General features: G+C 35.7%; 2 protein-coding genes across 2 annotated transcripts; both read right to left on the bottom strand.

Annotated features, from left to right (window-relative positions):
* Positions 1–69,284: 69,284 nt before the first annotated feature.
* On the bottom strand, positions 69,285–180,884 carry LOC141399119 (uncharacterized). The gene is made up of 3 exons (XM_073977261.1): positions 180,616–180,884; positions 76,175–76,595; positions 69,285–69,703 (listed from the first exon to the last, which is right to left on the bottom strand). Exons 1-3 carry the CDS (start codon positions 180,773–180,775, stop codon positions 69,550–69,552), a joined length of 735 nt encoding a protein of 244 aa, XP_073833362.1. The 5' UTR covers positions 180,776–180,884; the 3' UTR covers positions 69,285–69,549.
* A 95-nt stretch (positions 180,885–180,979) lies between these two features.
* On the bottom strand, positions 180,980–270,263 carry LOC141399120 (uncharacterized). The gene is made up of 2 exons (XM_073977262.1): positions 267,310–270,263; positions 180,980–181,453 (listed from the first exon to the last, which is right to left on the bottom strand). The coding sequence occupies exons 1-2, from the start codon at positions 267,458–267,460 to the stop codon at positions 181,029–181,031; spliced, it is 576 nt and encodes a 191-aa protein (XP_073833363.1). The 5' UTR covers positions 267,461–270,263; the 3' UTR covers positions 180,980–181,028.
* Between the last annotated feature and the right edge of the window lie 18,095 nt (positions 270,264–288,358).

Below are 288,358 nucleotides of genomic sequence, written 5' to 3'. Positions count from 1 at the left end.
TAATTTATGGAATTTTATTTCCCTGTCAGATATTTGCGCTTCTTTTAGACATGTTCCAAGGAGAAAGCTTGATAATGAAACTAATCCATCTGAGTTTAAATTAATACAAAATGTGGAATTTATGTTAAATATCATAGTTATTGCAAGAGGCGTTAAGCTATTACAATTTAAATATTTAGAAGTTTTTGCTAATCCAGAAGACCAGCAAAGCTTTCAATCAATACCAAGTTGACATAGACAGTAGTAGTCAAATATAAAATTAAATATTTATTATTTCGGTTCAGTTCGCCTTAAGTCATTTAGTATAAAAGCCAGATAAGTGAAAACTTTTGTATCTCCCTAAAAGAAATGTTTATGAGTGAAAAGCTTTTAGACAGGGAAAGGGTATCACATACTCGGTCCCTTCCCGACTTTAGCCTTTGCTCACTTGTTTAATACGACAAGGAATGATGAATTCAATTCAAAATTACATAAAAGTAATTGATATTAGTCTTCTTTCGATTATATACAATTCTCGATTCTATATTCCTCATCGAATTTCTAAAGTCACCATTCCCACGACTGTGGTTACATAATCCACGTAGCATTCGTATAAGATCAAACATGTTGTGTCAGTTACCCCAATTGGAATAGCGACTGTATTTCTTAAATATTGCCGAATCACTCATTCGACATTAACATTTAAATATATTGGATAAAACCATTTTCTTACGACACAAAAATGTACAAATTTTGTTTCTGAAACTTTTCATAATCTCAACGTGATTCTGAACATAATTGTTACTTACAATAGCTACAATTATTTGAGTAGAAGATCAGGGTTCTTATATATATATGAGGACGAGACATATATTGAATTCATAATGCACAATTTACAGATTACACCTAACAACACAGCAAACATTCAACGTCGTCCTAAATACATCAAATCAAAAAATTAACTGCAATGTGCATTTGACCTCTTCAAGGTAATAGCAATCTCATAGAATGCATATTTGAACTACCGTAATCAAAAACCGTCCGCAAGACGAAGTTTGCCGGGTCCACTAGTCGAGATATAAATCATACAGCAAATTATGTTAAAGATTGGGTTGGTAACGTTCAAATACTTCAATTCGGGATGATTCGTTACTTGGGAACCACCGAAAAATTGGATCTAGGACTGCAATATTTTTGTTAGAACCATTGAAAAAATTCTAGAACTTAATAATTTCTACTTGGTTCTTGAAGAATATACATATTACTAAGTTTATAAAATATTTTTTTATTAATTAGGAGATCAAAATTTATTAACTCCATTAATTACAAATAAAAAATCATGCAAAGAAGGCACAATTGGCTAAACTTAATTCAATCGTGTCACAAATTTTGAGAACAAATTTCAAAAATGGTAACCATATTATGGCAAATTCTGTCTCCCCTGACAAATTCCGCTTTTACATTTTACTTGTTTTCATTATGTGAAAAAAATTTTGAAAATTTCTATGTGTTCGTTTAATTTTCCTTTCCAACCACAATAACTGGAATTCGCCCTATATCCCCTGGCATTACATTTGCATGTAAATTGCCTTTTAATGTTTGTCATGGCCATTGTCACAAATTCCAGTGAAAATGATCCGTCAAATGTATCATTTTTATGGCAATCTGTTAGGTAGGCGTTTTAAACTTTTGTGATGAGACACTTGGATTATGTTTTTCGACTTAAACGAGACAAATTTTAACATGCAAAAACTTTAAGCGGATTTTGTTTAAATAATGGCTGGGAAATATAGAAACAAAAATAATCAGAAAAGCGACTGCTGAAACAATTTTTTTTTAATTGAGTTTTTGTCATAGAAATTAACGGCAATAAAATACCATAAGTGTACCTACAATATTTTTTCATATTATGGCAAAATAAAATGCTTTTGGGTAATTTGGCCATCAACGTAGGACGAGAGATATTTCCAATAAATTTGGCTTAAAAATTTGCGATTTTTTCCCACAAGCAGTATTTTTTTACGGAAGGTTCTCCTAGCGGCCCTGTTTACAGTGATATTATGTTTTTCGTAGGCAAGTACATCTTTCCTGATATAATGGCCCAAAAACCCTTAATTGTATGGTGACCAACTGAAATGGCAGGTGGGCGCAGTATCTATCGATGTCCCCAGCAAAACTTTTGAGCTTTAGTCCAATCCATATTTAAATACATACGTTTTTTTGGGAAAAAGTGTTTCAAACCACGCAGACTGAGGGTACATCTCTGCCGACAAAGCCGACTGATACTTTTTTACTTGTTTATAATTTAAATCACATCCCCCGCTATCAATTAAAAATAAATGTTGTTCAGTTTCAAAGGTTTTCAGATGATTTTATTATGATTTGACATTTAGTGAAGGTACATAGTTCCTACATGACATTTGATTTGCAGCCAATAAATAATTATTGTCGAGGTTGTTAATATCGATTACTATAACTCTAACTGATGATACGAGGGGCACTAAGAAACCTTCTGTCCTAGGCAACACGCATTGACGCCAGACGTCATTTTAATTTTTTTTTTAAGTTTGACTGTTTTTAGCCTAAGCGTACTTAGGATAGCGTACTCAGTGTCGGGTTGTTTACAGTGACTTTAAAAAATCAGTTTGCAAACAAATGGAATTTACTTGTGAACATTTTCTTCCGATAATTTTTCACAACTTTCGACGTGGACAATCACGGCAAGAGTACATCTATCAAATTAAATCGTTGTATTTCGATAAAGGACCATCATATAGCACTATTACAAACTGGTTTAACGAATTCAATCGTGGCCCGCCAAAAAACGAAGACCGTGAGTGACGCCCAAAATCGGACGTTGTGCCAGAAAAAATTAAGCCGTGCGCGAACGGATAATGCAAGATCGCCATTTCATTAACCTTGAGTTCAGCCACTTTACATGGTTCCATAGGGGTTCTTATAACTTTAGGGCTATTTTCTCAGGACGAATGGATTTGCGCTCTAAAAAACTTGTACCGTCGTAATGTCGGCAGCGAATGCTTTATTACAACAAAGATCAAAGTGATTCGAGAGAAGGCCGTAAACTCAATTTTTTTGAAATTTTGTGCGGGAGATGCCCGAAGGAGGCAGTCCATATTCGAACCTGATCTATGTCTTGTAGAAATATTACGATATTTTATTGTTGTAAAATAATTCCAGCTTAATCTCGGGTTTTGTTGTTTTTAAATTTTCAAAACAACAAGTTTTTAAAGTGGGATGTGGTTAAAATTGATTTAATTTCGGGAAAGGCAAAGAATACTAGTTTTGTCCAACGTCACTTGGACTCATCAGTTCTCGTAGTTCTTTGTATTGGCGTTGGACGAAACTAGTATTCTTTGCCTTTCCCGACATTAAATCAATTTTAACCACATCCCACTTTAAAAACTTGTTGTTTTGAAAATTTAAAAACAACAAAACCCGAGATTAACCTGGAATTATTTTACAACAATAAAATAATACACATCTCAACAAAACTGCCAAAGTGAATCTAGAAATATTACGATGTTCAAAGTACGGACCAAGTCGGATACTGTCCTCCAGAGTTATCGTGCGCACAAGTCTTCCGAACATTTTTGAACTTTTGTCGGGGAGGTACCGGAAGAAGTGGACCGATATAACTTATCTTCGAACCTAAACTTAACTTTCAGGGACTTGTCCCTGATGAAATCGTCGTATGGGGGCAGTGATTATAAGTTGTTAAAACAAAAATCAAAGCGATTCAAGAACAGGCCCTAAACTGAACTTATCCGAAATTTTGCGTGGGAGGTACCCGAAGGAGTGGAACGATTGAGTCCATATTGGAACCTTATCTAAGTCTGATAGAAATTTCACGATTTGAAAGGTATGGACCAAATCGGTTACCCCCTTCAAAAGTTATCGTACGCACAAATTTTCCGAACATTTTCGAAATTTTGTGGGGGAGGTACCGGAGGGAGTCGACCGATATAACCCATTTTCGAACTTAAACTAAGTTTGGACAAAATATTACGAAAGCCAAATTTTGGACCAAATCGGCTCATCCGTCCGAGAGTTATAGTGCGCACCAGCCAGACAGACAGACAGTCGGAAATTTTTAAATCGACTCCAAATTGTCTAAAACACATTTCCTCCAAACATACTTGGCGTCTAAAACCGTTATTTCGATGAGAAACATTTTGCCCGTATGAAAGTGTATATAGCATAAATGTTGTCAAACTCTCAAAAAAATCCAAATGACGCCTGGCGACACTGCGTGTTGCCTAGGCCAGAAGGTTTTTTAGTGGCCCTCGTAACTTCTAAACCTCGGCACCTATGGTGAAAATTTTTGCTCGCAAATTGTTGTGCTCACTACGAACCTCAAATATCAAATAACAGCTTGCTTGGTTAAAAATTTTTGTTAACATCCTCAAAATACCGAAAATCGAGATGTACTTTAATAGTGGACTAAACCAACATATGGATCTATTTGGGCAATTTTTGGTTGAGAAAATTTCCGGACCCTGGGAATCTCAAATTTTTATGGTAAATAAGAAGTAGTTCTGTCTTCGAAAATCATGGACCTCTGTTGACAATTTCTGGATAGAGAGGAATGGACCTATCCCTGAAAAAATAATGGGCAGATGTACTTAAAGTAACATATTGTTATAAAAGACTCTGCATACCAATAATGTGGAAGGAAGTTTAAAGATGTCTTCTCAACATTTGGCGTATAAAGCTGAAGTAGCACAGAAAACAAACGACTAGTCATGATAGCCATATAAGTAAATAATTCTTTGCCATACAATTTCTTCAAATTTAACAGTACTACTACAAATTTTCTCTCTAAGAAAATATACATATATCTCGACACGAGGATCATATTTACTTAGATTATCTTGCTTTATGAAAATAAAAAAACATCCTCTAAAGTGAACATACATAACTTTTAACCTCCAGCATGTGTCATATGGTTTTGGTTCACACAAAGTGTCTTTGTGGCCATTTGCTTCTACATGTATATTCAAGAATCTTGAACTGTGGCTGTGCATTACACATGCTTTTCTTGGTAGTGCTAGGCCTGGGGTATTATCAACAAGCTTTGTGTTATTGTACTTCGAACATGAGATTCGCCATCTTCACGTTCAAAATAGCTGTTGTATGCTGGCCAAACAACAGTCGCGAGTGGACGTGTTTTGAAAAGCTCCCAATAAAAGTCATAAATACAGTCGTTAAAACATATCTTTGTAATAGATAAACTTATATTTGTTTAAACAGTGCACCCTGTGTCTACAAAAAAACAAAATATACTCCGGTCTAAGCTCGTGTTGCAATAATATCAAAATTAAATTTTCTTGCAAACAAGACATAATAAAAGCATCTAGTAAATAAACAAACAACTATAGAGAAAGTGAGAAAAAAATAAAAGAAAAATAGAGAGTGAAACAACAGTGAGAGTTCATGTCAACTAAAAAATCTCTCTTTGTCATAACTCGGCAAAAGCGCTCCTTTAGATAAATCAAATCATCTAAACATAAATTAATCTTGCCGTTAAATTCAAAACGATTAATGAAACAAATTCAGTAATACAAAACATCGAACTAGCGCCTAAAACTATACTCTAGTTTCTCTACATAAAACTGTGCCACCCTGTGTGAAGAGCATTTCTTTAACGCGCCTAAAAGTCGTCTAATATTAAATCATCGTGAAGTTCAACACCTTACACGACACACCCAGTTATTTATTAAAATCACTAACCATATTTACACACAATGATGAATGATCAAAACGAACTAGACACTACACAGGCAAATTTGTCTATAGATTACGAATCTGTAATAAAAGACTCTAGGGCACCTAAACGCCACAGAGAAAGTTTTACACAACGTCTCATCGGGAACTCCCCGAAAACACCACGTATGGCAGACTCCCCCTTCAGACTAATGCAAAAACTGGATGAACGGTTCTCCAAACTAACAGATCGACTTATGAATCAATTCAAAGTAATGCTACAAGAGACGGAAAATCGCATTCTGAAGGAGTTAGATGCTAAACTGTCTGAATTCAGAACTGATCTCAACAATGTTCATCAACGAGTTTCCAAGCTTGAAAAAGTGGCTGATGACTTTACAAATATCAAATCAGAAATTGAAGAACTAAGAATACAGTTATTAAGACAAGATAATGCCCCCGTTGCCTGCGAAATTAGGCTTAATGGAATCCCGTTTCATAGCAACGAAAACTTAACCGATGTATTTACCAACATTTGCACATGCTTAAATATAAAGGTGCCAAATATTAAATCGATCCACCGTCTGCATAATCGGAATAACACGAAAAAAGTTAATTCGCCTGACGCAGTAATTATTATCAAATTCATGTCTCCTTACGATAAAAACTACTTTCTTAAATCGCTTTCACACTATCGTAAGGCCAACAACTACAAATTGTTACTCAATTCTATTGGTTTTAATTCCACTGCACAATTTTACATACACGAAAACATTTCAAATGCAAATTATGCACTACTACAGGATGCTTTACACCTGAAGAAGAAAGGGTTAATAAAGGCAGCATATACCTTTCGTGGCCTCGTTCACATCAAGCGCCTCAACTGCAATGAACCGATATGCGTATCTCACAGTAAAATTCTTGATGATTTCGAAACATTGGAAAACGGATCGAGTGTTGCTCAACTCACCTAATAACTACATTATCACTTGGTCCATCATCACTATTTATTTTCCTGCTCTCAGTTACATGTTTACAGTATTCAGTACTAATTTTTATATCTTATATCCCTTAAATAACGTTGATTATACATACAATTACGAACTTAAATTTTTATCAATCAAATTGAAGATATTATCACCCAACTTCCTTATGAACGCTGCTGATGCATTTTCCTCTAACCCTTGTAACACCAGTCATGACGTTTATGGCTAGTACAGTCAGAGATTCCCAGAATGGTACCAAGACTATGGTTAATATTTTATCCAAACAAAGAAGTGGCTTAAACATATGCCATTTTAATTCCCAGAGCCTAATAAATAAAACAGATGAGTTTAGATACATTTTTGAAACATCTAATATTGACATTATTTGTGTATCGGAAACATGGCTCTTTTCTACTATCCCTGATGCTCTTATTAATTTAAAGGGCTATTCCGTTTATAGGTCGGATCGGGAACGTCGTGGAGGTGGAGTTGCCATATTTGCAAAAAAAACCTTAAATGCCAAATTTGTGTCAAAATCCAAAATAGGTGACGTAATTGAAAATGTTTTTATTCAACTCAAGTCCAACAATACGAAAATGTTAATAGGGTGTATTTACAGACCTAATAATAATATTGATCTTGAACTTGTCCAGAATTTGCTACAAGATGTCACTATGGGATATAATGAAGTGGTCATATCAGGGGACTTTAACTCAAATTTATTAGGCAATCCAGCTCTGGCTATTAACATGCAATCACTGGGATTGTATACTGTCAATAAGACGAACCCCACTCATTTCACATCTACTTCTAATACACTATTAGATCTGTTTTTTGTTAACAATCCATCTAAAATCCTTCTGTACGATCAAATTGCAGCGTCATGTTTTTCTAAGCACGACTTAATATTCCTTACCTATGAATTCCATTCACCACATTTTAACCAGACATCTGCTTTCCGAGATTACAGGAGTATTAGCTACAGTGATCTGAATGACAGATTAAGTCAGATAAATTGGTGTGAAGTATACAGAATACCTACAGCTGATCTACAATTACAATTTCTTCAACAAAACATTCTTCAATTGTATGATTCCACTGTTCCGATGAAATATAAAAACAGCAACCCTAATTCGAAGCCCTGGTTTAACTCAAATATTAAAGTCCTAATTAAAAATAGAGATGCAGCGTATTTCCGGTGGAAGCGCTTTAAAACAACAGAACTCTACGATATATTTCGTTCCTCCCGTAAGTTAGTGAATAGAGCGATTAACACAGCAAAAATTGAGTACTACGGCAGTCGTTTTAGTTCTGCAATAGACTCACAAAGTACTTGGAGAACAATTAATGACATTGGTCTTGGGAAATCGAAGACTCCGTCCACCTTTCAAGGTGATGTGGATGAATTAAACAAAACATTCATTAATATTCCGTCTCTTCGAGCAAATTCTTCTTTTTATGATAATATAGAAGTCTTTGCTGATGGACATTTTGAGTTTAGAAACGTCACTGTAGATGAAGTCTTACAGAGCTTCGCTGCCGTCAAATCTGATGCCATTGGGCCTGATGGACTTGACCCCAAGTTCTTACGGATACTTCTCCCAAGTCTTCTGCCATTTATTACACATCTTTTCAATACTATTCTCACAACCAGCACTTATCCTGTGCAATGGAAACATGCGAAGATTATACCTGTTTTGAAGTCTAACTTGGAATACCGACCAATAGCGATTCTATGTTATTTGTCCAAAATATTTGAGAAGATACTGCACAAGCAAATATCTGACCACATCCATCGGAATTCGTTGATAATAGAAACCCAATCGGGTTTCCGGGCGGATCACAGTTGTACCAGTGCACTAATAGAAATCTCTGAAACAATAAGATGTGCGATAGATGATAATGATCTCTGCTTTCTAGTTCTCCTCGATCACTCTAAAGCATTTGACACAGTTGATCACAACAACCTTTGCTTCAAACTACGTAGATTCTTCAATTTTTCAAATACTTCGACACATCTTATACAATCCTATCTCTCCAATAGATCTCAATCCGTGTACTCGGGAACGAAAGCTTCTAGAGCCTTGATGGTTGATAAAGGAGTACCACAAGGATCTATTTTAGGACCTCTACTTTTCACACTCTATGTCAATGACCTTCCCCTCCAATTAGTACATAGCAAGGCACACATGTATGCGGATGATGTACAGGTCTACATTAGTTGCCCTTTGAACGATATTGTGCAGTGTACACGGAAACTAAATGATGACCTCGAAAATGTTTCCAAGTGGGCCAAAGCAAATGGCCTTTTACTGAATCCAAATAAATCCAAATGCATTATCTGCCACAAAAATAAAAAGATCACCTTTGAAAGTGTTGACATTTTACTGGACCACAATATAATTGAAATTGTGTCTAGTGCTAAGAATTTGGGGGTCATTTTTAACTCATCTCTTAGCTGGGGAAGTCATATTAACGTTGTGGTAGGACAAACTTATGCTAAGTTACGTGCTTTATGGTTAACCCACTCGTTCACTCCACTTCATATACGTGCTCTCCTAGCAAAAGCCTTCCTGTTACCCGGACTAACCTACGGATCCGAGCTCTTTGCAAATTGCGACGCAACGAGCAAACGTAAATTAAATATAGCATATAACAGCATTGTGCGTTATGTTCACGGGATTGGTAGAACAGAACATGTGTCACCTTTTACTCGATCACTTTATGGAGTTAATTTTGATGATTATTTGAATATGAAAAATTTAATTTTTCTTCATAAGGTCTTAGTCAAACAAAAACCTATTTACCTGTTCAATAGATTAAAATTCACAAGATCTAATAGAGGCAGAAAAATCATTCCCCTAAAACGCCGTAGTTTGGTGTCTGAACGGCAATACTTTATTGGCACCATTCGTCTGTGGAATTCTCTTCCAAGTCAATTGCAACGCATCAGCAACGTTCATACATTTAAAATTAAACTTCAAAACTATTTTCGAAACAATGAAACTAACACCTAATCCTATATCATTGTTTATGTTTATTTTTATTTTTTCACTTTTTTTCTTTTTATTGTTTAGCTTTTGTGTTAAAACCCATTATTTAGTATTAATATTAATCTTGTATTGTGTTTTTTATTATATAACTGTTATCCCGTAAATAATTTTTTTAAGAAGGATATGTATCTACTACAATAATTCCTGTACTTTAATTTATAAGATTTTTATCTTGTTGTGCAGGAATATCAAATAAATAAATATCAAATATCAAATATATGTATGTATATCATTCCGTGTAAAGAAAATTATGCAGTGGAGGGATGATGTTAAGGACACAATGTATGAGCTACATATATTGGAAAATATATGACGAATAAAATTTAATAATAGATATCAACCTTGATCTCTTTTTAAAACCATGAGTACACTGACCTCCAACGGTGTCATCCATTACAGCTAGTGAATAAACATGTGTTCCAAAAGGGAAGAAGCTGACAACCAAAGGAAACGTTTAAGGACCTTCATTTGCGAAACTGCACTTGTGATGATCAGACAATTTAAAGGTTTTTACAAAATACAACACGAAAACCAAAAATTATCTCAAAAAAAGACAAGACACCCTTCTCGCCGTTTTTCCCTATCTCATCAACTTTGCTGTTGTGGGCCCCAAACAGTTTGGAGCAATCGTTTGTAGGAGGATTGGCGTTTTCTTTGGCACTACCTAAACTCGAGCAACTGTGGATCTGTGGCGATATAGTCTTCCCTGCCTTACACCTTGCTAAGCATCGCATATCATCGTACATGTTTCCCAGTTGTTTTAATAAACTATTACAACAACGACTACACAGAAAAAAATCCACCCTGAAAATTTTGATTAAATAATAATAATTTATTGAAATTTGTTTATGGTTATTAATAAATTTCTGTAGTTAAAATGGTTTTCAACATTTGTCGCATGTTCTAGCTCTCAAGAGCGAGAGAAACAACATTATTAGGGCATAAAGAGAGCGCTACAACAATGTGCTGTGTTTTTTTCTTGAGATGTGGGTATCGTTGCTATGTATATTTCAAAGCATGGTCATGGAATTTTTGCGGCATGAAGGGATGGAGCGTTTGTGTGGCATTTGGCTTGTTTATTTATTTGTGCTCGGGTGAAGGCTTGTATGTAAGTTTGTTACTGTTTTTGTTGCTGATTTTTATGAACCTAACAATCGAAGAGGGAAAGAAAAAAACGGTACGAGTTCTCATGTTTTGTTCTGATTGTGGTTAAGAAAGGCAGATAACATTTTTTAACCGTCAGTTTGGTATTTTTGGCAGTCTCTTTAAAGCAGTCGTTCTGTGTGGATCGGTAGTGCAGAAATAAATCAATGTTTGTGTGTTTTCTTAAAGTAAAGGTGCCTTTCAAGTAAAATAAATGCCCAATACATTTTATAATTGAATTCACGAATATGAAAAAGGATAATAAGAATATTTTATTGGACAAAGAAGCAATAACATCAAAAAATTTTATATATTTGAAATATATATGGATGTACTATTTCTCACATTACAGATACCCATTTTCCGCTGACGATTTTCAATGTGGCAGAAAAATGTGTTTTATTTCACAACGTTCAAAAAAAGTGATTTATTTGTTTTCTTATATTAAAATAAATGTGTTTCACTAAAAAATTATGTACTTCTGTTATTTCTTTCTTTCATCTGTTATTTTTTATGTACCTATGCGTCTGGTGTTGCTTTTGTACTTGGCACTTCAATTAAATAAATAACCACCACCATTTATAAATGTGTGTATGTATCTTTTTTTGTGGCTTTTGGGTGTGTATTTAACAAAAAAAACAAGTGAGCAAAGGCTATAGTCGGGACGTGGCCGACCATGTGATACCCTACACCACTACCCCTGTGCATAAGCTTTTCACTGGTAAACATTTATTTTAGGGAACATAATCCGACTACCACCAAACATATTTTGGTTTTTAATCAAAAAAATATGCCTCTTTCTCTCTGGGACCCCCATAAGCAACCAAAATTTTCTGACCATCCGATCAAAATTTCGACCTGTATATATTGTGGTATATCCCTTGTTTGACCACCTTCGCCAACCTACTTTACACCAATGTACAGGTAATATTTTCTTCTTCCATTGACAGGATTTGCCGTTGAAATAACCCTACTAGAAATCGATATATTCACAAAGAATAAAATTTTGAATTTGTCTCCACATGAGTTTTTCCCCATTCCGATCCCTAAATATTATCCGAATATCACCAAAATCAATAGACATCTTTTTTTGTGGGGTTCCCATCAACCCCCAAAAATTCGTGACGATCCGATTAAAATGGCGAACTGTAGCGTGATTACAAAAAAATCGGAAAATGGGATGCATTACCGACTATTGCGATATCTCTGTTGTTTGAGCAGCTACGACAACCTACTTTACATCATTGTAAAGGTGATATTTTCTACTTTCCTTGCCAGGTTTTGCTTTTGATACACCTCTTAAAGAAACAGAGATATTGGCTTTGAAAAAAAAAACGTTGACCATTCTCCAAATAAGTTTTTGTCCATTCCGACCCCTGAATATTATCCGACCATCATTAAAATCAGTAGGCTTCTTGCTCTGTGAGACCCTCATTAACCCCAAAAATTTCGTGACCATCCGATCAAAATTGCGACCTGTAGCGTCATTACAAAAAAATCGGAAAATGGGATGCATTACCGACTATTGCGATATCTCTGTTGTTTGAGCAGCTACGATAACCTACTTTACATCATTGTAAAGGTGATATTTTCTACTTTCCTTGCCAGGTTTTGCTTTTGATATACCTCTTAAAGAAACAGAGATATTGGCTTTGAAATAAAACGTTGACCTTTCTCCAAATAAGTGTTTGCCCATTCCGACCCCTGAACATTATCCGACCATCATCAAAATCAATAGGCTGCTTCCTCTGTGAGACCCCTAGTAACCCTCAAAATTTCGTGACGATTCGATCAAAATTGGGACCTGTAGCGTGATTTCCAAAAAAATGGATAAATGGGATGTATTACCGACTATTGCGATATCTCCGTTATTTGGTTACCTACGCCGACCTAGTTTACATCATTGTAAAGACGGGATCTTCTACTTTCATAGTCAGGCTTTGCTTTTGGAAAGTTTCCAACCAAAACATTCGTCAATATAATTAAAATCGCAAAAATTAAAATTGGGGTTTTATTTGCTAGTATTGTGATATCTTCGTTGTTTGATCACATACGAGCACTTTACATCATTAGAAAGGTTATATTTTCTACTTTCATTGTAAGGTTTTGCTTTTGGTATACCCCATAAAGAAGCTGAGATATTCGCTTTGGAAAAAAACGTTGTCTTTTTATCCACCTAAGTTTTTTGCCCTTTCCGACCCCTAAATATTATCCGACCATCACCAAAATCAATAGGCTTCTTCCCCTCCGGGACCCCCATCAATATCCAAAATTTCGTGACGATCCGATCAAAATTGCGACCTGTAGCGTGATTACAAGGTTTAGATGGACAGACGGACGGACACACATAGCCAGATCGACTCAGCTCGTCGAGACATTCATTTTGGTATATATAAGTATGGGTCTACGACCATTATTTCGATGCGTTACAAACTTTTTGGCCAAAACCAACTTATAATACCCTCCCCACATAGTGGTGTAGGGTATAAAAAAAAAAATAATTGTAAATATGAATATTTGTTTATTGATTGGAAAAAATGCATTCAACAATTTTTTTAATCAAAAAAATATTTTGTTTTTATCAAGCAAAATGTGGAATACTTTGATAAATATTTTTGTCAATATGTGAAATGTTTTATCAGTTCAAAATAAAAAAATCGATAAATATTTTAATCAATATTACAATTTTATTTTATCAACATGTATTTTTACTTTGTGATCAAAAAATTTTATCGAATTTTGTCAATATGACAATTTTTTTTATTGCCGGAAAATCGATAAATTTTGTTGAATCTTTGAATTTCTTTATCAAATGGCTACAATTGTTTTCTGTGTATGTGATTTAGCATGACAAATAATGAGTAAATAAAAAACGCTAACCCTCCTAATTGTGAGACTAGGCACCTCCGATAGTGTGGTTTATTGCAGTAAAAGCAATACCAATTAATTAGTTATGTGTTTTTCGTTGAGACTCAACGAACGCATAGCAGTGGGAAAGATTTGTTTTGTTTGCAAGTTAAGTTGCTCGACTTTAGCTAGTGCCAAAGATATTCTCGATCAGAGTGTTTCTTTGGACACGTATCTATTTGAGCGAGCAATTGACACTTGGGTATAAAAAGTTTCTTGTTGAAAAACAAGAAACAAGGGAACTGATGAGGGTCTGTGGCGGGATCCGAAACTGTAGTTTTACCTGTCTTACCCCTTGGTAGACATCTCCAATTTTTCCTACTAATAAATTAAAGTTGTAATAAAATATTAAAACAATGACTATGGTATTAAGCCTGACTATTTTGAAAAGCAAAATAGCAATCATTTCTATTTTCTATGTTCTGTCCACAAAAATGAGATTAGTCGGAACGCTCCAATTGCGGAGATATAAGCTAGTATTGTCTAAAAATCCTAATCATATGGTCAATGAAACAATTGGAGCAGATCAATGTAGCTTTAAACCTTAAAAATTCTCCATTCACCATATATTAGATTTGTGCCAATCTCGTTCAGTTGACCGATCCGGTTGACTATCTCGTACAGTGGACTCCTGAAGTTTGTATGACAAAACTGTATTTTGTATAACGTTACTCATACGCTTTAGAACGAGGACAGTGAACGATGGACGCGAATACCCAACTCTACCAGATATTAATCTTGTGCCATATTACAGAGCAATCCGAAGAGTTGCAGATCGACACTTGTCATTATTTTTGTAGAATATAAGTCTGCCTTTGGAGCCCTATACGTTCAAAGTTATTCCAATGTCATATCTCAATATGGTGTTCCAGTATAGCTCACACACCATTGTAAGATTGCGGTTACTGATACTCGGACGTCAGCTAAAATCGAAAGAAACCTCTCTAAGCGTTTAATACATAATGAGTTTTATGTCATAAAAAGGTTAATGTGTGATGAAGGAGGTTATATGAGATGCAGCAATTAACAAAAATGACACAGTACACATAATAAGCCTCATGTTGATGACTTATTTTGACGACCTTTACGCAATGGGTAGAAAATTAAATGAATTAACAAGTAAAAAAGTATCTGTATGCTTTTCCGACAGTGATATACCCTCAGTCTATGTGAATTGAAGCTTTCATCTACGGACAGTATTAAGGCACTTTTTGGACATTTGAATTTGCCGACAAAACTGAGGATTACGATTAATGTTCAAAAGTGTTGCGGAATGGACAGACATAGTCCATTATGTGAGTGGATCTTATTTTGGGAGTCATATCTTTTCTATAGATATCGCGCCCACTAGTGGGTCATCGTATAAGTTTGGACCAGTATGCCAGGAACCATGGACCTCAACGAACTGCATCTGTAGACATTTCCAAACGATCTTCGAACAGACCCTAAACAGCACTTAGACACAAATGTTGAACTTTTGTGGGGGAGTTATCCTAAGCAGAGGACGCCATTTTAGAAGTTAAACTAAATTTGGACAAACTATTAGGGGATCCAAAGTTTGAATCAAATTGGTTGCCCCGTTCGAGAGATATCGTACATACCATTTTAGTGACATTTTTTAAATATTGGGGGGAAGAACTGGAAGTTGTGGACCGGTAATACCCATCTTGGAACTGCCACTAAGTTTGGACAAAATATGACAAAGGCCAAATTTTCAACCAAATCGGTTGATCAGTTGAGGGTTATCGTGCTCTCCAGCCACTATATATGGTGCATTAGGGGTGTTGTACACCTTTCGGGCTGTTTTCTCAAGAAGTGTGGACTCGCCCCTGAAAAACTTTTGCCTTCGTAATTGAGGCAGCGAATACAAGTTGCTTCAACAAAAATTAAAGTGATTCGAGAGCAGGTCTTAAGTGAACTTATCCGAAAGTTTGTGTGGAAGGTACCCGAAAGAGTTGGCAAATATAGTCCATATAAGGACCTGATCTATATTTGGTAGATATATTAGGATGTGTAAAGTACGGACCAAATCTGCCACTCCCTTCAAGAGTAAAACTAAGCTTGGGCAAAATAATAGGAAGGCCAAATTTTGCACCGAATCGGCAGAACTGTTCAAGAGTTATCCGACCAATACACACGGTGTCATAGGGTTTTTGTTTTGCATCTTTCGGGATATTTTCTCAGGAAGTATGAACTTGCCCCTGACGTAAATTGTACCGTTGTATGGGGGGGCAGTGGATACAAGTTGTTATAACGAAAATCAAAGTGAATCGTGAGCAGGTTCTGAACTGAATTATTCCCAAAATTGGGTCTATATTGGAACTTCTTCTTAATCTCCTAGAAATTGTGCAATATGCAAAAAATTTTCGAATATTTTCGAACTTAAACTAAGATGTATGTCGCAAAAAAGCTGTACGAAAGGAAAGCAGTCACTCACTTCCGTCTAAAAATGCGTTCATGTATTTCGCAAACTGTAGTGCGACTGCCGTTACGTATCCTATGAGAAATACTACTAATTTGAATGTACATTTGTACAACTATGTTCCATAAATGAGAGCCAAATGAGAAATGCAAACAAAATCCACATATACATACAAACATTGGAAAATGAGTGATTTGTTTTGTTTGAAAAATAAAACGTGTCGGTATTTTGAATTACGTGTTATTTGGTATGGCTTGTCGGTCACATAGATTTTTGTTTCGAAGGCGTTTAAATGAACAGAAAACTGATTTTTTTTCTACTTTCGAAGCGCAAGAAAACCTTTCGGTCGACATACATGAACAGGCTGAAAGATGCAAAGGCTGCAACAGATGCAAAGGCTTGCACTTCGGAAGTGGAAAAAATCATTTTCTGTTCATGTAAACGCCTTCGAACCGAAAATCTATGCGACCGACAAGCCATACGAAATAACACGTAAACGTACACTTTTCCATTAAATTTGGGTTTATGTATTTCGAAAGGACTGTCTCTTATAAAAGAGAATGTCAAAATTACTCACTTGCTTTGTAGCTGTCGAGTAGAACGTAAACTCACGAATAACACTGAAAATCTTAAAACAAAAATTATGCAACACATTCTTGGAACAAAATAAAAATTTTTTAGACACGTTTGAAAGGCGGCTTCATTTATTATCTTGAAAGAATCAATTAAATAAAATAATTCAAAATACTGACATATTTTATTTTCTCACACAAAACAACCCAATAGAAAATCGAATCGTTGATGACATTTTCGTCGACGATTCGTTGACGAAATCTATGAAATTGTTATGTACGACACCTTGCATGACCATGTCTTGCATTGTGTCTTGGCAACAAACCCAAAAAATGCTCAAAAAAGCGAGCTTTGAAATAATTGGACATATGTACATTAGGGTTATGACTTTTTGACATTTTTTCTCAAAAATGATTTCCTATATGATTTTGCCTAATAATCACTACGCTATCGTTTATTCCATTGAAATATAAAAAAGTGCAAGCACAAATCGATTTTAAAAATATAATTTTTTGAAAAAATGTATGAAATGAAAAAAATAAATTCAAAAATTATTTTTTGTTGCACGAATGAATAAATATAAGCCTACTAATAACTATAATAATGTTTATTTCATTCAATTATTAAAAAAGGTCATGCACAGACCACATTGAAAAAATTTCAATTTTTTTGCTTTTGTTAAAAAATTATATCTTTAAATAAAAGCGTTTACGACATTTTTACGGTTCTCAGAATTGAAGAAAATTAGTGAGAAATAAATGTTTTGTCAGTTTGATTATCTCATGTGACTCTAAAGTTTATTTTCAATTGTATATCTGCTTACAGTGACTTCAAAAAATTGTCCATAATTTTGATAAATTCAAATTTTAAAATCATTTTGAGCGTGGGATTTTTTCACCGAATCACCTTAAAATTATGATTTTATGTAATCTTATGGCAAAATTCATCACGCTATGATACAGGGATATGAGGTTGTAAAAAAGTCATAATCCTAATGTACATACATATATTTATGAAAATATTCAATTTTCAATTTGTAATAAATTTAATGTTAAACAAGTAAAAAAGTATCAATCGGCTTTGCCGAAAGAGATATACCCTCAGCCTGTGCAGATTGAAACACTTTTTTTCACAAAAAAACTTATGTATTTAGGGGGTTTCAAAATTTTGGTCGTATGAACCGACAAAAATGTTGATTAGGATTAAAGTTCAAAAATTTTGCGGAAAAGGTACTTAAAGGGGGTTTTTACACCCTTCGGGCTGTTTTCTCCAGAAGTATGGACTTGCCCCTGAAACAACTTTTACCATCGTAATTGAGGCAGCGAATGTTAGTTGCTTCAACAAAAATCAAAGTGATTCAATAGCAGGTCTTAAAGTGAACTTATCCAAAATTTTGTGTGGGAGGTACGGGATGGAGTGGACAAATATAGTCCGTATTCGAACCTGATCTATATCTGGTAGTTATTATGAGAATGTGTAAAGTGTGGACCAAATCGGTCACTCCCATCAAGAGTTATGGTGCGCACAATTTTTCCGAATATTTATGAACTTTTGTGGGGTAGGTACCTGGTGGAGTGGACCGATATGGCTTATCTACGAACTTAAAGTAAGTTTGGAAACAATATTACGAAGGCCAAATTTTGGCCGGAATCGGCATTTCCGTTCGAGAATTATCTTGCGCTTCCACCCATAAACATGGTGTCATAGGGTTTGTTTTTCAACGTTCAGGCTATTTTTTCAGGAAGTATGGACTTGCCCCTGAGGAAACTTGTACCTTCGTATAGGGGACACTGAATACAAGATGTTACAACAAAAACCAAGGCGATTCGAGAGTAGGTCCTAAACTGAACTTTTCCGAAATTTTGAGTGGGAGGTACTCGAAGGAGTTTACCGATTGAGTCCATATTGGAACCTCATCTAAGTCTGGTAGAAATTTCTTAATGTGCAAAGTATGGACCAAATCGGTTATTCCCTACAAGAGTTATCGTGCGCACAAGTTTTGCGACAATTTTTGAACATTTGTGGGGGACCTATATAGCCCATCTTCGAACTTAAATCGAATCTGGACAAAATATTTCGATACCCAAAATTTGAACCGAATCGATTCATCCGTTCGAGAGTTATCGTGCGCACCAGCCCGCCAGACAGACAGACGGACGGACATTGCTAGATCTACTCAAAATTGTCTGAAACGGATATCGTACAAACATACTTGGGGTCTAAAACCATTATTTTGATGAGGCACATTTTTGGTCGTATCAAAGTGTAAATACCCTCTTTAGCCTAAAGGCTGAGGGTATAAAAATCATAAAATTTGGAAACCGCGTCACGATGTATTATTCATACAAAGTGCACTAACTAAAACGGTAAGTAAGATTAAGTAGATTAAATTACATTAAAAGTAATTGTAGTTATTCTTTAAATACGTGGATTTAGGTTGAAGGCATGGCGACTTTAAAAATCGCAATATGAAGCAGATGGTATATGGTAAGATTTTCGAATATATTAGTGATTATTTATAACAGTCATTAATATGTACATATATATTTTGTTTTGCAGAGTCCAAAAAGTGGACGAGATCGCCCCCTCAGTCGTCTGAGGAAAGAACTGAGGCGCGGCAAAGCTGGAAGAAAGTGCTGACATGCAGAACATGCGGGAATTAAGTATAATTAATTTAAGATAAAATTTGTAGACACAATATACATATTTTATAATTTAATAAAAATAAAAATTTGACACACGACAACAAAGCGAAATTGTCTTTAATAGGGTCGTGAATGACAAATAGCAAGACAGAGTCTGTAAAGCTGTCGTCAACGAAATAACGGTTATTTTTGTCTTCAAAGTCGTCGTCGACGACTGCTTCGCTTACCTTGTCGCCCATATTGTCGTGCATGAATACTGGAACACCTGTGTGAAAAAGTCGTCAACGATTCCAAAGGACTGTCTGCAAAGAGTCGTGAACGAATTGGAAATGTCGTGTACGATTCATCAATGTTGTCTTAAAGACATTTTCTATTGGGAAATCACACATATTCCAATGTTTGTATGTATATGTGGATTTTGTTTTCATTTCTCATTTGCCCAATAGAAAATCAAGTCATCGACGACATTTTCGTCGACGATTCGTTGACGAAATTACCGAAATTGTCATGCACGACACGATGCATGACCATGTCTTGCAAAGTGTGGTGGCAACAAACTCAAAAATGTTCAAAAAGCGTGCTATGAAATGATTGTTCACATATTGATTCAAATATACAATTTTCATTTTGGAATAATTGTAAGATAAAAAAATCATCAAATTCTGAAAACACGTCAATACTAAACAGTTTGCTTCAAACAAAGAGCGGTAAGTCAGAAAAATTATATTAAGGAACTTAAAAAATAATTTAAGTTAGTCTTTTAATACATATATGTAGCGAAGTCATGGCAAATTCCGAAAATCCCAGCGGTTTTAAAAGATGCGGCAGTGGTATATGGATAGATTATAGATTATTTTAGTGGTTATTGTCAACATACATTCATAATGTTTTCTTTTTACAGAATCCATATATAAGGCAGGTCGCCCCTCCATAGGTTGTGATGAGAAATTGAAGCGCGGATAAATTCAAAAATAGGTGGATCGGAGAATATTCTGGAACGAATCATTATTAATATAAGATAAGTGCACTAACTAAAACGGTAAGTAAGATTAAGTAGATTAAATTACATTAAAAGTAATTGTAGTTATTCTTTAAATACGTGGATTTAGGTTGAAGGCATGGCGACTTTAAAAATCGCAATATGAAGCAGATGGTATATGGTAAGATTTTCGAATATATTAGTGATTATTTATAACAGTCATTAATATGTACATATATATTTTGTTTTGCAGAGTCCAAAAAGTGGACGAGATCGCCCCCTCAGTCGTCTGAGGAAAGAACTGAGGCGCGGCAAAGCTGGAAGAAAGTGCTGACATGCAGAACATGCGGGAATTAAGTATAATTAATTTAAGATAAAATTTGTAGACACAATATACATATTTTATAATTTAATAAAAATAAAAATTTGACACACGACAACAAAGCGAAATTGTCTTTAATAGGGTCGTGAATGACAAATAGCAAGACAGAGTCTGTAAAGCTGTCGTCAACGAAATAACGGTTATTTTTGTCTTCAAAGTCGTCGTCGACGACTGCTTCGCTTACCTTGTCGCCCATATTGTCGTGCATGAATACTGGAACACCTGTGTGAAAAAGTCGTCAACGATTCCAAAGGACTGTCTGCAAAGAGTCGTGAACGAATTGGAAATGTCGTGTACGATTCATCAATGTTGTCTTAAAGACATTTTCTATTGGGAAATCACACATATTCCAATGTTTGTATGTATATGTGGATTTTGTTTTCATTTCTCATTTGCCCAATAGAAAATCAAGTCATCGACGACATTTTCGTCGACGATTCGTTGACGAAATTACCGAAATTGTCATGCACGACACGATGCATGACCATGTCTTGCAAAGTGTGGTGGCAACAAACTCAAAAATGTTCAAAAAGCGTGCTATGAAATGATTGTTCACATATTGATTCAAATATACAATTTTCATTTTGGAATAATTGTAAGATAAAAAAATCATCAAATTCTGAAAACACGTCAATACTAAACAGTTTGCTTCAAACAAAGAGCGGTAAGTCAGAAAAATTATATTAAGGAACTTAAAAAATAATTTAAGTTAGTCTTTTAATACATATATGTAGCGAAGTCATGGCAAATTCCGAAAATCCCAGCGGTTTTAAAAGATGCGGCAGTGGTATATGGAAAGATTATAGATTATTTTAGTGGTTATTGTCAACATACATTCATAATGTTTTCTTTTTACAGAATCCATATATAAGGCAGGTCGCCCCTCCATAGGTTGTGATGAGAAATTGAAGCGCGGATAAATTCAAAAATAGGTGGATCGGAGAATATTCTGGAACGAATCATTATTAATATAAGATAAAATTTATATTAAAAAAATAAAAATTTGACATACGACAACAAAATGAAATTGTCTTTAGTAGGGTCGTTAACGACAAATAGCAAGACAGTGTCTGTAAAGCTGTCGTCAACGAAAAAACGGGTTTTTGTCTTCGAAGTCGTCGTCGACGACAGCTTCGCTTACCTTGTCGCCCAAGTTGTCGTGCATGAATACAGGGACACTTGTGTGCAAAAGTCGTCAACGATCCCAAAGGGCTGTCTGCAAGGAGTCGTGAACGAATTGGAAATGTCGTTAACGATTCATCAATGTTGTCTTAAAGACATTTTCTATTGGGTGGCTCTCATTTATGGAACATAGTTGTACAAATGTACATTCAAATTAGTAGTATTTCGCATAGGATACGTAACGGCAGTCGCACGATAGTTGCGAAATACATGAACGCATTTTTAGACGGAAGTGAGTGACTGCTTTCCTTTCGTACAGGTGGTAAGTTTTGACGAAATATTACGAAAGCCAAATTTAGGACCGAATCGGTTGATCCGTTCGAGAGTTATCGTGCGCTCCAGCCAGCCTTACGGACAGACAGACTTACGGACATGGCTAAATCAACTCCAAATTGTCTGAAACGGACTGCGTCCAAACATACTTGGGATCTTAAACAATTATGTCGATGAGGCACATTTTGCCCGTATGAAAGTTTACATACCCTTGTTAGCATAAATGCTGAGTGTGTAAAAATGTCCAAAATGTGAATTATAATAAAGTGGTTTTAAAATGGAGAACCCCAGGACATATTTTTCCCGGGAAAGTGTACTCAACACCCGTTAGATCGGGAGAACTAATATGTGCCGCGCGTTCACCCATAAGATCAATACCATTAGTAGCCCACTACTATAAAAACCTTCTGGCTTTGACCTATAATCCTTTATATTATCGAGACTCCCAGCCATTTATATAGGTCAACCTAGGGTTTTTAAAGCTTTGGACTTCATGTTTAGATGCATGGACTAGACCAGCATCACTGCAAAGGAATACTTTGGTAAAAATTGCATATACATATGTACGTGTGGAAAAATTTGTCAGCATAATGTTTTAGTATAGCCCTCATATAGATTATGAGTTTAGCTATATTTGTTAATCAAACTATCTGAAATTGGATTTTAATAAGGGTAACAAACTGTCACCATCGAATATTGTCCACACAGAAGGATTTTAGCTATAATTTTTGACATGAAACTTCTCCACCTAAAATTGTCAACAAAGGTCTGTGTTTTGATATAGGCCCCGTCCAATTTCAGGTGTTTTAAGAAGTTTAGCCAAATTTTCGAATGAATTACCTGCTATCTCCCCCAAAAATTTTCAACATATACCACATTTTAATATCGGCCCCAAATAAAGGTGCCGCATGATTGGAGAAAATGTTACATATATATTTTGGTCTTAAACTGTGGGCAGGAAATTAAACTAATGGTGCAATTTTACTTCAGAATATTTTATGCTGGATGCTAAAAAAGTTCTGCCCAGACTAAACGCTGTTTTTACTTCTTTAATATTTAAGAAATTTGTTTGTAAAATAGACAATAAATTCCTTCGATTGTTGCACTAATATACAATTGAAAGTATTTTAAGCATTAAATGTGGCTTATAAAGAACAAGAAAACAAGAACGTGTACCTGCCAATCTAAATCTATTACAAATAAAATGATAAACAAGAAACTCGTCTGATAGAAAAAGGTCACATTCCGAGATTTATGGACACAATAATAGCTCTCCTTAAACAACAACAAAGCAGATTTATTGTTGAAATCGAATAGAATAGAAACAAGGTCACATTCAGATATCGAAGGACATAATAATAGCTCTCCTCAAGCAACAACAAAACATATTTATTGTTGAAATGGATAAAACTACATTATTTTTAACAATAATTAACCCATGAACAAACCTTTATACAGACGGAAGAGCAACAATAATTATTTCTTTCCTCTTTCGACATACAACTACCACACAAAATGTCCTTAATATTTAATTCCTGATAGGTTGCTGAGTTATTCATGACAAACACGCACACATGTACGTAATCCCACAAGCCAAAACATTCAAACAATTCATCTTAGTAAAATTTGATGGCGCCATGGGGAACTGCAAGCCCTTTCGATATGGAACAAAATAAAATGTTGTAGCAGTGAAAATTCTCTACAAGATCGTCCTTTATGATATTTCGTATTTTTTTCCAAGAAAAATCGTGGAAACCTAAAAAACTCCTAAAATGTAAACATTGATCGTTATTTTTTTAAAAAGCGATCCGGTGATTTTTTTATTTTTCTCATCTATGAGCATTGTAGTTTCAGAATCCGCAAAAACTTCCCAAGTATAAGCTCCTTTCATTTAAAGCTGGTTCAAGAGCACCGTGTTCTACTATCCTTTTTTGACATATAACTACTTTACAAAATGTCCTTAATATTTAATCCCTGATAGGCTGCTGGCTCATTCATGACAAACACGCACACATGGATGTAATCCCCCAAGCCAAAATAATCAAACAATTCATCTTACGAAAGTGTTATGGGCGTCATGGCAAAGAATTTCTATACAAGTCATTACCCTGTAGGAAGCATGGGGTCATGTGTCGACATGTCACCACTTTATTTACTATTATCGTGACTTTGTCAACATGTTGTCAACAATCTGCACTTTTACTTTTTTTTAATAAAATATACAACAAAAGTGAAGTGTTTGAACAAAGTTTATTACTTTATTGTACGTTTAGATTTAAGAAATTCACAGAATTTCTAATGACAATTGTATTGCGTGCATATACTTCAAATACACCACACAATCGTAATAAATCAAGTGGATGTTATTTGACGTATACGCTTTGAACTGACATTTTCGTTAATCCAAATGTCTATCTTCAAAACTACCATAAAGTTCAAGTAGACCAACAAATATAATAGTGAAACTCTGGTACCTATGTCTCCATATGACCCTTCATGAACTATTGACTCACCCTCCAATGTCAATACTGACTTAATACTTCCAATGTCAACACATTGTCCCTCAGCAACTACTGACTTACTACTGATGTACTAGTTACAATGTCACTTTCGAATGACACGTTCATACCAAATGTCTATAGGTCAGTATTACATTAAAACCATTAATCGTTTTATCAACGATACCGACCTGACCATTGGAATTCAAACTGGCAGACAATTGAAAGCATTTTAGTTTTATTTTCTTTTTCATTTCTTAATGGATGTGGTCGGTCGTTACAAACTAAACAAACATTTAACATTTACACAGACAAAAGCAATAAATCAAGCAGATGAACAGAGCAGAATACTTTAAATGCGGTCTTAATTCTTTGGACAATGTTAATGGCTTTAGCAAGGGGCTTTCACAGCCAATGTTGCTGATGGAACATTTAAAGCTGTTGTGGAGTATCATTTTCAAAAATAATGTTGAAGGATAAAATGGCTAAAACCAGCAAGAAAACTATTAAAATCGGGAGTGTCTGATTACACATTTTACTACGAATAAATCATTAAAATCAACGGACCTACCGACGACACACAGTGGTTCAGAATCGTTTTTTTTCTGGTCAAAAATCCGTAACTTTTGAACGGATAAATTTATTTTCAGTTTTGTTTTGTTCGACAGATAATACAATATCCTTTCCGACGAATCCTGAACGACGAATTTTGATTCGGTATTTTTAGAGAAATTCAAGGTCAAAGTTAAAAATGTGAGTTTTTTTTTTTAATTTTGCATCAAAATGTTAGTGTTTTTGAGCTTTTTATATATTTTTCATATTTAAAAAAGACCATAAAAATACAAAAAAATTAAAAAAAAAAAAATAGAATTACGAAAATCGTAATTCTGTAAGGACAAATTTCTGGGCGGAAATTGTATACCACGAACGAAGACTAAATAAGAAATTTCATCCGTTTCGGTGGAATATAGAAGCCACAACCTTCAAAATACCGAAAATTGGGGTGTACCTTTATATGAAGGCGTAGACCCATACCGACTAATTAAGAGGGGAAAGTAGAAAAACCCCAACGAAAACTAAATACTAAATTTTAACCATTTCGATTGATTATTGTGGCCATAACCTTCAAAATACCGAAGATCGGCGTGTACCTGTACCGAAAAAATTCTGGGCGAAAGTTGTATACCTCCAACGAAGACTAAGTACAAAATTTCAGCCATTTCGGATGAATATTGAGGCAACAACTTTTAAAATACCGAAAATCGGTAGGTACCGTTCTATGGGACCTATTTGAAGAAGTGGACCTATACCGACAAATTTCATATGCAAAGTTGTTTACCCCAAATGAAGACTAAATACCAAATTTCAGCCATTTCGGTGAAATATTGAGGCCACAACCCTCAAAATACCGGAAATCGGCAGGTATCGTTCTATGGGGGCTAAATGAAGGTGTGGAAAATTGGAATGTACCGCTATATGGGGCTATATTAAGGCGTGGACCTGTACCGACAAATTTCATATGGAATGTTTTATATGCCAAATGAAGACTAAATACTACATTTCAGCCAATTTGGTGGATTATTGTTGCCATAACCTTCAAAATACCGAAAATCAGGAGGTACCGTTCTATGGGGCTATATTAAGGCGTGGGCCTGTACCGACAAATTTCTGGGGAAAAGTTTGTACCCCAAACAAGTCTAAATACTAAATTTTAGCCATTTCGGATGAATATTGGGGTCACAACCTTCAAAATACCGAAAATCGGGAGTTACCGTTCTATGTGGGCTATATAAAACCTACAATAGGGAGGTACCGTTTTAATGAAGCCATATAAAACATGGACCAGTGCTGAAAAATTTCTGGAAGAAAGTTTAGTAGGCCCAAAGAAGACTAAATATGTATTAAATTACAACCATTTCTATAGGATAATGCAGTTAAATCTCTGAAAATAATAGTTTTGGTCAAGGAAAGTGCCAATAATTGTTAACAATAATCGGATAGTATTTAGCGTATAAAATATGGCGAATAACAAAATTCCTTTACAATTCCATTTGAAAAAAATTAAAAATTTTTTTTACGAGCACATCTACGATTTTTGGTACAGAGGTAAAGGAAAAAAATCCGGTTTCAAATCTGCTCGCGTTCACGTAATTGGCTAATGCGCGTAAAAGTTATAGCGGTTTTTATTCTCATATAAAGAAAAAATATTTAAAAATATCTTTTTTGTTGTTATGAGAAAATGTTTGCATAAATCGTTAACAGCATTCCATATCTATTCGTAGATGTTTAAATAGTTATTAAATTTATTATTATTTTCGCGGAAAGTCAACAAATAATAAACAAATTTTGAAGTAAATCAAAATTATCCTGTCCCAGAATCCGTACAAACCCTCAAAAAATAAATTAAAGAATATATGCGGAATCTAGACAATGCGTAGAAAAATATGATACCAAATTTATAGAGATTGGGTACATAAATTGCATATTATAGCAACAACAAAAGAGAAAAACTTATTGTTGGAAAATATTGTTGCAAATATTTTTTTGGTTTGATTCTAAAAATTAGAAAAAAATATTTGAGAGTTCTCCAACTATTTTGCTAAAATCCCATAGAATAATGAATGTATACAGTTAAAACTTCATCAAAACATATGGTTTACCATCGCGAGAGTTTAACTGATTACTGTGATAACTTATAAGGGTAGGAAATTAAGAGTAATATTGAAATTACAATCATTCAATTAATATTATAATTAAAAAGCCTGTTATTCGCGAATTAGTTAAAGTCGGTTGATGCGCATCCGTTTTTGGATACAGCAAATCAATCTCTGTCAAAATTTATGCATATTTCGATGTTTCACTCAGGGGCCATTGTGTGCCACCAGTTGCATCATACACTGCAAAAAACCTTAAAGTTGGTAAAAGTCGCGCAATGTGCATACGATTTTGATGGGATTCCGGTTTCGTCAGCGCCTATCAAAAATACGTCCAAATATACCAATTTTAATTAGATTCTTCAAGAACCGCGGATGTGCCTCCACATTCTATTTTTGGTGAAAAACCCATATTACACGCGAATCTCTGTAATTTATGACACGCGTTTTCGCAAATATTATAATCGCGTATAAAGGATTCCATTTACGTAAAAAAATTTCAAGAAAATCGCGGTTTAGTACGCGGATTTGTCGAAATAATTTTTTGCTGCTTTTCCTATTTTCAGGGTATCTTTATCCGCGGTTTTAGTGGATGGATTCGATCGCGGAAGGTCTCATTAGATCCGTCGCGTAACAAAACTAAATTCACGCGGGGTCCAAAGGAAATTGAATGGCACTTGTAAATTTTAAACGCAAAAATAGGTTTTTTAAAAAAAATCACGCATCAAATATTGGCCTTTAGACTCCAATTACTAGGATGCTGTAAGGAGCACACTCATGAGATATGCATTAAACGACGTAGAATCACGAGTTTTATAATCCTAATGTGAGTTTTGAATATTATCTTGTTGCGCGTCCGAATTATTAAAGCAATTCAAAAAACCCCGAAATTCCGGCTTCAAAATGTCAGCATCAATTTTAGGTGGATGCAGTGGATATATCGAAAAATGATACACTAGAGTCATATTGCCCATGAAGTATTCTTTGAGTCTTTCTTTGAGCATATGTCTATAATATGTAAGGTTAAGCCTAAAATCGGAAGGGAGCATAAAAAACTTGTTGGCTTCAACCCATTTTTACCTATTTTTCTACATTGATGCCAACACAGCTTCCACGTAAATTAATTTTAATGGTCGACCTTATGGGATTCCTCCTAAAACACTTCAGTTTAAAGAATGTATATCATACTATATAGAATATGTTAACAGTTCGCGAATTCTGAAAGGGTGAAACTCGGATTCATCGATTGTAAAAAAATTTTGTTTTTCGCCATATACCATTACTTTTGTGGGAAAAATATCCAAATTTAATTTTTAATCAGTAATTTAAGTTCTGGGGACAAATTCGGACAACTTACGAAAACTAAATTTGAAATTCAGCTCTTGACCTCTCACTTGATGCAATTTATATCAATGTAGCAGTTAGATAAAGGAATTACTGTCTGAAATCACAGTGCACCTGAACCAACTTTGTATGGAAGGTGCTTACACCTTTGAAGTTTTTGCAGATTCTGAATCTAAAATGTTTATAGATGAGGAAAATCAAAAAAACCAAAAACAAACGACTAAGAAATGTTTAAATAAATCACGGTCAAAGTTCACATTTTTAGGTTTTCACGATTTTGTCTAGAAACCGCAAGTCTTGTTGAGCAAATGTTGTAGCTGTGAAAATTCTCTACAAAACTGACCTTCATGATGTTTTCATAGGTTTTACCATTTTTGAGATATAGAAGTTGAAATTGGGACAATGAACTGACTGTATCACACCCTTATAAAACAGTGTCATGTACGGTGCGTCCTAACTAACTTTAAATGAAAACCGCTTACACCTGGGAAGTTTCTTGCAGATTCTAAAACAACAATGTTCATAGATGAGAAAAATCCAAAAAACAAGAAAAAATCGCTGGAAGGATTTTTAAATAAATCGTGTCAAAACTCACATTATTAGGCTTTTTAGGATTTTGCATGGAAATTGATGAACAATTCTTTGGGGTTCTTTGATTTCCAAATTAGTTTGTGTATTTTCATCGATTGTGGAGCTGCTTGCACATTTTTATTGAGAAGCTTTTCTATATAACTTACGTGCGATTCATTAATTTCCGAAACGATTATATTTTAACTTCTTGTTTGACGCATTTTACTAAATTGTCTGCAGATGTTATGTCATTCCCATTCAATATTTCTTTGCTGCAAATATTTCCTAGATGACGATCGAGTCATTGCCGTAATATGTATTTCACTTATTATGTGTGGTCTAAGGATGCGTTTGGAGGATATTCAAAAACCTTCTTAAATGAATATGTTGTATGATTTTTATACCCTCAGCCTTTAGGCCACATTGAAATAACGGTTTTAGACCCCAAATATGTTTGGACGAAATTCGCTTCAGGCAATTTGGATTCGATTTAGCCATGTCCGTCCGTCTGTCTGGCTGGTGCACACGATAACTCTCGAACGGATCAACTGATTCGAACCAAATTTTGGGTATCGTAATATTTTGTCCAAACTTAGTTTAAGTTCGAAGATGGGCCATATCGGTCCACTCCTTCGGGTACCTTCGCCAAAAAAGTTCAAAATTTTTCTGTAAAATGGTGTGAACGATAATTCCCGAAGGGAGCAATCCATTTGGTCCAAACTTTGCACATCGTATTATTCCTTCTAGATATAGATCGGGTTCGAATATGGTCCACTCCTTCGGGTACCTACCAATTCGGTTAAAGTGAATTTTAAAAGCTCCTCTCGGATCGTTTTGAAATTTCTTTCAGTAAGTTGTCCTTGCGGCTTCCTTTACGACGGCGCACGTTTTTCCTTGCGCAAGTCCACACTTCCTGCGATATTGCCTTAAAAGTTCCAAGAAACCCTGACGGATTTTCTGATTGGTGCAGATTTTGCACATCATATGTATCAGGATGGAATATGGACTATATCGGTCCACTCCTTCGGGTAAATCCCACATAAAATTCGAAAAAAAAAGTTTAAGAGCTCCTCTTGCATGGTTTTGATTCTTTTTTCAGTAGTTTGTCCTAGCGGCCTCATTTTCAATGTTACAATCATTTTTCGGAGTGAGTCAATACTTCCTGAGATAATGGTCCAAGCACCAAAACCCTCCCGGCACATTCTAAAATGGCTATTGACAAGATAACTCTAAAACTTTTTCAAAAATTTCTTTCAAACCTAGTTTAACGTAAGGTAACGTTTGGTTACTAACGTAACGTTTGGTTACTAACGTAACGTTTGGTTACTAAAAATGTTTGATATATGTATGTATGCCAATGGTATATATTGGTATTGCCTCACATTACGGTACATATAGATTTTAAAGCAAACTCGTGATACAAAATCAATAAATTTTATATACGGCATAATTATTGTGTTGTTGTTTTTTTGTTGTCAGTGAGCTGAGGGTTTATCTCCGTCAGCACAGCTGACTGATACTTTCTTACTTTTTTTATTATTTTGCTCATCTATGAACATTGTAGATTCAGAATCTGCAAAAACTTCCCTGGTGTAAGCACCTTCCACTTAAAGTTCGTTAAGTCGCACCGTGCATAACTCGGTTTAGTAAGGAGGCGATACAGTCAGTTCATTGTCCCAATTTCAACTTCTATATGGTAAAACTTAGGAAAAAGCCATAAAGGTAAATCTTGTAGAGAAATTTTTCATAGCTACAACTTTTGCTCTAATCACATTTCAATACGACTTGCGGTTTCCAAGCAAAATCCTGAAAACCTAAAAAACCCTATAAATGTGAACTTTGATGGCGATTAATTTAAAAAGCGCTCCGGCAATTTTTTATGCCCTCAGCATTTATGCTAACGAGGGTATATACACTTTCATACGGGCAAAATGTGCCTCATTGAAATAATGGTTTTAGACCCCTAGTATATTTGGACGAAATGTGTTTTAGACAATTTGGAGTCGATTGAGCCATGTCTGTCCGTCTGTCTGTCTATCTGGCTGGTGCGCACGATAGCTCTTGAACGGATGAACCGATTTGGTCCAAAATTTGGCTCTCGCTATATTTTATCCAAACTAAGTTTAAGTTCGAAGATGGGTTACATCGGTCCACTCCTTCCGGTACCTCCCCTCAAAAGTTCAAAACTGTTCGGAAAATTTGTGCGCACGATAACTCTTGAAGGGAGTAACCGATTTAGTCCATGCTTTGCACATCGTGAAATGTCTACCAAACTTAGATGAGGTTCCAATATGGACTCAATCGGTCTACGCCTTCGGGTACCTCCCACACAAATTTTCGGAAAAGTTCACTTTAGGACCTGCCCTCGAATCGTTTTGATTTTTGTTGTAGCAACTTGTATGCACGGCCCCTCATACGGCGATACAAGTTTTATCAGGGGCAAAACCGTTCTTCCTGAGAAAATAACCTGAAAGGTTCAAAAAACCCCTATGATACCGTGTGTAGTGGTTGGATCGCAAGATAACTCTCAAACGGATCTGCCGATTCGATCCAAAATTTGGCCTTCATAATATTTTGTCCAAACTTAGTTTAAGTTCGAAGATAAGCCATATCGGTTCACTCCTTCAGGTACCCCCCCCACAAAAGTTCAAAAATTATCGGAAAAATTGTGCGCACGATAACTCTTGAATGGAAGGACCGATTTGGTCCATACTTTACGCATCTTAATATATCTACCAGATATAGATCAGGTTTGAATATGGACTATATTTGTCCATCCCTTGGGGTACCTCCCGCACAAAATTTCGGATAAGTTCACTTTAAGACCAGCTCTTGATAAACTTTGATTTCTGTTGAAGCAACTTGCAATCGCTGTCTCAATTACGACGGTAAAAGCTGGCAAGTCCATACTTCTTGGGAAAACAGCCCGAAAGTTGTAAAAAAAACCCTATGACACCATATGTAGTAGCTCAAGAGCACAATAACTCTCGAACTGAGAACCCGATTGGGTTCAAAATTTGGCCTTCGTCATATTTTGTTTAATTTCTAAAATGGCCTCTATCGGTCCTCTCATTAGGATACCGCCCCCACAAAAGTTCAACATTTGTGTCCAAGTGCAGTTTAGGGTCTGTTCGGAGATCCTTTGGAAATGTATACCGATGATGTACAGCCATATTATGTTTTCCGTGGACAAGTCAATGCTTCCTGGCATACTGGTCCAACAGGTGTACGATAACCCACTGAAAGGACTAGTGGGCGCGATATCTATCGAAAAGATATGACTCTCAAAATAAGATCCACTTCCGTAAGGCACTATGTCGGTCCATTCCCTCCTCCGCAAAACTTTTGAACTCTAATCCTAATCCACATTTTTGCCGGCAAGTTGAAACGTCCAAAAAGTGCTACACAATTCTGAAAAGACCTAAATACATCCGATATGTCCGTAGATGAAAGTTCCAATTCACATAGGCTGAGGGTATATCTCTGTAGGCAAAGTCGCCTGATACTTTTTTACTTGTTTTTTTAGTTTTTCTCATCTATGAACATTGTAGTTTCAGAATCCGCGAAAACTTCCTAGGTGTAAGCACCTTCCATTTAAAGTTGATTCCGTCCGTGACATTTCCTTCAGAGTTTTCTTTGTTTATAAAGAACTACGTTTACCTTCCAAGCTACAAAATTCCGCAACTATGATAGAAAGGTATTCAAATCATGATAAAGGAATTCCCAGTTTTTTTTTTTCTTTTAATTGAAGTAAATTACCATGCTGTACGGGGTTTTGAAGTTTTACTACCTTTGTTTAGAAGTAATGTTATACCTCGAAATATTGATCTCTTTCGTTGATCGAATCGGATAAAGTCACCAAAAGCTATTTCTAAATGCATTTGGTATTTTTTCTTTCTTAATACTTTCTTTTTTTAATTCCGGGGAAAAATAGTGCCAGGGGAAGTGGTGTATCACATGGTCGGCCCCGTCCAACTATAGGCCTCTTAGTTTTCTTTTGCAATTCAGTCAATTTTGTCAGAGCAGGAGTAGCTGCCGTCATTATAGTATTTAGGACCATGCCAAAATCGGTACAACAATAATGGGATAATTTTATATTTACACTTCCCAACATGACTTAGACAAATCGACGTATTCTTTTTTTGCAAAAACCGTGACATTTTTATTAGAACTATCTGCAATTTTTCACAAATTGTCAGGAATATGCTCGTTTTCTTAATTATAGTATTTAGGACCGTGCCAAAATCATGGATGTTAGGACTCGTATGTCGGATATATTCACTGGACAATAGCCGTAGACTATCCCCGCATTTTCACATACAATATCAGGAACCTATGACTTATCCTGCTGACGTTATTTTAGCTTACAGTACTAAAATACGTAATTTTACAAAGTCCGATCTTGGTTATCAATATTTTCCCCATATATATCCACCATAGATATTCAAAAAACGGTTTAAATCGAACCCACATAATCTTTTGAAAGATTTTATTATGAAAAACATTAATAAAATATATTTTGTGACCGCAGATAACGAAAATGTGAATAAAAACGGTAGAATATGGTCCTAAATCGTATATAAAAACCGAAAGCTTCTGGAAATGTAAAATATTATAGCTACAAATTTCTTTTATTCAGAGACTCGTAATGAAATTTGATTTGGAACATTTCTTCTTTTTTTGCACAATCCCCAAAAAGTGAAGTATTTTAGGAGATTTTGACTCAGTATGGAATAAATTTTAATTAAGAGTCTAAAAGTTTAAAAAATAATTTCTACAAATAATATCTAATTTTGTAACGTCATTTTCTTAACATAGTATTTTACTTAGGTATATAGTTTGTTCTGGGACTTACAGTGAAATTTTGTGTAGAATATGTCTTCTTTTAACACCTTTCGTCTAAAACATATTTCTAAATACATATTTCATTTATTTGGCGACTTTTATTAGAATTTTACGGAGAATATTTTTGTTTTTGACGTCCTCTATCTAGAATTAAGTTTTATAGGACAAACTTTAATAAACTGCGATGAAGTACAATATTAACCATAAAATGTGATTTTATTTTTGTCATATTCCTAGCTTTTAGGTACGATATAGAGTTTTGATGTATTCGGGGACCATAGTAAAATTTTATGACAAATAATTTGGTAGAATATTGTATTGTTTAGTGACATGCATGATTGTGTAATTGATAGACATAAACTTAAAAAAATAAATGTAAAATAATGTTCTTTCAAATGATAATAAACATTGCCCATTCAATAAGAATTTTTGTGTGTGTGTGTTTTTTTGAAGAATTTGGAAACCTCTAGTTGGATCACTCCCCTGCCATCATTTTTTCAATTTTTGGAAGATTGTTCGCTTAGATTAATCTTCTGTGATTCCCCACGGCGATCATTGGGTGATTGTTTACATTTTTTTCTTACATTTTTCAAATGGTCGCCGTTGGGAATCACAGAAGAATCTTCTGGAAGAGCAACAGATGATTGTTACTAACATTTTTGATTTTGTTGCATATAATTCTCATATACATTTTCTACAGAACTTTGATATAAATGACACGCATAATATTATGAGTATTGACAAACCACACATGTCCAGGTTTTGCCAAGTTTAACCAAAAGACAACATAGTGACTGAGGAAACAGTACTGAGTACAGTGCCTATAACAAATAACCACAACACAAAGGAATAATTAAAAACCATAACAAAGCAGAAAAGAAAACAAAAGCAGAAAACTAAACAACAAATAAAAGAAACAAAAAACAATTGTTCTATTCTTTTTTTAATTTTTCTTTACATGTTGATCTTCTGAAGATCTTCCAGATGATTAATCTGCGATTCTTCCTCGCGATTCGCTTCCCGGACACAGTTACTTTATGTCGGCGATTCGCAGGTTATCATTAGGCGCGCTCTTCCGCGATTGAATTGATCTTCCCCGCGAATCGCAGATTATCTTTAAGCGATTAAAAATTTGAAAAAATGTTTGCAGGGTCTTTATAATACGTTTTATGTGTCTTTTATGTAACTTGCTTTGGTGTCCGTTTAGTTGAAATCTAGTAACTAATTTTCCACACAGTTGCCGTTGACCAATAGAACTAAGACCTTGCACAAGTTTCAGATTTGGATGACAATACATGAATATGAAACCAAAACCAATATGGGTCCATTTCTTCCTACAGCCCCCATATAGCGGTACCTCCCAATTTCAGGTATTTCGAGGATTTTAACTTCATTTTTAACATGAATTGTCTGTAATTTGGCATTTGGCGTTCCCCGTGGTACAGAAACTGACCAACCAAACATTCGGACATTGGTCCAGGGTTTGGTATAGCCCAATATTATATATTATTTTTAGGATTTTATCTTCATTTTTAGGATTTTATCTTCATTTGGAGTTCCCAATGGTACAGAAACTGCCCCACTAAAAATGTTGGAAATAGTTCAAGGTTTTTGTATAGCCCCCTTATAGCGGCACCACCCGATTTCAGGTATTTTAATTTTTTTATCTAAATTTTCGCCCTAAATTGGCTATAAATGGTCGAAAAAATGTATTTACTAAAAAGTGAAAAATAAAAAATAATTAAAAAAATTAAGTTACAATGTTCTATTTATAAATGTACTAACAACTACAAAATAATTTTTCGCTTAGCCTAAATAAGCATATTCTTCTTCTTGATGGAATCTCTCAAATAAAACGCTCGCGTTTAAATTAATAATGGTGACAAAATTAAACGGCAAGCGTTTTATTTGAGAGATTCCATCATGAAGAAGAATATACATATTGAGGCTAAACTAAAAATTATTTTCTATTTGTTAGTGCATTTATAAATAGAACACTGTAACATATATCAATCCCCGACCAGAACATCAACATTTTCGGCAGTGGTGGTCTGAGTATGTATTTCAGCCATGAAAAACTTCTTTACAAGTTGTGTCGTAAGACACTCCGTTCGGCCTCGGCGATAAAAGTGGGCCCACATCATTGTACCAATATGAATCGCTGTACATTCATTGATATCGGAGAAGTCTCCCTTGTCCCTTCCGGGATGTTGTAGAAACATATAATATGTAAGTACTTGTTTAAACGAACCATAGGAAAGCAAATATGTTACTCTCTCTCTCCTTCTCTCTATAATCACCACCAATCTGGTTTTAAAATAACCACAAAAACGCTTCAACAATTGGTTTGAGACCGTGAAAAAGTCTATAAATCATGCCTTTAATATATTTATCACAAAAAAAAAAGTTGTGGAAAAATGTTACTTTTTATGAAATTTTCCTTAGAAATTATTCACACAAGCCTGCTACACCTATAGTATCTGATGTTATCTGTAGTATTTGAAGAATATTTGTTGTACAACAGATACTTGAAAACAAAAAAAAAAATAAAGTTCTCAATCTTTCATATACAACCCAGAACTGCTTCTATCAGTTATGTTATTGTGAGTACACACAACCCAAACAATAACATAACTGTTACATTCCCGCATTTATATCATATTATATCAGTAATGTATATGATATATGGTAAAAACCAAATTTCCTTTGCAATTCCATTAGAAAAAAAAAAGAAAAAAACATCTACAATTTTTGGTATAGGGGTTAACGAAAAATTCACGAAATTGACAGATGCGCGCAAAAGTTATAGCGGTTTTTATACTCTTATAAAGTAAAAATATTTCAAAATTTCTTGTTTGTTGTATTGAGAAAATGTATGCATATATCAGTAACAGCATTTGATATCCATCCGTAGATGTACCAAAATTTCCAAAATGTGTTTTTATTTTCGCCGAAAATCAAAAAAATTAAAAAAAATTTTGCAATAAATTTAAATTATACTAACTTAGAATCCGTATAAACCTCTAAAAAACTCAATTAAAAATACGTACAGAAACTAGACAACGCGTAAAAAATGTGAATCCAAAATTATAAACATTGGCTTTATAAATTGCATATTATAACAACAACAAAAGAGAAACAACTCATTGTTGGAAAATATTGTTACAAATATATTTTTTGGTTTGTTTCGAAAAATTATAAAAAAATATTTGAGAGTTATCCAACTATTTCGCTAAAATCTAATACATAAATTAAAGTATTCTGCTAAAATTTTATCAAAATATATGGTTTACCATCGTGAAAGCTTAACTGCTTACTGTGATAACTTATAAGGATAGGAAATTAAGAGTAACATTGAAATTACTATCATTTAAAAGATATGAAAATTAAAAAGCTGTAATTCGCGAATTAGTTAAAGTCGGTTGATGCGCATCCGATTTTGGATAAAGCGAATCAATCTCTTTCAATATCTATGCATATTTCGATGTTTCACTCAGTGGACATTGTGTGCCGCCAGTTACATCATACACTGCAAAAAACCTTAAAGTTGGTAAAAGTCGCGCAATGTGCATACGATTTTGATGCGCATCCGGTTTCATCAGCGCCCATCAAAAGTACGTCAATATACACCTATTACAATAGATTCTTCAAAAACCGCGGATGTGCCTCCACATTCCATTTTGCGTAAGATAGCCATATTACTCGAGTATCGCGGAAGCGCTCACTAAATTCACGCGAGGTTCAAAAGAAATTCAATGACACTTGTACATTTTACACGCAGAAAATAGATTATTTAAGAAAATTCGCGCATCAAATTTTGGTCTTTAGACTCCAATTACTAGGATGCTGTATGGAGCGCACTCATGAGATATACATTAAACGATGTAAAAGCACGAGTTTTCAATATTATCTTGCTGCGCGTCCGGATTATTAAAAAAATTCAAAAAACCCCGAAATTCCGGCTTCAAAATGTCAGCATCAATTTTAGGTGGATGCAGTGGATATATCTAAAAATCATACACTAGTATCTTGTTGTCCATGGAGTATTCTTTGAGTCTTTCTTTGAGCATAGGTCTATGAAATGTAAGGTTAAGCCATTAATCGGAAGAGAACATAAAAAAACTTGTTGGCTTCAACCCATTTTCCACTCCTAAAACACTTCATTTTAAAGAATAACAGTCATACTATATAGAATATGTTAATAGTTCGCGAATTCTGTAAGGGTGAAACTCGGATTTATCGATTGTGAAACATTTTTGGTTTTTACCATATACACTTTCATACGGGCAAAATGTGCCTCATCGAAATAATGGTTTTAGACCAAGTATGTTTGAACGAAATCAGTTTCAGACAATTTGAAGTTGATTTAGCACTGTACGTCCATCTGTCTGTCTGGATGGCTGCTGGTGCGCACGATAACTCTCGAACGGATCAACTGATTCGGTTCAATATTTGGCTAAAAATTTGCGTGTACGATAACTCTTGAAGGAAGTAACCGATTTTGGCCCATACTTTACACATCGTGAAATTTCTACCATACTTAGATGAGGTTATAATATGGGCTCAATCGGTCCACTTCTTCGGGTTTGCTGTAACAACTTGTATTATACCACCCGATTTCAGGTATTTAAAGGATTTTATCTTCATTTTTAGCCCCAATTGGGTGAAACTTGACATAAGTCCAGGTTTTGGTATAGCCCGTTTATATCGGTACCACCCGATTTCATGCATTGTAACGTTTTTATCTAAATTTTCGGCCTAAATTGGCTATAAATTGGTAATGGGGTCCTCAGTGGTCGAAAAAAAAAATATTTACTAAAAAGTAAAAAAATAAAAAACAAGTAAGCCAAGGCTATAGACAGACGGGGCCGACATGTGATACCATACACCACTACCCCTGGGAATTAGCTTTTCACAAATCAAAATTTCTTTATGGAACAAATAAACTTATTGTAAGAAATAACTTTGTGGATTCTGGTACCGTATCACACCAAACTTAAATAATAATAATAATAATATAATAATTGAAGTCTCCCTTGTCCCGTATGGGATGTTGTGGAACAATGTTTTTTTTTTTTTTTAATATAATAATTGTTTCACAAACATCTCAGAAGGAACAAGAGAGACTTCTCTCATATCAATGGGTGAGTGTACCCCGATTCATATTCGCTCAATGATATAGGACCCACAGCTTATCTCCGAGTCCGAACGGCGTGCCCTAAGACACCACTTGTAGAGAAGTTTTATGTGGCTGAAATAATCAGAAAATGTTGCAAACCTTACTGAAGGTTATTTTGCCACCGTTGAAAATTTGATTTTGCCTGGCTGGGGAATCGTTTTGCAAAAAGCTGGCAAAGCGACCCATGCTGCAATATATGTATAAAAATCCAATTGGACAATTAAAACGTTAGAGCACTATGTAAAAACTGCAAAAACTGGGAATAGCTTCTTCTCCGTCATATACATTTACCTTAATTATATATCTCTTACTCTTACCTTAATTTCTAGGCGATCGGACTATTATTGCGACCTACAGAGCAGCTACAAAATCGGATAACAATTATGTTTTTGGTCCATTTCAATCCACAGAAAACGCAAATTAATCCGCGAAATTTTCAAAAACATTTTTCGCAATGTTTAATTTTAACAGTAGTCGTTTCTGCCGTTCTAGTGGATGGAGTTTTCACGATCTATGAACTAAAATATCGCTGGGTACCAACACATCCAAAAGAATATTGTAAACACTGTACCCAAAACTAGGGTACAGTAAGTTACTGTGATGCTGTGTGCACTACATAGTCAATATGCATATCAAATTATGCGTAATCGTGAGTACTTTAAGCCTATAATTGGCTGTTTGAAATACCCAAATGCAAAAAAAAAAAAAACAGATAAAATCAAAATGTGAGTATCATTAAGAGGTGGATGCAGTGAAAATTGATACATTAGAAGTGTAATCTTCACTTTGTATGCTTCTACTTTTACATTGGACAGATGTCCGTCATTTGATTGCAAAGTAAAAAAACTCGTTAGCTTCAACGTGTTTTTTACCTATTTTTATGTATTTACACGGTCAGAACTTAAAAAAAAATTAATTTTTTTTCAAATGTTGGGCTTTGTTCAAAAACTCTTAATTTGATCAAGCAATAGCCATAGTTACTATAAAACTACAATAGTTCGCGTAGTATAATAGTTCAAACCTTGGCTTCATGGAAACTAAATCTTTTTGTCTTTCACTAATATATAAGTTTATATTACAATGATATAACCCTGAAAAGCACAAAACCGTGTGTATTATCAAACATATGTGCCCAATTTTTGGACGATAAATCATCAATAATTTCACAATTTTCCCTATGACAATTTTTATATAGCATTTATTGTGTTCAATAAATTGGAGGAGTGTCACTGTAACTGGGAATATTCTTATTACAAAAAGGAATCTGATATTCAAGGAAAATTTAATGATGTAACAGAAGGTGCTAAACAATGTCAGTTTTCCAATGTTAGAATATCTATTAGAAATGTAAGATAACTAATTGTTGGAGAAACATTTCCTGGCCAGGCAACATACAATTTTCAACACCTTAGTAATGTTGGCGACATTTGCTGAGTATTTCAGCCATGTAATCTTCTCTACACGTGATATATAAGGACACACCGTTCGTGCTCGGCGATAAACGGGGTGCACTCATTGATATGAGAGAAGAGAATTTGTTCCATAAAGGAATTTTGATTCCTTAAAAACTATTTCCCAGGGGTAGTGGTGTAGGCTATCGGGCCCGTCCGAATATAGCCTTTGCTTACTTGTTATACATACATTGCAGCATGGGTTGCTTTGCCACATTTTTTCAAAACGATTCCCCAGTCAGGGAACATCAAATTTTCAACGGTGGCAAAATACCCCATTTTCTGAGTATTTCAGACATGTAAGACTTCTCTACAAGTGATGTCTTTGGACACACCTTTCGGACTCGGAAATAAACTTGGGACCCACAGTTTTTCTCCGAGTCGGAAAGGCGTGTCCTAGGACACCACTTGTATCATTGAGCGAATATGAATATGAATCGGGGTACCCTCACTCATTGTTACCTTCTGGGATGTTTTGAAACAATTATTATATTATTATTTAAGCTTGGTGTGATACGGTGGCAGAAACCACAAAGTAATTTCTGGCAATAAGTTTATTTGTTCTATAAAGAAATTTTGATTTTTGGAAAGCTAATTCCCAGGGGTAGTGGTGTATGGTATTACATGGTCGGCACGTCCGACTACAGCATAGGCTTACTTGTTTTAATTATTTTTTTATTTTCTACTTTTTATTAAACATACATATTCAACGTATGATTTAAAATTAAAACAGAAAATAGTATAAGACATTTTTTCTAAATTGAACGCGTATTATATGTATTTTTTTACTGAGTAATTTAATTCTTACACCCAAATGTACAAGTAATTGCAATGCAAATGAGAATCTGTGGCGCTGTGTGATTGATTTGTAAACAACAAAAAATTTGCAAACCAACGAAGTATACTTTTCTATTTTTTTAACAAACACGTGTTAGAATTTAATTATTTGAGTACTATACATTTTTAATTTAGATAGATTCATCTATACAATGAAGCAAAGTTGGTTGTTGGTGTTGATGGTCAAACATCAGAGTTCAAATGAAAAACATAAAAATGCATCATTGCGTATACTTTATATTATAGCATCAAATAAAACGTATACTCAACCATGTACACTCTAGTGTTACCGAAATACCTAACTTAAATATTACCTGTGAAGTTTAAGCTTTATATTACAACATACCTACATATATTTGAAAACAAAAATACTTCAATAATCAACCAACAGACGTTTGTCCATTAGCAAGATTTAGTAGCATTCTTGTGTTCAATTTCCCGACTTAAACGATATTCAGTATTCATATTTAATTTTATAACAATTGAATAGATTTATTACAGCTTTCCATACATTTGCTGTGTAAATTAGCCTAATCTTCATCATCAATCTCAATATAATGCACATTACAATGCATCACACATTATAATACGAAATAAATGGGATGTTTCATTTCTGGACAGGCATTTTGTGGACCATGTTTACCACCTACTGTTACTTGTCAATGACATTTGTTTTGTCATAAAACCTATTGTTAATATTGGCCATTATTTATTTAAAATTTCCAAAGATAACAAAAGAATCATCTAGACAGCCACATGCTCGGTTTGACAGATGCGAACAATAGAACAATCTCGGGTTGAAATATGTATTTAGAAAAAATGGTTGTTGTAAATACATGATTGTGGTTAGCCAATGTAATGGTTCTGTTGAATACAGGTAATTTAAAATGTGAGCAACTATCAGTTTTTTTTTTCATAATGATTGGTGAATAAAACTGACGTCTTGTTGGTAGGTTTTGCTAGAGGTAAGAGACGAGCCAAAGCAATATCCAACAGTAGCATCAAATATTAGAGAATAGTGGACTGTATTTTTATGGTTTTTATTTCAGTATAAAAATTGGTTAGAGACGAGAAGAGATGCTTACCAGTCGGTTAGTGCAAGAGAAGTGATTTATTAAAAAGTGACGAGTACTGGTTAAGCATAGATATTGTTACTTTCGTTCAAGAGAGAGTTGACGAAAGCACAAAAGGAGATGGAAATTAGTACAATTCAGTTTCGTATAATAGAATATATAAGGAATTCAAAAGATATAACTATGTCAGGTTTACATTTAAGCGAGAATATAAATAAATATAAGATACCTTTTAGAACATTATAAATTGGTTAAACGAAGTTTAAAAAAATGGTTTTATACCAGACCTACCCAACATACCAAATAAAAACAAGTAAGCAAAGGCTATAGTCGGACGGGGCCTACCATGTGATACCCTACAACACAACCAGTAGGAATTAGGAATTTTGCAACCGTCTTGCACGCTGAATGTCCGGGTGCGATTCCCATAAAATTTTCTACGGTGGTAAAATACCCCTTAGTAATGTTGGCGATATTTCCTAAGTATTTCAGCCATGAAAAACGTCTCTACAAGTGGCAACTTAGGACACGCCGTTCGGACTCGGCGATAAAAACTAGGTCACATATCAATAATTTATTATAAATCCATTGATATAAGAGAAGCCTCCCTTGTCTTTACTGCATCCCCTTTACCCTAAATCCTGAGGTATAACATAGGTGGCGAAGCGACACCATGTTGCAATATTTGTATAAAAATCCAATTTGACAGCTGAACTGAAAATTTCTCTGTCATTATAGAGACAATTTGTAGCATGGGAGGAAATTGCGGTTCTCTACACAAAACACATTATATATCAGGCAGAAGGTGCGTTATCTAGCAGACACATTATTGCAATTTGCATCAGGGGGAAGGTCAATAGTTTTTGTTCCATATGTAGGCTACTTTGCCGGTATATGCCCTCCAGGAATTAAAATATGGACCAAAAATAAAATTTGTATATTTTTCATACAAAAGTCTATGGTCTATGTCACCCGCTAAATAATATCCGATCATCCTGAAAAACTATAGGCGTTTTCTTCTACCTAAACTCTTACCTCGTGCAAAATTTCGTGACTACTGAGCTATAATTGCTAATAACAACACTGCAAACCAAAAACTGGATATATTAGGCTGTAGCTCTGTTATCTGATCACATACATCAACGTAACAGACATCAGTGCAAAGGTCAAGAGATCGTCTTCCAAATATAACTCACGAGGGAAGAATGTGACTTTCAGGAACAAAGATATAAGCTGTATATTAAAATGTTTTACAATTTTCACACAAAAGTTCTGGTAAATTTAAATCTCTAAATATTATCTGATCGGCATCTCAAATTGCAACCTACTTCTTTGTCATATACTCTTACCATATTTAAAATTTAGTGTTGATCAGACTATTATTGCGACCTACAGAGCAGCTACAAACTCGGTTAAAAATTTTGTTTTTGGGCCATTTCACCCGCTAAATATTTCACGATCATAACAATAGGTGCCTATTCTGGTCTGTGCACGACCGCCATGCAAAATTTCGTGACGATCGGTCCATAATTGCGGCCTGGAGTTTGATTACAATTTATAATGGACGGACGGAAGGACAGACGGACACACATCTAAAAATCGCTTTATCTCGGCGAGATATAAAGTTTTGTACACCACATTGGGGTCTCCGTAGAATATTTCGCAGTGTTACATGATTTTTTCCCAAACAAACATATAATACCCTTTCTACGTAGTGGTGTAGGGTCTAAAAACAAAAAAAAAAACTTGGAATTCCTCTATCATAATTTTAACAACTTTCTATCATGGTTGCGAAATTTTGTAGCATAAATGGTAAATGTAATTGGTGAAAACCTAAAAAAAAGACCTAAAATTTTAACTTTCAAATAAATAAATCGCTGTTAAAGTTCACATTCGTTGATTTTTGTTTTTTTTTTTTTTATTTTTCCTATCTATGAACATTGTAGATTCAGAATCTGCAAAAACTTCCAAGGGTATGCGGTCTTAGATGAATTTGGAAAAAACAAATTTATAATACATACATACATTGTGGTGTAGGGTATAAAAAATGAAGATGTAGTTTGTGTTTTAATACCTTTACTTTATGCATTGTCTATGGTAGGCAACATATTTTTCTATTGTATATTTTTCGGGGTGTCATTGTGTGAGTGCCATGTTTTTTCTGTTTTGAATTGTGTGTGTCAATTTTTTTTACACACACAATAACAAATGGGAGCCCTATTGCATACCACCCTGTGCCACTCACATGATAGTGGCACAGTTCTTCCCGTGTTCTTGATCATTTTATCAATTTATTAATGTTTGCCGGGCAGGTGTATATATATATACTACGTCATTTCAAGGTCATCCGGAAAAAACGTTAAATGCCATAAGCTTTGACATACCGGTATTGTGCTACAATGGCTGCACTCATTAAAATTCATAATGTGAGAAACGTGTCCCTTGTTATTCTTACTTGAATTCCTTGACTTAGACTAGAATTGGAAAGTTGATGATTTGTGCAATGCTCTAAGGCAATTGAGCATATTGGAAATATTAAATGGAAATTTTAAACAAAAAGAACAGCAATTTGTCACATAAAAACCGTGTGATTTTTCACATGTTTTGCGCACACATATAATTACACTTTCAGATATCTGAGTATTTCCTGCCAGCAATTGGAAGTGAGTTTCGCACTCCCTCGCCTAAGAGGTCACTCCGGAGACACCCCAAGGAAGATCGTCGGTGAATTACACAAACAATTCCTATAGCCTTATTGTGATTACGTTTTATCGCGTATGCCGACACTGCGTAGTGACTTCTGAGTGACTTCCAAGGCGATTGTTTACATTTATTTAATGATTCAACACATTTGAACAAATATAGAACATTTTCTATCTGATGATTATATGAGACGGTGGCGCAGTGGTAAGCACACTAGCTTTGCACTCTGAAGGTCCGGGTTCGCTTCCCAAGTCAGGCAAAAAAGCATCACATTTTTAAAATGACAAAATTAATGTGGACGGAAATTGCAAAGAATAATTTGTCTAAAAGAGAAGAGAAATAATAAAATAAATAAAAATAAAAAATATTAAAAAATAAATAAAACTAAAAAAATAAAAATAAAAAAATTTAAATAAAAATAAATAGAAAAAAAAATAAAAAAAATATTTTTTTTTAATTTCTAGAACTATCGCGGAAATGATCTTCTAGAAGTCTCGCTGGACTGACTTCCAAGACGACACCCCAGCGTGGTTCATTTCTTCACAACGGAGGTCACTTCAGGGTGACTTCTGCGACTATCGCCGCGACTGTTTTCATCGCCCTGGGCGACACGCCTAAGTTACTTCCGCGATAGTTTATGCTTGCAGGGTTAAGCCATATTCTGTAAACATTTAACATGAAATTGTCTCTCACACAATGTAAACCGCAGAACATATATACTACACGTCTCTCACAAAAATCAACACATTTTTGCCTTTATAAGATTTAAAGACAAAATCACACAAACTCCCCCTCTACACACCTCATAGCACTTCACTCATGTTAACTTTTTTATAACACATATTTCCTACACCACAAACTAATCATTTGTCTCTGTGGGATGTGCAAAGAAGTCCTTTGGGAAAGTAAGTCATTGATTTGACAGTAAATACCTACAGCTATGCATAAATCCATGTGTGAATGGAAAGCAGTGCCTGAAGTTTTTGCCGCTGGATTTTTTTTTTGCTGTTTGTATGACGAACGTGACGAACCCAAAGGGAATAACGATATATTTCAAAGCTTTTGCATTCCTGCCTAGTTATGAAATTGACTTTTATTGAAATGTAGTGGATGTGACCATTTTCGTTGATTAGCATAGATTTGAATGGAAATGTGTATCACATTTCTTGCAAATAATAGGCCATACAATATGCTGTTTATTATTGGATAGTATGCTGAAATTTTGTATGAATGAATCGTCATAAAGAGAAATGTAGCTGAAAGAAATAAATAGCAATTTAAATATAACTATTCACCTATAGATTCCACAAAAGGAATATCTCCGCTAAAGAAATAACTCCGCCTTAGACGGTCACAAGCCTGGATGAGAAGGGAGAAGGATATTATGATGAAAATCGAAGGTGGTGTTTATAGGTCAACTCCTTCCGGTACCTCCCCCTAATTACATACATACAAAACAGATGTAAAAAGTTCAGGTTGAACATAGGGCATCGACAAACTCCCTCCATCTTGTTCTATCGTTAGCCAGGTATTGTGCTTGACCCAAGGTTATATAGACTGACTTAAGTTCTTTTTTGGTACAGCGAATCCAGGTGTTTCTTGGACGTCCTTTTTTTCGTTGCCCTTGCCGATTCCAGTCTAGCACGGTTCTGGCAATGTCACTGTCTGGCCTGCATAATATATGGCCTAACCATACCCATTTTCTCCTGCGGATTTCTATTTCAACTCTCCCTTGTAAAAAGGCTTACAATCATGAAACAAAAGCAAAGGAAAAGACAAAAATGTTTCTGATGCCCGCAATCGTTTTAAGGAAAATGTTAGGGGAATGTGCACCTGGGAAGGTCTAACCCTTTCTAGAAGGCCTACATTACTGTCATACAGAAAACGCAAAAATAGGGAAATGAAAATGCGAGAGTGTGAAAAATGAGATGTACAGCAGCCGGAATGAAGTCCTAAAATTCGACCAAAGTGTGAAACATCAATATCTGTCTCATCCTCCTCTAGAGACCAGCAAGGGCATTTTTTAGCTAATATAGTGTTCCTGAGCATCGAGCTTTTTTGCAAACTGTTGGTAGCCAATACTAACGAAGACGAATAAGAGAAGGTACCACAGATACAAACCAGGAAGAAAGTATTGATTGTATACCGCTTGGCCAAGATGAAGTGAAGACAACAATAAATCGACTGAAGAATAATAAGGCAGCAGGAGTCGATGGCTTGCCAGCCGAGCTTTTCAAAACCGGTGGTGACATTCTGATAAGGTAAACGCATCAGCTATTTAGGCGGTTGAAACCTGAACATACTGTGCTTTGACGCAAGCAAGTGTTGGGGATATTATGCGTATAAAACCTATAATCAATAAAATAATTGGGCCATAGACCTGGCTAATCCACCATTGATCAGATATTTACAGATATTCCGTGGCTGAAGGCCACAACCTTCGAAATATGGAAAATTGTGAGGTACAGTTCAATGGGGGCTATATAAAGATCTGGACCTACACCTACATATGTCAACTGGAAAGTTTTATACACGCAACTTAGAGTAAATGACAAATTTTAGGCATTTCGGCTTCGTATTGTGACCACAACTTTCAAAATACCCAAAATCTGGCGGTACCCCGATATGAGGCTATATGGAAACGTGGCCGTATACCGAACATTTCTGGTAGAAAATTAGTTGCCCCCAATGAAGGCTAAATGCCAAATTTCAGCCATATCGGGGGGATATTGAGGCCACAACCTTAAAAAAGGTAATCTGGAGGTATCTTCATTGGGAGCTATAGGAAAACGTGGACCTATACCGACAAATTTCTGGTGGAAAGTTGTATACCCCAAACGAATTATACCAAATTTGAGCCATTTCGGTTCAGGTCACAAACTTCAAAATGCCGAAAAAAATCCCAAATTTGTTGTCGTCACCGATTGTTAATTTCTATATGGGATTCGATAGTCAACATAGTTGGTCTGTTTCAGAACTGCAAGAATCTACTTATTTTTTTCATTTTTTGGATATCATAAAGAAAAATTATTGTCGCAGTAAAAATAGTAGTTCTTTTAGGCTCTGAAACTAAGGAGACTAAAAAAATATGTATTGAATTTTGGAAAAAAAAACTTCGTTTTGCGAGAAAGAAATTCCTATTTATAGGAAAATATAACATACATTGTGTTCATTGTTATGTAAGTAAGATTGTTGCATTTAAGAACCGTTTTAATAAATTAGCGTAGAATTTACACGAAGTTAGCGATTTTATTTTTCCTCATGTACTAAATTTTTGTGAAATTTCAAACGTTTGGGGACAATGTGGAACAAGTTATGGTATTCACAGAAAGATGCCTGAAATTGTCCTCTTTCATTTCATATATACTTTTGTATACGTCCCAATGAGTATTTTGTTTAAATGTTTGATTAATTTGTAGCAGATATTTTTGATGCAATACCTTTTGTGCTAATAATTTATTAAATACCTTTTGTGATTAATGGCTGTGATAAGTGTTTCATATACATATGTAATAAATACCGGCATCATTAAGCATTTTACGAAAAACATGGTATATGATATTAATCAATTAATTTTTCATCAAAAGATAGTTTTTTTATAATATTATTATAATTACTTAACTTTTTCCTAATAGTTCATCCCCTGTTCAACTTTAAATTCTAACCAAACTAACTTTAATTTCTGCTGTTTTTATGTTCTGCTTAACTGTTATGCCATCCCACAACGCACAGTTTTATCTTCATGATTTTGTCTGTTGTTATTTGTATGTGCAAAACTAAACAAATATCTACCCATTAAGTCATTCCGAATTTTACTTAAACATGTACCTCGACGTTAGTTCTGCTTACTATGTTGTAAACATTCTTTATCTTTGTTGGTTACTGGTTAAATGGTTATTTTAAGCATGAAATAGAAACCTGGTAAAGAATTTCTGGGTTAAGTTTCTAACATCAAAGCCAAACACCGAGTGTAAAGAAGAGAGAAGAAAAAATTAACAAACGCAAACAACTTTTTGGTTTTTGGCAGCAACTTAACGGACCAGAATGTTAGTTATGATAACGAAGGTTAAGGTAAAAATGTCAATGAGGTATTTTCAGGAATGTTTTTCTACTTGATGTTGATGTTGAAGTTATTTTGCAGTTTTAAGAGTAGTGTTGGGCTTTATTTCGATATTGGATTTTATGAATTTAGACTTTCAGGAATATCGCCACATATTCTCATAATTGACATAAGTTTTTGGATAAAATCTGATGAGTAATTTTAAATTGAACATTAGCATCGTACGTGGGATGTTATCGAGGTGCACTGGTTAACATGCTTTTTACGCTGAATGCCTGGATTTGATTCCTTGGCTGGACAACTTCGTGAAAATTTCAGCGGTGTGTATTTTCACTCACGTAAAACTTCTCCACCAGCGGTGCCGCACAATGGTTCAGGAATCGATTTTCCTGGCCAAAAATCAAAATTTTGTTTTGTCAAAGATATTTAATTTATATACGGGATTTGATAGTAAACATATTGAAACTAAGGAAACCAAAAAATTAGGCCCAAATATTGGAAGGTGTGGGCGTGGCGTGCCCCTAAAGACGAGCATTTTCCCCAGTTTTTGGAAATACGTCATTTTTGCAAATTTCTGGAGAAAGACGAAGCTATTTCTCTTAAACTATAAGAGTTGTTGTGTTCATTGTTCTTTTATAAGGTAGGTAGGATTGTGGCCTTTAAGAATCGTTTTAGTAAATTACAGTTGCGTTTACACAACATGATCTATTTTATTTTTCCTCGGGTACTAAATTTTATGAAATTCCAAATTTAGTGGACTAGAACTTTTGTGGAACAACATGGAACAAAGTTCTGTTTTCACAGAAAGATGCCCGAAAGTCTCCTCTTCCAGCCCATATATACTTTTGTACCCGTTCCGTTCCGTCCGTTTAACACTTTTTTCAATTTATTGAAATTACATGGGTAAAACTGTGTGTTTTTCTATACTGTTTCCATATGAATTACAGTTTTTTGATACAAATTACAACTTTTTTGAGTATATGAGTTTTTATACGAGTTATATAAGTTTTATTAAAACCCAAGGAGAATTTTTTTAATTTTTGAGAAAATTTAAATTTTTTTTGTAAAATTTTTTTACAAATTTTTGAAAAAAATTCTTTTCGAATTTTTTTTAAGTTTTTTTGGTAATTATTTTGTTTATTTGTTGGTGTTTGACCATCTTTGATACATAGGAAGATATAAAAACCACAAAAACACTCATATTTTGATGAAAAATAGTTAAAAAAATCAAAAGTTAAACTTTGACCTTGAATTTCTCTGCAACTACCAGACCGAACTTGACCGCTTATAATTCGTCTGAAAGCTGATTGTGTTATCTGTCTAAAAAAAAGAATTATGAATATATCTCTATCCGTTCAAAAGTTACAGAATTTTGGCCAGGAAAAAACGATTCTGAACCACTGTGTGCCGTTCGAACCCGGCCATGAAAAGTTGGTCCCGTATAATTGGTCTAAACAAAATCGGGCTGCACTTACTTATATGAGAGGAGTCTCTCAATACATTTGATTGAAAAGGAAATGAAAAAATGTTTTAAAATTTGATCATTTAATATTATGGTGTATTTAACTACTTTACCAGCTTTCAGTGTAGTCTCTTTACAACAGCACTTATAAGGCTCCTGTGCCACCTTCCACTTTAATCGGCAGTAATTTCGCACTTAGAGTCACATATTCTAAATTTCATCAAATTTGGACAGATATAGGGTGTTTGGTACATCAAATACCTCAAATTCGACAAAAAATCATTTGTGAGCTATAACAAAATCTGTATTGATCTTCGAATCTGAATTTAACTGAAGGTGTATGAATAAGTGGGTTATTTCGGGTTTATATTCCGGAAGGTATTGACTTCCCTTAGATAAAAAATTGTACTGTAGTAGTTACTGTTAACATTTCAAACTCTTTGAAGAACGACCTAATCGTGTTAAAGGTTGTACCGGAAGGAATGGATCGACATATTCTATCTTAGGAGTAGTCCAACATACCAATCATGTGAACCAATAATTTTTGTTTGTGACCGTAGAACTTTCGGTATGTTACGTAAACAGGCCCACAAAGGCTTCCTTCGCTAAAATTTTCAAACAACACTCAGGGTAACTTCCGTATGTTTTTTAAGGAAAGATGATTGTTAATCGAAATCGAAGACTTAATTAGTAAATAACAAGTAAAAGGGGGCTATAGTGGGACGGGGCCGATCATGTGATAACATAGACCACTTCACCTGAGCACTAGTTTTCCCCGTAATTTATTTACATATAAGATTGCGAGGTCTCCCTTGTTCATTCGAAGATGTTGTGGGAACATATTTTACATTTACAACATTTTCTTTAGACACATTTCGATAGCATTTACGTTACCCAAGCAAAATCGTGAAAAAATAAAAATGTGAACTTTGACCGCGATTTATTTAAAAAAGCTCTGCTGCTAATTTTTTTTTGTTTTTTGATTTATCTCATCTATACGCAGTAAAATATATGTCATAAATATGTTTGGAACCAAACAAATAATATGAATATAATATTGAAAAATTGATTTCTGGAATAGAAGGGGCACAAATGAAATTCACATATGCAAATTTGCAATCTTGGATGTATAAATAGGGGCTCCAAATGGCGAAAATTGTCTAGCAACAACAACATCTCATATGCCTGAAGATGTTAGCCTAACCAGCTAACGAAACGATCGTCGCATAGCGGTTGATGTGTTTGTAGGACTTCGCTAGATATCAATTTTTCAATGTAATCTCCTTAAGCCATAAAGCTCGATTAATTAAATTAATTAGAAATCTCACAAATAATGGCCTTCGCCCCTAAAAAGGCAAAAACTTAAAAATAAAAATTCAGCTGAGCCCGGCTGGGATTCGAACCTAGGTCGTCGCCAACTAACTGACAATGTTGCCGACGTCTTAGCGTACTGAACCACAATCCACAATACAAATTTGCAATCTTGGATGTATATAAATAGGGGCTCCAAATTGTCTAGCAACAACAACATCTAATATGCCTGAGGATGTTAGCCTAGCCAGCTAAAGAAATGATCGTCACAGAGCGGTTGATGTGTGTACATGGTGCAATAGAAGTCGTAGAAGCGACGACGGGAGGGTGAAAAAGTTAGTTTTTGCTTTGGTGGTGTGTATGCATATCGCCGCCAAACACGTGTGTTCCGTTCTTTATTGTTGTTGTTGCGATTTATTAATCCACAAGCGAAGAGGAAAAGAAAAAATTGGTATGAATTATTTTTGTTATTTTAGGGAGAAAAACATTTTTTCTTCAGTTTCCCCAAGGTAGTCGTTGAATAAAAACGGTAAAGTGAGTATATAAATCAGTGTTTGTGTTTTGTTAAAGAAATTGTGCTTTTTAGTAAGCCCAAAACATTTTATAATTGGAAATTTTATAATCGAATTGAAAGGTGAATGGACATATTTTATTGTACAAGTAAGAAATCACATTTAATGTTGGTAATAACATTAACACATTTCATATACATGCATATATTTGAAATATGGATGTACATATTTATTACATTATATAATCATTTGATTTTAGATGCCGATTTCTTTTGATGATTTCAATTTTGAGGAGAATGTGTTTTATTTTATGTTTAACTAACGAGAAGCGTTCAATGATGTTTCTATTTTGTATCTATCTACGCGTCTGTTGTTGCTTTTGTGTTTGATATTTCTATACATTTCAATAAAAGAACAAATAAGAAAAGCTTTAAGTTCGGCCGGGCTATATCAAAACCTTGACCTATATAAACATTTAATGGCAGAAATATTTCTTAGCCTGTGGAAACACAAAATACAAACTTACAACCGATTCTGTGGTCAAATGGGACTAATACATTCACAATATCTTAAAGTGACGCGTACTATATATGGGGCGTTATATGGGGGCTCTACCAAAACGTGGACCTATATAAACAAACTTTGGTAGAAATGTTTTTCACCCTCTGGAGACACAAAATACGAAATTACCACCAATTCGGTGCTCAAATGAGACTAATTCATTCAAAATATCTTAAAATGACGCGTACTATATATGGGGGCTATACCAAAACGTGGTCCTATGTAAACATTTTATGGTAGATATGTTTCTTAACCTCTTGAAATGCAAAATGCAAAGATACAACCGGTTCTGTGGTCAAATGGGACTAATACATCCAAAATATCTTAAAATGACGCGTACTATATATGCGGCTTTATATGGGGGCTATACCAAAACGTGGACCTATATAAACAAAATTTGGTAGAAATATTGTTTAGCCTCTGGAGACAGAAAAATTACCAAATTACAACCGATTCGATGGTCAAATGGGACAAATATCCTAAAATTTCCTTAAAACGGTGACGCGTCACTTCGTATGGAAGCTATATGAAAACGTGGACCTACATAGACCGCTTTCAATACCAAAAGTCCTACATATATAATAGAGTTTACCAAACTTCAATCCGTTCGGAAGCTAGAGTAATTTCCACAGACGGACGGACATGGCTACATCGATGTAAAATTCCACGCTGATCAAGAATATACATATGTATATAGTTTGTGCGGTCTAAAATGATTATTTCGAGTAGTTACAAACGGAATGACAAACTTAATATACCCCCACCATAGGAGGGTATAAAAACAACCACCGTTTCTAAAATTGTGTGTGTATGTCGGAGTAAGGCAATGGATCTCCGGTGAGCGTAAATTTACTCTCGGTCACCACCAGTTAGAGTCTACACATTTTGTGAGCGAGAGTAAATTTACGCTCACGGGAGACACATTGTCTTACTGTGGTATATGTGTTTTTGTGGAGTTTTGGGTTTGTATTTATATTTCATCTAAACAAATATCTGTTTGCACCCAAACATATATTTGTTTGCAGGACCCAAACATATTTTATGTTTGAGACTGTCACTTTTTGGCTTCCTTGTCTCATAGGATTCTAGTCTTTCTGCCTTTGTAAAAGTCTTTGGTGAGAATATATTGTAACCCTTAAATTATTATATTTTAAATCTCGATTACAGTTTAAAGTTTTCCCATATGTTAATATATACATACATATATACACATCTATTTATATCTGTGCAACTGACAAATACTTTCCTAGTTGTTGTCTTTTGCTTTATTTTATATTTTTATGATTTTGTTCATTTCCACAACTGAAGCCATAACTTTTGATATTTCTTTGTGTACATAAAGTTCGTATACAATCTCAAGGAACACCCTAGAGAAATAAATAATAAAAAAGCCATCCGAATATTGTCGACAGTGCTTTCAACATGTAGCTTGACGTTTTGATGAAACGTCATGCATGCAATCAGTCATCAGTGAACATGTTCTGCAGAATACATGCAATGGTGCATCCTGCATGAAATTGAATCCTTTAAGATTAATATCCTAATTGATTTGTTTTGGTTGTAGTATCGTATGTGTTTTTATACCCTCCACCATATGGAGGGTATAATTAAATTTGTCATTCCGTTTATAACACATCGAAATATTCGAAATATTGATCAGCATAAAATTCTATGTCGATTTAACCATGTCTGTCTGTCCGTCCGTCCATCTGTCTGTCTGTTGAAATAAAGATACAGCTCGCAATTTTAAAGATAGAGACACAATATTTGGTACAGAAGTTTTAATCACTTGCAGGATGCTTGGTATTGAAAATGGGATATATCGGTCCACGTTTTGATATAGCCCCCATAGAACGGTGCCTGCCGATTTTTTGTATTTTTAAGGTTTTAGCTTCATTATCCTACCAAAGTGGCTGAAATTTGGTATTTAGTTGTCGTCGGGTGTATAAAACTTTCCACCTGAAATTTTTTGGTATAAGTCCACGCATTCATATAGCCCCCATAGAACGGTTCCTCCCGATTTTCGGTATTTTGAAGGTTTTAGCATCATTATCACACCGAAATGGCTGAAATTTGGTATTAAGTCTTCATTGGGGGTATAACATTTTCCACCTGAAATTTGTCGGTATAGGTCCACGCCTTCATATTGCCCCCATATAACGGTACCTGCCGATATTCGGTATTTTGAAGGCTTTAGCTTCTGTATCCCACCAAAATGGTTGAAATTTGGTAATTCGTCTTCGTAGAGGATACAAAAAATTCTTCACCTGAAATTTGTTGGTATAGGTCCACGCCTTCATATAGCCCCCATAGAACGGTACCTCCCGATATTCGGTATTTTGAAGGTTTTAGCTTCATTATCCCATCAAAATGGTTGAAATATAAAACATTCCACCTGAAATTTGTTGGTATAAGTCCACGTGTTCATATAGCCCCCTAGAACGGTACTTCCCCAATATGAACCCGAAATGGCTGAAATTTGAAATTTTGTCTTTGTTCCAGTTAACAAATTCTACTCCTCACAGGACTAAGAGCTAAGTACTTTCGTAGATGAAAGGAAACTAATTATTCCATTCTCTTTCAATTTAATTTTGGTGGAGGGTATAAAAAGTTCGGTCCGGCCGAACTAAACGTTGTCTTACTTTTTCTTTGTAAAACTATGTACACATACGTACTCGAACATACTTTCGGGTAAGGAAAAACATTTGATAATTTCACATAACCATCCAGATATGAAAGAGCAGATAATTTACAAGCAACTTGTTGTTTCGTTACCAGATACACGTACTTTTTTGTGGTATACCATAAGAGTACTTATGGAATTTGGGGATTGATGATGAAATGAAAAAAAAAACTTGGATGATATCATAGGAATTCGTGCAATGCATGCATGTTATGCACGGTAGTAATGTTGAAAATTTTTCAGAAAATAAAGTTTTGAAGTTAAGCCACTTAAATTGATAAGTGGCAATTTCCCGTTGCTCATTGATTTGCTCGAAAGATCTGAACACAAAACCTTAAAATCTTTATAATTTCATTGGTATTTCAAATTATCCTAGCCTACAACAATTCCGTTTTTTTATGTGCCACCAACATTGTCTAACGTACCTGCTGTTGTGCAGGATGATATATATGTTCCTTTAAAGTTTTCCACGTTTCTACATAGCGAGATGGCGACAACGGCAACAGAAGCATTGTGTCCTTGTCAAAAAGTTTCCACGTGACAGCAAGTTGTCGGAATTCGAACAGTTGCAATTTGCTTCAACACGTTTTACAACAATAATCTTAATGAATTTGCATACCAATGAGCGAGTGTGGAAGGGGAGGCAATTGGGTGTGTATTGTAGTCATATGGGTTTTGTGTTACAGTTTATAACAAAACTTTACATTTTCGTAATGACTGATAAATGGGCATAATTTTGTCGCATTAATTTAACTGATGTTTCTTTCTTTTCCCGGGAGCAAGGAATTATTTTTTGCATCATTATTATTGTACAACAATTATTATTCATATATATCTTAAAGCATGGTGCTGTAACATACCTACACTTATTGTAAATTTGGACAACACAATATAATCTTAAGTATTCCTTCTGTCTATTGGTGCTCTGTTAAATTATAACGTTTCTAAAAAAGGCTCAATAAATTAAACCTTAAACCTTATGTTTCTTTCTACTTATGCGATATCATTTTTCGTTAAGTTCAAGTTCATATTTTGACGATTTTTAGTCGAGAAGTTTCGTGACCACTGAGAAACTCAAATATCAAATTACAGATAGTTCGGTTAAAAATTGTAGCTAAAACCCTCAAGAGACCGAAAATCGAGAATTGCCGTTATATAGAAGCTATATTAAAGTGTGGACTTATCTTGGCGGAAAAGTTTTATAACTGTAGGGAACTTTAAATGTTAAATTACGGAAGTTCCGTCAAGCAATGTAGCTCAGACCGTCAAAATACCTAAAACCTGGGGGATACCGTTATATGGGGGCTATACCAAAACATGTACTTATATTGACGATTTTAAATGAAGAAGTTTCTTGAAAACTAAGTTCCACAAGTGTCCAATTACAGCTAGTTCGGTTAAAAATTTTAGCTAAAACCCTCAAAATACCGAAAATCTGAGGTACTGTTATAAAATATAGATCTATGTTGACGATTATTAGTGAAGAAGTTTCGTGACCACTGACAACCTAAAATGTAAAATTACAGCTAGTTCGGTAAAAAAATTTAGGTAAAATCCTCAAAATACCAAAAACCATGGACCTCTGTTGACAATTTTTTAGTCTCATTTCGGTAGGACTTACAGTTTCCAAGCAAAATCGCAAATACCTAAAAGAAACCTAAAAATGTGAAATGTCACCGCGATTTATTTAAAAGCCCATCCAGCGATTTTTCATGTCTTTGGATTTTTCTTATCTATGAACATTGCTGTTTCAGAATCCACAAAAACTTTCTAGGTCTAAGCGGTTTTTATTAAAAGTTTGTTAAGGCGCACCGTACATGACATTGTTTTATAAGGAGGCGATGCAGTCAGTGCATTATCCCAATTTGATCTTCTATATCTCAAAAATTGTAAAACCTACGAAAATATCATACAGGTCAATCTTGTAGATAATTTTCACTGCTACAACATTTTTTGGTTCCATTTTGATAGGGCATGCGGTTTCCAAGCAAAATCGTGAAACCTAAAAAAAACCCTAAAAAGCTTTTTACCTTAGTCGGCTTGGCCGACAGAGATATACCCTCAGCCTCGGACCTAAAGAAAAAAATAACACACAATACTTCTGACTATATAATACGATGTCCAACGTTTGAACCAAATCGGTTTCTCCCTTCGAGTGTTATCTTACGTACAGCTGATTTGGTGCCGGCAGGCTCTTTTGGATGTTTTTGGCCATTATATCAAGAAGTAAGGATTTGCTGTTCATATTCGAACCTGTGTCCCGTAGAGGTAGAGGTATCGTGCGCACCAGCCAGACAGACAGAAGTACAGGCGGACGGACATGGCTAAATCGACTCCAAATTGTCTGAAACACATTCCGTCCAAACATAATTGGAGTCCATTAGTACCATTATTTTGATTAGGCACATTTTCCCCGCATGAAAGTGTACTTTGTCTGAACTTTGATCGCGATTTATTTAAAAAGCGCTTTTGCGATTTTTTTATTTTTCTCATCTATGAACATTGTAGTTTCAGAATCTGCAAAAACTTCTCAGGTGTAAGCTCCTTTCATTTAAAGTTGGTTCAAGAGCACCGTGTCTCTCCTTTTCTCCCGATACCTCTGTCGTGCGCTACGCGTTGCTACTGATTGCAATGTAGCCCTTTATTCCGCATTATTTCACTTAGGTAGCAGCACGACACTCCTGGTCATACCATGGATTCCTTGGTGAAGGTCTCTGGTATCCAAGTATTGATTTTGTTACTGTTTGCATGGAATGGGTAATACTTTACCATTGTGCTGATATGTTGTCGAAACGAGGAGTGCTTTAATTAAGCAATTGGGCCAGTTGAGTGGAATATGCTGTGGCTGTAATTTTGCAGCTGTGTGATTGCAGCTTACCGATGTCTAACTTTCATGTTGTGTCTGTATGTACTTTAGTTGCTACGTTTATCGGGTACGTACCCTTGCTACAACAAGGTGGTCTGAGTCTATGTTTGCTCTATGAATGTCTTTCATCTATGAGATAAATTTGATTTCATACTATGAAGTCTGGAGACAGCCAGGTGCCTTTATGGATGTCGAGATGTTTGAATCTGGTGTTGCTTTCTACCACAATTTCCATTCCATTGTCAGATGTTTCACTGTGGAGACTGAATTTTCCGCCTCTTGGGCCAAAGTTATCCTACTTTCCAATTTTGGCATTTAAATCGTCTACACTAGTTTCAATGTAATGGGCAGGACAATGGTCATATGTTTCTTCTAAGAGCTCGTAAAATTTAACGTCGGTCCGTTAGCCATTGTCTTCTGCAGTGGGAGCATGAGCGCAAATAAAGCTGATGTTGAAGAATTCAGATTTAATCTGTATTGTATCAAGTCTCTCAATATCTGGGGTGAAGCTGGAGACCATATGTTTTTACCTCCGACGACAACAAATCCGCTACCAAACTCATGCATTATGTTATAGAGGCTATAACACAGTGCATCACCTTTAGGTGTTGTTGTGACATCTTTCACAATCCATCCTGAATGTCAGTAATATCGGTCATGTACTTTTCAGGTACCTCTGTTAATGAGTTTTAAAACAAACCAGAAACAATAAAATATATATTATTTGAATATCCCCAGCAAAATTTATTTGAATTTGTTCTATGTGAAGCAGTGATTGCATAGTTTTTTTTTTTTTGTTTTTGATGCATTCCACGTAGAGTCGTGAAAAATGCATTCCGTTGTTCACAGTTTGACAATGTCCGATTTGAATCCATTTCATAAAATTTCACATCTAAACAATATTTTCTTTTAAAACTTTTTGCGAATAAAATTCTTAATAGCACAATATGTAATTTATTTAATGCTATTTTAATTACCCAGAAAACATTTTGTATCGAAAAAGCCGATCATGCGTGCAACTGATTTCGGACTACATATTTCTTTGCAGACAAAAAATGTAGTTGAATCATGATTGCAAGTGACTATATCTTATTATGTGAAAGAGGTCTTGATTTTTACAAGGGTATGGGCAACAAAAATTCTTTTTCTAGCATAAAAAGTGATACTCTTGCTCTGTTCCAGAATCTGCAAGAATCTACAAGTTTTTACCACGATAAACATTTTTCCTTTTTGATTTGGATAAAATTGTAAATTTTGGAAGTTGTTGCTGTTCTGAAACAGACCAACTATTATATTTTTATTTGATCTCATTCGCTTTATAGTGATAATTTTGTTTATTGTTGTCTTATTAGGGCGAAGGTCATTATTTATGGAAGTTTTTAATTAATTGAATTAATCGAGCTCACATGACCTAAATAGTTTTGAATTTAAGTAGTTTTGAAGTAGTGTCCTATCTAGCATCATTTCTCAATACATACACATGTACAAATCGAAGGGGGTTTCCTTCATGAATTGTAATGCCTTGTCGAGCTCTTAGCGTTCTAAGCCCCTGCCAATATATCATATCAAACTTCCGAAATGGAAGGCATTACAATTCATGAAGGAAAACCCCCTTCGACTTGTGCATGTGTATGTATTGAGAAATGATTATAGACAGAACACTAGGTTGACTTGATAAGAAAAAGGCTTCAAAAATACTTCATGTCTGTAAATTTGCAATCATGTTTGTATAAATAGAAGTTGTCTTCTAGCCATTTACATCCGATATGCCTGTTGAGATAATTTTGTTAGTTATTATATTTCAATTTCTTTAAATAGTACAACGATTTTTATTATATTTTTTTCATTTAAATGTGCACTTTTTTTATTATATTTTAATATGTATGTATATTAATATAAAAATAATATTAAATGTTTGAATTACCTAAAATTGTATAAATAATAATGGCCTGTTTCACCATGACGATTCGAATTGAAATACGCAAATACCAAACTTATGTTTTTTTTTCAAAAATATTTGATTCATTTGATTTTCAATTCTGGGAATATTTTCCTCAAGATTCATCCACCGAGGACAAAAGGAAAGAAAGTGCAATGCTTTAGAAGTTTGCAAAAATAACACTAATGGTAATGGCTCGACTAGGACAAATGAAAATGCCAAACTCTGGATTTTCCTAGAAACGCTGGGATGGTTGATTGTTGCGATGAAATGGAAAAACTTTCTTCGAATTAGAAAGAATTTCTCCTCAGGATGGTATGAAAAAGAAAAGAAAGAAAAACACAAGATTTTTATTCGAAGGAAGTGAACAATTTGGGATATTATTTGTTGAAAATTTGAGAATTTTGGAACGAGTATTACCACGAACAATGCGTTTATAGGTTAAACAAGAAGTGAAGTTTTATTTACCAGAAAGAAAAAGGGATACCAGTAGGGAAAGAGAACATTTGCATTTAGTACCAAGAGAGAGATGCAAATTTAGAACGAATGAAATAAAACTTAGAAATTGGAAATAGGGTGACCAGAACAGTTAACTTTGACATTAACAATGAGCTTGGTAGTAATAAACAATGAGTTTGGTAGTAAAGCGGGCAATAAGTATAAATTAAAAGTTACCACAACTTTTTGAAATAACTCTTCCAAATGGCCCTCTCTGATATCATGCTTACTAAAGACGGTGCGCCTTAACTAAATTTAAATCAAATGTGCCTACACCTGGGAAATTTTTGCGGTTTCTGAAACTACAATGTTCACAGATGAGAAAAATAAAAAAAAAAAACAAACGCGATCAAAGTTCACATTTTTAGGGCTTTTTTGGGATTTTGCTTGAAAACAGCAAGTCGTATCGAAATGGGATTAAAGTAAATGTTGTAGCAGTGAAAATTCTCTAGAAGACTGAGCTCAATCGTATTTTCGTAGGGTTTACCATTTTTGAGATATAAAAGTTCAAATTGGGACAATGTACTGACTGTAAGGCCCCATATAAAACTATGTCATGCAGGGTGCACCTTAACTAACTTTGAATGAAAACCACTTATACCTGGAAGTCTTCGAGGATTCTGAAAGAGAAGTCTTCATATATGAGAAAAATCAAAAAACAAGAAAAAATCGTTAGAAAAATTTTTAAACAAATCGCGGTCAAAGTTCAAATTCTTAGATTTATTTTGGGTTTTCGTGATTTTGCTTGGTCCTATCGCAAGTCCTATCGAAATGGGGCTAAAGAAAATTTTGTAGCTGTGGAAATTCTCCAGAGTATTGAACGTTATGGTTTATTCCTTGGTTTTTATCATTTTTGAGATATAGAAGTTCAGGTAACATTTTTATGTTTTTTTGTTAGGTTTTCACGATTTGCTTGAAAACGGTAAGTCTTATCGAAATGGGACTACAGAAAATCTTATAGCTGTGAAAATTCTCTATAAGATTGGTTTTCGTAATTTTTTCCTAAGTTGTACCATTTTTGAGATATATAAGTTTAAGTTGGGAATTTGCAGTCATGGCCTTGTTTTATAAATGATTCTGAATTCCTGTCCGCCGCAGACCTATAAAAACGGCTTAGTATACCCTACACCTCACTATGGTAAGGGGTATGTAATATACAAAAGGAGGAGACAGACCCATAGTTTCTTTTGGGGATACAGATAGAATCACCTTATGAGTCGAATTATGGAAGTTCAGAAATAGTTCTAGAAAAAAGTTTGCCAAATTATATCGAAATCGGTTCAGATTTGGATACAGCTCCAATATACATATATATATTTCATAGACCAAACACGCTATTTACGTCCGATGTCAATGAAATTTGGAATTTGTTACGAAAGTTAGTCTAGAAATAAATGTACAAAATTTATAGAAATCGGTTCAGATTTGAGTATAGCTCTCATAAATACTTTCGGCCGATTTGTTGTGTTCAATACACATAACACGCCATATCTGTCCAATTTGGATGAAATGTGGAACTTGTATTGGAAGTTGGTATAGAAACATGTAAATGTACCAAATTGTATTGATCAAATTAGAATTTAAGAATTATCGATTTGGGATATTTGATGCACCAAACATGCTATATCTGTCTATTTTGATGAAATTAGGAATGTATGACGGAATTTGGTTATATTGAAATCGGGCGAGATTTGGATATAGCTCACATATATATTTGAATTATTCGCAGTGGTGTAGTGTATCATATAGTCGGCCCCGCCAGACTTCGATTCTTTCTTTACTGGTTTTTATTGACATAAGTTTTATGCTTCTTTAGTATACATACACACAGTATTAGTTCGTGCGGAAATTGACATATCATCACGCAATTTACGAAGCAGAGACGAAGTATTTACTAATGGCCCTAACACATTAAAAGATACTCGAGTATTTATCAAGAACATAATGCTTGTGACGAAAAAAGTTTGTTTTAGTAAATCTATAAATTACTTATCATCTTAAACTTACAAAAATCTGAAAGAAAAACATCTATTAACAAGTGGAATGTCGCTAGAAACTGTGTGAAACAAAACTTTTGCCATTCAAAAAAAAAAAACTGAGCAGACATTTATGTTTACCCAAACCCTCCAAAGAAAGTGGAGACACAAAGTGGTTAATTGAAAAATTCTACGAAGTTCAATGGTACGAGAGGGAATGAAAATAATCATTCTTGTTGACGAAGGCAAAGCCAAAAGCTGCGAGTGGAAAATTCTTTGCTTTATTAAATACAAATATTTTGCATTTTAAATAAACATTTACTTTTTGAATATTTCACATGGGGATGAGGTTAGACAAAATTCTTGTACATTGACAATTGTTGTTTGAATGTTTGTATATTTATTTGTGTATGATTAAATTAAATAAAAATATTCAATTTTAATATTAAAGTTTTAATGTTTTGCTTTTAGTGCTAAATTTGACAATTAACATAAAGCCAGCAGTCTTCTGGACATTTCAAATATAATTATTTGCATTAAAATGTTCTATTAATTTTTATTAAAAATTACAGTGAATAGCAAGAAAAAAGTGAAAGTTCTTGAAATATTTAAACGTTCTATGTTGTTATGTCGTAGTATCGGATATTTGGTATCGAAAATTACCATAAAAATTCTAACTATATGCATTTAGAAATTTATTGTTTAAATATTCATAAATCAAATGTATATGTATTTGTTAAAATCAATGAAACTTCAAAGATCAAAATAAGAAAATCTGTTAATGCAAACATTGCCCTTATTTTGTTAACGACTGAAGTTTTACTTCAAAAGACTTTGCACAAACTTTTCCCCATTCAATATAGGAAAATAGAAAACAAATCGATAATCAAAGTTCAAAATAAGGAAACATTTTAATGCAAAGATTGCGATTATTTTTTAAAGGCTACAGTGCCGCATAAAAAATGACTTGCACAAACTTTTCTTCTTTCAAATAAGGGGAAAACAAATCGAAAACTTCACAATGTAAGAATTTTCTCTTTCTGTTTACATACATTGTTCAATTCAAAAATTGGTCATTGCTTAAAATTGGTGCGGCAAAATAATTCTTGTTGACGAAACGCAAAGCCAAAAGCTAAGGGCAAAAATAAACTTGGCTTTTAAATCAAATATTCTAAATAAACAATGGCATTCAAAGCATTTATAGGAAAACAGAGGGCAGACGGAATTCTGTGTAGTTGATTTTGTTCTTAAAATATTTCAAAAATAGAATATGAATATTTATATGATTCGTAATTAAATTTGAGTAAAGATTATTTATTAAAGGGTTATACATAGTTGTGCAGACCAACAAAAAACTCATTTTTCATGATTATTTCAAAGAAACTAACAATATTTTTAAGAATTTCTTTCTTTCACCTGAGAGAGCACATTTTGTACCACTTTTGGAATTTTTGTTGTTGACAAATATTGCATAGTTTTGTGGTAAATGACTACCTGCGAAACCGTTTTTTTTCTAAAAGCGTTTTGCTCGAAAATGAATGGGCCGATTTTCGTATATTTTGTGGACGTTTTAAGGACCCAATAATTTTGTCTTTAAGATAAACAGAATTTAAAAAAAATTGTGAACTGTAAAAGTCTAAATTTCGATTTTAAGCAAAACAATTAAGAAAAGCGTTAAGTTTGGTCGAGCCGAACTTTTTATACCCTCCACCACGAACTGTATTAAAGTGAATAGGAACAATTAGTTTAATTTCGTTTATGAAAGTACTTAACTCTTCCTTTTATTGCAGGAGTAGTACGTATATCTCAACTGATAATAACAGCTCCAATACAGCTCATATGGGGCGACTTTTTGTTCTTTCCAAAACATGGGCCAGTATTTAAAATTTTCCGAATTGAGCGAAATACATACAATTGGGCAAAACTAGGCCTAAACCTGGATATTCTGGATTTGGACAGTAAACAACATCGGGAGCACCGTTCTATGGAGGCTGTATAAAACGTTGCCTGCACCGATAAATTTCTGGAGGAAAGTTTCGTAACTCCAGCGAAGACTAATTACCAAATTTCAGTTATTCCCGTTGAGTAATGTGGCCAAACTTTGAAAATATCGAAAATTGGGAGGAACCTTTCTATGGGGGCTATATAAGTTTTATAACACCAACGGAGACTACCTTTTAAATTTTATCCGTTTCGATGGGATATTGAAGACACAACTTTCAAAATACCGAAAATCGGGTAGTACACTTCTATGGGGGATATTTGAAGAAAAGGCCTTTTATATACTAAATTTCAATCATGAGTGGTATATTGAGGCCGCAACCTTCAAAATGCCGTAAATCGGGAGGAATTGTCCTATGGGGGTATTTCAGGACGTCGACCTATACCGGCACATTTCGGGTGGAATGTTTCATACCCCTATAAAAAACTTAATACCAATTATCAGCTATTTCGGTGGGGAAAGAAGACTAACTACCTAATGTCAATCATTTCAATGGGATATTGAGCAACCTTCAACATATCGAAATTCGGGAGGTACCGTTCTATGGGGACTATATGAAGAAGTGCACCTACACCGACACACTTCATATGCCTCTAAAACCCAAATGAAGACCAAATACCAAATTTCAGCCATTTCGGTGGAATATTGAGGCCACTACCTTTAAAATACCGAAAATTGTGATACACCGTTCTATTGGGGCTATATGAAGGCGTGGACCTATAGCGACAAAATTCTGGGGGAAAGTTTTATACCCCTAATGAAGACATAGTACCAAAAAATCTGTCTCGCTTAACGACAAGATTTGTATACCCTCCACCATGATATGGAGGGTATAGTTAAATTTGTCATTCCGTTTGTAACACATCGAAATATTAAGCAGAGACCGTATAAAGTATATATATTTTTGATCTGTCAAAAAAGCTAAGGCAATATATAGCCCCCATAGAACGGTACCGCTTGATTTTCGGTATTTTGAAGGTTTTAGCTTCATTTTCACACCGAAATGGTACTTTCCCCCCGAATTTTGTCGGTAAAGGTCCATGCCTTCAAATAATCCCCATACAACAGTTCCTCCAGATTTCCCGTATTTGCTAAAATTTGGTATTTAAGCTACGTTGGAGGTAAAAACTTTTCCGACTGAAATGCTTCGGTAAAGGTCCATGTTTCGATATGTGCCCATAGAACCTTTCCTCCCGATTTGTCGGTATTTTCAAGGTCTTAGCCTCATTTTCACATCGAAATTGCTGAAATTTTGTACTTAGTCTTCATTTGGGGAATAAAACTTTCCATATGAAATTTGTGGGTATACATAGGTCCACACCTTCATATAAGCCCCATAGAACGGTACCTCCCGATTTACGATATTTTGAAGGTTGTGGCCTCAATATCCCTCCGAAATTGCTGAAATTTGGAATTAAGTCTTCGTTTGGGTATACAATTTTCAACCTGACATGGCTGAAATTTGATATGTAGTGTACATACCTCCCGATTTTGTATTTTTTAGGTAGTGGCCTGAACATCCTACCGAAATGGCTGAAATTTGGAAATTAGTTTTCGTTTGAAGAAATTTGTCGGTATATGTAGCCCCCATAGAACCCAGAAGATAAAAAACTTACTCTCAAAAAAACTATCCATATCCCATTAACCTTTATTGCCCAATTGTATGTATTTCGACGTGTCTTTTTTTTTGTCAAATTTTCCGACCGATATTGCTGTAATTTGGTGTTGTATTTAGTCAGAGGATAGGGAAAACAACGATGAGCTCCTTTAAAGAGTGTTGCTACATTTTCCTTTGGAATCTCAATGGGTAGAAAACCTCCACACAGAAAATTATCAGTATAAAGTGATTATAATCAGTTAAGATATTATTCTACCCCTAGGAATTATATTTAACGTAGAGAAAGAACTTAGAAGTTAGTAGTAGTTCATATTTACTTCAATACAGTAGTGGTGGAAGATATAAAAATTCGACCCGGTCGAACTTAAACCCGTTCTTAGTTGTTCACTACATACAATCAGTCCACAGCACGACCAAGAGTTACCAATCCAACGGCGGCCTGTTCTATGCACCGGTTTGACTGAGAGGAACTAGGGGCCGTCTCCTCAACAATTATGCGTTTGAATTTTTCCACCATGGGAGCGACATTACATCCCGGAATGCCGGCTCCGAGCTCTTTTGGTCCGTACCGGGATAGAGAACAACCCCGGACACGGATCTGTTACGTTTACAAAATCCATATCCCAGATATACCAACTTCGGACAGATGTAATGGATGTGGAATGTGGGTGCAACTCCGAAGCTGTTCAGGTCTTAGTCATCTCCACGACTACTGCGATAGGAGTTTGCCTGAGATGCCAGTGCATCTTTAGCGTGTCTCCAGCAACAACAAACGCAGCATCTAACACCACCCGGAAAATGCATCATTCCTGCAATTCAATTGCAACGGTCTCCGTAACAAATTCAGCGAAATCGTAGACTTAATGAGTCGAAGGAACAGCATGATAACCGTGATCCAGGAAACAAAGCTTGCAACGTTGCGATGGTTACAACGTTTTGCGGAAGGATCGTACAAGAAGCGGAAGAAGTGGGCTTGTCTTGTATACCAGTCGCTTGAGCTCGACTCTATTCACTCATAGATAAACTGTGTAGAGGTAGCAGTAAAGTGTTAGATTGCCGAGACCGACATCACCATTGTGGCACCCAATCTGATAAATGATGTGTCCTGGCAACCCGTCATTTCCCTTGACTCAGACCATCTTCCGATAATCGTCTCCGTAAACAGTCCCCAGTCTTCATAACCAATGACCACCGTAATTTTCTAAATCAGGGAAGGCGCACCCCACATGGCATTGTTTTATAACGAGACAATGTAGTCAGTAAATTGTCCCGATTTGAACACCTATATCTCCAAAATGGTAAAACCTACGAAAAATTCATAAATGACAATCTTATAGAGAATTTTCACTGCTACAATATTTTCTTAAGTTCAATTTTGATAGGGCTTGCGGTTTCCAAGCAAAATCGTGAAAACCTTAAAATGTGAACATTGACCGCCATTTATTTAAAATGCCCTTCGTCGATTTTTTGGTTTTTTGATTTTTCTCATCTATGAACATTGTAGATTCAGAATCTGCAAAAACTTCAAAGGTGTAAGCACCTTCCATTTAAAGTTGGTTCAGGCGCACCGTGATTTCAGACAGTAATTCGTTTATCTGATTGCCACATTGATATAATTTGCATCAAGTGAGAGGTCAAGAGTTGGCTTTCAAGTTTATAATTCCTCTTTTTCTTTCAGGATGAACGTTAAGGATCGTCAATGGTCTCCAGGTGGAGGGATGTAATTAACAGCGCACAGTAATTTCACATTTTGTAATATAGCGTTTAAAAACTAATACTTACCAATTTATGATAACATTTCTATAGAAACAAAATATTTTAAATATTTAAAGCCAAATATTTTGTCTTTTAAGTTTATTATTATTTTCTAATAATTAATATTCATAAAAGAAACACTACTGAAACACATTCATTTTTTATTATACATATTAATAATGATCTTAAACAGATAATGAACTTATTAAACATAAAAATATTTTATTATCTGAAATTTAATTTTTTACAGAATTCTGATAAACAAAGACATGGCGTAAGGGTAAAATTTAATGGCATTTAATACCAATTTGTGTGCATCTTTTTTATCTTTGTAATTTATTTACAGTAAGAAGTTTACATATGCAAATGTAATTAACATTTATTTTTGTATGTGTGTTTCTGGAACAATTATTATGGCCCTTATAGCCTATTTAACAGTGTACCAAAGAAAAGCCTTCCCATTAAATATCTTCGGCCATGTAATGATGTAGAGTATATCAATTGTATACACGATTGTGCGTCAATCTTATTAAATTACTATTAAACAAATTACCATAAATTATCTGAAACCATATTTATTATATAAGACAATTTATAATAAAAATCAATTGTTGTAATTTAAAAATGTGCGTTTTAAATTGTCAATATAACATATATTTCCTTTCCCAGAAGTACCCATTCTCATCGTTTTACTAAAGCTCTTGTTGTTTGTTTGTCAGCCATAGGACAGCGTTTGCCTTCACCACGGTACAACTGTTTCCGATAGCAATGTCATTACCAGCTATTGAGAGATTCGTTCCTGCTGGCGCATTGGAATTTTTTTGACATAATGTTCCGTCATTCACAAAACAATACGTAATTGTATTACAGCAATTCGACGAATAGGCAAGCAATTGTAGGAAACTTATTTTTCTATAGTCGACATATTCGTATGTAGCCGATCCTTTGAACATGGCCAGAGTATTGGCGGTGTCCAAGAGATGAAGAATTCCAGCACCAGAACGAAGAGCATTTTTACAACACGTTTTTTGCTTTCCAATGTTTTCTCAATGTTCGATCTAAAATTATGGCAAGAGAGAATTTTTTATGAATTGTTTGTGACTACAATAAATTAAATTAATAATTTAAATGGACATTATTAGAAAAAAATCTTGGATTTTTTTAAAAATATTTGTGGAAATTTTTTTTTATTACACGTAGATTTTTACAAAAATATTTCTATAAATACACGTGGATTTTTAAAAAATATTTCTTTAAATACACGTGGATTTTTTAAAAATATATTTTTTTAAGTTCATGGAAATTTTAAAAATTTTGAATTTTTTTAAATGATCGAAAATTTTTTAAAAATATTTTTTAAATAATCGTGGATTTTTTAAAAATATCTCTTAAAATAATCGTGGATTTTTTAAAAATATTTCTTAAAATAATCGTGGATTTTTTAAAAATATTTCTTAAAATAATCGTGGATTTTTTAAAAATATTTCTTAAAATAATCGTGGATTTTTTAAAAATATTTTTTAAATAATCGTGGATTTTTTAAAAATATTTTTTAAATAATCGTGGATTTTTTAAAAATATTTTTTAAATAATCGTGGATTTTTTAAAAATATTTTTTAAATAATCATGGATTTTTTAAAAATATTTTTTAAATAATCGTGGATTTTTTAAAAATATTTTTTAAATAATCATGGATTTTTTAAAAATATTTTTTAAATAATCGTGGATTTTTTAAAAATATTTTTTAAATAATCGTGGATTTTTTAAAAATATCTTTTAAATAATCGTCGATTTTTTAAAAATATCTTTTAAATAATCGTCGATTTTTTAAAAATATTTTTTAAATAATCGTGGATTTTTTAAAAATATTTTTTAAGTAATCGTGGATTTTTTAAAAATATTTTTTAAGTAATCGTGGATTTTTTAAAAATATTTTTTAAGTAATCGTGGATTTTTTAAAAATATTTTTTAAATAATCGTGCATTTTTTAAAAATATTTTTTAAATAATCGTGCATTTTTTAAAAATATTTTTTAAATAATCGTGCATTTTTTAAAAATATTTTTTAAATAATCGTGCATTTTTTAAAAATATTTTTTAAATAATCGTGCATTTTTTAAAAATATTTTTTAAATAATCGTGCATTTTTTAAAAATATTTTTTAAATAATCGTGCATTTTTTAAAAATATTTTTTAAATAATCGTGCATTTTTTAAAAATATTTTTTAAATAATCGTGGATTTTTTAAAAATATTTTTTAAATAAGCGTGGATTTTTTAAAAATATTTTTTAAATAAGCGTGGATTTTTTAAAAATATTTTTTAAATAATCGTAGATTTTTTAAAAATATTTTTTAAATAATCGTAGATTTCTTAAAAATATTGTTTAAATAATCGTAGATTTTTTAAAAATATTTTTTAAATAATCGTAGATTTTTTAAAAATATTTTTTAAATAATCGTAGATTTTTTAAAATTTTTTTTAAATAATCGTAGATTTTTTAAAAAGAAATTTTTTTAAATAACAGTGGATTTAAATTTTTTTTTTTTTAAATATTTTTTAAATAATCGTAGATTTTTTAAAAAGAATTTTTTTTAAATAACCGTGGATTTAAAATTTTTTTTTAAATATGTTTTAAATAATAGTGGATTTTTTTAAAATATTTTTTTAAATAATCGTGGATTTTTTAAAAATATTTTTTAAATAATCGTGGATTTTTTAAAAATATTTTTTAAATAATCGTGGATTTTTTAAAAATATTTTTTAAATAATCGTGGATTTTTTAAAAATATTTTTTAAATAATCGTGGATTTTTTAAAAATATTTTTTAAATAATCGTGGATTTTTTAAAAATGTTTTTTAAATAATCGTGGATTTTTAAATAATCGTGGATTTTTTAAAAATGTTTTTTAAATAATCGTGGATTTTTAAATAATCGTGGATTTTTTTAAAATATTTTTTAAATAATCGTGGATTTTTAAATAATCGTGGATTTTTTTAAAATATGTTTTAAATAATCGTGGATTTTTTAAAAATATTCTTTAAATAATCGGGGATTTTTTAAAAATATTCTTTAAATAATCGGGGATTTTTGAAAAATATTTTTTAAATAATCGTGGAATTTTTAAAAATATTTTTTAAATAATCGTGGATTTTTTAAAAATATTCTTTTAATAATCGTAGATTTTTGAAAAATATTCTTTAAATAATCGTGGATTTTTGAAAAATATTTTTTAAATAACACTATGCAACACTGAAAATGCAAACAACTTCTAGTATGGATTTTTTGAAAGTACATATCGCTCATTTACTCAAAGAGTGACACATTTCAAAAAATCCACTTTCGAGAAAAACGCGTTTTAAGTTGGCAAATGAAATTTGACTTCCCCATCTAAAAAGATTGTTGCACAACTAAAATAACTACTTGGACCATATTTTGAAAAAAGCTAGCCAGATATCAATGTTAATTTTCTGTGCAAGATCAAGCATGATTTGAAATGTTTCAGTGTTTCATAAACTCAAAAAACTTTTGTGTTGAATTATGCCAAACTCGTAGTAAATGAGCTGTAACTCGTTGAGTTTTAAAGATATCAGTGTGAAAATTTGACATAAGGTAAATTAGAAGTCGTAGAAAAAATAGAAATTGCTAACTCAGAAAACGCATTTTTCGAGTTATGTCACTCTTTGAGTAAACGAGCGATATTTAGACTACAAAAACCCTAGTTGGGTTTTGTCCTGCCAGATCCAATTCGGATTTTATGGCCTAATCTAAACCGGCCCAAATCTACACTTTTTTGCATTTATCAGACCTTTATCTCAGAAACAAATAGGAATATGGCCTTGCTGTCTTTAGCAATATTGTAGCCCTAAACTAGTAGAACGTATCTTTTGAAGAAACCACATAAGAAAAGATACATCTAGGGGATCAAAATCAATAAAATATAGAAAATTTTACATATTTGCTGAAATTCTTGTCAGTATAGGCTAAACTATTGGGAGTTGAACCAAGTAACCTTTTGCAAAAATCTTCTAAATAAAGTTCTCAACAATTCTTGAGAACATTCTGAAACTCTAAAATGCTTACATCATACTGTTTTAGCGGTATTTCGCATCATATCTTTTATAACACGTATTTCAAACACAGTTCACACCAACAGTTTATTCTCGCATTTCGGATTTCACTACATTATTGATATTTTTATTAAATCGTCGTTGAAAAATGTACTGAAAACAACGGGATAGAGGCATTTTACAACAATCACATGTTCTGAAGAGTTGTGTATTACATTCCAGGGAATATTTTTCCAAAAGAAAATATTCAGAAAAAATTAACGGTTTGGGAGATACGGTGCGAAATGTAAAAAATTGTGGTATTTTTGCATATAGTTTGAAATTTGAGGCAATAAATGTAGTTTTTCGAGTTCATTATTTCTCCAAATATTGTATTCTTGTCCTTATCTACAAATTTTCTTCAGATGTCAGAAGAAGATTCGCATTGGCTTCAGAGATATAGCCCCGAATTGCTTTAAAAACTCAATATTTAACCATGCTTAGATGGGGCCATAAAACCCGAGCTGGATCTGACACAACAAAACGCAACTAGGGTTTCTTGTCGTTTGGGTCTGTACTTTCAAAAAATCCTCAGTTCGAATTGTTTGCACAAGGTCACCTTAAAAATGTTGCACAGTGTAATCGTGGAATTTTTTAAAATATTTTTTAAATATATTTTTTAAATAATCGTGGATTTTTTAAAAATATTTTTTAAATAATCGCGGATTTTTTAAAAATATTTTTTAAATAATCGTGGATTTTTTAAAAATATTTTTTAACTAATCGTTGATTTTTTAAAAATGTTTTTTAAATAATCGTGGATTTTTTAAAAATATTTTTTAAATAATCGTGGATTTTTTAAAAATTTTTTTAATAATCGTGGATTTTTTAAAAATATTTTTTAAATAATCGTGGATTTTTTAAAAATATTTTTAAATAATCGTGGATTTTTTAAAAATGTTTTTTTTAACTAATCGTGGATTTTTTAAAAATATTTTTTAATTAATAGTGGATTTTTTAAAAATTCGTGGATTTTTCAAACTATTTTTAAATAATCGTGGATTTTTCAAAATATTTTTAAATAATCGTGAATTTTTTAAAAATTCGTGGATTTTTTAAAATATTTTTAAATAATCGTGAATTTTTTAAAAATATTTTTTAAATAATCCTGGATTTTTTAAAAAAATCTTGTAAATAAACTTGGATTTTTTAAACATATTTTTTAAATAATCGTGGATTTTTTAAAAATATGTTTTAATAATGGATTTTTTTAAAATAGTTTTTAAATAATCGTGGATTTTTTAAAAATATTATTTATATTATCGTGGATTTTTTAAAAATATTTTTTAAATATTCGTGGATTTTTTAAAAATATTTTTTAAATAATCGTGGATTTTTTTAAAAATATTTTTTAAATATTCGTGGATTTTTTAAATATATTTTGCAAATAATCGTGGATTTTTTAAAAATATTTTTTAAATAATCGTGGATTTTTTAAAAATATTTTTTAAATAATCGTGGATTTTTAAAATTTTTTTTTAAATAATTGTGGAATTTTTAAAAATATTTTTTAAATAATTGTGGAATTTTTAAAAATATTTTTTAAATAATTGTGGAATTTTTAAAAATATTTTTTAAATAACAGTGGATTTTTTAAAATATTTTTTAAATAACAGTGGATTTTTTAAAATATTTTTTAAATAACAGTGGATTTTTTAAAATATTTTTTAAATAACAGTGGATTTTTTAAAATATTTTTTAAATAACAGTGGATTTTTTAAAATATTTTTTAAAAAATCGTGGATTTTTTAAAAACATTTTTTAAATAATAGTGGATTTTTTAAAAATGTTTTTTAAATAATCGTGGATTTTTTAAAAATGTTTCTTAAATAATCGTGGATTTTTTAAAAATGTTTTTTAAATAATAGTGGATTTTTTAAAAATATTTTTAAAATAATCGTGGATTTTTTAAAAATGTTTTTTAAATAATAGTGGATTTTTTAAAAATATTCTTTAAATAATCGTGGATTTTTTAAAAATATTTTTTAAATAATCGTGGATTTTTTAAAAATATTCTTTAAATAATCGTGGATTTTTTTAAAATATTTTTTAAATAATCGTGGATTTTTTAAAAATATTCTTTAAATAATCGTGGATTTTTTTAAAATATTTTTTAAATAATCGTGGATTTTTTTAAAATATTTTTTAAATAATCGTGGATTTTTTTAAAATATTTTTTAAATAATCGTGGATTTTTTTAAAATATTTTTTAAATAATCGTGGATTTTTTTAAAATATTTTTTAAATAATCGTGGATTTTTTTAAAATATTTTTTAAATAATCGTGGATTTTTTTAAAATATTTTTTAAATAGTCGTGACTTTTTAAAAATATTTTTTAAATAATCGTGGATTTTTAAAAATATTTTTAAATAATCGTGGATTTTTAAAAATATTTGTTAAATAATCGTGGATTTTTAAAAATATTTGTTAAATAATCGTGGATTTTTAAAAATTATTTTTTAAATAATCGTGGATTTAAAAATTATTTTTTAAATAATCGTGGATTTAAAAATTATTTTTTAAATAATCGTGGATTTAAAAAAAATTAAATAATCGCTCATTTTTAAAAAATATTTTTTAAATAAACTTGAATTTTTTAAAAATATTCTTTAATATAAACGTGGATTTTTTAAATATATTTTTTTATATAATCGTGGATTTTTTAAAAATATTTTTATAAATAATCGTGAATTTTTTAAAAATATTTTTATAAATAATCGTAGATTTTTTAAAAATATTTTTATAAATAATCGTGGATTTTTTAAAAATATTTTTTTAAATTGTTGATTTTTTAAAAATATGTTTTTTTAAATAATCGTAAATTCTTCAAATAATAGTGGATTTTTAAAAAATAATTTTTTAAATAACCGAGTTTTTTTTACAAATATTTTTTGTAAATAATCGTGGATTTTTTTAAAATATTTTTGTTTTTAAATTGTGACTTTTTTAAAAATATGTTTTTTTTAAATACATTTACATTTTTAAAATAATAGTGGAATTTTTAAAAATATTTTTTAAACAATCCTGTATTTTTTAAAAATATTTTTTATATAAACCTGTATTTCTTAAAAATATTTTTTAAATAATACTGTATTTTTTAAATAACCATGTTATTTTTACAAATATAAATAAACGTATATTTATATTTTTACAAATATAAATTAACGTATATAAAATATTTTTTTAACAAATCTGTGATTTGATTTAAATGTTTTTAACATAATCGTGGATATTATAAACATATTTTTAAATATTTCCGAATTTAAAAAAAATCGAACTTGAACAAAGTACCTTTTATCTTTTACGTTTATTTAGTATCAAAGTAAAATTTAAAATTTTAATATTTTGAAGGACAAATTACCCCTTTACCACATTAATTACGTTTTCACTCACGCAAATAGCCAGTATTGCGAAACTTACCTTCTCAATGCCGATTCAGTTATGCGTAATCTTGGTGAGCTATACAGCTTACGTTTCTCTATACCGCAACCTCCAACACCGCCCTCATTCGATGACATGTATGCTGATTGCGGTTGGAGATATTGTCGCTGAATAGCAGAGGATGCCGCCACCGACTGATGTGTCGGTTTATGTTGTCTCTGGAACTTTGGGGACAATACATTCTGTGCTTGGCACGAGGGCGATATAGTTTCCTCACTGTCAGCACTTGTTCTACTGTTACGACTGAATGACTTGAAGAAAGCAGAACGCCTGCAATAACGTTGTTGGCGGTAACCATCTGTGGTCATGGCCACAAATGCATGTTTACTATTTAATGGATTAATAGAGCTTGTGGTTTGTTTCGTTATTGTTGGGGTCGTACTCAGTTGTGTTATGCCATCTGAAAATGTGGGAAGGAGGAAAGAAATAGATAGCAATTAAGACATTAATTATGTACATTTATGTGATGACATATTTATTTAAACTTTATTTCGTAAAATTAATACAGAATACAATTGGAGTATAGTTTTTTTATTTATGCTACGAAGATTCGCTTTGTTAGCTTAGAGAAGTAAGAACTAAGAATATTTATATGTGGATTTTTCTATGATAAATAAAAAGAAGGCAATTTTTTCGGGTTCCTACTTTTAAGGGTCGATCTTAAAAATATTTCAAATTTTTAAATTGAAAACTTAGTTTTAGTTTTTATACCCTACACCACTATGTGGAAAGGGTATTATAAGTTTGTTTTGGGGAAAATTCATGTAACACCGCGAAATATTCATCGGAGACCCCCAATGTGGTATACCAATCTTCATATCTCGGCGAGATAAAGCGATTTTGAGATGTGTATCCGTCCGTCCGTGTGTCCGTCTGTCCATTATAAATTGTAATCAAACTCCAGGCCGCAATTATGAACCGATAGTCACGAAATTTGGTATGGAGGTCGGTTTCACATCAGAATAGATCGCTATTTTAATTGGTGATGATCGTGAAATATTTAGCGGGTGAAATGGACCAAAAACATAATTTTTATCCGATTTTGTAGCTGCTCTGTAGGTCGCAATAATAGTGCGATCGCCTCGAACTTTTAAATAAGGTAAGAGTATATGACAAAGAAGAAGCTTGCAATTTGAGATGGCGATCAGATAATATTTAGAGGGTTAAATGGACCACAACTTTTGTGTGAAAATTGTGACAAATTTTAATAAACAGCTTATATCTCTGTTCCTGAAAGACACATTCCCCACTCGTGAGCTATATTTGGAAGACGATCTCTTGACCTTTCAATTGATGTCAATTATGTTGATGTACGTGATCAGATAACAGAGTTACGACCAGGTTTTTGTTTGTAGTGTAATCATAAACCCGCTAGAGGTCGCAATTATAGCTCAATAGTCACGAAATTTTACACAAGGTAAGATTTTAGGTTGAAGGAAATGCCTATAATTCTGCATGATGATCTGATGCTATTTAGCGGTTGACATAGACCATTACTTTTGTATGAAAATATACAAATTTTATTTTTGGTCCATATTTTCATTCCTGGAGGGCATATACCGGCAAAATAGCCTACATATGAAAAAAAAAACTACTGATCTTTCCCCTCATGCAAATTGCAATAATGTATCTGCTAGATAATGCACCTACTGCCTGTTATATAATGTGTTTTGTGTAGAGAACCACAATTTCCTCCCATGCTACAAATTGTCTCTATCATGACAGAGAAATTTTTAATTCATTTGTCAAATTGGATTTTTATACAAATATTGCAACATGGGGTTGCCTCGCCACATATTTTATACATCAGGATTTAGGGTAAAGGGGATACAAACAAAATACGACCAAAGATGTGTCTCATCGAAATATTGGTCTTAGACTCCAAGTATGTTTGGACGAAATTCGTTTCAGAAAATTTGGAGTCTATTTAGCGCCGTCCGTTCATCTGTCTCTCTTAATGTCTAGCTGGCTGGTGCGCACGATAACTCTCAAACGGATCTACCGATTGGAACCAAATTTTATACAATGTATTATTTTGCCCATACTTTGTTTAAGTTCGAATGTAGGCTATGTCGGTCCACACCTCCCCCAAAAAAGTTCAAAATTTTTTTCTAAAAATTGTGTGAACGATTACTGGCGAAGTGAGCAATCGATTTGCTCCAAACTTTCCATATAATATTATTCCTTCCAGATATAGATCGGATAAGACTAGATCGGTTCACACCGTAGGGTACCTCCCACACCAAATTCGGAAAAGGGAAATTTAAGAGTAGTTTTGATTTTTTTAAGCAGATTGTACTTGCGCCCCAAATCAGTAAAACAAATCAGTACACATCGTATTATTTCATCCAGTCATCTGTCCGGTCGGAATATGGACTTTATCGGTCCGTCCTCCGAGTACCTCCCACACAAAATTTGGGAAAAGTGCAGTTTGAGGACCCGCATCGGATCTATTTGATTATTATTATTTATTTTGTAGAAGGTTCTTTTTACGGTCCCTATTCTGGTCCCTTTCCCGGGGTAAGACATACTTCCTGAGATAATAGTCCAGAAGTTCCGAAAACCCCTGCCGGCTCCGACTAAAATTACAAATCTGAAAAAATAATTCTAAAATATTTCCAAAACTCAGAACTTAGCTTACTAAAATTGATTTCGAATAGCCCCGTATTACGATACCTACAGATTCCACGTATTTTGAAGCAAACTCGTGTTACAAAATAAATGTATTTTTATACGGCAGAGGCTGAAGGTATATCACCGTTAGCGCAGCTGACTTATACTATCTTCTTTGCTGTGTAATTGAATATGAATAATTTTGGGATTTATAAAATTGTTTGCATGCAAAATTTTTGAATTTCTATTCATTGTTAGTTATTTCTACCGGTATAAAATATATTTTTGATATCACAATATATGCCCACAATGAACTATTTTCGAAGCATTTGTGAGGTAGAAATGCACAATTTTTGGACGATAGATCTTCGATAAAATCGCAATTTTCCCAATTACCAATTATCAAATATGCCAAATTGCATGGTATATATAATTATTTATTTAAGGTGTATTCCAAAAAGGAACCTCATATTCAAAGAAAATTTGAAGATGTAGCAGGGGTGAATAGTGAATGTGAATTTTCCAATTTTCGAATATTTTTTAGAAATGTATAATTTATATATTTTTCCCCAAACATCCCAGTAAAGACAAGGGAGGCTTCTCTTATATCAATGGATTCATATTAAGTTATTGTTATGTGACCTAGTTTTTATCGCCGAGTCCGAACGGCGTGTCCTAAGTTTCCACTTGTAGAAACGTTTTTCATGGCTGAAATACTCAGGAAATATCGCCAGCATTACTAAGGGGTATTTTGCCACCGTTGACAATTTGATGGAAATCGAAGCCGGACATTCAGCGTGAAGGTTGTGGTGTAGGGTATCACATGGTCGGCTCCGTCCGACTATAGCCATTGCTTACTTGTTTTATTATGGTGTTGTCTGAGCCAAGTGGTGTTTGTAAAACTTGAGCTAGCAAACTATAGCGAGTGCGACTCTCGTTTTGATTGCTGTTGTAAAACAAAGGTAACGTCGGCCACACACAAAACAACAAGTTATTTGGATTATCTGTCGCGATTTATTTAAAACATAATTACACTGTGCAACAAAATTCAATTTTTTTCAAAATGATGGGAAAAACCGCGTACATTATGAAAGAAGAGCTAAAAATATGAGACACGTGTATCGGCGTTTTTAAAGTTTACGTCGGAAAGTAACCAAAATAGGCGGCGCAAGTTCCGCCCATTTTAAAATTTTTCGAAATATTCGAGTTTAGATATCTTGGAATCCTTGCATTTCAGGTATATAATGTTTTTGGCAACTTTACTAAGGAGGGTGTGGGAAATATTTTTGTTAAAAATTTTCAACCTCATGCGGTTCATCAAAGGGGTCTTTTTTGTCCTTTTTTTCGAAAATCTTTCAAAAACTCATTAGAAATGTGATCGTATCAAATCCGAATATTCTACAGAATTGTACACCATAAAATTTTACTATAGGTGTCAGAATACACCAAATCTGTAACTCTTGTCTAATCGCCAGTAATCTCTAAAAATGAAAAAAACGTTTTAGGGTTAAAGTCGGACTTCATCTGAGTTTATTCAAAATTGTCCCAGAAAACATAATTTTAGAGAGATGATGTCAGAGACAAAAATATTCTTCGTCAAATTTCACCATAGGTCACCAAAGAAATGAAAGGTCTATTTACATTCTATAGCATGAAAATATCAGTATCAATTTTGCTGAAAAAACACGAAAATATTTCCCAATTTTTTTGATGAAAAATTGTTCCTTCTTTTTATACCCTCCACCATAGTATGGAGGGTATATTAAGTTTGTTTTTCCGTTTGTAACGCATTGAAATACTCATTTGCGACCCTATAAAGTATATATATTCTTGATCAGGGTAACATTCTAAGTCGATCTGAGCACGTCCGTCCGTCCGTCTGTGGTAATCACTCTAGCATCCACAAAAATGGAGATAGGACGCTGAAATTTTGGGAAAATGCGTCTTTTGTTTGCAGGCAGGTCAAGTTCGATGATGGGCTATATCGGTCCACGTTTTGGTATAGCCCCCATATAACGGTACCCCCCGATTTACGGTATTTTGACGTTTTTAGCTACATTTTCAGACCGATTTGGCTATAATTTGACATTTAGGGTTCTTAAGTATCAATAAACATATATAACAAAACTTGTGGACATAGGTCCACGTTTTGGTATAGCCCCCATATAACGGTACCCCCCGATTTGCGGTATTTTGACGTTTTTAGCTTCAGTTTTTGGTCGATTATGCTATAATTTGACATTTAGGGTTCTTAAGTATTAATAAACTTATATATTAGAAGTTGTGGACATAGGTAAACGTTTTGGTATAGCCCCCATATAACGGTACCCCCCGATTTGCGGTATTTTGACGTTTTTAGCTACATTTTCAGACCGATGTAGCTATAATTTGACATTTAGGGCTCTTAAGTGTCAATAAACTTATATAACAAAACTTGTGGACATAGGTCCACGTTTTGGTATAGCCCCCATATAACGGTACCCCCCGATTTGCGGTATTTTGACGTTTTTAGCAACATTTTTAGACCGATTTAGCTATAATTTGACATTTAGGGTCCTTAAGTATCAAAAAAAAATATATGACAAAATTTGTGTACATAAGTCCACGGTTTGGTATAGCCCCCATATAACGCTACCCCCCGATATACGGTATTTTGACGTTTTTAGCTACATTATCAGACCGATGTAGCTATAATTTGACATTTAGGGTTCTTAAGTGTTAATAAACTTATATAATAAAAGTTGTGGACATAGGTCCACGTTTTGGTATAGCCCCCATATAACGCTACCCCCCGATTTGCGGTATTTTGACGTTTTTAGCTACATTTTCAGACCGATATAGGTATAATTTGACATTTAGGGTTCTTAAGTGTAACTAAATTTATATAACAAAAGTTGTGGACCTAGGTCCACGTGTTGGTGTAGCCCCCATATAACGGTACCCCCGATTTACGACATTTTGACGTTTTTATCTAAATTTTCAGACCGATTTAGCTATCAATTGACATTTAGGCTTCTTAAATATCAATAAACTTAAATAACTAGTGGACATATGTCCATGTTTTGGAATAGCCCCCATATAACGTTATCGCCCGATTTCAGGTATTTTGAGAATTTTACCAACAAGTTTTAACCGAATTATCTGTAATTTGAACATTTGACATTTGAAATTCTTAGTGATGATTTTAGCTACAATATTAAACCAAACTAGCAGTAATTTGACATTTGAAGTTCTTAGTGGTCACAACACCTCTCCATCAAAAATAGGTCCATGTTCGGATATAGCTCCCATGTAACGGTACCTCCCAATTTTCAGTAATTTGGCCATTTTAGCTACAATTTTTAACAGAACTAACTGTAATTTGACATTTGAAGGTTGTAGTGGTCACCACGCATCTGCATCAACAATTTTCAACATAGCCCCAATATAACGATACTTCCCGATTTTCGGTACAAAACAAACAAAACAAACCTCCCGATTTTCCGTACCTTAGCTTTAGTTTTGGACGAACTTTCTGTAATTTGAAATTTGAAAGTCAACGAAAATTCTGCAACAAAAATTGTTCATTTAAGTTCATATTTTTGTATAGCCCAGATACCTCCGAACTAGCTGTTAATGACATTTGAAGTTCCCAAGTTATGTACCGATTTTCGATATTTTGAGGATTCTAGCTAAATTTTTTAACCGAATTAGGAGTTATTTGACATTAAAGGCTCCCATCAAAAACTCTCAACATAGACCCTTGTTTTACTATAACCCCTATATAACAGTACCTCCCAATTTCTAGCCCACCAAAAATTGTCAACAGTTAGATATAGGCACCATAAAAAAGGGCCTCCCGAAGAAGCATTTTATGTACATTATCTGACATTTTAACGTACTCACTTAAAGTTGGGAACAGGAATGAATATTTTATGGTGGAGGGTATGAAAAGTTCGGCCCGGCCGAACTTAATGCTTTTTTACTTGTTATAGTTGATACATGGAAGTAATATAAAACTTGGTTATAGGTGAAAAAAGTCAAAGGATGAAAATTTTTACACAAAATTTCACTATGAGTTTTAAAATAAACCATACATCTATGTACACTATTTCCTTAAAAAATTAGATTACAAATTTATATATATTAGGATGAAATTATATGTTTTAATTTTGGACTGTTAATTCTACATAATTCCATACTGGATCAAAATCTTACACAATCCTTTACTTTTTGGGAATATTGTTAAAGAAAGAAATGTTCCAAATGAAATTTCATTATGAGCCTCTGAATAAAAGAAATCTGTAACCATAACATATAACATTCTTAGCAGCATTTGTTTTTGATATATAGGTTTTAGGGCCATATTTTCCAATTTTCACACAGATTGTCGTTGTGATTGAAAAATATAAATATCTTATTGCTGGTTTTTCCTTATAAATTCATACAGAAGATGTTGTGCGTTCAATTTAAACAGCTTTAAAAAGATTTGTGGTGAATATATATTTGAAAAATATAAAAAAACCAGATCGGACCTGCCAAAATTGCGTATTTTTAATACTTTCAACTTAAATTCCGTAGTTAGGATAAGTCATTGCTTACTTATATTGCATGCGAAAATACATTAGAGGTCTACGGCTATGGTCCAGTAGAAATATAGGTGTCATATGGGTTCTCACATGCACAATTTGGTGTGGTCCAAAAAAACTACAATGATGGGACTCACTCCTACTTTGGTGGCATTTAAGGAATAAACCTTAGAAATTGGCACAAATGACTATATCCCAACTAGGTTCGTTGTGGTCATTCATGATGCAGCTATTTATGTCAATTGCTAGGGTTAATTCCGTAAATGCCACCAAAGTAGGAGTGAGTCCCATCATTGTAGTTTTTTGGACCACACCAAATTGTGCATGTGAGAGCCCATATGACACCTATATTTTCACTGGACCATAGCCGTAGACCTCTAATGTATTTTCGCATGCAATATTAGTAACCAATGACTTATCCTAACTACGGAATTTAAGTTGAAAGTTTGATTTTTTTCACCTATAACCAAGTTTTATATTACTTCCATGTATCAACTAGAAAAAAGATGGTAAAATTTTTCATCAAAAAAATTGGGAAATATTTTCATTTTTTCAGCAAAATTGATACTGATATTTTCATGCTATAGAATGTAAATAGACATTTCATTTCTTTGGTGACCTATGGGGAAAATTGACGAAGAATATTTTTGTCTCTGACATCAACTCTCTAAAATTTGAAAGATTTTCGAAAAAAGGACAAAAAAGACCCTTTGATGAACCGCATGGGGGTTAAAATTTTTAACAAAAATATTTCCCACACCCTCCTAAGTAAAGTTGCCAAAGACATACATGAAATGCAAGGATTCCAAGATATTTAAGCTAGAATACTTCGAGAAATTTTAAAATGGGCGGAACTTGCCCCGCCTATTTTGGTTACTTTCCGACGTAAACTTTAAAAACGCCGATACACGTGTCTTATATTTTTAGCTCTACTTTCATAATCTACTCGATTTTCCTTGTCATTTTTTTTTTTGTTGTCTCACAGTGTTATCAGCCCATGTGTCGTGAAAATTCACTGTGCGGCAGTTGTACAACAATAATCCATTGCGTTCTCATCTTTAAGGCTTAGCAGAACTAGGGATGGTGATCCCGAAAACCCGGGATTTAGCAAATCCCGAATCTCGGAATTTTTTTCTTTCGGGTCCCGCAATTTTCGAAGTTACTTATTTGAATGAAAATAGTACTTTTGAAAAGAAGGAAAAGGAAAACGTTGTGATAAATACTTCAAAGCAATTGGCATCTAAGACATCCACTAATGCAGGTCATTGGAAATACTATACGGAAGCTATCCAAGATATACCCCTAGAACTGGCTTCGCGTCTTTAATAGGTTCAAAAAACTGTGACTAACATCAATTGAGCCAAAGTGTCTACAAGGAGCATCGGAAATCTGACGACGCACAGTGAAAAAAGGTACTAACATGGATATTCAATAACACAAAGGTTTTTGTGTAATAAAAAACATCTCTCGATTTAGCTTTTTTGGTAAGATAGTAATTTCTCAGAGATCGTTGGATAAAGCTTTATACCCTCCACCATAATATGGAGGGTATAATTAAATTTGTCATTCCGTTTGTCACACTTCATGATCAGCCGTGTCCGTTCGTCTGTTGAAATCAAGATACAGCTTGCAAGTTTAAAGATAGAGCTTTGTAATTTGGTATGTATGTGTATATTACTCCAAGGATGTTTGGTATTGCAAATGTGCTATATCAGTCCACGTTTTGATATGGCCTTACCGCCTGATTTCCGGTATTTTGAAGGTTTTAGTTTTATTTTCACACCGAAATGGCTGAAATTGGTTACTTAGTCTACGCGGATGGTAGAAAACGTTCTCCCAGAATTTTGTCGGTATAGGTCCACCGGAACGGTCGGAACGGTACCTCCCAATTTTCGGAATTTTGAAGGTTATGGCCACAATCATCAAGCGAAATGCCTAAAATTTGGTATTTAGTCTTCATTGGGGGTTTCCAACTTCTCCCTATTTATTTGTCGGTATGGGTCTACACCTTCATATAGCAACCATAGAACTGTACCTCCCGATTTTCGGTATTTTTAGGGTTGTAGCCTCAATTTTCAAACGAAATGGCTGAAATTTGTTAATTAGACTTCGTTGGGGGTATAAGACTTTCCATATGAAATTTTTAGATATAGGTCCACGTATACCACCATAGAAAGGTCCCTCCCGATTTTCGGTATTTTGAAAGTTGTGGCCCCAACATTCCTCCGAAAATGGAAAAAAATTTGGTACTAAGTCTTCGTTGGGGGGTTTTCAAATTCCCCCACATAATTTATAGGCACGGGTCTACGCCTTCATATAGCCCCTTAGAGCGGTGCATGCCCATTTTTATGGTATTTTGAAGGTTGTGGCCTCAATATACACCTTAAGTTTGTAAATATAGGTCCACGCATTCATATTTTTTCCATAGAACGGTAACTCCCGATTTTCGGTATTTTGAAGGTTGTGGCTTCAATATTCCACCGAAATGGGTGAAATTTGGTATTTAGTTTTGGTTGGTGGTGTAAAATGTTTCCCCAGAAATTTTTCCGTACGTGTCCACGACTTCATATAGGCCCCATGGAACGATGAAATACACCCAAACATTAGTTTTGGAAATATGTATTATTGTCTTTGCATTAATTCTTTAATAAAAATTGAGTTTTTTACTTTACTAATTACTTCTATAGCGACAAGACCTCACAAATTCTGCAGTCTCGAAATTGTCCCGAAAAATTCCAAAAACCCAGGATAAGACATTTTGAAATCCCGAATCGCGTGATTTTTTGGAAACCTGTACCGGTCCTCATTAGCGTGAAAATCATTTAAAAATTTCATGAAATTAGGTGTTCTTAGATCGAGTTCCCCATTACAGCAACTTCGTGATTTTTCCCTACCGTAGCACTCAATCTAGAAAAGCATAATTTCATAAATGTTTTTAATGAAATTCACGATATTGTGGACCGGGACTAAGCAAAACAAACATCCAGCGATTGTTTTCTGTGGCGTATACATATGCATACACACTTTTTTGTTAAGTATACGCACCAATTCACACATACTTCACTTCAATGAATAAACAAAGCCATACATTAATCACCAACCAATGATGTTTAAATATTGTTTTGATTTAAATTCCAAGAAAACTGAATCATCACTGTTGGTTCAGTTTTGAATATCATTTTGCAGTATAACAAACTATCAAGAAAACGTTTAGCATTATTTACATTGTCATAAAGTCATCATCGCGACATAATAATTTTCACACAAGACATTTCAATGGAAGCAGCCACCGACTAACAGTCAAGGCTAACTCTTGCTGCTAAAGTATTCATTCATTGAATGAATAAGTTTTTTGTTAACAAAATCTTAGGACATTTACACGAATCAACAAAAGAACAAACTGAACTGAACGAGGACAACAACACTGTATAATCCCAAAGATATAATTAGTGGCAAAAGTGCAAAGTATATTCTAACTCATGACCTTCTTATTATGTTTCAACATTGTATTATATGTTAAATATGACCCTCAAAATTCCCAAGATTATCACGCTTAGAAGCTCTGTTTATTAGTCTTCTTAATGCTGGTGTCATTGCCACTATGGCTATTGTTTTGGGGAAAATGACACGAAAAGGCGTTGGCGTTAAGTCGCCAAATTTAGATTTATGCAAATCCATAGAATATTTTGCTTTGTTTCAGCAGGACGACATGATATATAGCTTTTTATTGTCAAGCCAAGTTATGTAACAATGGTTTGATTTTTGTCTTTTATACATGAAACCAGTTTAACGTTGGTTATATATTCTACTGTGAGAATGTTTAAATTCATTGGAAAGAATATCCATGAAAGCGAACAACAACTCAAAATGTCTACATAGACCAAGAAGAAGTAGATATCACCAATATTTTTGAAAATTTAACATAGCTGAAGCCAAGGTTTACCCTTTTAGAACACGCGACTTGTCATTGTATATTATACAAATTAAATATTTTTGGATAAAATGAAATGTTTTTGGACGTGGCAAGAAATATTGGCGTTAAAATATAATTTGCGTGGAAGCTGTGGCTATTAGAGTGGGGCGATTTGAACACCACCACGGGCGCATGCAGTTTCTGATTCTTGGGATTGTACTGAGCAAAAAAGTAAACTAGACCATATGTCTACGGTGAAAATCGAGCCCCCGGATTTTGACTTAAGGATTTTTTTCAAGGACTTTTGGATACTTTGACATATATCAACCAAACCACTGAGATTTTCTATCCAACACAAAGAAAACAATTGTAGCCAAGACAATAATAAAGAACTCTCTGGTACATCGCAAAAGCATTGGAACGCTTCTTCAGGCAGTTATGGCCTCGAGAAAGTGCACATTTTTCGGAAAATATCGATAAATGACACTGTGCTACAAAATGGGACTCAAATTCAGTTGGTGGAAAATCCCTTTTGAAGATGAAAGCCCTCGGTGAGTGTACTAAGAACCCTAAAGGAAATTTTCACCATAGATCAAGTTTCCGAGATATTGCGTGATTAATGGTTTAATTTTGGCCCCTTAATTTGTGTGAAAATAGCTTTATATCTCACAAAAGCGTTATTGTAGCTTCATTTTGATATTACATGTCTTCAGTCAAATCGAATGGTGAATCTTTTTGTAGAATATTTCATCCCTCTAACTCCATTCCTTGTATGTACTTTTCGTCCTTTATTTTTTGTACCGTAGTAAAAGTACCAGAAGAGGAGATTTTACAGCATCCAAATATTCTACAAAAATGTTGTTCAGAAGATTTTAGGTACGGTTCTCATTTATGACCAATCGATATTTCCCCGTTTTCATGGTCCTTTTTGACATTTACCCGGTTTTTGTTGAGAAAACTATGCTTTGTTATACCCTACACCACTATGTGGGGAGGGTATTATAAGTTGGTTTTGGCCAAAAAGTTTGTAACGCATCGAAATAATGGTCGTAGACCCATACTTATATATATTAAAATGAATGTCTCGACGAGCTGAGTCGATCTGGCTATGTGTGTCCGTCCGTCAGTCCGTCCGTCCGTCCGTCTGTCCATCTAAACCTTGTAATCACGCTACAGGTCGCAATTTTGATCGGATCGTCACGAAATTTTGGGTGTTGATGGGGCTCCCAGAGGGGAAGAAGCCTATTGATTTTGGTGATGGTCGGATAATATTTAGGGCAAAAAACTTATGTGGATAAAAATACAACGTTTTTTTCCAAAGCGAATATCTCAGCTTCTATATGGGGTATACCAAAAGCAAAACCAGACAATGAAAGTAGAAAATATCACCTTTCTAATGATGTAAAGTAGGTTCTTGTAGGTGATCAAACAACGAAGATATCAAAATAGTCGCAAATAAACTCCAAATTTTCATGTTTGCGATTTTAGTTATAATGACGAATATCACAGCTTTCGCTGGGGACTTTCCAAAATCAAAGCCTGACTATGAAAGTAGAAGATTCCACCTTTACAATGATGCAAACTAGGTCGGCGTAGGCGACCAAATAGCGGAGATACCACAATAGTCGGTAATTCATCCCATTTTTCAATTTTTTTGGAAATCACGCTACAGGCCGCAATTTTGATCGGATCGTCACGAAATTTTGAGAGTTAATGGGGATCTCAAAGAGGAAGAAGCCTATTGATTTCGATGATGGTCGGATAATATTTAGGGGTCGGAATGAGCAAAAACTTTAGTTGGAGAAAAAGTCAATAAATATAAAATAGCACCTTTACAACAATGTCGTGCTTTGATATTGTTAAAGTTACGAAGTTTTTCGGCAATTCACACACGACCCGAACGCAACGAAAGAGCACACAAATGTTTTGATTTGTTTTTGTTTTGCAGCATGCGTGCATACAACGTTACTAACACACTGTCAAAAGCTGCAAATATTGAGAATTTTGTGTGCCCTCTTCTTGGTCGGCTATGCTTTACAACAATGTAACGTAGGTTGTCGTAGGGGGCCTAACAACGAAGATATCGCAATAGTCGCTAATAAAACCCAACTTCTAATTTTTGCGATTTTAATAATAATGACGGATATCACACCTTTGGTTGGGGACCTTCTAAAAGCAAAGCCTGACTAAGAAAGTAGAAAATCCCATCTTTGAAATTATGCAAAGTAGGTTTGCGTAGGTAGTCAAATAATAGAGATATCGCAATAGTCGTTAATGCATCCCTTTTTTTCACTTTTTCTGCAATCACACTATAGGTCGGAATTTTGATCGGATCATCACGAAATTTTCTCACAGAGATAGAAGCCTATTGATGTTGGTGATGTCGACAGTAGTCAAATATAAAATTAAATATTAATTATTTTGGTTCAGTTCGCCTTAAGTCATTTGGTATAAAAGCCAAATAGGTGAAAACTTTCGTATCTCCATAAAAGAAATGTTTTCGAGTGAAAAGATTATTCACAGAGGTAGTGGTGTAGGATATCACATAGTCGGCCCCGTACCGACTATAGCCTTTTCTCACTTGTTTTTATCATGCACTTAAAGTACATCAAGAACTCAGAAGTTTGAACCACGTCAACCCAGTGATATTTTACATTTATTTCTAGCTTCGGAACCAACAAAGTTGTAATCAGCTACTTGCTGTCAATTGATTGACCATTTTATTAGCTTTCTAATGATATACATATACGGTTAATCGGTTACTTAAAACCGGTTCCAAAATCGGTTTTGATATCAGAATAACCGGTTCGAAAATTGAGATAACCGGATCTATCCTTCAATAAAATTTGTTATTAACGTGTTCGTCATTACAAGAGCTATTTATGGTAAGTATTTCAAAAGCACCACATACCAATAACGAATATACATAAAAACAAAGCATAGTTTTCTCAACAAAAACCGGGTAAATGTCAAAAAGGACCATGAAAACGGGGAAATATCGATTGGTCATCAATGAGAACCGTACCTATAATCTTCTGAACAAAATTTTTGTAGAATATTTGGATGCTGTAAAATCTCGTCTTCTGGTACTTTTACTACGGTGCAAAAAATAAAGGACGAAAAGTACATAAAAGGAATGGAGTTAGAGGGATGAAATATTCTACAAAAAGATTCACCATTCGATTTGACTGAAGACATGTAATATCAAAATGAAGCTACAATAACGCTTTAGTGAGATATAAAGCTATTTTCTCACAAATTAAGGGGCCAAAATTAAACCATTAATCACGCAATATCTCGGAAACTTGATCTATGGTGAAAATTTCCTTTAGGGTTCTTAGTACACTCACCGAGGGCTTTCATCTTCAAAAGGGATTTTCCACCCACTGAATTTGAGTCCCATTTTGTAGCACAGTGTCATTTATCGATATTTTCCGAAAAATGTGCACTTTCTCGAGGCCATAACTGCCTGAAGAAGCGTTCCAATGCTTTTGCGATGTACTAGAGAGTTCTTTATTATTGTTTTGGCTACAATTGTTGTCTTTGTGTTGGATAGAAAATCTCAGTGGTTTGGTTGATATATGCCAAAGTATCCAAAAAACCTTGAAAAAAAACTTCAAGTCAAAATCCGGGGGCTCGATTTTCACCGTAGACATATGGTCTAGTTGACTTTTTTGCTCAGTACAATCCCAAGAATCAGAAACTCCAGGCGCCCGATAACACTTTTTTCCTTCCATACAAATCGCCCCGGCCTAGTGGCTATGTTTATGTTAAAAAATGGGTAAAAATGGATTGAAGCCAACATGTCTTTTTTTGTTTTCTCTCGATTTGTGAGTAAACCACACTTCTCTCGATTTTCCTGTCAAAGTAAAAGAAGAAGCAAACTAAATAAGGATCATCTCAGTAATGTATTACTTTTCAAAATTTGAACTGCTTCTACCATTAAATGATGGTGACATTTTGAAGCCAGATTTTAAGTGTTTTTTGAAATTTTCTTCTAATTTTATTCCGTAAACAGGTTTTTCAAAAAATCATATATAGGATTGTAGTACTTGCGATTCTGAGTTATTTGATACGTATATTGTGAATGTAGTCTGCACAGCTTCATTGAAATCTGCATCCAACTGCGGAAATTTTGTTCGAACATTTTTTAAAAAATTCGATATCCTTGTTCTCTGTTGCACATTTTAGTTTTTTACGTTCCGGATCCAATAAATCATTCCTCGTGAAAATCCATCTACTAAAACGCGAGTTACGAGAAATTCCAAAGTAAAAAATAACCTAAAATTGTTTTTGAAAATATCGCATATTTTATCGCGTTTTTTGCGGATTGTTTCCACTGCAATGAAAAACCTAGTGCAGCACCTTCGTTTTAGCGGAAACAGAGATTTGAAAACTTCACTGATAAGGAAGCTACATTCATTTTATCCCAAAAAATAGTGTGTGATGCTACATCCACGGTTCTTGATTGATCGCCTTCAAATAGATATATATCGATGTAGATTTTCATGGTGGACACTGAAATCGGATGCGGACAAAAATTGTATGCAGTTTGTGCAAATTAGCGATATTTAATAGGTATTTTAATGCTAAGATGGAGCCGGTGTTACATCTTAGAGTCCAAATTATATTTCGAAAAATATATACAACTTAATAGATATGGTCTTGCTGTACATGAAAATCACATGCGGACAAAATGATTTTGATAATTACGCTATTTACACGTATTTTAAAATGCATATAAATTAAAATGGGTTATTTGACCTCTATTTCCATTTCAGAAGCTTTGAGATATATCCTCATCAACCCAATTACCTTCCCTAATGGGAAAGCTTTAATATGAATGTCAATAAAACAAAATCCGTCTTTTTTATTGGGAGATTTAAGCAAAATGACGGAAGTATTCCTATACATTTTTCCAATATTTTCTACTACATAATGCATGTGAAAAAATATTTTTTCAATAAAAAAATTATTTTTTGAGCAAAATATGTGCTTATTTTCGCTGTAACATCGAAACAATAACACCAATCTGTATGATAGTAGTCTCATTTGATTCGCCGCACAGTGGTTCAGAATCGTTTTTTCCTGGTCAAAATTCTGTAACTTTTGAACGGATAGGGATATGTTCATAATTCTTTTTTTGTTAGACAGATAACACAATCAGCTTTCAGATGAGTTATAAGCGGTCAAGTTCGGTCTGGTAGTTGCAGAGAAATTCAAGGTCAAAGTTAAACTTTTGAGTTTTTAAACTATTTTTCATCAAAATATGAGCGTTTTTGTGGTTTTTATATCTTCCTATGTATTCAAGATGGTCAAACACCAACAAATAAACAAAATAATTACCAAAAAACTAACAATAAAAAAATTCGAAAAAATGTCGAAAAAAAATTTTTTCAAAAAATTGTAAAAAAAATTTACAAAAAAATTAAAATTTTTTTAAAAATTAAAAAAAATTCTCCTTGGGTTTTAATAAAACTTATATAACTCGTATAAAAACTCATATAATCAAAAAAGTTGTAATTTGTGTCAAAAAACTGTAATTCATATGGAAACAGTATAGAAAAACACACATTTTTACCCATGTAATTTCAATAAATTGAAAAAAGTGTTAAACGGACGGAACGGGACGGGTACAAAAGTATATATGGGCTGGAAGAGAAGACTTTTGGGCATCTTTCTGTGAAAACAGAACTTTGTTCCATGTTGTTCCACAAAAGTTCTAGTCCACTAAATTTGGAATTTCATAAAATTTAGTACCCGAGGAAAAATAAAATAGATCATGTTGTGTAAACGCTACGGTAATTTACTGAAACTATTTTTAAAGGCCACAATCCTACCTACCTTATAAAAAACAATGAACACAATAACTGTTATAGTTTCAGGGAAATAGCTTCGTCTTTCTCCAGAAATTTGCAAAAATGACGTATTTCCCAAAAATGGGGAAAATGGTCGTTTTTAGGGGCACGCCACGCCCACACCTTCCAATATTTGGGCCTAATTTTTTTGGTTTCCTTAGTTTCAATATGTTTACCATCGAATCCCATATAGAAATTAAATATCTTTGACAAAACAAAATTTTTATTTTTGGCCAGGAAAATCGATTCCTGAACCATTGTGCGCCGTGCAGTTTTGATCCACAACAAATGTTTTTGTAATTTTATAACCACTAAATGGGCCTTAATTTTGAACAAAATTGACTTATATTCAATAATTTATCAATTTTATGTGAATTCCGCGAATTATGTGTAACATTTTGCAGGTATTATGCAATCTACTCGCTGAAGACACTTCGAGAGACCTTTTTTGTAACAATTGTGCTCATTAAAATAATCAGCGTTATTATAAAAATTTCTTTCTTAAAAAGCGAAATAAAAGCGCCATATCTTTTGACCGCAACAACCAAAAATTGGCTCGCGACCAGATTCGTACTGGGAATTTTTTTCTTAACCTACATATCAAAAATCTTTGATGTAGCGCGAAAAAAAATTTATCCTTTTTTTCTGAAATGGAATATGAAATAATTGACAATATTCGTGATATATATGAGATTCACTCGATTGACGATTGTGTATTTGTATAATAAGTAAAAACAAGTAAGAACGGCTTTAAGTTCGGTCGGACCGACTTGTTTATTGTACTGGAGTAAAATGGATCAAATAGTTTCTTTCCTTTAATGAAAGTACTAAACGCCACGCTAACTAAAGAATATATTTAAATAAGGTTTTATAACAATGCGCTATGGTCTGAAATCAAAATGTTCTATCCAATACTATTTCAACGTCCATTTTGTAAAGCAATCGAAGTACCAAATTTCAGCTGAACCGATTATATCACTAAAACCCAATATATCTAAACTCGGGCGATATCGTTATATGGGGGCTATGACAAAATTTGGACGTATTTGCAAAAAACAGATTTGTTTTCTTTACTCTCTCTGAACATATTTTAAAGAAAACAATATTAAAAGACTTTTAGAAATAGCTTTCGCTAATTTTTTACCGAATCGACCAATGAATAAAGACCAATATTTCGAGTTGGTACATTACTTTTGAACAAAAGGTACTTAAAATCTTGCGATAGGGAATACGTGGACATACGAGGTTGGCAAATTCTGGGTTATGTGTAAATTGTGTAAATTCTATTTGATAATTGGGTTCATAACATCAAAATGCAGAAAACAGGGCGGAATCGCCTAGTCCGAACTGCGTGTCCTAAGACACCAATTGTAGAGAAGTTTACATGGCTGAAATAGTCAGAAAATGTCGCCAACATTACTGAGGGGTATTTTGCCAACGTTGAAAATTTTGAGTGCATGAGGCGGGAGTGCATACCATTGCACCACGTTGGCACCCCTGATATTGGATATTTAGGATTGAAAATTAACCATATCAAACCACGCTCGGTATAGTCCCTATACAAAAGTTCCGCTCTGTTTTCTGTATTTTGAAGTTTTGAACCCAATTATCAAAAAGAATTTACACAGAGTTGAGTTCTGAATAGCTAAAAATATTTCAAAAGAAAATTACACATATGGTTCACGTTTTTTATGCCCCAGAATTTTCCAAACTCGTATATCCACGTATTCCCTTTCGCAATATACATATTTAAGCATATCGACTTTAACATGAATTTTGGAATATCTTTTGGTTTGAGAACTCCATGCAGAAAGTGTTTAACGCCTTTTTTGTACCCTCAGACTTTATGCTAACGAGGGTATATGGGCAATAATTTGGAAAATTTAACATAGTTGTAGCCAATGTTTACCCTTTTATAACTCGCGAATTGTGATTGTATATCATACAAATTTAATGCTTTTGGATAAAATGAAATGTTTTCAGACTTGGCAAACAATATTTATATATTTTTTTAATTAATTTCTCGTTGGAATCAAGCTTAATGACCAAGGATGCAAGTGAAATAGGAAAGCCGACGATTCGAACCCACACACCCACCACTATGTGGCATGCATGTTTCGCTTCGATAAAGGCTTTGTCCTTGAATTTTTCTTCTTTCAAGTGCATTTTGTTTTGTTTTTTACAACAACAATGGGGATCTTCCCATTTAGTTGTGCTTTCATGACGTAGTGACAACACTTTTTTCCTGTGTTGTCCAAGGACGTGGGTTCAACTCCCAGTCGGGCTCAGCTGATTTTCAAATAAAAATAAAAAAATATTTATGTTAAAAAATTAGTAAACATGGGTTGAAGCCAACGTGTCTTTTTTTCTCTCGATTTGTGATTAAAGCTTACTTTTCACGATTTTCTCGTTAAAGTAAAGATTGAAGCCAACTAAATAAAGATCATCTCACCAATGTATAACTTTTCAAAATTTGATCTGCGTCTTCCACACTTTAATGCTTTATAAAATTGTCTTTTAATTTCATTCTGCAGATAGGTTTATGATGTTTTGAAAAAATTGGATTGTAAAGGGTGTTTTTTAAGCTAGATAGAACTTTAAATTGTAAAAAGTAACACAAAAAATTAAATTTTGATGAAACTTTTTTTATTTGTTTCAGTATACTCTGACAAATCATAATGAATAGACTCACGCTTGAACAACGCTACGAAATTATCCAAATTTACTTTGAAAATCAGTCGTCGATTCGCGCAACTTATAGACGACTTCGTCATTTGTATGGCGTTCAGCGATGAGGCTCATTTTTGGCTTAACGGGTTTGTTAATAAGCAAAATTGCCGCATATGGAGTGAGACCAATCCACAAGAGACCCTACAGACTCCATTACATCCAGAAAAATGCACCGTATGGTGCGGTTTTCACGCTGGTGGCATCATCGGACCTTATTTCTTCAAAAATGAGGCCGGAGCTCGCGTTATGGTCAATGGCGATCGTAACCGCACCATGAACAATGATTTTTTTGTTTGAAAATGTGGATGACATTGATCCGGAGGAGATGTGGTTTCAACAGGATGGCGCTACGTGCCATACGGCGAACGCAACCATCGACTTATTGAAATCGAAATTTGGCGATAAGTTGATTTCGAGAAGTGGACCTGTCAATTGGCCTCCAAGGTCGTGCGATTTGACACCTTTCGATTATTTCCTGTGGGGCTACGTGAAGTCACTGGTTTATGCTGATAAACCAGCAACAATTGATGCCTTGGAGGCCAGCATTGTTCGTGTTATTCGTGACATACGGCCAGCAGTGCTCGAAAAAGTGGCCAAAAATTGGACGTCCAGAATGCACTTCGTCAAGAACAGCCGCGGTGCCCATTTGTCCAAAATCATTTCCAAATGTTAATGTCACGTATTGATCTTCTTCTTTATTTGCCAATTCGGTTTTCGAATTATAGGCGACCAAAACAATATTGCAAAAATTAATTATGTGCTTAAGATATTATAATTTCATATGTTTTTCAGGATCTCTGCAAAGGCATCCCTGTCTTTAGCATCACTTAGAAGTCTTACAGAATCCCGAATTCCAGTCCATGCTTGGATATTGTCTAGCCATATAGTTTCTTTTCTTCTGCCAGCAATAGTTGTCCGTAGTATATTTTGTACCAATTTATATTTGGGGTTTCTCATAATATGTCCTAGGTATGCAGTCTTCCTTCTCTTTATCAAATCGATCAACTCCCTCTCGCAGTGCATTTTTCTCAGGATTTCGGCATTTGGTATGAAATCAGTCCATGATATTCTCAGTACACGCCTATATATCCAGATTTCGAATGCCTCCAATCTTTTTATGTCTGCTGATTTTAAAGTCCATGTCTCAACGGCATATAGCAGAACTGACCAAACATACGTTTTTATAAATCGTCGCTTTGTTGTGAGATTAATAACATGACTTGACAAATTTTTTTTGTATTTATAAAAAGCGTCTCTTGCCATTTCTATGCGACTTCTAATTTCTCCTGAGCAATCCCATTTCTCGTTGATATTAAATCCAAGATATTTAAAGCTCTTTACTCTTTCGATGCAGGCGTCTTGTACTTGCAGCGTGATATCATTGTAACTGTTGTTTTTGCTGATTATCATGTATTTCGTTTTTCGCATATTAATTTTTAGCCCGTAAGATTGGCTGTATGTGGATAGTTGATGCATTAGATATTTCAGTCCAAGCATGCTATCAGACAGTATTGTTGTGTCATCCGCATATCTTATATTATTAAGGAACATTCCGTTTAAATATATACCTTTTCGAACGTTGCTAAAAGCCTCTTGAAATATTTTTTCAGAGTAGATGTTAAAGAGTAAAGGGGAAAGAATACATCCTTGCCTGACACCTTTAGATATAATGATGGTTTCCGTCAGTTCTCCGCTTATTTCTATTTGTGCTGATTGGTGCCAGTACAAGCTTTTTATACATTGGATCTCTTTTTGGTCTATATCAATGGATGCAAGAATTTTCATCAGTTTATCATGCTGCACTGTATCAAAGGCTTTCTCGTAATCAACAAAGCATAAGAAAACATCCTTTTTTGCGTTTCGGCATTTTTGAACTAGTGTCTGTACAGAGAAAAGTGCTTCACGTGTTCCCATGCATTGTTTGAAGCCAAATTGCGTTATGCCCATGACGCTTTCACATTTCTTATAAATTCGTGAGTGAATTATTCTGAGGAATATTTTTAACGCGTGACTCATTAGACTTATTAGTCTGTAATCACTGCAATATTTTGGATGACTTTTCTTGGGGATAGTTATGAATGTTGATTTTAGCCAATCTCGAGGATATTGGCCCGCATCGTAAATTCGGTTGAACAGTACTGTTAGAATGTCCATGTTGTCGTCGTCTATTAACTTCAGAATTTCCGAAGGAATTTCATCTGGACCGCAAGCTTTTCTGTCTTTTAAGGACGTTATTGCAGACTCCACTTCTTGCTTTGTAATTGAGGTTCCTGTGAGTGGTGGGGAAATGGATTCGTAAGTGGATCTGTTGTCGTCTGTGAATAACTGTTTTATATATTCAATCCATATTAGCTTCTTTTCTTCAGTGCTAAACACAACTTCATTATTGCTGTTATATAAGATTTTTGAATTTGTTTTCCGGTAAACTCCTGATGCTTCTTTTAATTTTTTATGGAGATTGAAGTCGTCATGTAGATTTTGTAGTCTTTCTATCTCCTTGCATTGGTTTATAAGATGGTTGTTTTTTGCAGCCCGTACTGATATTCGTATTTCTTTGTTTAATTCCCAGTACCTTTCATAATTTATGTTTTTATATTTACGACGTTCATTTATTAGTTGCAGTATTTCGTCTGACATCCATTCTTTCTGTTTTTGTGGTCGATTGCAGCATCCTAGACCATTGTCTGCTATAGATATTAAAGTTACCTTAATGGACTTCCACATATTTTCAACATCCTCTGTGTTGATCTTACTTAGCTCCGAATTGACGCGCTCTTTTATATTTGTCTTAATATTTTCATCTTTCAGTTTTTCAATATTTAATTTCTTTCGTTGTGCTCTTTTCTTTGCTGTTTTAATTTTGGTACATATGCTCGTCATTAGGAGGTTGTGGTCTGATGGTACATCTGCCCCTGGATAGGTTGACGTTTTTGTAATGGCTGTGCCGTACCTCTTGTTTATAAGAATATAATCTATTTGATTTCTGACTATATTTCCCTCTCTGTCCTGGGGGGATTTCCAGGTATAAAGCCTTCTTTTAGGTAGGCAAAACATTGTGTTTGTTATCAGCATGTTATATTCTTGGCAGAAATTAATTAGCCGGTCACCTCTATCGTTCCTTTCACCCAGTCCATATTGTCCAGTAACACCACATACTAAATCATTACCCACTTTGGCATTGAAATCGCCCTGTATTAACGTAAGTTCATGGTGTTTTGTCATTTTCATTAAGTCCTCAATTTCTGCATAGAAGGCTTCTATATCTTCATTACTTTCATCTGCTGTGGGTGCATATACTTGAATGATATTGATGTTTATTGGCTTGGCTTCTATTTTTAATAGCATTGTTCCGTCAGATTTCGGGACAAAACCACATATAAACTTCGTTATGCTATTTTTTTACTATTACGCCTACTCCATTTCTATGATTCTTGTTGTTATTTCCGGAGTAAAATATTTTTGTGTTTTGGGAGCAGAATTCACCATTATCTGGCCACCAGGTTTCACTAATCCCAAGAATGTCAATATTTAGTCTGTTCATTTCCGATCACGTATTGATCTTTCGAATAAAAAAAATTTTTGATTACAATTTAATTTTTTTGTGTTATTTTTTACAATTTCAAGTTCTATCGGCCTTAAAAAAACACCTTTTAACTCTGAGTTATTTAATATACATGTGTCGTCAATGTAGTCTACGCAGCTTCACAGCAATCTGTATCCAAATACGGACATTTTGTGCAAACATTTTTCTAAAAATCGTATATTTCGCGCCTAATATTTACAATTGTCACTCGATTTCCTCGTACTTCTTTGCCAATTTTAGATTTTTACGTTTCGGATATAATAAGACGTGAAAAAGCATATACAAAAACGGGAGAGAAATTGCAAAGTAGGAAAATCACCTTGAATTGTTTTTGAAAATATCGAAGCTTAGTTTTTGCTGAAACAGAGATTTAAAAACTTCACGAATAACGGAAATGAATGTATTTTATCCAAAAAATAGTGTGTTATTGATTGATATATCGACGTAGATTTTAATGGTGACACTGCAACCGCATCCGGACAAAAATTGTATGCACTTTGCGCAAATTAGCGATTCAAATTATATTTTGAAAAAAGTATATACAGATTAAAAATATATGGGGCTCAATTGTGTGAGCGTTATTCAAAACAAAAAAAAACATACATGTATTTCAAATTTGAAACACGCACTAATTTAGGTTTTGAGCTTATAAAGCATATAAATTTCAAATAAAAAATTTTATATGCAAATATTTTTCATTTCAAATTTTCATAGAACAAGATCAGAATTTTCATCCACATTAGCACTTATTTGGCAATCTGGGTTCTAATTCCCCCAGAGAATTGCTAATATAGGTCTACGTTTTCGTTACCGATAGATTTTCGATATTTCGAAGCTATTATCCTAACTTTTATAAATATATACATATGTATGTATGTATCTGTCTGTAATATGCAGTTTGGAAATCCTTTTGGTGGGAGAACCTCTATGCAGAAAGTGGTTAAAATAGATCCATGTTTGAGTACAGGGATTGCATTCGCGAATATGTCGAATAGAGATAGATAGATATAACCAGTTCGGCCCGAACATAAAGTACATATCCAGATATCACTTGCAATGGCACTAACTTCTGTTCATATAGACCATCTTAGTACTTGATATATGTACGTCTGAAGGTAATTTTAGGATGTTCAATGTTTCGGTGAAATCGGATATTTGAATTTTTATGTGGAGGTACCTGAAGGAGAAATCGTTTTGGACCTTCGAGAGGTATTGTGCGCACCATTATAGCGAAACATCTTGTGGGGAAAGTGCCCGATGGAGAGGATCGATATGGCTTAAAGTTTGGACAAACTATTGCGAGATCCAAAAACTGGAACAAATCGGTTGATTCGTTCGAGAGTTATCATGCGCTTAAGCCAAACAAACGGACGAACTAAGCTAAATCAACTCCAAATTGTTTGAAGCTGATTTGCTCAAAATATAAGAGAAGCCAAAGACCATTATTATATATGTTTATCGTTAGTCTAAAGGTTGAGGGACAATATGCAAATTACAGCAGATTTTAATACCATATAACCAATGTTTGAACATAGACATTCCATTGCATGCACTTCTAATCCGCCCAATACTGAACTCGTTTTTTTTTGATACAGGAAGAGTTTAAATGCTCAAGACTTTTATATTTAGTACAAATTCCCGTGACATTTTATTAGCTAATAATGAAATGCCATGGCATAAGAAGTAATTTTGATTCTACTTGAAGTTACTCTCAAAATCAGTATTAAAAAAAAAATAAATAAATAAATATTTCTTAGACAACTTGTTAACTTGCGTACGTCCCACAGTGTTGCCGCTTCCATACAAATGTGGACAAAAATAGAAGGCGTTGACCTAGGTTGATGAATTTTTGCACAAGTATTTATGAGGGCACAGGAATGAAAAATGTCAGCTTTGGTTATCGGTTATCGGTTCAGAGTTGGATATAGCCCCCATATATATCTTTCCCCGATTTTGCTATAACTCGGTCAATTTTAATCGAATAGCCTTCAGATTTGTGATATTTTCTTAGGCTCCTGAGTAGTTTTCGTAAAAATCGGTACAGATTTGGATGTAGCCTCCATATATATCTTTCACCGATTTTGCTATAAATCGATCAAATTTAACCTTCAAATTTAACATGGGATGTTTTCTTAGGCCTGTGTCCGCATAAGTACTTTTGCAAACATTCATCAACCCAGGTCAACGTAAAACTGAACAGGGGCCAGAGAAATCCCATGTTTAATTTGAAGACTATTCATCAAAAATTTAACGAATTATAGCAAAATCAGGGAAAGACATATTAATGGGCTATATCCAAATCTGAACAGATTTTGATGAAAATCAGTGAAACTACTCAGGAGCCTAAGAAAATATTACGTATTAAATTTGAAGGTTATTCGATTAAAATTGATCGAGTTATAGCAAAATCGGTGAATGATATATATAGGGGCTATATCTAAATCTGAACCGATGGTTGTAAAAATCGGTGTAACTACTCAGGGGCCTAAGGAAATAACACATATTAAATTTTAAGGCTATTCGATCAAAATTGAACGAGTTGTAGCAAAATCGGGAAAAGATATACATACGAGTATATGGGGGCTTTATAAAATCTGAACCGAAGGTTGCAGGGATGGGCAGAATATTTTTACACATTTTGATTTGGAACAGATGTCCAATTAATGGAAAACAGGAGCTAAGGTGGCAATCAAAAGATCTGCTCTACTAAATATTAAGAATTTTGAATTTTTTTATCAAATTTAAATTTTGATTTCTTGATAACGGTACATTGCCCACGTGCCGGTAATATGAACTTTTTGTACTAAAACGTTACATTTATATCCCACCCATCAAATCCCCATCCAAAACTATTAGTATTATCAAAAATTTTTTCAAAGATGTTATTTTAAATGTCGTCTAATTTTCATATGATTATCGCCTTAGATTACCTGGGAAATATTTTTCATATTTAAAGAGCTATAACTCCATTATGGATGCACATATCGACAAAATTCTTTCAGATTCCCTGTATCGGATGTGTTTACTGTAAGAAAAAAACATAAACATATGTAAAAGTTAACATCACATTTTTTGATTTTTGTCCACGCGGCAACACTGTGCGTCCCTGCGTACTCCTATAAATTTTGTCCAATACATTCAACTCTAGAATGCATGTAAAAACTATTTTTCCAAACCAAAATTTATTTTTGTTACCCAAATATGTGTTTATTTTTGCTATAACATCCAAACCATTATTCTAATTATTTGTAATTTTTAACGCTTAAATAGACCTATATTTTGAAAAAATGAATTATATTTAAAATTTTGTAATTTTTTTGTAAATTCCGCGAATACTGAGAGACATTTTACAAATATTGTGAAATCTTCTCACTGACGTCCCTTCCCTCATTAAAATAAGCAGAAGTAAAACCGCCATAACTTTTGTCCGCAACAACCAAAAATTTGCCGACGGGCTGATTTGTACTGAGGAATTTGTTCTTAACCCATGTTCCAAAAATCGTTGATGTGCCGCGAAAAGAAAAATTTAAGTTTTTGAAGTTGGAATATAAAAGAATTGGCAATATTTCCCAAATACAATTTTCTACTTTTCGAATGATTTGAATATAAATGCTGGTTTCCAAGCTTAGCCTTCGTTCGCCCACTAAAAATAACATTCTAATATGCTTTATGATCGAACTTAACCACCTGTGATACGGAGCATAATGGTTGAATGTGTTGGAATTCGGTGAACTCCTAATTTTTCAATGCACTTCTTAGGTCATAACAGCTCAACTCGAAAGAGAAAAGTTCATTCATTCCCGCTACGGGAAATCATTTTTGAGAAACATTTTCAATAAAAAATAATTAAAAAATTAAGTTTCATTGTTTTGTTTATAAATGCACTTAAAACTAGAAAATAATTTGTCGCTTAGCCTCAATAAGTATATTCTTCCTTATGATGGAATCTCTCAAATAAAACGCTTGCCGTTTAATTTTGCCCCCATTTTTAATTTAAATGCAAGCGTTTTATTTGAGAGATTCCATCATAAGGAAGAATATACTTATTGAAGCTAAGCGAGAAATTATGTTCTAGTTTTAAGTGCATTTTGTGGTCTCTGACCAAAACGTAGTTTATAAAACACTACGCCTGACCGATCTATACACCTCTTTTTGTTATTTTTTAATGGCCTTGATTAATATTCGTCTTTAGTAAATCAACCACAATATTTTAACTAAGTTTGTCATAGTTTTTGGAATTTTGTTTAATGTAACTTTTTCTTCAAATGCAATGTGCACATTTCATTTATTTCCAATAATTTTTCTTTTTCTTTTTTTATTTCATTTGCACAAGAAGTTCATTTATAAAATGTCAAAACTAACAAGCCGATTTCAGCAGCACTTTTTCCCATTGATTGGCTTTCAAAGTAAATTAATATCAATTTTGTTGTTTTTAGTTTTCGCTGCAACAACATGGCACAGCAGGCTGACTTTAAACAAACATTAATTGAAATTAAAAACTTTGGGTTAACACTAAGAGACAAAAAACAACAAGCCAGTGACTTGCAGTGTAGCCACGAAATTTGTCCATTTCTAGTTACCCACCCTGCCTGTTGGTCGGTATCAATTGGCTGAATATTGCAATGAGTGCCATACAGAGGATACTGCCAATCCATGATTTATGCCATGTTCTCGGACGTAATGGATGAAAAAATGGCATAGTAGCGTATAGAGGATCCAGGATGAGAAGGCCATAGATGCAGCTGCAATGAAAAAATGGAAATAAAGTGTTTTTATAAACATTTTTTTATTTAAATTGTGTGACTGAATATTGAATTTAGGAAACATATGGAAGTTCAATTTTTCCCATTATAATTTTACAAAGGAATTTAAATAATTTTAAATAAATTTTTGTTTAACATGGGGCGCCTTCGCCACAGGGGCGGCTAAGCCAGCGCCTCAAACTGCAAGCGCTAGAAAAAATTCGTTAAATACAACATTTTGAGTTTAATGAAGATTTATCATCTCCCAAAAGTTTGACGTAAGCGGTTTTGTGTTTTCAGGGTATTGGGAAAAATAATTGTTGAGAAAACCTAATTTATAAATACTGTAATTCAACATTATTATTTAACTAAGTACTCTTGGAGTTTTACATTCTGTAGTTCAACAACATTACTTAATCAAGTAGTCTTTGAAATTTGTATTTTATTTTATTGAAAATAATTTTCATATTCATTGTCTCTGAATTCCTCAATAAAGCAATACGTTTGAATTTCCATTGCGTATTTATTCTGACTCAATAGGTTATGGGCCGCCCAGCACCATAACGGGAATTTGAAGAAAAAATTGTGAATTGTTTGTGTGCCGAAAATATATTGAATTTGCAAGCTGCGTAATTATAAATCGGAGGAAATCAATAATGACGACAATGAATGGCCGCATTCCGTTATTCAACGGAAATAATTTTTTAACATGGAAGACTCAAATGGAGGCTGTTTTGCACAAAAACAGATTGCTAAACATCGCATTGGGATTGGAGAAAAAACTAGAGGTCGGAAGACTACCAGCGAATGAAACTAATGAGCAAAAAGCCGAATTTGAAGCCAAGATGCAAAAGTTCACCGAAAAGGATATGGATGCTAGAGCGGAAATTTTGATATCTTTGGAGCCTAACATTGTCAATATGGTAAGAAATATCAAAACCTCAAATGAAATGTGGAAGCATCTTGAGGATACATACAATCGCAAGACAACACGGAGGAAGATTGAATGCTACAGGAAACTTCTGAATTTAAAAATGGCTGAAACCCAGACTGTTTCGGAGTTTTTAATAGAGTTTGACACGTATGTTTCAACCATACGGGAAATGGGTGTCGAGCTGGATGAAGATCTCCTAGCTGTCGTGATTGTAGATGCGTTGCCGGACAATTTCTCAGCAATAAAAGCAGCTGTTGACACGGCAAATGAATTTCCAAAAGTTGATGTTTTGAAGGCAAGATTGCTTGAAATCGGTGAAAAGGTTGAAATGAAACAGGATTCAGCAATGAAAGCAAAACATTTCAAGAAAAAACAACAACAAAATTTCCAAAACTATAATCGAAATCCAGTCGAAGGTATGTACAAAAAGACAATTATATGTTTTCGGTGTAAGAAAAAAGGACACAAGGCTAAGGATTGCCGATCGAATTTATCAGTGGAGAGTAGCTCAAGATCCAGCGACGGAAACCAAATCTCTTTGGGAGCTATTGAGAATGCTTTTTTCGTCGAGTCTAAAGAAGAATGGGTGATAGATAGTAGAGCATCTTCCCATATGTGTAACAACGAATCTCTTTTTGTTGACCTTGACCGAAGCTATAAAGGAAAAGTCAAGTTAGCAGACGATAAAGGAATTGATATCAAAGGCATGGGAAAAGTGGAGATTTTTGTCAATGTGCAAGGGGAGAAGACCATTAATTTAAATGATGTTTTATATGTTCCAGAACTGAAATATAATTTCGTTTCTACCAGTAAGGCAACAGATTCCGGTTGCAAGGTGATTATGGAAGGCAATAAGGCATTTATTATGAGGAAGGACAATCTCTTGATAGAAGGCGATAAGAAAAATAACATTTATTTGTCAATATGTATAAAAAGGATATAGTCGCAAATTCGGTGAGTAAAAGTGCTGAAAATGAATTTAAATTATGGCATGGCCGCTACGGCCACCTCAATTGTAAAGACCTGACCAAACTTTCGTCCTGTGAAATGGTAAATGGATTGCCTATCTTAAAAATGGTAAATATTGACTGTGAAACTTGCATTCGTGGAAAGCAAACAAGAAACCCTTTTTCGCCAAAGAATGAAAAATCTACCACTGATGTGTTGCAACTTATTCATACAGACTTATGTGGACCAATGAAATGTGAGTCAATGGGACGAAGCCTATATTTTGCAACTTTTATTGACGATTTTTCTCGGAAAGTTTTTGTGTATTTTCTGAGACATAAAGACGAATATCTCGACAAATTTAAGGAATTCAAGCAAATCGTCGAAAATGAAAATGGCAAGAGGATAAAAATATTGCGAAGTGACAATGCAAAAGAATTGGTCAGCGCAAATTTTTCAAAGTTCTTGAAAGAAAGTGGTATTCAACGTCAGCTTACAGTAGAATACACCCCTCAGCAAAATGGAGTTGCTGAGCGTATGAATCGCACGTTGGTTGAGATGGGTCGCTGTTATATGTTAGAGGCTGATTTACCGACTTGTTTGTGGGCTGAAATGATAAATGCAGCAGCACATATTAGGAATAGATGTCCGACTAATTTAAATAATGGTAGAACACCTGAAGAATTGTGGACGGGTAAGAAACCATGTGTAAAACATCTACGCCAAATAGGATGTAAAGCGTTTGTTCTGAACAAGAAGTCGAAATCGAAATGGGAAACAAGGAGTGATGAATACGTATTAGTGGGATACTCCAATGAATCTAAGGCATATCGATTGTGGAAACCAGGCACCGTTATAAAAAGTCGTGACGTAAGATTCATTGAGAATGAATTATACAAGAATGTGAAGAAGTCTGATACAGATAATTTTTATGAATTCGAAATAAAACCTCAAATGAACATCGAGAATGGAGTGTTAAATGAAAATGAGTTTTTGGACATCAATAATGGAATACTGAATGATGGTGACCAGGAATCGGATGATGATTTTTCCGAATGTGATGACGGGACAGGTGATAACGGAACTGTCGAAGAACTTGTCAATCAGGAACCATTTGAGAAAGATAAAGGAAGAACCAAATCTATAGAAAATATCAATCAAGAACAATTTGAATCCATTAAGCAGCGTCTTAGATCGTTCAGGAAGAAAAATGAAACATCCAATATCATTGAAGAAAAAAGTATGGAGCCAAGATCAATTAAAGAAGCATTGTCATCAGATCATGCAGATGAGTGGCGTAAAGCCATTAATGATGAATACGAATCTTTGATGAAAAACAAAACTTGGATCTTGACAGACTTACCAGAAGGAAGAAAAGCTGTTTGTTGCAAATGGGTCTTCAAATCGAAAATTAAACCTGATGGGACAGTCGAAAAACGTAAAGCGAGACTTGTTGCCAAAGGCTATTCTCAAGTGATGGGTATTGATTATGTAGACACGTTTGCCCCAGTAGTAAGGCAGAGTTCATTGCGTTTGATTTATGCTCTTTCAGTCGAGCATAATCTACAATTAAGGCAACTAGATGTACCAACTGCATGGAATGGAAATGGAACATTAGACGAAGAAATCTACATGGAGCAACCAGAGATGTTTGTTCAGGAGGCAACAAGGGATAAGGTATGCAAATTACAAAAATCTATTTATGGCCTGAAACAATCTGGGCGACAATGGTTTAAATGCATTGATGCTGCAATGTTGGAGTTCGGTTTACATCGCTCAAAGTATGATCAGTGCATATATTACATAAATAATGGAAAAACTCTCATGATTGTTGCCCTCTATGTGGATGATATAGTCATTGCATGTAATAACAAGGCATTGGCTGATAAATTTGTGAGGACACTTCAGTCAAAATTTGAAATTCGAGACATGGGTATTCCAAAACATTGTATTGGTCTAGAAGTCAACGTAAAGAAAAATGAAATTTCAATATCACAATCGGGATATATAAAGAAATTAGTATCGAAATATGGATTTGAGAATTGTAAGCCTGCCAAGACTCCCATGGAAGCAAATATGAAGTTGGAAAAAGAGCCAAAAATTGCAGGAGAAAGAAAAAAAGTCGACGAAAAGCAGTATCAAGAGTTAATTGGATATTTATTATACATATCACTACATAGTAGACCAGATATTTCGTGTGCTGTTAATATGTTATCACAATTTTCAACAGATCCGAGGAAACAACACTATAATGCAGCTTTGCAAGTATTAAGATATCTTAGCACTACAAGAAATGCCACTATATCGTATAACAAAACTTCGGCACCTCTCGAAGGATTTTGCGATGCAAATTGGGCTCAAGATGTCAATGATAGAAAATCTCAATCCGGATACTGTTTTATTCTTGCAGGGGGAGTGATCGTTTGGTGCTCACCATTCTAGAACAAAACATATACACTAAAAGTATCATTTCATAAAGGACGCAGTGCAAAATGGAATTGTAAAGTTGTGCTACTTACCAACAAAAGAAATGATTGCGGATGCTCTTACAAAACCTGTACCAAAACCGAAACATATTTTTTGTTTTACCAATATGGGCATTACATACAATTGAATAAATAATATGTTGAGGAGGCATGTTGAGAAAACCTAATTTATAAATACTGTAATTCAACATTATTATTTAACCAAGTACTCTTGGAGTTTTACATTCTGTAGTTCAACAACATTATTTAATCAAGTAGTCTTTGAAATTTGTATTTTATTTTATTGAAAATAATTTTCATATTCATTGTCTCTGAATTCCTCAATAAAGCAATACGTTTGAATTTCCATTGCGTATTTATTCTGACTCAATAATAATGATGGTAGGTATGTTTTGCGATATCTTCTTTAGCTTTTGTGATATCAAAAACATATTTTATACTCTTAGAATACAACTACTGAACTATATGCTTAATGAAAATTTAATTTAACAGAAATTCGTCTAAATTCACTTAAATCTATCAGCTACTTTTTTATCATTGCCTCCCGATTAAGCCTGTTCGTCCCGAACAGCAGGCACAGTTCCCGTTCCATAGGTGGCCACCCGTCCAGGTGCACCACTTTCATCTTTGACCTAGAACTGTGGTTTCGATGAATTCGATACACTAGGTCGTTTATCCTTTGGATTACCTTGTAAGGTCCTTCCCAGTGCGTTTGTAGTGTGGGGCAGAGTCTTTTTTCCGTTGTGGGTTGAACAATACCACCAGTTGTCCTTCATGGAATCCAACGGTATTCGCCCCTCGGTCGTACCTTTCCTTTATTCGTTACCTGAACACTTTTAATGCGATGACGTACTGTACTGTGTACTTCACTGAATGAGTTACAACTTTCTTCGCCTTCGTTTACGTGGTCCTTTGATGTGCCACCGAAGATCAAATCACCGGGCAGCTTCAATTCACTCCCAAACAAAAGTTTAGCTGGGGTACGAGGTGTAGAATCATTGATGGCCGATCTTTATGACAGCAAGAATTTCGGTATATGCTCATCCCAGTTTTTTGGCCGCTGTGCGGAGTGCGGTTAAACCTTTCCACCCTGCCTTCGGATTGGGGATGCAGAGGCGTTGTTCTGGTCTTCTTAATTCCGTATGATGCACACATTTCCTTGAATATCGCTGTTTCGAAATTTCTGCCTTGGTCGGAATGTATCTCGGATGGGCATATCCAATTTGGCTGAAACATTTACATTTGTCTTGGCTTCTTGATTTGGGATAGCATAAACCCCCGGCTATTTGCTGAAGTAGTCCATAACCACTAATACATAACGGCTCACAGAGTCGCTTATTGGGAACGGTCCAGCCACATCCTTTGCTATTCTTTCAAATGGTGACCCCGAGTTGTACTGCTGCATGTAGCCTCGACCCTTTCGTGTTGGACCTTTGGCTTTCATGCTCCTCTCACAATTGAATATACATTCCGCAATGGATTTTTGGCATCCGGCCCACTAAAATCTCTGTTTTACCTTTTCGGTAGTCTTGGTTATCCTTAGATGTCCTCCACTTGTACCATCGTGAAACTCTGTCAGGATCTCCATAACTTTAGAATCTGGGACCACAATCAGGTTCCTGTTGGTTTTATCATCCTCGCTTTCCCACCTACGATATAGGCAACCATCTTTTAGAAGTAGACTATTCCACTGAGCCCAATAGGATTTCAAAAGAGGGCTTTCGGTCGCTATGTCTTTCTGACTAGGTCGTCTTCCTCTTTTGCAGAAATTATCTTCCTCAGGATCTTTTCGTTGTTCCGTTGCCCAATCTTTGTCGGATTCAATCTGCAGCAGCCGAATGTCGACGATGCTCTGCTTGTCCTCAACCTTTGAGCAATGCCTGCATTCTAAATTGCATGGTCGACGAGACAGGGCATCAGCACTTCGATGCTGAAGTCGTAACTTTGAAGCCTCTCTATTCCCTCGGTTGTAACCCAATGCCCCAGGAACTTTACTTCTCGTTAGAAGAAGACGCATTTTTTCAGGTTCAGCTTTAGGCCTGCGGACGACAGTACGTGGAGAACATCCTTTAAGTTCTCCAGGTGTTGGTCGAACGTTTTTCCCATGACAATAATTTTAGAAGTAGACTATTCCACTGAGCCCAATAGGATTTCAAAAGAGGGCTTTCGGTCGCTATATCTTTCTGACTACGTCGTCTTCCTCTTTTGCAGAAATTATCTTCCTCAGGATCTTTTCGTTGTTCCGTTGCCCAATCTTTGTCGGATTCAATCTGCAGCAGCCGAATGTCGACGATGCTCTGCTTGTCCTCAACATTTGAACAATACCTGCATTCTAAATTGCATGGTCGACGAGACAGGGCATCAGCTCTACCATGTTTTCTACCCTTCCTGTGCTCGATGCTGAAGTCGTAACTTTGAAGCCTCTCTATTTGCTCGGTTGTAACCCGATGCCCCAGGAACTTTACTTCTCGTTAGAAGAAGACGCATTTTTTCAGGTTCAGCTTTAGGCCTGCGGACGACAGTACGTGGAGAACATCCTTTAAGTTCTTCAGGTGTTGGTCGAACGTTTTTCCCATGACAATGATGTCGTCCAGATATATTAGGAAGTTCTTTAAGTTCTTCAGGTGTTGGTCGAACGTTTTTCCCATGACAATAATGTCGTCCAGATATATTAGGAAGACTTGCAGTTCAGCCCCTTTAACACCAGCTCCATCAGCCTTTCAAAAGTAGCTGGGGCGTTGCAGAGTCCGAATGGCATGACATTGAATTGCCGGAGACCGCCATTGACGCTAAACGCTTTTTTCTCGTTATCTTTTTCGGCGACCTCCACTTGCCAATAGCCACTGTACAAGTCGAGTGTAGAGAACAATGACGTTCCGGCTAAGGTATCCAAGGTGTCGTTAAGCCTTGAGAGCGGGTAGCTGTCTTTCCTGGTTACATCATTTAATTTTCTATAGTCAGCTCAGAACCGGGTGCCTCCATCTTTCTTCTTGTCCAACACCACTGGGGAGCACCATGATGGTTCTGTCACGCCGCTCTCCTCCATTTCGGATATCAGTTTCTGGACCTCGCCCCTTTTGGTCACTTACACACTTCTTGGAGCCTGTTTTATTGGTCTACTTCAGCTGTAATTATTTCATGTTTCACCACTGACGTTCTCCCTTGATTGTTTTTCGTGAACGCAAAATCAGATACATGCTTCCAGAGGAGCTGTTTGGCCTAATTCTTCTCGGAAGGTGATAGGTTGCGTGTCCAATCTTTGATATAAGCTTCCAGGTGCTTCTTCTCCATGGCTGACGTCCTTTCAGTGTTATTCTTCAAGTTAATTACAGCTTCGGATGGAGTACATTGTCCAATATTGGAAAACTTGCTAATTTGCTCTTCATTGTTTGACAGGTTTGGAACTCGAACTGGAATTAAGCCTTCATCGTTGCTTCTTACAAAATTTCGGAAAAGTGTAGTTTAACACATCCTCTGGATATGATTTTCTTGCAACAAGTTGCGCTCTAAACCCCTATTAGATAAAACATATTTTTGAGTGGCAAGTCTATACTTCTTGAGAAAATGACCCGAAAGCTATTAAAAACCCCGGCGGTCAGCATGTGTAGTGGCTGGTGCGCACGAACAGAATACTTCGTTGGTCCGCACTTTGCATATCGGAAAATTTCTTCGAATATTAGATGAAATTCGAAGGTTGTGGTTCTAGCTCCACTTCTACCGGTACCTCCCCCACAAAGTTCGAAAATATTCGATAACATTGTACGTGCGATATCTCGTAAACGGAGCAACCGGTTTGGTCCAAACTTTGCATCTCGAAATATTTCGTCCAAACTTAGTTTATATTCAAAAGTGTGCCCTATCGGTCCATTCCTTGGGGTGCGGTCAGTGGTCTGTTCAAGGATGTTTTGGAAATTTAACCCAAGGTGCACCTAGTGGCTTTTTTACAGCGATATTATGTTTTTCGTAGGCATATACAGGTTTCCTGATATAATGGTCCAAAAGATCTAAATTATATGGTGATCACCTAAAATGACAGGTAGGCGAGATTTCTGTCGGTCCATTCTTTTAGTTACCTCACCCCTAAAAACTTTTTAGCTTTCATCCAAATCCATGTTTTGTCTGTTATTACGCCCAAAAATTTTGAAAACTCTTCGCAGCTTGCTTGCGTGATAACGGTAAGATCTTCTGAGGATCCACCCCCTTGATGCCAAGAGTAGGGCTTCATAGGCAAAGGTGACCGCTCGACAGACCGTAATAAGAATTCAGCCTGGGAATGGACGCAAAATCAGCCTAGGTCAAAAGCCCCCCACAGCCATTCTAGCCTCCACGGTTGGCGACCATATGACATTCTTTGATGAGACAGCAATCATTGATGAGACAGATCCTGAAGACTGAGAGTGATCTGAAGAAGGTCATAACTTCCGACGATGTGGACGACAGAAAGAACGGCTTCTCTGTCGATGTTTATAAGGGTGTCAATGTCATCAATTGTCTGCATTACGCACTTTTAGAATGCAAGCTGTTTGTGATCTCTGCGGCCGAGGTCCCATCCAGAGTTGCAGCTACGACATAGTGCAAGCCTGTGACTCGGATGTGGGAAAGGTCTTGAAGCTGATCTGAAAACTAAACAGGGGCCTCCAAAACGACAGCTGGAAATTGGCCAACACCTTCCAGAATGGGTGTGGCCCAGCAATGAAGTTCACAATGAACATTGAGTGTGCGAACTACATCAAGGCATGTAAGGGATAGCTTTACTTCGAGCTGGATTGGCTTCGGTTCTGCATCCAGCAGTCACAGTAAAAATTGGAAGCAGTATGGTATTTGCTTGCTTTCCACAAACGAAAATTTTCTCCTCTTACTTCTAATTCAACTGTAATTCCCAACCCTGCAGTAATAAAACAGACTAAACATTCTTTTTGTCCCAACTCAGCGACTGAATAATGACTTTGATGAAATGTGACACAAATGCATCACCATTGCTCTTTGACCATCCAACCGCTAGGGGAATATGAAATATTCTGAAATATTTGTTATGGAGGACAAAGTGAAATTTATACAAATGTTACTTGACCGTGTGCTGTGTTGACATTAACACCTCAAACACATTTGATACTGCGGCTAATGGTATCCCTACGGAGTTTTGTGTTTCACATTTTAGATAAATGAACTTGTGTCGGAATAATTTCCGTTATCTATGTAAATATGAGGATCATATTTAAATAATATATGAGTGCCAAAGTAAAACCAAGTTAAATATGGACCTTATTTAGGTGGCTATTACAGGTGAGGATAGGTTACTTTTAAAGCTGAAGGTAGGGTGGACTGACTTTCAAGCTTATTGATTGACCCCTAATTTTAGAAAGATATAGCAAAAGACGTTTCGGAAGTTTCTACAAGGACTATTAGCGGCACACAAGCTTTTGTGGTGGGGTACTAGAAACATTCAACATTATTATCTCACTACCATATTCAATCAACCCTGTCGTGATGAAGGTTACAATATAGCACATGACCATTCCGTAAAAACATATCTGATTATGGTAATATTTATTAAAAATTATGTTCAACTATTTCACTGCCCATTTTTTTATTACTTCACCATTAGCTTGTTATTCAATGTTTTCATTATTACCACAAACTCAATAAGCAAACACAATTAAAAGGGGGCTATAGTCGGACGGTGTCGACCATATGCCTGCATACCCATACCCTAAACCACTTTCTCTGTGCACTAGATTTACGATTTATTTATATGATTGCGAGATCTCCTTTGTTCCTTCGGAGACGTTGTGAGAATATATGTATGAATAATTGCGACACGTTATATATTATGTTAATTTTTTCGTATTGGACAGTTGGACCATTGCGGCATGCATACTTCTTCAGAAATTAAAAATGTGTATTACAAAAGAAAAAATCCAAACGCATTTAGAAATAGCTTTTGGTGACTTTATCCGATTCGATCAATGAAAGATATCAATATTTCGAGGTATTACCTTACTTTTAATCATAGATAGCATAAAAAATTCAAAAACCCGTACAGAATCGTAATTTGCACCAATTTAAAAAAATTGGAGTTTCTCTATCATGATTTTATTACTTTTCCATCATGGTTGCGAAATTTTGTAAAATTGAAGGTAAACGTAGTTCTTTATAAACAAAACTATAAAGGAAACACACTTATATGTTACGGTGCGCCTGAACCAATTTTAAATGGAAGATGCTTACACCTACGAAGTTTTTGCGGATTCTCCACTCAAAAAGAAGGTACCTAAATTGACACAAGACGTGAGAGTGCTATGGAGCGCAGAGATCGCATCCGATCATTATCTTTTGATCGCCGAAGTCAAACTCTCTCTCAGAAAATACAGAATTAACGATGAATCAGATAAACCCAAACGCGATTTCTGTAACCGACTCAAACTAGAATCGGATAGAGTAAAGAAACTTTTCATTAACAGTATCAATAACAAGTGAGCAAAGGCTATAATCGGGACGGGGCCGTACATGTGATACCCTACACCACTACCCCTGTGCATAAGCATTTCACTGGTAAACATTTATTTTAGGGAATATAGTCCGAATACCACGAAACATAACATGCCTCTTTCTCTCTGGGACCCCCATAAGCAACCAAAATTTCGTGATCATCCGATCAAAATTACGACCTGTAGCGTGATTGCAAAAAATGGAAGGATGCATTAGCGACTATTGTGGTATCTGCCTTGTTTGACCACCTTCGCCAACTTACTTTACACCAATGTAAAGGTAATATTTTCTTATTCCATTGACAGGCTTTGCCGTTGGAATACCCCTACTATAAGCCGATATATTCACAAAGAATAAAACTTTGAATTTGTCTCAACATGAGTTTTTCCCCATTCCGACCCCTAAATATTATCCGACTATCAACAAAAGCAATAGGCTTCTTCCTCTGTGGGGCCCCCATCAACCCCCAAAATTTCGGGACTATCCGATCAAAATTCCAACCTGTAGCGTGATAACAAAAAATGAAAAAATCGGTATGTTACTGACTTTTGCGATATCTTCGTTGTTTGACCACCTACGACAACCTACTTTACACAGTTAGAAAGGTGATATTTTCTACTTTCATTGCTTTTGGTATGACCCTTATAGAAGCTGAGATATTCACTTTGGAAAAGAATGGTTCTCCAAATAAGCTTTTTTTGCCCATTCTGACCCCTGAATATTATCTGACCAACACCGAAATCAATACTCTTCTTCCCCTCCGGGGCCCTCTTCAACACCCAAAATTTGGTGACGATGCGATCACAATTGCGACCAGCAGCGTGATTACAAGGTTTAGATGGACAGACGGACGGACGGACACACATAGCCACATCGACTCAGCTCGTCGAGACATTCATTTTGCACGGTGCTCTTGAAGCAACTATAAATGGAAGGTGTTTACACCTGGGAAGTTTTTGCGGATTCTGAAACTACAATGTTCATAGATGAGAAAAATCAAAAAACAAAAAAATCGACGGAGCGCTTTTTAAATAAATCGCGATTCAAGTTGACATTTTTATGGGACAAAAGAAAATGTTGTAGCTATGAAAATTCTCTACAATATTTAACTTAATGATAATTTCGTAGGTCTTACCGTTATTGAGATATAGAAGTTCAAATAGGGACAATGCATTGACTGTATCGCTACCTTATAAAACAATGTATACATGGTGCGCCCTAACTAACTTTAAGTGAAAACCGCTTACACCTGGGAAGTTTTTGCGGATTTTCAAACAGCAATCTTCATAGGTGAGAAAAATCCAAAAACGAGAAAAATCGCTGTGGGGATTTTTAAATAAATCGCGGTCAAAGTTAACATTTTTTGTTTTTTTTAGGTTTTCACGATTTTGCTTGGAAACCGCAAGTCCTATCGAAATGGGTCTAAAGAAAATGTTGTAGCAGTCAAAATTCTGTACAAGATTGGCCTGCATAATATTTCCGTAGGTTTTACCGTTTTTGAGATATAGAAGTTCAGATCAATCATTCAGATATTTGTCTCAGGTCTTCAGGATTTTGCTTGAAAACCGCATGTCCTAACGGAATGGGACTAATTTTTGAGTTAAATAAGTTTAAGTTGGGAAATTGCAGTCATGACATTGTTTTATAAGGAGACGATACAGTCAGTGCATTGTCCCAATTTGAACTTCTATTTCTCAAAATCGGTAAAACCTACGATAATACCATAAAGGTTAACCTTGTAGAGAATTTTCATAGCTACAACATTTTCTTTTATGCGATTCGATATGACTTGCGGTTTCCAAGCAAAATCGTGAAAACCTAAGAAACCCTAAAAAATGCCGACTTGAATCACGATTTATTTAAAAATCGCTCCGGCGATTTTTTATTTTTCTCATCTATGAACATTGTAGTTTCAGAATCCGCAAAAACTTTCCAGGTGTAAGCATCTTCCATTTAAAGTTGCTTCAAGAGCACACATAGTGGTGTAGGGCATAATAAATATAACTCCCACCAATACCTCTCCCCACAAATTCAGACGTGGACGAAGAATGGAACAACATTAAAAATTCGTTCACAAAGACAGCTTTATCCATCGTTGGCATGGCACAAAACGAAAATAAGAAATGGCTACCTCCCGAATTCTGGACCTTAGTAGAAAAACGACGCAAAGCTCTGATGCAAGAAAATAATTCTGTACGGAAAGCTGAAATGCAAACAACGCTGTTTCAGCTAATCACGAATGTAAAAAGAAGAGAAAGACAATGGCCAGCAACGCCGAAACCACAGCCCAGCGTAGTGATCTCAAAACTGTTTTCGATGTAATAAGAAAACTTTCAGGAAAGAAGACAAATACGCGAATTCCCATTAAAGATAAAACGGATAAAACGGAAATATTCTTGCGAGCAACGAAGAGCAACTCAAAAGGTGTAAAGAACATTTTGAAGAAGTATTAAACCGTGTCAATCGGAACACTCATCTTAATCATACCATAGCTCAAATTACACTACTCCAATCCCTGCGGGTACCGTAAACATAAAATGACAGAAATTTTAACTGCAATCACTCGACTGAAAAATGGAAAAGCCGCAGGTTTGGACGACTTACCAGCTGAATTTTGTAAATCTAATCCTTCGATGGTAGCTCAAATAATTTTACCATTGCTTACCCACATATAGACCACAGAGAATGTACCGACAGAATCGAAAGAAAGTATCATTGTAAAAATAACAAAGAAAGGAGACTTAAAAACTGCAGTAACTGGAGAGATATTGCTCTTACACCTGCTGCATGTAAAATATTCAACAAAATAATTCTTAATCGAATCCTTGAACTTCTTGATCAATGCCTTCGGAAACCGACCGAAACCGCCCAAACCGATCCTGCGTAGACCAGATCAACAGCACTCGTCTAATAAACGAGCAATGCAATGAATTCAACTCAACGTTATACCTTACATTTATCGATTTCGAAAAGACTTTTGAAGCAAAAAACCGAGCCGTAATATGGAGAGCTCTGGAAAGAAAAGGTGTGCCAACAAAAATTATTATTCTTACTTAAGCACAATACACGGACGCAACAATAAGAGTATCTCACCTCAGTAAAACTAGCGATCCCTTCATAACCCACAGTGGGGTAAAACAAAGATGCTTACTTTCACCACTATTTTTCATTTCTACCCTGGACGAAATACTAACATGCACCAATAATCGAAACAAAGGCATCCAGTGATAAGCTCGAGGATTTAGAATAAGCAGACGACATTGTTTTACGGCAAAAGAAAACATGCAACGTAGAATCAATGAATTTTATAAACGGGCTGCAGAATGCGGTCTTCAAATCAACGCAGACCAGACCAAATCTATGGTTATAAAAGGGAATGTCAATCAAACTGCATTCCATCTTAACAACCTCCCAATACAAAACGTCACAGAGTTTAGCTATCTTGGCAGCATCATAACTAGCGATTGAGGCGCAATAAACGACGTAACAGCTAGAGTGGCAAATGCGAGAGTAGCTTATTTCAACTTAAAGAATATATGGAAGTTCAGTGCTATAGCACCAAAAAAGATACACATATACAATGTATGCATCAAGTCCATATTACTTTACGGCTCAGAAACATGGACGGTAAACGAAAAAATCGTCTATAGAATAAAAGATCTCCATAGATGTCTTCTACGATAAAGTATATGTCCTTCGCGAACATCTACTATAGTGTAGATGTTCTTCGGTGCCATCTACGATGGCGCAGATGTCTCTAGGGGACATCTGGGACCTCCGGGGACATTAACGATGGAGTAGATGTCGTTCTGGGACATCTACGACTATCTACTTTGGAGAAGATCCGCTTAAAAGTTATCCAATGTGGAGTAGATGCACTTGAAAATCTACAAATGGGGAAATGTCTTTAAAAGCCGTATGCTACAATATCTTCGAAGGTGTAGATGCATTTAAAGATAAAACGTAATGGAGAAGATGACATATACTACGTTGCAGTTGCAATTAAAAATCTTTTAATATGGAATAGAACCTATTGAATGTTATCTTATATGCAATAGATGCACTTGAACACCATCTAGTACGACATACATGTGCATAGAGACCTACTATGGTGTAGATACCATTGTGGACAATCTACTATGGTGTAGATAACCTTAAAAACCATCTATTGTGGTGTTGATGCATTTGAACATCATCTATTGTGGTGCAAATGCATGGATCTACTACATCTTTGGAGTAGATGCCGTTAAAGAGCATATACTATGGCGTGATTGCATTTGAACACCATCTGCAATTGATTAGATGTTCTTTAAGGCCATCTCTCATGATAATGATCATCTACAATGGTGTAGATACGACGTAACTGCAAACCTTCACAAATAGATGCCTGCGAAACATCCTCAGAATATGGTGGCCTAGAACCATATCGAATGAAAACGTTTTAGAAATAGCTGAACAAGAAGACATCAATCTGCAAATCAAAAGAATAAACTACTGCTGGCTGGGGCAACCCTGAGAAGGCCATACGCCGAAATATCTCACGCAAATCTTGAATGGAACCTCCAAGGACACAGAGCCCCGCAAAACTTTTAACGAATTAAGAAATATCGCATCAGATAGGCAGAGATTTAGATTCTATGTAAATGGCTTATGTTCCTGATGAAAAATGCTAAATAAATAATCTAGCGTGAGTAATGTTACACTACCCACAATTCAAACTGAGGGATCCCTGTATATACCAGGTTGTAAGTCTGTTATCTGACCACGTACATCAACATAAAAAGCATCAATGGAAAGGTCAAGCGTTCCTCTTCTAAATATAACATACATTGGTTTAACATGTTTTCCAGGAATAAAGATATAGTCATTTAACTAAAAACTTTACCAGTTTTCACAAAAAAGTTCTGGTCCATTTAACCCGTTAAATATTATCTGATCATTGCGTTAAAATGCAAGCTAATTTTCCGTCGTAAACTCAAACCTTACATACAATTTTGCGCCGATCAGTCTACCATTGCGATCTACAGAGCCTCTACAAAAGTTAATAAAAATGTTGTTTTTCTATTTCTATTGTTGTCTGATCCCAACCTCCATACAAAACTTGGTGCAGGTTTGTCCATAATTGTAGCTTGTAGCGTGATTACAATTTGTATGTATTTTGCTATACCACATGGGGGTCTACGACTAATATTTTTACACGAATTATTCGAAAAACAAACTTATAATATCCGTTCTACATTGTGATGTAGGGTATAACAATCCTTTCAGCTGAAGTATCCTACTTGGCTATCCCGTTAGCATTATTCCGCATTATGCTTTACTAACTCTACATTTTTTTCCACAAAAGCACTATCATTCTACTTTCTTCTTTACAATGACAAAAAGGAAATTGCAGTCATAATTTCATATCCTTTTGTGTTTCAGGGGTTTCCTTGTCAAGATGAGTGTCAATCTTCATGTCTCTTTTTATGATTCGCCAAGTATGTTCTTGAGCTCTCTTGGGTTGTTGTACATGAGAATTATGAAATTATGTCATTGCCTTACTTTACGTTTTTCTTATTTTTTTTTAGAAATTACTTTGGACAGTCAACTTGAAAATTCATCTACATTTTTATATCATAGACTTAGATAACTTAAATGGGTAGTTAGGTGCAAACAATAATTGTTATTTTAGTTTATTTAATACAAAAGGAAATGAACAGGATACAGAAAAAATAGGGAAGATTAACGGAAATACCCTTGAGAAAAGGTACAACGGAAAGGCAACGAAACGCCTGGTTGAAGTAATTTCCACAAGATATTAAATTTAGATGTAGTTAAGAAAATAACTGCCAGATATGGACTGTATAATTCATAAAAAAATAACTATTGGATATTTTTTAGGATAGCAGATTTAGCTGTCATCTAACACTTATGTTGCCTATTAGTTAAGACAACAACAGTTTCTTCGGAAATACTTTATTGGCGTTAATTTATTTTTTTTTTTGGGAGATGCTAATGGTTTTTATTAAAATCTTCAATTCTTTTCATAGTTTCTAATAGCGTCTTAATTTATTCTTCCTAAAAGCATTCGTTTGATATTGTCGTTATCAACAAAAATATTTTTTGAATTAATTCTCTTTCGAGTTGAGCTATTTAGACCTAATAGGTACATTGAAAAATTAGGAATCCACCGAAGTCCCACACATTCAACCACTATGCTACGTTTCATGGGTGGTTAGACCGATCATCAGGCATATTGGATGGTGTTTTTTAGTGGGTGGACGAAGGCTAAGCTTGGAGACTAGCATTTATATCACAAATCATTCCAAATTTGTATATTCGAATTATTTATTTATTTTAATGTTAGTCATTTAATTCCAAACCTTTCCTATAGACCGACTTGGCTGGTAACCCTATTTTTCAATGCTTCAATAGGGTTACCAGCCAAGTCGGACTTTCGACACTAATATATTAAGAAGATGTTATATGCTCGATACAAAACGTTTTTTGAAAAAAATTATGGCTTTAACATGCAAAGTCCAGGATTTATCGTCGTCCCTCTCTCATCTCAAGTGGACACCGACCTCCACGTGGTATCACGTGGGATAGCTGCCTTTAACACCCGTTAAAGCTAACATGTGCCGCGCGTTCACCCATAATAACGTTAAAAACTTGGGTTTGGGCGTCGGGTTAGTAAAACCCCCCTAGAAAAAACAGCCTACTATGAAACAAGTAAGCAAAGACTATAGTCGGATTGGGCCGACCATGTGATATCCTACACCACTACTCCTGGAAATTAGCTTTCAGCAAATCAAAATGCATTTATGGAACAAATAAACTTATTGTAACAAATAACTTTGTGGATTCTGCCACCTTATCACATCAAGCTTAAATAATAATATAATAATTGTTCCACAAACACCCCATAAGGGACAAAGGAGACTTCTCTCATATCAATGAGTACACCCCGATTCATATTTCCTGATATGGGGACCTACAGCGTATCGCCGAGTCCGAACGGAGTGTCCTAAGCCACCACTTGTAGAGAAGTTTTACATGACTGAAATACTCAGAAAATGCCGCCAACATTACTGAGGGGTACTTTCCCACCGTTTGAAGTTACCTGGCCGGGGTATCGATCAACGGTGGCAAAATACCTCTTGGTAATGTTGACGACAGTTCTTGAGTATTATAGCCATGAAAAACTTCTCTACAAGTGTTGTCTTAGGTCACGCCGTTCGGACTTGGCGGTAAATTTTTGTATGTATAAATCCCAAAATTATACGCCAGGAGGAGGTCAGTGGGTGCCTTCACCTTCCCCAAAATTAAAATTAAAAAAAAAAAAAACTTTAACGGTAAGGACACCGAGTACATTTTGAAAAAAAAACGTGGCGAAACGACCAAATGCTGCAATATATTACACCAGTTCAACAAAAGTTTGAGTTACACTTTTCTATTTTTCAGTAGAGACAAAAACTGTTGGTACATAAGTAGTAGTATGAAGAGTGAAATACCGGTATTTTTGACGAAAGAATAGACAAAAAATGACAGATTTTTACAGTGGGTAGGGCAATTTATTTTCTTAATAAAAAGTTAAAATTTGTAGTTACTACCCTTCTGTTGAACAAGTGCGATATGTATAAAAAAATCCAATTGGACAATTGGGCTCCACGTTATTCGCAATAATGCACAAACTGGGAATTTCTCTGTCATGATAGAGACAATTATAGCAGGGAGGAAAATGTGGTTCTCTACGGAAAACCCACTTTATATTAGGCAGTAGCCCCGTTATCTACAAAACTCATTATTGCAATTTGTATCAATTTGTATATATAGACTACTTTGGCGGTATATACCCTCCAGAAAGTAAAATATGGACCAAATATACAATGTGTATATTTTTCAAACAAAAGTAATGGCCCATTTCACCCGCTAAATAATATCAGATCATCATCCAAAATTGTAGGCATCTTCTTCTACCTAAAGTCTTACCTCGTGCAAAATTTCGTGATTATTGAGTTATAATTGCTACCTCTAGCGTGTTTATTATTACACTACACACAAATAATTGGATATATTAGGCTGTAACTCTGTTATCTTATCATGTACACCAACACAATTGGCATCAATAGAAAGGTCATAAGTTTATTTTCCAAGTATAGCTTACTTACCCGGAATATGTCTTCCACAAAAGTTTTGGTCCATTTAACCCTCTAAATATTTTCCGATCTCCATCTCAAATTGCAAGCTTCTCCTTTGTGATATACTCTTACCTAATTCAAAATTACGCGTTGATCGGACTATTATTGAGAACTACAGAGCCGCTAGAAAATTGGATAAATATTATGTTTTTGTCCATTTCACCCGCTAATACTTTATGATCATCACCAATAAGAATAGGGATCTATTCTGATCTGAACCCGACCTCCATACAAAATTTCGTGACGATCGGTCCATAATTGCGGCCTGGAGCGTGTTTACAATTTATAATGGACAGACGGACGGACGGACGGACAGACACACATCTCAAAATCGCTTTATCTCGTCGAGATATGCAGATTGGTATACCACATTGGGGGTCTCCGACGAATATTTCGCGGTGTTACATGAATTTTTACCAAAACAAACTTATAATACCCTTTTCCACATTGTGGCATAGGGTATAAAAAGAAAAGAAAAACAAATCCCTCTAAAGTTGACGACCCCCGCAAACGTTTTAAGGACCATGATCTGCGAATCTGCACCTGGAATGTTCGCACACTTAATAGAGAAGGTGCAGTTTACGCATTGGCAGAAGTACTTGAAAAGTACAAGGCCGACATTACTGTCATACAAGAAATACGATGGAACGGGAAAGGCGTCACAACAATACCTAAAGGTGACGCACTGTATTATAGCTGCCATGACATAAAGTATGAGTTTGGTTGCGGATTTGTAGTTGGTCGGAGGGTAAAACACCTGCTCTCCAGCTTCACACCAGTGAATTAATTCGGATAAAAGTAAAATTCTTCAACATTAGCTTTATTTTCGCTCATTCTCCCACTGAAGACAAGGACGAACAGACCAAAGATATATTTTATGAGCGCTTAGAAGAAATATATGACCGTTGTCCTGCCCATGACTTTCAAATTATTCTAGGCCATTTTAATGCAAAAATGGGAAAGGAAAATATCTTTGGCCCAACAGTCGGAAAATTCAGTCTTCACAATGAAACATCTGACCATGGCATGAGGCTGATAGACTTCGCAGCGGCAAAAACATGGTAGTTAGCAGCACCAGATTTAAACATCTCGATATACATAAGGGCACCTGGTTGTCGCCAGATCAAAGAACAAGAAATCAAATTGATCACGTTGTGATGGATGGAAGACATTCATCGAGCGTGTTGGATGTACGATCGTTCCGAGGTGCAAACATAGACTCGGACCACTACCTAGTTGCAGCAAAGGTACGCACCCCGTTAAACGCAGCAAACAAAGTACGAACAGACACAACACGAAAGTTAGACATCGGTAAGCTGCAATCACAACAGATAGCCATAGCATATTCCACTCAACTAGCCCAATTGCTTAATCAAAGTACTTCTCATCCCGATAACATAACAGCGCAATGGCAAAGTATTGCCCACTCCATGCAAACAGCCGCAAAATCCATACTTGGATACCAGAGACCTCCACCAAAGAATCCATGGTATGATCAGGAGTGTCGTGCATAGGGCTACTTTACAAGCCGTAGCAACGCGTAGCGCACCAGAGAGATATCGGGAGAAAATGAGAGAGGAGAAACGTCTTTTCCGCAGGAAAAAGAGAGAGATGGAAAAGCGGGAGTGTGAAAAAATCCAGATGTACAGGATCCAGAATGAAGTCCAAAAATTCTAGCAAAGAGTGAAGCATCAAACTGATGGCTTTGGTACAGGCACCTCCTCCTGTAGAGACCAACAAGGTAATTTGGTAACTGATACGGATTGTGTGCTCAGGATATGGAAAGAGCATTTTTCAAACCTGATGGTATCCAGCGAAGACGACGAAGATACCATAGATCCAATCACACAAGATGGTATTGAATGTATACCGCCCAGCCAAGATGAGGTAAAGACAGCAATAAACCGTCTGAAGAATAATAAGGCAGCAGGAGCCGATGGCTTACCAGCCGAGCTGTTCAAAACCGGAGGCGACACGCTGATAAGGTGTATTCATCAGCTAGTTAGCACCATCTGGCAGGAAGAACGAGTACCCGACGATTGGAACCTGAATATCCTGTACCCCGTCCATAAGAAAGGCGATAAGACTGTATGCTCTTATTATCTTCTCCCGATTGCCTACAAGATCGTGTCAGGGATATTGTGCGAACGACTAAAGCCTATGGTCAACGAGCTAACTGGGCCATACCAATGCGGCGTTAGACCTGGAAAGTCCACCAGTGACCAGATATTTACCCTGCGGCAAATCCTGGAGAAGACCCAAGAGATGCAGATCGACACCTACCACCTTTTTGTCGATTATAAAGCAGCCTTCGACAGCGCACTACGTTCAAAGGTATTCCAGGCCATGTCTGAATTTGGTATCCCCGCAAAGCTCATTCGGCTTTGTAAAATGAGTTGAACTGACACGAGATCCTCAGTTAAAATAGGAAAGAAACTCTCCGAAGAATTTTGTACCAAAAGAGGTTTCAGGCAAGGAGACAGCCTTTCGTGTGATCTCTTCAACATCCTGCTGGAAAAGGTTATTCGAGATGCAAACGTCAAAAGAAGTGGCACAATCTACACCAATAGCCACATGTTACTTGCTTATGCTGATGATTTAGACATCATGGGACGATCAGTAAAATAAGTAACAGATACCTTTATGAAGGTCGAAGGAGAATCAGCTAAAGTGGGTCTGGCGGTAAACGGTGAGAAGACCAAGTTGATGGTGTCGACGCGCAATGCGTCCATTGAGCTCGGACCGACTGTGGAAGTTGGTTCCTATAATTTTAAGGTAGTAAAAGACTTTGTCTACCTCGGCACCGCCGTAAACACAACAAACGACATTAGTTGTGAAATAAAAAGAAGAATTGTATTGGATAACAGATGCTACTTTGGCTTAAGTAAGCAGTTTAAAAACAAAGCCACATCTCGTCAAACAAAAATAACGCTTTACAAAACACTGACACTACCCGTGCTGATGTATGGTTCCGAATCCTGGGTACTTGCGCAAGCAGATAAGGTAGTGCTTGGTGTGTTTGAGAGAAAAATTCTTCGAAAGATCTACGGACCAATCTGCGTTGACGGTGAATATCGACGTCGCATGAACCACGAGCTGTATATGCTATACAACGACATCAATGTAGTTAAACGTATTGAGATGCAATGATTGCGTTGGCTAGGCCATATCATAAGAATGAGCGATAATGAACCCGCTAAAAAGGCGTATAAATATGAGCCGCTTGGCGGTGCACGCAGAATTGGCAGGCCAATGAATAGATGGTCCATACAAGTGGATGAAGAGATGACAAGGCGCGGTATTCCAGAAAGAGAAGCAATAGACAGAGAGAATTGGAGATCTTTTCTTAGTTCGGCCTTTAGAACAAATGTTCTGTATGGGGGCAGCTAAGTAAGTAAGTAAGATGGGATAATATTCAGGTGTAAGAATTGACATAAAACTTATTTGGAGAAAAGGTCAACGTTTTATTTCAAAACGAATATCTCCGCTTCTATAAGGGGTATATCAAAAGCAAACCCTGCTAATAAAAGTAGAAAATATCACTTTTGCAACGATGTAACGTAGGTTGTCATTGGTGGTCAAATAACAAAGATATCGCAATAGCCGCTAATAGCAAAGCTTTGGTAGGGAACCTTCCAAAAGCAAAGTCTGACTCTGAAAGTAGAAAATCCCATCTTTACAATGATGCAAAGCAGGTTGGCGTAGATTGCCAAATAACGGAGATATTTCAATAGTCTGTAATACATCCCATTTTTTTGTAATCACGCTACACCTCGCAATTTTGATTTGATCGCCACGAAATTATGGGTGTTAATGGAGGGTCCTACAGAGGAAAAAAAACCTATTGATTTTGGTAATGGTCGGATATTATTCAGGGGTCGGAATGTGAAAAAAAATTATTTGGAGAAAAAGCCAACTTTTTATTTCAAAGCGAATATCTCTCTTCTGTATGAGGTATATCAAAAGCAAAACCTGGCAAGGAAAGTGGAAAATATCACCTTTACAACGATGTGAAGTAGGTTGTCATAGGTGGTCAAACAAAAAAGATATCGCAATAGTCGATAATGCATCCTTTTTTCCATTTTTTGTGCAATCACACTACAGGTCGAAATTTTGATCGGATCCTCACGAAATTTTGGGGGGTTGATGGGGGTCTCACAGAGAAAGAAGCCTATTGATGGTTGTCATACATTTTATAACATTTCATTATAATTATTACAAAGTGTTCCATAAAAAGAACCGTTCGTTCGTTGATCGTACGATCACCGACTGATTCTTATTCAGTGAACTATAGAACTATATCGATTGATCTATCATACGCTCTTTTAAATGAATCGTTCAATTGAACTAGTTCGTTCATGAACTATGCAACTCTACTACAAAACTACTGAACCGATTTTCCTGAAATTTTCAGGAATGTACACCAGTGGCCTCTGATGAATATAGATTATAAACTTTGTTGACTTTCAGAGGGAACAGGGAACTTCCCCTATACCTAATTTTTTCATGTATGCCAGTTTCTAGCGTTAATTTAGTCAATTTTATCAAAGCAGGAGTATCTGTTTTTGTGCCTTTGTGACTCGCATGAGGGTTAATTTTTTTCATAAAAATATACCGTGCATTGTTGTCAGTAATATTGCCAAAGACACTTTATACCTAAAGTGCAAGAATTCCAAGGATATTGATGTCGAATATTTAAAAACCTGTAGAAATTGGAGGAACCTGCCACTCCTGTTTTTTACTTTTTTCGCTATTTCAGTTGGGATATGACCAATTTGATTTTTATTTGTGACGACGTGTTTTCACTTTGAAGCTGGGGTAGGTTCAGCGGGGGCCAGGGTCGTCACAAGAATTTATTTTTGATTTGGGAACAACAAGGAGAGAGAAGCACACTGTTTTCCTTAAAACGTTATAAACAGTTTATTTAATAAAAAACACTTAACACTACACTACACATAATCCAATCCTCATTATATTAATATACATATGACGAAGTTTTGTGTGACCGTTGTATTAGAATGATGGGAGCAGGAAGATCGATGAGGGATGATGATATGTGATTTATGGGGTAATCGACGAACGTAGATGTGGTTGGTGAACGGTGAATAACTCGTAGCGGTGACGGTTTGACAATGCTGCGGCTCGAAGAATATCGACGAATATGGTGGCAGCGGCTTGACAATGCGGCGGCCCGATGAATATCGACGAATGATGTGGCAGCGGCTTGAAAATGCGGCGGCCCGATGAATATCGACGAATGATGGTGGCAGCTGCTTGACAATGCGGCAGCCCGATGAATATCGACGAAGTATGGTGGCAGCGGCTTGACAATGCGACGGCCCGAAGAATATCGACGAATAATGGTGGCAGCGGCTTGACAATGCCGCGGCCCGATGAATATCGACGAATGATGTAGCAGCGGCTTGAAAATGCGGCGGCCCGATGAAGATCGACGAAGGATGTGGCAGCGGCTTGGCAATGCGGCAGCCCGATGAATATCGACGAATAATGTGGCAGCGGCTTGACCAGACGGCGCCCGGTTGAGTATCCACGTCCAGTGTAGTATTTCGTCCGCACAGCTAGAGAATAGTGTATATTGCTATACACCCACCCGTCGCCGTGGTTCAGTCGCGTCGCACAGCTAGAGAATAGTGTGTATTGCTACACACCCACCCGTCGCCGTGGTTCAGTCGCGTCGCACAGCTAGAGAATAGTGTGTATTGCTACACACCCACCCGTCGCCGTAGTACCGTAGCGTCAACACAGCTAGAGAATAGTGTGTATTGCTACACACCCACCCGTCGCCGTGGTTCAGTCGTGTCGCACAGCTAGAGAATAGTGTGTATTGCTACACACCCACCCGTCGCCGTAGTACAGTAGCGTCAACACAGCTAGAGAATAGTGTATATTGCTATACACCCACCCGTCGCCGTGGTTCAGTCCCCACTATGAGCCAAGGTATATTGCTTAGAATACTTCGACTCAATTCAACCAAGGTTGCGCGCCGTTTCTTCTAACCAACAGCCTTATCTCAGCAATCATCAACAGACGACTGCCCCGAGTATGTGAAAGGCACCTCCTTTTATACGATTTCGCCAGGTCAACTGTCAATCGACGACGATCATCTGAACTGTCACCACATGACAGGAACATGCAAACATCACTCCAGTACCACTATCTACCGCTAGGGGCTCTGCTTAATTTACATCCATATTTAATTTATATCGTTCCCACTAGGGGGGTTTGTGCTGACCGTTAGATTTAAATAAATAATTTTATAATATGAATAACTTAAATTAATTTACATACGCGAACATAACAATTTAAGCTTCATGATAATTCTATGTATTGGATCATATGATAAACGGTGTAAATTATGATGAAGATTAAATAATGAACCCCAAAAACGAACTATGTGACTTTTGGGCGTTACATATTTATGAAGATTTTAAAATTTTAGGCAAAAAATCCACCCCAGTTCTTACGTTGTTAATATTTTCATCTGCCGGATTTTTAATTTGCAATTAAAGATTAATCCTATCCGGTTCTGCCTTTATCCGCATTATTATTTCATTAGAGGGATCTGTTATGTGGTATTTAGGGTTATCCCATTATAGCTAAACCCACATTCCTAGTTATTTTGAGCCCATCTGATAATACAAACACACCATAGAATTTTCAACTCTTTATTTGTATTTGTATTTCTGTTTCTATTCCTTTTTTAATGTGGCCAAAAGCATTGTCGTTTGTCACAATGCAAAATTGTTAAGGGTTTATGTGTTTTTTGTTACAAGGGATAACAATCTTCAAAGGAAGGACTAGTTTTAGTGTCTGTCCAGTAACCGTTGCAATCAGTTCCCTAACACTTCCTTTTTACTGTTGTTATATAATATTAAACAAAAGGTACAACTTTGCAGCTGAATTGTAATGAATTAAAGGGAAGAGTTAAAGGAAAAAGAGAATAAAAATGTGATTGGAATATCCCCCTCTTAGCTAATGAAGAATGCAATTAAACGGAAATAAAAAACTAACTGTGAGGTTAGTTGAGCATAAATAAAAATGTGTCCTGATTTTCTACCTCCTAACAACTGAGTAGATTTTAATTAACTACGCCACTAGGTGTACAATCCTTCTTGGAAATGCAAAGGAAACTAATGCTGGTAATTATCGGTGGTGGAACAAATTTTGTTTTTGTTTCTTATTAGGTAGATCCTTACCTACTTATTAGCAGTCCCTTAACCATTTATCAAAGGCAATTAATTACATTAAATTACATTATTTAAAAACCTTAACAATTTATCCATTAACAGATTTAAAAAAAAAATATTTCCCTGCCATTTTGTCCAAAAAATATAATCCGAAACCATGTTCTTTGTTTAAACAACACGAGTGGGCCTCAGGCAAAAAAAGGTCACAGACTAATTTCCCAGCAAACCAAATGTTGGTTGTCCGACACATTGGAACAATTTCGGAATCAAAACCGTTCAGATTTCGTTGCGGTTTCTACACGATTTTTTGGAGGGTAAATCGTTCAGATTTTGTTCCGATTTCGGTGCGAATGTCGGAAATAAATTTTCCTTCCAAATTTCCCTAGGATTTTCTTCCAATTTCGTTGCGAAATCATACCCAAATCGATCCGAATCGATCCTTCCAATTTTTTTCCAGGATTTTCTTCCAATTTCGTTGCGAAGTCATACCCAATCGATCCGATTTCTCTGCGGCATTTCGTTCCGAAATTTTGTGAACCACTTCATACAACTTTCGTTAAGCAATCGTTACGATTTCGTATACGACAGCGGACGTAGCGATTGTTTGCAGCGATTGGTTTGCTGGGTTATTAGAACGTAGCAATAGAAATCTTTGTTATTAATCAACAATTATGGCAATAATGTCAAAACATTGCTGCGTTATTTAGCTTTAGCTACGGCAATGAAATCGAAAATATTTTTCTTGTTTAAAACCCCGTTTTTTGTTTGGTGTCCTTTTAACTAATTTTATTGTTCTTTTATTCGTTGGTGGGCGAATCACTGAAGTGCATTCGCGTGGAACCCTCAATTGCTTAGTTAGCTTTTTGTTTTTCCACTCCAATGATTTATTCCACGGACTGTAATTTAAATGGACATTTTGGACAGGTTTTCATCATCATCGTCATCATAACAAGGGATAATTAAATGGAAAACATTTCCATCAAGTTGTTGTTTTTTCATTACCTCAGTTGAGTAGATTGTTTGGATTTGGATTTTAGGAACGTTGAATGGAAAACGTAATGGGTTTTTTTTGGGTTTTGCGTGGGAACAAAAAATGGTTAAGTCATTAATGAAATGCATTATTTTAAGCACATTAATACATAATGAAGTTTAGTGATAATTGAGTGAAAGGTGTTGAATTTCGCTGATTTTTATACTGGAAATATTGATCGTAGATCCACTTTGTATATACCAAAATGAATGCCTCGGCGAAATGGGGTCTCAAAAAGGAAGCTGAAAATAACATGTAATAGACTGATGATCGGACTTAACCACCAGTAAAACGTAGCTTATTTGTTGCTGTGTGGGACTTTAAACGACTCCTGATTATACCCTACACCACAATGTGGTGTAAGTTTGTTTGTTAGACCCCCCAATGTGCTTCACCAAAATTCATATCTCGACGAGATAAAGCGATTTTTAGATGTGCGTCCGACCATCCGTCCGTCCATTAAAAATTGTAATCAAACTTCAGGCCGCAATTATGGACCAATCGTCGCGAAATTTTGTATGGAGGTCGATCTCAGACCAGAATAGACACCTATTGTTACTGGTAATGATTGTGAAGTGTTTAGCGAGCGAAATTAACCAAAAACAAAATGTTTACCCGATTTTATAGCTGTTGTGTATGTCGCGAAATTTAAAGTAAGTTGTCAGATAGGTTTCTGAGGATCAAAACTTGTGTGTGAAAAGTGGTTAACATTTTAGTATAACGAATATATCTTTATTCCTGGATATGTTCCATCCCAATAAATTATATTTAGAATGGGAAAAATATCCAAATTTATATTTGTGATTCTTGGGCATATTCAGACAAATTACGAAAACGAAATTTGAATTCCAACTTTTGAACTCTCCCTTGATTAAACGGATAGATAACGGAACTACTGACTAACATATATGTTGTTGTTCTTGTAGAAGCTTCTACAAGTACATGTTAATCTCAATTTTATTGATTCGGCTCTACCTGAATAGGATTCGTCCAAAGAGAGAGTGGATTTAAGTTAGTCGGGTTGGCTGGGCAGTTAAACAGGTGCTGCGTAGTATGCGGACTGGTGGCACATGCAGGGCATATATTCTGCGTGCCATCAATCTTGGCCCAGTAAGAATTGAGGCGGCTGCACCAACCAGGTCTAAGTTGTGCCAAAACGACTCTCGTTTGTCTTGGCAGCTGTTGTTCTTCTGCTGCCACGGGTGGTGGATGATCGTCGAGGACGATATTCGCACTGTAGGCTACCAGAGCCTCTGCAACCTCATCAGTGTGAATGTCCCTTACACCTGCCTTGTATGCACGTTGATCTAGAGGTTCTCTTTTATATCTTTGGACCTCTCTCTCCAGATCTCGATAATCCCCCCATAACTTACCTGGGGGTTCAGGCATATCCACCAGATGGGGGATTGGGTGGTCTTGCCTATAGCATCCAAGCAAGTACAGCATCGTGAACATCCTGTTGTGTCGGCGCACAGGAAGGATCTTGGTCTCCTCATGTAAATGGTCCACTGCAGACATGAGGTGCCACCCTGAAGCTGTTCTCAGAGCAGCATTCTGGCAGATTTGTAGAATTAACTCAATGCCGTCGGGAGAGCGTGGAACTCCTGTCTCTGAATTCCACGTATGACTGGCGTCCACACAAATAGTTGATGACCCAGCGTTTCAGACAAGGCCGGAGGGTATTATTCTCGATATCCTCGAACAGCCTAGAATGGCTGACCGTATCAAACGCTTTGGTTAGATCCAATGCTACCATCACTGTTCTGTGACATGGTTTGTCCTGGTTGAGTCCTCGTGCAATATATGTGGAAATGGCGTGCAGTGCTGTTGTGGTACTATGCTGCTTCGGAAATCCGTGTTGATGATCTGAACGTGTGATTCTGATGCTGGGGAGGAGTAATGCCTCGAGTATCATTGTTACTGACGATAGAAGTGAAATCGGCCTGTATGACTCACCTCTGCTGGCATTTTTGCTAGGTTTCAGCAGCGGGACCATCCTGTCCATCCTCCAGGCATCGGGAACTATTAGGGTAGCTAGCGATAAGTTGAGGACCCTGCTTAAATACTCGCACCTGGGTCATCCAGCTGTTTTAGCATCACCATATAAATTGCGTCGGGTCCAAGCGCTTTGGATAACTTTGCCCCTCGGATAACATCTGCAACATCATCCATCGTAAATTGTGGCGGTTCTTCTTCGGCTGGAAGTGATTGCAAACGACGCAAAACACTTCTCTTCGCCCGGTCGCTATCGGGGTGCTCGATAAATTGTCGGCAGAAATAGCCAGCGCACCTCTTCGGATCTGTCACAGCCACGCCGTTAAACATGACAGATGTCCGATCGTCTCTGCTACCAGGGTTCGATAGCGCCTTAATCGTTGTCCACAATTTATTACAGCCGGCTCCAATGTTGCAGCACTTCAGATTAGAACATCCGCTTGTGTTCACCGACTAATCTATTGACTTCCATTGTCAGTTCCCTGACTCTGGGGTCGTTAGGGTTCGTGCGGCGAAGCTCATCACGCTCATTAGCTAATCCTGTCGCCTCTGCAGGGAAATTTGGTCTTATTTCAGGTATTCGACCAGCAGCAATAAAGCGAGCGGTTGCAGCAGTGACGATGTCTCGGAATTTCCTCTCTGCTACCCGAACATCAGAGGGATTGGGCAGTTCTCTGAAGCGTTGATTAGTGAACTCTCTGAAACCCTTTCCCATGATTAATGACAGTGCGGCGTTCAGAGGTTATGAAGTCTGGTGGTCTGTTTATGGAGATGAGGATTGGGAAATGGTCCGACCCAAGGGAAATAACGGGTTGCCATATCACGTTATTCGTCAGACAGGGTGACACGATGGATATGTCAGGCGAACTGTGGCAGTCTGCTCTAATCCTGGTGGGTGGGTCCTCTTTCGCAGTGTAGGATGGGAAACTATCAGCCAGATCTGTACCTCTCTGGTCATTCCCCAGTGCTGAATGCCATAACTCATAATGCGCATTGAAGTCCCCTAGGACCAGCCGGTTATCACCTCGCAACCGAGATCTGATGTTAGGCAAATAACGCGGGGCACAGCTATTGAGCGGCGGGATATACACATTCAGCAGTTCTATCTCGGCGGTTCCACACCTTACCGCTTCCCCATACACTCCCAGTATGGGTCCCTAGAATATAGCTCAGGTGAGATAGGTCCGTACAGACCGGTGCAGTAGGAATGCAAGCCCTCCACCCCCACTTCTCGTACGATCCTGGCGAAGAAAGTTCTATCCTCACAACTCCGAAGACTGCTGTTGTTGCTCAGCTTCGCTTCCTGGATCGCCGTGACCATAATATTTCTCCGACTCATAAAGTTCACGATCTCATTGATCTTGGTTCGAAGACCATCGCATTTAAACTGCAGGAATGTCACATCCTCAGGAACTGGGACAGCAATACACGGTGTTAGTGGCTGCGGCTGATACTGCTGTCGGGGAGATTGCGGGAGAGTTTCATAATCTGATGATATTGATGATGAAGACTCACTGGGGTTCATGTTGGTGCAGCACGAATCAATATAAACCCTGTCGTAATACTCCCTCAGGAAGGTCAGGTCTGAACAGTTCCTGAAATGCACCCATCCTCGATACCCGATGCTTCTCAATGACACCGACCTATGGTGGATGAGACGTTGACAAACGGTGCAAAACCATGGCCCGGGGTTACTTTCAATCCCGGTACGGACCAAAAGAATCCGGAGCAGGCATTCCGGGACATGGCGCTCCCAAAATAAAAATAAAGACGAACACGAACAAGCAGTTGCTGAGGTGACGGCCCCTGGCCGAGAAGATGATTCCTCGGGTCAATCCGGTACATAGAACCGGCCGTCGATTGAACACATAACATATATGTGGGCGACTTTATCGTTTTGGTTTGTTTATAAAAATATATATTTACCTTCCATGCTGCAAAAAGTCGTAATCATGATAGAATAGTTTTAAAATGATGATATAGAATTCCCAGTTTCTGTTAAGTTGTTGCAAATTGCAACGATGTACGGGTACCTAAGTTTTTGTTTTACCTACCGTAAAAAGTAATGCAAAACCTAGAAAAATTTGTAGGAAAAATTGGTTTGTTCTATTCAGATGAATCGAAGTGTATGTGGTCATCAAGTTTTCTTTATCTGCACCCCTAGTGATGCTACTAGAGTCTTGAGGACCTTGTTCGTACATCTCAGCTTGTTGTAGATAGATGTGGCATGCGTGGACGATATGAACATGGTGTCGAATGTGACCCCAAGAATTGTGTGGTAGTTTGTGGTGGGAATTCTGCTACTATCGACCATAACATTGCCTGCTCGATGTCCTCAAACAGCGTGGAGAGCTTGAAAGTATCTAAAGCTTTCGATAAGTCAAGCGCCACCAACACTGTTTTTTCACACGGCTTGCTCTGGTTGAGTCCTCTAAATCCATCTGTTTCAACATTACCAGGGGAGCGTCCACGTATTACTCTTCCCTTCCCGGGAGTGACCGGGGTGCTTGCTAACTTATGCATCTCTTCGTATCAGTCAGCGTAAGTTCGACAAACGTTACTGAGGTCCTATCTGAATTAGAGGAATTCTTCTATCTAATATTAAAATATCCGACCCTAAATATACTCCCATGGAGTTCATCTTTTGACATTTAATATATTGGTCTAAGCTGTCTTGATTCCGACCACCAACTAGCCCAAGATGTTGGTGTAAAATTCGATAGCCTGTTTAAGTCGGCCGCGCAAACCACTGTTATCTGCTATAAGATCAGAAGTAACAGCAATATCCTCAAGTCGCTGTGCGACTGTATATGTAAAGTAATAAACTCTCCCAGCTAACCCAGATTCAGAATCAGATAACTGAAAGTATACACGAAGTAAGATATTTGTCACGCTAACTGTTCTACTTTTTATACCCTCCACCATAATTTGCTTTTCCGTTTGTTACGCATTGAAGAAATCATTTAGGAGCCAATAAGTATATTATATTCATGATGATAATATTCTGAGACGATCTAGCTATGTCGGTCTATTGTAATCAGTCCATGGTCCATAATAATTGAGCTCAAACGTTGTCTTTTTGCACAGGAGTTTATTTTTTCCATAGGCAGTCCAAGTCAGAAGATGGGCTTTATACGCCGTCGCTTTGGTACAGAACGGTATCTCCGGATTTTAGGTATTTTGAGGATTTTACCTATATTTATTGACCGAGCATATATCTGGTAGATATATTAGGATGTGTAAATATGGACCGAATCGGTCACTCCCTTCAAGACTTATCATGCGCAAAATTTTTCCGAACATTTTTTAACTTTTATGGGCGAGGTACCTGATGGTGTGGACCGATATGGCTTACCATCGAACTTAAATTATATTTGAACAAAATATTACGAAGGGTTTTTTTGAACTTTCAGGTTATTTTCTAAGGAAGTATGACCTTGCCCCTGATGAAACTTGTACCGCCGTATGGGGGGCAGCAAATACAAGTTGTTACAACAAAAAAACAATGCGATTCGAGAGCAGGTCCTAAGCTGAACTTTTCCGAAATTTTGTGTGGCACCGATAGAGTCCATATTGGAACTTCATCTATGTGTGGTAGAAATTTCACGAAGTGTGATGGTATGGACCAAATCAGTTACTCGCTTCAAAAGATATCGTTCGTATTGTAACATTTAAGGTTCCCTGTAGTTGAAAAACTTCTCCACCAAATTTTTTAGCATAGGTCAATGTGTTGCCATCGCCCCCGCATAAGGATTTTAGTTACATTTTTAACCGAACTACCTGTTGTTTGACACTTGAGGACATAAAATAAATCCTAGCCATGGTGCAACAATCATGAAAAATGTGGTGAAAGTTTGTGTTACTCCCTCGAAAAAAAAAAAAATCATTCACATACACAAATTTAAAGGACAAATTAACAAATGCGACAATTTTCCTCATTGGTTGTGCTTTAAACTTTTTAGACGAAGACAAACATTATAGGAACGCAAATGCTGCTTCGGTAGTTTTGTCATTTATCGATTCATGTGAAAGAAAAACACAAACACACATTACGCTCAGTCAATTTTGCGTTCCATGGAAAAATAACCTTCCTAGTATTTCAAAATAAACATAATTTAATATTCACCCTCACTCACTCTTTCACATTTAAATAGCAAAAACTTGTTTACATTGAAAACAACCTCAAGAACCGCATACAAAAAACACCAGCCATTCTGTCTTATGTCTATCTTCCTCTTAACTCATTTGAGATTTTAATTATTTATGTGGCTTTCTTGGCACAATTAAGGCTTCAAATTATGTTGGCAAATGGAATTAAGCATGGCTTCTATTTCATATGCCAGAATCACAAAGCAAACAAGATTAGAAAATTCTAAGACAAAAAATAAATATTAATAATAAGAATAATTAAAACAAATTTTTAATCTATTTAAGAGTTGTTTGTTGTCACTGCTTGTGTCAATTGCTTCTTGGCAAAAATATAAATTAAATTTGTGAATTGTTTATTTTAAGTTGTAGTTTTTTTTTCACAAATACAGTGGGATAGTTTTATGAAGAGGTGATCTTTTGTGGTCTTTGTTTGCTAAAATAGTTCACATAAAATAAAAAAATAGAGTGAAATTGGAATTTCTCTATATCCCACATGAGACAAGTTCGTATACACACGTTGTATATGATGCACGAATATTTCTTCTTCTTTCTTTTTCATCTTAAATATTTTATCTTTTGTTTTTAAAAATACTGTCAACAACACTTTCATTTTCGTTTTCATTCTTCTTCATCCTTTTTCCTCTATGCTATTGTTTGCTTCATTTTTCTTTGCAGTCAAAGGCCTTGTGTTGTCATGGATGGCCTGATAACTAAAGGAAAAAATTATTATAATCTCCTTTTAAGAGATGTTTGTTTAGCATATTTTTGTTCGTCCTTGTTCAAATCTCATAAAATATCCGAAGACAGAATTAAACAAGTAAGAACTGCGTTAAGTTCGGCCAAGCCGATCTTGTTATACTCTCCACCACGAGTGTTATTGAAGTAAAATGGAACAATTAGTTTCCTTTTGTTTATGAAGAAGACTAAATACCAAATTTCAGCAAGTTCCGAAATTCGGTTGGTACCTTTCTATGGGGGCTAAATGAAGACGTGGACATATACCGAAAAATTTCATATGGAAAGTTTAATACCTCAAACGAAGACCAAATACCAAATGTCAGCCATTTCGGTGGAATATGGAGGCCACAACCTTCAAAATACCGAAAATAGGGAGGTACCGTTCTATGTGGGCTATACTAAGGCATGAACTTGTACCGACAAGTTTCATATGGGAAGTTTTATACCGGCTACGAAGACTAAATACCAAATTTCAGCCATTTCTGAGGAATATTGAGGCCACAACCTTCAAAATACCGAAAATCTTGTAATACCTCTCTGGGGGCTCTATGAAGGCGTGGACCTACAACGACAAATTTAATAGGGAACGTTTAATACCCCAAGTGAAGACCAAATACCAATTTTTTTATAGTACCTCCCGATTTTCCATATTTTTGAGGATTTTAGCTAAAATGTTTTAACGAAACTACCTATAATATGACATTAGAGGTTCCTAGTGACCCAACACTTCTTCACCACAAAATGTTTAATGTAGGAGCCACCATCACTGTTCTGTCGCACGGCCGTCTCTGGTTGAGTCCTTTACAGATATATGTGGTAATGGCGTGCAGCGCTGTTGTCGTGCTGTGCTGCTTACGGAATCCATGTTGATGATCGGCAACTTGATAGCTATTTCTGATACTGGGGAGGATCAAGGCCTCAAGTGTCTTTGCTACGGGCGACAAAAGCGAAATCGGTCTGTACGATTCACTTTTGCTGGCATCCTTGCCTGGCTTCCGTAGTGGGACCACCCTGCCCATTTTCCAGACTTCGGGAACAACGAGGGTGGCTAGCGACAAGCTGAAGATTTTGGTGAGATACTCGACTCCCGGCTCATCCAGCTGCTTCAACATTACCATGGAGATTCCATCAGGGCCCAACGCTTTGGATGATTTAGCGTTCCTGATGGCATTGGCAACATCATCCACTGTGGTGGTTCATCCTCGGCAGGAAGATATCTGATGCGACGTAATACTCTTCTCTTCGCCCTGTCACTCTCGGGATGCTCGACAAACTGTCGATTGAAATTACTTGCGCAGCTCTTCGGGTCAGTCAACGTAACGTCGCCCAACGTGACTGAGGTCCTATCTTCCCTTCTTCCAGGGTTCGAGAGTGACTTAACCGTTGCCCACAATTCACCTATACCGGCTCCATTGTTGCAGCTCTTCAGATGATTTAACCACTTGTTCCGCTTATGCTCGCCGACCAGCCTGTTAACTTCCAGTGTCAGCTCCCTGACTCTGGGGTCATTGGGGTTGATACGACGAAGCTCATCACGCTCGTTTGCTAATCCCGTCGCCTCTGCTGGGAAATTTGGTCTTACTTCGGGTATTCGACCAGCATGGATATGGCGAGCGGCTGCAGCAGGAACGTCCTTTCCGCTACACGAACATCAGAAGGATTGGGCAATTCTCTGAAGCGGTGATTGGTGAACTCTCTGAAACTCGGCCAATCAGCTTTTTTATGATTGACGAACGTGCGGCGTTCAGAGGTGATGAAGTCGGGTGGTCTGCTAATGGAGACAATTATCTGGAGATTGTCTGATCCAAGGGAAATGACGGGTTGCCAGGTAACGTCATTTGTCAGACCAGGTGACACGATGGTTATGTCAGGCGAACTGTGACACTCTCCTCTAATTCTGGTAGGGGCGTCCTCATTGACCGTGCAAAACGTAGAGCTATCAATCTGCTCAGCCAGCGCTGTACCTCTCTGGTCGTTTCGGGGGTCGGGTTTCGGCCGAATGCCACATCTCATGATGCGCATTAAAATCCCCCAGGACCAGACGATTATGACCTTGCAAGAGCGGGCTAATGCCAGGCCTATAATCAGGGATACAGCTATTTCTCGGCGGAATGTATACATTCAGCAACTCTATCTCGGCAGCTCCACACCTGACTGCTACCCCCATACATTCCATGTGTGGGTCATTAGAGACAGGCTCAAGCGAGATAGGTCTGTATTGGACAGACTGGTGCAATAGGAAAGCCAATCCCCCACCTCCACTTCTGGTGCGATCTTTCCTCAGAACATTGTATCCATCACAATGCTCTAAGCTGTGGTTGTTGTTCAGCTTGGTTTCCTGCACCGCCGCGATCTTGATGTTCTTCCGACTCATAAAATCTACTATCTCCTCGATCTTACCTCGGAGTCCATTGCAATTCAATTGCAAAAAGGCTGCATTTTCGGGGATTGGGACAACAACGGCTGGTGTTAAAGGCTGCGTGTGCGGTTGTTGTCGAGGGGACTGCGGGGGAGTTTCGTAATCAGACGACGAGGGAGTCTCGTAATCCGACGACGACTCACTGGGAACTGTGTTCACACAGCATGCAGCAACATAGTCCCTGTCGTAGTCCCTCACGTGGACGAGTCCAGAGCAACCCCTTAGATGCACCCACTCCTGACATCTATTGCATCTCACCGAAGGTTGGATGTGGGTGAAGATGCGAATGTGACAAACTGAGCACAGATATATTGGTCCTGGGTTTTCCTCCGTCCCGGCTCGGACCAATAGAATTCGGAGCAGGCATTCCGGGATATGCTGCTCCCAACACAGAAAAACGAAACAAATACGAACATGTACACACTGAGGTGGCAGCCGCTGGCCGGAACATTGGTTTTGTGTTGTTCCGGGTCAATCCGGTACGAAAGAACCCGCTGCCGTGGGATTGGGTATATCTCTGGATTTGGGTATATCTCTGTAGGCACATTTGACTAATACTTTTTTTTTGTTATATGAGGGGAACTAGGAAAGTTTCCGGCCTAGACAACACGTTTGAAAGTTTGACATTTTTTAACATAAACGTTCTCAGTACTGTTTGACATACGACCATGTGTTGAGTTATTTACAGTGAAAAAATTAAACTGCCAAAAATGGAATTAACTCGTGAACATTTTTGTGCGAACATTTTTCTCAACTTTCGAAGTGATATCTCGCAAGAGTGACTCGATCAACTTAAATCTTTGTATGTCAATATCGACATCCTATAGCACTATAAAAAACTGATTTAATGAATTCGATCGTGGCCGACACTCGCTAAAAAAATGTAGACATGCGTGAACGGATAATACTAGATCGCCATGTTTTATATTATGAGATAGAGGCATTCTTGGACGTTTATTCCACCAACTAACTTTTGATATTGTGGGGTGTTATCGATTTATTCGATACACACATTTCTAGAACCCTATAGATCCCAATCATCAAATACATATACATCTCATTCATCAACTGATTGATCAGCCGTTGTGATCAGCTGACTTGATCAGCTGTACTTTACAACAACAAATACTGTTTACATTTAACGATAGTAGAATGTAAGGAAAACTAGGATTAAGAAAATACCGTTATGTTTAATATATGAAGAAATGAAATTTGTCTAATAAAGTCAATGATGTTTTATGAAGTTTAACAGCCGAATTGTTGGCTACAATTAAAAACTTGTTTTGTCTACGTTTTGCATTTTTAGTGCAATAAAGTTCCTTCTTTTGAGTGCGCAGGATGAAAAAATATATATTTTCTTGAAGAGCGAAATTATACCTATCTTTTAAAAACAAATCAACAAAATCGGAGCGTGTTTAGTAGAGTTATTCAATGTTAGGGTCTTTCTATGCAAAATAGCCCATTTAACCTACATGTGTAAGCGAAAGCCCAACGGGAACGACCCAAACGAAAACTCTCTGATTTTTTTTCAAGTTTTGTCCGAAGGTAGTGTTTGTTGCGCTGATTACGGAAATGTATAATTTTCAAGAGTTGCGGATCCGATTCGCCAGTTATTCGACCCGAAAAGCCAAATTTAACAAGTAAAAAGTCGTTAAGTTCGCCCGGGCCGAACTTTTTATACCCTCCACCATAAAATAGTCTTAATTAAAATGGAATAATTAGGGTCCTTTCACAATATTAGGTGGAACAACTTTTCGACAATGGATAGACTCCTACTGCCTCCCACTATTGCTAAAATTACATTGTGAACACAAATGTTGGGGCAGAGATAATGGAGATGAAAGCCCTTGGTGTGTATATTAAAAACCCCGAAGGACAGATGAGCCGTGAGTCAAACTTCAGCGTTATGGCGTGATGAAGTTTTTGCAAGAGACCCTGTAAGCCATCATGAATTAGCATTATATCTCTCACGGCGGATTTGTCCTTCGGGGTTCATAATATACTCACCAAGGCCTTTCTTCCCCAAGAGGAATTTTCCGTGCCCCAGACTTTCACCTCCATTTTGTTGCACAGTGTTATCTAATCTAATCTAAAAAAATGTGTTCAGCTAGGTGAAAGGTACCACCTACGGGGCTATATCAAAGAGTCAACCTATCTTTAAATTTTTTGTCGGAAAAGTTTTATAGCTGCAGGGAACTTCAAGAGTCAAATTGAGGGTAGTTTCATCAAAGCAATGTAGACCCTCAAAAATGGACCCATGTTGACGAATTTTATTGAAGAAATTTCGTGACCACTGAAAATTCCCCGAAAATCGGGGGGTACAGTTATATGGGGGGATATACCAAAACATGGACCTATCTATATTGACGATTATTTTTGAATAGACAAAATTGTAGCTAAAATTTTCAAAATACCGAAAATCGGGAGGTACCGATATAGGGGGGCTATACCAAAACATGGACCTATGTTGACGATGTTTCGTGGAGATGTTTCGTGACCACTGAGAACCTCAAATGTCAAATTGCAGATAGTTCGGTTACAAATTGTGGCTAAAATTCTCAAAATACCGAAAATCCGGAGGTACCGTTATATGGGGGCTATAGCAAAACATGGACCTATGTTGACGATGTTTGGTGGAGATATTTCATGACCACTGAGAACCTCAAATGGAAAGTTACAGCTAGTTCGGTTAAAAATTGTAGCTAAAATTATCAAAATACCGAAAATCTGGAGGTACCGATATATGGGGGCTATACCAAAACATGGACCTATGTTGACGATGTTTCGTGGAGATGTTTCGTGACCACTGAGAACTTCAAATGTCAAATTGCAGATAGTTCGGTTAAAAATTGTGGCTAAAATTCTCAAAATACCAAAAATCGGGCGGTACAGTTATATGGGGACTATACCAAAACATGGACCTATGCCCATATCCTTTGGGATATAAGTTTGTTGATCACTAGGAACCCTAAGTGCCAAATTATAGCTAATTCGGTCTGCAAATGTGGCGAAGAACGTCAAAATACCTCAAATCCGGAGGTACCGTTATATGGGGGCTATACCAAAGAGTGGACCGATATAGCCCATCTTCGAACCTATGGAAAAAAGACCCTCGGGTGCAAAATTTCAGCACTCTATCTCAATTATTGCGGACGCTAGAGTGATTACAACAGACGGACAGACGGACATGGCTAGATCGTCTTAGAATTTTATCCTGACCAAGAATATATATACTTTATTGGGTCGTAAATGATTAGTTCGATGTATGTATTACAAACGGAATGACAAACTTAATATACCCTCCATACTATGGTGGAGGGTATAAAAACCGTGTTAGACCCGGTTCTACTGAACCGATTACTGCAAAGTGGATATCGTATGAAAGCTTATGGAAGTACCTAACACATAATGCCGTTACTTTAACCGGTTCGCCGATTCGGCTAATATTTTATTTGACTTTTAGATCGCGATATCTCGAAAATGGTAAGTCTTTTTTAAAAATCGTAAAGACCACTCTTGTAGACAATTATTAAGTCTACAACTTTTACTTTTGCCGGATTTTGCTAATTCTTACCGTTTTTCAGAAAAATTAAAAAAACTGAATAATGTCTCCAAAAATGTCTTTTGACCCCGACTAACTTGTTTTGCACACATGGGATCGATGGGGACTTTTAGAACGTTGCTTCTAATGGTGAACCCTAGCTCTCCACCAAAATTCAGCTCTGTGGGAATTTTTGCTATTTCCCCCTTATACGCAAGTCTATTTTGGCTGTGCTACAACCATCAATAGGCTTCTTTCTCTGTGAGACCAACATCGACTCCCAAAATTTCGTGAGGATCCGATCAAAATTCCAACCTGTAGTGTGATTGCACAAAAAATGGAAAAACGAATGCATTACCGACTATTGCGATATCTCTGTTGTTTGACCTTCTTCACATCCTTGTAAAGGTGATATTTGTGACTTTCCTCGCCAGGTTTTGCTTTGGATATACCTCTTACAGATATTCGCTTTGAAATAAAACGTTGGCCTTTTCTCCAAATAAGTTTTTTCACATTCCGTCCATTACCAAAATCAATTGCTTTTTTTCCTATGTGGGACCCCTCTTAATACCCAAAATTTTGAAAATTGCGACTTGTGGCGAGATTACAAAAAAAAAAAAATAAAAAAGTGGGATGTATTACCGACTATTGCGATATCTGCGTTATTTGGCAACCTACGCCAACTTGCTTTACATCATTGTAAAAATGGTATTTTCTACTTTCATCGTCAGACTTTGCTTTTGGAAGGTCCCCAACCAAAGCTGTGATATTCGACATTATTATTAAAATCGCAAAAATGAAAAGTTGTGTTCTATCGGTTATTGCGATATCTTCGTGGTTTAACCATATACGTTACATCTTTGCAGGTTTTGCTATTGATATACCCCATACAGAAGCGGAAATTTTCGCTTTGAATTAAAATGTTGACTTTTTCTCCAAATAGGTTTTTAGGCCATTCCAATCCCTGAATATTATCCGACCATCGCCAAAACCAATAGGCTTCTTCCCCTCTGGAACCTTCATCAACACTCAAAATTTGGTGACGATCGGATTAAAATTGCGACCTGTAGCGTGATTACAAGCTTTAGATGGACAGACGGACAGACGGACGGACTGACGGACAGACACACATAGCCAGATCGACTCAGCTCGCCGAGACATTCATTTTGGTATATACATATGTATATGTGTGGATATACGACCATTATTTCGATTCGTTACAAACTTTTTGGCCAAAACCAACTTATAATACCCTCCCCACATAGTAGTGTAGGGTATAAAAAGTGTTATACTTGTAAAAACAAGTGAGCCAAGGCTATAGTCGGGTCGGGGCCGACTATGTGATACCCTACACCACTACCCCTGTTCATAAGCTTTTGACTAATAAAATTCAAAATATTAAAATTGGGATAGCTTAGCGCCTTTGCTCTGAATGTCTTCATTAACACAGGTCAATTTTTTTGAAACGCATTTAAGTGCATCGACAATACAACCCAAATAACAAATGGAAAAGTGGGATGTATGCCAACCATCAATAGGCTTCTTTCTGTGTTAGACCCCCATCAACCCCCAAAGTTTCGTGAGGATCCGATCAAAATTTCGTGGTGTGATTGCACAAAAATGGAAAAAGGGATTCATTACCGACTATTGCGATATCTCTGTTGTTCGACCACCTATGACAACCTACTTCACATCGTTGTAAAGGTGATATTTTCTACTTTCCTTGCCAGGTTTTGCTTTCGATATACCTCCTACAGAAGGGAGATATTAACTTTGAAATAAAACGTTGGCCTTTTTCCAAATATTTTTTTGTCGCATTCCGACCCCTGAATAATATCCGACCATTATCAAAACACCCAATAACACCCAAAATTTCGTGACGATCCAATTAAAATTGCGACCTGTAGCGTGATTTCCAAAAATGGGATGTATTACCGACTATTGCGATATCTCCGTTATTTGGATACCTACGCCAAACTGCTTTACATCATTGTAATGATGGGATTTTTCACTTTCATTGTCAGACTTTGCTTTTGGAAGGTCCGGAACCAAAGCTGTGGTATTCGTCATTATTATTAAAATCGCAAAAATGAGAATTTGTCTTCTATTAGCGGCTTTTGCGATATCTTCGTTGTTTGACCACCTACGACAACCTACGTAACATCGTTGCAAAGGTGATATTTTCTACTTTCATCAGGTTTTCAGCAGGTTTTGCTTTTGGTATACTTCTTTTAGAAGCAGAGATATTCGCTTTGAAATAAAACGTTGTCTTTTTCTCCAAATAAGATTTTTGCCCATTCCGACCTCTAAATATTATCCGACCATCACCAAAATCAATAGGCTTCTTCCCCTCCGGGACCCCCATCAACATCCAAAATTTCGTGACGATCCGATCAAAATTGCGACCTGTAGCGTGATTACAAGGTTTAGATGGACAGACGGACGGACTGACGGACGGACACACATAGCCAGATCGGCTCAGCTCGTCGAGACATTCATTTTGGTATATATAAGTATGGGTCTACGACCATTATTTCGATGCGTTACAAACTTTTTGGCCAAAACCAACTTATAATACCCTCCCCACATAGTGGTGTAGGGTATAAATAGTGAGATTTTTCTACTTAACAATCCGGATGTTTTTATTGGCATTTCCCGTATTTGTTCCTTTTCTTACTTTTTACCAATTTACTATGCAACAAGTCTTTTCGCAAATTACAGAAAAAAACAAGTAAAAAAGTATCAGTCGGCTTTGCCGACAGAGATATACCCTCAGCCTGTGTATATTGAAACAATTTTTTTTCAAAAATACGGGGTTTTAAAAATGAAGGGCGTTTGAACCGACAAAAATTTTGATTAGGATTAAAGATCAAAAGTTTTGCGGAAGAAATGGATGGACATTGACCGTTATGGAAGTGGATCTCCAGCCACAACATATGGTGCCATAGGGGGTTTTTACACTCTTCGGACTGTTTGCTCAAGAAGTATGGATTTGCCCCTAAAAAACTTTTATCATCGTAATTGAGGCAGCGAATGCAAGTTGCTTCAACAAAAATCAAAGTGATTCGATATCAGGTCTTAAAGTGAACTTATCCGAAATTTTGTGTGGGGGGTACCGGATGGAGTAGACAAATATAGTCCATATTTGAACCTGATCTATATCTGGTAGATATATTAGGATGTGTAAAGTATGGACCATTTCGAGCACTACCTTCAAGAATTACCGTACGAACAATTTTTCCGAACTTTTTTGAACTTTCGTGGGGGAGGTACCTGAAGGAGTGCACCGATATGGCTTATTTTCGAACTTAAACTATGTTTGGACAAAATATTACTAAGGCCAATTTTTGGACAGAATCGGCAGACCCGTTCGAGAGTTATCTTGCGCTCCAACCACCTCACATGGTGTCATAGGGGTTTTTTTTGCAACTTTCAGGCTAGTTTCTCAGGAAGTACGGACTTGCCCCTGATGAAACTTGTACCGTCGTATAGGGGGCAGTGAATACTAGTTGCTAAAACAAAAATCAAAGCGATTCGAGAGATGGCCCTAAACTGAACTTTTCCGAAATTTAGTGTGGGAGGTACCCGAAGGAGTGGACCTATTGAGACTATATTGAAACCTCATATATCTCTGGTAGAAAGTTTACGTTATACAAAGTATGGACCAAATCGGTCACTCCCTTCAAGAGTTATCGTGCGCACAAACTTTCCGAACATTTTTGAACTTTTGTGGGGGAGGTACCGGAAGGAGTGGACCGATGTAGCTCATTTTCGAACTTAAACTAAGTTTGGGCAAAATATTACGAAAACCAAAATTTTAACCGAATCGGTTTATCCGTTCAAGAGTTATCGTGCGCTCCAGCCAGCAGGACAGACAGACAGACAGACGGACGGACATGGCTAGATCGACTCCAAATTGTCTGAAACACATTTCGTCCAAACATACTTGGGGTCTAAAACCATTATTTCGATGAGGCACATTTTCATCGTATCAAAGTGTATATACCCTCCTTAGCCTAAAGGCTGAGGGTATAAACAATCAGATTGAGAAAGTAGAGCTAACAATATGACTGCTAATTATAGTTGTATTCTGGAACCTGGAACCGTAAATGGTACTCTAGTACTTTTTCCCACTTTTTGCTAAAAAACGAACCCTTTCTCCAAAAACTAGAAAAAAATTGCGCTTTTATCTAAACAAAAATTGCGATGATTAACTCTAGCTCCTTTGTTTTTCTGCTAGACAATTTTGGCCGAGTAGAAACTATCACCATATTTGGACACGTTGACATTTCTGATTCAGTTTTTGAAATTTGAAAATTTTTCCAGTACGATTACCTACATTTGTATAGGAAAACAACTTATGTTGTAATAGGAAGGCTAGGTTATTTGACACTTTCTCTCCTTGTCAAAACTGATTTAAGTCTTATTATTATTATAAAGGAAAAATTAAATTGACAAATTTTAAAAAATTCGAAAAAATAGTATTTATTCGAATCCCATTACGATTTAGAACTTTAAATTTTTGTAATTGAACGTAGTTTAACATATAATTTTTTTGAAAAAATCGAAGGGTACAATCATATTTAAAAATTGATTTTAAATATTAAATCCCGAAAATTGCATTGAAGCCCACTGTGCATTTCTCTTTCGATAGCTGATGAAAAAACAAACAATTCAAAAAAAGATGGTCCCATTTGGACCAATATTAAAGAAGTTATGAGTATTTATTTGGACATAGTTCTTTAAAAATGTGATAATTTCAATAGGCGATATCTCTGTACGGTTGGTCAAAAAAAAATTTTAAAATATACTAAAATGTTCTGTTGGCTAGGAGCATTAATTGAACCAAAAACAATTGAAATCAAAAATTACTTTTCTCCGAACTGTCCGATTTCACTTGGAATTCCCCATATATTATCTGATCATCTTCTTATATTGCTATCTTCTTCCTTGTCATAACCTTAAACCTTATTTACAATTTCGCGTCGATCGGACTATTAAGGCGACTTACAGAGCAGATAAAAATGGAGTAAAAATTCTCATGTAAAACCGACCTCCATACCAAATTTCGCGACGATCGGTCCATAATTGAGGCCTGGAGTTTGATTACAATTTATAATGCACAGACGGACACACATCGGTATATCGCTTTATCTCGTCGAGATATGAAAACTGGCATACCACAATGGGGGTCTACGACGAATATTTCGCGGTGTTACATGAATTTTTAGCAAAACAAACTTGTAATACCCTTCCCACATTGTGGAGTATGATATACACGGCATTTTTTAGTCTACTTGTAATACAGAAGATAGCATCCCAAATTGTTACTGAGTACTACAAAGTTTGGCACAAGATAAGAGTTCGGGTTAAGGAAGATGTCAATCATTGTGTGTTTTGTGATATTTAGCTGGAAAAATTGAGCAACATATTTGTATGAAGATATTTCCAGCTTCAGCTTTTTGGTCCATCCCTTATTTGTAGTTGCTTTTAAACTATGTAGAAATCTGCTCATTAGCATTTCGTAACATTTTAGTTGCATCATGTGTTTTTCGATGTTCCACCTTAACACAAATTATGTATCTTTTCCATATAGCGGACAATTAAAATAAAAACCATTACGTAATATGTTTAAAAATTTAAGCAATACCAACTTAATTAGTTTTCTTTAATCCATTTAAAACGAATACCAACATTTGGCTTTCCAATCATCTCTAAGGGTACCATAAAGCGAATAAGCTACTACTGTGTGCCATAATTGTCGCTATTATTGCGAAAAAGTTAAACTTCACTTGGCGCACGTTGTATGCTAAATTTTAAAACTAATTTCAAAACTTTGTTTTTGTATCGCCACACCTCCACTTGCATATAATGAAATTGAGTTTTATTTCAGATGACCCTGCCAGCAATTGGAAGTGAGTTTCGCACTCCCTCGCCTAAGACGACACTCCAGAGACACGCCAAGGAAGATTGTTGGTGAATTACACAAACAATTTCTATGGCCTTATTGTGATTACGTTTTATCGCGAATGCCGACACTTCGGAGTGACTTCTGAGTGACTTCCAAGGCGATTGTTTACATTTATTTAATGATTCAACACATTTGAACAAATATAGAACATTTTTCTATCTGATGATTATATGACACGGTGGTGCAGTGGCAAACACACTCGCTTTGCAATCTGAAGGTCCGGGTTCGCTTCCTAAGTCAGGCAACAAAACATCGCACTTTTAAAATGAAAGAATTAATGTAGGCGGAAATTGCAAAGAATAATTTCTCTAAAAGAGAAATAAAAAAATAAATACAAAATACTTCTTGGTGTTTTGGTTTGGCTTGAGGTCATGGAACATAAAAACAACAATTTGTAGTTGGTTTTAATGTATCACTTTATTAAAAATAATAATGTAATTATTGCTAAATTAATATTTTTGTTATTTAAACATTTTATGTAACAATATGTTATTGTTTTTTCTACTTAAAGTCAAATCCCTGATGATGATCGTCGAGGACGATCGAAATATCGGTAAAATAAAGTGATACATTAAAACCAACTACAAATTGTTGTTTTTATGTTCCATGACCTCAAGCCAAACCAAAACACCAAGAAGAATAAGTCCAAAGGTCAACTATAATACAAAATAAATACAAAATATATAAAAATAAAAAAATAAAAACAAACAATTAAAAATAAAAAAAATATTTTTTTTTTAATTTCTAGAATATCGCGGAAATGATCTTCTAGAAGTGTCGCTGGAGTGACTTCCAAGACGACACGCCGGAGTGGTTCATTTCTTCACAACGGAGGTCACTTCAGGGTGACTTCTGCGACTATCGCCGCGACTGTTTTCATCGCCCTGGGCGACACGCCTAAGTCACTTCCGCGATAGTTTTTGCTTGCAGGGGAATGGCTGCTACTGCTGCAGTGGTTTTGCAATTTAGTAATTTTTAATTATTGCACATTTTCTTGTGGGCATTTGGCAGGTGTACAGAAGTCTGCTGAGTGGTAGCATGGATGAATGGAGATAGTATTTGGAAAGATTTAGATTTTGGATAAAATATTAAAATAGCGTAAAGTGTATGGTATTAACATACACGCCTTGTGACCAAAACAACAACAACCAAATAAACAATGTTGAATCAGTTGGGAAAAACAAATCGGCGGAAAAAAGTTATTGTGAACCACTGATATTTATTTTTGAAACAAGCTCTTTATTAAATAATTTAAAGCTTTTTGGGCAGTACCTTAATTGGTTAAGCTTTAACAAAAATATGAAATATTTACCATATTGGCAGACCCGGAAAATTGATTGGACAACAAATTGTCAGCTGTGTTGTGCTTCGTTCCAGCTTCTTAACAGATGATAAGAATAACTCATTGCCATCTTCATTACCAGTATTTCCTAAATAATGGTACATTTTTAGAAATTTGCAATAAGACGATGACTTTCCAATATTTTCTACTACATAATGCAATTGCAAAAATTATTTTTTCAAACAAAAAATATTTTTTTTAGTGATGAAATTTGTGCTTATTTTGGCTGTAACATCGAAACTATAATATTAATCTGTATGATTTTAACCTCATTTGATTCGCCGTGAAGTAATTGATCCACAACACACTTTTATGTAATTTTATGACCGTTAAATGGACCTTTATTTTTTAAAAAAAGTTGACTTATATTCAATAATTTATTCATTGTATGTACACGTATTATGCAATCTACTCGCTGAAGTCACTTCGAGAGAAGTTTATAGTAACAATTGTCTTCATTTAAATAATTAGCACTTTTATAAAAATTTGTTTTCTTAAAAGCCAAAATAAAACCGCCAAAACTTTTGTCCACAACAACCAAAAATTGGCTACCGAGCAGATTCATACTGGGGAATTTTTTCTTAACATATGTACGAAAAACCGTTGATGTATTGCGAAAAAATTTAAACCTTTTTTTTATACCCTCAGCATTTATGCTAACGGGGGTATATCACCAATATTTTTGAAAATTTAACATAGCTGAAGCCAAGGTTTACCCTTTTAGAACACGCGACTCGTGATTGTATATTATACAAATTAAATACTTTTGGATAAAATGAAATGTTTTTGGACGAGGCAAAACATATTGGCCTTAACCCAGATATGCCCATATATAGGACACACAAAATTCTTGCTAATTTGATATGTTATGTTTATCAAAGTACCGTTTATTTTGGTGATATACTCAGTACACATCTGTAGCTCTTGGGATATTATGTGATTCCATTATTTTGAGCTACTATTTTTGAGTTTTGAGGTCTAGTTCATCGAAGTTGCCACCGATCGCTTAGTTTTTACAATGATTTGCGTTATGACCGATTAATTATTGGGTAATTTTATAACGAAAACATACACGATGTGGAGCCTACTACGAAAAAACTTTAACTAGATGCCGAAAAGGTGTCTTTGGGCTATATGTCAAATGTTTTGTGTCCCATAACTCCCAGTTATATGATAAAATCCTGTGTACAAAAGTGGCCTCAAAAACCACTTTTTTCAAAAAATTTTTAAAAAACATATAAACATGCTGTTATTATTTCACATTTGCTTCTCAAATAATATAAAAACTCTTTTAAAATGATCACGATCAAGCAATGGGCATATCTGGGTTAAAAGATAATTTGCGTGGAAGCTGTGGCTATATTTATGTTAAAAAATTGGTGAAAATGGGTTGAAGCCATCATGTCTTTTTTTGTTATCTCTCGATTTGTTAGTAAACCACACTTCTCTCGAGTTTCCTGTCAAAGTAAAAGCAGAAGCAAACTAAATAAGGATCATCTCAGTAATGTATTACTTTTCAAATTTTCGTCTGCTTCTACCATTAAATGATGCTGACATTTTGAAGCCAGATTTACAGTGTTTTTTGAACTTTTCTTCTAATTTCATTCCGCAAGCAGGTTTTTCAAAAAAACATATTTGGGATTGTAGTACTTGCGATTCTGAGTTATTTGATAAGAATATTGTGAATGTAGTCTGCACAGCTTCATAGAAATCTACATTCAAATGCGGAAATTTTGTGCGAACATTTTTGTAAAAAACATATTTTTCGGGCCTATTTTTTACAATTGTCATTCGATTTCCTCGTACTTGATTGCACATTTTAGTTTTTTACGTTCCGGATCTAATAAATCATTCCCCGTAAAAATCCATCTACTAAAACGCGAGTTACAAGAAAGTCCAAAGTAGAAAAATCGCCTAAAATTGTTTTTGGAAATATCGCGTATTTTATCGCGTTTTCTGCGCTTCGTTTCCACTGCAATAAAACAACTAATACAGCATCTTCGTTTTAGCGGAAACAGAGATTTGAAAACTTCACTGATAAGGGAGCTAAATTCATTTTATCCCAAAAAATAGTGTGTGATGCTACATCCACGGTTCTTAATTGATCGCCTTGAAATAGATATATATCGATGTAGATTTTCATGGTGGACATTGAAATCGGATGCGGACAAAAATTGTATGCACTTTGCGCAAATTAGCGATATTTTATAGGTATTTTAATGCAAAGATGTAGCTCATGCTACATCTTAGCCACCAAATTAAATTTTGAAAACTATATTCAAATTAAAAGATATGGTATTGCTGTACATGAAAATCACATGCGGACAAACTGATTTTGACAATTACGCGATTTACACGTATTTTAAAATGCACATACATAAAAATGGGTTATTTGATCTTTATTTCCATTTCAGAAGCTTTGACATATATCCCTATCAACCCTATTAGCTTTCCTAATGGGAAAGCTTTAATATGAATGTCAATAAAGCAAAAACCGTCTATTTTGTTGGGAGATTTAAGCAAAATGAAGGAAGTATTCCTATAAATTTTTACAATATTTTCTACTACATAATGCATGTGAAAAAATATTTTTTTAAACAAACAAGTAAAAAAGTATCAGTCGGCTTTGCCGACAGAGATATACCCTCAGCCTGTGTATATTGAAACAATTTTTTCCCAAAATACGTAGTATGTATTTAGGGGGTTTTAAAAATTTTGGGCGTTTGAACAGACTAAAATGTTGATTAGAATTAAAGATCAAAAGTTTTGCGGAGGAGATACTAAAAGGAATGGATCGACATTGACCGTTATGGAAGTGGATCTCCAGCCGCAACATATGGTGCCATAGGGGGTTTTTACAATCTTCGGTCTGTTTGCTCAAGAAGTATGGACTTGCCCCTAAAAAAACTTTTACCATCGTAAATGAGGCAGCGAATGCAAGTTGCTTCAACAAAAATCAAAGTGATTCGAGAGCAAGTCGTAAAGTGAACATATCCAAAATTTTGTGTGGGATATACCGGATGGAGTTGAAAAATATAGTCCATATTTGAACCTGATCTATATCTGATAGATATATTAGGATGTGTAAAGTATAGACCAATTCGGCCACTCCCTTCAAGAGTTACCGTACGAACAATTTGTCCGAACATTTTAGAACTTTTGTGGGGGAGGTACCTTAAGGAGTGAACCGATATGGCTAATCTTCAAACTTAAACTATGTTTGGACAAAATATTACTAAGACAATATTTTGGACCGAATCAGCAGATCCGTTCGAGAGTTATCTTGCGCTCCAACCACCTTACACGGTGTCATAGGGGTTTTTTGCAACTTTCATGCTATTTTCTCAGGAAGTATGGACTTGCCCCTGATGAAACTTGTACCGTCGTATGGAGGGCAGTGAATACAACTTGCTAAAACAAAAATCAAAGCGATTCGAGAGATGGCCCTAAACTGAATTTTTCCGAAATTTTGTGTTGGAGGTACCCGAAGGAGTGGACCTATTGAAACCATATTGGAACCTCATATTACTCTGGTAGAAAGTTTACACTATACAAAGTATGGACCAAATCGGTCAATCCCTTCAAGAGTTATCGTGCGCACAAACTTTCCGAACATTTTCGAACTTTTGTGGGGGAGGTACCGGAGGGAGTGGACCGATGTAGCTCATCTTCGAACTTAAACTAAGTTTGGGCAAAATATTACGAAAGCCAAAATTTTAACCGAATCGGTTCATCCGTTCGAGAGTTATCGTGCGCTCCAGCCAGCAGGACAGACAGACAGACGGACGGACAGGGCTAGATCGACTCCAAATTGTCTGAAACACATTTCGTCCAAACATACTTGGGGTCTAAAACCATTATTTCGATGAGGCACATTTTCATCGTATCAAAGTGTATATACCCTCCTTAGCCTAAAGGCTGAGGGTATAAAAATATTTTTTTGATCAAAATATGTCCTTATTTTGGCTGTAACATCCAAACTATAACACCAATCTGTATGATAGTAGTCTCATTTGATTTGCCGTGAAGTTTGGATTCACAAGAACTTTTTATGTAATTTTATGACCACTAAATGGACCTTAATTTTGAAAAAAAGTAGACTTATATTCAATAATTTATCAATTTTATGTACATTCCGCGAATTCTGTGTAACATTTTGCAGATATTATGCAATCTACTCGCTGAAGTCACTTCAAAAGAACTTTTTGTAACAATTGTGCTCATTAAAATAATTAGCGTTTTTATAATATTTTTTTTCTTAAAAAGCGAAATAAAAGCGCCACAACTTTTGTCCGCAACAACCAAAAATTGGCTCGCGACCAGATTCGTACTGGGAATTTTTTTCTTAACCTACATATCAAAAATCGTTGATGTAGCGCGAAAAAAATTTATCCTTTTTTTCTGAAATGGAATATGAAATAATTGACAATATTCGTGATATACACTTTCATACGGGAAAAATGTGCCTCATCGAAATAATGGTTTTAGACCCCAACTATGTTTGGACGAAATGTGTTTCAGACAATTTGGAGTCGATTAAGCAATGTTCATCCGTCTGTCTGGCTGGTGCGCACGATAACACTCAAACGGATGAACCGATTTGGTCCAAAATTTGGCTTTCGTAATTTTTTGTCCAAACTCAGTTTAAGGTCGAAGATGGGTTATATGGGTCCATTTCTTCCGGTGCCTCCCCCACAAAAGTTCGGAAAATTTGTGCGCACTATAACTGTTGAAAGGAGTATTCGATTATGTCCACACGTTGCACATCGTGAAATTTCTACCAGACTTAGATCCACACGTTGCACATCGTGAAATTTCTACCAGACTTAGATGAGGTTCTAATGTGGACTCAATCGGTCCAAACCTTCGGGTACCTTCTAAACAAAATTTCGGAAAAGTTCAGTTTAGGACCTGTTCTCGAATCTCCTTGAGTTTTGTTGTAGCAACTTGTATTCACTTGAACATGTCTCATTAGAGGCAAGCCACACTTCCTGAGAAAATAGCCTGAAAGATGCAAAAAATCCCTATGACACCGTGTGCAGTGGTTGGAGCGCAAGACAACTCTCGAAGGATCAACCGATCCAGTTTGCCCTTCGTAATAGTTTGTCCAAACATAGTTTAATGTTGAACATACGCCATATCGATCCACTCCTAAAGGTACCTCCCCAACAAAAGTTAAAAAATGTTCGGAAAAGTTGTTCGCACTATAACTCTTGAGGGGAGTGACCGATTTGGTCCATACTTTACACATCCTAATATATCTACCAGATATAGATCAGGTTCGAATATGGACTATGTTTGTCCACTCCTTTGGGTACCTATCACACACAATTACGGATAAGTTTAATTTAAGAATCACTTAGTTTTTTTTTTTTTTTTTTTTTTTTGACGCAACTTGCATTCGCTGCCTCAATTACGACGGTAAAAGTTTTTTTTGGGGCAAGTCCATACTTCTTGAGAAAACAGTCCGAAAGGTGTAATAAAACCCATATGACACCATATGTAGTGGCTTGAGAGCACGATAGATCTCGAACTAACCGATTTGGTCCAAAATTTGGCCTTCCTGATATTTTGTCATACTTTCAGTTCGAAGATACACAACTTCCGGTAGTTAAGAATATTTAAAAAAATGTCATTTAAATGGTATTCACGATATCTCTTGAACAAATTTGGTCCAAATTTTGGATCTCCTAATATTTTCTTCAAATTTAGTTTAGCTTCTAAAATGGAGGTTCCTTATGGTACCTCCTCCACGAAAGTTCAACATTTGTGTCTTAGTGCAGTTTAAGGTCTGTTCGAAGATCCTTTGGAAATGTATACCGGTGCTGTTCGTTGTTGTCCTGCTTACAACGGTATTATGTTTTCCGTGAACGAGTCCATGCTTCCAGGCAGACTGGTCCATAAGTTATACGACGGGGAGTGGATATTATTTTGGGAATCATATCTTTTCGATAGATATCGCGCCCACTGAAATGACTAGTGCGCGCGATATCTATCGAACAGATATGACTCCCAAAAATATCCACTTCCATACTGGATTATGTCGGTCCATTCCTTTGAGACCATAAATACATTCGATCTGATCGTTGATGAAAGTTTCAATTCATATAGGCTGAGGGTATATCTCTGTCGGCAAAGCCGACTGATACTTTTTTACTTGTTTAAATGGAATATGAAATAATTGACAATATTTATGATATATACTTTGATACGACCAAAAATGTGTCTCAGCGAAATAATGGTTTTAGACCCCAAGTATGTTTGGACGAAATTCGTTTCAGACAATTTGGACTCGATTTAGTCCATCCTTCTGTTTATCTGTCCGTCCGTCTGTCTGGCTGGCTGGTTCGCACGAACTTAGCTTAAGTTCGAAGATGGGCCATATCGGTCCACTCCTTCGGGTAAAAATGATGTGAACGATAACTCTCGAATGGAACAATAGATTTCAATCAATTTCAATCGGATTTTTATTGATCTAAATACTAGTATGTTCTAATTCAATGAAATGCTATATTGATAGGCTTGAGAAGGCTTGTAGTAAGGCCGGTGATGAGGGTAACTAACTGCTAGGAATGATCGGAAACAATTATGTTGATTGATGTTTCAGTATCGACGATGTTGTGGAGACGAAGCGAGTTGACAATCGGGTTCTGCGCCCGTTGTGGCGACGAAGATGGTTGGCGTTGGGGTTCTACGATTTGACGATCATCGGAAACGTGTTGATTGCTGATCATTCGGCTGACGACGATACGATAGAATTCGGAAACTCGGCTGACGATCATCGTGAACTCAGCTAATGAATTACCATGATCGATGACAGCTGTCGATGAAAGGGAACGAAGAAGTTGGTAAATTTTACGATTTAACGTGTTGACTGATGATTTCGGGAAGTCGGCTGATGACGATTGGGTACGACGATGTGATAACTAGTTAACGCTACAATAGTTACTGCTAAGACTACTGAAGTACCTGGGTGGGATGGAAAGCCGAAGCTTCCGTGTGGGACAGAAAGCTGAAGTCTATGTGTGGGACAGAAATCCGAAGTCTCTGTGTTGGGCGGAAAGCCGAAGCTTCCGTGTGGGACAGAAATCCGAAGTTTCTGTATGGGATGGAAAGCCGAAGCTTCCGTGTAGGACAGAAAGCCGAAGACTCTGTGTTGGACAGGAAACCGAAGTCTCTGTGTGCAACAGGAAACCGAATCTCTGTGAGGGAAGTAATTTTTGTTTACTGTGTGCAGTGTATTAATGGGACAGCCACAATGGTTAGTCCCTTCCAAAATTTGCAAACGCAAAGCAAGCCTCAGCAGTAGCAAGGTGACTTCAACGACGAAACTGAAATACTTGAGGCTCAGCTGGTATGAAGTGTATGAGAATTATTCTCCTTTAATTACAGCAAGCGAATGGCTTTAATGCATGACTGGGGTAGATGAAGGTGCCGTTGACTGCACGTTGATTCTCTGCTACTGTGATGGTAGGGGTAGACCGCAGGTGTTGTTGTATGTATGTCACAGTTGTCACGTTACACTCACACATCCTCTCGAATCGTTTTGAAATTGTTCTCAGGAGGTTGTCCTTGAGGCTTCATTTACGACGGTACAATTTTGTTTGCGCAAGTCCGTCCTTCCTGAGATATTGACTTAAAAGCTCCAAGAAACCCTGACGACACCAACCAAAATGACAAATCCTCAAGATAATTCTCGCAGGGAGATTTTGATTGGTGCAGACTTTGCACATCGTATTTTTTCATCCAGTCATGTTTCAGGTTGGAATATGGACTATATTGGTCCACTTTTTCGGGTATCTCTCGCACAAAATTCGGAAAAAGTAAACTTTAGCATTGTTTAAATGCTTGTTTCAGTAGGTATGTTCAACGGTACAACTTTTTTCCGGAGTAATTCAGTACTTCCTGAGATAATGACCCAAAACCCTGCCTGCACATACTGAAATGGTTTTTGTACAAGATAACTTTAAAACTTTTTCCAACTTAGTTCAACGTAGTTTAATATTTTGAGTCCTTTATGAAGAAGGTTGGTTACTATGTCAATGATTTTTATAGCCCCACTACGGTACCTACAGATTTTAAAGTAAACTCTTGATACAAAATCAATATATTTTATATACAGCATGATTATTGTGTTTGATTTTTTTGTTTTTGGTAAGTGGCTGAGGGTATATCACCGACAGCACAACTGACTGATACTTTCTTACTTCTTTTTAAAGATATCATTACGGTAAATTTGGAAGTTTAGGAGATATTGTGCAAACTATATAAAATTGTGGTATTTTTAGATATAGAACGCATTTTATAGCGCTAATGCAGTTTTTCGAGTTGATTTTTTGTAAAAATATTTTCTTCGTTCGTTTTTGTAATTGTAATTGATTTCCGAGATATAGTCCCGATTTGTTCGAAAAATGTAATATTTAGCCATTTTTAGATGAGGACATATAATCTTAGCTGGATCTGACATAACAATACCCAACTAGTTTTTTTTTGTCGTTTGGGCCTATACTTTCCTAAAATCCTCGGTAGAAGGTGTTTGCACACGACTACTTTCAAAATGATGGACAGTGTTATACTTCGTTGATGTAGGGAAACAATTCAAGTGGGTTTGCCAAATATAGAAGATTTTACAGGTTTTTGACATAAAACATAATTTTTCGTCATTGTTTTATCCTACTGTTTAGCAACAAACTTGTCTAAAATAGAATAACCGCACACATAAATTTAGTTTTGAGTCCTAATTACTTAAACAATATTTTCATTAATATTCATTTGCAACGTTTTATTTATTTATTTATTATTTTTTTTTGTAGACACATTTCGTCGTTTTTTTCCTTTAATTGTTCATTAATCTTTGTTTTTCTCGTTTGCCTTTTTATACTTAATTAAATGAGAAAAGCAAAGGCTTAATGTGAATGAAACGGTTGGTTCTCTTAAAGGTAAACTTCAACAAGACCTCGTTTATTCCGTTTCAAATATAATAAATCTGTGTAGAACAATAGCGGGTAGTTAATTATAATTGTATACTATGGTTTTTATTGTCTACACCGTGGAAATGCGGGTGACATTATCTATTTTTAGAAAAACTGTGTAATGGTGTGTCTGAGTGTGAGCTTAACGCCACAAGTGATGACAGAACGATGGCTATTCATTACTGTCAGTCACATAATAAAATGTTTCTTATTGGCATGGCCATGACAAAATAAAACAAAAATATAAAAACAGATATAAAGAGGGCGTAATTAAAATTTTCTTGTGAATTTCAGTTATTGTTGCAGACAATAACCACCTACCTTTGACCTTGTTGGAAATACAAATAGTCAGAAATTATTTATGCCTATCCTTTGTTATGATATGTATATCAAGGACACCGTGATCATAAAGCCTTTCAGTGGAAGGAGGTAATAAGCTTTCCCACAAATGACGGTTTCTTAGATTCATCACTATATGGATAAATATGGATGCCTAATAAGGCACAAACAATAGTAAATTCTATAACAATGTTTTTCATCCACATACATTAGCAATGTGTTTTAAGTTTGTTTTAAGTAATTATATAAAAAATATTTAATAAAGTTTTCAAATAGTAAACTTCCGTAAAAAGTCATTAATATTAACTAATGGCATATGAAAATGTTAAGCATTACGTTTCTTATTTTAAAGCGTAAAATTTTTACAAATAAAAAGTTGTGAGATGCCTGCAGCTGCGCTGAAATTGATTAATTGCCATGTATTTAATTTTCCCCAGTTAATTAAAAAGAGTTTTTAATCCAAACTACAAAATGTAATTAAATGATGATTAATTATTCATTCCATTAAGAAACAGTTATGTAAGTTTCTTGACTAAGCTATATTTTCCTTGTGCATATGGCTTGGATTTTTAAACTATTTTCTAAATATTTTAAGAAGGGACACAAAATAGAAATTTAATGATTTTTAATGGTTTGAAGAGAATATAATATGTGGATATTGAAAAGATATTGAGGGAGTTCAGAGAGAATATACAAATATATTTTTTAACGGTTTTAAGGGAACATTAATTTACACTATAGGAAACACCACAGATTTTTATGAGAAGACATAATCAGAGTTTTGAAAATTGGTAGGGGCCCAGAAGAAGCAGTGTGATCTGAACCAAGATAAACAATAATGGTAAACACATAACCAATGATTGGCAACATACTTACTTCATTACATTTGTGGCCACAAAACATAAATTTACACTACTCTCTATTATTATTTTTTTAATATCGTCTTCCTTTGGGGCCTGATTGCACGGCCATGCTCTGTGTATATACTCGTTGTTTCACTAATTAAATATATTAGAGCGATGCGGTGGCTTAAGATTGCATTTTGCTCCTTTTAACCCTTTTGGTGCTTCTTTTTTGTTTTTGATGTGAAAAATATATTTTTTCAATATATCAAATCAAATAATCAAAACTAATTTTTTAACCTTTTGTTTTGAAAAAGTGGTTTTTGGACACTATGCCATATGGCATAGAATGTATTTAAAGGAAAAAAAAATAAAATATTCAAGTTTTTAATTCAATTTCATCTTATATAAGATGAGGAGGCCTTATAGAAGAGAAAGAGGTCCTTCTTATAGAAGAGCAGGAGCAGAATTTCGATTCCCCGGCCAGGCAACATCAAAACACTTTTCAACGGTGGAAAAATACCCCTCAGTAATGTTGGCGACATTTCCTGAGTAATTCAGTCATGTAAAACTTCTCTACAAAACTCGTGTCTTAGACACGCCGTTCGGACTCGGCGATAAACTGTAGGTCCCATATCATCGAGCTACTATGAATGGGGGTGCACTCATTGATATGAAGGGAGACTTCCCTTGTCTCTAATGGGATGTTTATGGAACAAATATATATCTGGAGGTCTACTATTAGAAGATTTGGGGGTCTTCACATAGAAGGTCTTCTTGTAGAATATTTGGAAGTCTTATTTTAGAATATTGAAAGCTTCTTATAAAAGACCTAAGGTCTTCTTATAGAAAACCCAGGGTCTTCTTATGGAAGATTTGAGGCCTTCCTGTGTTTAGGGTGTTCTTATGGAGGACTTCTTATAGAGCACCTGAACGTCTTCCTATAGAAGGGCTGGGGTCATCTTGTAGACGACGTGGGGGCCATCTTATAGAAGATCTGGAGGACTAATTTTAGAAAATCTGCAGGAATTGTTATACATCATATGGAGGTTTTCTTATGGTAGATCTGAGAAGACCATGGTAGATCTGTAGGTCTTCTTATAGAGGACCTGGAAGTCCTCGTATAGAAGACCTGGAGGTCTACTTATACAAGATCTGGAGGTCTTCTTATAGAAGATCTAGGGGTTTTACAATAGAAGATATGGGAGTCAAAGTGAAACATTTCCGTTGGGAAAAATCTATGCCATATGGCATAGTATGAAATATAAAAAATCTGGCAGCTCTATTAAACTATATTTCGGATCTTTTTTTCGTTTTAATTATTAATACAATGATTATCTACTAAATTAAATACAAAAAGTTAACAAAAAAATAATTTTTGTTAATAAAATATATAAAACAAGTAAACAAAGGTTATAGTCGGACGGGGCCGACCATGTGATACCCTACACCACTGTCCCTGGGAATTAGCTTTCAGCAAATCAAAATTCCTTTATGGAACAAATAAGCTTATTGTAAGAAATGCTTTTTTTGGATTCTGCCACCTTATCACATTAAGCTTGGGACCTACAGTTTATCGCCGAGGCCGAAGGGCGTGCCCTAGACACCACTTTTAGAGAAGTTTTATATGGTTGAAATACTCAGAAAATGTCGCCAACATTACTGAGGTGTATTTTGCCACCGTTGAAAGTTTGATGTTACCTCGCCGAGGAATCGAACAGACGATGTTTGTGGAACATTTATGTATATCATTATACATTTCTAATAAAAGTTCCAAAATTGGAAAATTGACATTGGTAGCCTCTTCTTTTTGGAATACACCTTATATAAATAAATATATAAGCCGCTGCAAATATATCCAGACGGGCATTGCTCGACAGACCGACATTGCTCCAATTTTATTGAACAAATGTAAATGCTATATACAAATTTTCAAAGGGAACATTGTGAGTTTATTGAAGATCTATCGTCCAAAGAAAGTGCACTTGTACCATACATATTGTTTGGAAATGCACGCGATTTTGTGTATTTCGAAAATAGTTCATTGTGGATATATATTGTGATATCAAAAATATATTTTAACAGGTAAAAAACAACTAATAATGAGTAGAAATTCAAACAATTTGCATGCAAACAAATTTATGGCTAGGGTTCCACGTAATTTGCAATAATGCTGGTAATTTATCTATCATGGTAGAGACAAATTGTAGCATGGAAAGAAAATGTTGTATTCTACACAAAACCTATTATATATTAGGCAATAGGCCCGTTAGTTACCCTCGATACACATTATTCCAATTTGCATCAGGGGAGAGGTCAGTAGTTAATTTTCCATATGTAGGCTACTTTGCTGGTACATGGAAGTAAAATATGGATCAAATTTTTATATTTTTCAAGCAAAGGTGGTTCATTTAACCCACTAGATAATATGAGATCATCATCTAAAATTTTAGGTATGTTCTTCGACCTAAACTCTTACATCGTGCAAAATCTCGTGACTATTGATCTATAACTGCGACCTCTAGCGTGCTTCTGATTACACTACAAACAAATAACTGGATATATTAGGCTGTATCTCTGTTATCTGAGCACGTAAATCAACATAATTGGCATTAATGGAAGGGTCAAGAAATGGCCTTCTTAATTTTATTTACGTGGGCGGAGTGTATCTTCCAGGAATACATATATAAGCTGCATATTAAAAATTTTCACAATTTTCACACAAAAGTTTTGGTCCATTTAACCAGCTAAATATTATCTGATCACTATTTGAAACTGCATGCTTCTTCTTCGTCATATACTCTTTCCTTAGTTAAAATTTCGAGGCGATCGGACCATTTTTGCGACCTACAGAGCAGCTACAAAATCGTATAAAAATTATGTATTTGGTCCATTTCACTCCCTAAATATTTCACGATCATCACCAATAACAATAGGTGTATATTCTGGCCTGAACCCGACCTCCACGCAAAATTTCGTGACGATCGGTCCATAATTGCGGCCTGGAGTTTGATTACAATTTATAATGGACAGACGGACGGACGGAAGGACGGACGGACGGACACACATCTCAAAATCGCTTTATTTCGTCGAGATATGAAGATTGATATACCACATTGGGGGTTTACGACCGATATTTCGCGGTGTTACATGAATTTTTACCAAAACAAACTTATAATACCCTTTCCAAATAGTTGTGTAGGGTATACAAATTGTGAACTGTGAAACTCCAAATTTCCACATTGCGGTGTAGGGTATAAAAATCCAATGATGTAAAAACTGGGAATGATAGAGACAATTTATAGCATGGGAGGAAAATGTGACTCTCTACACAGAACCCATTATATATTAAGCAGTAGGACCGTTATCTAGCAAACACTTTATTGCAATTTACATCAGTGGAATGGTCAGTCGTTTTTTTCCATATGTAGGCTACTTTGCCGATATATGTCCTCAAAGAATTAAAATATCGACCAAAAATACAATTTGTATATTTTTCATACAAAAGTAATGGTCCATTTCACCCGCTAAATAATATCAGATTATCATTCAAAGTTGTAGGCATCTTCTTTGACCTAAACTCTTACCCGGTGAAAAATTTCGTGACTATTGGGGTAAAATTGCCACCTCTAACGAGTTTATGATTACACTATATACGAATAACTGAAAATATTGGGATGTAACTCTGTTGTCTGATCGTGTGCATCACCTTATATAAAATTTCGCGTTTTTCGGACTATTATTGCAACCTACAGAGCCGCTAGAAAATTTAATAAATATTATGTTTTTGGTCCATTTCACCCGCTAAATATTTCTCGATCATCACCAGTAAGAATAGGGATCCATTCTGGTCTGAACCCGGTCTCCATACAAAATTTCGTGACGATCGGTCCATAATTGCGCCCTGGAGCGTGTTTACAATTTATAATGGACAGACGGACGGACGGACACACATCTCAAAATTGCTTTATCTCGTCGAGATATGAAGGTTGGTATACCACATTGGGGGTCTCCGACGAATATTTCGCGGTGTTACATGAATTTTTACCAAAACAAACTTATACGAGTAATACCCTTTCAACATTGTGGTGTAGGGTATAATTATAAGATGGTATTTTCATGCAAATTTTAAATCGAACGAGGAGCGCTTGTTCTTTGAGACATAACAATGTGTAGGGTCCAGCAATCAAAAAATTTTGTCGAATTATTTTTAGATAACACGTCAGGGAAAAATACAAAATTATTAAAAAAGGTACCAATAAGTATTTTGCCTTAAAACGGGGTTCAAAAACTGGTTATGCCATATGACATAGAATCACCGAAAGGGCTAATCTTGAATTGAAATTTGCACCAGGGAGTACAAACGTAGGCAGTCAGAGTACAACCCCTTTAGGGAAGGAAACATAGGCATTAGACTCATCAACGCCACTCCCCTACATCACTACCCACTATCTATGACAAGGTCAGGGAAAGGGCAGGCGGGACAGTTGTAAAAATGCTCTTTACATATGCTGAGCACACTATCAGTATCAGTTACTAAATTAACTTGATAGTCTCTACAGGAGGATGTGCCTCTACCAAAGCCATCAGTTAGATGTTTGGTAGAATTTTCGAACTTCATTCTGGCTCTTGTACATCTCGATTTTTTCACACTACCGTTTTTTCATTTACTTTTTTTCTACGGAAAAGGCTATTGTACCAATTGAGTGAAATATGCTATTGTGATTGTAGCAAACCCATGTCCAACTTCCGTTCGTACTTTATTTGCTACGTCCGAGTCCATATATCATAAAAATGGTACAGCCTAGGAAAAATTACAAAAGTCAGTCTTGTAGAGATTTTCTCTAGTCTCATTTTGATTGGACTTATCGTTTTCAAGCAAATCGTCAAAAACTTACAAAAAAACTAAAAATGTGAAATGAACTTCTATTGCCCGTAATTTCTAGCCCTAGGTAACCGGGTAGGTAGCTACCTATTAGATATCTTTACCTACGCGTTTCTACGTGCCATTTACCGAGGCGTGTAAATTTTGAAAACATGTGGTAACATTGGTGTTTTTCATTCATGATTTCGTAAAAACATTGCCACATATAAGTGTTTTTGCAATTTTTAACACATTGGCAACGATCAACCAGGCAAAATCCTTGGTGTAAGTCTTGTGCCAGACTATGAAAATTTGCATGAAAATGTTTTGAGCTCATGGGTAAGAAGGGAGAAAGGGAGCTCATTCACCTCCGCTCTCTCCTAAAAGCTAAAAAATTTTCATGTGTTATTTTCAGAGTCTGGCACAAGAGTTAGTAACACGGCCGTTTTCGACCCGGTAACGTTACCTATGGATTGAAATTATGAAATTTTGCGTACACGGGGGATATCTATGAACTCATAGATAACTACGCGTATAAATTACGGGCATATATCTCATAAACAGTAAAACCTAGAAACAAATCACACAGGTCAATTCTCTAGAGAATTTTCACGGCTACAATATTTTCTTTAGCCTCATTTCAATAGGACTTACGGTTTCCCAGCAAAATTGCGAAAACCTAAAATAAACCTAATAATGTGAACTTTGGACGCGATTTATTTAAAATTCCTCCATCGTTTTTTTCTTGTTTTTGGATTTATCTCATCTATGAACATTGCTTCTTCAGAATCCGCAAAATCTTCCTATGTGTAAGCGGTTTTTACCTACATGACATAAGCATGCGATACAGTCAATGCATTTTCCCAATTTGAACTTCTATATCTCAAAAATGGTTAAAAGGTTAATCTTGTAGAAAATTTGCACTGCTACAACATTTTCCTTTGGACTTGCTGTTTTTAAACAAAAAGTGAAAACCCACAAAACCCAAAATGGGAACATTGACCGCGATTTATTTAAAAAGCGCTCGGGCTGTTTTTATTTTTCTCATCTATGAACATTGTAGTTTCAGAATCCGCAAAAACTTCTCAGGTGTAAGCATCTTCCATTTACAGTTGGCTTAGGCGCACCGTGTACATTAATCATTAATTAATAGATGTCAACTTCCCCGATATCCTCAAAATGCTTGCTAGATGATCAATTTTTAAACGAATCAAAATATCAATTCAAAAGTCTTCCATGGAATGTATATTTATTTACTATAAAGTACTAATACAAAAAATGTGATTGAAATGCAATATAGACTGTATCCTCGCTGCACCATGCCCTTGTAAAAATCATGACTTCTTTCACGTGAAAATATGTAGTCGGAAATCACATGTGCTCGTGCTTCAACAACTTCTTTGGCTACAAACATTTTGCTGGGTAACTAACGTTTTATTTATTTATTCCTATTACAATGTCTAATATTTTGTAAAACAAGGAAACCTTTAATATTCCAGTGCTATTGTCAAACAAATGTTGCTAAAGTTAATTGCATTCTCAGAAAAAAAAATCTACCAATTTTTTTTTTATTACAGTGCTTTGGTGTCCGTTTAGTTCAAATCTGGTTACTCATTTCTCACACAGTTGCAGTTGACCAATCGAACTAAAACTTTGCACACTTTTCAGATTTGGATGACAATACATGAATATGAAATAAAAACATCTGAACATCAGGGACAGAGATAATTCCTTTTGGGGATGAAAGACCTTGGTGAGTATATTAACAATCCCGAAGGACAGATCCGCCGTGAGTCGAACTTCCGAGTTATGCTGAAGACCCTTATAGCGATTCTTAAAATAAGGGACGAAAAGGACATTGAAAGAAGCGAGGTAGAGTATCGAAATTATTTATGAACATAATACTCATTCGATTTATAGCGGTTCTTAAAATAAGGAACGAAAGGGACATCTCTACGAACATAATACTCATTCGATTTGACTGAAAACATGTCATATCATACATAAGCTAAAACAACAGTTAACAAAGATTTAACGCAAATTTCAGATGCCTTAGAGGGTCTTCAGCAGAAACTTCATCACGCCATAACACGGAAGTTCATCTCACGGCGGATCTGTCCTTCGGGATTGTTAATATACTCACCAAGGACTTTCAACCCCAAAGGGAATTATGCATATCTGCCACAAAATTTCGGTTCACAGTGTTACTAAAAAGAATTTAGCAGAAAGTTTTATTTAAACTATATTAAGACAAGAATCTTTTTGGCATCGTGGTGAAATGTTATTCACACCCGCCTGGCACGCAGAAGGTCATGGGTTCAATTTTGGCTACATTTCCTGAATATTTCAGCCATGTAAAACTTCTCTACTAGTGCTGTCTTAGGACACCCCGTTCGGACTCGGCGATAAACTATAGGTCCCATATCATTGAGATAATATGAATCGGGGTGCACTCATTGATATGAGAGAAGTCTCCCATGTACCGCCTAGGATGTTTGTGGAACAATTATAATTGCTTTCACTAAACCAATTCGCGCTACGTGATGGCTTATTTCTTTGTATTTGCTTATGATATATTTAAATATTCTGGTCAACAAAAAAATCCTTTACCCGTCAACCAACCTGTTAGATTTTTTGTAACGTTGTATTTTTGTTCGAAAAAATGGAAATCAAATAAAATTTATAAATTTAAAAATCAATAATTTCAACACGTTTTCTCCATAATTGAAAGCAATATATCTGTTTGTATGTATCCACGTGAAATAAATTTCAGGTGATGCAACTGACGCTATCTACGCGGAATATTAAATGAACTTCTCATCACACAGAAAGGAAGGAAATCAACACCCACTCAGCAATACACGTTTTTCCGTTGAGGTGAGTTAACATTATTGTTTAGCGTGTACAGCAAAATTATATTATGTTACAAAACACAAAACAAAACAAGTGAGCAAAGGCTTTAGTCGGGACGGGGCCGACCATGTGGTACCCTACACCACTACCCCTGTGCATAAGCTTTTCACTGGTAAATATTTCTTTTAGGGAATATAAACCGACTACCACCAAAAATAATATGCCTCTTTGTCTCTGGGACCACCATAAGCAACCAAAATTTCGTGACCATCTGATCAAAATTACGAATTTTAGCTTGATTGCAAAAAAATGGAAGAATTGGATGCATTACCTTCGCCAACCTGCTTTACACCAATGTAAAGGTAATATTTTCTTCTTCCATTGACAGGCTTTGTCGTTGGAATACCTCTACTAGAAGCCAATATATTCACAAAGAATAAAACTTTGAATTTGTCTCCAAATGAGTTTTTCCCCATTCCGATCCCTAAATATTATCCGGCTATCACCAAAATCAATAGGCTTCTTCCTATGTGGGACCCGCATCAACTCCGAAATTCGTGACGATCCGATTAAAATTGCGACCTGTAGCGTGATTACAAACAATTCGGAAAATGGGATGCATTACCGACTATTGCGATATCTCTGTTGTTTGAGCAGCTACGACAACCTACTTTACAGCGTTGTAAAGGTGATATTTTCTACTTTCCTTGCCAGGTTTTGCTTTTGATATACCTCTTAAAGAAACAGAGATATTGGCTTTGAAATAAAACGTAGACCTTTTCTCCAAATAAGTGTTTGTCCATTCCGACTCTTGAATATTATCCGACCATCATTAAAATCAGTAGGCTTCTTCCTCTGTGGGATCCCCACTAACCGCTAAACTTTCGTGAGGATCCGATCAAAATTGCGACCTGTGGCGTGATCGGAAATGGGACGCATTATCGACTATTGCCATATCTCTGCTATTTGACCAACTACGACAACCTACATTACATCGCTGTAAAGGTGATATTTTCTACTTTCCTTGCCCGGTTTTGCTTTTGATATACCTCTTAAAGAATCAGAGATATTGACTTTGAAATAAAATGTTGACTTTTGTCCAAATAAGTGTTTGCCCATTCCGACCCCTAAATATTATCCGGCCATCACCAAAATCAATAGGCTTCTTCATCTGTGAGACTCCTATTAACCCTCAAAATTTCGTGACGATCCGATCAATATTGCGACCTGTAGCGTGATTTCCAAAAAAAATAGAAAAATGGGATGTATTACCGACTATTGCGATATCTCCGTTATTTGGTTACCTACGCCGACCTAGTTTGCATCATTGTAAAGACGGGATCTTCAACTTTCATAGTCAGGCTTTGCTTTTGGAAAATTTTCAACCAAAGCTGTGATATTCGTCAAAATAATTAAAATCGCAAAAATGAAAATTGTGGTTTTATTTGCTACCATTGCGATATCTTCGTTGTTTGATCACCTACGAGCACCTACTTTACATCATTAGAAAGGCGATATTTTCTGCTTTCATAGTCAGGTTTTGCTTTTGGTATACCCCATATAGAAGCTGAGATATTGGCTTTGGAAAAAAACGTTGTCTTTTTATCCACCTAAGTTTTTTGCCCTTTCCTACCCCTAAATATTATCCGACCATCACCAAAATCAATAGGCTTCTTCCCCTCCGGGACGCTCATCAATATCCAAAATTTCGTGACGATCCGATCAAAATTGCGACCTGTAGCGTGATTACAAGGTTTAGATGGACAGACGGACAGACGGACGGACTGACGGACGGACACACATAGCCAGATCGACTCAGCTCGTCGAGACATTCATTTTGATATATATAAGTATGGGTCTACGACCATTATTTCGATGCGTTACAAACTTTTTGGCCAAAACCAACCTATAATACCCTCCCCACATAGTGGTGTAGGGTATAAAAAGAATATCCTTAGATCGTGACGAAAATAGTGGACATTTAATTAGTCAACAAAAATTAAAAACAAAACAAAAATAATAATAATACAGTACGCTAGATTTGTTATGCGGCACATATAAATATACATGCATAGCTATTAAAAAAGAGAGGGACAGTTTTTCCGAGAGAAATTAGTGGACATTGAAATTTGTTCATTGTTCATTGAAATTTGTTAAGGTGTTTAGGAATCTTTCAGATACAACCCAGACAAAGTATGTATATGATTGAATTTTTCTTTCCAATAGTAACTTGGCAATTATAAGCTTTGGTTAATTTCTTTTGTTAGGTCCATGTTTACATTCAGCAAAATTCACTTTGATCATTTTCTTCCGTTATATAGCAGATACAAGGTCGACTAAGATACTGTAGCCTAATCTCTTTGCATATTTCTTCTTATTAAAATATCTAAGTTTCCAAGAAGAGCGTAAAGCCTTTTAAAATCTTCATCGACAAGAACAACTTGAAATATTTCAAAATTATGAGCGAACAAATCTTGTTAATTTCAGTTTTTCTTTTCTGCTACTGTTCAATGGCATTCCTAGAAAACAAGTTCCACAAAGACTCATTAGTATTTTGAAAAGGACTTCAGTAAAAGTTTTAAATAAAAAGTATTAAACAAAATAAAATCTGCTGGCAGCCCATTCCACGAAACCCAATTTTGTCACGTAGCCGGTTTATTTATTTGTATTTGGGTACATGGTAGTTAGATGTCCTGCTCAATAAAAATAAACGTAACCGTCAATATTTTTGCTAAAGTTTTATTTTTTGTTGTTTATTTTGTAGTGAGAAAATGGAATAACCAAATGAAATAAATAAAATATAAGCTAAAAATATTACATTACAATTTATTGGGTGTGTATTTATTAAACTTCAATATTTTGCACACGTTTTTCTTATAATTGAGCGAAATCTATCTCTTAGTCAGTATCCAACAAATATACCAATACTCTTATTCAGTCAATGCTAACTATGAGGTACACCTTTCAACTTTTATTTATCAGAAAGGTAAAAACTGAAAAAAACACAAACTCAGCAATACTCGTTTTTCATTTGAGTTCAGTTTACATCATTTGCAGCACACACATAAATAATTATATTATGTAAGTCCCAATTTACATTAGGCGAGTTTACTTGCGGCAATTGTCAGTTTGTTGGTGAGAGAAGTTGTTGAGAGGAAAAGGGTTACCATATGCCTCACCTCTCTCTCCATCAAACTGACAATTGCCGCAAGTAAACTCGCCTAATGTAAATTGGGACTAACGAAATACATACTTTAACATTTGTAACAAACAGGAACGATTAGACCCAGAAATATTTTACGAATGCCGAGAGAGAAACATGTATCCCCTCTATTTGTTTAAATGAGCTATATACATATGTATTTAAAACCGCGTTAACCCTGATTACAACTTTATTTTGCCAAGTTAATTTAAATAAATACCATACCTTAGTAACGCACTCCACCTTCTTTATTTCGCTGGACTATCCTAATGTAGAATCGAAAAAATAGTCTTGGAGTTGATATTTCGAATATTACTCCTAGAGAGAATAATATATCGATATAGCTGTAAGCAGTGTTAGGAAACAAACAGTACCTTATCATAAGGTACCGTACATGTACACAAACACTAAAAAAAATTATAAAGCTTATGTACACGTACACAAACATTAAAAATCCATTTTAGTGTTTATGTACGTGTACCCAACGAGATTCGAAAAGTTCGTCAAACACACATGTTTGGTACGCAACCTCCATCGTAATGTAACAACCACGTACCCAACCAAAAAGGTTGCGTACATCAGCGCGTACATTAAAAAACCACGTAGAGTATATCATAATGTACCTTTAGAAAGAAAGTGTTGGTAGGGTACACTTACATTTGTTTGGTTAATAAGGTATTAAAAATATTAACTTTAATTTTTGGGGAATATATGGTAATATTCAAAAATGTTTTACAATCGTTGAAGTTGAGGTTCACCACTTAATAAGTCGCGAACTGTCAATACATTTTATACAATATGAATATATTTATATTAATTGAAGAGTTTTAGCCGGGTTCGCATAATATGAACCATAACAAATAATTTATGTGGAAGCTGTGTTGGTGGTAATATTAAAAAATGGTTAAAAATGTGTTGAAGTTTACAAATTTTTTTTGTGTTCTTTCTTGATTTATGGACAAACCACGGAAAATTCAGACATGAGTTCAAAGAAAGAATTGAAGAATACCCCTTGGGCAACATGGATCTAATGTATGACTTTTCGATATATACACTACATCCCCCTAAAATCGTTGCTGACATTTTGAAGTTTTGAAATCTGGGTTATTGAATTTTTCTTATAATTGGAGGGCGCAACCAGATATTTACCCAAACTATTTGTTGGATTGTAGAACTCGTGATTCCACGTCGTTTGATGTATATCTCATGAGTGTGCTTCATACAGCTCCCTAGTAATAGGAATCCAAAGTTGAAATTTTGGTGCGTAAATTTTCTTTAAAAACTTATTTTTTGGCTTCAAAATTTACAACTGTGACTCAGGTACGGATCTAATGAACCCTTCCGCTTTCAAATCCATCCACTAAAACGGCGGTTATAGATCCCTTGAAAGTACTAAATTCTGCAAAATTATATTTTGATGATTCCGCGCATTGAACCGCGATTTCCTTTGGTTATTTTTACATAAATGGAATCCTTTATACGCGATTATATTATTTTCCAAAACCGTGTGGCATAAATTACCGAGATTCTGGAGTAATATTCGTATTTCGTATAAAATAGAATTTGGTAGCACATCCGCGGTTCTTGACGAATTTGTTTAAAATTTGTTATAATGACGTATTTTTTATAGGCGGTCACTGAAATCGGATGCGCCTTATAATCTTATGTACATCGCGCAATTTTTATCCACATAAAGGTTTTTTGAACAGTAAGATGCAACTGACAGCACACTTTGGCCGCTGAATGAAAACTGGAAAAATCGCTACATATTGATAGAAATGCACTCGCTGTATCTGAAAAGCGCATGCGCCTTTACTGATTTTATCGAATTCGCGAATTATACGTTTTTTAACTTTTATGTTTTTTCTTTGGTTGTAATTGCAATATTACTTTCTATTTCATAATCCTATTGTTTATCAAAGTAAGCAAATACACTTTCGGGTTTGTCATCGCATTTTCCCTGAAGAAGTTTCAGCGAAGTCCGTCAGTCCTTGCATCGAAATTTAGGGAAATAGGAGAATAACTCCCAAAAATGTTTTTTTCTATTTTTCGTATTAAACAAAAAAATATATTTTTGAAATAATTGCCAACAATAAGTTTTCGTCTTTTGTTGTTGCTGTAATATGGCAGTTATAAATCCTATCGTTAAAATTTTAGTCTCATATTTTTCTACGCATTGTCTAGAATCTGTACGTATTTTTAATTTATTTTTTTCGAGTTTTATTTGGACTCTAAATTAGATAAAATTAAATTTACTCCAAGATTTTTTCAGTATTTCTTGATTTTCCGCGAAAATAGAAATACATTTAGTAAGTATTTAGGCATCTACGGATAGATATTAAATGCTGTTAACGCTTTAAATATACATTTTCTTATTACAGCAAAAATTGAATTTTTAAATGTTTGTTCTTTATAAGGGAATAAAACCCCCCATAACTTTGGAGCGCAGCATCCAATTTTGTGAACGCGAACAGATTTGAAACTACGACTTTTTTCTTAATCTATGTTCCAAAAATTGTGGATGTGCTCGCAAAAAATTTTTTAACATTTCTTCCAATGGAATTGCAAAAGAAATTTGAAATTTACCATATACAAATGAAATACAAGTAAATATAAATGAATATGTATCTTCAATCAATTACGACTATAAATGTCATTATTTAAATGTCTTAAATACATATGCAAGAAATTAGTAATGCCTAAACAAAACGCTCTCATCGAATATCTAAAATCTTGACATTTTTCAAAAGGGTTGCTATAGGGCTGTAGGTTATGGAGGAGTTTTTATTATTAAAAATCGTATCATGTCAATGTCAAGAAAGCATCGAAGAACAGTTTCAAGTAAGTTGCTTTCAGTATCAACATCATCTTACAAAAAAAAAAAATGCTACAACACCACAATAAGAATTAATTTTTGCTTTTTTGTGTTTTTCCAAATTATGAATTGGCGTTGGGGTACCCAAGGACTGGACCTAGCTTTGAAGACAACATCCGTTCTTTGGGTCTGCTATATTTTTAAAGTTTGTATACAGGTAGAATTATAGGAGTTTTCGCACACCAAAACCATAAAGTACCTATCCCTTCTTTTTGACATCATAAAAATTATGAGTTAAAAAATTGTAAACCACAATATTGGTTTTTACCTTTCTTGTGTATTGTAATAAATTATAACCATTCAGGTACCACATGAATGATCTAGTTTTTGAGTTTGTTACATTCGTAGTATTATTTTTTTAAGAAAATTAATTTTTTGCAAACTATATATGCAAAAGAACCCCCGCAAATGCTATATAGTTCATTTTTAAACGTTAAGTGAAAATAATTATAAAAATGCCAAGACCAAAAATATTGTTCTTCGTGATATGTTCAGTACAAACGAATCAAATCAAACAGTGTGTAATTTACAAAAGTGCGTCAACAATGTTTTAAATTGGCATTTCGCAAATTTAGAGCGACATTTGAAAAATGTGCATCCCGATTTGTATGCGAACTATATTGATCAAAAGTGGAAAACGTAAACGAAAAAAGTGACATCAAAGAATTATTAAAAAAGTGTTAATCCAAAAAACACTGAAACAGCTTTGGTGAAACTTTTTACAAACAAGTAAGAAAAGTCTATAGTCGGACGGAGCCGACCATGGGATACCCTATACCACTATCCCTGGACAATCGCTCTCTGCGGAACTTCTTTTCAATGATTGTGAAACTTTAATTATCAAATATCAGAGATGTAATGTTTAATACTTATGACCAAAACCAAAAAGTTATCTAGCATGACAAAGACATTTTTGTAGCAGGAAAGGAAAATTTAATTCACACCAACTAAAATGTAATGAAACCCACTTATGTAGTACTACTACTTCCGTTGTTTAACCGCTACGTTATTGAAATTTTTACCAATTTCCCACAAAAGTTTCAGTCCATTTAACCCGCTAAGTATTATCTGATCTTCACGTTGGTTTGTAGGCTTCTTCTTCATCATAAACTCAAACTTGTTTAAAATTTTGCGGGTTATTATTTTGACCTACAGAGCCGCTACAAAATTGGTTAAAATTTTGTTTTTGGTCCATTTCATTCCCTGAACATTTCACGATCATCAGCAAAAACTAATCATTTCTATTCTGGCCCGAACCCAACCTCCTTAAAAAATTTGTTACAATCGGTCCATAATTGCGGCCTTAAGCTTGTTTACAATTTTTAATGGACGGACACACACCGCTAAATCGCTTCATCTCGTCGAGATATGAATAGGCCCGTTATCTAGCAAACACTTTATTCCAATTTACATCAGAGGAAAGGTCAGTAGTTTTTTTTCCATATGTAGGCTACTTTGCGAAGTATATATGTCCTCAAGGAATTAAAATATCGACCAAAAATAAAATTTTTATATTTTTCATACAAAAGTAATGGACCATTCACCCGCTAGAGAATATCACACCATCATTCAAAATTGTAGGCATCTTTTTCGACCTATACTCTTACCCGGGGCAAAATTTCGTGACTATTGATGTACAATTGCGACTTCTAGCGAGTTTATTATTACACTACACACAACTAACGGAATATATTAGGCTGTAACTCTGTTATCTGATCATACACACCAACATAATTGGCATCAATTGAAAGGTCAAGCGTTCCACTTTCAAGCATATCTCACTTGTCCGGAATGTCACTTCCAGGAATTAAGATGTAAGCTGTATATTAACAATTCTCACAATTTTCACACAAAAGTTTTGGTCCATTTAACCCTCTAAATATTATCCGATCGCCATCTCAAATTGCAAGCTTCTCCATTGTGATATACTCTTACCTTTTTATACCCTCCACCATAGGATGGGGGTATATTAAGTTTGTCACTACGTTTGTAACTACTCGAAATAATCATTGTAGACCCCACAAAGTATATATATTCTTGATCAGCGTGCAATTCTACATCGATATAGCCATGTCCGTCCGTCTGTCCGTCTGTCCGTCTGTGGAAATCACTCTAGCGTCCGAACGGATTGACGTAGGTTGATGAAATTTTGGGAAAATATGTTATATTTACGTAGGACTTTTGGTATTGAAAGCGGGCTATGTAGGTCCACGCTTTCGTATAGCCCCCATACAAAATGACGCGTGACGCGTCGTCGTTTTAAGGAATTTTTAAGATATTTGGCCCATTTTACCACCGAATTGGTTGTAATTTGGTACTTTGTGTCTCCAGAGGCCAAAAAATATTTCTACCAAAGTTGGGTTATATAGGTCCACGTTTTGGTATAGCCCCCATATAAGGCCCCATATAAAGTACGCGTCATTTTAACATATTTTGAATGTATTAGACCCATTTGATAACAGAATTGGTTGTAATTTGGTATTTTGTGTCTTCAGAGGCCAGAAAACATTCTTACTAAAGTTGGGTTATATAGGTCCACGTTTTGGTATAGTCCCCACATAAGACCCCTTATAAAGTACGCGTCATTTTAATATATTTTGAATGTATTAGACCCATTTGACCAAAGAATCGGTTGCAACTTTGTATTTTGTGTTTCCAGAGGCTAAGAAACATTTCTACCATAAAATGTTTATATAGGTCCACGTGTTGATATAGCCCCCATAATACAAATCTACCGATTTTCGATATTTTGAACGTTTTAGCCTCATTATCACACCGATATGGTTGAAATTTGGTATTTAGTTTTCTTTAGGCGTATAAAACTTTACCCCAGAAATTTGTAGGTATAGGTCCACGCCATCATATAGCCCCCATAGAACGGTACCTTCCGAATTTCGGTATTTTGAAGGTAGTGGCCACATTAATCCACCGAAACGGCTGAAATTTGTGGTGGAGGGTATAAAAAGTTCGGCCCGACCGAACTTAACGCTTTTCTTACTTGTTTAAAATTACGCGTTGATCGGACTATTATTGAGACCTGCAGAGCCGCTAGAAAATTGGATAAATATTATGTTTTTGGTCCCTTTCACCCGCTAAATATTTCACGATCATCACCAATAAGAATAGGGATCTATTCTGATCTGAACCCGACCTCCATACAAAATTTCGTGACTATAGGTCCATAATTGCGGCCTGGAGCGTGTTTACAATTTATAATGGACGGACGGACAGACACACATCTCAAAATCGCTTTATCTCGTCGAGATATGATGATTGGTATACCACATCGGGGGTCTCCGACGAATATTTCGCGGTGTTACATGAATTTTTACCAAAACAAACTTATAATACCCTTTTCCACATTGTGGTATAGGGTATAAAAATTAAAAACAACAAAACCCGAGATTAAGCTGAATTATTTTACAAAAATAAAATCAAAATTGTTTTACGTTGAAATAAATTTTTTTAAATATGCATAGTTTTTCATTCCGTTTAGCTTAAGTTCAAGATTTTTACGTTCTTAACACATGCTGATCGGTTTATTCGTTTTTATACCCTCAGCCTTTAGGCTAAAGAGGGTATTTACACTTTGATACGGCCAAAAATGTGCCTCATCGAAATAATGGTTTTAGACCCCAAGTATGTTTGGACGAAATGTGTTTCAGACAATTTGGAGTCGATCTAGCCATGTCCGTCTGTCTGTCTGTCTGTCCTGCTGGCTGGAGCGCACGATAACTCTCGAACGGATGAACCGATTCGGTTCAAATTTTGGCTTTCGTAATATTTTGTCCAAACTTAGCTTAAGTTCGAAGATAGGTTATATCGGTCCACTCCTTCCGGTACCTCCCCCACATAAGTTCCAAAATGTTCGGAAAAATTGTGCTAACGATAACTCTTAAAGTAAGTAACCGATCTGCTCCATACTTTACACATCGTGAACTTTCTACCAGACATAGACGAGGTTCCAATATGGTCTCAATAGGTCCACTCCTTCGGGTACCTCCCACACAAAATTTCGGAAAAGTTCAGTTTAGGGCCATCTCTCGAATCGCTTTGATTTTTGTTTCAGCAACTTGTATTCACTGCCCTCCATACGACGGTACCAGTTTCATCAGGGGCAAGTCCATACTTCCTGAGAAAATGGAAGTTGCAAAAAACTCCTATGACACCCTGTGAGGTGGTTGGAGCGCAAGATAACTCTCGAACGGATCTGCCGATTCGGTCTAAAATATGACCTTAGTAATATTCTGTCAAAACATAGTTTAAGTTGGAAGATAAGCCATATCGGTCCACTCCTTCAGGTACCTCCCCCACAAAAGTTCAAAAATGTTCGGAAAAATTATTCGTACGGTAACTCTTGAAGGGAGTGGCCGAATTGGTCTATACTTTACACATCCATATATATCTACCAGATATAATTCAGTTTCAAATATGGACTATATTTGTCCACCCCTTCCGGTACCTCCCACACAAAATTGCCTATAAGTTCACTTTAAGACCATCGAATCACTTTGATTTTTGTTGAAGCAACTTGCATTCGCTGCCTCAATTACGATGGTAAAAGTTTTTTAGGGGTCTAGTCCATACTTCTTGTGCCAACAGCCCGAAGAGTGTAAAAACCCCCTATGGCACCTTATGTTGTGGCTGGAGATTCACTTCCATAACGGCCAATGTCGATCCATTCCTTGTAGTATCTCCTCCGCAAAACTTTTGATCTTTAATCCTAATCAACATTTTTGTCAGTTCAAATGCCCAAAATTTTTAAAAGCCCCTAAATACAGACGTATTTTGGGAAAAAATTGTTTCAATATACACAGGCTGAGGGTATATCTCTGTCGGCAAAGCCGACTGATATTTTTTACTTGTTTTTTAGTCCATTGGCCAAAATACTGTGAAATTTAAAAAAAAAAGTAGCTCAAAGTGTGATACATCACAATGATGAAAACAAAATCTTCTAAAAAAAATATGGTCAGTTTTGCGAATAAAGAGAAGAAACAACCAAAAATGTAATATAACAGAATACAACAACTTACCACAACAATATTTAGTGGAAACGTGCTGTTGCTGCTGTTGGTGATGATGGAGGTCTTGGTCAGTTTCATGATGCAACAACATTTGGTGTTGATGATAATTATGATAATGGTTTTGTTGCTGCTGTTGTTGAAATAATCGTTGATATTGATTGCTATACATCTGCTGTTGTTGTTGATAATGTTTGGTTGATGATGATTATGGTTTCTGTTGGAAAAATCGTCTTCCTTTATGGTATTAACCAAATTGTTTTTTTTTTTTTTTTGTATAGGCTAAAGTGGCTGCGCATTATGATTTCACTACCACTAATGCCAAAATTGCCTGCAGCTGTTGTATCATTCAACGATCCCAAAGCAACTCCTCCGCAGTCATGATGCTTAATGGCGACATTTGTTGTAGTCACGGGACCGTGACGTTATAATGAGAATTGAAATCTTAAACGCGACATAGCCGATGATGACGTCGATGCTAAAGTGGTCATAGATGATGTTGATGTCGTTGTTGCCATTGTTGTTGATAGATAAGCTCCTTTATTTATATTGTTGATAGCGGTGGTCATAGTGTAGGACGAGCCATCGCCATATTTTGCGTGGACCGTAGAATACAATTCATCGCAATTTAATTTGACATTACAATTGCTGGTTTCACTGCCAGCAGCATCGGCACCACCACCAAATATCATGACCTTTTCAATGCGCATTAAAACGTATAATGTGCTTGTTATTAGAGTATAAGCCACGGACAATATAACCAATGGCAAAACAGGCAGACCCAAATCGAGGAAAATATTACATGGTCTTTTGTACGGCAAGGCATAGTTCTCACGACACTTAAGATAGCCTGAAATTCAAATTGAAAGGATCAGTGTTACATTAGGAAATTAGCTTTGAAGTATTTTGTTAAATTGAGACAATTTTTTAATGGTTTTGATAATTCGTTTGTAATTCCGTGTAAATAATCATTGTAAAATTGCTGAATTAATTCTTGTAAATGTTGGTTAAGGGCGAATTTTTTGGTAATTGGAAAATTGAGAATCGAGTAATTGATGGGCGTGTAATATTCGTTAACATAAGTCAAACTGTGAAATATTTTGTTTTAATATAATCCAAAAGGAATTTGATGGCGTACTAATTATACCCTCAGCCTTTAGGCTATGAAGGGTATATCACCAATATTTTTGAAAATTTAACATAGCTGAAGCCAAGGTTTACCCTTTTAGAACACGCGACTTTTGATTGTATATTATACAAATTAAATGTTTATGGATAAAATGAAATGTTTTTGGACGTGGCAAAAAATATTGGCCTCAAAAGTTAATTTGCGTGGAAGCTGTGGCTATATTTATGTTAGAAAATGGGTAAAAATGGGTTGAAGCCAACGTGTCTTTTTTTGTTTTCTCTCGATTTGTGAGTAAACCACACTTCTCACGATTTTCCTGTCAAAGTAAAAGTAGAAGCCAACTAAATAAGGATAATCTCACTAATGTATAACTTTTCAAAATTTCATCAGCGTCTACCAATAAATGACGCTGACATTTTGAAGCCAAATTTACAGTGTTTTTTGACATTTTCTTCTAGTCGCGTTCCGCAAACAGATTTTTCAAAAAGGCTTTAATGGGATTATAGTACTTTCGATTCTGAGCTTTTTGATACGTATATCGTGAATGTAGCCTCCACAGCTTCACAGAAATATGTATCGAAATGACGAAATTTTGTGTGAATATTTTTCTAAAAATCATATTATTCGGGCCTAATTTTTACAATTGTCATTCGATTTCCTCGTACTTGATTGCACATTTTAATTTTTTACGTTCCGGATCTAATAAATCATTCTCCGTGAAAATCCATCCACTAAAACGCGAGTTACAAGAAAATCCAAAGTAGAAATATCACCTAAAATTGTTTTTGGAAATATCGCGTATTTTATCGCGTTTTCTGCGGTTCGTTTCCACTGCAATGAAACAACTAATACAGCATCTTTGTTTTAGCGGAAACAGAGATTTGAAAACTTCACTGATAAGGGAGCTACATTCATTTTATCCCAAAAAATAGTGTGTGATGCTACATCCACGGTTCTTCGTTGACCGCCTTGAAATAGATATATATCGATGTAGATTTTTATGGTGGACACTGAAATCGGATGCGGACAAAAAGCATACGCACTCTGCGCAAGCTAGCGACGTTATATAGGTTTTTAGGCACTAAGATGCAGACGATGCTACATCTTAGCCACCAAATTAAATTTCGAAAACTATATTCAAATTAAAAGATACGGTATTACTGTACATGAAAATCACATGCGGACAAACTGATTTTGATAACAAGTGAGCCAAGGCTATAGTCGGGTCGGGGCCGACTATGTAATACCCTACACCACTATCCCCGTTCATAAGCTTTTGACTAATAAAATTCAAAATATTAAAATTGGGATAGCTTAGCGCCTTTGCTCTGAATGTCTTCATTAACACAGGTCAATTTTTTTGAAACGCGTTTAAGTGCATCGACAGTACAACCCAAATAAAAAATGGAAAAGTGGGATGTATGCCAACCATCAATAGGCTTCTTTCTCTGTTAGACCCCCATCAACCCCCAAAATTTCGTGAGGATCCGATCAAAATTTCGTAGTGTGATTGCACAAAAATGGAAAAAGGGATGCATTACCGACTATTGCGATATCTCTGTTGTTTGACCACCTATGACATCCTACTTCACATCGTTGTAAAGGTGATATTTTCTACTTTCCTTGCCAGGTTTTGCTTTCGATATACCTCATACAGAAGGGAGATATTAACTTTGAAATAAAACGTTGGTCTTTTTTCCAAATATTTTTTTCACATTCCGACCCCTGAATAATATCCGCCTATTATCAAAAATCAAAGGGTTTTTTCCTCTATGGGACCCCCAATAACACCCAAAATTTCGTGACGATCCAATTAAAATTGCCACCTGTAGCGTGATTTCCAAAAAAGTGGAAAAATGGATGTATTACCGACTATTGCGATATCTCCGTTATTTGGATGCCTACGCCAACCTGCTTTACATCATTGTAATGATGGGATTTTTTACTTTCATTGTCAGACTTTGCTTTTGGAAGGTCCCGAACCAAAGCTGTGATATTCGTCATTTTTATAAAATCGCAAAAATGAAAAGTTGTGATCTATTAGCGGCTATTGCGATATCTTCGTTGTTTGACCACCTACGACAACCTACGTTGCAAAGGTGATATTTTCTACTTTCATTAGCAGGTTTTGCTTTTGATATACCCCTTTTAGAAGCGGAGATATTCGCTTTGAAATAAAACGTTGACTTTTTCTCCAAATAAGTTTTTTCCCATTCCGACCCCTGAATATTATCCGACCATCACCAAAATCATTAGGCTTCTTTCTCTGTAGGATCCCCATTAACCCCCAAAATTTTGTGACGATCCGATCAAAATTGCGACCTGTAGCGTGATTAAAAAAAATGAAAAATGGGATGTATTGCCGACTATTGTAATATCTCCGTTATGTGGCCACCTACGCCAACCTACTTTGCATCACTGTAAAGATGGGATTTTCTGCTTTCATAGTCGGACTTTGTTTTTGGAAGATCCCCAACCGAAGCTGTGATATTCGTCATTATTATTAAAATCGCAAAAATAAAAAGTTGGGTTCTATTAGCGGCTATTGCGATATATTCATTGTTTGATCACCTACGAGAACCTACTTTACATCATTAGAAAGGCGATATTTTCTACTTTCATGGCCAGGTTCTGCTTTTGGTATACCCCATATTGAAGCTGAGATATTCCCTTAGGAAAAAAACGTTGTCTTTTTCTCCAAATAAGTTTTTTGCCCATTACCACCCCTAAATATTATCCGACCATCACCAAAATCAATATGCTTCTTCATCTGTGTGACCCCCATTAACCCTTAAAATTTCGTGACGATCCGATCAAAATTGCGACCTGTAGCGTGATTTCCAAAAAAGTGGAAAAATTGGACTGTTGCGAAATCTCCGTTATTTGGTCACCTACGCCGACCTAGTTTACATCGTTGTAAAGATGGGATCTTCTACTTTCATAGCCAGGCTTTGCTTTTGGAAAGTCCCCAACCAAAGCTGTGATAATCGTCATTATAATTAAAATCGCAAAAATGAAAAGATGTGTTTTATTTGCGACTATTGTGATATCTTCGTTGTTTGATCACATACGAGAACCTACTTTACATCATTAGAATGGTGATATTTTCTACTTTTATTGTCAGGTTTTGCTTTTGGTATACCCCGTATAGTAGCTGAGATATTCGCTTTGGAAAAAAAACGTTGTCTTTTTATCCACATAAGTTTTTTGCCCATTCCAACCCCTAAATATTATCCGACCATCACCAAAATCAATAGGCTTCTTCCCCTCCGGGACACCCATCAACATCCAAAATTTCGTGACGATCCGATCAAAATTGCGACCTGTAGCGTGATTACAAGGTTTAGATGGACAGACGGACAGACGGACAGACGGACGGACGGACGGACTGACGGACGGACACACATAGCCAGATCGACTCAGCTCGTCGAGACATTCATTTTGGTATATATAAGTATGGGTCTGCGACCATTATTTCGATGCGTTACAAACTTTTTGGCCAAAACCAACTTATAATACCCTCCCCACATAGTGGTGTAGGGTATAATTACGCGATTTACACGTATTTAAAAATGCATATAATAAAAATGGGTTATTTGACCTCTATTTCTATTTCAGAAGCTTTGACATATATCCCCATCAACCCAATTAGCTTCCCTAATGGGAAAGCTTTAATATGAATGTCAATAAAGCAAAATCCGTCTATTTTGTTGGGAGATTTAAGCAAAATGAAGGAAGTATTCCTATAAATTTTTACAATATTTTCTACTACACAATGCATGTGAAAAATATTTTTTTAAACAAAAAATTATTTTTTTGACCGAAATATGTGCTTATTTTGGCTGTAACATCCAAACTATAACACCAATCTGTATGATTGTAGTCTCATTTGATTTGCCGTGAAGTTTGGATCCACAACATTTTTTTTTGTAATTTTATGACCACTAAAGGGGCCTTAATTTTGAAAAAAGTAGACTTATATTCAATAATTTATCAATTTTTTGTACATTCCGCGAATTCTGTGTAACATTTTGCAGGTATTATGCAATCTACTCGCTGAACTCACTTCGAGAGAACTTTTTTGTAACAATTGTGCTCATTAAAATAATTAGCGTTTTTATAATATTTTCTTTCTTAAAAAGCGAAATAAAAGCGCCATAACTTTTGTCCGCAACAACCAAAAATTGGCTCGCGACCAGATTCGTACTCGGAATTTTTTCTTAACCTACATATCAAAAATCGTTGATGTAGCGCGAAAAAAAATTTATCCTTTTTTTCTGAAATGGAATATGAAATAATTGACAATATTCCTGATATACACTTTCATACGGGCAAAATGTGCCTCATCGAAATAATGGTTTTAGACCCCAAGTATGTTTGGACGAAATGTGTTTCAGACAATTTGGAGTCGATTGAGCAATGTCCGTCCGTCTGTCTGGCTGGCTGGAGCGCACGATAACTCTCGAACGGATGAACCGATTCGGTTCAAATTTTGGCTTTCGTAATATTTTGCCCAAACTTAGTTTAAGTTCGAAGATGAGCTATATCGGTCCACTCCTTCCGGTACCTCCCCCACAAAAGTTCGAAAATGTTCTGAAAATTTGTGCGCACGATAACTCTTGAAGGGAGTAACCGATATGGTCCATACTTTGCCCATCGTGGAGCGTGTACCAGACTTAGATCAGGTTTTAATATGGACTCAATTGGTCCACTCCGTCGGGTACCTCCCACACAAAAATTTGGAAAAGTTTAGTTTAGGACCATCTCTCGAATCGCTTTGATTTTTGCTTTAGCAACTTTTATTCACTGCCCTCCATACGACGGTATAAGTTTCATCAGGGGCAAGTCCATACTTCCTGAGAAAATAGCCTGAAAGTTGCAAAAAACCCCTATGACACCGTGTGAGGAGGTTGGAGGGCAAAATAACACTCGAACAGGTATGCCGATTCGGTCCAAAGTTTGGTCTTAGTAATATTTTGTCCAAACATAGTTTAAGTTCGAAGATAAGCCATATCGGTCCACTCCTTCAGGTACCTCCCCCACAAAAGTTCAAAAATGTTCGGTAAAATTGTGCGTACGATAACTATTGAAGAGAGTGGCCGAATTGGACCATCCTTTACACATCTTAATATATCTACCAGATATGGATCAGGTTCAAATATGGACTATATTTGTCCACTCCATCTGGTACCTCCCACACAAAATTTCGGATACATGTTCACTTTAAGACCTGCTTTCGAATCACTTTGATTTTTGTTGAAGCAACTTGCATTCGCTGCCTCAATTGCGATGGTAAAAGTTGTTTCAGGGGCAAGTCCATACTTCTTGAGCAAACATCACTGAAGTTGTGAAAAACCCCTATAGTACCATATGTAGTGGCTGGAGATCCATTCTTTTTAGTATCTCCTCCGCAAAACTTTTGATCTCTAATCCTAATCAACATTTTTGTCAGTTCAAACGCCCAAAATTCCCTAAATACATGCGTTTTTTTGGGAAAAAATTGTTTTAATATACACAGGCTGAGGGTATATCTCTGTCGGCCAAGCCGACTGATTATATTTTGGTGACACTTCTTCGTTAGCATTGAAGTTTTGTTCGACATTTATTATTTGGGTGGGTGAAATTGAGTTTTTTAGGTTTAGGTTTTTTTAGGTTTTCAAGATTTTGCTTGGAAACCCAAGTCCTATCAAAATAAGACTAAAGAAAATTTTGTAGCAGCGAAAATTAGAATACGAAACTACAGTCTAACATATAAGTGGGTTCGCTTTATCGTGTTGCTTTGTTTGTTAAGAAACACATCATGATAGAGAAATACCAAGTTTTTTTACGGGGTCTTGATCAGGGACGTACGCAGGGGGGGGGGGGGCACTGGGGGCCAGGGCCCTCGCCCGAAAATGGTTTGGTCGACTAAAATTTTTTGAGCTACTTTAAGAAATTATTACGTTTTTTCACTAAAATAATTTTTTACTTTTGGAATTTTCAAATGAAAACTTAGATTGTTCTGAATGTCATGTACTAAAAATTTACTTTATGAACAAGTTATCTAAGAAATATTTACAATTTTTTGTTTGAATATTCTTTTTGAGAAAACTTCCAGTGAAATCTGTATTACTTCTTTTTCTCATGTAATTTCATTATCAAATAATAAAGGGTCGAGGAATTCTTTAATAAATATATAGGTCTTGAGGCTTTAAACTCATTCTGTATTCAAAAAATTACGAGTTTAGTATTGTGCGGATTGGAAGTGCATGAAATGACATGTTTACTGGACAAAATGTACGATATATCAAGTGTTTCCCGTGGAGCATATATCTAAAACCAATAAGAAAATTGTTTTACTACCTTAATTTTTTATTATTTATTTTATGGAGAAAAATTTATTGTTGTGCGTCATCAAGTGTTAATATCTGCTATATGCTACTTATAGCAGATATCCAACTGCATTCTTTTTGTAGCTGAAAACAACCGCAAACAAAATTAATGCTCAAACATTGGTTAAATTGTATTAAAATCTGCTGTAATTTCGGGCTTTAGGCTAACGATAAAAATGTACCTCATTGAAATAATGGCCTTTGACTTCTCATATGTTTCGACAAAATCCGCTTCAAATAATTTAGTGTCGATTTAGCCCAATTCTTTCGTCTGTCTGGCTCGAGCGCATGATAACTCTCGAACGGATCAACCAAACTTTAAGTCATATCGGTCCACCCCTTTTTTCTCACAAGTCTACCTTTGTCGAAGGTCCAAATCGATTTTTTCGAGACATAGATTAAGTTCGGTTCATTCCTTCCGTTACCTCCCATACAAAATTTCAATATCCGATTTCACCGAAACTTTGAACATCCTAAAATTACTTCCGGACGTACATATGTATATCAAGTACCAAGAGAGTCTATATGGGACAACATCTTCGGATACTTCCTTCACAAAATTTCAAAATAAGTGCAATATAAGGGCTGTTCAGGAATCCATTGGACATGTTTGCCAATGCTACTTCTTGCGGTCTTGTTTACAGCGATATTCTATTTTTCGTGGGTAAGTCGATGCTTCCTGACATAACGGTTCAAAAGCTCTAAATCTTACCATGACCAACAAAAATGACGGATTGACACGATAACTATCAAATGGAATGACTTCCAAAGTTAGGTCCACTTCCAAAATGGTCCATTCTTACAGGTATCTTCTCCACAAAAGTGCAAAACTTTAGCGTTCTTATCGAAGTCAAATTTTTGATCACAACATAAACATTTATTCGCAACGCTCACAATCGTGATGTTTTATACCCAAATGTTTCGATATTTTTGTCGGAAAGTGTATACGTCCTAAAAAGACAACGAAATTCTGAAACTCCCTGACTACACAATTTTTAGGGCAGATATATTGGTTATGAAGCCCGTATTCGATCTGTCTATAGATTAAAGTATATACTTTTAAGACTGATTATTTTTTACTTGAAGTGCATAATCTTTGGTCATAGTCCTTGGAAAGTTTTAAATGTCATCGAGTTTATAAACATCTAATCGTATAATTAAGGTAGAAATAAGGCGGAACAACCATTGGGATATCAGATGGAGTTTTTCCTTAACCTATTTTGTCAGGACTTAGCTAAAATTTTGACGAGCCCGAATGTGGGTTTCGTAGTCCCAAACAGTACTGCGTGTAGAGTTCGGAGTATATGAATCGTAGTTGGTATCGCCCGACTCCCGATAAAAATGTTTTCTGTTCCAAATGCCTTTTCCAGAAACTTCAAGAATCTACAAATTTTTACTACTGAAAATGAGTAGATTCTTGCAGTACTGGAACAGACCATAAATGTTATTTTCTGAATTTTTCAGTTGCATGGACTCTATAACTTCTGGTAAAATAGTAAAGTTTTCGTGTTTTTATGACATAAAAGAATATTATTTTCTTACGTACTTTGAAGAATAAGAAATATTGTAAATCTTTGAAATAGAAGCGAAAATGCCAAAAAAGAGCTACTGTGGTTAAAAATTCTGGGATATACCAAAACGTAAACCTACATGTGTAATATTCATTTGCGTCAATTCTGTTGGGAATTTGGTTAGAAACTTCAAAATACCAGGCCGAATATTTTGTATGGGGACTATACTGAACGTATTATGATATGCTGCATTTTACCCTGTTCCAAATTTCAAACTTATATCTATAATATTGTAAACTCTCTCTATTGAAATTATATACCTTGTGTCAATATTTCATATAAAATAAACTAAAAACCCTTTAAAATAGCTTTATGTAACGCTACACAACATATTTTAATTTCATGATTTTTGGTCAAGTTGGGCCCCCCCGAAATGAAATCCTGCGTACGTCCCTGGTCTTGATGTTGTAGTGCTAGTAATGTAATACCTCGAAATATTGGTCGTTCATTCATTGGTCCATTAAATTGCCCAAAAGCTATTTCTAAATTTCTTTTGATATTTTTTTTTTGCTTTTTAATACAAAAAGGTGTAGTTGTCCAGTATAAAATAAGAAAAATTACAACTAACTTTTCCAGTAATGACGATGTATATATGTGCAATAGTTCTGATATGTTATCATATGTATCAATTTATGTATGTATTATCGGACAGCAAAAACTGGTGATGCCCAAGGGATACCCTACCCTTTGTCGGCCCCGTCCGACTATAGGCCCCTCTTACATGTTTTAATATCGTTTTCACTTGAATTTATAAATTAATTATTTTTTAACATATTGAAGATAAAAGTTTTTCTTCCGTAGGACAGTTTGTGTGCAATATATTGTGTTTACTCTTGAGTTTTTAACAGCATATCCTCTTTTTGGTCAATTTTCTTTCTTTCCTTCAGCATTCAAATTTTATACTCTTAACGAGAAATTTTTATTATTATTTTTTAATATCATAAATAGTAATAAAATTTTACATAAATGAATAAACGAGAAAAAATCCATTCACTTGTAAATATGTCTTTCTTTCCACTTAATTTACGAGAAAGGGAAACATTCACAATGTGGGTTATGGGTGCGTGGAAGTTATAAAACATCAATTAAAATTATTCATGATCGACGGGATGATATTGGTTTTGGTCAGCCATGGACCGTGCCAAACTCAATTTACTCACATTGTCGACTTGTTAGCATTAATTGACTGAAAATTGAAAATTGCATTGCAGGCAATGATTTTATACGCATGACTCCTCGTTTGCCAACGTATCTATCTCAGTGGGAGACAAATGGCATAGTAACGTTCACAGGTTATGTATGGCCCCAACGGTCCAGGATGAAACGGCTATAGATGTAGCTGTAAAGATATTTCATGTGTTGCAGATAAATAGTGAATTTATGTGGAAAAATGCTAATAATTTGAAATTGGTTTGTTGATGTTATTATGAAGCTGGAGCTGCCGATGATGATGGTTACAATGATGTGAAATGTAAATACCTATGAACAGATGATTGAATGTTAAAAGGTGTTCAACGCCTTTAAATGGATGTTTTCTATAGTGCAAGTTGCAATACAAAAAATGTTGCACCTTAAATGACATGAATGTAATATATACGGATTCCCTAAAAACTCACGCATTTGTTTATAAAAAATTAGTGAACTTTCACTTAAAACAGAGGATGGTATTATGACACATTGAAGTTATGGTTTTAGACCCTACATATGTTAAGACCAAATTCGACTCAGGCAATTTGAAGTCGATCTAACCATGCCCTTTCGTGTATCTTTCTGATTGGTTTACACTCCCGAATGCAGTAAGCCATCTTTGTACATAGTAATATTTCGTTTTCGGTCCGGTTACTTGTCGTTTATTAAGAAAAACAGGACAAAGGCATCGTGGATGTTGAAAACACAATCCTGTAGTTGACATAGTTCCGTTTAAGTGAAAGGATACGAAGGAAACGAAAAACAAGGATATTGTTGTATTTCCGCGCGGGAAAGTAATGATTTGTGCTGACATTTAACGATAGGATGTAAACAGATTGTAGATGATATAGTCATTCGGAACAATAGCAAATGCGTCTTTAAATTAGTTGAGTGGGTGTTGTTAAATTTAAATGGATGGGTTTTTAAAAAATTAGGTTAAAGAAAAGAAGTAAGAGAAGGCTATAGTCGGACGGGACCCACCATGCGATACCCTACAGCACTTCCTTTGTTTTATTTTATATGATTGCGGAACAAAAAAGAGCGAAAGGAAAAATATTTGGATCGAAGAGCAGAGTTGAATTTTTGCGACACACATAGACGGAACACGGGAGCGACAATTTTTAGAAATAACAAGTAAAAAGTCGTTAAGTTCGGCCGGTCCGAACTTTTTATACCCTCCACCATAAAATAGTTTTAATTAAAATGAAATAATTAGGGTCCTTTCACAATTTTAGGTGGAACAACTTTTCGACAATGTTGGGGCAGGGATAATTCCTCTTGGGGAAGAAAGGCCTTGGTGAGTATATTATGAACCCCGAAGGACAGATGCGCCGTGAGTCGAACTTCCGCGTTATGGCGTGATGAAGTTTTTGCAAGAGACCCTGTAAGCTATCATGAATTAGCATTATATCTTTGTTTGTTGTTTTTGTCGAGCACTTAAGCAACAGTAAACAAAGATATAACGCTAATTCCTGATGGCCCACAGGGTCTCTAACAAAAATTTCATCACGCCATAAGGCGGAAGTTCGACTCACGGCGGATCTGTCCTTCGGGGTTCATAATATACTCACCAAGGCCTTTCTTCCCCAAGAGGAATTTTCCGTGCCCCAGGCTTTCACCTCCATTTTGTTGCACAGTGTTATCTGATCTAATCTAAAAAAATGTGTTCAGCTAGGTGAAAGGTACCACCTACGGGGCTATGTCAAAGAGTCAACCTATCATTAAATTGTTTGGCGGAAAAGTTGTATAGCTGCAGGGAACATCAAGAGTCAAATTGAGGGTAGTTTTATCAAAACAATGTAGACCCTCAAAAATGGACCCATGTTGACGAATTTTAGTGAAGAAATTTCGTGACCACTGAAAATTCCCGAAAAACGTGAGGTACACTTATATGGGGGATATACCAAAACATGGACCTATATTGACGATTATTTTTGAATAGACAAAATTGTAGCTAAAATTCTCAAAATACCGATCATTACAGCTAGTTCGGTTAAAAATTGCAGCTAAAATTCTCAAAATACCGAAAATCGGGAGATACCGTTATATGGGGGCTATACCAAACCATGGACCTATGTTGACGATGTTTGGTGGAGATGTTTCATGACCACTGAGAACCTCAAATGTCAAATTGCAGATATTTCGGTTACAAATTGTGGCTAAAATTCTCAAAATACCGAAAATCGGGAGGTACCGTTATATGGGAGCTATACCAAAACATGGACCTATGTTGACGATGCTTGGTGGAGATATTTCACGACTACTGAGAACCTCAAATGGCAAATTACAGCTAGTTCGGTTAAAAATTTTAGCTAAAATTCTCAAAATACCGAAAATCGGGAGGTACCGTTATATGGGGGCTATACCAAAACATGGACCTATGTTGACAATGTTTGGTGGAGATATTTCATGACCACTGAGAACCTCAAATGTCAAATTGCAGATATTTCGGTTACAAATTGTGGCTACGATTCTCAAAATACCGAAAATCGGGAGGTACCGTTATATGGGAGCTATACCAAAACATGGACCTATGTTGACGATGCTTGGTGGAGATATTTCATGACCACTGAGAACCTCATGTGGCAAATTACAGCTAGTTCGGTTAAAAATTTTAGCTAAAATTCTCAAAATACCGAAAATCGGGAGGTACCGTTATATGGGGGCTATACCAAAACATGGACCTATGTTGACGATGTTTGGTGGAGATATTTCATGACCACTGAGAACCTCAAATGTCAAATTGCAGATATTTCGGTTACAAATTTTGGCTAAAATTCTCAAAATACTGAAAATCGGGAGGTACCGTTATATGGGGGCTATACCAAAACATGGACCTATGCCCATATCCTTTGGGATATAAGTTTGTTGATCACTAGGAACCCTAAGTGCCAAATTATAGCTAATTCGGTCTGCAAATGTGGCGAAGAACGTCAAAATACCTCAAATCCGGAGGTACCGTTATATGGGGGCTATACCAAAAAGTGGACCGATATAGGCCATCTTCGAACTTGACCTGCCTATGGAAAAAAGACCCTCGGGTGCAAAATATCAGCACTCTATCTCAATTATTGCGGACGCTAGAGTGATTACAACAGACGGACAGACGGACAGACAGACGGACAGACGGACATGGCTAGATCGTCTTAGAATTTTATCCTGATCAAGAATATATATACTTTATAGGGTCGCAAATGATTAGTTCGATGTGTTACAAACAGAATGACAAACTTAATATACCCTCCATACTATGGTGGAGGGTATAAAAATAATCAAACTTATTAATTCCTTTACAGCTGTGAGTGACAGTGTCAATTTGGCAAATTTTCCTAAGACGTGGATCGCCGATATCATAGATAGCCTTCTCGTACCCAATCTTCTGGCTGCCGGTATTCGTTTTTGACGTCTCGCTCCCTACGCCGAAAATCTTGCCACCGTCACTGCATCCAGTGTCACTACAGTTTACCACTTCGCCATCCAACAATTACCGACTGTCTCAACCACAGAATTGTTCCTTCCCTGGTAGCCCCTCATCCACTGTCGACGATATTTGCCATCATAAAAAGAAGATACAACCTCTCGGGAACCAAATTAACATTGTAAAACTTAAAATTAAATTTAATAAAGGCAAATTTTGTAACAGTATTTACATATTATTACATAAAATGATTTTGAAATTTGAATTTATCAAAATTATGGGCAATTTTGTGAAGTCTCTGTACGCCGATATATAATCGAAAACAAACTTTAGAGCCACATGAGATAACCAAACTGACATAAGATTTGTTTCTCACTAATTTTCTTTAATTCTGAGAATCATAAAAATGTGATAAATAACAAAAAAAAAAAACAAATTCAAAATTTGTTTAAAGTGATTGGTGCATGACCTTTTTCAATATTTATTTTGGAGGCTAAGCGATAAATTATTTTCTAGTTTTAAGTGCATTTATAAGTGCATTTTTAAGTGCATTTTTAATTATTCTTTAATTTTATTTTATTTAATGGGCAAAAGTTCATTCATCACTGCTACAGGAAATCATTTTTGAAAAAAAAATTTCGAAAATTCATAAAGTCAAAAGATTTCATTCTTTCGCGGATCACTAATATCGGGTCACAACAAGAAAGTATACACAGGTTCTAAGATGAACTGTGGAGTAGGGTCGGATGTCGTATCGGAATAAGCAAACATTGCTACATCCACAAAGCTTCCTGAGGACTGCAGTGTCTCTCAGGCGGAGATGCTGGTCATAAATGAAACTTGCAATATACTTCTACAGGATTTCACATCAAATTCAATTCAACACCAAGCACTGCCACATCTGCTTGGATAAGTCCTACGCTTCGGAACCGTACATTAGAGATGTAGCTTTGGCAGTACCGAGGTAGACGAAGTCTTTGCCTACATCAAAATTATAAGTGCCAAGTTCCACAGTTGGTCCGAGTTCTATAGACGTATTGCGCGTCAACTTTGTCTTTTCGCCGTTTACCGCTAGACTCACTTTAGCAGATTCTACTTCAAACTTTCTAACGGTATCAGTTGCTTCTTTAGCATAAAACTATAAGCATAAAACATGTAGCCATTGTTGTAATATCTTTTAATATCACCATGTCTTATAATCTTTTCCAGAAGAATGTTGAAGAGGTTGGTACTCAACTGAGGACCTAGTATCAGTTAATGCCATCATAAAAAGCCGAATTTGTTGGGATACCAAATTCAGACATAACTAGAAATACCATTGAATGAAAAGGGCTGTCGAAGGGTGCTCTATAATCGACAAAAATATGGTAGGTACCGATCTGCATCACGGTGTTATTGAGTCAATTTTATATGGAAGTTGCTTATACCTGGGAAGTTTTTGCGGATTCCTAAAATATAATGTTCATAAATGAGAAAAATCGAAAAAACAAAAAAAATCGCCGGAACGCTTTTTAAATAAATAGCGCCCAAAGTTTACATTTTTAGGGGTTTTGACCTTTTCAGGATTTTGCTCGGAAACCGGAATCCCTATCAAATTGGTAGTGAAGAAAATTTTATAGCAGTAGAAATTATATACATATTTGAGATGTTCAAATTGCGACAATTAACTGACAATCTCCTTATAAAACATTGTCATGACTGCTAGGAAAAATATGAACGCCAATCTGGTAGAGAATTTTCATATCTATAAGATTTTCTCTGGTCCCATTTAGATAAGACTTACCATTTTCAACTCGTGAAAACCTAACAAAAAACCTAAAACTGTGACCTGAATTTCTATATCTCAAACATTGTTAAACCTACGAATGTATCATACAAGTAAATTTTGTTTAGAATTTTCAAAGCCACAATATTTTTTCCAATCCAATTTCGATAGGACTTGCGCTTTCCAAACAAAATCGTGAAAACCTAAAAAACACTAAAAATGTGAACTTTAACCGCGATTTATTAAAAAAGCGCTCCGGAAATTTTTTTTTGTTTTTCTCATCTATGAACATTGTAGTTTCAGAATCCGCAACAACTTCCCAGGTGTAAGCTGCTTTCATTTAAAGTTGGTTTAAGAGCACCGTGCATCTCTTTTATATGCTCCAGGAGTTGGTGTATTCTTAATAACTAATGGTGGATTTTCAAGATCGAAAGCAGGATTGGTATGGCCCAGTTATTTCGTTGAACAATATCCCTGACACCATCTCATAAGTAATAGGAGTAGACATGTGCCCCTGTAGTTAGATCACGTAGTCTTTTCAAGCTGATGCATACACCTAATAAACGTGTTGCCTCCGTTTTGAATATCTCATCTTGGCCGGGCGGTACACATTCAATACCATATTCTGGGATTAGATCTGTGGTATCTTACCCTATGATTACCTTCCAGTAATAGGATACGAGTGCTTCTCTCCAAATGATGTTAATTTGCTGTTAGATACATCTTATACTTTTGTGCCATCTGTCCTGCTGTGTGGTGTGATCGTAGCTTTTCGATGTTCAATTATTTGCTACGTATAATCGAGTGTGAAACTTTGCAGCAACAAACTTTTATTCTGAGTCGATCTACACTCTACGTCACCCTATAATGAATTAATTTATCTTAATATCTTTGCTTTGTGGCGTATGCGTACTCTCCTTAGCGTTAGATATTGTTTATACGCCACATGGTCGAAATGTAAATATTCGAATAAATTCACCCACAGCGATAATAGAAAAATTAAATAAAAAAATAGTTAAAAAATTAAGTTTCAGTGTTTTTTATAAATAAGTAAAATCTTCCTCATGATGGAACCTCCCAAATAAAACGCTTGCCGTTTAATTTTGCCACCATTTTTATACCCTCCACCATATGGAGGGTATAATTAAATTTTTCATTCCGTTTGTAACACATCGAAATATTCGTCGGAGAGCCTATAAAGTATATATATTATTGATCAGCATAAAATTCTATGTCGATTTGACCATGTCCGTCTGTCCGTCCGTCCGTCTATCTATTGAAATCAAGATACACCTCGCAATTTTAAAGATAGAGAGTCAAAATTTGGTACAGAAGTTTTTATTACTTGCAGGATGGTTGGTATTGAACATGAGATATATCGGTCCCCGTTTTGATATAGCCCCCATAGAACGGTACCTCCCGATTTTCCGCATTTTTAAGGTTTTAGCTTCATTATCCTACCAAAATGGCTGAAATTTGGTACGCAGTCTTCTTTTGAGGTATAAAACTTTCCCTCAGAATTTTGTCGGTATCAGTCCACACCTTCATATAGCCCCCATAGAACGGTACCTCCCGATTTTCGGTATTTTGAAGATTTTAGCTTCAATTTGGTACTTAGTCTACGTTGGTGGTATAAAACTTTCCCCAGAGCTTTGTCGGTATCGGTCTATGCCCCCATAGAACAGTACCTCCCGATTTTCGGTATTTTGAACATTGTGGCCTCAATATTCCACCGAAATAACTGAAATTTGGTATTAAGACTTCGTTGGGGGTACTCAAACTTCCCCTTTAAATTTGTCGGTATAGGTCCACGCCTTCATATAGCCCCCATGGAAAGATACCTTCCGATTTGCCCTATTTTGAAGGTTGTGTCTTCAATATTTCACCAAAATGGCTGAGATTTGGTATTTAGTCTTCAATGTGATATAAAACTGTTCGCCAGAAATATGTCTGTACAGGTCCACGCTTTCATATTGCCCCATTTCTGACTTAAATGCGTCGGTATAGGTCCACGTTTCGATATAGCCCCCATAGAACGGTACCTCCCGATTTTCGTAATACTGAAGATTGTGACGTCAATATCCAACCGAAATGGCTGAAATTCGTTATTTCGTCTTGCAAGAGTAATAAAATATTCCAGAAGAGTATTATCAGTATAGGTCCCTGTCTTCCTATATCCCCATAGAAGCGTACTTCATGATTTTCGGTATTTTTTAAGTTTTAGCCACATTCTGTTACCGAAATATAGGCAATTTGGTATTTAGTCTTCTTTGAGCCTAAAAACTTTCCGTCAGAAATTTGTCAGTATAGATCGACTTTTTGAAATAGCCCCCATAGAATGGTGCCTCACATTGTTTAACCGAAATTGCTGAAATTTAGTATTAAGTCTTCTTCATACACGAAAGGAAACTAATTATTCCATTTTACTTCAATACAACTTGTGGTGGAGGGTATAACTAGTTCGGGCCGGCCGAACTTAACGCCGTTCTTACTTGTTAACTTAAATGTAAGCGTTTTATTTGAGAGATTTATCATGAGGAAGAATAAACTTAGTGAAGCTAAGCGACAAATTATTTTCTAGTTTTAAGTGAATTTATAAATAAAACACTGAAACTTAATTTTCTAAAGAGGGTATATGAAGAAAAGACAACATTTTTTAGTTTTCCATAAAAAAAAAATTAAAAATGTTTTTTTAAGATACATGAAAGATTTTTGGTACATAGATTGGGAAAAAAATCCCATTCTTAAATCTGTTCGAGCTACTAATTTTGGTTGTTGCGCGCAAAAGTTATGGCGGTTTCAATTCTGATAAAAAGAAAAAATCTTTAAAAGACTCTAATTATTATATTGAGAAACTCTCTTAATTAGGGGCTCCCTACATACTATATGTTTACTGAGGTCCCATAACTTTAGTGAAGAAGTTGTAAATTTTCGCGGAAATTAGGAAAGCATTCAAAATAATTGGTAGTCTACAACTTGTTCTAATAAAATTCAAACTGTTTATGCATCTAAAAAATATATAAAAAATATGTACGTAATCTAAACATCGCGGAGATTCAAATGAAACCAAAACTATACAAATCCGTTTAGCGGTTTGCATATTATAGCAAAAAACAAAAAATATATTGAGGAAATTTATAAAATTTTTGTAAGAGAAAATATTTATTAAAATTTATTTTGTGAGTTAGTTGAACAAAATGTAAGAAAAATATGTCGGAGTTATTCTTCTATTTCAGTTAAATCTCACGCAAAAAATCACATTTTTTATTCTAATCACTTCTCGAATACACGCTAACATCTAGCGGAAGATTTGGGTATCGTTTAAATAAATGTTGGGTTCCTTTAAATGGGGTATAATCTTGAAATAAAAGTGTATCGGGTAATGTTCATTTTGAAATGCGTGTAAATCGCGAAATCCCCAAAATCACTTGATGCGCATGCGGTTTACCAATACAGTGAATTCTTCTCTTTTAATTTGTACACATTTGCCAGGATATACTTTGGCCGCTAAGATGTAGCATCGTCTGCAGTTTAGTGTGCAACAAACTGTATAACGCTTATATTTTGCACAAAGTTCATACACTTTTTATGCGCATCCGATTTCACTATCAACCGTGAAAAAATACATCGATCTAAACATATTTCAATAAAATCCATAAAGAACCGTGGATGTAGCATCACACCGTATATTTTGGATAAATCGGATACAGCTCCCATGCCACTAAATTTTTCAAACCGCTGTTTTCGCACAAACGCGAGTGATGATTCACTTTCTTCATTGAAATGAAAACGATCCACATAAAACGCGAATTAGTCAGCGATATTTTGAAAAACATTTTTCGCAAATTTTTCAATTTTTGCAGTAGCCATTTCCGCCGTTCTAGAAGATGGATTTTTACGATCTGTGATTCATATGATCCGGATCGTCGAAAAACTAAAATATCGCGGGGTACCAGCACACTCAAAACGATATTGTAAATACTGTACCCAAAAAATAGGTTTTTTAGAAATAATATCGCACTAAATTTTGGCCTTTGGCAGTAGATTACCCTGCTGCTGTGTGGGCTACATACTCAATATACATATCAGATTATGCGAAATCGCGAGTTCTTTAATCCTATAATTGGTTTTTCGAAATATCCGAATGCGCGTCCCAGTTACATAAAAAATACAAAAAACACCTGAAATCCGGCTTCAAAATGTCAGCATCCATAAAAGGTGGATCCAGTGGAAATTTTGGAAAGTGATACATTAGAAGTGTAATCTTCATTTTATATTCTCCTACTTTTACTTTGGACTTATGTCCGTCATTTGAATGGTTTAATCAGAAATCGAATAGCAATGTAAAAAACCTGTTTAGCTTCAACGTGTTTTTACCTATGTTTTTTCCTTTACGCGGTCGTAACTACCACGTAAATTAAATTTTTTTGCTAAATTTTTGAGCTTTGTACAAAAGCATCTAAATTAATCCAGCAATAGTCATAGTTGCTGGTAAACTACAATAGTTCGCGTATTATAATAGTGCAAACCTTGGCTTCATGGAAACTAAAAAATTTTGACTTTTCCTCATATATACATTTTGATACGATGAAAATGTGCCTCATCGAAATAATGGTTTTAGACCCCAAGTATGTTTGTACGAAATGTGTTTCAGACAATTTGGAGTCTATCTAGCCATGTCCGTCTGTCTGTCTATCCTGCTGGCTGGAGCGCACGATAACTCTCGAACGGATGAACCGATTCGTTTCAAATTTTGGCTTTCGTAATACTTTGCCCAAACTTAGTTTAAGTTCGAAGATGAGCTACATCGGTCCACTCCTTCCGGTACCTCCCCCATAAAAGATGAAGAAAATGTTCGAAAAGTTTGTGCGCAGGATAACTCTTGAAGGAAGGAACCGATTTGGTCCATACTTAGCACATCGTGAAATTTCTACCAGACTTAGATGAGGTTCCAATATGGACTCAATCGGTCCATTCATTCGGGTACCTCCCACACAAAATTTCGGAAAAGTTCAGTTTAGGACCTGTTCACGAATCGCTTTGTTGCAGAAACTTCTATTCACTGTCCTCTATACGACAGTACAAGTTTCAGCAGGGGCAAATCCATACTTCCTGAGAAAATAGCCTAAAAGTTACGAAAAACCCCTATGATACCGTGTGTAGTGGTTGGAGCGCAAGATAACTCATGAACGGATCTGCCGATTCGTCTAAAATTTGGCCTTCGTAATATTTTGTCCAAAATTAGTTTAAGTTCGAAGATAAGCCATATCAGTCTACTCCTTCAGGTACCTCCCCCCAAGAGTTCAAAAATATTCGGAAAAATTCTGCGCGTGATAACTCTTGATGGTAGTGACCGATTTGGTCCATGCTTTACCCATTCCAGTATATCTACCAAATATATATCAGGTTCGAATATGGACTACATTTGTCCACTCCTTCGGGTGCCTCCCAAACAATATTTTGGATAACTTCACTTTAAGAACTGCTCTGGAATCAATTTGATTTTTGTTGAAGCAACGTTCATACAATGCCTCAGTTACGACGGTAAAAGTTTTTTTAGGGCCCAGTCCATACTTCTTGAGAAAACAACCCTAAAAGTGTAAAAACCCTCTATGGCACCATGTAGTGGCTGGAGAGCACGATAACTCCTGAACCAAATACTGAGTTGATCCACATTTGCATATCGAAATATTAATTGGAATTTTAGATGAAATTCGAAGGTGGTGCTTGTAGGTCCACTCCTTCCGGTACCTCCCTCACCAAAAATCGATAATATTAGCCATAATAGTACACGCGATATTTGTCGGTTCACACGCTTAAAATTGTCAAAACCCCTTAAATATATACGTTTTTGGAAAAAACGTGTTTCAATTCACACAGGCTGAGGGTATATCTCTGTCGGCAAAGCCGACTGATCCTTTTTTACCTGTTTATTTTAACTTTTTAGTAAATAAATTTTTTGATCACTGAGAAGTTCATAACCAAAGTACAAACAATTTAGGCCGAATATGCAGATAAAAACCTTAAATTGCCTGAAATCGAGTGGTAACGTTACCTGGGGGCTACACCAAAATCTGACCCACGGTTCTTGGTGGAGGAGTTTCTGTACAATTGGGAACTCCAAACGCCAAGTTAGAGCCATTTCGGACTAAAAACGAAGACAAAATCCTCAAAACATCTGAAATCGGGTGATACCGTTATATGGGGGCTATAGGAAAAAATGACCCATATTGGTTTTGGTTTCACATTCATGTATTGTCATCCAAATCTGAAAATTGTGCAAAGTGTCAGTTCGATTGGTCAACTGAAACTGTGTTAAAAATGAGTTACTATATTTGAACTAAATCGGGGGGACCGCTATATGGAGGTTATAGGAAAAAATGGTCCCATATTGGTTTTGGTTTCATATTCATGTATTGTCATCCAAATCTGAAAAGTATGGAATGTTTCAGTTCGATCTGAAATTGTGCTAAAAATGAGTTACTTAATTTGAACTAAACAGATACCAAAGCAAGGTAAATAAAACACTGTAAAAATATATTAGACGACAGAGACACATTGTATATTCATAGGAGCAATATTATCGAAGGACACACATTTTTACATTAACTCATTCGACAAAACATCGCCGCAGCGCTATTTAAATAAATAAGGATCACTGTTCACATGTTTTAGGTTTCCACGATTTTACTTGGAAACCGCAAGTCCTATCGAAATGGGACTGAGAAAATGTTGAAACAGTGAAAATTCTCTACAAGATTGACCTTTAATATATCTTCGTAGGTTTTGCCATTCTTGATATAACGAAGTTCATATTAAAACAATGCATTTACGTGCGCCTTAACTAATTTGCTTTATGGGTCGTCTGCTCTGAGCTTATAACAAAGCGTCTTGCCATGCCCAAAATCTAATATGAAATATCGACTTATAGCCATACTGTGTTATATGTCTAAAGAAACTGAAATCTATATTAAATTTATATCTGATTTATGTAATTATTTTCGAATTTCTTCTTCCACATTGGCAGGTACAATTTTCTACACACATATCTACAGAAATACATATGTATATGCAACCTCAAAAACCCTCCTAGCATATAAAATAAAATCCAGCTTAAATTGCTTATCTGTTTTATGCATTTATATTCGAATTTTCCATTCCACATTACCACAATATCTACCGACATATGTACATACAATCAATCTCAAAACCCTTGCACAACCACACGTATAACACAATGAACGGCAAATTGAACAATAAATCAAACCGAAATTCTGTTTAATTATTTATTAACCCACACCATACCAAATTACCATTAATTCAATCGAATAGATGCAAGGACACAAAAAAGGGCATTGAGTCTGGTACATGGGATTATTTTAATGAGTTCATGGTAAATGAGTCCCTCGTAAAGATTATAATTATTATACCACGTAAAGGGTGACGTAGGGGATGGAAGATACCAAGGAACGGTCCTGACCGGTTTTAACATGGCAAAGCCCAGGATTTATCTTGGTCCCTCTTTCATCTCAAGTGGACACTGACCTCCCCGTGGTGTCACCTGGGGAACTGCCTTTAACACCCGTTAAAGGTAGTGAGCTAACATGTGCCGCGCGTTCACCCATAAGAACGTTAAAAACTTGGGTTTGGGCGTCGGGTTAGTAACCCTCCCCTAGAAAAAAACAGCCTACTATGAAAAAACGAAAGAAAAGAAAAACAAACCCCTCTAAAGTTGACGAACCCCGCAAACGTTTTAAGGACCATGATCTGCGAATCTGCACCTGGAATGTTCGCACTCTTTATAGAGAAGGTGCAGTCTTCGCATTGGCAGACGTACTTGGAAAGTACAAAGCCGATATTACTGCCATACAGGAAATACGATGGACTGGGAAAGATGTCACAACAACACCTAAAGGTGACGCACTGTATTATAGCTGCCATGACACAAAGCATGAGTTTGGTTGCGGTTTTGTAGTTGGTCGGAGGTTAAAACATCTGGTCTCCAGCTTCACCCCAGTGAATGAAAGACTTGCTACAATTCGATTTAAAGCAAAATTCTTCAACATCAGCTTTATCTGCGCTCATGCCCCAACCGAAGACAAGGACGAACAGACCAAAGATATATTCTACGAGAGCTTAGAAGAAACATATGACCGTTGTCCTGCCCATGACATTAAAATTGTTCTAGGCGATTTTAATGCCAAAATTGGAAAGGAGAATATCTTTGGACAAACAGTTGGGAAATTCAGTCTACATAGTGAAACATCAGACAATGGAATGAGGCTGATAGACTTCGCAGCGGCAAAAAACATGGTAGTTAGCAGTACCAGATTTAAGCATCTCGATATTCATAAGGGCACTTGGCTGTCTCCAGACCAAAGAACAATAAATCAAATTGATCACGTTGTGATAGATGGAAGACATTCATCGAGCGTGTTGGATGTACGATCGTTCCGAGGAGCAAACATAGATTCGGACCATTACCTCGTTGCAGCAAAGGTACGTACCCGTCTAAACGTTGCAAATAAAGCACGGACAGACACAACACGAAAGTTGGACATCGCCAAGCTGCAAACACAACAGATAGCCACAGCATATTCCACTCAACTGACCCAATTGCTTAATGATAGCGCTTCTCGTCCCGATAACATATCAGCACAATGGCAAAATATTGCCCACTCCATGCAAACAGCCGCAAAATCAGTACTTGGATACCAGAGACCTCCACCAAAGAATCCGTGGTATGACCAGGAGTGCCGTGCTGCTACCGAAGAAAAAAATGCGGCATATAGGGCTACTTTACAATCAGTAGCAACGCGTAGCGCACGAGAGAGGTATCGGGAGAAAAGGAGAGAGGAGAAACGTCTTTTCCGCAGGAAAAAGAGAGAAATGGAAAAGAGGGAGTGTGAACAAATGGAGATGTACAGAAGACAGAACGAAGTCCGAAAATTCTACCAAAGAGTGAAGCATCAAACTGATGGCTTTGGTACAGGAATATCGTCCTGTAGAGATCAACAAGGTAATTTGGTAACTGATACAGATAGTGTGCTCAGGATATGGAAAGAACATTTTTCCAAACTGTTGGTATCCGATAGCAGTGAAGACGGCGAAGATACCACAGATCCAATCCCAGATGATGGTATTGAATGTATACCGCCCAGCCAAGATGAGGTAAGGACAGCAATAAACCGGCTGAAGAATAATAAGGCGGCAGGAGCAGATGGCCTACCAGCCGAGCTGTTCAAAACCGGAGGCGACACGCTGATAAGGTGTATGCATCAGCTAGTTAGCACCATCTGGCAGGAAGAACGCGTACCCGACGATTGGAACGTGAGCATCCTATGTCCAGTCCACAAGAAGGGTGATAAGACTGTGTGCTCCAATTATAGGGGCATAAGTCTGCTCCCTATTGCATATAAGATAGTATCTGGCATATTGTGTGAGAGACTAAAGCCTATGGTCAATGAAATTATTGGACCCTATCAGTGCGGCTTTAGACCTGGCAAATCCACCATTGACCAGATATTTACCTTGAGACAAATCCTGGAAAAGACCCAAGAAATGCAGATCGACACCTTCCATCTTTTCGTCGATTATAAAGCAGCATTCGACAGCCCTATACGTTCAAAGGTGTTCCAAGCCATGTCTGATTTTGGTATTCCTGCAAAGCTCATTCGACTTTGTAGAATGACATTAACTGAGACGAGATCCTCAGTTAAAATTGGAAAGAACCTCTCCGAAGAGTTTACTACCAAAAGAGGTTTCAGACAAGGAGACGGCCTGTCGTGTGATCTATTCAACATCTTGCTGGAAAAGGTCATACGAGACGCGAAGGTCAAAAGAAATGGAACGATATACACGAACAGCCACATGTTACTGGCTTATGCCGACGACATTGACATCATGGGTCGATCGGTAAAGGAAGTAACTGACACCTTTGCAAAAGTCGAAAGAGAATCTGCTAAAGTTGGTCTGGCAGTAAACGGCGTAAAAACCAAGTTGATGGTATCGACGCGTAATATGTCCATAAACACCGCACCATCTGTGAATGTTGGTACCTATAATTTTGAGGTAGTAAAGGACTTCGTCTACCTCGGCACCGCCATAAACACAACAAATAACATCAGTTGTGAAATACGAAGAAGAATAGTGTTGGCTAACAGATGCTACTTTGGGCTGAGTAAGCAGTTTAGGAATAAAGCCACCTCTCGTCAAACAAAAATAACACTGTACAAAACGCTGATACTACCCGTGCTAATGTATGGTTCCGAAGCATGGGTACTTGCTCAAGCAGATAAGGTAGTGCTTTGTGTGTTTGAGAGAAAAATTCTTCGAAAGATCTACGGGCCAATCTGTGTTGACGGCGAATATCGGCGTCGTATGAACATCGAGCTGTATCAACTATACAATGACATCAATATAGTTGAACGAATCGAGATACAACGATTGCGATGGCTAGGCCATGTTATAAGAATGAGTGATGATGAACCCGCTAAAAAGGCGTATAAATACGGGCCGCATGGAGGTTCTCGCAGATCTGGAAGGCCAAAGCTTCGTTGGAGCGAACAAGTGAAACGAGATATCACAAAGCTACATATCCCAGATTGGGAAAATACAGCAGCAAACAGAGAGGATTGGAGATTTTTTCTTAGTTCGGCTTATGGAACAAATGTTCTGTAAAAGGCCAGCTAAGTAAGTAAGTAAGTAAGTAAGTAAAGGGTGGATAATTATTCTGTATTTAAGCATTGAAAACCTTGACCTTCAGAGCGTCATATTCTTGGAAAGTGCATAAACCGAAATATGATGCATAATTTTTTGATACTCTGCATAGTTAGATGGATGATAAGAATCTTGCAGAGATATGCCCAGGAATGCCCGGTATCCGACTGTGTTAGGGAATGTTAATGGAGAATCTTTTGAAGGAAAAGTGGGCTGCTTAATAACATTTCAGATGTCAGAATTGAAAGATTTTTTTTTTTGAAAAAAGAGTATAAGTTGGTTTTTGCCGACAAAAACATATCCTCAGCCTGTGAAAAGAAGCAATTCAAGAATAGGAACAAATCCAACAGGGTCTGTTGTGTGGAACCTATATCAAAACTAGGATTGATATGGTCCATCTTCGAACATAAAATTAATTTGTAAACAAAAGTAAAAAAGTATCAGTAGGCTTTGCTGCAGAGATATACCCTCAGCCTATGTGAACTTAAACTTTAATATAATCCAATAAAAATCCTTTTTACAAAAAATTTTGTAGTTAGGGGCTTTCCAGAATTTTGCGACCCTTTTTGGACATACGAACTTGCCGACAAAACTATGGATTTGGGTTAAAGTTCAAAAGTGTTGGGGAGTAGGTACCTGAAGGAATGTACCGATTTAATCCATTTTGGCAATGGATCTAATTTTGGAAGAAATCACTTTCGATAGATATCGCGCACTCCAATCGTTTCAGTTGGTCACCGTATAATATATAGATTTTCAACCGTCACGAAAAACATAATATCGATGTAAATAGGACCACAAAGAATATCTTCGGTAAACATTATCACTGAATACTCGAACAGACTTTATATTACACTTAAAGAACCATGGTGAACTTTTGTGTGGGAGGTACACTAAGAAATGGACCGATATGGTTCGCAGAAATATTACGACAGCCAAATTTGAACCAACGCATTATACTGTTCGAATGTTGTTCTGCCACTACACATACTGGCCGTAATGGCTTTTTATCGATCTCGTGTCATTTATAGCAAGTATGGACTTGCTTCAAAAACAAGGGATTTTAGAATTTGTGTGTGGGAGGTACCCCAAGGAGTGGACCGATATAGTCCATATTCGAATATTGACCTATGTCTGGTACAAATACTACGATGTGTAAAGTATGTACAGAATCGGTTAGTCCCTTCTAGAGTTATCATGCGCATCATTTTTGCGAACAATTTTTAACGTTTGTGAGGGAGGTACCCATGGGCGGACCCATCTTCGAAGTGGATTCAAGTTTGGACAACATTTGACGAGAGCAAAATTTTCAACCCATCTGTTGATCCGTTCCATACTTATTTTTCGCACCAGCCAGACTGACAGACGAAAGGAAATTGTCTGAAACAGACATCTTCCAAACATACTTGGGGTCTAAAACCATTACTTTGATGAAACACATAGGAAAAGTTTGGAGTTTCAATTAACTGACATAATTTCGCATATGCATTTATCTAATGAAGTGCGATATATATACTAGTTCCCAAGTTTTGCCTTCGTCTGCCACAAAAACAACATTCAATACGCCTGAAGATCGGCTTAACCACCCGTGAAACGTAGCGTAATGGTTGAATGTGTGGGACTTCGGTTGACTAATTTTTCAATGTATATAATAGGTCTAATAAGCTCAACACGAACGAGAATTAATTAAATATCACTATAAATGACCTTCGCCTTAATAAGGCAAAAAAAAAACACATTTTGGTTGTATGTACGTAACCTCGTTAGTCTAAAAGCGGAGGGTATAGATATTAAGCGTTACCTAGTTTGGATCAAATCGGTTACTCCGTTTGAATATAATACAGTGCTCAAACTGTGCCAAACGGATATGATTTTATTATTTCAATGAGGCACACTTTTGATAGATTGACTAATGTCAATAAGTGGTCACTTGACAGTTTAGTTGTTCATAGTAGGATTTTTAGAGTTTTTGGATCATCATGTCAGGAAGCATGACCATACACAGAAAAAACATTACATCGCTGTAAACAGGATTATACCGCACCTTGGGAACGTTATTATTTCAATATATTATCTTTGAAAAACAAATGCTGGAAATTGGAAGAGGAGAAAAATCCATAGTCAACATTTTCTTGAAGGGATTCCCTTCAAGGGAAAAACACATTTCGATATTAGTGGAAGATCTTAAGACTGCCGCGTGGGCAACATGCTTCAAACTTTCATATAGATCCAAGACATGTCGTTAACTGTACTTTTTCGAAAAAAAAAATGAAATTTTGTGTGGTATGTACCGGAAAGAGTGGGACGATATAGCTCATATTCGAACCTGATCTATATCTAGTAAGACGAACATTTTCCCCATGTTTGAGAAATACGTAATTTTTGCAAATTTCTGGAGAAAGAAGTAGCTATTTCTCGGAAACTATAACAGATATTGCGTTCATTGTTTTTGTGTTATGTAGGAAGGATTGTGGCTATTTTATTTTCCTTCATTTTTCCTAAATTTTAGGAAATTCCAAATTTAGTGGACTAGAACTTTTGTGGAACAACATGAAACAATGTTCCGTTTTCACAGAAAGATACCCGATGGTCTCCTCTTTCATCCCATACATACTTTTGTACCCGTCCGTTTAACACTTTTTTAAATTTATTGAAATTACATGGGTACCCAGCAAAAATCCTCATTACAAACATCCTTTCCCACCCATTATTTTAACAAGGGCATGTCGCGCGAAATATTTGGTTATTTTGTAATCACTGAACAAAGTAGATTGGAACCACTGAAATAAGTAGATACTGAGTAGATTTTGACTACTTATTTCAGTGGCTACAAAATAACCAGATATTTCGCACGACATGCCCTTGTTAAAATAATGGGTGGGAAAGGATGTTTGTAATGAGGATTTTTGCTGGGTAAAAATTCAAATACCTCGGAGTGCAAATTAATGACCACTGGGACATATCAAAGGAAATAAAATGCCGAATTGAAATGGCAAGAAACTCTTTTTTTAAATATAGAAAAATACTAACGAGCCATGACATAACCATGGAAACTAAAAAACGATTTGTTAAATGCTACATTTGGTCCGTTTTATTATACTCGGCAGAAACATGGACGCTAAAAGCAGCAGACGAAAGAAGACTGCACTCGTTTGAGGTTTGGATATACCGACGGATCTTAAAGATATCCTGGACAGATCACATCTCAAATAATGAAGTACTGAGACGAATGAACACCGAAAGTCAAATGATCAGATTGATAAAAACGAGAAAAACTGCTTATTTGGGACACCTTATGAGAAATAGCAAATATAATCTCCTCCAAGCAATCATAAGAACCAAAATAGAAGGACGTCGACCAAGAGGGAGACGAGAAATAACATGGATCAAAAACATTCTGGAATGGACAGGACACCAAGATGAAATAAGCCTTTTAAGCGCCGCCAGAAACAGAGAACTAGCTATTATAGAATGAAATTTTTAATTTTATAACATATAACCAAATAACTCTGTAATAATTAACATTGTATGATCGCTTATATCCGAATACGGATTTGCAAATAAAGAAGAAGAAGAAAAAGGTATGTTCCATACCATAAGTTATATAAGTTTAATGAAAACCCAAGAAGTATTTTTTTTAATTTTTGAAAAAATTAAAATTTTTGTAAATTTTTTTTTTTAAATTTGTGAAAGAAATTTTGATTTTTTTTTATTTTTTTTTTTGGTATTTTTATAGTTTATTAATTGGCGTTTGACCATCTCTAATATATAAGAAGATATAAAAAACACAAAAACACTGATAATTTGATGAAAAATAGAAAATAAATTCAAAAGTTTAACTTTGACCTTGAATTCCCCTGCAACTACCAGACCGAATTTGACCGCTTATTATTCACCGGAAAGCTGAAAATATTTCTATCCGTTCAAAAGTTGCAGAATTTTAACCAACGATTCTGACCCACTGTGCGCCATCGGTTAATCCCATCGAGAGTAATCGTCCATTTTAGTTACAAATTTTGAACGTTTCTGGGGGAGGTAGAAGAAGAAGTGGATCGATCTAAGTTTCTACAAAATATGTATTACGAATGCCAAATTTTGGACCAAATCGGTCGTTTGGAGTAAATGGGTTGATCGCGAGCTGCAACCAGACGGACGAACAGTGAGACAGACGGACAAACATATCTAAATCAACTCCAAATTTTCTGAAACGGATTTCGACCAAACATACTTGGGGTCTAATACCATTATTTCGATGAGGCACATTTTCATCGTATCAAAGTGTATAACCCTCTTTACCTTCTTTACCCTACACCCTCCAACATAGTACGGAGGGTATACAAAGTTTGTTTTTTTCCGTTTGTAATGCACTGAGGTAATCATTTTCGGCCCTGTAAAATATATATTAATGATCAGGGTAAAGTTCTGAGTCGATTTATCCAAATCTTCCATCCGTTCGTCTGCGGTAATCCCTTTAGCATCGAAACAAATTGGTTTAGGACTCAACAATTTTGTATAGAGAATTCTTTCACAGGCAGGACAGGTTAGCAGATGGGCTATATCGGGTCACCCTATATAACGGTACCACCAGGTTTTCGGTATTTTGGGAGTTTTATCTAAATTTTTTGCATCAGCTTATATTTGAGGTTCCCGGCAGTCACTCAATCAAAAATGTTCAACATAGGTCAATGTTTTGGTATATATCCCATATGACGGTACCTCCAGATTTTAGGTACATTTTTTACTGAACTTCCCGGAATTTGACATTTGAGCATCACAGTGATCACAAGACTTCTTCACTAAAAATTGTCAATCTAGGTCCATGTTTGGGTACAGTCCCATACAACGATATCTCCCGATTTTCGGTATATTGAGGTACAATTTTTAACCGAACTAGCTGTAATTTGTCATTAAAGGAACATCGCGGTCACAACACTTCTCCACAAAAAATTGTTAGCATAGGTCCATGTTACGGGTTTTATGGGTTTTACCTACATTTTTTGACTGAAGTGCCCTACGATTACAAAACTTATCCATTAAACATTTCAGTATTGTTCCGTCTTTTGTTTTTATATAACGGTGCCTCCTGATTTTTGGTGTTTAGAGGAATTTAGTTAAATTTTTGACAGAACTGCCCGTTATTTCAAATTTGTGGTTCCCAGCGGTCACAAAACATCTTCACCAAAATTCTTCAACATAGGTAATTTTTTGTTAAAGCTCCCATTTAACGGTACCTCTCGATTTTCGGTATTTTGAGGATTTTAGCTACAGATTTTGACTGACCTCACTGGAATTTTGCATTTGAATTTCCTAGTAGTCGCACAACTTCCCCACCAAGAATTGTGAATATAGGTTCATGTTTTGATAGTGGCCCCATATAAAGGTACCGCCCGTTTTTCGGTATTTGAAAAATTTAAATAAAATTTTTGACCGAACTACCTGTATTGTAACGTTTGAAGTTCCTTGCAGTCAAGAAACTTCTCAAACAACATTTTTTAACATATGTCAAAATTTTGGTATAGCTAGCATATAATGGCACCTTTAGATTTTTGGTATTTTGAGGGTTTTAATTGAACTCGCCGTAATCTAACATTTGAGGTTTCCTGTAGTCACGAAACTTCTCCACCAAAAATTCTCAAGTTGGTCGATGCTTTGATATAGTTCCCTTATAACGGTACCTCCCGATTTTAGATATTTTCAGTACTATAACTATATTTGTCGACCAAATCAGCTGCAATTTGACATTTGAGGTTCTTAGTGGTCCCTACATTTCTTCACAAAAAATTATTAATATGAGTCCATGTTTTGATGGATCGCCCATATAACGGTACCTCCCGATTTTCTGTTTTTTGGAGACTTTAGCGATATTTTGTGACTGAACTAACCATTATTTGTCATTAATGGTTACCTACAGACACAAAACATCTATATCAAAATTTTTCAGCATGAGTCCATGTTTTGATTAGCCCCCTCATCCGATTTCAGGGAATTGAAAGTTATATATGTATATCTTCCCAAATTTGATGTTATTTGAAATTGTGATGGAGAACATAATTAAAAGTTACAATCTTTTTATTTATTTTATTATATTTATATGTTGAAATAAGCCAATCGATTTTTTCGATTTTCTGAAATGTACAAAAAGTTCGGCCCGGCTCTGCTTTACTTGTTAATATTTGTACACAGGTATCTCACGTATTCTATTCGCATGTATTACTCATGATATCAGAGGAAATGACTCACTCAGCAGATAGTATGTCAAAGGAAAAAAACAAAACGAAAACACCTTTACTGCTTCCCATAAAAATTTTATGAGCCTTTGCGTAGAAAAACATCAATTTTTTACATATTCCCTATTTGAGAGATTTTCATGACTGATTTGGTAGGCGTTGTCCTAGTCATCATATCACAACCTGACATGCAATAATGTCCTAAAATTGTTATTCCCATTACCATGGTATTGAAAGTTTGTCATTTTATTTGTAATCTCTCCATAAGTTTAGACCTCAAAATGCCCTTTGAACCTTCGCTAGATACATATGTATGTGTGGGATATCGACAATACTACCATTTGAACTTATTGGGTAAGACTTGCATTAGTGTCATGCCATCATTCCCTGGCTATCAACGAATTTTTCCCATTATATCTCATCCTTTTCTTCGTAGAGTGTTTTTGTTCTCTCTTGATATTTTATGTACTTTTTATGTGCTAGGATTTCGTTGAGTGTGATGATGATGGGTAGGATGATGACGCCGGCAAGGACATCTGTTATTTTGTTCATGTGGATTTATGGTCTAGCAATTTGTTTGGAAGTGTGAAGAAAGATTTGAAAGCCGTGATAATCTTGTGAAGAAAGGCAATTTTGTTTAATGCGTGGCCGGCATTCCATTTTCGTTGAATTTTGATGAAAGACATGATATCTTCTGCTCTATTCCTGGCAAAGGTCTTATATAATAATGTCATTTTATGGAGGAGAAAGCTTAAGTTAATTTATCATTCCATAATTTGCATATAAATGTATATTAAATTTTCAATGAAACATTTCACAGTCTTTTGTTGTCAAGAAATTATTTTGGCAATTTTTATTTTGTTAATATTTTTAATGAGGTATCAAGTTTATGTTTATTGGAATTTTTTGACATTTCGGAGCTTAATAAATCAGAGATGGAGATTATTAAACAAAATTTCATTGCTGTTGCTTATACATTTATAATAAAAGAAGTTAAAGAGGGTCATAATCGGACGGGGCCGGCCAAGTGATACCCTACACCAATTCCACTGGGCACTAGTTTTCCGATGATTGTGAAGTTTCCCTTTTTCCTTCGGGGATGTTGTGGGAATATATGTATGTATTATGTCTGCGAAACGTTATATATTATCGTAATAGACAGATGGAACATTTTGGCTATGTATGTATGTATGTACATATATGTATATATTTCTTCAAAAAATTAAACATTTTTATTAAGAAAGAGCAAATAACAAACGTATTTGGAAATAGCTTTTGGTGATTTTATCCGATTCGATCAATGAAAGAGATCAATATTTCGATGTATTACATTACTTCTAATCGATGGAAGCATAAAAACTTAAAAACCCCGTACAGCATCGTATATTGCATATATCGCATCAATTAAAAAAAACTTGGAATTCCTCTATCATGATTTTAATAAATTTCAATCATGGTTTGTAGCATGGAAGGTAAACGTAGTTCTTTATAAACAAACCACAACTATAAAGGCCAACATACTTCGATGTTACGGTGCACCTGTTCCAACTTTAAATGGAAGGAGTTTACACCTAAGAAATTGTTGCGGATTCTGAAGCTACAATGTTCATAGATGAGAAAAATTAAAAAAAAAAAAAACAAAAACTCCCTGGAGCCCTTTTTAAATTAATCGCGATCAAAGTTCACATTTATAGGCTTTTCTTGGGTTTTCACGATTTTCCTTGGAAACCTCAAGTCCCATTGAAATGGAATTAGAACAAATGTTGTAGATGTGAAAATTCCTCCTTCCTCCTCCTTACAAAACAGTGTCATGCACGGTGCGCCTTAACTAATTTTAAGTGGAAGCTGAGAAGTTTTTTCAGATTCTGAATCTGCAATGTTCATAGATGAGAAAAATCAAAATAAACCTACAAAATCGACCACGGGGTTTTTAAATAAATCGCGGTCAAAGGTCACATGTTTAGGGGTTTTGTGGTTTTCAGGATTTTGCTTAAAAACGCAATTCCAATCGAAACAAGTAAGAACGGCGTTAAGTTCGGCCGGGTCGAACTTATTATACCCTACACCACGATTTGTACTGAAGTAAAATGGAACAATTTGTTTTCTTTCGTTTATGAAGAAGACTAAACACCAAATTTCGACAATTTCGGCAATTTACAATGTGGCTAAGCTTCAAAATACCGAATGTTGGAGGTACCGTTCTATGGGGGCTATATCAAAACGTCGATCTATACCGACAAATTTCTGGCGGAATTTTCGGTAAGATATCAGGCTAAAACTTTCGAAATACCGAAAATCAAGAGGTACGCTTCTATGAAGACGTGGACTTGTTCTCTTTTGGAATATCTTATAACACAATGGAAGACAAAATAACAAATTTCATTCATTTCGGCGGGATATTGACGTCACAATCTTCAGAATTACGAAAATCGGGAGGAACCGTTCTAAGGGGGCTATATCGAAAAATGGACCTATACTCACGAATTTCAAAGGTTCTTACCTGCAACGTAGACCTAATAGCAAATATCAGCCATTTCGGTTTGTTTTGGTGGCCACAACCTTCACAATACCGAAAATCGGGAGGTACCGCTGTATGGGGGCTATATGAAGAACCTGCACCGACAAATTTCTGGTGGAAAGTTGTATACCCTCAACGAAGATGAAATAGTAATTTTCAGCCATTTCGGTGTAGTATTGATTCCACAACCTTCAAAATACCGAAAATCGGGAGGTACCATTCTATGAGGGCTATATGAAGACGTGGACCTGTACCGACAAATTCCAAGTGGAAAGTTTTACACCCCCAACGAAGACTAAATACTAAATTTCAGCTTTTCAGGGGGATATTGAGGCCACAACATGCAAAATACCGAAAATCGGGAGGTAGCGTTCTATGGGGGCTATATGAAAGCGTGGACCAATACCGACAAATTCAGGGAGGAAAGTTTAATACCCCAACGAGGACTAAATACCAAATTTCTGCCATTTTGTTGGGTTATTGTGGCCACAACCTTCAAAATACCGAATATCGGGACGTACCGTTCTATGGGGGCTATATGAAGGTGTGGACCAATACCAACAAAATTCTGAGGGAATGTTGTGTACTACCAACGAAGCCGAATTTCAGCCATTTCGGTGTGATTATGACGCTAAAACCTTCAAAATACCAAAAATCGGGAGATACTGTTTTATGGGTGCTATATCAAAACGTGGACCGATATATCCCATTTGCAATACCAAACATACTAGTAGTAATAGAAACTTCTATACCAAATTACAAAACGCTTTCTTTAAAATTGCGAGCTGTATCTCGATTTCAACAGACGGCATGGTTATACCGACTTAGAATTTTAACCTGATCGAGAATATATATACTTTATAGGCTCACCGATGAACATTTCGATGTGTTACAAACGGAATGACAAATTTAATTATACCCTCCATATTAAGGTGGAGGGTATAAAAATGTTGTCAATCTGAAAATCCTCTACAACATTTTTATACCCTCAGCATTTATGCTAACGGGGGTATATACACTTTCATACAGGCAAAAAGTGCCTCATCGAAATAATGGTTTTAGACCCCAAGTATGTTTGGACGAAATCCGTTTCAGACAATTTCGAGTTGATTTTGCCATGTTCGTCCGTCTGTCTGCCTGGCTGGAGCGAACGATAACTCTCGAACGGATCAACCGATTCGGTCCAAAATTTGGCTTTCGTTATATTTTCTCCAAACTTATTTTGAGTTCGAAGAAAGGTTATATCGGTCCACTCCTTCCGGTACGTCAACCACAAAAGTTCGAAAATGTTCGGAAAATTTGTGCCCGCGATAACTCTTGAAGGGAGTAACCGATTTTGTCCATACTTTGCACATCGTTAAATTTCTACCAGACTTAGATCATGTTTTAATATGGACTCAATCGGTTCACTCCTTCGGGTACCTCCCACACAAAATTTCGGAAAAGTTTAGTTAAGGAACTGCTCTCGGATCGCTTTGATTTTTGTTATAATAAATTGTATTCACTGGCCCCCATTGGACGGTGCAAGTTTCATCATGGGCAAGTTCATTCTTCCTGAGAAATTAGCCTGAAAGGTGCAAAAAAACATTGTCTGTAGTGGTTGGAGCGCATGATAACTCTAGCTAGGTCCATACTTTACAAATCCTAATATATCTACCAGATATAGATCTGGTTCGAATATGGACTATATTTGGCCACTCCTTCGGGTACCTATCACACACAATTTCGGATAAGTTCACTTAAGACCTGCTCCAGCGATATTATGATTTTCGTGGACAAGTCTATGCTTCCTGGCATACTGGTCAAAATGTTATACGATGACCCACTAAAATGGCTAGTGGACGCGATATCTATCGAAAAGATATGATTCCCAAAATAAGATCCTCTTCCATAAAGGACTATGTCGGTCCTTTTCTTTTTGAATTTTAATCCTAATCCACCGACGTAGCCCCCCGGGCCCCCCCCCCCCCCCCCCCCGAAATGATTTTAGTTCCCATAGAATATTAGCTTATGTTACACATTTTTTTAATTTTTGAGTAAAATTTTAAACTGTTTTAAATTGTTCAAGAAATATGTAAAGTAGTTGGAAGTATTACAGAGAATTATTTAACTTCATTTGTATACTTATTGTCCAACATATTTGAAACTATAAAAATAATGAATAAGTTAGGCTTTTTGAGCAATTTTATGCATAGTTCTTCTTAAGTTTCTTGTTAAGTTTGATATGAAAAATGCGTTTAATCGGAATTTTAGGCTGACTGTAAGTGTTACTGTGTTCAGAACAAAACGTTTATTTGTATTTATTGAACGTTTGTAACATGTTACGTCCATGACTTTGGCTTATAAACAACATCCTGAAAAAAAAAAACATTTTTGCGATATTCTGTTTTTGAAAATTTTTATAAGAGCAATTCAACAATAAAATATAAAACCGTAGCTTAATCTTTGTGGTTTTAAGTGTTTGTATATTTTCTCTAAACGCTTTTATAATGAACTATTTTGAAATTCATAACAATTACAAATTCTTTATTATGTTTGAAATTTGCAATAAAAAAACTATATCAACCATTTTTTATGATATAATTTCTGCTCCACCGCGGTATCGTAAATGTCTATTGGACAAAACGATTTTTCTGTCGAATTTTTATGTTTTGTTCGACCTTTCGAATGTTAATAAAATAAAGATTATTGAGCTTGAGGTCAATGTTTACATTTTACTAGCTGAACCCGGTGCGCTACGCTACCCCGAATAAGGTAAAATATATTTTGACAAATTTATTTGTAGGCGAATTTTCGTCACTCATTCCAACTTTCAGGAAAATCGGGTATATAAAGCGTGTTTGTTGCATCAAATACATGAAATCGGACGAAAATATAGATGGGAGCTATATCCAAATCTGAACCGATTTCAATATAATATCAAAAATTTATTTCTAGACCAAATTCCTGCATACATCCAAAATTTGGAGACATTATATGATACCATTCTATTGATATTTGCATAAAAAATCTAAATTTTTCGGAGGTGCCTCCGATTCTGATGCTATATCTCCGGATCAACGCGGAATTTCAGAAATATTTATAGCCTATGTTACTTTCAGGCCATGTAGTGATATACTCTGGAAATTTCAGGAAGATCAGTTCAGCGGTTTTTGAGTCCACAAACTTCAAACAAACAAACGTACAAACATTTTTCTACTTTATATATATTGACTTATTACATTATTTCCAATATTTCAAAATTACAATCATCTTCAGTGATTTTTCTGTCGATTACTCTTTGAATAAAACCAGAAGAAAATGTCATAGAAACCCCCAGCAATTATATTTTGGGAAGTACTTTCAATGGATGCACATTTCTAGAAATGTTAATTTTTCCTCCTTCGGTAAAGGACTTTGTGACGACAAACGAAATCTAAAAACTGATCGGAAACAGGCTCTACTTCGTCAATATCTCAACAAGTAAGACTCGACTTTGCAGACAGGAATATACCCTGAGCATGTGTGAATTAAAACTTTCATCTATAGACAGATCGAATAGCGGCTACACAGCCAAAATCCTTAAACCCAAAAACTATGTATTAGGAAATTTTCAGAAATTTGTAGTCATTTTCGTACATATGAACTTGCAAGTAAAATATGGATTTGTATCATTGATCACAAGTGTTGCGGAGGAGGTATGGAGAAATGGACCGGACCGACATAGTTCATTTTGGGAGTAGCTCTAATTTTGGGAGTCATTCCTTTTAAAAGATATTGCGCCCACCAGTAATTTCAGTTCGAAACAGTATAATTTTCACCTTTTGACCCTTATGTCAGGAAATATGGACTTGCCCACGAAAAATATAATACCGATCTAAACACAAGGAATACCTTCAGTAAAAATGTATAAAGATCCTCAAATAGACCTTAAACTGCACTTAAACAACTATTTTGAAAGTTTGTGAGGAAGGTACCCCAGTATGGCCCATTTTCGAGCAAAAACTAAGTTTGGAAAAAATATTACTAAATCCAAAGTTTGGACCAAATCTGTTGCTTCGTTCAAGAAAACTCGCCCATTCCACTTTAGCTAAAATTCTTGAAATTTGCGGGGAAGAAGAAGTATACCGAAAAGCACCATCTTCGAATTTTGTATATATAAGGCTCGGTGAATGAATGCGATAAATAAAGTTTTGACCAACGCAGTATCCGTTTCGAAAGTTGTCGTGCGCACTAGCCACTACACATGTTTACATTAGGTGTTCTTTACAGATTTCGGGCCATTTTCTCTGGAAGTATAGACTTGCCTCTGAAAAACTTGTACTGTAGTAAAGGGGCCCCGAGAACACTTGTTGCAAAAAAGCAAAGCGTTTCCAGAGAGTTCTTTTTATTTATTTCATATTTTTTTACTTATAACTAAATTATAAGCTTATCCAGGGAGGTCTTAAACTACATTCGCGGAACATTTTTGAAATACTCTGCGGAAGTTTGCAGAAAGAGTAGATCGATATGGCCTATCTTCGAAGTTGATCAAAATATCACGAAGGCCAAATTTTGGGCAGAATCGGTTGATCTGTTTGAGAATTATCGTGCCCTCCAGACAGCTACCCAGACGAACGGACATAGCTATGTCGACTCCAAGTTTTCTAAAGCAGGTTTCTTCCAAACACACTTTGGCCCTAAAGCCATTATTTCGATGAAGCACATTTTGGCTAAAGGCTGAGAGTATAAAAAATTTAGATTGGGAAAAATTGTGTTTATGGATTTTTGCTAAAAGAATGTATACAGATATAGATCTTGGATTGGGCGACATAATTTCATTTTAAAAGAATTTAAGACTGGATTCCAGAGTTTCCCTTATTCCTGATCAATTTATGAGAATATCCAGGATAGGAAACCAGAATTGCTATAAGTGAAAGCCGACGATTGGACGCCAAAATTGGTCTATTGACAGATGCATGTTTTGGCGACAGAATTTGTCATTTACATAATCGCGATTATGTGCTTGATGGATAGACTAACTATTGCTCAGCATTAGTTCTCGGCCTTCAGAAATTCTTTGTGATAAGCAGACATCGGATTTTTGCATATATTTCAAAATTATAATGTTAAGAGATTTGAAAATTAAATGTTATGGTATTTCTAAGGTTTTCTTTTGGTCTTACCGAAGTGATATCACTGAATTTCATAACATTCCATATAGTTGTGAATTATTTGATAAATGATACGCCCAAAAATATATGGGATTATTAATATATTCATTGTTTTGAACATATATTAACTGTGACATATTGTCAAAAATAGTTCTAAAAACAAGACAAAATTGGCCAAGAAGTCTTGCGCCATTCGAATTAAAAAATAGTAATGAAAATTATTTCATCAGTAAAATAAGTCTAAAATAAGGTTTACATCTTTGCTAAATAAGACATTTTTGCTAACACGAACTTTCAAAATTTTGGTCAGGTGGGCCCCCCCCGAAATGAAATCCTGGCTACGTCCCTGTCCTAATCCACATTTTTTTCGGCAAGTTCAAATGTACAAAAAGGACCACAAAATTCTGAAAAGTCCCTAAATACATTCGATCTGTCCGTAGATGAAGTTTCAATTCACATAGGCTGAGGGTATATATCTGTCGGCAAAGCCGACTGATACTTTTTTACTTGTTTAGTTTCATTTCAATTGGGCTTGCGGTTTCCTTACCAAATCCTGAAAACTTCAAAAAACCCTAAAAATGTGAACTTTTACCGCTTTTTATTTTTTTTTTTGGATTTTCTCATCTATGAATCTGCAAAAACTTCCTAGGTGTTACATGACATTGTTTTATAAGGAGGTAATACAGTCAGTGCATTGTCCCAATTCGAACTTCATTATCTCAAAAATAGGACTTGCGGTTTCCAAGCAAAATCGTGAAAACTAAAAAAAAACCTAAAAATGTGAACTTTGACCGCGATTTATTTAAAAATTCCTTTGTCGATTTTTTATTGGATTTTTCTCATCTATGAACATTGTAGATTTAGAATCTGAAATCTTCCCAGGTATAAGCACCTTCCACGTAAAGTTGGTTCAGGCGCACCGTGCTGTTAGACGGTAATTCTTTCATCTAACTGCTACATATGTAGATATAATTTGCATCAAGGGAGAGGTCAAGAAAGAGTTGGTTTTCAAGTTTAGTTTCCGTAAATTGTCCGAATATGCCCCAGAATTTAAATTACTGATTTAACTTTATTTTGGATATTTTTCAAACAAAAGTTATGGTAAATTTTACGCACTATCCTTGACCAAAATTATTACCTCATGCAAACATTTGTCAGTATTGAACTACAAGGCGGCGCAAAAGTAATCCTCCTATCAGAAAATGCTATAAATTTTTGCAATTGGCCCCTAATATCAGTTCTGTTTTGACATTTGTGTAGTAAACACATGCGTAATACTCGTTGACAAACAATGTTACGCTACACTGCTCCAGAACGCGGAATATTGGTTATTATTTATTTCACCAATAATCGGTCGGTGACTTTGGCACAACGTGAATTTCGTCGCAGACGTTTAGCCGCTCGCTTCGAAGAGACTGGCGCAACACGAGATTCTGCCAGGCATGCCAGACCCCGGAGTATCCGTTCTGCAGAGAATATTGCTGCTATAGCCGAGGATGTCACGAAAGCGCCTTCGACATAGACCAGACGACGTGCCACGCAAATGGGTATCAGTTGACGGTCTTTACAGCGAATTTTGGTACGATATTTGAAGATGTTTCCGTACAAAGTCCAGACGGTGCATCAGCTATTAAACGCTGACCGCCAATCGCGTCTAACATACGATCAATCCATCCTTAATCACCACCAATAGGAAGATGATTTTTCATCGAAAATAATCATGAGTGATGAGGCGCTCCAGACTTCTTTTTGTGAGGCTTTTTGAAGTCGCGGTTTATGTCAACAAGCCTCAGACTCTTTCAGCTCTTAAAGGCAATATCCGCCAAGAATGTTAGGACCTATCGCCGGAAATTTTGGCCAAAGTGATGTAGAATGCCATAAAAAGGGCTCAAATGACAATAAACTGTGGCGGCGGCCATTTATCTGATATCATATTCTCAACTTGATGTAAAAAAATTAAAAGACCAAATAAAAATAATCCACAAGAAAAATCGAAGTTTTTAATTTTTTTTAAATTACAGCCAAAAAACTTCGGAATATTACTTTTGTGCCACCATGTATAACTACGCGAGAGATCGTTGTGATTAAGGTTACACTACCCACAATTAAAACTGACCGATCCCTGCATATACTAGGCTGTAACTCTGTTATCTGACCACGTACATCAACATAATTAGCATCAATGGAAAGGTCAAGCGTTCCTCTTCTGAATATAACTTACATGGGTTTAACATAGTTTCCAGAAATAAAGATGTAGTCATTTCACTAACGACCCCCTTAACGCCCTCTATATTATCTGAGCATCACGGTAAATTGCAAGCTACTTCACTGTCGTAAAACCAAACCTTATATAAAAGTTTGTGCCGATCCGACTACCATTGCACTGTGGTGGCACTTACAAGAGAAGGTATGTCAAAAATACTTCTAGATGACATATCGAGCTGAAATTTTTATCAATGGCTCCTACTGATCTTAAAATACCCCAACAAAAATTCTAGGTAATCATCCTGAGGTGCGGTATTTTACTGTTACGGACACATTGTTCAACCGAATTGGCTGTAATCCGGTACTAGGTATTCTTATAGCATAGTACAACTCCCCGAGGAAAATTGTCAATATTGGTCCATGATTTGCTATACTCCTTACATGATTTCTATCTTCTTTTAATATATTTTACAGATATTAAACAAATTTTCAAACGGAGCAGTGAACTCAGAGTTTAGAACATCACCTTATAAAGAAAGTTGATATCGGACCACTTTTGGCCACAGCCAGCATATAGGGTTACCATCGACTTTCTGTACGTTAGAGGTTCTAATCAACTTTTTCAGCAGAATCGACTGTAATAATATGTTGCTGGTTCTCAGTTTAGGAAATCCCTCCTTAAATTGTTTAGATCCACGTTAAGGCGAGATCTGACATTAGGGTGTCCCAAAAACTGCTTTTTATTTAAGTGAATTTTTAAGGTAATTAACCCTAAAATATTCGGAAACAAACGCCTTTAGCAGAAAACTACTCTACGAAAATGCTTTATTATTGTAAGACATGTTTTAATATATCTGCATGTTTTTATTAACTATACAAATTTCCATGAATATCTGATGAAAAATATTCTTTAAAAAGTCAAATCGTGGGGTCTTCATATACGAAAACTTAATTTTATCGATTTAACATTTTTAGATTGTCTAAGTAACCATGAAAAACGAAATCTATGATAGCATCACTAGTCGAAATCTCTAATCTCTAATAGTCAAATAGTCTTAGTACAATATATAGGCACTAAAAAACATTTATTGAACATGCATATAAGAAAATTTAAAAAAAAATACTTTAAAATATTCCAAAAAATATGAATTCACCACACAGAAACCGAGTTTAACTTTTGGCCATAACTGCCAAAACCGCAAATTTCCGCAAAGAGTTTAAACAGTTTTAAAATCCATAGGCTTCAATTTGTTACTAGTGGCGATTCTAGCAGTATCTTGCTTGAAAAGTATCTAAAACTTTAAGGAAATCCATGCATCTATATTAAATATATTAATTTTGTCCAATATTATAACCAAAATATTAGGCAACCCCTACAATTAAGAGCAATTGTTGTAAGTAGAACAACGAAGCTTAGGAAATATATTTAAAGATTCAAATAACATTAAAGCATGAATAATAGTCCTTTGTTTCAGAAACTCGCTGTTAATATAACTATTTTTTCTCATTTTAAATGAATTTTTTTCCAATATTGGTCATGTTTGTAAGTCTGTTTCTCCTTAGAACCGCAAAAAATGGGAAAACAAAGTTGAGTTTCGAAAAACTTGGAATGTTTAGAAACGATTGTCATCTATAAATTTCTAAAATGAAATGAATTTTGGTATACCACATGGGGGTCTACGTCGAATATTTCGCGGCGTTACATGCATTTTCGAAAAAAAAAAACGTATAATACCCTTTCCACATTGTGGTATAATGATGAACATTTTTAAAATTATAATATTTGAAATGAATTTATGTGTTTTGCATATTCTTCTTTGCGACGTCCACTAAATGTGCCGCTACCTAACATAAGAAACGAGTATGAGGAGAATGTTTTCTAATATTATGCTTGACCTTGCACAAAAACAACTTCATTACATAAACAAATTCTCATCGATACAGATCATTAAGAGCCAAGTCAACGTTAAACAAAATCTTCAGCATTCTTTTCAAAATGTGATTCTAATCAATTTGAAGGCTTTCAAGTGTATTAAAATTGTCAAATTGAACTTGGAATCACTTAAGGTGCTGTAAGCAAAATCAGCACATGTCGTTAGTCACTCACACCACGCCAAAAACACCTAAACATAAGAACCTACAATGTGTATAATATATGCATACATATGTATATACCAAAACAATAAAACTTGGGTCCTTAACATAACAATGGGAAAAGAAAAAAACCCAAGGTCATGCTCCGTTGTTATTCCATAATAAAGTTAATCTACACAAATGTTCTTTCAAATCTTTTAAAAAAGAAACACCTTAAGTATTAAAATGTGTAATGAATATTGTGCCAGAAAAACATTTGTCAACAATAAGGACCACAATTTTGGGTTTGGATTTGCAACAAATGTGGCTTTTTACATTTGACTTGTGCTAGCCTTGGTAAGCGAGCACACATACAAACATACATACATATGTATGTACGTGTATATTAAGTGGATATGTGTGGTAAACCCAACCTACATAAGTTCTGGAATTGATATCAATAATAAGAAACAGCATGGGAATCCGTAAAGGATTAATGGAAAGGGAAACAACACAAATTGTGGTTTAGAAGAAAAGAAAAATGTTTCACTGAACCATCAGGTCGCTCTTATGATGCTGGTATAATAAAATGATTGTGTTCGCTTGTATGCTTCTCTGCCTATATTCATTCGTTGAAAGATAAATGTGTAATACTAAGAAGGTTAGAATTTATTGAAGGTGGGATTTTTTTAATTTTCTGCATGGCTAGAGAAATAAATAGGCATACATATATCAGGCATCAGTTTTCTTCAAAAAATTAAAATTTGTGATAGGAAAATGAAAAATTACCAAAGGCATTATAACTTGCTTTCGGTGATTTTTACCGAACACGGTGCCCGAACTAACTTCAAATAAAAGGTGCTTGCATCGGATTCTGAAACTACAATGTACATAGATGAGAAAAATCAAAGAAACAAAAAAAAATTGCCGGAGGGCTTTTAATATAAATCGAGATCAAAGTTCACATTTTTAGAGTTTTTTTAGGTTTTCACGATTTTGCTTAGAAACCGCAAGGCTTATGGAAATGGAACAAAAAATATAGCAGTGAAAATTCCCTACAAGATTGACGTTTATGATATTTTCATAGGTTTTACCGTTTTTCAGATATAGAAGTTCAAAGTGGGACGATGCACGGACTTAATCGCTTCCATATAAAACATTGTCACGCACAGTGCGCCTTAACTAACCTTAAATGAAAACAGCTTATACCTGGGATTTTTTGCGGATTCTAAAGCAGAAATTAACGACAAGTCTTAACGAAAGAAAATGTTATTGAGAATTTTTACTGCTACAGCATTTTATATAGTCCCATTTCGATAGTACTTGCCGTTTCCAATTAAAATCTTGAAAACCTAAAAAACCCCAAAAATGTGAACTTTGACAGCGATTTATTTAAAAAGCCCTCGGAGATTTTTTCATTTTTCTCATCTATGGACATTGTAGTTTCAGAATCCGCAAAAACTTCCCAAGTGTAAGCACCTTTCGTTTAAAGTTAGTTCGCACGGTGCGTCCGAATCGATCATGAAACAAAAAATAAAAGTACCATAAATATTTCAAAACAAATGGGAATTTCCCCGGCATGATTGAAGGTAAATACAGTTCTTAACCCACAAACCAAACCGGTAAAGCAACCCACTTATACTATGTTAGGCAGTAGTTCCGCTATCTAACCGTTATCTTATTATAAAAAAGAGCTTAGTGATAAGTCAGTGAGTGAGTGACAGATCATCGCCCAGACGAAACGACTGAAGCTAGAAACTTGAAATTTTGAGAGTGGGTTGCTGTTGGTGTTGTAGGGGTGAGATAAGGAAATTCGAACTGGAAGGGTACGAAAAGTACTAAAAGGTACTAGATATGGTACCCTTTGCATTAGGCAAACGGAAATAGCTAGAATTCTGAAATTTGGAACGAGGGTCACTAATAAAGAGATAGAATGATGTACCAAAGGGTTTTTGGAAGCTCGAACTACACGTGTACGAAAAGTACTAAAAATTACTAAATTTTGTATCAATTGTGTACTTTTAACGGATATAGCTACAATCTTGATATATGCTTGCTTGATAAGGTTGGGAAGTGGTATTGATATAAGGAAATGGTTTTGGAAATTCGTACTTATGTGTATGAAAAGTACTGAATGGTACTAAATTTGGTACAATTTGGATTTGGGTGAACGGAACGAGCTAGAAGCCTGAAATTTGGAATTGAGATTACTATTGACGTGTAGGATTGAGGTAATTTTGGAAATTCGTACTTATGGGCACGAAGCGTACTAAATGGTACTAAATATGGTACAATTTCGATGTGGGTGAACGGATAGAGTTGGAATCCTCACATTTGGAATTAAGACTACTGTTGGAATGTAGGATTGAGGTAGTGTTGTAAATTCATACTTATGGGTACGGACAGTAATAAATGGTACTAAATTTAGTACAACCTGGATATGGGTGAACGGATAGAACAGGCAACCTGAGATATGGAATTAAGATTACTGTCGAAGTGTAGGGTTCAGTAGTTTTGAAAATTCGTACCGTACTTATGGGTACGGAAAGTACTAAATTTGGTACACTTTGGATTTGGTTGAACGGATAGAGCTGGAATCCTGAAATTCCGAGTTAAGATTACTTTTATTATTTGCTATTAATGTCAGTGTAGGGTTGAGATATGTGGTTGTCGAAATACGTACTATAAGTATACGAAAACTACTAAATGGTACTCAATTTGTTATTGGGTGTAGGGACAGAGCTGGTGTGTAACGTTGTTATAGGAAATACGTACCATAAATTTACGAAAAGTACTAAGTTGGTCTAAATTTGTTATTGGGTGTAAGAAAAGAGCTGGAATTCTAAAATTTTTTGTAAGAGTCATTGTTGGTATGTGGGTTTAAGATATGGAGATGGTTTTGGAAACTAATACTATGAAAAGTACTAAATGGTACAGACTTTGGTACGATTTGTTATTGTGTAAAGGGGTAAGCAGGTATTTCGATATGTCGGGAGCAGGTTTCGAAAATTCGTACTTATGTATGTAAATGTAAAGTACTCTAATTGGTACTACTAATTGGTTTTTGGGGAAGCTGATAAAGTGGGAAATGAGAGACCCGGTTGGTATATTGGGTTGATATAAGAAGGTTATTTTTTGAAGGTTATACCCAGGTGTAAGAAATATACTAAATTTGATACCATTTTGATATTCACTGAGAACTGAAATCTTATTGGAAACACATACTATAAAACTACGAAAAAGTACTTAATGTTACTAAAATTGGTCTTAGGTGCAGTTTTTACAAGAATGTTTTACCTTCTGAGGACAGAAATCCCTTTAAAATGCGTGTGTAGGGGTGAGTAACGGCTGTTTTTTTTTTTTTTTTTTTTTTTTTCAATCGAAGTATAATGGTACGAAATAAAAATAAAAATTATTTAAAATTAGTATTAGTACAACAAAATTTTCAGTGTTCACTATTTCCATATTAAATATTGTTTATTTGTTTCGTATATCCTTTCCGCATACGTGGCGGGCATTTTGCTAGTGTTGATATAATTTTCATCAATGAAGAGGTCAAGAGTTGGTTTTCAAGTATCACGTTCCTTTTTTGTGAATATGCACCAAAAATAGAGAAATAGCTATTGGTATATTTTTCCGGACACATATTATGGTCAATTTCAGCAGCTAAATACTATCCCATCATTATCCAAAATTATTGGCATAGTTCTTGACCAAACCTCTTACCTCGTGCAAAAAGTTGTCAGTATTGAACTATAACTCCGATATCTTGCTTGATTTTGTTTACACTCCTCACAATTAAAGCTGTGGGATCGCTTTATATATTAGGCTTTAACTCTGTTATCTGACCATGTACATCAACATAATTGGCTTCAATGGAAATGTCAAGTGTTCCTCTTCTTAATCTAACTTACGTGTGTGGAACATATCTTCCAGGTAATGGTTTGGTCCGATACAATTTTTTAACTATTTTACAGAATTATTACGCTTTTTTCTTTAAAATAATTTTTATTTTTTGAAATTTCAGTAGTGGACAAAATGTACGATGTACCAAGAGCTTTCCGTGGAGTATATGTATCTCGAAAACCAATTTTTTACTGATTTAATCAAAATTTTTTTATTCCTATTTTTCCTATTTTAGATAAATTTGTTACTAAAAAATAGAAAAAAATTAAGAAAAATGTATTATTGTGCGTCATAATGTGCTGATATATGCTACTAGTAATATACCAACCTGCAATTTTTCATATCATTAACAAAGCTGAAAACAACCGTAAACGAAAGTAATGCTCAAACATTGGTTGTATAGTATGAATTGTATATTGTACCTCAGCCTTTAAGCTAACGATAAAAACATACCTCATCGAAATAATTGTCTTAGACTTCTCATAAGTTTTGACGAAATCCAAATCGATTTCTTCGATATATAGATTATGTTCGAACATTGATTATATCGGTTCACTCCACACACAATTTCAAATATCCGATTTCTCCGAAACTTAGAACATCTTAAAATTTCTTCCAGACTCACATATATCAAGTACCAAGGGGGTCTATATGAGTCTATATGGGAACCTCCCTCAAATTAAGAGCAGTTAAAGGGCTGTAAGAGGATCAATTGAATATTTTGACCAATGGTACTCCTTGCGGTCTTGTTTACATCGATGTTATATTTTTCGTGGGTAAGTCAATTTTTCCTGACAAAATTGTCCAAAAGCTCTAAATCTTACGGTGACTAACTAACATGACGGCTTGACACGAGGTCCACTTCCAAAATGGACTACATTGGTCCATTCTTTCAGTTATATACCCCAATTGTTTTAATATTTTTGTACGAAAGTTTATACGTCCAAAAACCCCACGAAATTCTGAAACTCCCTGAGTACACAATTTTTACGAATAAGATTTTGGCTGTGTACCTCGTATTGGATCTGTCTCTAGATCAAGTCTGAAGTCACACAGATTGAGGGTATACGTCGGTCGGCAAACCCGACTGATTTTTTTTACATGTTTTCAAGAAACCAAAAATTATGCATAAACATGATTTTTTAATGTAATTTTCTTTCACCTTCTCTTACTGTCAAATAGTAAAGTTTTGGTGTTTTTATGACGTAAAAGAATATAATTTTTTACAATAGCTTGATATACAATCAGCTTTTAAAAAAGGAGCCATAGCCAATTTTTGATTCGAAATATTCGACACAAGTGAAGTGCTCGCACGGATTTGAGTAATTCTTCTTTTTGGAAGTATTAATTTTTATTAATTAATTATTTATTTGTGGTCCTTGATTTCCTAAAAATGTTATTCTTCCTGTTGAAATCTTATTACGCTTTTTACTTGTTTGAATATTGATTTTTATGCTGTATGACCTTTTTCAATAAGACAGTCCAGTTTTAACTAATAATCTTGAATATGTGGTGGTTATATCCAGCCAGATGAATTGAGAAATCCCAGACCTAGCACGGTTTCCCATGCCCTACTTTTTTTAAAACGCTATTTTAGCACGCCCCCTTTTTCATATGCTATATATGCAAAACTACCGAACCAATTTTCCTGAAAACTTCAGAGAATGTACAGAGAAGTAGGCTATATATTTTGTTGAATTTCGGCGGTGCGGGGATTCTTCCCTATGCTTGATTTTTTTAAAAACGCTATTTTAGCAAAACTGACGAACGTATCGGTGAGAAAATTAATTTCCGAAGCAACAACGGTGGTTGTGTTTCCGACCCTGGGTACTCATTTGAGGCCTAAAGACCAGACCACGCCCATTTTATTAATATGTTATACAATACAAAACTACTTAACCGAGCTTCTTGAAATTTTCAGAGAATGTGTACGGATGACCAGTGGTAAAAACAGATTAAATATTTGGTTGAATTTCGGAGGGGGCGGGGTACCTCCCCTGTGCCCTATTCTTTAAAAACTCTATTTTAGCAAAATCGACGAACGTTCAGGGAGAAAATTAATTTGCAAGGCAATGGTGGTTGAATCTCCCAACCTAGGTACTTATTTAGGGCCTAAAAACCCGACCACGCCAATTTATATATCGTCTGCTCCGTCGGAAAAGGTCGTAAGTCCCTCTCAGTAAATTTTTCAGGAGGAAGAAAAAAATTAAGATACAGGTCGCAATTTTAGATAGATCTTCGTGATTTGGTATAGAAGTTTCTATTACTTGTAGGATGTTTGGTATTGACGTCTTCATATAGCCTCCATAGAACGGTACCTCCCGATTTCCGCTATTTTGAAGGTGTGGCCTTAATATTCTCCGAAATTGCTGAAATTTGGTATTTATTCTTCGTTTGGGGTATACAACTTTCTCCCATAAATTTTTCTATATTGATCCACGCCTTTATATAGCCCCATAGAACGGTGCATCCCGAATTTCGGTATGTTGAAGGTTAGCCACATTGTTTTACCGAAATTGCTGTAATTTGGTATTTAGTCTACTTCATAAACGAAAGGAAACTAATTGAAATAAAATGTAATACAACTCATGGAGGAGGGTATAACAAGTTGGGCCTGGCCGAATTTAACGACGTTCTTACTTGTTATTGGTAGTCACTTGCATATCCCAACTAATTTGCTATGCAAAAAAATATAATTGACATAAGGAAAGGTAAGATAAACTGTTTCAAGGGCCAGCAACGTGGACCGGTTCGGCTAATATTTAATATAAAACATGACATGATGTACTTACGACCTTGTATTTTCGCTTACGACCCTTTCCTTCAATTAAATTTCATGATTAATTCCATTAATGTACGTGGTTTCTTAGCTACATTGTAATCCCAAATAGTGTTCTTTTTTGTCTTCCCAAGTATTTCTGCACCAACTCCCTGCATCTTTTTTTTTTTGTCTGCAAACCATGTAGAATCTTCAGCATGTAATGTCTTCCTGCGTTTAGGAAGTTTATCATAAATTCTTATTGCTCTTTGTTACCAAAAACCATGATGTCTTCTTAGTTTAATTACATTTCAATCAATTATTATTTATGATAATTTAATAATATAAACATTGCACTTAAGCGTCAGTTAGAAGTTATTACTTTATTGAATTCAGAATACAAACTAATCTCGTTATGTGAATAAATCTCCCTAGAGAAACCACAAATTACCAGTTGATAAAGTTAAGTAAGATATACGACAGTAAAAACAGTAAAAATTTTGATTTTTTTACAAATTTTTCAATATATGAGGTTTTTGAACACATACAGCATCCCAATTTGTATCAATAAAAAGGCCAGAGGTCCATCTTTCATAATCAGTTAGCTTATAGGGGAAAATAGATTTCAAATGTAAATTTTCGTTGCAATATAGAATTTATTACATTTACATTACATTGTTCAAAAGTTTGGTCCACAGGCTCCGCCAAATATCATCCGATTATCATCCATAGGTGTAGGCTAGTTCTTTACATTGTACCCCAACCATGGATGACGTTAAACATTATATCTGAACTACATTAGCTGTAGCATTCTTTTAAAGTATACATTTTCCTGTGGACTTACGACCTTTTCGTACTTAAATTTGTACGTTTTGTGGACTTACGACCTTTTCCGACAAGGGCAAAACGTATAGAAAAACTCGACATACTACCATTTTCTTTGTATCATACGACGTGTTTTGACTTTTACTATCATCCTGTAACAAAAACGCGATTTCCAAAAAAAGTGGACTTCCGACCTTTTCCGACGGAGCAGACGATATGTTTTAACTCTGATACTACTGAACTGATTTTCCTGAAAGTTTCAGAGAATGTACAGGGATGACCCCTGGTGAAAATTTCGGAGGGGCCGGTGTACCTCCACTAGGTCCTATTTAAAAAAAAATATTTTTGTAAATCTTGCGAACGTGGCGGTTTGAAAATGAATTTGCAATGATGGTTGTATCTCCCACCCTAGGTCCTTATTTAGGACCTAAAGGCCCGGCATGTTATATCTGCAAAACTTCTGAACCTATATGCATGTAATTTTCAGATGATGTACACGGAAATAAGTTATATCTAAGACCCAACCGCGCCCACTTTTTTAATATGTTATATCTCCAAAATTTCCAAACCAATTTCCATGTCATTTTCAGATGATGTACAGGGAAGGCCACTGGTGGAAATAGTCTATATATTTTGTTCAATTTCGGAGGAGCGGGTTATCCACTGTGCACTATTTATACCCTACACCATAATATGGAAACGGTATTACACTATGCAACAATGAAAATGCAAACAACTTCTTGTATGCATTTTTTGAAAGTACATATTTAGACTACAAAAACTCTTGTAGGGTTTTGTCCTGTCAGGTCCAGTTCGGATTTTATGGCCTCATCTAAACCGGGCTAAGACTACAGTTTTTTGCATTTATAGGACGTTTATCTCAGAAACGTTTAGGAATTTGGCCTTGTTGTCTTTGGCAAGATTGTAGCCCTAAACTAGTAGAACTTATCCTTTGAAAAAACCACATAAGAAAACCTCCATCTGGGGCATCAAAATCTATAAAATATAGACAATTTTACATAATTGCTGAAATTCTGGTAAGTATCGGCTAAACTATTGGGAGTTGAACCAAGTAACCTTTTGCAAAAATCTTCCAAATAAAGTTCTCAATAATTCTTTAGAACATTCTGAAACTCTTAAATTCTTACTACAGGTTGCTTCAGCAGTATTTTGCATCATGCATATCTTTTACAACACGTATTTCAAACACAGTTTACACCAACAGTTTATTCATTATTGACATTTTTATTAAATCGTCGTTGAAAAATGTAATGAAAACAACGGGATAGAGGTATTTTACAACAATGACATGTTCTGAAGAGTTGTGTATTACATTCCAGGGAATATTTTTCCAAATGAAAATATTCAGAAAAAAATAACGGTTTTAGAGATACGGTACGAAATGTATAAAAATTGTGGCATATATTTTGAAATTTGTAGCAATAAATGTTATTTTTCGAGTTAATTTTTTCCCCAGATATGTTATCCTTGTCCTTATCTACAATTTTGCTTAAGAGGTCAGAAGAAGATTCGCATTGGTTTCAGAGATATAGCCCCAAATTTCTTTAAAAACTCAATATTTAACCATGGCCATGGATGGGGACATAAAATCCGAGCTGGATCTGACACAACAAAACCCAACTAGGGTTTCTTGTCGTTTGGGTCTGTTCTTTCAAAAAATCCTCAGTTCGAATAGTTTTTTAACAAGATCACCTTAAAGATGTTGCACATTGTTATAAGTTTGTTTTTGGAAAAATGCATGTAACACCGTGAAATATGTGGTATACCAAAACTCATATCTCGACGAGATAAAGCGATTTTGAGATGTGTGTCCGTCCGTCCATTAAAAATTGTACGCACGCTACAGGCCGCAATTGTGGACCAACCTTCGCCAAATTGTGCATGAAGGTCGGGTTCACACCAGTTTTTGGCAATAATCGCGAAATATTTAGGGGGCTGAAATGGACCAAATACAAAATTTTTGTCAAATTTTGTAGCGGCTCTGCAGGTTGCAATGGTAATCTGATCGGCGATTTTATGTAAGGTTTGGGTTTACGACAGAGAAGTAGCTTGCAATTTAACGTGATGATCAGGTAATATTTACCTGGCAAAATAGACCAGATCTTTTGTGTGAAAATTGGTAAAGTAGTTAGTGAAATTACTATATCTTTATTCCTGGAACCTATGTTAAACCAACGTAATTTATATTTAGAAGAGGAACGCTTGACCTTTCCATTGTTGCTTATTATGTTGAAGTACGTGGTCAGATAACAGAGTTACAGCCTATTATATCAGGGATCCTTAAGTTTTAATTGTGGATAGTGTAACTTGAATCACGCTAGAGGTCGCAGTTATAATTTAATACTAGGAAATGTTTGTACGAAGTAATAGTTTTGGTCAAGGATAGTGTCAATAATTGTTGGTAATGATCGGATAGTATTAAGCGTGCCAAATTGACCATAACTTTTGTAGGAAAAATATAAAAATTTAATTTTTATTCAGTAATTTAAGTTCTGGGCGCATATTCGGACGACTTACGAAAATTAAACTTGAAAACCACTCTCACTTGATGCAAATTATATCAATGTAGCTGTTATATAAAGGAACAACTGTCTAACATCACGGTGCGCCTGAAGCAACTATAAATAGAAGAAGCTTTCACCTGGGAAGTTTTTGCGCATTCTGAAATTTCAATGTTGATAAATGAGAAAAATAAAAAAAAAAAAACAAAAAAAATCCCCGGAGCGCTTTTCAGATTAATCGCGATCAAAATTAACATTTCTAGAGTTTTTTAGGTTTTTACGATATTGCTTGAAAACCGCAAGTTGTATTGAAATGGGATTAGAGCAAATGTTGTAGCTGTAAAAATTCCCAGTTTTTTAAGTTTATGCAAATTACGATGCTGTACGGGGTTTTGAAGTTTTTATGCTACCATTGATAAGAAAAAGAAATATGTAAGTAAGTGTGTATCCGAACTGGTACATCTGTACATCTGTCGCAATCATAAATACCACAACATCCCCGATGGAACAAGGGAGACTTCGCAATCGTATAAATAAATTCCGCGGAAAACTAGTGTCCAGGGAAAGTGGCATAGGGCATTACATAGTCGGGCCCGTCCGACTATAGCCCTCGTTTACTTGTTTATAATATAAATATGATCGCCACCAAAATGTATCGTTCGTATTTCCATCGTATAAAAAATGATGAGTGTCGGAATCGAGTAATTTTTTCGACCCAGACTCCAACTCCAGCACAATTGCTCGAAACCCCCGAAACCGTAGACCAAACTATCTGTAATTTGAACCGGCCGACTGAAAACATTTGTAGGTAAATTTTGGCCATTGGGGTTATCCGTGGTCATAAAATAAAATAATATTATTTCTACGGCAACAATAGAATAACTACACACCACACTCTTTTTATTACAACAACAAAATAAAAACCATAATGTTTGTATTAACAAACTACGTATTTCTCAACCAACTATGTAATTTATGTTGAAGTTTTGCTCTTTTCTTTAATCTCTTTCAGATGTTTTCCCTGTTTCTTATTGTTGCCATTAATTCCAGCAATTCTATGGTTTATTGTGACACACATCCTTATATACTTACTACCAATGTTTATACAAATGTTTGGTTTGCCAATATTTTTTTTCCTAAAAACAAACACAAGTCAAATGAAACATAGCATGAACGGATTCCTGGCAGATTTATATTCAAGCCCATAATTGTGGTCCTTGATTTCCTAAAAATGTTATTCTTCTTCCTGTTGAAATCTAAATGAAGCATTCTTGTGTTTGAGGTGCTCCTTTCTAAAGGATCAGATTTATTTATTTTTTCTTTCTCCCATTATTTGTTAAGGACTCACGTTTTATTATTCTTGTTGACTTTTCATGTTTTGTAGGCATAGCCGACACGTGTATCCGGTTTCTCTTCCTTTGAGCCTTTTTTATGTCATTTATCAATGTTGATAGCTTTTAATATACATATGTATGTATATGAATCTCCTAAAATTGATTAAAAACGTTTTGAAGAGGAATGATGTCACATTTGTTTGGCATTGCATTGCAATGATCTGAAAACCTGAGCAATTGTTTATTCTTCTGCTTCTATTTTTCAGACTAATTTGTGTACATTGAAAACATGGAAACTTTTAATTGGCTCATTTCAACTCAATTGCCTGCTATGGAAAGTAAAAAAAAAAATAATAATTTAATGCAATGTGGAAGAACTTGATGTTTTGAATAATGGAAAATATGTCAAATATTATTCAGGACCATTTGCACCCAGAGTGCAGAAATACAGTATAGTATCGATAATCCGGACACTCGTTAATCTTTCTGGCTAGCCACTGTTGACACAGCTATACAGTTAATATGGAATTAACCATTTGAATCTGTCGAATGATTTTTCTACCCTTCAACCATCGATGGCTGACTATGATAAGCGACAGTATTTTAAACCTAATGTTGGCTAGCCTAGTTCCCCTAAAAATCGATGTTGGGTGTTCCTTTCCTCAAAGGGAACTGGTTCATTAGACCTCCGATTAGTGACAATGTCCATTGGAACTGTGTAATGTATTCCAATGATATTGTATCTACAGATTTTTAAAACATTTAAATCTAACTCATTTTTTGAGTCGGTAAAATTAAAATGCTAATTTATGAATGAACAGTATAAATAGAAGTTGACAGCACTCTTGCTATAGGCAGAACTTAACGACCACTTTTTTGATCGCTAACTTACCGAAGAATATAGGTAATTACCGAAATTACAAGCAATTTAATTTTACCGATTTTTCTGTAACGCAAACAAATGTGTTGGAGAAACGTACTTCTTGCAATAAATTATTTAAAAAAAGGATGACTCCTTTTATGTTCATTTTTATACCCGCAGCATTTATGCTAACGAGGGTATATGGTAAATTTCAAATTTCCTTTACAATTACATAGAAAAAAAATTAAAAACTTTTTTGGAGAGCACATCCGCCATTTTTGGTACATGGGTTACGAAAAAAATCGTGGTTTCAAATCTGTTCGCGTTCACAAAATTGGATGCTGCACTCAAAAGTTATATGCGGTTTTACTCTCTTGTAAAGAAAAAATATTTAAAAATTCCTATTGTGATGTAATAAGAACATGTATATATGAATCGTTAGCAGCATTTGATATCTATCCGTAGATGCTAAAATAGTTGCTAATTTTTTTTTATTTTCGCGGAAAATCAAAAAATATTGAAGAAATCTTGGAATAAATTGTATTTATTCTAAATCAGAGTCCAAAAAATCTCTAAAAAAAATACGTACAGAATCTAGACAACGCGTAGAAAAATGTGAGACCAAAATTATAAAGATCGCGTTTATAACTTGCATATTACAGCAACAACAAAGAACGGAAACTTATTGTTGAAAATTATTTCAAAAATATATTTTTGGTTAAATACGAAAAATTTGAAAAATAAATGTTGGGAGTTATTATATTATTTCGCAAAATTTCGATCCAAATCCTGAAGTATTTTGCTTAAACTTCTACGAGAAAAGTAATTAGTCATCGTGAAAGTATATTTGCTTTCTGTGATAAGCAATAGAAATAAGAAGTAGAGAGTAATATTGAAATTACAATCAAAGAAAAAACATAGAAGTTAAAAACCGTATAATTCGCGAATTGGTTTAAATCGGTTGAGGTGCATGTGCTTTTCGGATACAGGGAGTCCATGTCTATCAATATGCATGGATTTTCCCATGTTTCATCCAGCGGCCAAAGTGTGCCATCAGTTGCATCTTACTATTCAAAAAACCTTCAAGTGGGCAAAAATTACGCGATGTGCATATGATTATAAGGTGCACCCGATTTCAACGCCCCCCCTATTAAAATACGTCAATATAAATTATTTTAGACAGATTCGTCAAGAACTGCGGATGTGCCACCGCATTCTATTTTGGGATAAATAGGGATATTACTCCTGAATCTTTGCAATTTGTGACACACCTTTTTGGCAAATATTATAATCGCGTATGAAGGATTACATTTATGTAAAAATAATCAAAGAAAATCGCGGTTCAATTCGCGGAATTGTCAAAATATATTTTTGCAGATTTTCATACTTTCAAGGTATCTATATCCGGCGTTTTAGTGGATGGATTCGACCGCGGAAGAGCTCATTAGATCCGGCACGTAAAAAAACTAAAATCACGCGGGGTTCAGGGGTAACTGTACGACAGTTGTAAATTTTAAAGCCAAAAAATAGGGTTTTTCAGAAAATGTACGCACCAAATTTTCGCCTTTGGACTCCTATTACTAGGAAGCTGAACGAAGCACACTCATGAGATATACATCGAACGACGTGGAATCGCGAGTTCTACAATCCTATAAACTAGTTTGGGTTATAATCTAGTTGCACCCTACAATTATAAGAAAAATTCGAAAAACACTGAAATCAAAACTTCAAAATGTCAGCATCGATTTTAGGGGGATGCAGTGTATATATCCAAAAGTCATATACTAGAACCATGTTGCCCAAGGGGTGATGTTTAGTTCTTTCTTTGAGCACAGGTTCGAATTTTGCGTGGTTTGGCCAGAAATAAAAAAAAAAAAAAAAAAACACAAAAAAACAAATAAACTTCAACACATTTTTCCCATTTTTTTATATTATCATTAACGCATCTTCCACGAAAATTATTTGTTATGGTCCATATTATGAGATCGTGGCTAAAACACTTCAATTAACAAAAATATATTCATATTTTATAAAATATATTAACAGTTCGCGACTTATTAAATGGTGAACCTCAACTTCAACGATTGAAAAACTTTTTTGAATATTACCATATACACTTTCATACGGGCAAAATGTGTCTCATCGAAATAATGGTTTTAGACCCCAAGTATGTTTGGACGAAATGTGTTTCAGACAATTTGGAGTCGATTGAGCAATGTCGGTCCGTCTGTCTGGCTGGCTGGAGCGCACGATAACTCTCGAACGGATCAACCGATACGGTCCAAAATTTGGCTTTCGTAATATGTTGTCCAAACATAGTTTAAGTTCGAAGATGGGTTATATCGGTCCACTTCTTCCGGTACCTCCCCCACAAAAGTTTGAAAATGTTCGAAAAATTTTTACGTACGATAACTCTTGAAAGAAAGCAACCGATTTGGTCCATACTTTGCAAATCGTTAAACGTCTATCAGACTTAGATGAGGTTCCAATATGGACTTAATCGGTCCACTCCTTCGGGTACCTCCCACACAAAATTTCGGATAAGTTCAGTTTAGGACCTGCTCTCGAAACGCTTTGATTTTTGTTTTAGCAACTTGTATTCACTGCCCCCATGTGACGGTACAAGTTTCATGGGGCAAACTCATACTTCCTGAGAAATTAGCCTGAAAGTTGCACAAAACCCCTATGACACCGTGTGGGGTTGTTGGAGCGTAAGATAACTTTCGAACGGATCCGCCGATTGTGTCCAAAATTTGGCTTTAGTAATATTTTGTCCAAACATAGTTTAAGTTCGAAGATAAGCCATATCGGTCCACTCCTTCAGGTACCTCCCCCACAAAATTTCAAAAATGTTCGGAAAAATTGTTCGTACGGTAATTTTTGAAGGGAGTAGCCGAATTGGTCCCTACTTTACACATCCTAATATATCTACCAGATATAGATCAGGTTCAAACATGGACTATATTTGTCCACTTCATCCAGTACCTCCCAAACAAAATTTGGGATAAGTTCACTTTAAGACCTGCTATCGAATCACTTTGTTTTTTTGTTTTTGTTGAAGCAACTTGCATTCGCTGCCTCAATTACGATGGTAAAAGTCTTTTCAGGGGCAAATCCACACTTCTTGAGCAAACAGCCCGAAGGGTGTAAAAACCCTCTATGGCACCATATGTATTGGCTGGAGATCCACTTCCACAATGGTCCATGTCGATCCATTCCTTTAAGTATTTCCTCCGCAAAACTTTTGCTTTTTAATCCTAATCAACATTTTTGTCGGTTCATACGCCCAAAATTTTTAAAACCCTCTAAATACATACGTTTTTTGGGAAAAAATTGTTTCAGGCTGAGGGTATATCTCTGTCGGCCGAGCCGACTGATACTTTTTTACTTGTTTGATATAAAAAAATCCCCGGTAAATACGGATTGTTATATTGTATTCTCGTATTTATAAAACCAATAGATTTAAATTCCATTATCTTATTCGAAAGCTATAACATTTATATAAAACAATAGCTTTTTTTTGGTTTCGACGACAAGGTAAAGTCAGTTGCTAATGTTCTAATAGGAATGGCTAAAATACATATATATTCACCATAATGATATGAGTGCATTTGAATTCTGAAGTTATATCTCAAGTCGCATGTCCCATGGACACAGAAAATCAATATGTGTACATGGACTAAGAAGTTTATATCCTTGAAAGGAAAACTTTGAATAAATATACACAGATTGTAGAGAAGATTTAGACTACAAAAATACACAGGAAATATCACCTAAATTACGCTGAAAAGTAAAATTAGAAGTAAATTTGGTTCTCAGGAAAGCTGCTTAAAATGGTCGAAACTCGGGATAATTGCTTAATATGAATTCATTTACCTTAGATGTCACGTTATTACCTATTAAACGTCCGATATTAATGATTTTAATTTACAAAATTATGTGTTTTCTGACTACTCGGTAATCCGCACAATTCGATAATCCGGACATCGCCGAAATATGTGGTGTCCGGATTATCGAGACTTTACTGTACTTCTATGCCCGAAATATATAATCAATGTTTCATTGTCTAATATATATATCGCTCATTTACTCAAATAGTGGCATAACTCAAAAAATGCGTTTTCTGAGTTAGTAGAAGTCGTAGCAAAAATAGAAATTGCTAACTCAGAAAACTCATTTTTTGAGTTATGTTACTCTTTGTGTAAATGAGCGATATATATATTTATAGCCTATTTATAACCTACACCACAATAGGACGTAGATATTGTAGGCCTGCTTTGGCTGCAAAGTTTGCAACAGATACAACAACCTCTATGGGAACAAAATTTACTTTTAATGAAATTGTGGGTAGTACACTTTTCGAATAATACAACTTAAATGAATGTAATAGGGATGAGGTCTGTGTGTAGAATCTTGCATCTACTCGTAGAATCAAATACCACATTACATGCTGTTCGGTCAACAAATGTAGTTAAACTTGAAATTAGTTGGGGACTATGCCAAAATTTGAATATATGCTGAAAATTATTGATTGATAAGTTTTTTGACTACTGGGAATATCAAATGTCAGATTACCGGTAGTTCGGTCAAAAAATGTAGCTAAAATTCTCAAAATACGGAAAATTAGGAGGTGTCGTTGTATAGGGGCTATACCAAAACATGGCACATGTTGATCGTTTTTTATGTAGAAGTTTTGTGTCTGCAGGAACCTCAAATAGCAAATTACGGGTAGTTCGGTCAAACAATTTAGCTATATATAACCCTCAAAATACAGAAAATCGGGTGGTAAAGTGGGCCGATGTATCCCATCTTCAAACTATAGCTATGTAAAGCCTTCAACATATAAAAAATCGGGAGGTAACGTTATGTAGGAGCTATACCTAAACGTGGGCCGATATAGCATAGCTTGAACTAAGGAAAAAAAATACACCCAGGTTTAAAAATATAGCCTTCTAGCTCAGTTGTTGTGGACGCTGGAGTAATTACTGCAGACGAACTTTGCTAGATCGACTCAGAATTGTATCCTAATAAAGAATTTATATAATTATTTCAACTCGTTATCAACGGAAAAAATATATATAAATAAGGACTTGCCAAGTTAGGGCATCTGACCAGAGTAGTTCTTACTTGGATCCAGGTAAAAAGATAACTCTTGGTAAAAAGCTGATGAACTAGTCAGAGCAGGAATCACCACTAACGACTAATGCGATTAGTTAAAGTGAATATCCTCAAATGTTATCTGCTACAAGCAGAGAAGAGACGAGACAAGACTCAAAAATCTATCAAAATCTACATGGCCAGATTAGAACATCAAACGTACAAAGTTCTTGATTAGCCAAAATCGACGGAACCTGGCAGGACAAATTGCAGTGATAACCTCAAAGTCGCAAAACGACGTTTATGAAATTTTTTATTAACTAAATTTATTAATTTAGATTATTAATTATTTTAGACGACATATACATCAATAAAAATATAATATTAGATTTCCCTCTCTCGTTCACCACTGCTGTAGAACAACCTACTTTAACGATCTCTCTGAGAGAACCGAACTAGGTCTGGAAGGCCTTCTGATATTTCTCAATTCATCAGACTGGATATAAATCAAAATTAATATGCATCAGCTGATTACAAAAGTCTAGATCTGCCTTAGCCACAACGGCGCCCTTGAGTGCCAACACACAATCTCACTTGTGGTGACCCAGAAAACCAGTCGCCCGATGTCAGATACCAAATCGTAACGATAACTTAAGGAAAGTTCTATGAAGTGGTTGACATAGTTTCGGAACGAAATGTCGGAGCGAAATCGGATCGATTTCGGTCCAATTTCCGAACGAAATCTGAAGAATATCCTTGGGATATTCGGAAGCGAAATTTAATGCCGACATTCGCTCGGATATCGGAACGAAATCGGTACAAAATCTGTACTATTTCCCTTCCGAAGAATCGTTTTAGATTTTGCTTCCGAAATTGTTCACACTTGTCGGACATCGGACATTTGGTTTGCTGGGGAGTTTCGATCTTACTCTCACCACCGATCATCTTCTTGGTTTTCTAACAAGTAATACACAGGCGGTGGCTGCAGATAGGGGAAGAATAAATCTCGTGCGTGCGACTCACACTAATAGAGCGGTAGCATTTGTGGTGCTTGGGTATCCCTGGTTTATATAGAAGAAGGAAGGGTATATTGTTCACAGAATACTAAAACCTATGACCAAGGGAATAATCGGGCCATATCAATGCGGTTTTAGACCAAATATTTGACAGATCCAACTCCAGGACAGATCCTAGATAAGATCAACCACTTCTTTGTCGACCATAAGCCGCAAAATTGATACGATTCAACAGGACAACGCTAACTAACATAAGATTATCAGTTAAAACAGGTGGGAATTTCACCGAGACAACGTGACTGTCTTATTGGAAAGGGTCATACAGCATAAAAATCAATATACAAACAAGTAAACAGAGTTAAGTTTGGCATGGTCGAACCTTTTATACCCTTCATCATGAAGTTTTCATGTATATATCTACAACTGTAGGTGGTTATTTAACCACTGGAAATACCAACTATCAAGTTAAAGCCTTATAAATATAAAAAAGTCAAATCGGGCGGTACTGTTATATGGAGGATATACCAAAAGCATACACTACATTTTTTAATGAAAAAAAAAAAACTTTTAATCTCTGAGAACAATAAATGCTTAACTACAGCCGATTTAGACCGAAAATGGAGAGAACACAAGTAAACAAGTACCAGTCGGCTTTGCCATCAGAGATATACCCTCAGCATGTGACAAAATGAAAAGAAGCGAATCCAGTATGGGCTGCATTTACAAATCAACACAGCTGCAATGAATCCTGCGAGAACTATCGAGAATAAATTTTAAAATTCATCCGCGAACTGGTCTCAAGCTGTTCTTAAGCCTAAATATTTGAACTTTTGTGTAGAGGAAGACATGGACCTATATCGACGCCTCCAAACAATAGTATGCTAAGTCGACTTAGCATGTTTTCAAGTTCTTTACATTTTTATATTTAACGTCCTTTAACTTAAATTCTGTCTAATTTTGGTAATGATCGGTCAATCCGAACAGAAGTTATAAACAAATATTGACTTAGCATAGTACTGAAGTTCAAAAAAATTTCCAAACTTTGAGAGCTTCTCCTGCAAAACTCACTTTTTAGACTTAGCATACTATTATTTGGAGGTGCCGATATGGTTCAAAAAAGTTCAAGTATTTAGGCTTACGAACAGGTTGAGACGAATTTGACGTCATGGTCATGGTTATATCGACTCAAAATGTTATGCTGATCAAGAATCTATATACTTTATAGGGTCTCCGTCGAATATTCCGATAATATACCCTCTATATATTTATACCCTCCATATTATGGTAGAGATAAAAACCAGCAAAGTTGTTTTTCGTAATATTATTACTGGTTTTCGTTTTGGCAGCAAATTTAATAAGTATTTAAGAGATTATAAAAAGGGTTTAAAATTTGCTTCTTATTCTCCTTTTTTTTCAAACGTTGCTTTTCTGATGAAGGTGTTATTAAAGTAATAATGTTACGAAGAATTTTTTATATCCTTTATAAAACTTTAATCAAATACTTTCCTCCAACATATATTTATTTTCTTTTTCATCTTCATTCCACGTAATACATTCAAGTAGCTTACATACATACATATGTATGTATGTTCTAGAATTTATTACCAGATGTACTCTAGTGCCTAAGAGGCTTTTGGAATTATTACATTTCCATGCGGAATTAAATGTCATGGCAATAAGAACATATAATTTTTAAGAGTTACTAGAAAATGAAAATATGTTCTATGAAAATATGTTCTATCAAATTGAATAATGTACATTTCACGCTCGTGGTGCATACAGTTGGGAAATTAAAATATTTCTTAAAATGAAAATTATATATTTCTTAAGGTTCAACATCATGGTGAAGAACAGAAGCATAGAAAAAGATACATTTAGCTAAAAAAATGGCTAAAATTTGGTATTTGGTCTTAATTTGGGGTACTAAACGTTCCATATGAAATTTGTCGGTATAGGTCCACGCCTTCATTTAGCCCCCATAGAGCGGTACCTCCCGATTTTCGTAATTCTGAAGGTTGTGACGTCAATATTCCATCGAATGACTGAAATTTGTTATTTAGTCTTCCATGGGGTTACAAACTATTCCAGAAGAGAAATATCAGTATGGGTCCGCGGTTTCCTATATCCCTCATAGAAGCGTACCTCTTGATTTTCGGTATTTTGAAGGTTTAACTTAAATATCGGAAATTTTGTATTTAGTATCCTTTGAGTCTAAAAATTTTCTTCCAGAAATATGTAGGTATCGGAACGGTACGTCCCGAATTTCGGTATTTTGAAGGTTAGCCACATTATTTTACCGAACTTGCTGAAAGTTGGTATTTAGTCTTCCTCGGCAAGGCCGAATTTAACGCCGTTCTTAATTGTTTATTAATCCACTTATGACGTTTTTGGATTTTAAAGCAAAAAACCTGTTTCTTATACCATCAGCATTTATGCTAACGAGGGTATATACACTTTCATATGGGCAAAATGTGCCTCATCGAAATAATGGTTTTAGACCCCAAGTATGTTTGGACGAAATGTGTTTCAGACAATTTGGAGTCGATTAAGCAATGTCCGTCCGTCTGTCTGGCTGGTGAGCACGATAACTCTCGAACAAATGAACCGATTTGGTCCAAACTTTGGCTTTCGCAATATTTTGTAAAAACTTAGTTTAAGTTCGAAGATGGGTTATATCGGTCCACTCCTTCCTATACCTCCCCCACAAAAGTTCGGAAAATTTGTGCGCACGATAACTTATGAAGGAAATAACCGATTTGGTCCATACTTTGCACATCGTGAAATTTCTAACAGACTTAGATGAGGTTCCAATATGGACTCAATCGATTCATTCCTTCGGGTAACTCCCACACAAAATTTTGAAAAAGTTCAGTTTAGGACCTGTTCACGAATCGCTTTGATTTTTGTTGTAGCAACCCATAGAACGGCATAAGCTTCATCAGGGGCAAGTCCATACTTCCTGAGAAAATAGCCTGAAAGTTGCAAAAAACGCCTATGACACCGTGTGTAGTGGTTGGAGCGTAAGATAACTCTCGAACGGATCTGCCGATTCGATCCAAAATTTGGCCTTCAGAATATTTTGTCCAAACTTAGTTTAAGTGCGAAGATAAGCCATATCGGTTCACTCCTTCAGGTTCCTCCTCCACAAAAGTTCGAAAATGTCCGGAAAAATAGTGCGCACGAAAACTCTTGTTGAGAGTGACCGATTTGGTTAATACTTTACTTACTTAGCTGGCCTTTTACAGAACATTTGTTCCAAAAGCCGAACTAAGAAAAAATCTCCAATCCTCTCTGTTTGCTGCTGTATTTTCCCAATCTGGGATATGTAGCTTTGTGATATCTCGTTTCACTTGTTCGCTCCAACGAAGCTTTGGCCTTCCAGATCTGCGAGAATCTCCATGCGGCCCGTATTTATACGCCTTTTTAGCGGGTTCATCATCACTCATTCTTATAACATGGCCTAGCCATCGCAATCGTTGTATCTCGATTCGTTCAACTATATTGATGTCATTGTATAGTTGATACAGCTCGATGTTCATACGACGCCGATATTCGCCGTCAACACAGATTGGCCCGTAGATCTTTCGAAGAATTTTTCTCTCAAACACACAAAGCACTGCCTTATCTGCTTGAGCAAGTACCCATGCTTCGGAACCACACATTAGCACGGGTAGTATCAGTGTTTTGTACAGTGTTATTTTTGTTTGACGAGAGGTGGCTTTATTCCTAAACTGCTTACTCAGCCCAAAGTAGCATCTGTAAGCCAACACTATTCTTCTTCGTATTTCACAACTGATGTTATTTGTTGTGTTTATGGCGGTGCCGAGGTAGACGAAGTCCTTTACTACCTCAAAATTATAGGTACCAACATTCACAGATGGTGCGGTGTTTATGGACATATTACGCGTCGATACCACCAACTTGGTTTTTACGCCGTTTACTGCCAGACCAACTTTAGCAGATTCTCTTTCGACTTTTGCAAAGGTGTCAGTTACTTCCTTTACCGATCGACCCATGATGTCAATGTCGTCGGCATAAGCCAGTAACATATGGCTGTTCGTGTATATCGTTCCATTTCTTTTGACCTTCGCATCTCGTATGACCTTTTCCAGCAGGATGTTGAATAGATCACACGACAGGCCGTCTCCTTGTCTGAAACCTCTTTTGGTAGTAAACTCTTCGGAGAGGTTCTTTCCAATTTTAACTGAGGATCTCGTCTCAGTTAATGCCATTCTACAAAGTCGAATGAGCTTTGCAGGAATACCAAAATCAGACATGGCTTGGAACACCTTTGAACGTATAGGGCTGTCGAATGCTGCCTTATAATCGACGAAAAGATGGAAGGTGTCGATATGCATTTCTTGGGTCTTTTCCAGGATTTGTCTCAAGGTAAATATCTGGTCAATGGTGGATTTGCCAGGTCTAAAGCCGCACTGATAGGGTCCAATAATTTCATTGACCATAGGCTTTAGTCTCTCACACAATATGCCAGATACTATCTTATATGCAATAGGGAGCAGACTTATGCCCCTATAATTGGAGCACGCAGTCTTATCACCCTTCTTGTGGACTGGACATAGGATGCTCACGTTCCAATCGTCGGGTACGCGTTCTTCCTGCCAGATGGTGCTAACTGGCTGATGCATACACCTTATCAGCGTGTCGCCTCCGGTTTTGAACAGCTCGGCTGGTAGGCCATCTGCTCCTGCCGCCTTATTATTCTTCAGCCGGTTTATTGCTGTCCTTACCTCATCTTGGCTGGGCGGTATACATTCAATACCATCATCTGGGATTGGATCTGTGGTATCTTCGCCGTTTTCACTGCTATCGGATACCAACAGTTTGGAAAAATGTTCTTTTCATATCCTGAGCACACTATCTGTATCAGTTACCAAATAACCTTGTTGATCTCTACAGGAGGATATTCCTGTACCAAAGCCATCAGTTTGATGCTTCACTCTTTGGTAGAATTTTCGGACTTCGTTCTGTCTCCTGTACATCTCCATTTGTTCACACTCCCTATTTTCCATTTCTCTCTTTTTCCTGCGGAAAAGGCGTTTCTCCTCTCTCCTTTTCTCCCGATACCTCTCTCGTGCGCTACGCGTTGCTACTGATTGTAAAGTAGCCCTATATGCTGCATTTTTTCTTCGGTAGCAGCACGGCACTCCTGGTCATACCACGGATTCTTTGGTGGAGGTCTCTGGTATCCAAGTACTGATTTTGCGGCTGTTTGCATGGAGTGGGCAATATTTTGCCGTTGTGCTGATATGTTATCGGGACGAGAAGCGCTATCATTAAGCAATTGGGTCAGTTGAGTGGAATATGCTGTGGCTATCTGTTGTGTTTGCAGCTTGGCGATGTCCAACTTTCGTGTTGTGTCTGTCCGTGCTTTATTTGCAACGTTTAGACGGGTAAGTACCTTTGCTGCAACGAGGTAATGGTCCGAATCTATGTTTGCTCCTCGGAACGATCGTACATCCAACACGCTCGATGAATGTCTTCCATCTATCACAACGTGATCAATTTGATTTATTGTTCTTTGGTCTGGAGACAGCCAAGTGCCCTTATGAATATCGAGATGCTTAAATCTGGTACTGCTAACTACCATGTTTTTTGCCGCTGCGAAGTCTATCAGCCTCATTCCATTTTCTGATGTTTCACTATGTAGACTGAATTTCCCAACTGTTTGTCCAAAGATATTCTCCTTTCCAATTTTGACATTAAAATCGCCTAGAACAATTTTAATGTCATGGGCAGGACAACGGTCATATGTTTCTTCTAAGCTCTCGTAGAATATATCTTTGGTCTGTTCTTCCTTGTCTTAGGTTGGGGCATGAGCGCAGACAAAGCTGATGTTGAAGAATTTTGCTTTAAATCGAATTGTAGCAAGTCTTTCATTCACTGGGGTGAAGCTGGAGACCAGATGTTTTAACCTCCGACCAACTACAAAACCGCAACCAAACTCATGCTTTGTGTCATGGCAGCTATAATACAGTGCGTCACCTTTAGGTGTTGTTGTGACATCTTTCCCAGTCCATCGTATTTCCTGTATGGCAGTAATATCGGCTTTGTACTTTCCAAGTACGTCTGCCAATGCGAAGACTGCACCTTCTCTATAAAGAGTGCGAACATTCCAGGTGCAGATTCGAAGATCATGGTCCTTAAAACGTTTGCGGGGTTCGTCAACTTTAGAGGGGTTTGTTTTTCTTTTCTTTCGTTTTTTCATAGTAGGCTGTTTTTTTTCTAGGGGAGGGTTACTAACCCGACGACCAAACCCAAGTTTATAACGTTCTTATGGGTGAACGCGCGGCACATGTTAGCTCACTACCTTTAACGGGTGTTAAAGGCAGTTCCCCAGGTGACACCACGGGGAGGTCAGTGTCCACTTGAGATGAAAGAGGGACCAAGATAAATCCTGGGCTTTGCCATGTTAAAGACGGTCAGGACCGTTCCTTGGTATCTTCCATCCCCTACGTCACCCAATACTTTACGCATCCTAATATATCTACCAGATATAGATCAGTTTTGAATATGGATTATATTTGACCATTTCTTCGGGTGCGTCCCACACAAAATTTCGAATAAGTTCACTTTAAGACCTGTTCTTGACTAACTTTGATTTTTGTTGAAGCAACTTGCAATCGCTGTCTCTATTACAACTTTAAAGGCATTTTCAGTAGGAAGTCCATACTTCTTGGGAAAAAACCACTATGACACCATATGTAGTAGCTGAGAGCACAATAATTCTTGAACTAATAAACAGATTTGGTCCAAAATTTGGCCTGCGTCATATTTTGTCCACACTTAGTTTAACTTCTAAAGTGGCCCATATCGGTCTTCTCCTTAGGATACCTCCTCCACAAAAGTTCAACATTTGTGTCCAAGTGCAATTTAGGATCTGTTCGCAGATACTTTTTAAATTTATACCGACGATGTTCTTTGTGGTCCTGTTTACAGCCATATTATATTTTCCGTGGACAAGTCCATGTTTCCTGGCATACTGGTCCAACAGGTGTACGGTAACCCACTGAAATGACTGTCGAAACGATATGACTCTCAAAATAAGATCCCCTTCCGTAATGCACTATGTCGGTCTATTCCCTCCTCCGTAAAACTTTTGAACTTTAATCCTAATCCACATTTTATTCGGCAAGTTTAAATGTGCCACAAAACTCTGAAAAGACCCTAAATGCATTCGATCTGTCCGTAGATGAAAGTTCCAATTCACATAGGCTGAGGGTATATATCTGTCGGAAACCGACTGATACTTTTCTACTAGTTTATACTTAACTTTAATGCCGAAGCTAATCATAAATTCACACACATTTTTATGGCATGAATAATGAATTTCACATGGGGAAATGATTACGCAATGCAAATGTGAAGAATTTCAAGATTTTTTTTTATGCGTGAATTTAATCTGGCAGCAAATGATATATAATAATGATGATTGTGTTTAGAGATACATGCATGGATACATACATATGTGTGTATGTTTAATACAGATTTTTTAAGAAAACAAAGGAAAACGTTTTTTTTTTGTAGATTTCAATGCCTCGTGTAGACCAAAACCATACTTTTAAGTTGGGGGCGACGTAACAGTGTTTATTCAATACATATAGGTCAGACATTCATATTTTACATACATTTATTGTTTCTAACTGAACATTTGCCTTTTAAGTCGAACTTGGTTTCTAACGGCACAGATTTGGAACTTTGGCCAATTCAAAACAGGATTATTGAGAATCAGAATTATTCTCCGTAAAGTGTAAATCAAAAGAAAACCCAACATCGATGTGAAAACTTACATATCAGCTACATCGATGTTGGGTTTTCTTTTGATATACAGTTTACGGAGAATAATTCTGATACATAACAATTCATTATGTAGTATACGTCCCGTTATCGATACATACGTATATGGTTTCAATTTAAAGTATCGTCGCTACATCAATATTCTCTGTCCACAATCCCTCATGAAATATAAGATGATATACATAGGTTACATTATTTAGAAATTGACTGAGTTATTTTTTGTGTTGGTTGACATAGGGGATGCAAGATACCAAGGAACGGTCCTGACCGTCTTTAACATGGCAAAGCCCAGGATCTATCTTGGTCCCTCTTTCATCTCAAGTGTACACTGACGTCCCCGTGGTGTCATCTTGGGTGCTACCTTTAACCCCCGTTGAAGGTATCTCCCTCCATCTATCGCGGGTTCACCCATAAGAACGTTAAAAACTTGGGTTTGGGTGTCGGGTTAGTAACCCACCCCTAGAAAAAAGCAGCCTACTACGAAAAAACGAAAGAAAAACCCCTCTAAAGTTGCCGACCCCCGCAAACGTTTTAAGGACCATGATCTGCAAGGCCGACATTACTACCATATAGGAAATACGATGAATTGGGAAAAACGTCACAACAACACCTTAAGGTGATCCACTGTATTATAGCTACCATGACACAAAGCATGAGTTTGGCTGCGAATTTGTAGTTAGTCGGAAGTTAAAACATGTGGTCTCCAGCTTCACTCCAGTGAATACAAAACGTATAAAAGCAAAATTCTTCAAAAATAGCTTTATCTGCACTCATGCTCCAACCGAAGACAAAGACGAACAGACCAAAGATACATATGTTCTATGAGCGCTTAGAAGAAACATATGACCGTTGTCCTGCCCATGACTTTAAAATTATTCTGGGCGATTTTAATGCCAAAATTGGAAAGGAGAATATCTTTGGCCTAACAATCGGGAAATTCAGTCTCCTCAGTGAAACATGTGACAACGGAATGAGGCTGATAGTATTTGCTGCGGCAAAAAACATGGTAATTAGAGGCACCTGATTTAAGCATCTCGACATTCATAAGGGCACCTGACTGTCTACGGATCAGAAAATTAGAAATCAAATTGATGACGTTGTGATAGATGGGAGACATTCATCGAGCGTGTTGGATGTACGTTCGTTCCGATGAGCAACCATAGACTCGGACCACTACCTCCTTGCAGCAAAGGTACGTACCCGGTTAAACGTAGTTCGCTACGCAAAGTACGAACAGACACAACACGAACGTTAGACATCGTAAGTTGCAATCACAACAGATAGCCACAACATATTCCACTCAACTGGCCCAATTGCTTAATAAAAGCACTCCTCGTCCCTATAACATATCAGCACAATGGCAAAGTGTTGCCCATTCCATGCAAACAGCCGCAAAATCCATACTTGCATACCAGAGACCTCCACCGAGGAATCCATGGTATGACCAGGAGTGTCGTGCTGTTACCGAGGAGAAAAATGTTCTACTATCAGTAGCAACGCGTAGCGTACGAGATAAATATCGGGAGAAAAGAAGAGAAACGTCTTTTCCGCAGGAAAAAGACAGAAATGGAAAAATCGATATGTACAGGAGCCAGAATGAAGTCCGAATGTTATGCCAAAGAGTTAAACATCAAACTGATGGCTTTGTCCTTAGAGACCAGCAAGATAATTTTGTATTTTTCAAAACTGTTGGTGTGCAATAGTAGCGAAGACGACGAAGATACCACAGATCCAATGGCAGAAGATGGTATTGAATGTTTACCGGCCAGCCAAGATGAGGTAAAGACAGCAATAAACCTGCTAAAAAAATAATAAGGCAGCAGGAGGCGATGGCTTACCAGCCGAGCTGTTCAAATCCGGAGGCGACACGCTTCTAAGGTGTATGCATCAGCTAGTTAGCACCATCTGGCAGGAAAAAACTCGTATCTGGCGATTGGAACGTGAGCATCATATGTCCAGTCCACAAGTAGAGAGATAATACTGTGTGCTTCAACTACAGGGGCATAAGTCTTCTCCCTATTGCCTACAAAATATTGTCAGGGTTATTATGTGAACGACTAAAGCCTATGCTCAATAAAATAATTGGACCATACCAATGCGGCTTTAAACCTGGAAAGTCCACCATTGACCAGATATTTACCCTGCGGCAAATCCTGGAGAAGACCAAGAGATGCAGATCGACACCTACCACCTTTTTGTCGATTACAAGGCCTTCGACAAAGGTATTTCAAGCCATGTCTGAATTTGGTATCCATGCAAAGCTCATTCGGCTTAGTAAGATGGCATTAACTGATATTAAGTCCTCAGCTAAAATAGGAAATAAACTCTCCGAACAATTCGGTACCAAAAGAGGTTTCAGACAAAGAGACAGACTTTCGTGTGAACTGTTCAACATCCTGCTGGAAAAGGTTATACGAGATGCAAATGTCAAAAGAAATGGCACTATATACAGCAACAGCCACATGACATCATGGGACTATCAGTAAAAAAAGTAACTGATACCTTTATGGAGGTCGAAAATGAATCAGCAAAAGTGGGTCTGGCGGTAAACGACCAAGTTGATGGTGTCGACGCTCAATGCGTCCATAGAGTTCGGACCAACTGTTAAAGTAAAAGACTTCGTCTAACTCGGCACCACCGTAAACACAACAAACAACATCAGTTGTGAAATAAAAAGAAGAACTATATTGGATAACAGATGCTACTTTGGCTTAAATAAGCACATCTCGACAAACAAAAGCAACACTTTGCAAAACACTGATACTACCCGTGTTGATGTATGGTTCCGAAGCCTGGATACGAGTACTTGCGCAAGCATATAAGGCAGTGTTTGGTGTGTTTGAGAGAAAAAAATCCTTCGAAAGATCTACGGGCCAATCTGTGTGGACGGTGAATATCTACGTCGTATGAACCACGAGCTGTATCTGCAATACAACGACATAATTTAGATAAACGTATCGAGGTGCAACGAATGAATGGCTGGGCCATATCATAAGAATGAGCGATGGTGAATCCGCTAAAAATGCGTTTAAATACGGGCCACATGGCGGTACACGCAGAACTGGCAGGCCAAGGCTTCGATGGAGCGAACAAATGGAAAAAGAGGTGGAAAGACGCGGTATTCCAAAACAGAAAGAATTGGAGATCGTTTCTTAGTTCGTCGTATGGAACAAATGTTCTGTAATGGGCCAGCTATGTAAGTAAATATTTGTGTTTTTCTACTCCTCCCTTCTTCCTTGTTTTCGCTCCATTGCTACTTCATTCTTTGAATGTCATGAACATTTAAATATTGAGTTTCGTTTATTATTTTTTGTTTGTATTTTTATTTGTGTTTATTTTGTTGTTGTTGTTCTTTTACATTGTTCATTCTAATTTCTTCTTGGTCATGGTATTCATTTCCTTTTGTTTTTGTTTACCCAGCGAAGCAAAATGCCTGTGTCAATTGAATGTACAATCAAGATAATTGCTCATAGCACATTCCGTTTGTGTTTAACTTTTGTTTTAGAGATAGGTACTTCGTGTAACAACTCACAGCTTATGTTGCGCACGGTTGACATATTTTTCATAATGACATTTTATGTTTGAGAAAATTCTACACCACGTACATTCTTTGAATATTTTAATCGTTGTTCTTGCTGTTACAATGCAAATGATTTATTCAAAACCGATGGTATGATATAAATTCTTATGAAAACTGGAAGAATTCGAAGTACAGGGGTTATTAAGTGGATAAATTACAACAATTAAAATTTAAATTTTATTAATTTTATTCTGTGAACAATTTCTAAATATTGAACAAAACTTCTTTGAAACAAATATTTGGAAATTTCTTTGGAATTTGACAAGACGATAGAATATAAAATAAAGGACAATCACTCTTCCTTTAAATATACGTTTAAATTGAAAGAATTTTTTATTTTAATCCTAAGTTAATTGAAAACAAGTAAAAAATCTGTGCATCATAAAATTGGTTTACTTTCCTCTCCACTGCACAGTGGATCCACTTGTATGGAGAAAGTGGCCAAAAATATTTAGAGTGTAAAAATCAAGCCAATTCGCCGGTTACAGCTTTGTGCTGTTGCGAATAGTGTTTTAAGAAACCACGAGTGTGACATTCTCCCCTCTTTCCCCTCTGGAGGGGGTATACGGTAAGAATTGTTTTATGCTGTTAATACAAAATGACATGAACAAAGGTCCTGATTATCCTATGATGCAAAAATAGGCTTGGGGAAACAAAACAATATCCAAAACAACATAAAATGCAACCAATTTCGCGGATTAAAAAAAAATCAATATTTTTGTCTGAAAATTGGTAAAACTTTTAATATAGATCTTATAGCGTTCTTCCTGGAAGGCACGTACCGCTAACGTAAGACTAATTTGGAAGAAGATTTCTTCATCTTGTTACTGATGCCATTTTTGTTAATGTACGTGGTCTGATAACAGAGTTATACGCTAATATATCCATAGAAATACTATTCTAGGGTAGCTTTAGTCTGCGACCCACCATTTGTAGTCTGGCACTAGATGGCAGCTGATTTTAATACTGAATAATCTTAAACCCATGACCTACTTTGGAAAATTATTCCCGAGGTGGGTACTGGTGGGCATCATGACTAAAACCTTAGGTCAAATTTAAGTATATGATCGAATTGTCATTACAAAATACACTAAGAAAATACGCAGTTAACTAGAATTCCACAACACGCTAAAACACTATTTTTTAATGAAAATTAAGCTATTACCTCCTCCTTCAAAATCCACTATAATATTTCGCTATACGTATTAGTTTCGCGATATTCTGAATATATTTACTTGCACTTAAAATATAGGTTGTACTCAGAACAAATAATATTAGTCAAATGTTCCGACTTTTGAAGCTATTCTTAAGAAGATCGCGTTCGAATGAAAGAAAAACTAATATTTTTTTAAAAAGTTCCATCTCATAGCTGTCAGAGTTGCCAGATGTTGTACCAAAATTTTGACTTTTATTTTTGGCCAATGGGTGGATCCACTGTGCACTGGGAACCTCAAATGTAAAATTACAGACAAATGCAGCAAAACTCATCAAAACACCTAAAATCGGGAGGTATCGTTAATGGGGGCAGATATAACATGTCATCCTGCCTATGAAGAAAGACACTCGGCTATCGTAACTCAAAAGTAGGTTAGTGCCAATAAAACCAAAAAGGATGGTAGCACAGTTTATACAGTTGGACACTAAGCCCAAATCACAATAATGCAAAATCTATTATGTTTGTTGTCAAAAGTTGTTAACAGAACTCTGAATGGCGGACCTTCTGTAGGCCTTGTATGGTAGTTTAAACAATAGTTTTCTGGTTGCGATTTATTGAGTGTTCCAAGTGGGGTTGCGCTTACCGCTGGAGATACAAAATTTAAGTTAACGAGCTTGTATCATGGAACATACTAAGTCGTATAACTATATCTATATAGTTATACGACTTGGTATGTACCTTCATGATTTACAACTAACTATTCAGTATTTTCGAAATTAATTCAAAGGTCTTGAAACTATAATGGTAACGATTGTACATTAGAATTGTAATTCAAAAATGCATATAAAGTTTCTAATATTAGGATTTCAGTATAAGTGTAAGTCTAATGCTCTACTTTAAACACGTACATACGTTCGATTTTCGCATTTTTTGGTTATGTTGGTACACATGTCTGTTATATAAGTTGATAATATCAGCCATTTTTTTGGATTGTCAGTTTGCTTTTCACAGATAAATAGTGTGCAAAAAAGTGAAGTTAAATGCGCATTTGGACATTTGAAATGTTGTCTGTGGCGTTTGGCGAGTCTGCTATGAGCAGAACACAACTTCAGTTGAAATGCTCAGGATTGTGGAAATTTGTTTTTTTTTTCACAATTCTGTTCGTTTCTGACGAATTGCTAGATAGTTATAGATGAATAAATACTTTTTGAAACAAATTAAATTAACGGTTATTTTTTGATCAGACCTCATATATGTTCTTGATAAGGGTATGAGCTGATTCTATCTGCATTAATCTGTGTCAATGTAATCATCCTAAGTTCCGCAATAATTGAGCTAGAACGGTATATTTTAGAATAGCCCCCATATAATGGCACTTCCTGTTTTGGAAAATATGAGAAGTTTAATGGTCACAACAGTACTGAAAAAAAAACTACTAAATTTTCAAATTAGGTCCAAGTTTTGGTATTGTCCCCGTAATACCTTTCGATTTTAGGTACCACCCAATTTAAAGTATTTTAAGGATTCTATATTAATTTTTCGGCCGAATTAGCTGTAATTTGGCATTTGAACTTCGCAATGGTACACAAACTTCCTCATTGAAAATGTTGGACATAAGTCCAGATGTTGGTATAGTCTTTATATAACCGTACCACACTTTTTTTAGGCATTTTAAAGTTTTTATCTACATTTTCGGCCTAAATTGGCTAAAATTTAATTAATGAAAAGTTAAAAATAAAAATAATTAAAATAAATGAAGTTATAGTGTTTTATTTATACATGTACTTAAAACTAAAACATAATTTTTCATGATGGAATCTCTCAAATAAAACGCTTGCCGTTTAATATTGTGAACATTTTTTTAATTCAAATACAAGCGTTTTATTTGAGAGATTATATTATGAAAACTTATTTTCTAGCTTTAAGTACATGTATAAATAAAACACTGTAACATAATTATTTTTAATTATTTTTTGATAATAATAATAATAATATTTAATTGATATTTTTGCGTCAATAATCAATAATAAGATAAAATTTGCATCAAAGAATAGGTCAAGAGTTGGGTTTTAAGTTTCTTGTTAGTAATTTGTCGATAATTAAATTTTGGTCCAAAAATTAAATTTGAATATTTTTCCCACAATGGTCAATGGTAAATTTAAATTTCACCCGAAAAATGTATTCCAAATTTTATGGAGAATCGATAAAAAAATTTAAAATACCCTTAAAAATAGTTTACTGTGATTTATACCAAATGAACCAATGAAAAGAACGACCAATATTTCGAGCCATTACATTACTGTTGATCAAATGTAGCACAAAAACATCAAGACCTCGTACATCATTCTAATTAGCATAAATTTAAACAAGTAAGCAAAGGTTATAGTCGGGACGGGGCCGACCATGTGATACCCTGCACCACTACCCCTGTGCATACGCTTTTCACTGGTAAACATTTCTCTTAGGGAATATAATCCGATTACCACCAAACATAATATGCCTCTTTCTCTCTAGGACCCCCATAAGTAACCAAAATTTCATGACCATCCGATCAAAATTGCGACCTTAAACGTGATTTTAAAAAAATTGAAGAATTGGCCCCATCAACCCCCAAAATTTCGTTTCTATCCGATCAAAATTTCAACCTGTAGCGTGATTACAAAACAAATGGAAAACTGGCTTTTGCGATATCTCGGTTGTTTGCCACTTACGCCAACATACTTTGCACCAGCATAAAGGAGATATTTTCTTCTCCCATCGACGGGCTTTCCTTTCGGAATAATCCTACCAGAAGCGGAGATATTCGCATAAGAAAAAATTTTGACTTTTCTCCACATAAGCTTTTTGCTTATTCCGACTCCTGAATATTATCCGACCATCACCAAACTCAATAGACTTCTTCCCCTCCGGGACCTTCATCAACACCCAAAATTTGGTGACGATCGGATAAAATTGCGACCTTTAGCGTGACTACAAGGTTTAGATGGACAGACGATCGACTCAGCTCGTCGAGACATTCATTTTGGAATATATATGAATGGGTCTATGACCATTATTTCGATGCGTTACAAACTTTTTGGCCAAAACCAACTTATAATACCCTCCCCACATAGTGGTGTAGGGTATAAAAACGATAAAGTACTATAGTTTTGAATGTCGACAAACATCCACTGTAGAAGTAGAGTTTCCTCTAAAACTGAAAATAACCACCGACTAAAATCAATAGGACGGATAAGTGTTACCATTTAAAATTGTGTAGTTAGTTTAATTAAATTTATTTTTAAATATATATAAATTTATGTAATTTCTCGATAGAATCGAGCTTAATGACCCATGATGCAAGTGAAAAGGGAAAGCCGAAGATTCGAAGCCACACAACTACCGCTACATGACATGTTTCGTCTTTGGTAGAGGCTCTTCAGACATACAGGCTGTGGAGCGGCTTCACTATCATCTAACGTCTCCTCTTTCAAATGCAATTTGTTTCTACAACGCTGAATATTTGTATTTTTTAATATGTTTTTCAAGGTCGCGGGTTCAAACCCCAGCCTGGCTTAAGCTGATTTTATTTTTTATTTGCACATTTTGCCTATTAGGGCGAAGACCAATTTTAGTATTAATTTAATTAATTTCTCGATAGAATCGAGCTTAATGACCAATGATGGAAGTGAAAAGGGAATGTAGAAGATTCGAAACCACACAACCACCGCTATGTGACATGTATCGCCTTTGATAGAGACTCTTCAGACATATCGGCTGTGGAGCGGCTTCGCTATCATTTAGCTTTTCCTCTTTCAAATGCAATTTGTTTTTGCAACGCTGAATATTTTTTCAATCCTTGTATGTCTTTGAAAGTTATGAGTTTGGCTCTGAACGCTACGACGCCGTGATGATTCTTTTTTTCAAGGTGATTTTATTTTTTTTTTATTTGAAAATTTTGCCATTAGGACGAAGATCATTTTTAAAATTAATTTAATTAATTTCTCGATAGAATCGAGCTTAATGACCAATGATGCAAGTGAAAATCTTTAATCTGATTGCATTGTTATTGGATATTTAAGGGTTTAATATGAAAAAAGGTTTGCATAATTCTCTTCATCTTTCCAATATACTATTTTCTATTACTCGGTTTTAAATAGCAATTTTATTAGTTGTATACATATGTATAATTTGGTTATCGCACTTGACGACCAATGATATATTCCACCCACACTCACACATCAATATGTGTATATTTGTAGTAATAGTCCATGTTTGATTTACTCCTAATTTAATTTTACGTAAATATTAAAATGCTACCCAGTTGTGATATGAACAGTTTTTTCTCACGCTCATCATTAAATTTACGCATAATTTGAATTTGATATCAAAAACCAACACACGCATAAGCAGTTTATCAGATTAAGTTGATTTTTTTTTTTTTTTTTTTTTTTTGAATAAAATATTTATAAATTTAAGCATACGATTAGCTTCAATAAATGGCATAAAATAAAATAAAAGAAAAATTAAATTTTAAATGTCTTAAATTAAAAAAGCATGCTCAAGCCACACCGTTATATTAGATTTGTCAACACTGGTTTAACGACTTCAAATAAAGGAATGCCGATTTGAGAGAGCTCCCATCGCACAGTGTCACGACCGTGGCCAAAAATGGTAAAAACTAAATACTTCGTTGAACAAATTTATTGATGGGGAGTGATAGAAAACATATTAATTAAGAAGAATCTGAATTTTGGTACTGATACGTGAAGTAGTTTTTGCTATATGAGGATTTAAATCCGACAATTTTAGTTAATACGTATTTTTGTGTGTTTTTTTCTAAAATTAATAAATTATATTATGCGTTAATATTTAAAATTTAAAAGTAACGGTCGCTGCAAAAATGGTTCCTAAGTTCTCTTGGGATGTAATAAACTTGGCTACACCTTTGTTTGCATGTAAATATTAATCATATGGTGTTTACATTTACCCAAACATGTATTACTAAGTTTATTAATTTTCTGAAGCAAATTTTAAATTGAGTGGAGTGGGAAAAAATTGTATAAAAGTGTATATCGATATTTTTTGCTGTATGAGTAGTAAAAAGTGAGTACTTCAAATATATAAAGGTCCCAGCTGCAGAGGTTTGCAGACGAATGTGTCACTTCTCTTTTTCAGCGACCACCTCACTGAGAGGATACGCCCTTTTTTAACAAATCGTTTTGCGGTGTTGGCTATAGCCCGAAAACGAATGAACCGATCATCATATATTTTTGTGGGCTTATTAAGTACCTAATAGTCTTGCTTTAAAACGAGAGAATTTTTAAAAATATAAATTTTTAAAAAAATTGTGAACAGCGAAAATCAAAATTCGATTTTTTACAAAAAAATTACCGTTTTTTGACCACTAATCGGTCAAAAATTTTTTTAAAGGAAATTTCTCATATATAAAGACAAGAGTTTGATATATTCAATATGCTCACAAACAATATGAAGACGAAACACCAAATTTCAGTCATATCGGGTGGATATTGAGGCCACAACACTCAAAACACCGAAAATGAGGAGGCACGGTTCTATGGGGGCTATAGGAAGACGAGGACCTATACCGACATATTTCTGGTGGAAGGTTATAAGTCCCCCAACGGAGACTTAATACCAATTTTCAGCCATTTCGGTGTGATAATCAGGCTAAAACCCCCAAAATACCGAAAATCGGGAGGTACCGTCCTATGGGGGCTATATGAAGGCGTGGACCTATGCAGACAAATTTCATGGTGAAGGTATAATGCACCCTGCGAAGACTAAATACCAAATTTCAGCAATTTCGGTGTAATAATGAGGCTAAAATCTTCAAAATACCGATAATCGGGAGGTACCGTTATATGGGAGCTATATCAAAACGTGGACCTAAGCCCACAATTCTCTGTTGGAATGTTTGATACCTCTGCCGAAGACTAACCACAAAATTTGAATACTTTCGGTTGGTCATTGTGTCTTAAACATTCAAAATACCGAAAATCGGGAGGTACGGTTCTATGGGGGCTATATCAAAACGTGGACCGACCAACCCAAATTTTTGTCCTGAAGATTGTACGTCAATAATAGGTACATGTACCAAAATTGATGCGCCTACGACTACTCCTTCTATTTTTGGCCACAGTTAATATGAACTCGCGACATAGTGCATCGCCGCGTATTGACCTATGTTAACCTATGGATATTTCTATCATTCCATTTGGAATTTATGACAAAAACTTTGTTAATGACCATCATTAATCACATTACAAATTTGTTGAAATTTAAATGTTTAAAAAAAAAATAATAAAAATAAATAAACGATAATAAAAACCAAAATTTTTCCTGATTATTAAATGATACTGTAAATCGTTTGAGTTTTATTGTTTTCTCTGATGACTGCAGAAAAAGTCATAAAATAATATATGAAAGCTAAACGTTGGATATGATATCCTTATCATGGTTTAATTGAATAGAATTTGAAATTCAAACTTTCTCTTCTTTCAAATCTAGGAAATTAATTTTATAACTGTGGTATTCCTATGGATTTTTTATGGCAAGTGTTAGATAAGAGATATTAAAAGTTTTTTCAATGGACTTTTAATGGCTTAGGATTTGAAATTAAAAATTAGTACAAATGACAGGGTGTTGAGAAATATAATAGACTAGATTTTTAGGAGAAATGAATTAAATTAATTAACTAATAAAACAATTTATAAAGAACATTTAAAGTGGGCAAATGGAGTCTTCGCTTATATTAAAGACAACAAGTAAGAACGGTATTAAATTTGGCCCGGCCGAAATTTTTATACCCTCCACCTCGATCCGTATTTAAATGAATAGGAACAAGTATTTTATTTTCGTTTATGAAAGAAAGTATATGGTAAAAACCAAAAATGTTTTACAATCGATGAATCCGAGTTCCACCCATTCAGAATTCGCGAACTGTTAACATATTCTATATAGTATGACTGAAATTCTTTAAAATGAGGTGTTTTAGGAGGGATCCCATAATGTGGACCATTAGAAATAGTTTTCGTGGAAGCTGTGTTGGCATCAATGTAGAAAAGTGGATAAAAATGGGTTGAAGCCAACAAGTTTTTTATGTTCCCTTGCGATTTCTGACTTAACCTTACATTTTATTGACAAATGCCCAAAGAAAGACTCAAAGAATACTTCATGGGCAACATGATACTATGATTTTTCGATATATCCACTGCATCCACCTGAAACTGATGCTGATATTTTGAAGCCGGAATTTCGGAGCTTTTTGAATTTTTTTAATAATCCGGACGCAAAACAAGATAATGTTCAAAACTCATAATAAGATTACAGAACTCTATATTTTACATCGTTTAATGTATATCACATGAGTGTGCTCCGTACAGCATCCTAGTAATTGGAGCCTGAAAGACAAAATTTGAAGCGTGATTTTTTTAAAACCTAACGGTTTTGGAGATACGGTGCGAAATGTATAAAAATTTTGGATTTTTTGCATATATTTTCAGAGATATAACCCCGAATTTCTTTAAAAACTCAATATTTAACCATGTTTAGATGGGCCATAAAATCCGAGCTGGATCTGACACAACAAAACCCAACTAGGGTTTCTTATCGTTTGGGTCTGTACTTTCAAAAAATCTTCAGTTCGAATTGTTTGCGCAAGATCACCTTAAAAATGTTGCACAGTGTAATAGAATAGATTTTTAGGAGGAATGAATTAAATTAATTAACTAATAAAAACAATTTATAAAGAACATTTAAAGTGGGCACATGGAGTCTTCGCTTATATTAAAGACAACAAGTAAGAACGGTATTAAATTTGGCACGGCCGAAATTTTTATACCCTCCACGTATTTAAGTGAATAGGAACAATTATTTTATTTTCGTTTATAAAAGAAAATATATGGTAAAAACCAAAAATGTTTTACAATCTATGAATCCGAGGTTCACCCATTTAGAATTAGCGAACTGTTAACATATTCTATATAGTATGACTGAAATTCTTTAAAATGAGGTGTTTTAGGAGGGATTCCATAATGTCGGCCATTAAAAATAATTTTGGTGGAAACTCTGTTGGCATCAATGTAGAAAAGTGGATAAAACTGGGTTGAAGCCAACAAGTTTTTTTTATGTTTCCTTGCGATTTCTGACTTAACCTTACATTTTATAGACCTATGCTCAAAGAACGACTCAAAGAATACTCCATGGGCAACATGATACTATGATTTTTCGATATATCCACTGCATCCACCTGAAACTGATGCTGATATTTTGAAGCCGGAATTTCGGAGCTTTTTGAATTTTTTTAATAATCCGGACGCAAAACAAGATAATGTTCAAAACTCATAATAAGATTACAGAACTCTATATTTTACATCATTTAATGTATATCACATGAGTGTGCTCCGTACAGCATCCTAGTAATTGGAGCCTGAAAGACAAAATTTGAAGCGTGATTTTTTTAAAACCTATTTTTTGCGTGTAAAATTTACAGCTGTCATTCAACTTCCTTTGTTTAATTTATACATGTGAAATAAAAATTGTATTTAAACAAAAATCAAATTTAAACAAGTAAAAAAGCGTTAAATTCGGCCGGGCCGAACTTTTCATACCCTCCACCATAAAATATTCTGAACTAAAATGGAATAATTAGTTTTCATTCCTGTGCGCAACTTTAAGTGTGTACTTTAAAATGTCAGATAATGTACATAAAATGTTTCATTCGGTAAGCCCTTTTTATGGTGCCTATATTTGCTATATATGTTGACAATTTTTGGTGGGCTTAATAATGGGTAGCTACCGTTATATAGGGGTTATAATAAAACATGGACCTATGTTGACAGTTTTTGATGGGAGCCTTTAATGTCAAATAACTCCAAATTCGGTTAAAAATTGTAGCTAGAATCCTCAAAATACCGAAAATCGGTACATAATGTGCGAACTTCAAATGTCATGAACTTAAATTAACAATTTTTGTTGGCTTTTAAATTTCAAATTACAGAAAGTTCGTCCAAAAAATAAAGCTAAGGTACGGAAAATCGGGAGGTTTATTTTGGGGCTATACCAAAACATGGACATACGTTCGGTTAAACATTTTAAGTAAAATCCTCAAAGTACCGAAAATCGGGAAGTATCGTTATATTGGGGCTATGTTGAAAATTGTTGATGCAGATGTGTGGTGACACTACAACCTTCAAATGTAAAATTACAGTTAGTTTGGTGGAAAATTTTAGCAAAAATTGCCAGTTACTGAAAATTGGGAGGTACCGTTATATGGGAGCTATAGGTGAGGAGAGGTGTTGTGACCACTAAGAACTTCAAATGTCAAATTACTGCTAGTTCGGTTTAATATTGTAGTTAAAATCATCAAATTACTGAAAATCGGGAGGTACTTTTATATGGGAGCTTTATCAATACATCGACCTTTCTCGACAATTTTTGGTGGAGAGGTTTGGTGACCACTAAGAATTTCAAATGTCAAATGTTCAAATTACAGATAATTCGGTTAAAACTTGTAGGTACAATTCTCAAAATACCGAAAATCCGTTATATGGGGATATCGAAATCCGTTATACCGAGGTACCGTTATATGGGGCTATACCAAACATGGACCTACGTTCATAATTATTTCGAATATAAGTTTTTTGGTCACTAAGAACCCTAAATATCAAATTATGGCTAATTCGGTCTAGAAATGTGAATTTAAACGTCAAAATACCTGAAATCGGGCGGTAACGTTATATGAGGGCTATTCAAAAACATGGACCTAGTTTTGTTATATAAGTTCATTGACACTTAAGAACCCTAAATGTCAATTTATAGCTAAATGGGTCTGAAGATGTAGCTAAAAACGTCAAAATATCGTAAATCGGGGGTACCGTTATATGGGGGCTATACCAAAACGTGGACCTATGTCCACAACTTTTGTTATATAAGTTCATTGACACTTAAGAACCCTAAATGTCAATTTATAGCTAAATGGGTCTGAAGATGTAGCTAAAAACGTCAAAATATCGTAAATCGGGGAGTACCGTTATATGGGGGCTATACCAAAACGTGGACCTATGTCCACAACTTTTGTTATATAAGTTTAGTGACGCTTAAGAACCCTAAATGTCAAATTATAGCTAAATCGATCTGAAAATGTAGCTAAAAACGTCAAAATACCGCAAATCGGGGGGTACCGTTGTATGGGGGCTATACCAAAACGTGGACCTATGTCCACAACTTTTGTTGTATAAGTTTAGTGACGCTTAAGAGCCATAAATGTCAAATTAGAGCTAAATCGGTCTGAAAATGTAGCTAAAAACGTCAAAATACCGTAAATCGGGGGGTACCGTTATATGGGGGCTATACCAAAACGTGGACCTATGCCCACAACTTTTGTTATATAAGTTTATTGGAACTTAAGAACCCTAAATGTCAAATTATAGCTAAATCAATATGAAAATGTAGCTAAACACGTCAAAATACCGTAAATCGGGGGGTACCGTTATATGGGGGCTATACCAAAACGTGGACCGATATGGCCCATCATCGAACTTGACCTGCCTGCAAACAAACGACGCATTGTCCCAAAATTTCAGCGTCCTATCTCCATTTTTGTGGATGCTAGAGTGATTACCACAGACGGACGGACGGACGGACGTGCACAGATCGACTCATAATTTTACCCTGATCAAGAATATATATACTTTATAGGGTCGCAAATGAGTATTTCAATGCGTTACAAACGGAAAAACAAACTTAATATACCCTCCATACTATGGTGGAGGGTATAAAAACGGACATAACTCCCATTGGGACTTTGAGGCTCCAGTGGCACGTGTTAACATATTCCGATTGAGCTCAAACTTTGGCAATTTTAATTTTTAACAAAACTAAACATTTTAGGAGGGTGCCGCATAAAAAAAAATCCTATATCGATTTTTTAAAACCACGGTAATGTCCATAGATGGGAAAAATAAAAAAAATCTCCGGGGCGCTTTTTTAGAGTTTTTTAAGGCGCACCGTACATGACATTGCTTTATAAGGAGACAGTCAGTGAACTGACTCAATTTTAACTTCAATATCTAAAAAATGGTAAAACCTTCGAAAATATTATAAAAACAATCTTGTAGAGAATTTTCACTGCTACAACATTTTCTCTATTTGCATTTTTATAGGGCGCAGCAAAATCGCGAAAACCTTAAAAACCCTAAAATGTTAACTTTGACTTTGTGAGCTTTATTTAAAAAGCGCTCCGGCGATTTTTTTTTTTGTTTTTTGATTTTTCTCATCAATGAACATTGTAGTTTCAGAATCCGCAAAAACGACCCAGATATAAGCTCCTTTCGTTTATAGTTGGGTAAAGAGCACCGTGGTATGTATGAATGAAAGTGATGATATGTAGATAAGGATAAAATTGTTTACAGTTTCGCATTAAGTCCAGTTTCACAGCGAACAAATTTAAACACTTCTCCATTTGTGTGTGTGTGTGTGTTGGATGAATTTACAATGAATTTCCCCTATTTACTTACCTTGTGAAACTTGTATCAGGTTACAAAAGTACTCGCCGAATTTAAAATGACGCAGCAAAGTACCAACCGATGTTACCGGCATACAAGGTACACCCAATAGAATATCCGATATGACCAAACAGAACAGAAATACAATGGTAATGGTACGCATACGACGATTTTGGGCCAATATTATGATGACCAACCAATGCAACGAGTAAAGTTATGCTGCAGCATAAAATTAACCAAATAGATACTTCAAATGCACCGGAACTTGTTGATGACAATTAACGCCGGGGAATAATTTTACTGTAGACTGATGACTCACACTTTCTGTTAGGGTGGTGGTGATGTTGCTGTTGTTGTTATCGTTGATAACACTATGCAACACTGAAAATGCAAACAACTTCTAGTATGCATTTTTTGAAAGTACATATTTAGAATACAAAAACCCTAGTTGTTGTTGTTGTAGCAGCTTCTACAAGTAAATGTAAATCTTTCTTTTATTGATTCGGCTCTGCCTCCAGCTCCAAGCTTAGAAAGGACGCCACCTGATTTGGATTAGTCCAAAGAGAGAGAGGGGAGTTAAGTCAGTCGGGTTGGCTGGGCAGTTAAACAGGTGCTACTTAGTATGCGGTCCGGTGCCACATGCTCCGCGTGCCATCAATCCTGGCCCAGTAAGAATTAAGGCGGCTGCACCAACCAGATCTAATTTGCGCCAACACGACTCTCGTTTGTCTTGGCAGCTGCTGCTCTTCCGCTGCCACGGGTGGTGGATGATCTTCGAGGACTATATTCACCCTGTAGGCTGCCAGAGCCTCTGCAACCGCATCAGTGTTAATGACCCTTAAACTTGCCTGGTACGTACGTTGATCTAGAGGTTATCTTTTATATTTTTGGTCCTCTCTCTTTAGATCTCTATAATCCTCCCTAACTCGCCTGGGGGGTTCAGGCATATCCACCAGATGGTGATTTGGGTGGTCTTGCCTATAGCATCCAAGCAAGTACTGCATCATCAACATCCTGTTGTGACGACTCACAGGAAGGATCTTTGTCTCCTCATGTAAATGGTCCACTGCAGACATGAGGTGACACCCTGTAGCTGTTCTCAGGGCAGCATTCTGACAGATTTGTAGTTTATCCCATTGCGTATCACTTACGTTAGCAAACGACGCTGGCGCCGGATAGCTTACCACAGACCGGCCTATCGCGTTGTATGTGGTTAACAAGGTTTCTTTATCCGCACCCCAAGTACTGCCGGCTAGGGACTTGAGGACCTTGTTCCTGTTTCTCAGCTTATCGCAGATAACTGTAGTGTGCTGGGACGACTTATACATGCTATCGAATGTGACCCCTAGGACTTTGGGGTAGTTTGTGGTCGGAATAGTTGCACCGTCGACCTGCACATTCAGTGGGAGCTTCATTTGGGAGCTTCCATGTGGTGAACAGTGTGGCTGTTGACTTAGTGGTGGATATTTTCATATTCCTCGCGTGGAAAAACTCTACAAGATCAATGAGATAGGCATTTAGCCTTTCACAAACGTTACCGATATTGGGACCTGACGCCATGAGTGTACAATCATCCGCTCACGTAATTAACTCAGTGCCGTCGGGAGGGCGTGGAATTGCAGAGAGGTGGAGGTTAAACAGTTCCGGAGATATCACCCCTCCTTGGGGAGCTCCCTGCTTCACTCTACGGGGTTTGGACTTCCTGTCTCTGAATTCCACGTATGACTGGCGACCACACAAATAGTTGATGACCCAGCGTTTCAGACAAGGCCGGAGGGTAGTATTCTCGATATCCTCGAACAGCCTAGCATGGCTGACCGTATCAAACGCTTTGGTCAGATCCAATGCTACCATCACTGTTCTGTGACATACAAACCACAAAAACCCTAGTAGGGTTTTGTCCTGTCAGATCCAGTTCGGATTTTATGGTCTCATCTAAACCGGGCTAAATCTACACTTTTTTGCATTTATCAGGCCTTTATCTCAAAAAAAGAATAGGAATTTGGCCTTGCTGTCTTTAGCAATATTGTAGCCCTAAACTAGTAGAATTTATCTTTTGAGGAAAATTTTACATAATTGCTGAAATTCTGGTCAGTATCGGCTAAACTACTGGAAGTTGAACCAAGTAACCTTTTGCAGAAATCTTCTAAATAAAGTTCTCAACAATTCTTTAAAACATTCTGAAACTCTAAAATGCTTACTTCATGTTGTTTCAGCGGTATTTTGCATCATATATTTTACAACACGTATTTCAAAAACAGTTCACACCAACAGTTTATTCTCGCATTTCGGATTTCACTACATTATTGACCTTTTTATTAAATCGTCGTTGAAAAACTTACTGAAAACAACGGCATAGAGGCATTTTACAACAATGGCATGCTCTGAGGTTTTGTGTATTACATTCCAGGGAATATTTTTCTAAAAGAAAATATTCAGAAAAAATCAACGGTTTTGGACATACGGTGCGAAATTTATAAAAAGTTCATTATTTCTCCAAATATTTTATTCTTGTCCTAATCTACAAATTTGCCTCAGAGATCAGAAGAAGATTCGCTTTGGTTTCAGAGATATAGCCCCGAATTTATTTAAAATCTCAATATTTAACCATGTTTAGATGCGGCCATAAAATCCGAGCTGGATCTGACACAACAAAACCCAACTAGGGTTTCTTGTCGCTTGGGTCTGTACTTTCAAAAAATCCTCAGTCCGAATTGTTTGCACGCGATCCCCTTAAAAATGTTGCACTGTGTAATACTATTGCTATTTCCGCAGAAAGAATATGCACTACTGTTGAATGACGCGTAATCCTCATCTTCCATAAGTGTGGTGGTGACATTTTCATATCTTGACAGGGGATCTGCTAATGGCAGATCTAATAAGGAATCTGTTTCTGGCCACAATGCAAGGGCAACAAATTTGTTTTCTATATTTAAGTACTCCGAGGTAAATGATTTGTTAAAACACTATTTGAAAAAAAAAATTCTTTTATTTTTTATATATGTATTTTAAAATTTTTTTTGGGTTTTCTTATAATTTTGTTTTTGTTGTAATGTTGATATGTAATTTCAATTTTTAGTAATTCCAGACCGGGTACTCGGTAATTTGTAATAAATATTACTAATGTTTGCAAAGTTGACAGTTGTATAATGGAAAAGTTGCTAAAAATGTGTTTGAGCAACATTTAGTAAAAATTATCGAGTACAAGAACAAATCTATTATTTTTTAATTTTGTAACAGAAAATAAATCACTGTTTATAAATCTTTCTTGTTTGTTTCTTTCGAAATCACTTTAATCCACTTCACTCCCAATACCTCTTTTGATTTGTGATATTTTGATTTAATCCCGTTTCTAAGCGCATGACATTGTCTTCATGTTGTATTAAAACCGTTGTGTTTTGTTTTACACTTTGTTTTCAACTAACACGTGTCTCTTGAACTACATTCAGCCATATTATTTTGAAAACACTTCCACACTCAACAGATACTTAGTTACGGTAGCAGCAGTAGCAACATATAACCTCTTATTTTGATGATTGTTGTCCTCAAAATTCACCACAAATGAATTGAGAGTGCTAGTTGGTATTCGTGGGCGCACTCCATAAAGTCAATGAATAAATTTCTCATTTAAAGTGAGAGAATTTTGGTTGTTTTCATTTAAAGCAGACAATTCCCAGCAATATGTTGCTAAAGGACTGCAACTGAGTGTTATAACAGCAGGCTGTAACCTTGAACCTTAATTTTAATTATTGATAAAATCAAAACAAGTGAGCAAAGGCTATAGTCGGGACGGGGCCGACCATGTGATACCCTACACCACTACCCCTGTGCATAAACTTTTCACTGGTAAACATTTCTTTTAGGGAATATAATCCGACTACCACCAAAAATAATATGCCTCTTTCTCTCTGGGACCCTCATAAGCAACCAAAATTTCGTGACCATCCGATCAAAATTACGACCTGTAGCTTGATTGCAAAAAATGGAAGAATTGGATGCATTACCCACTATTGTGGTATCTCCCTTGTTTGACCACCTTCGCCAACCTGCTTTACACCACTGTACACCATTGACAGGCTTTGCCATTGGAATACCCCTACTAGAAGCCGATATATTCACAAAGAATAAAACTTTGAATTTGTCTCCAAATGCGTTTTTCCCCATTCCGACCCCTAAATATTATCCGACTATCACCAAAATCAATAGGCTTCTTCCTCTGTGGGGCCCCCATCTACCCCCAAAAATTTCGTCACTATCCGATCAAAACTGCAACTTGTAGCGTGATTACAAAAAATGGAAATATTGGGTATTACTGAATTTTGCAATATCGCGATTTGCTCACTTACGCCAACATACTTTGCATCAATATAAACGAGATCTTTTCTTCTTCCATTGACGGGTTTTCCTTTAGGAATACTCCAACCAGAACCGGAGATATTCGCATAAAAAACGTTGACTTTTCTCCACATAAGCTTTTCGCTTAGTCCGACTCCTGAATATTATCCGACCATCACCAAACTAAATAGGCTTCTTCCACTGTGGGACCCCCATTAACCCCCAACATTTCGTGACGATCCGATCAAAATTGCGACCTGTAGCGTGATTACAAAAAAATCGGAAAATGGGATGCATTATCGACTATTGCCATATCTCTGCTATTTGACCACCTACGACAACCTACTTTATATCGTTGTAAAGGTGATATTTTCTACTTTCCTTGCCATGTTTTGCTTTTGATATACCTCTTAAAGAAACAGAGATATTGGCTTTAAAATAAAATGTTGACTTTTCTCCAAATAAGTGTTTGCCCAGTCCGACCCCTAATTATTATCCGACCATCACCAAAATCAATAGCCTTCTTCATATATGAGACCCCCATTAACCCTCAAATCTTCGTGACGATCCGATCAAAATTGCGACCTGTAGCGTGATTTCCAAAAAAATAGAAAAATGGGATGTATTACCGACTATTGCAATATCTCCGTTATTTGGCTACCAACACCGACCTAGTTTGCATCATTGCAAAGAGGGGATCTTCTACTTTCAGAGTCAGATTTTGCTTTTGGAAAGTTTTCAACCAAAGCTGTGATATTCGTCAATATAATTAAAATCGCAAAAATGAAAATTGTGGTTTTATTTGCTTCTATTGTGATATCTTCGTTGTTTGATCACCTACGAGCACCTGCTTTACATCATTAGAAAGGTGATATTTTCTACTTTCATTGCTTTTGGTATACCCCATATAGAAGCTGAGATATTCACTTTGGAAAAAAACGTTGTCATTTTATCCACCTAAGTTTTTTGCCCTTTCCGACCCCTAAATATTATCCGACCATCACCAAAATCAATAGGCTTCTTCCCCTCCGGGACCTCTATCAACATGCAAAATTTCGTGACGATCCGATCAAAATTGCGACCTGTAGCGTGATTACAAGGTTTAGATGGACAGACTGACAGACGGACAGACGGACGGACGGACGGACTGACGGACGGACACACATAGCCAGATCGACTCAGCTCGTCGAGACATTCATTTTGGTATATATAAGTATGGGTCTGCGACCATTATTTCGATGCGTTACAAACTTTTTGGCCAAAACCAACTTATAATACCCTCCCCACATAGTGGTGTAGGGTATAAACATTGGTTGTAAGTAAGTGTTACAATGCATTTTAAATTTGTTTTCAATGTACGTGTTGTTACAGTTCTTAACAGTGGAATGCTCAAATCTCAAACAAACACCATAATATCAAGATTCTTTAATGAGATTTAATGCTAAAATTGTGAGGCGGAATATATTTATTCGGTTCATGAGAATTTGCGACTGCGAAGAATGTGGTACTAAGCCCTGTCATATTCAAATATCTTTACACGCACAAGGTTAATTGACCGTCGCCAGATGTAACAATGAGATGAGTCAGGATATGTCAGGATAAGGGCATCTTTCCATGGTGTTTACTTAAGGTGGGTTGGATCTCCATTTATTGAAACGGATACATTTTTTGCTGCAAAATATCTATACTTCACATTGCTCCATGTTGACAATTTTTTAGTGAAGGAGGTTTTGTCACTACTGGGAACCTTAAATACAAAATTGAAGAGGGTTCCGTCCACAAATGGAGCAAAAATACTCAATATACCTAAAATCGGAAGGTACCATTATATATGGGGCTATACTTAAACATGGACATATGTGGAAAATTTTAGTGGAGAAGTTTTGTGACCACTGGGAACATCACATGTCAAATTACAGGTAGTTCGTTCAAAACAATATAGCTAATATCTTCAAAATACCTAAAATCGGGAGATACTGGTTTATTAGGAGTATACACAAGTATTGGCCTATGTTGAACATTTTTTGGAGAAGTTTCGTGCACAAAAAATTTAGCTAAAATTCTCAAAATACCAAAACTCGGGACGTACCGTAATATCGGGTCTATACCAACATTAGCTTTATCTGCGCTCATGTTCCCACCGAAGACAAAGACGAACAGATCAAAGATATATTCTATGAGCGCTTAGAAGAAACATACGACCGTTGTCCTGCCCATGATATTAAAATTACTCCATGCGATATTAATGCCAAAATTGGAAAGGAGAGTATCTTTGGCTTTACAGTTGGGAAATTCAGTCTCCACAGTGAAACAGCTGACAACGGAATGAGGCTGATAGACTTTGCTGCGGCAAATAACATGGAAGTTAGCAGCACCAGATTTAAGCAAATTGACATTCATAAGGGCACCTGGCTGTCTCCGGATCAGAAAACAAGAGATCAAATTGATCACGTTGTGATAGATGGGAGACATTTATCGAGCGTGTTGGATGTACGTTCGTTCCGAGCAGCAATCACGGACTCGGAACACTACCTTGTTGCAACGAAGGTGCGTACCTGGTTAGACGTAGCGAATAAAGTACGAACAGACACAGCACGAAAGTTAGACATCGGTAAGCTGCAATCACAGCAGATAGCCACTGCATATTCCACTCAACTGGCCCAATTGCTTAATCAAAGCACTCCTCATCCCGATAACATATCAGCACAATGCAAAGTATTGCTCATTCCATGCTAACAGTCGCAAAATTCATACTTGGATACCAGAGACCTTCACCGAGGAATCCATGGTATGACAAAAAGTTTACCAATGAGAAAAATGCGGCATATAGGGCTATTCTACAATCAGTAGCAACGCGTATCGCACGTGAGAGATATCGGGAGAAAAGCAGGGAAAAGAAACGTCTTTTCCGCCCGAAAAAAGAGAGAAGGGGAAAGGTGGGAGTGTAAAAAAATCGAGATGTACACGAGCCAGTTCTACCAAAGGGTAAAACATCAAACTGATGGCCTTGGTACAGGCACATCCTCCCGTAGAGACCAGCAAGTTAATTTCGTAACTGATACATATAGTGTGCTCAGGATATGCAAAGAGCATTTTTCCAAACTGTTGGTGTCGACAAAGATACCACAGGTCCTATCCTTTTCAATGTATACCGCCCAGTCAAGATGAGACAACGTCAGCAATAAACCGGCTAAAGAATAATATGGCAGCAGGAGCCGATGGCTTACCAGCCGAGCTGTTCAAAACCGAAGGCGACACGCTGATAAAGTGTATGCATCAGCTAGTTAGCACCATCTGGCAGAAAGAACGAGTACCCGACGATGGGAACCTGAGTATCCAGTGTCCCATCCGCAAGAAAGGAGACAAGACTGTATGCTCTAACTATAGAGGCATAAGTCTTTTCCCTATTGCCTACAAGATTGTGTAAGGGAAATTATGCGAACGTCTAAAGCCTATGGTCAATAAAATAATTGGACCATACCAATGCGACTTTAGACCTGGAAAGTCCACCATATTTACCTTGCGGCAAATCCTGGAGAATACCCAAGAGATGCAGATCGACAACTTGCACATTTTTGTCGATTATAAGGCAGCCTTCGACAGCCCCCTACGCTCAAAGGTATTCCAAGCCATGTCTGAATTCGGTCTCCCCGCAAAGCTCATAAGGCTTTGTAAAATGCCTTTAACTGACACCCGATCTTCAGGAAAGAACAGTTTTATACCAAAAGAGGTTTTCAGCCTCTCGTGTGATCTCTTCAACATACTGCGGCAACATACGAGAAGCAAACGTTAAAAGAAATGGCACTATTTACACAAATAGCCACATGTTACCTGCTTATGCTGACGATATAGACATCATGGCACGATGAGTAAAGGAAGTAACTGATACCTTTAAGAAGGTCGAAGGAGAATCAGCAAAAGTGGGTCTGGCAGTAAACGGCGAAAAGACATAGTTGATTGTGTCGACGCGCAATGCGTCCATAGAGCTCGGACAAACACTGGAAGTTGGTTCCTATAATTTTGAGGCAGTAAAAGACTTCGTCTACCTCGGCACCGCCAAAAACACAAAAAGACAACCTCTGTTGTGAAATAAAGGGAAGAATTGTGTTGGCCAACAGATGCTACTTTGGCTTAAGTAAACAGTTTAAACACAAGGCCACATCTTGTCAAACAAAAATAACGCTTTACAAAACACTGAAGCCTGGGTACATACGCAAGCAGATAAGGCAGTGCTTGGTGTGTTTGAGAGAAAAATTCTTCGAAAGATCTACGGACCAATCTGCTTTGACGGTGAATATCGACGTCGTACGAACCACGAGCTGTATCTGCTATACAACGACATCAATATAGTTAAACGTATTGAGATGCAGCGATTGCGTTGGCCATATCATAAGAATGAGCGATGATGAACCCGCTAAAAAGGCGTTTAAGTACGGGCCACATGGCGGTACACGCAGAACTGGCAGGCCAAGGCTTCGATGGAACGAACAAATGGAAAAAGAGAGGGAAAGACGCGGTATTCCAAAAAGCGAATCAACAAACAGAGATAATTACAGATATTTTCGTAGTTCGGCTTATGGAACAAATGTTCTGTAATGGGCCAGCTAAGTAAGTAATTAATACCAAAACATGGACCTATAATGTAAATTTTTGGTGGAGAATGGTCCTGCTGCAACAAAAATACTAAAAAAACAATTACGAGAGGGCTATAGTTGGACGGGGCCGACCATGTGATACCCAACACCACTACCTCTGTGCACTAGTTATTTTTTATATGATTACTACATACATATGTTAGCCGTCAAGTCATGCATACATAAGATATGTTAGATTAGTGATAAGTGATGTAATTTGCATTAAGGGATAGGTCAGGAGTTGCTTTTCAAGTTTGGTTTTCGTAATTTGCAGAATTTAAAATATAGATCAAAAATTTTATTTGCAAATTTCTTCCACAAATGCTATGGTCAATTTCAGCAGCTAAACACTATACGATCATTATCCTAAATTATTTGGATCTTCCTTGAGCAAAACTCTTACCTCGTGCAAATTGGTTCAGCAGTGAACAACAACTGCCATCTTTTGTGGTTACATTACAGATAAATAGAATTGTGGGATCCCTATATATATTAGGATGCAAAGTTGAAACAACCCCTATGACACAATGTGTAGTTGTTGGAGGGCAAGATAATTCTCGAACGGATTTGCCGCTTTCGTCCAAAATTTGGACTTCGTAATATTGTTTCCAAAGTTAGTTTAAGTTCGAAGATAAGCCTTATCGGTCCACTCCTTCAGGTACCTCCCCTACAAAAGTTCAAAAATGTTGTGCCGATGTGGTGCATACTTTACACATTCTCATAATATCTACCAGATAAAAACCCTATTCCTTTAAGTACCTCCTCCGCAAAACTTTTGAACTTTAATCCTAATCAACATTACATCAACATACGCCCAAAATTTTGAAACACCCTAAATACATAAGTTTTTTTGGGAAAAAAGTGTTTCAATTTACACAGGCTGAGGGTATATCTCTGTCGGCAAAGCCGACTGACACTTTTTTACTCGTTGTGCTTTTTCATTTTATATGCATACGTATAAAAAACATAAAAACAAAATAATAAAAAATAACGACATTAAATTCATTCTATAGCAGATACATTACGTTAATATAGGATTTACTTAAAATAGTCTGTTATTTTAGTTTTGGCTTTTTTGGAATCCATAAGTCTTAAATTTAACGCAGATGTGAGTTTGAAAGGGTTTCCAAAACACATTCTTGGTTTGTGACAGCTAGGCACGCCTCTAACACTGCCGGTAGTATTCCAATCTTATGCCGTCATCATTATACATTGCAGATTTGAAAAAAATTGTCATCGATGGCAACTAATTCATCAATATCTTCTACGTACTGGGAGAAATGAGAATGGAGACAAATGTCAAAGGACTATTAATCCCGCATAATGAAAACAATTAGCAATGACAGAAGACACTAAATTTTTCCAGGCTTCATCTAACAAAAACACTACTTACAACACGTTTAATTTCGTACTTTCATCCTTTTCTATTCTTGCAAGGATAGTGGATATATATTTGCCGATTCCGGTAATGCGATTTTAATAATTTTATAACTCATTGGCCTATCGGTTGCAAAACAGATTGAGAGACATGTCCGACAAATTTAATGTATTTGACACACAAATTCCGTTCAATTTTCACGAAATTTAGAAAATGTCACGGAATTTGCCATGTTATTTTAAAATCGTTTCAGATTTAGTTATTGCTCCCATATGTATATTCATTCGTCCGCTTTGATATTCATTTACATATTTAGAGCGGTGTAAGGTATAATATAGACGGTCCACCTGCTTTTGGCCCTTTTCGGACCTTAAGTTGAACAACTTTACAAATAAAAAAAACTATTGCAAAACAAGAAGAATATTTAATTCTGGTTATGTATGTACATTTGTTCCCAACTGACCATTTTAAAATTCATGCTTGAATGCATTTACATTTATTTGAAAATAAAGTGTTGTTGCGGAACTTTGCTTCATGTTAGGGGAAATGAATCACATCCCGCACAAATTGGGCTTGTTATTTTTTTAAGCCAACACACTTCCGAATGTAAATATTTGCAGTCAAACATCAACATTTGCGAATGTGGATGTGGGTTACACCACATCGGTTTCGAATGCAAATGAATTTTTTAGTATACACTTTTTTTTGGAAATTAAATTATTTATTGGAATTAAATAAACAATGCGTGGGATGTAAAATAAAAAGAAACAAATGCGAACATAATAACATTAACAATGAACCATGTTCAGTTGATTTTACATTTGACGGAGGTCATGCATAAAATTAATTTTGAGTTTAAACGAGGGATTTGCGAAACTATTTAAATGCATTTATTAATTTAAAATAAATCTCATACATTTAAATTTAGTCCATATTTACATTAGGCAATTTTCGTTGCGGCAATTGTCAGTTTAATGGAGAGAGAGGTGAGGCATATGGTAATCCTTTGTCCCTCAACACCCTCTCTCACCGACAAACTGACAGTTGCCGCAAGGAAAATTGCCTAATGTAAATATGGACTTATTTACTGACTTCTTTAAATAACACTGTGTGTATTTTTTTGAGTCATTGAAAATTAATCATATTCTGACAACGCAACATGATAGAAGACGAAAAATTAGAAAACAGGTGTCCCGGCGTTTGTCCCTGTTACTTCGACTTTCGCGGTTATGTGCCCCCAAAGTGTTGGAGAGAGAGGTGAGGCATATGGTAATCCTTTGTCCCTCAACACCCTCTCTCACCGACAAACTGACAGTTGCCGCAAGGAAAATTGCCTAATGTAAATATGGACTTATTTACTGACTTCTTTAAATAACACTGTGTGTATTTTTTTGAGTCATTGAAAATTAATCATATTCTGACAACGCAACATGATAGAAGACGAAAAATTAGAAAACAGGTGTCCCGGCGTTTGTCCCTGTTACTTCGACTTTCGCGGTTATGTGCCCCCAAAAACCTGAGACCTTGATATCAAAAGGGATCATTTTGTCAGACTCATATCTTCTAAACCGCTAAGAATTTCTGTTTACTCTTGAAGGCAAAGTTGTAGCTCTCGTCTTAAAGAATAATAATTGTAAACACATAAAATCCACTCAATCTCATCTTCAAGGTTAAAATGTTTAAGGTCAAATACTTGTTATAATATTTTCTCTGATTTTGGTATACAGATATCAAACCGATCAAAATTGAATCAAACAACCAAATACAAAAATATACCTTCGATCTCAATAAACAACTTTCTAGAACATATTAACCCCATAGAAATCGTATTTTGAGGTCGAAAAAGCAAAAAATGCGATTTTTATCCTCTTTTTTCGCTTTCTGCTTCGTAGAAACTAAACCATTCAAAATTCAAGAAAACAATCAACCACAATAATATCAATGACTTCAGTAAACAAATTTCTGGAACATCAGAACCAACTATTAACGGGTTTTAAAGGTCAAAATAAGAAATGAGCCTCAGGTCTTTGGGGCCTATAACCGCGAAAGTCGAAGTAACAGGGAAAGCGCCGGGACACGTGTCTTCTTATTTTTCTTCTTCTATCATTTTTTTCGTTTCGCACTGTGTAACCAAAAAATATTTTCCTTTTTCTTTCTAATTCTGATTATGAATACTAGGTATTTTACATCAATTAATGCCAATATTGATTATTTTTATTGCTTCATTTCATTCAATATAATAGTTTTAGCAAATAATAATTTCCAAAATTATATACCATCAATTTTTATCACAGTACATATTCTTTCGAAAGTCAACAATTCTCTTGTATTACATATGTATTGTCTTTGGTTCAGAGAGTAATGAACGAATAATGAAAGTCGTCATATTCCACTGTCAGCTTGAAGTGAAATTTCACACAGTTGAAGATTTCTCCTTTGTCATTGCTATCACCATCAAGATTATCGAACTTTTATTAAAAACCCTTTTCACCACAAAAACCTTGCTCACTTTGGGACATTTACACATAAAGTGTTTCGCTTTCTTCACAATCTACAGAGAATACCTGAATAGTCACGATTCACTGAATCACTTATTATCATTGCTTTTCAGTGACTATTCATATTCCCAATAAAAAAGAAACTGAAGAAACATCTTTGTATGCAAATACACATGTCAACACTTGGAAAGAAGAAAACAAAGTAGGTATAAAGTGTAATAAAAATCGAGGCATTGCTTGAAAGCAAGAGGAGTTTTTTATGACAGAAATTTGTGAGATTTGGTTTCACTTTATTACTAAAGAAGGGGCATACAGCTAAATTAAATTTTAAAAATAAGTGAAAATAGTTGTCTAAACTAAAGTTGACTTTTTTAATTCTGTGGTAGATGTCGCTACTTGCAACACATGTATTCTGAAGAAAGAATTTAATCTTAAAGACATAGACTCATTTTACGTTACACACTAATATACTTACATACGCATTCACTTTTTATTGGAAATTCCATATTCCCTTTTCTCAAGTCTCAACAGGAGGAGCACATACAACTGGTTTTCTTTAAACAATCACATATGTTGTTACAACGAATATAACCACAGCAAGATAACAATATCCGAAAAAAACAACTTAACATCAAGAAAAAAAGTTAATTTGTGTGCTTTTCTGCATGACTGCACAAAAGTCAATAATCACATCAACAGACCAGAATAGCATGAAAACGAATTGCGAAATTGTTGAGATGATTTGTACAAACGGATGCACAGTGGATGCGCCAAAAGACAAAAATTAAAAACTTCATGTCACCATTTTAAAAAATTAAAAATGCAAATAGATTCTAAACATTTCTAATTTTTCGAAACTCAACTTTTTTGCCATTTTTCGCGGTTCTTAAATAGAAGAATGCTTACAAACATGACTAATTTTTGAGAAAAAAATTATTTTAAAATTGTGTGCTTTTCTGCATGACAGCACAAAAGTCAATAATCACATCAACAGGTGAGAATAGCATGAAAACGAATTCGTTGAGATGATTTGTACAAATGGATGCACAGTGGATGCGACCAACGATAAAAGCAAAAAACTTCACGCCGCCATTTTAAAAAATTAAAAATTTCTGAAGTAAAAAAGCTTACAAAAGTGACTAATTTTGGAGAAAAAAATTATTATCTTCTTTTTAGTTTTGTTTGGCTCGAGGTCATATGAAAAATAAAAAAACAAGATTTTTTATAATGACAAAAATGGTTGTATTATAAGCGAGTTCCTCTAACAAAGGACTATTATTCACGGCTTAACTTAGTTTAGATGTAGTAAATCTCCTAAGCTTTGTTTTCCTACTTATAATAATTCCTCTAATTTGCAAGGTTATAACATTGGTAAAAATTAAATATTTAATGTTGATGTATGGAAAAAACGAAACAAAGGAAAAACAAATCCCTTTAAAGTTGACGAACCCTGCAAACGTTTTAAGGACCATGATCTGCGAGAGAAGATGCAGTACACGCATTGGCAGTTGTACTTGAAAAGTATAAGGCCAACATTACTACCATAAAGGAAATACGATGGAATGGGAAAGGCGTCACAACAACACCTAAAGGTAACGCACTGTATTATAGCTGCAATGACATAAAGCATGTAGTACTTGGTCGGAGGTTAAAACACCTGGTCTCCAGTTTCGCCCCAGTGAATGAAAGACTTGCTGCAATTCGTTTTATTTGCGCTCATGCTCCCACTGAAGAAAAGGACGAACAGACCAAATATATATTTTACGAGCGCTTAGAAGAAACATATGACCGTTGCACTGCCCATGACATTAAAATCATTCTAGGCGATTTTAATGCCAAAATTGAAAAGGAGAATATCTGTGGCCCAACAGTCGGGAAATTCAGTCTCCACAATGGTATGAGGCTGATAGACTTTGCAGCTTCAAGAAACATGGTAGTTAGCAGTACCAGATTTAATCATCTCGATATTCATAAGGACACCTGGCTGTCTCCAGATCAAAGAACAAGTAATCAAATTGATCATGTTGTAATAGATGGAAGACATTCAGCGTGTTGGATGTACGATCGTTTCGAGGCGCAAACATTGATTCGGACCACTACCTTGTTGCAGCAAAGGTACGTACCCGTCTAAACGTTGCAAATAAAGCACGAACAGATACAACTCGGAAGTTAAGCATCAGTACGCTGCAAACACAACATATAGCCACAGCATATTTAACTCAACTAGCCTAATTGCTTAATGAAACGATAACATATCAGCACAATGGCAAAATCTTGTCCGCTCCATACAAACAGCCGCAAAATCCGTACTTGGATAGCAGAGACCTCCACCAAGGAATCCATGGAATGACCAGGATTGTCGTGCTGCTACCGAAGAAAAAAATGCGGCATATAGGGCGCACGAAGGAGGTATCGGGAGTTAAGGAGAGAGGAGAAACGTCTTTTTCGCAGGAAAAGAGAAAGATGGAAGAGAGGGAGTGTGAAAAAATCGAGATGTACAGGAACCAGAATGAAGTCCGAAAATTCTACCAAAGAGTCAAACATTAAACTGATGGCATTGATACAGGCACATCCTCCTGTAGAGACCAGCAAGGTAATTTGGTAACTGATACATATAGTGTGCTCAGGATATGGAAAGAAAATTTTTCAAAACTGTTGGTATCCAATAACAGCGTAGACGACGAAGATACCACAGACCCAATCCCAGAAGATGGTATTGAATGTATAACGCCCACCCAAGATGAGGTTAAGATAGCAATAAATCGGCTGATGGAATACCAGCCGAGCTGATCAAAACCGGAGGCGACACGCTGATAAGGTGTATTCATCAGCTAGTTAACACCATCTGGCAGGAAGAACGCGTACCCGACGATTGGAACCTGAGCAACCTGTGTCCGGTCCATAAGAAATGAGATAAGACTTTATGCTCCAACTATAGGGGATATTGTGCAAACGACTAAAGCCCATGGTCAACGAAATAATGGGAACATTCCAATGCGGCTTTATAACTGATAAGTCCACCATTGACGAGATATTTACCCTGCGGCAAATCCTGGAGAAGACCCAACAGATGCAGATCGACACCTACCACCTCTTTTCGATTATAAAGCAGCCTTCGACAGCCCACTACGTTCAAATGTATTCCAAGCCATGTCTGAATTTTGTATCCCCGCAAAGGTACTTCGGCTTTGTAAGATGACTTTAGCTGATACTAGGTCCTCAGTTAAAATAGAAAAGAGCATATCCAAACAATTCAGTATCAAAAGAGATTTCAGGCAAGAAGACAGCCTTTCGTGTGACCTGTTCAACATCCTGCTGGAAAAGGTTATACGAGATGTAAATGTCAAAAGAAATGAGACAATCTACATGATGATATAGACATCACTTTTAATGTTTTTTTTATTATTTTTCTCTTTTAGAGTTAAGCTTGATGATCGGAAATTATTTGCAAGTGAAAATGGAAAGCCAAGGACTCGAACCCACACAGTCACCAAATTAAGTTACCTGGTTTCACTGCTGGTAAAGCAGATCTTCAGACGTATCGACTATGTAATGGCTTCTATGTCCTAGAACTTTTCGTTTGGTGACTATGTGGGTTCGAGTCCTTGGCTTTCCTTTTTCACTTGCAAATAATTTCCGATCATCAAGCTTAACTATAAACGAGAAAATTAATAAAAAAAACATAAAAAATGATCTTCGCCCTAACAGGCAAAATTTCAAAGAATAGCGTTCAAAGCCAAAACTCATAACTTCAAAGGCAGCGCAAAAAAGCGTTTGTCGTGAAGAAAATACATTTCAGCGGCCAAATATCCGCGTAAATGTACAAAACACATCTGCATTTGAAAAAAACGAAGAGTTCTAGGACAGAGAAGCCATTACATAGTCGATACATCTGAAGATCTGCTTTACCACCAGTGAAACCAGGTAACGTAATTTGGTGACTATGTGGGTTCCAGTCCTTGGCTTTCGTTTTTCACTTGCAAATAATTTCCGATCATCAAGCTTAACTCTAAACGAGAAAATTAATAAAAAGCATTAAAAATTATCTTCGCCCTAACAGGCAAAATTTCAAAAAAAAAAAATTGTTTTGGCCAACATATGCTACTTTGGCTTAAGTAAACACATTAAAAACAAAACCACAACTCGTCAAACAAAAATATCGCTTTACAAAACACTGATACTGTATGCCTCCGAAGCCTGGGTACTTGCGCAAGCAGATAAGGCAGTGTTTGCGTGTTTGAGAAAAAAATTCTTCGAAAGATCTACGGACCACTCTGCGTTAACGGTGAATATCGACGTCGCATGAACCACGAGCTGTATCAGCTATACAACGACATCAGTATATGAGGAAAGTCAAAATTTTTTAGTTTCCATGAAGCCAAGTTTTGCACTATTATAATACGCGAACTATTGTAGTTTACCAATAACTATGACTATTGCTGGATTAATTTAGATGTTTTTGTACAAAGCTCAAAAATTTAGGAAAAAAATTTAATTTACGTGGTAGTTACGACCGCGTAAAGGAAAAAACATAGGTAAAAACACGTTGACGCTAAACAAGTTTTTTACATTGCTATTCGATTTCTGAATAAACCATTCAAAGTACGGACATCTGTCCAAAGTAAAAGTAGGAGAATACAAAATGAAGATTACACTTCTAATGTATCACTTTCCAAAATTTCCACTGCATCCACCTTTTATGGATGCTGACATTTTGAAGCCGGATTTCAGGTGTTTTTTGTATTTTTTATGTAACTGGGACGCGCATTCGGATATTTCGAAAAACCAATTATAGGATTAAAGAACTCGCGATTTCGCATAATCTGATATGTATATTGAGTATGTAGCCCACACAGCAGCAGAGTAATCTACTACCAAAGGCCAAAATTTAGTGCTATATTTTTTCTAAAAAACCTATTTTTTGGGTACAGTATTTACAATATCGTTTTGAGTGTGCTGGTACCCCGCGATATTTTAGTTTTTCGACGATCCGGATCATATGAATCACTGATCGTAAAAATCCATCTACTAGAACGGCGGAAATGGCTACTGCAAAAATTGAAAAATTTGCGAAAAATGTTTTTCAAAATATCGCTGACTAATTCGCGTTTTATGTGGATCGTTTCCATTTCAATGAAGAAAGTGAATCATCACTCGCGTTTATGCGAAAGCAGCGGTTTGAAAAATTTAGTGGCATGGGAGCTGTATCCGATTTATCCAAAAAATACTGTGCGATGCTACATCCACGGTTCTTGATGGATTTTATTGAAATATGTTTAGATCGATGTATTTTTTCACGGTTGATAGTGAAATCGGATGCGCATAAAAAGTGTATGCACTTTGTGCAAAATATAAGCGTTATACAGTTTGTTGCACACTAAACCGAAGACGATGCTACATCTTAGCGGCCAAAGTAAAACCTGGCAAATGTGTACAAATTAAAAGAGAAGAATTCGCTGTATTGGTAAACCGCATGCGCATCAAGTGATTTTGAGGATTTCGCGATTTACACGCATTTCAAAATGAACATTACCCGATACGATTTTATTTCAAGATGATACCCCATTTAAAGGAACCCAACATTAATTTGAAAGATATCCATATCTTCTGCTAGATGTTAGCGTGTTTTCGAGAAGTGATTAGAATAAAAAAATGTGATTTATTGCGTGATATTTAACTAAAATAGAAGAAAAACTCCGACCTATTTTTCTTACATTTTGTTCAACTAACTCACAAAATAAATTTTAATAAATATTTTCTCTTACAAAAATTTTATAAATGTCCTCAATATATTTTTTGTTTTTTGCTATAATATGCAAACCGCTAAACGGATTTGAATAGTTTTGGTTTCATTTGAATCTTCGCGATGTTTGGATTACGTACATATTTTTTATATATTTTTCAGATGCATAAACAGCTTGAATTTTGAATTTTATTAGAACAAGTTGTAAACTACCAATTGTTTTGAATGCTTTCCTAATTTCCGCGAAAATTTACAACTTTTTCACTAAAGTTATGGGACCTCAGTAAACATATAGTATGTAGGGAGCCCCTAATTAAGAGAGTTTCTCAATATAATGATTAGAGTCTTTTAAAGATTTTTTCTTTTTATCAGAATTGAAGCCGCCATAACTTTTGCGCGCAACAACCAAAATTAGTATCTCGAACAGATTTAAGAATGGGATTTTTTCCCAATCTATGTACCAAAAATCTTTCATGTAGCTTAAAAAAAAATTTTTAATTTTTTTTCTATGGAAAACTAAAAAATTTTGTCTTTTCTTCATATATAAACTTATCGAGATTCAGCGATTGCGTTGGCTAGGCCATATCAAAAGAATGAGCGATGATGAACCCGATGATACATGCCACATGCTGTATACGCAGTATTGGCAGGCCAAAGAATAGATGGCGCAAGCTAGTGTATGAAGAGATGATAAGGCGTGGTATTCAAGAAATCGAAGCAATAGACAGAGGGAAATGGAGATCTTTTCTTAGTTCGGTCAATGGAACAAATGTTCTGTAATGGAATCGGTACATACTTGCGGTCTGTAGTTAGATTAAAATTTATAATGGACAGACGGACGGACGGACAATCATCTCAAAATCGCTTTACATCGTCGAGATATGAAGATTCGTATGCCACATTGGGGGCATTGGACCGATATTTCGCGGTGTAACATGATTTTTTCTCAAAACAAACTTACAATACCCTTTCCACATAGTGATGTAGGGTATAATCAATGTGCAAAAAACTTCTCCACCTCATATTGTGCATATATGATATATTCCACATACATATTACCTCACTGCCTTATTTCAGGTGTTTTAAAGATTTAATCCACATTTTCGGCAGAGAATTTATTAAATATCTTTTTCTCCTTTTTTCTTTGCCTTTCATTGCTTCCTTCCGGTTCAAACCTACATTTTCCATTTTCTGCATGAATAAAACCTAGTTGAGTAAACAAATCTACAAAATTGTTCTCAAAGCATTATCATTTCCCTTTGAGAGATTAACTGCCGTTTATGTTTATATCTCTGAATTTGTTTAAAAGCGTGTGTGTGTGTTTTTTTAATGACTTTGCTTGTGAAAATGTGATTGTTTACGCAATAATTATAGCGTAATCGGCCTTAAAACAAGATAACAATATTTGGTCGTTCTAAATATCAAATATGTATTTATGAATCTTCATTCCTTTGTTTCTATGGCGCTTTTACTAAAATTCTTACCTTTGATTCCATTCCAAGCGGATAATTAGGTTTTTGCGGCGTGTATTGTTGCTATAATATAGAACACAAAAGATTTTAATTAAAGATATTATGATTAGCCTTTTCAAAAGACGATGGTTAAGTTTCATGGTTTATGGAAACCCTTTAACATTGATAAAACCGAATATTTGCCATTATATTCATTTCCTTTTGGTAGACAAAATTGGTATGAAATATCAGTTTTCTTATGAATTAAATTATTTGGCATAATAATATTTTTTTGAGAATACAAATAAAGCTGTTTTAGAGTTTTTGTTTTAATGTGCCACGTGCAGCTCTAATTACAGATTAATTTTTAACAATGTGTTATTTTTGTGATTAAACAAACCATATATCCTGAACTTAGCCAGAACCAAACATTAATCATTTCTATTAATTTGTTTAAGAATTTCATATAATGAAGCAATATTCATTGTCTGTTTCGTAATTTGTTACATTTTCCTTCAATTGTTGTTATTCCATTGTCTTATTAAAAATTAAACAACATCTGGTTTTTGTTATAAGTCATCACCAAAGATAATTACATTTCGCAAAAATATTGTTAATGACAAAAATATTGTAATGAAAACGAATGCTAATTGTAAGAAATTTTTAAGAAGTAGGGAGTGGTACAGGAATACGAATTTATACTCGTAGCCACAGCCAGCAACCAGCTACGAACACCAAGCGGATATCAAAAACATTACAATGTAGTGATAGGTAATCATGGTAAATTTTGTTAGGTAATTCTACCAGTCAATGCGTTAAATTTGTCAATACGTCACAACACAAAGTAAATGCTATGTTCTGTATTTTAGCTCCATTGAAAGTACGCACCATGTTGGTGACACTCAACAGAGCTTTGGTAATTTTTTAAATGATTGATAACTTGAGCTATAGCAATTATGAGAAGAGAAGATAATTTTAACCAACATCACACCAATCGACGACTAGTTTGCTATGAGTGTGCG

The sequence above is a fragment of the Musca autumnalis genome, unplaced genomic scaffold (genome assembly GCF_047663935.1).
Source record: "Musca autumnalis isolate F117 unplaced genomic scaffold, ASM4766393v1 scaffold_3, whole genome shotgun sequence".
Taxonomy (NCBI): domain Eukaryota; kingdom Metazoa; phylum Arthropoda; class Insecta; order Diptera; family Muscidae; genus Musca; species Musca autumnalis.
This window is presented reverse-complemented; position numbering and strand designations above follow the sequence as displayed.

What these genes read in the sequence shown, in the direction of transcription:
- LOC141399119 (XM_073977261.1), bottom strand. Translation starts at nt 180,775, where the DNA reads ATGTATAGCAATCAATATCAACGATTATTTCAACAACAGCAGCAACAA. An exon ending in TTCCACTAAATATTGTTGTG is followed by an intron (nt 76,596 to 180,615) that starts GTAAGTTGTTGT and finishes CCACATTTTCAG; the next exon opens with ATGGCATAACACAACTGAGT. An exon ending in ACTGAATCGGCATTGAGAAG is followed by an intron (nt 69,704 to 76,174) that starts GTAAGTTTCGCA and finishes CCATAATTTTAG; the next exon opens with ATCGAACATTGAGAAAACAT.
- LOC141399120 (XM_073977262.1), bottom strand. Translation starts at nt 267,460, where the DNA reads ATGCGTACCATTACCATTGTATTTCTGTTCTGTTTGGTCATATCGGAT. An exon ending in CCTGATACAAGTTTCACAAG is followed by an intron (nt 181,454 to 267,309) that starts GTAAGTAAATAG and finishes TTTGAATTTCAG; the next exon opens with GCTATCTTAAGTGTCGTGAG.